The 223,913-nt window shown below is 37.4% G+C and overlaps 2 protein-coding genes across 4 annotated transcripts; both read left to right on the top strand.

Moving 5' to 3' along the window:
• Positions 1-4,405: 4,405 nt before the first annotated feature.
• Positions 4,406-17,571, top strand: RBP7 (retinol binding protein 7). Its single transcript, XM_051988603.1, has 4 exons — positions 4,406-4,754; positions 11,616-11,794; positions 11,895-11,996; positions 17,326-17,571. The coding sequence occupies exons 1-4, from the start codon at positions 4,682-4,684 to the stop codon at positions 17,374-17,376; spliced, it is 405 nt and encodes a 134-aa protein (XP_051844563.1). The 5' UTR covers positions 4,406-4,681; the 3' UTR covers positions 17,377-17,571.
• Positions 17,572-89,350: 71,779 nt separating this feature from the next.
• UBE4B (ubiquitination factor E4B) lies at positions 89,351-223,663 on the top strand. Of its 3 annotated transcripts, XM_051988600.1 has the most exons (29): positions 89,351-89,575; positions 123,375-123,561; positions 147,162-147,297; positions 149,018-149,105; positions 160,479-160,623; positions 162,520-162,748; positions 163,213-163,599; positions 164,307-164,462; positions 173,428-173,569; positions 174,578-174,678; positions 176,089-176,203; positions 181,232-181,315; positions 183,372-183,428; positions 184,279-184,395; positions 184,497-184,595; positions 185,246-185,359; positions 185,692-185,890; positions 186,285-186,423; positions 192,447-192,546; positions 194,959-195,086; positions 195,520-195,618; positions 196,464-196,699; positions 203,030-203,156; positions 211,676-211,820; positions 215,399-215,533; positions 215,831-216,022; positions 220,528-220,702; positions 221,694-221,840; positions 222,246-223,663. In XM_051988600.1, the coding sequence occupies exons 1-29, from the start codon at positions 89,552-89,554 to the stop codon at positions 222,305-222,307; spliced, it is 4,065 nt and encodes a 1,354-aa protein (XP_051844560.1). In that variant the 5' UTR covers positions 89,351-89,551; the 3' UTR covers positions 222,308-223,663. The 3 variants fall into 3 exon arrangements, with proteins under 3 accessions (XP_051844560.1, XP_051844561.1, XP_051844562.1); XM_051988601.1 differs by lacking the exon at positions 164,307-164,462; XM_051988602.1 differs by lacking the exons at positions 163,213-163,599; positions 164,307-164,462.
• Positions 223,664-223,913: the final 250 nt, after the last annotated feature.

Genomic DNA, 223,913 nt, shown 5'->3' with positions numbered 1-223,913 from the left:
TAGAAAAGGCTTCCTGTAGAAGATAGAACTTTATCTGGGATTGAAAGGAAGCCAGGAAAAACTAAAATCAAAAATAAGAAGAGGAGAGCATTCCAGAAATAGTCAGTGGAAATGCAGAGTCTGAACTCTGAAGTACCAATATACACCTCTCAGATTGACTAAAATGATAGGAAAAGATAAATAATAATAAATATTGGAGGGGATGTGGGAAAACTGGGACACTGATACATTGTTGGTAGAACTGTGAAATGATCCAACTATTCTGGAGAGCAATTTGAAACTATGCCGAAAGAGCTATTAATTGTGCATATCCTTTGATCCAGCAGTGTCTCTCCTGAGTCTGTATCCCAAAGAGATCATAAAAAAAGGGGAAAGGATTCATGTGTGCAAAAATATTTGTGACAGCCCTTTTTGTAGTGGCAAGGAACTGGAAACTAAGTGGATGCCCATCAGTTGAAGAATGGCTGAATAAATTATGGTATATGAATATATTGCTTTATAAGAAACGATCAACAGGATGATTTCACAAAAGCCTGGAAAAACTTACGTGAACTGATGCTGAGTGAAATGAGCAGGGCCAGGAGAACACTATACACAGTAACAACAAGATAATGATCATTCTTGGACACGGCTCTTTTCAACAGTGAGGTGATTTAGGCCAGTTCCAATGGTCTTGTGATGGAGAGAGCCTCTGTACCCAGAGAGAGGACTGTGGGAACTGAGTGTGGATCATAACATAATATTTTCAACTTTGATATTGTTTGTATGCTTTTTATTTTCTTTCTCACTTTTTCCTTTTTGATCCAATTTTTCTTGTGCAGCATGAAAATTGTGGAAATATGTATAGAAGAATTGTACATGTTTAACTTATATTGGATTACCTGCCATCTAGGGAAGGGGAAGTGGGGGAAAGGGAAGGAGAAAAAATTGGTGTAAAATGGAGAAAAAATGTTTTGCAAAGGTGAATGTTGAAAAATATTTTTGCATATATTTTGAAAATAAAAAGCTATTTTTAAAAAAGAAAAAAAATGAATTTATTTTTTTACTGAGGCAATTGAGATTAAGTGACTTGCCCAGGGTCACACAGCTAGGAAGTATTAAGTATCTGAAATCAAATTTGAACTCAGATCCTCCTGATTTCAAGGCTGGTGCTCCATCCACTGCGCCACCTAGCTGCCACCCTCAAATAACATTTTTAAATAAAATGGTAGAAAAAATGCAGAGTGTCTTGTGTGAGGAATAGTGATGCAAGGTCAGCATCATTAGATCACAAAGTAAATGGGCGGGGGAGCATGGACTAAGAAGTCTGGAAAGGAAAGGTACAAAAAAACCAGGTTATGAAGGGCCTTAGAAGTCAAACTGAGGATATATTTGATCTTGGAAGTATTAAGGAACCACCAGCTTTTTAAGTAGCAGGTGATATAAATTTGTGCTTTAGGAAAAATCACTTTGGTAACTGAGTAAAGGACCAGTTAAAATGAGGAGAGACTTGAGGTAGCAGCTTATTGCAACAGTCCAGTGTGACATGATGAGGGTCTGCCCCAGAGTGATGTCGGGGTCAGAAGAGAGAAGGGGATATATTCAATAGATGTTACTGAGGTGAAAATCAGCAGGACTTGGCAACTGATTGGATATTGGGAGTGTGAGAGAAGACATAATTGAAGAAAAGAGTCGAAGTAGGAGGGGGCTGAGGAGGCTGAGGGTGAGAGGATAGAGAATTATATCAGAGAAAAGGAGTCTACGGAGGCAGCCGTTGATTCATGCCATGGGATGTGCAGTGATTCCAAGAGGAGAAGGACAAAGTTTGTTAGCTATTCACCAATAGATCATCACACACAAGGAAGAAAATGATGGGGACCAAATATAACATACGTCTATTTTTTGCTAAATCTGCTTGATTCATGTTTACCTTCTGTTCCATATGGACTAAAGTAGGGCAGGGATAAAACTATTAATACTTGTATTGAGAACAAATTCATTTGAAGAGAGATGGGAGAAGTTGGCAAGGTAACATGGGAACAAAACAGCCTTGGGTTATTACACTGGGAGAGAGTGTGGCCTCCATTGATTCTGACCTTTGCCTCAATAGGAATTGTGGAGCAAAGTGAGCCTGAAGAGAGAAATGCCAACTCAGGACAATAAGATGGTGGAGAATTTTAGCATGAAGTCATATCAACTACTAGAAAGAAGCATGCCTTTTTTGATGGCACCCTGGGACAAAGCCCCATTGCCCAGTGCTAGTTAATTCTCCGAATAGGAGTTTCCAAAATCAAACAAACATCTGCACTCACTCAGTGTGTAGTTTAGTTTTGTTTACACAGAGGCCAATGTACAGCAACGCCTAGACAAATATATATATAGATCTTCAACACTTTAAAGATCAAGCACGTATTATTTAGTCACTGGTTATTGGGTAACTCATTTCTAAATGCACAAATCAATATGTACTCACTAGATCAGAAGAAAATTAGTAATTAAGTTGCATTTTTCCATTACTAAGACCTTGTGATTCTATATATACTATATCTGTGTATGTTATATATGTATATAAAGATATATATGTGTGTGTGTATACATATATATATGTATATATATATAAAGAGAGAGAGATACATTAGTGAAATCATCAGCTCTAAATAATTAAACCTTACAATGAATGAGCAGAAAAAGAAGAGGGCTTCTTCTCTTTGACTTCTAAAACAGAAATGATGAATATTGACTGTTAAAATAATGTGAGAAGGAATGAGATATACCAGGGGTCAGAGTGTCTGCTAATAGGAACTCAGAATATAAATATGGGTTCTTTTTCATAGAATTTGAAATTCTTCTTAGAGTCTTAGGATTGGATGGTTCCTCAAAGACCCTCAAGTGGTCATTCAAAAGACAATGGTCGACTAGAACCTCGTCCTTTTCTTTTGGCTTAGTCATTTCTGCCTGTCACATTATGGTCAGAGAAAAGAGAGAAAGCAGAAAGGAAAGGGCCTTGAACCTTCTTATCTGAGCTCAAAATGTGACTCATTACTCTGGCTCTTGGTTCTGTCTTGCATTTGTTCTTTGATTTTAAGTGAAGGAGAGCAAAAGCTACAATTTACAAAGACCTCACCAGGAGGTCTCAGGGCAGAGTCCATGCTGGGATGTGAACTTGGTGGGAACAATTCGCTATAAAAAATTCATTAAATCTGAACACTCTCTCCAGAGACTGAAGTGGAATAAGAGAGTGTGACTCCAAGGTTTTGGGGGAAAACATTTGTATTTAATCTGTTCTTGCTGAATCTTAGGAGTAAATATCTCTTTGGAAAAGCTAATTGATGTTGACTAAACAGAATTGTGCCCCTAGGTAGCTAACAATGATTGAATAGGGACACAAGCTGATAATATTAGCGAAAGATACCCCTAATTCCATAGAGGTACTCCTAGAACCTTGATGAGGATATATAGCCAAATACATAGACTCTGGGAGAGCGCTAGAGCAATTGCTACACAAGATTTTAGAGAAACTTTCATTAAACATCAAAGAGCCTAACATGAGGCTTTGTGAATAGTAAACTATTGTAAATAGAAACTCAGTAAGTCAAATGCTACATCCTAAAGGAACACTCTCCTGACTCCCCCAAGTTGTTCAATGTCTCCCCCATGGAAACTGTCATGTGCCTACTTGCCCATGTGCACGCTGTTTTATAAAATAAATAAAATGTAAGCTCCCTGAAGGCAGAATGGTTGATTTTTCTTTACATCCCAAGGGTTTTGAACCATGGATATAATGTATAGACAGACAAACAGATAGATAGGTAGAAAGAAAGAAAGAAAGAAAGAAAGAAAGAAAGAAAGAAAGAAAGAAAGAAAGAAAGAAAGAAAGAAAGAAAGAAAGAAAGAAAGAAAGAAAGAAAGAAAGAAAGAAAGAAAGAAAAATAGTCTGCTGTAGAGAAAAAACAAGTGTATCCCAGAGAGAGCTATTGTGCCATCTGCCTGCTGTGTATATTTTATCCTTTTGGAGATGGGTGGTGAGGGAGAGCAGCTGGGGTCTTGCTCCTTTTCTCTCCTATCTCTAGGAGGACAAACAGGCTAGAATTCTCTCTCTATGGCCCCTCCAATAATGCCGGCCCAGGGTCCGAGTCTGATTTACAGCAATGCCCATGGGTACATAGGCAGGTGACAGAAGCGGCGGAGGTTCCCCGGCTCTTCAGATGCGGAATCCAGTATACTGTCCAATGTACCCACATTCCACTCGGAAGCGACTTTGGAAAGCATCTAGCCTAGATCCCTAAATTTATATACGGAGGAGGAAAATTGAGGAGCAGCAGGGGGAAGGGATTATCTGGCCAAAGGCCGCATGGGGCAAAAAAAAGGTTCGAATCCAGGGCCCCTGGTGGAGACCCCCCCCCCCCCACCGCGGTGCTAAGTTCGCTTCTGGAGGAGGCCGGGGAGAAGGGGTCCCAGCCCCCAGGGCGCTCTTCTGAGTGAACACTCACAGCCACGTCGAACTTTCCTCCCCTTTGCTGTCCCCCCGTTCCAACCTCCCTCCACCGCGCCCACCTGCTCCCAGGGGCTTCCAGTCACCCTTCCTCCCTCTCCGGAACGCCCCCGCCGCCACACCCCCAGATAGGGCCGGAGCACTGGCAGCCCCCCCACTGCCGCCGGAGACACTCACTCCGCTGATAGGCGCGCGCTCGGCTCCCCAGCCATGCCCGTGGACCTCAGCGGCACCTGGAACATGGTCAGCAACGAGAACTTCGAGGGCTACATGCTGGCTCTAGGTAGGGGAGCGATGAGCTCGAGCTGGAGGCGGGGGCGCCCGGGTGGCGCTGGCAGGAGAGCTGCGTGCCCCGTTCGGGTTTCTCTGGCCAAACCTGAGGGACGAGGGGATGGATGACCTCGTTGCAGACTGCTCTTTCTCTCTCTGCCTCTAGCTCCCTCTTTCTCTCTCTCTCCCTCAAATTCCTCTCCTTCTCTCTCTCCTTTCCTCCCTCTTTCTCTCCTTTTCTTTCTGTCTCTATCCTATCTGTTTGTCTGTCTCTGCTTCTGTCTGTCTCTTCTTCTCTCTGTCCCTCTTTCTCTCTCCCATTCTTTCTCTGTCTCTGCCTCTCTTTCTGTCTCGAGCTCTCTCTAGCTATCTTTGTCTCTTTCTGTCTTTGTCTCTCTCTGTCTCTGTGTGTGTGTCTCCTTTATAATAATACAATCAGCATTTTTAAAAGCCAGAAAGAAGTGCTCCATATTTAACTTATATCACATTGTTTGCTGTCTTGGGGAGGGGGGAGGTAAGGGAAGGAGGGGAAAAAATTAGAACACAAAGTTTTATTAAAATGAATGTTGAAAACTATATGTTAGGAAAAATAAAGTACTATTTTTTTTAAATGATGTCCCCACTTAACAGAGGGGAAAGTAGGTTAGAAAGGAGTCTACAACCCAGAGGTCTTTGCTGTCTGCCCGCAATCCACTTCCACCCAGGCTAGCAGAGAACTTAAGTGAGTGACTTCTGACCCTCCCAGCCTTTTCCATGTCACTGTTAGAAATCTGCCGTCTGTACTCTGGGCTGGTAACAGTCTTGACATCGGGGCTTTAGCACTTACCCGATTTCTGGAGTTTTAGGAAAACACTCAAAGGGATCTGGGTCTGGAGTGAGATGAAATAACCTATCTCTCTATCATCTAGATAAATAGATGAGGTGCAGCAAGCTACAGTGGAAAAAAAAACCTTTGCTCTGAAATCAGAGATTCTAGATTCACATGTTCTTCCTGGATGTATTAATTATTTATATTAATATATAAGTAATATATATATAATATAATATATACTTAAATACTTATATATTAATTACTTCTACTACCTAATCCAGTTCAGTTTTTTCAACTGTAAAACATGGCTTTTTGATAAGGATGCCTTCTAAGGACTCTTCTGAGTCAGAGCACACACACACACACACCCCTCCTTGGAATCCTACTCCCTGTTCTCCTTCCCTTCCCCCCATCCCCTCACCCCAGTTTACATATTTACCTCTCGGTGAATTTTAAGGAAAATACTGGAGCTGACTTTTTCATCAAGTTTGAATTCAATCCAATAAGCCTTTATTTAGCTCCTATTCCGTGTCAGAAACTGTACTTGTTTCTGGGTCAAAGAAAGACCAATAACTAGTAAAGTCTTTTCCCTCTAGAAGTTTATAGTTTCATGTGATCATTAAGATTCTAAAATAGGTTCTAAAAAAGGTTCATCATAATGTTGGTGTAGGGTAAAGCTTTTTTAAAAGGCATTTTATTTACCAGCTGATTATGAAATAGACATGAGTCTTTTGACCAACTTGTTAATTTCCCAGAAAACTTATTGAATCAGTTTCTAAATGAAATGTGGATGAGCCTTCTGTTACTATAGTAAATCCATGTCTTTCCTACGCTCAGCCTAATTTAGTATTTGTCTACTGTTAAAGAACTGATGAATTAATGCACAAAAAGGGATCGCTCCCCCACACTCCCACTCCCACTCCCTACAGAAACCCTATCCTCCCACACTATGGAAAGGAACATAAATGTCTTAGCTAACTAAAAACCAGAAGTCTAATTCCGATTCTAATGGATTCGCTGATATATAATCTCATTTCCTTTTTCTTTCTTTCCACCTTTAAAAAAAAAATGAAACTAACATTTAATTCCCCAAGAGCAGAGATCTTGGTTTTATGCTTTGTTTGTCATGAGATGTGAGACATCAATAAAATTGTTCTCCATCCTGTGGAGTCTCTGGATTCTACCTAGCTTTTTATACAGAGGGTGAAGCTTTAAAAATCAGGTGAAGATATTTAGTTTTGCTTGGCTACCAAAGCTTGCTGTTAAGAAACAATATGGGCATAAAATACATTACAAAATAAAATACAAATACAGGTATGGGATACCTAATTAGCAAATTGAGGAGGAGGAAGTGTTGCCTCTGTTTACACACTCTGTATAAAGATGAGTGACAAAGGAGAAATCTAAATTCTATAATAGATTGATTTCAGTTCTTGCAAAAAGAGCATTGGAGTCTACTGCCTAAACTTTCCAACTCTTGTGTGCTCCCTGCTATTTTTCTAAGGGACTTTCCCAGAGATATACAGCTAGAAAGTGTATGGGAACAGATTTTTCACTCAGATCTTCTATATTCTAAATTTAACACACTACTCACTGCATCAGCAAGCTACCTAAGGGATGATTGGAAATATTTGAAAGCTTCCAAAAGGTTTCGCAGCTTGTGGATATGTTCTGATGCCCACTGCATTCTGTTGATAGAACCCTGGACCTGAAGTCAGGAAGACTATCCCAGAAAGCCTCACTGAATTTGGGGAAGTCAATAACTTGTTGGTTCTTATTTTTTCCACTAATCAAATGAAGAAAATAATTAATTACCAGCAATATCTGCCTCACTGAACTGGAGTGGGGCTCAAATAAGATAATGCACGTAAAAAACTTTACAAATCTCAAAGTGCTGAGTATAAATGCCAGTTCTTGGTGCAAGTGGTATTTAGGAGCTCTTCATTCAAGGCCTTCATTTCCCAAATCACCAGAAACAAGTCCAAACTCTTTGGCTGGATCTTTTGGACCTTAGTTTTCTCCTCCATAAAAAGGGAATAATAATAATAATAGGACCTACTTCCCAGGGTTGTTGTGAGAATCAAATGAGATAATACTTTTAAAGTCCCATGCAAACCTTAAAGCATTGTGGTTCCCATCTTACTCCTTGATTTCACTTAACTTAGGGCTTCCTTTTTGAGCCAGTGGCTCTGTTCCCTATTCCCTCAATATCTCTCCCTAATTCTGGTCTCATGACCTCTGCTGGTGCTTTGGTTTGGGGGTTCAGGGCCACAATTTCATTGGTTGGAGGAGCTTCCAGAGAATATAATGCATATAAGCCATTCCTCCATAAGTGGTAAAGGGCTTTGCTCAGGGGTACCCATCAAACTGGCAAGTCTTTCTGCCTCCTAAGTCTGGCAGTTTCTCCACTGTGCCATGCTGTTTCTCAATTCACTTACTTGCTTGGATTCTGCCATACCACCAACTCTTTTCCCTCCCTACTCATGAACCATTTAGCCATAGTGATCCCCCGCTTTTCTTCTAAGCTCCTAAAAATAGTGCTTTTTGTTCACACCACTCATGCCATTTAATCATATGCTGCTATAAGATAGGCTAGTGTAGGTGGTTACATGAATGTGTGTGACTTAGAGTCAGGAAGACCTAAATTCAAATCTAGCTTCAAACGTTTAATAGTTGTGTGACTCTGGGCAAGTTACCTAACCTCTGCTACCTCAGTTTGCTCATCTGTAAAATGGGGATAATAAACACACCTATCTTCCAAGCTTCTTACAGGAATCAAATAAAATAATATTTGTCAAAGCGAACCCCAAAACCCACTCAGCAGAGTGCCTGGCTTATAGCAGGCACCATATAAATGCCTATTCTCTTGACCTTCCCTAATTTGTGGGATTTCCATATGGGCTCCATGTCCATTATTATCCAGTCCCAACCCCCAGCTTAGCTCAGGGATTGTAGGAATGTATTTCCCATTTCTCTAAAAAGATTAAAACCTCTTCCTGTACACCTATGAACCGTCATTCTAAATTGCACCAAAGGAGGATTTGTCAACTGTTGGATTTTCATTGGTTACAAGTGAACATAGCACACAGAATATCATCACAAAGTGGTGGTGGTTAAACCCAATCAGAAGAGAAATAGCATAAAAAAAGGGCCGGCCACTTTGACCGTGGCTGGAGGAGATCAGACTCATTTGTCTCTCATTCCTAAACTAAGGAAGCGGCCCAGTGGGGGCTGGATGCAAGCAAACTCACACGAAGCTGGATCCTGCACGTGGCACTTTAGTCCCATATGGTTCAAAGTGGACGATGGCTACGTTTTTCTTTCTGCTCTGTCTTTCCATAAGTGGACAGTCAAATGCAAACAAACGTTGGCAAACTGGCAAATTCTGGGGTGACTCCTGCTTGAATCTCTGGTCCCCAACAGATCAAAGCTCACAATCTAGTTAGGGAGACAAAACTGAATATCTGGTCCCTGTTAGAGCAAAGCTTACAATCTAGTTAGGGAGGGAAAATTAACAAAGGTCTTTGTTATCTGTAGAATGGCCTTGGACATCCAGACTTTCCTCCTGGATAGTCCAATACACTGTCCACTGCGCCACCTAGAGGCCAGATGTGGCTAATTAAAGTAGCATCATAACAACTGAGATGAGCCCATAAAATCAAGGATGGCACTTTAATTTATTTTAACAGATTTATGCCTTTTGTTGCATGCGGGTGAAAAAAGGACTCAATGCTTTGGAAAAGATTTAGGTATATTTTAAAAATATATAGACTTGGCTGGTATGGGAAGAGAGGGGTCCTGAATTTTTTTCTCTTTTTAAAAAAAATCTTTGTTACAAGACATATCTTGCTAATCAGGGAAACGGAACAAGGCAAGGCAAGAAGCACTTATTAAGTACTTACTGTTTGCTGGGCATTGTACTGAGAGATATGTGTATGTAAAAATATGTGTGTGTATGTGTGAGTATATATGTATATGTTATAGCACCTTAATTTCCAAATATATCCATATCCCATATATGTGTATTTACATATGTACATATATGCATATATATTGACAAAGGTATGTATATAGCCCCGCTTAAGATATATAATTGACATCATATTGTTTGCATTCTCAGTGGGTAGGCCAAAGGGAAAAAGAGAAGTTGGAAATCAAAATTCTTTTTTATTTTTTTTATTTTTTAATAACTTTTTATTGATAGAATTGCCAGGGTAATTTTTTACAGCATTATCCCTTGCATTCACTTCTGTTCCGATTTTTCCCCTCCCTCCCTCCACCCCCTCCCCCAGATGGCAAGCAGTCCTTTACATGTTGAATGGGTTGCAGTATATGCTAGATACAATATATGTGTGCAGAACCGAACAGTTTTCTTGTGGCACAGGGAGAATTGAATTCAGAAGGTATAAATAACCCGGGAAGAAAAACAAAAATGCAAGCAGTTTATATTCATTTCCCAGTGTTCTTTCTCTGGGTGTAGCTGCTTCTGTCCATCTTTGATCAATTAAGGCTCTCTTTATCGAAGAGATCCACTTCCATCAGAATACATCCTCAAACAGTATCGTTGTTGAGGTATATAATGACCTCCTGGTTCTGCTCATTTCACTCAGCATCAGTTCATGTAAGTCTCTCCAGTCCTCTCTGTATTCATGCTGCTGGTCATTTCTTACAGAACAATAATATTCCATAACATTCATATACCACAATTTACCCAGCCATTCTCCAATTGATGGGCATCTATTCATTTTCCAGCTTCTAGCCACTACAAACAGGGCTGCCACAAACATTTTGGCACATACAGGTCCCTTTCCGTTCTTTAGTATCTTTTTGGGGTATAAGCCCAGTAGAAACACTGCTGGATCAAAGGGGATGCACAGCTTGATAACTTTTTGAGCATGGAACTCAAAATTCTTTAAAATGAACTGAGGGGGCAGAGCCAAGATGGCTGGAAAAAAGGTAGAAACTCACCTAAGCTCTCCCTAAAGCTCCTCTGACACCTTTAGATAATGCCATAAAAGGATTCCCAGAGCTGTAGAATTCAGAAAAGGATGAGATGAAACAATTTTTCCAGCCCAAGATAACTTAGTCACCAGGAAAGGTTCTGATCCACCATAGTGAGAGTAGAACATAGTCTAGCATAGAGTCAACTCCAGCAAGCCAGGAAGGCCTTGGGAGCCACTGAATCATCAGCAATGGTGGCTGCTTCTGGATTTCTCAGCCTACAGATCATAAGGGAGCTGAACAACGGATCAGAAGGAGATTAAAAGGGTCTCTTGGCTAGCACTGAGCAAGGACTCTGTTGCTTTGCTTATCCTTGATCTGGGTTGTAGTTCCGAATGATAGTGATAAGGTAAGGAGGAGCAATGGCACACCAGCACCTGCAGTGGAACAGGGACCTTCAGCACAATTTCAGGGCATAAAAGAGCGCTTGTGGTGGCTCACAGACCTCAGCACAAGCCAGGAGAGTTGTAAATACCTCTCCCTGGATCAGATCACCTTGGAAGAACTGAAAACTTACAAGTCCATAGAAGCTCTAAAAACAGCTGCACAAAATCCCTAAACGTGGGACAGTGCATGGTACATCCTGGAAGCAGACACCACTTTAGTAAAGGGTCAAAAATTAAGAAATAGAATGGAAAAATAAAGAAACAGGGCAGCTGGGTGGTGCAGTGGATAGAGCACCAGCCCTGAAGTCAGGAGAACCTGAGTACAAATCTAGCCTCAGACACTTAACACTTCCTAGCTGTGTGATCCTGGGCAAATAACTTAACAAGTCAATTAACTGAGGCATTGCTCAGCAAAAAAGAAAGAAAGAAAAATAAACAAAATAAACAAACAAGAGAAAAAATTCTGGCTGCAGAAAGTTATTATGGTGACAAAGATCAAAACACACATTTAGAAGAAAACATCTCTGAGAAAAATATGCATTGGTCTCTGGACATGGAAGAGCTCAAAAATTACTTTAAAAATCAAATAAGAGGGAAAAAATCAAATAAAAGAGGTAAAAAAATTAGGAAGAGAAACAAAATTGGCAATTGAGGTTTTTTCCTATTTATTTTAAAGGCATTGACTTTGCCACACGGAAGATAGCAAAGATGGTTAAGCCACAGAAAGTGATCAAACAAAATGGCGACAGCTTCACTATCCAGACGCTCAGCACCTTCCGGAACTACCTTGTCCAGTTTAAAATTGGAGAAGAATTTGATGAGGATACCAAAGGTCTAGATAACCGAAAATGCAAGGTAAGAATGGAGAAAGTCACTGATAAATAGCTGAGATTCACGAGCTCTTTGGCCTAGAAGCATCCCTCTGGAGATAACCTCATCTTTTCTCTTATTACAGAGCTTGGTCACATGGGACAATGATAGACTCACCTGTGTCCAGAAGGGAGAAAAGGCAAACAGAGGTTGGACCCACTGGATTGAAGGGGACGAATTATATCTGGTATTTGTGAAATGCATGTTTCCTTTTGCTGAAAGACAGAGTTTCTCAAGCTGAGGTCCATGGACTCCCCCGTATTTCACAATGGGTTGTAGATAGATTTCAGGGGATCATCAATTTGATGGAAAATATTTATTTTCACTAATTTTTCCTTTCCCTGGTAATCCTATATATATATATATATATATATATATATATATATATATATATTCCCCCCCCTTTTTTTGGAGGCAATTGAATTTAAGTGACTTGCCCAGAGTCATACAGCTGGAAAGAGTCTGAAGCTGGATTTGAACTCATGAAAATGAGTCTTCTTGACCCTGAGTATACAAACAAAACAGCCTCTACCCTCAAGAAGTTTATGGGCTAGTCCCTGTCTCTGGTATAAGTATCAGGGATTAGTAACTTCTTACTTGGAATATTAGAGCACTAATTCTCTTTTTGGGGATTTATTTTTAATAATATTTTTTCCCAAATACATGCAAATACAGTTTTCAATCTTTGCAAAATCTTTTGTTCCAAATTTTTCTCCCCCTCTCCTTTACCTCCCCCTCTCCAAGATAGCAAGCAGTCCAATATAGGTTAAACATATGTAATTTTTCTAAATATATTTCCATATTCATTGTGCTGTGAAAAAAAAGTCAAATCAAAAGGAAAAAAATGAGAAAGAAAAAAGCAAACCAACAAACAACAAAAAAAAAATGAAAATACTCTGCTTTAATCCACATTTAGTCCCCATAGTTCTCTCTCTGGATGTGGATGGCATTATCCATCCCAAAACTATTAGAACTGACCTGAATCACTTCTTTGTTGAAAAGAGCTAAGTCCATCACAATTGATCATCACATAATCCTGTTGTGGTTGTGTACGATGTTCTCCTGGTTCTGCTCACTTCACTCAGCCTCAGTTTATGTCAGTCTTTCTAGGCTTTTCAAAAATCAGCCTATAGAGCAGTAATTCTTAAAAGTGTAGGCCATCCAGAAATTAGGCAAGGACCCACACTTAACACCACATACCAAGATAAGATCAAAATGGGTCCATAACCTAGGCATAAAGAACGAGATTATAAATAAATTAGAGGAACATAGGATAGTTTATCTCTCAGACTTGTGGAGGAGAAAGAAATTTGTGACCAAAGATGAACTAGAGACCATTACCGATCACAAAATAGAAAATTTTGATTATATCAAATTAAAAAGCCTTTGTACAAACAGAACGAATGCAAACAAGATTAGTAGGGAAGCAACAAACTGGGAAAACATCTTTACAATTAAAGGTTCTGATAAAGGCCTCATTTCCAAAATATATAGAGAACTGACTCAAATTTATAAAAAATCAAGCCATTCTCCAATTGATAAATGGTCAAAGGATATGAACAGACAATTTTCAGATGAAGAAATTGAAACTATTACCACTCACATGAAAGAGTGTTCCAAATCACTATTGATCAGAGAAATGCAAATTAAGACAACTCTGAGATATCACTACACACCTGTCAGATTGGCTAAGATGACAGGAAAAAATAATGATGAATGTTGGAGGGGATGTGGGAAAACGGGGACACTGATGCATTGTTGGTGGAGTTGTGAACGAATCCAGCCATTCTGGAGAGCAATCTGCAATTATGCCCAAAAAGTTATCAAATTGTGCATACCCTTTGATCCAGCAGTGTTTCTATTGGGCTTATACCCCAAAGAGATACTAAAAAAGGGAAAGGGACCTGTATGTGCCAAAATGTTAGTAGCAGTCCTGTTTGTAGTGGCTAGAAACTGGAAAATGAATGGATGCCCATCAATTGGAGAATGGCTGGGTAAATTGTGGTATATGAATGTTATGGAATATTATTGCTCTGTAAGGAATGACCAGCAGGATGAATACAGAGAGGCTTGGAGAGACCTACATGGACTGATGCTAAGTGAGATGAGCAGAACCAGAAGATCATTATACACTTCGACAACAATATTGTATGAGGATTTATTCTGATGGAAGTGGATTTCTCTGACAAAGAGACTTAACTGAGTTTCATTGGATAAATGATGGACAGAAACAGCTACACCCAAAGAAGGAATACTGGGAAATGAATGTGAACTATTTGATTTTTGATTTTCTTCCCGAGTTATTTTTACCTTCTGAATCCAATTCTCCCTGTGCAGCGGGAGAACTGTTCGGTTCTGCAAATATGTATTGTATCTAGGATATACTGCAATATATTTAACATATATAGGACTGCTTGCCATCTTGGGGGGGGAGGGAGGGAGGGGAAAAAACGAAACATAAGTGATTGCAAGGGATAATGATGTGTAAAAATTATCCTGGCATGGATTCTGTCAATACAAAGTTATTATTAAATAAAATTAAAATTTAAAAAAAAAAAAGTGTAGGCCATCCCAGGGAGTCTTTCAAGAACCCCTTAGGTCAAAATTATTTTCTTTTTTAATGCTAAAAAGCTTTAATTTCTAATATGGTAAATATCCATCTATATAACCCCATAGATAAAAGCTCCTGATCGGGACAGAGGAGTATTCCTTAATTTTTAAGAGTGGAAAGTACTCCTGAGAGACTGCTAGATGGCAGAGTGAGAGAGGGCTGAACTTGGAGTCAGAAAAGTTCTGAATTCAAATTCGACCTCAGATATTTATAGTTGTATGACTTTGGACAAGTCACACTTAACTTCTTCTTGCCTCAGTTTCCTCAACTGTTAAATAGAGATAATAACTGTACTCACCTTTCAGAGTTGTGAGAATCAGATCAAATAGTATTTATAAACTGCTTAATAAGTAATTGTCATTTTTGTTATTAAGTTGTTTTGGTCATGTCCAACTCTTTGTGACCCCATTTGGGGTTTTCTTGGCAAAAGTATTGGAACAGTTTGCCATTTCCTTCTCCAGTTCATTTTATAAATGAGGAAACTGAGGCAAAAAAGGTAAAGTGATTTGTCCAGAGTTACCCAGCCAATAAGTTGTCTGAGACTGGATTTGAACTCAGGAAGATGAGTCTTCCTGATTCCAAGCCCAGTGCTCTGTGCACCACGGTAGCCCCTAACAGTCAGCTTGGCATATGGTGAATATTTATTACTTTTTCCTCCCTACTTCTAACCAAAAACTTTAAGGACAATTGCCTTAGAAGTTTGCTTCAGCCACCCAGAAGTTAAGTTACTTGCCCAGCGGCAAAACTGGAATCCTTCCTGACTTCCTGACTGAGGTAAAAAAACATCAATGGCCCCCAAAGAAGGAACAATATACCCAAGTACCGTATGCAGCCACAGACCAAATCTGTTTGAAGTTGCATTATTTTTATTTACATTGCAACGACTCCCTAATATTTTTCTCACTTTTCCCTTTACTTCATCTTTCTCTTATAGCAAACAAATATCTTTAAGCAAAAGAAATGAACAGATTCACACATTAGTCATTCTGTACCTATAGTCCACCACTTCTCTAAGGGACTGCAAATGTATCTCAGCTTCAGTCCTGTGGAGGCAGTACTCTAGAACAATTTCTCATTATGATTTCTTTGATATGAGGAGCTGCCAGTGAGGAGGATGATTCTCCCTCCATCAAAGGAGAGCAGCAATTATTATTCTTATAATTCTTGTAACTTCCAGAATTACCTGAAGCCCTAAAAGGCTGATCTATTTGCCCAGGGACACACAAGCTGTATGTGGCAGAGGTCCTGCTGATTCTGAGGCTAGTTCTGTCTCTGTTATGTCTCTACCTGATGTGTATCTCATGTACCTCATGTGTATCTGCCCTGGTAGTTCAATCAACAACGAGCATTTTAAAGCTCCTACTGTTTGCAAGACGCTATTCAAGATCATATTATGCTTTAGAGATATCTTTGAGATTCTGATAAAGGCCTCATTTCCAAAATATATAAAAAATTGACTCAAATTTATAGATATCAAGCCATTCTCCAATTGATAAATGGTCAAAGGATATGAACAGACAATTTTCAGATGATGAAATTGAAATTATTTTTAGTCATATGAAGTGCTCCAAATCACTATTGATTAGAGAAATGCAAATTAAGACAACTCTGAGATACCACTACACACCTCTCAGATTGGCTAAGATGACAGGACAAGATAATGACGAATGTTGGAGGGAATGTGGGAAAACTGTGACACTGATACATTGAATGTATCACACAGTATCAGAGATACTGTAAATGAATCAAACATTCTGAAGAGCATTTTGGAACTATGTTCAAAAAGTTATCAAACTGTGCATACTCTTTGAGCCAGCAGTGTTTTTACTGGACTTATATCCCAAAGAGATCTCAAAGAAGGGAAAGGGACCCATATGTGCAAAAATGTTTGTGGCAGCCCTCTTTGTAGTGGCCAGAAACTAGAAACTGAGTGGATGCCCATCAGTGGGAGAATGGTTGAATAAGTTATGGTATATGAATGTTATGGAATATTATTGTTCTGTAAGAAATGACCAGCAGGATGGTTTCAGAAAGGCCTGGAGAGACTTACATGAACTGATGCTAAGTGAAATGAGTAGGACCAGGAGATCATTATACACAGCAACAAGACTATACAATGATCAATTCTGATGGATGTGGCTCTTCATCAATGAGTTGAGTTCAAATCAAGTCCAATTGTCCAGTAATGAAGAGAACCATCTACACCCAGAGAGAGAACTGTGAGAACTGAGTGTGGACCACAACATAGCATTTTCACTCTTTCTATTATTGCTTGCTTGAATTTTTGTTTTCTTTCTCAGGTTTTTTCTTTCTTTCTGGATCTGATTTTTCTTATGCAACAAGATAATTGTAAAAACACGTATACGTATATTGGATTTAACATATTTAACATGTATTGGACTACCTGCCATCTAGGAGAGGGGGTGAGGGAAAGGAGGGGAAAATTTGGAAAAGAAGGTTTTGCAAGGATCAGTGTTGAAAAAATTACCCATGCATATATTTTGTAAATAAAAAGATATAATTTTTTAAAATGACAAAAAAAGAAATATCTTTGATTACCTCTTCAGCCCTAAAAAAACATACAAACAAATAAACAACCTTCAGCCTCTAAACTCGTCACAAAATCCTGTTGTAGTGTTATACAAATCTGTGAATGGCCCCAAAAATCTTCCCTGTTATTAATGTTTTCATCTTTTAATTTCAGAATCTATTAGTGGTTGGGATATGCCTCACAATCTTTTTTGCTCAAGCCCATAAAGCTCCTACCCAAAGCCTGAGGTATCTTGGTAGAGAATCCTATTGTGTCCAAGTTTGACAAGCTGATAATCCATCTAAGAGTTCAGGGAGGAGATTGAGTTCTTAAGTGCTGATCTCATCCTTTTTTCTTCTTTCTCCCAAACTCCAGGAAATGTTTTGTGAAGGCCAAGTATGCAAACAGAGGTTCCAGAGAGCCTGAGGGAGAAAGCTGATGCTGAGTGTGCACATGCATCCTGAGGAGACCTGTAACTTTTATTGAGCTGATGCGAAACAACCTTGCAAGGGCTCATGGGGCAGAAGACTAAGCCCCTCACCTCTCTTTTTATTGATCTTGCCAAGGTGTATTGTCTCAATCTCAGTCTGGCCTGTTACAATAAAAATTTTTCCTAAACAACTCCAGTGTTCTTTCATTATTTATCAACAGAGGGAGCATAGGATCATAGATATAGAGAAGAGGGACCTTAGAAGCCATCTGATCCAATCCCATCATTTTACAGATGGGGAAACTGAGGCCCAGAAAAACAAAGTGATTTAGCCAGGGCCACACACTAAACAGAAGAGAAATTTGAAACCCAGTGCTTGAACTCCTAATGAAACAATTTATGTTTGCTATTCAAATACCTTTCTTTGGCTTATTTCTTGGGTCTCATGCTCACATACCTGAATCTTGGGAATATATTTTGTAAATAAAAAGATATAATTTTTTAAATTTTCCATTCTCCATTCAAAGTCTTTCTTTATTCTTCCCCATCTTTCATGCTTCTCCCTGTATTTATATCCCTTTTTTGTCTCTCTTTTTCTTCTTTTACATGGGGTGATGGATTTAGAAGTCTCTTAGCCAATCAGGAGTCTTATCTCCCTATGCATTCTAAGCCCACCTGGATGATGTGTTATACTCTCAATTAGCTTGAATCTATTTTGTATATATGAACATATCTTGGGTAGATTGTAAGCTCCTAGAGGACTTGTTTCTTTTTTTAAATTATAGCTTTTTATTTTCAGAATATATACATGGATAATTTTCAACATTCACCCCTACAAAACCCTGTGTTCTAATTTTTCCCCTCCCTTCTTCCCATCCCCTTCCCTAGTTGGCAAGTGATCCAATCTATGTTAAACATGTGGGATTCTTTTATACATATTTCCACAAATATCTTGCTGAACAAGAAAAATCAGGAAAAAATGAGAAAAAAACAAATAAAAAGCAAGCAAATAACAACAAAAAGAGTGAAAATGCTATGTTATGATCCACACTCAGTTCCTACAGTCCTCTTTCTGGATATAGATGGTTCTCTTCATCACAAGATCATTGGAACAGGCCTGAATCATCTCATTATTGAAAAGAACCACGTCCATCAGAATTGATCATCATATAGCCTTCTTGTTGCCATGTACAATGATCTCCTGATTCTGCTTACTTCACTTAGGAAAAGTTCATGTAAGTCTCCAGGACTCTCTGAAATCATCTGGAGGCTTGTTCTATTGTTGTTTTTGTATCCCAGCATCTGTCATATACTGTCGTTGAGTCCTTTCATTTGTGTCTGATTCCTTGTGACCCAATTGGGGTTCTCTTGGCAAAGATACTGGAGTGGTTTGTCATTTTCTTCTCCAACTCATTTTACAGAAGAGGAAACTGAGGCAAACAGGGTTAAGTGACTTGCCCAGGGTCATACCACTAGTAAGTATCTGAGGCTGGATTTGAACTCATGAGGCTGGGTCTTCCTGTGCTAGTTAGCTGTCTAGCAGCTGGGATGTAGCTGACATTTAAAAGCTTGATAACTATATGGTGATGCGGTCAGAAGCCACAGAGACAAAGGAATGACTGGGCAGTGATGAGGTGAACAAGTAATGGATAAAAATTGTATTTTCAACAAGTTTAGCTATGAACAGAATGAAAGATATTAGACAATAATTTGAGAGGATGGCAGAGTTGAGGAGTAGTGCTTTAAAAAAAATCAGGAGCTAGAGCCTTAGACGTACCCTCTGTGATGGATTTACTGGAAAACAGGGGCACATGTCTTATGTAGAGGATCATAATGAATGGGATTGATCATGTTGATGAGATCATAGATCTTTTGAAGCCTTGAGGCAGTTAATAGACAGTGGGGAGAGAGCCTCAAAAGAGGAAGGGCTAGAGATAAAAGTGAAAGACTAATCAATGGAGCAAACTCTTAGAGGAAAAGAGATCAAAGGCATAAATGGACTGGTTAGACCTATGGAGGGGGAGGGCTAGTTCATCCTCTGAGATCAAATCAAAGAAGAAGGGGGGAGTTAAGGATATAGAAAGATTTTGAGGTGAAGAGGATGAAAAATGAGGGAGCTCTGATATCTCTTCTTTCAGTAAAGTTGGAAGTCATCTGGGAGGGAAGGCAGGGCTGTGGAGGGCAGTGGAGAGAAGGAGGCGTAGGATGTGAACTCAGTCACATATGGAGATGCATTTCTTTGTACTTGGTCAGAGACCAGACACTCCAGATCTGCATAGTTTTTTTTACATAAGTATCATACTAAAGTCTTTAAAAATTATTTTTATTTGTATAAGTTCACCTCTCTAGGGGAACCCAGAAGCTGCAATTTCCCCACCATTACTCTGTGAGATAGTTGTTGGAAGTACCAGTAAGATCATTTTTCATATAGGGAAACTGAGGTTCAGAGATTCTGAATTTACCATTTATCAAAATCTGATCTCTCCAAAGTAAATTTATCGGTTCACAAATTATTTGTAATTTGTATTATGTATATAATGTTATAAATATTTATGTATAATTTATATGTATCTATATTTAACATATAGTCATTGATAATTGATAATGTAAATCATTAGCATGGGTCTAACTACTCCATGGGACCTAATCACTTTTTGTTTAGACTATTGGGATCAATACTTGATTGGTCTCTGTCTTCTCTGGATAAAATTAAAAGGGTTTTGGTACTCTTAACAAAAATAAAACAATTTTTGGAAGATGAGTGGATTTAGGTAAAACACAAGTTCTATTTTGTATACATTGATCCAAAAATCAATTGAGTTTAAGAAAACAATTAATCAATAAATACTTGCTAAGTTACTGCAAAGTATCCTAAGTGCTGGCAAAAGATGGTTCTTGTTCTCTAGGAGCTCACAATTTAATGGAAGATGACAACACAAAAAAGGAAGCTGAAAAGTGTACCAGGTACCCGGGGTATGATGAAAGTCTAGTGGAATGCCTTGGGTGGGGAATGATGAGACAACTGCTCTGGGCACCCTTCTTAAATGGAAGGTCTAAGAAAAGCTCTTTATTGTCCAACCTCCACTCTCCAATCAGGGGGAGGAAGGGGCCATAAAAGAAGGGGATACCGAGATGTGGGTTTGGAGATGATGTAATCTTACAGAATGATGAGATTCCAGGGGTCTTATTGAAAGTCAAGAAGAGTTCATCATCTAGGAGGGAAATGATTGGGAATTAGTCATTGAGGTGGCTTTATGACTGGAGCTCAAGAAAGAGCTTAGGGCTATATATGTAGATTTGGGAACTCTGGGTATAGAAAAAGTGATGGAATCCATGGACATTGTTGAGGTTGGTAAGAGAGAAAGTGCAAAAAGTAAAGAAAAGAGCCAAGGACCTAGCCTTGGAATATACCTATAGTCAGGTAGCTGGAATGAGCTTAAATGATGCAGAAGAAAATACTGAGAAAGAGCAGAAGAGCCAGCAGAGAGTAGTATCATGGAAACCCAGCAAAATGAAAATGTAACTTCTCTCTCTCCCATTGAAATTCACAGTAATTTTTTGTTATTGTATTGTCACCATTAGGATTGGGTCTGGTATATTTTCTTTCATTTTTTTAAAAAAACAGCTTATTATTTTCAAGATACATGCAAAGATAGTTTTCAACATTCACCCTTGCAAAAACTGGTGTTCCAAATTTTTCTCCCTCTCCTCTCTCCTTTCTTCCCTAGACAGCAAGTAATCTGATATAGGTTAAACATGTACAGTTTTACATATATTTCCATATTCATCTTGCTGCATAAGAAAAATCAGATCAAAAAGGAAAAAAATGAGAAAGAAAAAAAAGCAAGTGAACAATATCAACAAGAAAAAAGATGAAAATACTATATTGTGCTCCACATTTCAGTCCCCATATTCTCTCTCTAGATACAGATGGCTCTCTCCATCACAACTCTGAAAAGGGTCAAGTCCATCAGAATTGATCATTGCATATTCTTGTTGTTGCTATGTACAATGTTCTCTCTTTTTTTATAAAACTTTAAATTTTCAAAATAGATACATAGTTTTCAACATTGACCCTTGAAAAACCTATTGTTCCAAATTTTCCCCCTTCCCTCTACTTCCTCCCCTGGATAGCAAGTAATCCAATATATGTTAAACATATGCAATTCTTCTAAATATACTTCCACAATTATCATGCTGCACAAGAAAAATCAGATCAAAAAGGAAAAAAATGAGAAAGAAAAAAAATGCAAGCAAACAACAAAGAAAAAAGTGAAAATATGATATTGTGATCCATACTTGGGCCCCACAGTCCTCTCTCTGGGTACAGAGGCTCTCTCCATCCCAAGACCATTGGAACTGGCCTGAATCACCTCACTGTTGAAAAGAGCCATGTCCGTCAGAATCGATCATTATATAATCTTGTTGTTGCTGTGTACCATGATCTCTTGGTTCTGCTCATTTCACTCAGTATCAGTTCATGTAAGTCTCTCCAGGCCTCTCTGAAATCATCCTGCTGATCATTTCTTATAGAACAACAATATTCCATAACATTTATATATCTGGAACATTTTCTAAATCTTAATTGGAGAAGTTATAAAGTGTGGGAGGAGGAAGGGAGGAGGAGATCTGACTGTATTTCTCCTGCTTTTATCTTGTTTGATACTGTTTTGCCTCTAGGTTTTTGTGACACCCCTCTCTCCTAGTTATTCACCTATTTGTTTTACATTTCATTTTCAGTCTTCTTCGGTAGCTTTTAATCCAAGTCAAGGCCATTGACCATGAGAATGCCTCTGACTCTGACTTGAGCCCTCCTTTCTTCTTCCCCTATTCTCTTCCTCCCCCCCCAATAATATTTAATTTTTTCTAATTACATGTTAAGATAGTTTTCAACATTCACTTTTATAAGATTTTGATTTCTATTTTTTCTCCCTCCCTCTTTTCCCTTTTTGCTCCCCAAAACAGCAAGCAATTTTATATAAGTTAATCATATACAGCTTTATTAAACATATTTCCACATTAGTCATGTTGTGAAAGAAGAATCAGAACAAAATGAGAAATCACAAGAAAGAAAAAAACAACAACAAAAAAGTGAAAATAATATGTTTTGTTCTGCATTCAGACTATAGTTCTTTCTCTGGATGTGGATTGCATTTTCTATCATGAGTCTGGGAATTGTCTTAGAACATTGTATTGCTGAGAAAACTTAAGTCTATCAAAGTTGATCATCACACAATGTTGTTATTATTGTATACAATGTTCTGGTTCTATTCACTTCACTCGGGCTCAGTTCATGTAATTTTTTGCAGGTTTTTCTAAAATGTTCCTGCTCATCATTTCTTTTAGAAAAATAGTATTATAGCTTTGCTATTCTCCATAATTTACTTAACTTTTCTACTAAGAATTTGGATGCTATACCACTTGGTACATATATTTAGTAGTGATATTACTTCATTATCTATGGTACCTTTTATTCATCCATTCATTTATCTATTTATCTATCTATTTATTTTGGAAGATTTTTTCAACTTTAGTTAAATATAGATTTTAAATTGTTGAATTGTACTCAATAGCTTAGAGACAAGTTCACAGTTTGATAAGTCAGCCAATCAATAAACATAATATATCAAAATGTACCCTTTAAAGGAGCTATATTATCTCCCCTTGCAAAAGTTACTCCAAGGAAAAAAGTATTTATTGCTTATTGGCAAATGGATGGGCAGCTCCCCTTAAAGCCCAGCAGGAGTTTAAATGCTTTTTTAAAAATAGCTTTTATCTTCAAAATATATGCAAAGATCATTTTCAACATTTACCTTTGCAAAACCTCATATTCCAAATTTTTCTCCCTCCCTTATCCTCACACCTCCTCTAGGCAACAAGTCATGTAATATATATATTAAACATATGTAATTCTTCTATACATAATTCCACATTTATCATGCTACACAAAAAAAATCAGATCAAAAAGGGAAAAAAAAGATGAAAAAGAAAATGAAATTTAAAAAATTTAAAAACCCTTGTGTTCCAAATTTTTCTTCCTCCCTTCCTCCCACCCCTTTCCACTAGACAGCAAGCAATCCAATATAAGTTAAACTTGTGCAATTCTTCTTAAAATGTTTCCATATTTCTCATGTTGTACAAAGACAATCAGATCAAAAGGGGAGAAAATGAGAAAGAAAGAAAAAGCAAGTGAAGAGCAACCAAAAAAGTGAAAATACTATGTTGTGATCCACATTCAGCCCCCACAGTCCTCTTCTGGGTGCAGATGGTTCTCTCCATCCAAGATGGAATTGGTCCGAATCACCTCATTGTTGAAAAGAGCCACATCCATCAGAATAGATCATCACATAATCTTGTCGTTACTGTGTATCACATAATCTTGTTGTTACTGTGTATAACATTCTCTTGGTTCTGCTTATTTCACTCAGCATCAGTTCATGTAAGTCTTTCCAGATTTTTCTGAAATCATCCTGCTGGTCATTTCTATAGAACAATAATATTCCATAACATTCATATATCATAACTTATTCAGCCATTCTCCAACTGATGGGCATCCACTCACTTTCCAGTTCCTTGTCACTACAAAAAGGGCTGCTACAAATATTTTTACACAAGTGGGTTCTTTTCCCTTTTTTATGCTTTCTTTGGGATACAGACCCAGGAGAGACACTGCTAACTGAAAGGGTATCCACAATTCTTTCCAGAATGGAAATTTCTTTCCAGAATGGTTGGATCAGTTCATAACTCCACCAACAACATATTAGTGTCCCAGTTTTCCCACATCTCCTCCAACATTCAGCATTATCTTTTCCTGTCATCTTAGCCAATCTGAGAGAAAATCTACATTTTCTCATGTAGAAATGCAAACAGTTTAACTTTTGAATAACATGTTAGGGTTTTTTCTTTCCTGTTTACATAGTTATGGTTCTCTTGAGCATTGTATTTGAAGATTATATTTTCTGTTAATGCTGATCTTTTCATCAGAAATGATTGAAAGTCCCCTATTTCATTGAATATCCATCTTTTCCCTGAATCTCAGATGCTATCCATGCTTTTTTTAAAAACTTCAGCTGAAATATAATATATTCTGTTTCTTTTTCCTTTACTCTGTGTGTATCCTTCAAATGTGTTTCTTGTAAGCAACATATTGAAGGATGCTGGTTTTTAATCCACTCCCACTGTTTCTGTTTTATGGGTGAATTCCTCCCATTCACATTCATAGTTATGACTACCAAATGTATATTTCCCTCCATCCTATTTTCTCCCATTTATACTTTTTTTCTCTTTTCACCCTGTCTCTCCTCATCAGTATTTTGCTTCTGACCATTACCTCCTTCAATTTGCCTTCCCTTCTATTACCTCCTCCCTTTTCTTTTCCCTTTCTTTTACTTCTCTATAGGATAAAATAAATTTCTATACCCAACTGAGTGTGTATGTTATTCCTTCTTTGAGCCAAATCTGATGAGATTAAGGTTCATACAATACTCATCTCCCTTCTTTCTTTCTTTCTACTGTAAAATAGATCTTTTGTACTACTTTATATGTTATAATTTCCCCCATTTTGCTTCCCGTTCCTCTTCTCCCATTACAATTCTTTTTCCATTTCTTAATTTCTTTTTTATATCATCACATCCAAGTCAACTTATACCCACACTCTCAATGAATACTCCTCCTAACTGCTCTAATAAAGATACAGTTCTCAAGAGTTACATTTTCTCATGTAGAAATGTAAATAGTTTAACTTTTGAATAACATGTTAAGGTTTTTTCTTTCCTGTTTACTTTGTTATGGTTCTCTTGAGCATTGTATTTGAAGATTATATTTTCTGTTAATGCTGATCTTTTCATCAGAAATGATTGAAAGTCCCCTATTTCATTGAATATCCATCTTTTCCCTGAATTTGCTCAGTTTTGCTTGGTTGCAGTCCCGCTTCCTTTGCCTTCTAGAATATCATATTACAGGTCATCCAATCCTTTAATGTAGAAGCTGCTAAAACCTGTGCAATCTTGATCATGACTCCTCAATATGTGAATTGTTCTTCCTGTCTACTTGCAGTATTTTCTCCTTGACCTAATAATTCTTGAATTTGGATAGTTCTTGGAGTTTTCTTTTTGGTGTCTCCTTCAGGAAGTGATCTGTGGATTCTTCCGATGACTATTTTATCATCTAGTTCTAGAATATCAAGGCAATTTTTCTTAATGATTTTTTTTGACTGAGGCAATTGGGAGTAAGTGACTTACCCAGGGTCAGACAGGTAGGAAGTATTAAGTGTCTGAGGCTGGATTTGAACTCAGGTCCTCCTGTCTTCAGGGACAGCCTTCTATCCACTGTGCCATCTAACTGCCCCTCCTTGATGATTTCTTGAAAAATGCTCTCCAGGCTCATTTTTTTGATCATGACCTTCAGGTTGTCCAATAATTCTTAAATTATCTCTGCTGGATTTATTTTCCAGGTCAGTTGCTTGTCCAAGGAGGTATTTTACATTTTCTTCTATTTTTTTCATTCTTTTGATTTTGTTTAAGTGATTCTTGATGTCTCATAGAGTTATTAGCATCAATTTGTTTAATTCTAATTTTTTAAAAAACCTAATTTTTTTTACTTATTGCTGAATGGATTACAAGATACTGAATTCTACTCTTACCAAGAATTCTCCCTAAACTAAGGAAGCTTTGAGTCAGTTCCAGAAGCTGCTGAACCATAACGTGGACCTTAATACAAAAAAATGACATGTAGACAACATTTAATTTTCCAAAGAAGAGGAATGCAAATACAAGGAGAGCCAGGAGTCCCTGACAAAGAGAATGGACAATGTTTTCAAAAACCAAAGGGGAACCAATTAAATTGTCACCAGGGGTGGGAGGGATCAGACTCAGTTTTGCTTCAGAAAGAATGCTCCAAGCTAGTTATGCTGAAAACCAGATCTTTCCACCAAGGGTTTATGAAACGTGAGTGACTTGCCCCCAATATTCATTTGATCACCCCATTTCATCTTAAATCTTAGATGTCCTTAGCTTCTGGGCTTCTGGAAGTATCTTTCTCTTGGACATTCTGGCATAGGTACAGGACTTGTTTCACTGGTTCCATATCACTTGTAGATGTACTTAGATGTCTTATAAAACATATCTCAATATACTTTAATATACTTTCCCAATTTTTATTTCTCCAAAACTTAGGTCATATGGTAAAAACCAGTTCAAACCTTGTGGTTCTGATATTATTGACAATAGAGTCATAAAAAAAATATTAAATTAAGAACCTATAGTTTTCTTGAAACTAAAATTTAGTTCTTAAATACCCCTTGCTCTTTCTATTTTTAATCTAAAGGCTGTGTCTGATATAAACACTGCCAACAATAAGCTAGACTCTTAAAAAAAAAAACCTCTATGAGATTCTGACTTATAAAATTAGTACTTCTGATTAAAGATTTAGTATTTACCAAAGCAGATCTATATCTAGGGCTTGTTTAAATTAGCATTGATTCCATTATCATTTAATTTTCTGCAGTGTAAGTTAGTAAACTGTCACATTAATATATTTAAGAAATGTAAATACAAACGGAAAAATCAAAAGCTAAATATTTAAATTGTTAAAACATTTTTAAAATTACATATGTAACTGTTGCTTTCTCAAAATTTTTACTCAATTTTATTTAGAACTCCAAAATTTTCAACTAATTTCAATTTTTTTTTCTTTTTAGAACGCCAATGAATTCCAATTCAATTCCCATTCATTCCTCCCTTAGGATGAGTAGAGACTGTAGGACTTAATCTTCATATAAAATATAGGTAACAGAAAACTTTTTATAGGAAAATGACATCTGATACACAAATGAATTTACTTCACAGTTGTTCATTATACACCTATGGTAACAAAAAACAGATAAATATACCAAGTTTGTTGTTCAATCATTTTTTTTCAGTTGTGCCTAACTCTTCATGATCCAATTGGGAATTTTCTTGGCAGAGATATTGAAGGTGTTTGTCATTTCCTTCTCCAGCTCATTTTACAAATGAGGAAACTGAGGCAGACAGAATTAAGTGACTCGTCCAAAGTCACACAGCTAACAAGTGTCTGAGGCCAGATTTGACTTCAGGAAGGTAAATCTTCCTGAAGCCTAGGACTTAGTATTAATTATCTAATTCTAAACCATGAATAAAGAACAGTATACATCACATGAATAAATTATGTAAAACATGCCTACACTTCAAGACATGCTCTACAAATAGGTGTTAAGTAAAACTAAGTAAAATTCACTTTGATTTGAGGTAACACAAGTCAATCCATCTCATCTAAGAAAACGACTACATTAAAATTCTTGTCCTTAAAACAAAACTGATGTATATGATGCTGACATTAATAAAGCCTTTGATCTTTGATGCTGACATTTGGTCTCTTTTGGATTCCAAATTCCACCTTTCAGAATAATATGGTTCAACAATGTTTAAAGTAACAACACGACATGTTGTGTGCTTTTGAGTTACAGATTACTCTGATCTACTAAAGAGTAATATAAGTTAAGAAAAAAGCACTGACTAGGGAATCAAAAGATCTAGTTTCAAATCCTGCTTGTGAAGCTTTTTTGGGTGACCCTGGGCCAGGCACTTAATATTCATAGACCTTAGCTTTCTTATTTAGAAAATAAATATATTGATGATCAATTCTGATGGATGTGTTTCTTCTCAACAATGAGACGATTCAGGCCAATTCCAACAGCTCAACCTTGCTCTGGAAGGTTGAGTTCAGAGCCTCCCTACTTGAAGATTCTAGGCTGGATGACCAACTCTAGAGCCAGTTCAGGCAGCTCTAGAGCGATGATCTTCTTACCTGATAGCTTCAGTTTTTGAGTTACTGTTTTGTGATGTACTTGAGCTGTTACTTGTTTTTTGTTTGTTTTTGCTGAGGCAATTGGGGTTAAGTGACTTGCCCAGGGTCACACAGCCTGGAAATGTTAAGTGAGACCAGATTTGAACTCAGGTCCTCCTGACTTCAGGGCTGGGGCTCTACCCACTGCTCCATCTAGCTGCCCCTGAACTATTACTTTTCACAAGAAGTTGGAGCAGGGAAACAAGGTTTACCTTAGTATTGAACCATGAATTAACTTTGTCAGTCAGGGTGGAACATGAGCTTAAACAAAGGCTCCAGGATGCACTAGGTGGGGTGTTTGAAATGTTTTTTCTAGCCTAAGCACTGGCCATCCAAAGAGAGGCTTGGTTTTCTGTATGAGGAAATTTGGGTGTGTTGCCCAATGAAGTTTGGGATCAGAAAGCTGCATATATATCAAGTCCCCAAAAGTAATACTTACAATAATAATTTGTTATGGTGATTGTCCCCAAACATAATATCAATGTATTGTGATGATTGAATACCTCACGAATGAATCCCTGATAGCAAGCAGCTAGGTAGTGCAATAGATAGAGCCAGCGCTGAAGTCAGGAAGTGCTGAGTGCAAATCTTGCCCTAAACACTTTCTAGTTGTCTGACCCTGGGCAAGTCACTTCACCCTGTTTGCCTCAGTTTCCTCATTGTCAAGAAAACCCCAAAACAGGGTCATAGAGAGTTGGAAAGGACCAAGACACCATCATTCACGACTCCATGCTCTCTCTCAATAATGACAGCTCGCAATTAGCGCTTAAGTACATTAACTCATCTCATCCCTACACAGTCTTGTAAAGTGAAGCTACAATTATCTCCATTTAATGGCGAAGGAAACTGAGGCACAGACAGATTTACTTAGGATCACACGGCTGGAATGTGTCCGAGATGAGTTTTGAACTCAAGGCTTCATTCAAGTCCATCGCTCTGTCCCCCCTTCCCAAGCCTCTCCATCGGGGGTAGGATAAGAATAATAGCAACAGTAACTTAGCCACCACTTACTATGGGCCGGGCTCTGTGCTATGCCCGTCACATCTTACTTGATGCTCCCAGGAATTCTGGGAGGTGGGTATTATTGTCCTTTCCCCCATTTTATAGGTGAGGAACAAAGAGAGTTAACAGACTCGCCCAGGCAAGTAAGTGTCTGGGTCCTGTCCGAATCCATGTCTTCCTGAGCCTCGCCACCCTATCCCTTCTTCTAGCTCCCTCGGGGCACAGAGGAAACTCAAAGAATCAAAGATGATAACGCTAGAGATCACGGGGTCCCCCCCTTCCTGGGCCGGGTCCGACTCCTCCTCCCCCTTTTACAGGTTGGGAACTAGGGCCCCAAGAGGGAAATCTACTTTCCCAAGATCACTCAAACAGACAGCAGCAGAACGGGGACTCGAAGGCCCAGGATCGGGGACCATAAGCCCACGCTCTCTGCATGGAGGAGAGAAGGAGGAGGGGCAGGAAGGAGGGGAGGAGGAGAGAACGGGGTGAGGATCTGGGCGGGGAGAGAGAGACGGGCTCGTAGGAATCTCAAGGGGAGGGGAGGGAAGGTTCTTTCCATTGTCCCTTCTCTCCCCCCACCCCCCATCTCGGTGGGCTTTGAAATCTCGCTCTTTAATATGAAGAAATAAGGGAAGTAGCGCCTGGTAACCGACCGCCTTTAGAGGCCTTTGAAAGGCGGCTCTGTTCTGTGAGGCTGGATAATGGAACCCCTGGAAGGATTTCTCTAAACGGCATCATTAGCAGCAAAAAAAAAAAAAAAAAAGGCCAGGTTGTCAATGACAAAGAAGGGAGGGATGTCCAGCAGAGGGCGCCCAAGCAATCAAATTGAATTTCGTTCACAGGGGAGAGGCCGGTCCAAATAATCCTTTGAGCGCAGGCTTTTAGCCCGGCTGTCAATAACCCTGGGGGGGCGGGGGGGGGGGAGAGGAAGGTGTGTGGGTGTGGGTGTAGGTGTAGGTATAGATAGAGACAGAGAGACAGAGACAGAGACAAAGACAGAGACAGAGAGAGAGAGAAAGAGAGAGACAGAGAGACAGAGACAGAGAGACAGAGAGAGACAGAGAGAGAGAGAGAGAGAGACAGAGAGAGACAGAGAGAGACAGAGACAGAGAGACAGAGACAGAGAGACAGAGACAAAGACAGAGAGACAGAGACAGAGACAGAGAGACAGAGACAGAGAGAGAGACAGAGACAAAGACAGAGAGACAGAGGCAGAGAGAAAGACAGAGACAGAGGGAGAGAGACAGAGACAGAGAGAGACAGAAACAAAGACAGAGATACAGAGACAGAGAGAGAGCCAGAGACAAAGAGAGACAGAGGCAGAGAGAAAGAGACAGAGGGAGAGAGACAGAGACAGAGACAGAGGGAGAGACAGAGACAGAGAGATGACAGATATAGATTTCCTACAAGACTCATTAACATATAAAACTTATCATTTCTAGGTTATTAAATTGATTTGTTGCTTGAAAAAAAGAATTATTATTTGCTTGGGAATCATGTCCCCAGTAAGAATTTTTCTATTAGGTCTGAAATGTCCTCATTAGAGATTAATTTCTTTGGGCTGCACAAATTGTCACACACCTCCATCACTCTAGGAAAATTGCAAACCATGACAGTAAACATTTTATCAGTTGACAATAAACTGAAGACAGAGGATTGTAGAAACAGAATGAAGACTGGGTGACAAGGGGACCCAGTGGCTAGAGCACCTGGCCCAGAGTCAGGAAGACTGAGTTCAAATTTGACCGTGAATATTTCTTAGAGCTGTGTAACTCAGGGCAAGTCACTTAGATTCTGTTTGCTTCAGTTACCTCATCTGTACAGTGGGGATAATTATAGTAGTTGTCACACAGGGTTGAAAAGATAAAATGAGATAATAATTGTAAAGCACTTAGCACAGTGGCTGGTACACAATGATATATTCATAAGGTCACGTATTGGCCTCAGAGGCCTTTACATCAGCATTAGTTCTCCCTAGATGCTATTAGGTCAGAAGAAAAACAGATACACCAAGAGATATGCAAATTCTGTTGATTACAGAGAAAGAAAGAAAGGAAATAAAAAGGAAGAAAGAAAGGAAAGAAGGAAGGAAGGAAGGGAGGGAGGGAGGAAGGAAGGAAGGAAAGGAGGAGGGAGGGAGGGAGAGAGGGAGAGAAGGAAAGAAGGGAGGGAGGGAAGGAAGGAAGGGAAGAAGGGAGGAAGGAAGGAAGGAAGGAAGGGAAGAAGGGAGGAAGGAAGGAAGGAAGGAAGGGAAGAAGGGAGGAAGGGAGGGAGGGAAGAAGGGAAGGAGGAAGGAAGGAAGAAGAAAATTAAGTTTCTTTTGAATGCCAATCAAAGAGACCTTCTCCCTACATGGTCAGCGGATTGGGACCTGTTATAGAATGTCTGTGCTTGTACCATAATCAACCAGACCCTCCCATTTCATGTCATCATGACTCTCCCAGAAGCAGGCTTTCCTGGCCTCTTCCAATGGGGAATTGCATCAGTGACTCTGCATGTGGCCATAATGACTGCCTTAGTTGCTAGCTGTTAATGGGAAGCACACCAGTCGGGGCTTTTCATTGACAGTTGAGGAATTCAGCTCCATGAGGTTACCCCTAAAACCTAAGGAGCAGCCTCCCCTCTAAAGATAAGGGTTTTTTCAGGCAGCATTGGGGGAGTCAGGCAAAGACTGAAGCCAAGATGAATTGAATTCAAAAGAACAAGGCCATTGCACACAACTTGGGGCTCCTTAAAATCTCTCTTGTTAAGCTTTGTCAAGACCTCATCACCCTTGAAAAATTCCATTTGCATTCAGAGAGAGAACTATGGAGACTGGATGAGAATCAAAACATACTATTATCACCTTTTCTTTCTTTTTTTTTTTTTTTTTTTTTTTTGTTTGCTTTTTCTTTCTTGAAGTTTTTCTCTTCTGTTCTGATTTTTCTTTCCCCGGAACAGAAGCGAGTGCAAGGGAAAATGTACCTGGCATGGATTCTGTCAATATAAAATTATTATAAAATAAAATAAAATATGATTTTTCTTTCCCAATATGACTAATATGGAAATATGTTTAAAATGATTGTACATGTACTACATATCAGATTGTTTGATATTTTCGGAAGGGGGAAGGTAAGGGAGAGAGAGATAAAAAATTTGGAACTCAAAATCTTACAAAAATGAATGTTAAAAGCTATCTTTAATTGTATATGTTTAATATAGATTGGATTACTTGCTTTCTAAGGGAAGGGATGGGGGAAGGAAGAGAGAAAAATCTGGAACACAAGGTTTTACAAGGATGAATGGTAAAAACGATCTTTTCATATATTTTGAAAATAAAAAGCTATTTTTAAAAGAAAAAAACTATCTTTACACACAATTGGAAAAATAAAATATTATTAAATTTTAAAATGAGAAAGATTTCTAAAAAAAAAGAACTCATCCCCTTAAAAGCTGGAGTGGATGAATCAAATTTGATTTGACATCACCAAATCTAGGGATACTTAAATTGGACTTGTGGGGTTTCCATTGATGGAGAGGTCAATACTGATCAGTAATTTGTTTGAGTTGTATTCAGAAACAGCAACTTATAAGTCCAACATTCTGAGGACAGTATCAGGCGTCTTCAACTACAAAAAGAGACAAGATTCAGATTCGGGATCTTCCACATATCATGGAGAAGCAGAAGGTGTCAGATCCCTGCAATGGCAGGACCTGGAGACTCAAATCTCAAATGTAAGAGCAAATTGGGAGAATAAGCCAGAGGATATGTTACTGAGACAAAGTTAATGTAAGGTAAATAAAAAAGCAAAAAATGGAGAGAGACAAGCTAAAAGGAAAAGAGATAAGAGTTCCTAAGACAGACTGTACCTACATCAATAGTGTTCTTAGAACCAACCCCCCTTCTAGTATCTAGTCTCAAGTTCATAATACAAAATGCAAGAAGAAATTAGACTAGAATTGGAACCATCCACTCCTTACCACCAGGTAACTTCCCTTTGGCAGTTTGGTGCACTGCAAAGATCTGATTGGCTCTGGAGCTGAATCCCAATTCTGCAGCTATGACATTGAGTGAGACACAAAAACCCTTCGGAGTTCAGTGTCCTCATCTGTAATAGGAAGAGTTTTACTCTATAACCTATAAAGTTCCTTCCAGGTCTAGAGCTATGAGTCTTTTATTCTCCTTCCTCCCTTGAAACTGCTCTCTTCAAGGTCACCAATGACCTCACCATTGCCATGTTCAATTGTGCCTTCTCATTTCTCATCCACATTAAATACTCTGCTGTCTATGATGCCAATGGCAACTCCTTAATTGGAATTCTTCCCAGAGCTGGTTTCTCTACCACTGTGCTCTCCTAATTCTCTCGTATTTGGCACCATTCTTGCTGATCTAGGCTATTCCTTATAACTGAATTTTCATTGATTCACTGAAGAATTTTCTTAAGTGTAGATAAGGAAGGCATGGAAGGTGAAATCTGTATTGGCTCATAAACCAGTTTCTTTAACTAGGAAAAATATAAAATTATCCTAGTATAGAATAAAAAATTCCATCTCCAGTACTATTGTGGGTTCATGGTTGGTAGGTACATTGTTCCCTTCCTCTTTGTTTTTATAATCTAATTTTTTTATTCAATTTTTTATTTCCCCCAATTACATGCAAAAACAATTTTCAGCATTCATTTTAAAAACTGAGCTCCAAATTCTTTCCTTCCCTCCTTAGTCCCCTCATTAAGAAGACAGCAATGTAATATATGTGTATAATCATGTGAAACATTTCCATAATAGTCATGTTGTAAAAGAAAATATAGAACAACAACAATAAAAAAAACCCTCAAGAAAAATAAACAACATTAAAAAATAGACTTTGATCTGTATTCTGACTCCACCAGTTCTTTCTTTGGGGCTGGATAGCATTTTTCAACATAGGTCCTTCAGACTTTTCTTAGATCATTGTATTACTGAGATTAATTAAGTCATTCACAATTGATTATCTTACAATATTGTTTTTAGTTTACAATGTTCTCCTGGTTCTGCTGATTTTACTTTGCATCAGTTCGTGTAAGTCTTTCTGAGCTTTTCTGAGAGCATTTAGCTCATCATTTCTTATATCACAATAGTATTTCACCACAATCGTATACTACAAATTGTTCAACCATTCCCCAATTGACAAGCATCCCCTGAATTTCCAATTTTTTTGCCAATAAAAAAAGAATTACCATAAATATTTGGGCATACTTTCAAATTGCTCTGTATAATGGTTGAATTAGTTCACAACTCCACCAACCAGTGTCTCAGTTTTCCCAAATCCCCTCCAACATTTATCATTCTTTTTTTCTGGCATATTAGCCAATCTAATAGGTGTGAGGTAGCACCTCAGTATTGTTTTAATTTATTTTTCTCTAATCAGTCATGATTTATAACATTTTCATATGGCTATAGAAAACCTTGATTATTTCATCTAAAAAATAATGGTTCATATTTTTTTAACCATTTGTCATTTTGGGAATGGCTTTCATTTTTATAAATTTGATTAATTTTTTTATATATGTGAGAGATGAGGCCTTTATCAGAGAAACTTGCTTCAAAATTTTTTTTCACAGTTGTAATGATTTATTTCCCTCCATGATATTTCCCCCTTATCCTTTTATCTTTTCCCCTTCACCCTGTTCTTCTGAAAAAGTTTTCTAATTACAATACAACTTTTCTATTTTGAACATCTTTCCCCTCGTCTCATTCCCATTTCATCCTACTTTCCTGTAGGGCAAGAAAAAAATTCTATACCCAACTGAATACAAATGTTATTCTCTCTTTGAGTTAATTATGATGAGAGTAAGATTTAAATGTTCTCCACCATGTCCCCCATCTTCTTCTCCACTGTAAAACTTCTTTCTTGCCTCTTTTATGTGAGATAATTTATCCTATTCTATGTCTCTTTCCCCTTTTTCCTATGTTGTGATGTGGGTCACAACATAGTATTTTGACCTTTTGTTGTTGTTATTTACTTGCTTGGTTTTTTCTTTCTCATTTTTTCTGCTTTTTTATCTGATTTTTCTTGTGTAGCATGATAAATGTGGAAATATGTTTAGAAGAATTGCACATTTTTAACCTATATTAGATTGCTTGTTATCCAGGGGAGGTGGCAAGTGGGGAGGAAAAGAGAAAAACTTGGAATACAAGGTTTTGCAGGGGTGGATGTTGGAGACTATCTTTGTATGTATTTTGAAAAATAAAAAATTATTATTAAAAAAAGAGAGAAAATAGGGCAAGGCAATGATGAAGCTTCTTCAGGTTAGAGTTGAATTTGATGAAAAGTCTTTGGGGGAAGAGGACATATAAAACACATGCCCAATATGTGTCTTTGAGGTATCTAAGTGGCAAAGTGGATAAATTGTTGACCTGAGTCAGAAAACCCTTAGTTAAAATCTGATCTCATACTCTTCCTGGTTATGTGACCCTGGGCATTCATTCTCTGCTTGCCTCAGTTTTACCAACTATAAAATGGAGATAATAACATCTACTTTGTAGGGTTGTTGTAAGGATCAAATGAGATGATATCTGTAAAGTACTTAACAGAGTGTTTGGCACACAGTAGGTGCTTAATAAATGCTTTTTCTTTTCCCTTCCTTCTTCTCCCTTTGAAAATGAAAAAAAAAAAAAGAGTCTAAGAGGAACACAATGTGTCTTCTGTAGTTATACCTGTCCCGATGATCCAGTGACACTAGCCTGATATTCTTTCTATAAGACCCTCCATCTCTCGATTCTGGAGCATTTTCTCTGTCTCCCATGCCAGGAATGCTCTCCCCTCATTCCACCATTTTGTGGCTCCCTTCCAGTCCTAGCTAAAATCTTCTTTCTCCAAAAAGCCTTTCCCAGTCTTCCTAGATTCTCCTCCTGAGATTAGTGCCTCCTCTCTGAGATTACTTTCCTTCTACTTTATATATATTGTGTATGTATTTAATTATACCTGATTATTTTTTACATGTCTCCTTCCACAGTTCTCTGAAACTACCCTTTATATTATTTCTTATAGCCTTATACTATTCCATCACATTCATATACTGTAACTTGGTCAGCTTTAATACATTTCATGGGTATTCCTTTGGTCTCCAATTATTTGCCACCACAAAAAGAGCTGCTATAAATATTTTCCTATATATAGAGCCTTTCCCTCTCTCTCTCTCTGATCTCTTCAGGGGTAGAGACCTAGTAACAGTTGTGCTGACTCAAGGGATATGAACACTCTAATAGCTTTTGGGGCATAATTCCAAATTGCTTTCCAGAATAGACCAGTTCAAAGTTCTACCAATAATACATTAATGTATTTATTTTCCCATGACCCCTTCAGTATTTGTCATTTTTCTTTTAAAAAAAATATTCAACCTTGCCGATCTAATAAGTGTGAGGTGGTAACTGAGAGTTATTTATTTTAATGTCCATTTCCCTAATTATTAGTGATTTGGTGAATTTTTCTTTCCTTGAATATCTTCCTCTAATATCATAACCTTTGACTGTCAATCAAGGAGCGGTTCTTACAAATTTGAATCAGTTTCCTATATGTCTTAGACATGAGACCTTTATACTTATTTCTAACCTGGTGGCAATATTTTTTTCCCTCCTGTCACTGATTTCTCCATTACTATTATTGGGATAATCTCATCATCCTATAAGATCTCATCTCCTTTGGTACTTTATCTGATCACTATTCTCTCTATCTTTGATTGAAGTGTAGGGCCAAGTTTCCATTGAAGGAGAGATCTCAAATCAGGCAGGTCCTCATTCCTCACCTGGTTTCTGAGACTTATCTACTCTGCCCCTACATCTAGTACCTCCACCTTCCCCACCCTAACTCCACTCTTTCAGCTTTCTTTTGTGTTTTGTCTTCCTTAGACTTTAAGCTCCTTGAGGGTAAGTACTGTATTTTTTCATATTTGTTTCCCAGGTGCTTAGCACAGTTCCTGGCATTTAGAAAGTGGGTAATAAATGTTGGTTGACTACTGATTATCGGAGAATCCTGCTTCCACCAGGCACAGATAATATGGTGAAAGTTGAAGACATCTTGGTTTGCGTTTCTGCCATTTTTTTTAGTTCATGAAAAACAAGAGGAGCATAGAATCAATTGCCCTTATAAAATGGCAGTTCTGCTAAGCTATACCAATTCTGCCAAAGACAGATTGATGAGCAATCTTTATGATTTTTCACAGATTTTCAATTTGTTTGTTCACAGCTGTTTGTAGGATTTCTCCCCCAGTAGGCTGTGAACTTCCTGAAGGCAGAAATAATCCTTTCTTTGTTTCCTCAGCACTTAACATGGTGCCTGGAAAATTTAGCATTGTTGTTCTTCAATTGAATCTGTCTCTTCATGATCCCATTTGGATTTATTTATTATTATTATTATTATTATTATTATTGGCAAAGATTCTGGAGTGGTTTGCCATTTCTTTCAACAATTAATTTTACAGATAGGAAACTGAGACAAACACAATTAAGTGACTTGCCCAAGGTAACACAGCTAGTAAGTGTCTGAGGTAAGACCAAAAAGATGAGTTTATCTGATTCCAAACTCGACACTATCTACTGCATCACTGCCAGGCACATAGTGGGTGTTTAACCAAGCGCTAGGATACATCCCTTCTTTCCTCAATGAGTTCAGTGTCTGGTTCCCAATCTTTCTCTCCTTTCCAACCCCTGTCCTTATGCTAAGTTGCTTTAACATACATATAAACACACCCTGAAACCACACTTTCCCTCAACTTACTCATTTCCCATGACCTACTCTTTTACCCCAGTTATAGAGATGGTTATACCCTACATTATCATCACTTGTGATTTTCATGAAATCCCCTTATCCAATTACAATTGGTTGTCATTCCACCTCTTCTTCTGCCTCATAATTTCAAATTCAGTTCTTCATCTTCACCATGATCTCTAATCCATCATCTTCTCAGTTGCCATAATCTTTGCATTTATATTTCCTTAATTAGTTCATTAAATCATCCACCTCATGGACTCTTCCAAATGGGATAATCATCCTTCTTCAAACCTCTCAATGGCCCCCTCCATCCTCTTAGCTAAAAATCTCATTTTAATTGATAAAAATGAGGCCATTTGCCAAGAGTTCCCTCTTCCTCGTGGCCCAGGCTTTCTCCCCATGAGGTGACCCTTTTCCCAGACAAGGCAAATACACAAATTATCCTATTCCATCCTGTCATCTCCAGTAGATTACCCCTTCTGCTGTGTCCATTTCCTTCAATCTTCAATCTTTCTCTGTCTATTGATTGTTTCCCTCTTATTAATGCTTTACAATCTGGTTTCTGGTTCTATCATTCCCCTAAAACAGCTTTCTTCAAAGTTATTAATGGTCTCTTAATCACCTAATCAAATGACCTTTTCTCAGCCCTCCCTCTTCTGGACCTCTTTGCAGATGTTGAGAGAGAGCACCACTGCTGAATAAATGACTTGGTTGGAAATCTCCAGCTCTACAGAAAAACCTTTGCTCCACTCTGCTGATCTGCCTCACGTTCTGCCCCGATGAAATATAGCTTCTAGGTGACACAGCAACGATTTTGAGGTCCCAGACCTTCTGTTCTAAATAAGTCAGGAATTCTAAATCTTCTGGTTTTGGAGTCTGCTTCAGAGAACTCCCACACCCAATCTAATAACAACCTGTCTGATTCTGATGTCTCCTGGCCACAGGATAGTCCCCCGACCAGACTCCTGAGGCCATAGTGAATAGACCACTCCTCAGTCCTGACTGTCAGATAGATAATCTGTTGGTCAGCACTAGCCAAATCCAGCGACCACTCCTCAGCCCTACCTCTGGGCCATAAAATCAGCATGTCCATAACATGAAGAACTAGATCGATCTCTTTGCTTCTGTTTCTCTGCTAAATTCTCTTGGAATTTAGACCACTTGTAATGGCATTACAATTAAAATAAACTTTGCCCCTTTACCAGGAAATGGGTTCAAGTCTGCAAATTCTTTTGAGACACCTGTCTGTGAATCCAAACTTTTGGGGGTCCCTTCCCAACCACAACGCCCCTATTGTTTGTCTTCCATTCCCTCCTGCTGTCTGTCCCCCCACCTCTGTTGTTGGTCCTCTCCAGTCTGTACCCATGTCTATCCTCCACATGTCTGTTCCACTCTCCAATTTTTCTCCGTTTCAGTGACTGGCCCTGGCCCCCACATGACTTTGAACTCTATGCCCTGTGGCCTTCTTGCCTCCATTCCTGACTTCTCTTCTGAGAACAAATTCCTATTACAGAACAGTCCACCTAAGTACAATAAGAATTAGATGTGCTTTATCTCTAGACCTCATTGACCACCTTTGTAAAATGAAGAGATAATTTCTGAGGTTCCTTCCAACTGTAGAACGAGCATCCCCCCAGGGATCAGCTCCATTGCTCTTGTCTTCATAGGTCTCTGGAATTCTAATACGACACTTTTTCTCACTGTTCACACAATTCTGCAAAGCCTTTTGTCTGAAGGCTTTGGTGGTTGGTGGTTCCCAAAGGAAGCTAATTGTTTTTGTTTGGTCCAAGGGGATGCAATAAACATAGCTGGATGAAGCTGAGCATAGAAAAATATAGGCTAAGTGGATTTTATATCTAGGGAACTATGAAAGAAGCTTCCCTCAGGGAAGCAGTGGGACCTCCACTATGGGATATTTAAACGAGACTGCAGAAGCACTCAAAGAAGTATTTTGGTATTAATCCTCCAAAGCCCCCAGGAAATAGTTTATATGGTTAGAGACATTTTTCCTTCCTAAATTTTATAATAAAAAAATCCTAAACACTCACATGTTATATTATGTTGACCAAAAGGGAAAGGAAAGGACAGTGTGTCCTTATAAATTTGTCAATGTACTTGTTTATTGGTAATGGAAAATCTTAGAAGAAAAATTTTCTAACAAAAAAATCAGTTTTAAATTAATAACTTGTATTTACATAGTGCTTTAAATTTATACAAAATGTTTTACTATTTTTTTCATTCAAATTTCCTAACTCATTATGTATCTCCTATTGTTATTGTTTGTCCTTGATTCTCGAAGAGGACCAGGACATCAGGGAGGTGATGTCTTGTGAGTGAATTGGATTTAAGTGAGAGGGCTGTGGAAAGTTCTTCCAGATATATCTGGGTTCAGTGACCAGATATAGATAAGGACAATTAGAGATGATTGTGATGAAATGGGTGACTTTGAGCTTTGTAAGCTAAGGTCTACAACAGGTTTGATTGAGGCCATTCAGTGATTAAGGCTGGGTAGCAATTGAGGCAAAGAATCTCCTCTTTCACCTAGTCCAAAAAATAATCTAAATAATTAAATCAATTTGGGAAGGGAAGACCCTGAGGGTTTTGTGGTCAAAGCAGGAATGACTGCTATTTACAATCGATCTGATTCAATCAGTATCCAAACAATGACCAAATGGGACTTGACTTAGGATTTAGGTGGTGAATTAGAATCAGATTAGTTTTGAGTTTTAGGCCAGGTGAGGAAACTCTAATGATGTGGTATATCTCCTAGAGAGGATGTAGCAATTACCCTAAGGCTGCCTGGCCTTGGGAGAGCTACAAACAAAGCTGGCTGTCAGATAACAATCTGTAGGTCACTAACCAAGTTTCTGAAAAGCTATGGAATTCAATCGTGGGATGCAACTCCACCTCTGTCACTCCTCAATTCTACCTCTAAGCCATAAAATTAGCATTTCAGTGACTTGAAGAACCTGATTTTTCTTTCCTATTCCCATAAAATTATCTTCTTGCTCTTGGCTTTTTGCCAAATTCTTTTTAGAACTTAACCCACTGTCAGCAGCATAATAAATCTGTGCCCCTTAACTTGGAGACAAACTGAGCTTGCAAATTCTTTCATCATACCCACGAAACCCATCTGGGGACCCTAATATTGTTGGGGTGTCTTCTGCCTCAACACTGACTCAGGCCCAAGGAGAATTCTGGAATTGGAACTTAGGGCAATGCAATATTGGAACGGAGCTAAACCGTGAACCTTTTACCACCTCATACGCTAGTGAAGTTCCCAGTTTAGCTCAGTTCTGTAGGGGAAAAACTGAGTGAAGACTTGTCATGGGAATGTGACCCTGAACTATGCCCTAATTGTGACTTGAAATTTTACAATAAGTTGAACTATAGCTAAAAAGCTGCAGGTGTTCTATTGTCTTGGATGAACGTTCCTCTCACCCCTCCCCACACCTCTTAATTAGCATTTAAGAATTTCTTTTAAAGGTGCTGATGGCTTTGGGAATTGAATTTTCTCATCCAAGAATATCTGCTTGAATAGCAGTTTTCTAGGGAAATTTACATTAGGAATTTGTAATTTACTAATATTCTTTTGTTTCTGGGATAGACTTCCACGTTTAGAATGTAAGCCTAGACTCCCCGAGACAATGGGAGAAAAGGCCAGGGGGAAGTGTGGGGGCTTCTGTGTTCAGGGTCTATTTAATCTTGTATTTTGCAATTTCTGCTTTGTACTCCTCTACGGACACCTTGTCTGTTGGGAGTTGCTCTTTCAAAAAAAAAAAGGGGGGGGGGGTTGCTCTTTCTCACAAGACCATAATAAATCCCTTTTTGCTTTTTCTTATCTTGAGAATCTCTGATTGTTTTTGTAGTAATTACTATCCCATACAGGAGCTGTATAGGTTCTATAGGTATTATTCTATATCAGATATAGTATCCTTGTTTTTATTCCTTGGGAAACTGAGGCTTGGAGAAATTGACTTTCTTAAGGTCTCACAGCTAGTCAAGGGTCATAAGAGGGATTTGAAATAAAGTTCTTAAACCAAATCCAGTGTTTCATTTAATAGAAAAATAGCTGGTTTTTGTATGGCATTTAAAGGTGTGCAAATCCTTAATATTTTTGAGGCAGATTGTGGTCCCTTTAAGAAACTACATTTGTGATTCCTTTCTTATTCCCAGCTCCTCCTGGCTGATGAGTTATCAGTCCAGGAAGCGAGGGTCTTTGATTCACAAATCCTGGTCAAAAGCACCTCTTTGAATTCCAATAGGAGCTCCGGGCTTGTTCCAGCCCCCACCAGTTCTGATCTGTTCTAGTTCTCCCAGCCCCCATCCTGATGATCTGCTGGGGCTTCCCAATCCCCACCAAAATAAGCAATATAATGAGCTTCCATCAATTAAGGCTTTTGCAGATAGACTTTGGCAGTGCCCTTTATAGTCAGGATCTTTCTTGCCCACTGGAATACTCTTTTCCAATGCCATCTTCTCTTTACCCTCACCTATTTCCTCAACCAGACTTTAACCTTTCTTCCAGTCCCCACAATAAATCTCTTTTATCAATCTAGGTTTTCAGGTCTGTAAATTCCTTTACAGGGAACTTCTTGCACCATCAGAAGGGAGTTCCCCAAAACTCCCTACCCTTGCACTGAATCCTGAGGGTTTGCAGGGGGGGCCAAACATCTTCGCTTGATTCCCTGAATCCTGAACCTGCCACTAGACCTCATTTAACTCCCAGAAACCCTAATTTCATTTGGGTACCCAAATCTAAAACTCATCATTTTAATCCTTATAAGAGCATTGTTAAGTGTTGTTATTACTCTCATTTCACAGCTAAGGAAGCCGAGATTAAAACAAATTAAATGACTTGCCCACAGTTACACAACACAACTACTATGTCTGTGAGTCAGGACTTGAAATAGGGACTTCCTAACTCCAGCTCCAGCAGCCCAGACACTGTGCCATCTCAGTTGCTTCAATGCTAGTATCTCATCCTGCTTCTCATCAGCCCCCTTAGCTGTACCTGTGACAGGATGTGAGAATGTAGCAGGGCCTGAGAAAGACTAAGGCTGCCTGGCCTTGGGGATACCACTGACAATGCCGGCCAGTCTGTTGGTCAGTAAGTTGCAGAACTCAATGATGGCAAGTACCCCACTCCTACCATTCTGCAACTGTACCTTGCTAGAAACACACTCTTGACACTGATACCAAAAAAAATTGGTTTCTGGGTTTTAAAAAAAATTTTTAATAAAAAAATTTATTAAAGAAGATTAAGGAATCATTTTAACATTTCTGGTCAGAAGTGGGCTCTGTTCCTCTTTGGGAAGAGGGAGTGCTGAGCACAGAAACAAGAGAAGCTTTATAATTGTTAGCCTGGTGCAGTCTACCTCTTCAAAGAACAGTCCTATAGCCCAGGGATATCCCAAGCTCATAGGCAAGCTTGTCTGGGTCGTCTGAGCTCGGGGCTCTGCAAATTTTCCTTGCCAGGGATGCCTGACTTAGAATGTCTTGTCAATTTTCAGCAAAGTTCTTGACTAAGGAACCTTTGCCACCTTTTCACCTTCCCTAGGAAGCCAGTGGAGGCAAGGGGCTATAAGTCTATGAGTTCTAAGGCTCATGGCAAAGATGGAACAATTCATTTCTACCTCTAAATCTACTGAAGGGCAATTGAGGGAAGCTCAAGAGTCCCTTTTGGGACCACTTCCTTATTAAGATCTGGACCCTATGTCCAGCAATATTTCTTCAATCCAAAAAACTGCTGGGATAATTGGAAATTAGTATGGCAGAAATTAGGCATGGACCCACACTTAACACCATATACCAAGATAAGATCAAAATGGGTCTATGACCTAGGCATAAAGAACGAGATTATAAATAAATTAGAGGAACATAGAATAGTTTATCTCTCAGACTTGTGGAGGAGAAAGAAATTTGTGACCAAAGATGAACTAGAGACCATTACTGATCACAAAATAGAAAATTTCGATTACATCAAATTAAAAAGCCTTTGTACAAATAAAACTAATGCAAACAAGATTAGAAGGGAAGCAACAAACTGGGAAAACATTTTCACAGTTAAAGGTTCTGATAAAGGCCTCATTTCCAAAATATATAGAGAACTGACTCAAATTTATAAGAAATCAAGCCATTCTCCAATTGATAAATGGTCAAAGGATATGAACAGACAATTTTCAGAGGATGAAATTGAAACTATTACCACTCATATGAAAGAGTGTTCCAAATCATTATTGATTAGAGAAATGCAAATTAAGACAACTCTGAGATACCACCACACACCTGTCAGATTGGCTAAGATGACAGGAAAAAATAATGATGAATGTTGAAGAGGATGCGGGAAAACTGGGACACTATTGCATTGTTGGTGGAGTTGTGAACGAATCCAACCATTCTGGAGAGCAATCTGGAATTATGCCCCAAAAATTATCAAATTGTGCATACCCTTTGACCCAGCAGTATTTCTATTGGGCTTATACCCCAAAGAGATACTAAAAAAGGGAAGGGGACCTGTATGTGCCAAAATGTTTGTAGCAGCCCTGTTTGTAGTGGCTAGAAACTGGAAAATGAATGGATGCCCATCAATTGGAGAATGGCTGGGTAAATTGTGGTATATGAATGTTATGGAATATTATTGTTCTGTAAGAAATGACCAACAGGATGAATACAGAGAGGACTGGCGAGACTTACATGAACTGATGCTAAGTGAAATGAGCAGAACCAGGAGATCATTATACACTTCGACAACAATATTGTATGAGGACATATTTTGATGGAAGTGGATTTCTTTGACAAAGAGACCTGAGTTTCAATTGATAAATGACGGACAAAAGCAGCTACACCCAAAGAACGAACACTGGGAAACAAATGTGAACTATCTGCATCTTAGTTTTTCTTCCCGGGTTATTTATACCTTCTGAATCCAATTCTCCCTATGCAACAAGAGAACTGTTCGGTTCTGCAAACATATATTGTATCTAGGATATACTGCAACATATCCAACATATAGAGGACTGCTTGCCATCTAGGGAAGGGGGTGGAGGGAGGGAGGGAAAAAAATTTGGAACAGAAACGAGTGTCAATATAAAGTAATTATTAAATAAAAATTAAAAAAAATATATATATATATATATATTTCTTCAATCCAGTATCCCTCCTCTGATCCCTTACCTCTTAAGCTGGAGTTTGAAACATCCTGGACCCCTGTTCCTCAGTGCCTCCCATACTAGGAGTGGGATCCTTTTTTTTTTTTCCTTCTTTAGGATCCTGATTCAGATACCCCTTTTAAACTCTGCCTGTTGAAAGAAGTAGTTTTCTTTTTCTTGTTATTGTTGTTCTTGCTATTAACAGATTCTTGGAGTAAAATAGGGTGCATGTGCTTTTTTCAATGTCAGGCCTTTCCCAGATTAAGGAAAAACTTGACCCTTAGCCTGAGAACCCCACTAGATATACTGAGGACTTTAAAGCTATCTCCCTCTAATTTGACCTTAGCTGGGGACCTGTTAACATCATTATCTCCTCTTGCTGCACCATAGAGGAGAAAAAGAGAATCTAGGATCTAGCCCAAAAGTTTAGGGATGATATGGCTAAATCCTCCTCCTCCTCCTTTGAGAGATGCTCCCCAGAAGCTATTGCTGTTTCAGTTTCAGACCCTGGGTGTTCGAATACAGGGAGAGCTGCTGGGATACACGGGAGCCACCTGACAATGGCTGCTGGAAATCCAGCCTAGAATGGATCTCCTCTCATGAGAGGATGGTACAAGGAGACTGAGAGGCAGTTGCTGTTTTCTGACCTCTCTGAGAGGCCCTTGCATTGTCTGACTTCTCTCCTTTTCCGTCTGCCTCCAATGTATCTCATTCCCACTTCACAAGCAACACCTGTGTCAGCAAAGGCTGCCCTGCAACTCCTTGAGATGTTATGATCCACCGTCGTGGAGGCTCTCAGAGAATTGACCTGCCCCTTAACACCTGGGTGGGATTATCAGGAAGGAAGCAGAGACAGAAAGAGAGTGAATCATTTTCTAATCTGCATCATTGAAGATATGAAGAAAGGAATTAAGCAGATTAATTATGAAAATCTTAAGGAAGTTACCCAAGGAACTGAGGACAATCCTGCCCTCTTTCAGGGGCACTTTGAAGAGGCTTTAAAAAAATACATTAGCTGGACCCCACTCCTCCAGAGGGAAACACTGTCCTCAGCATGCATTTCATTAGTTAATCGGTCTGACATTTGGAGGAAGCTGTAGAAGTTAGCCATGGCTCCTCAAACTCCCTAGACACAGCTGTTGGAAACAGCCATTAGAGTCTTCAATAGTAGGATTTTGCTGAGCAGAGGAAGGAGGTTGCAAAGCCAGAGTGAGGATCAGAAAGCAGGTTCAAATTTTAGCTGTTGCCATATCCTGAAACCATGTGAGTTTGTACTCCAGCTGCCCCAGTCAGGGACATTTTTTTTAATGACCGTCCTTGGAAGAAATCCTCAGAACCGTACCCTAAGTGCAACCAAGAAGAGCATAGGAAGAGAGACTGCCCACAGTGTGGTCAAGCTGCCTCTCCCAATGCCCTGTCCTTTGGTCTCCTCAAGGCCAGGAGCGATGGTGCCCCGGGCTTGGCTAGGCTCCCCTTGCTCCATCAAGATAGTCAAACCCTTTGGTTGTGGCAGGTTAAGTCCATTGAATTTCTCTTTGAGTTTGTGGGAACCTTATTTTCTACCTGCCTTGGTACTCTCACCCCTCTTAAGGTGAGGGGAATTGAACGGAACTGTTTTGAGACCTTCTCTTTGCCTCGTCAGTTTGGTGACCTTTTATTCAAATACTCATCATTTCCTTCTGTCCTGCCCCCTTGTTGGGGTATGACTTAATGATGAAATTGGGGACCCAGCTGTCTCTTCTCACCCCTGGGTGTACTTTTTGTGCTTCTCTCAAAGCCCTCCTATATTCCATCTAAAATCTGGGAGGAAATAGATTGCCCTGTCTGGGCCCCAGGAATCCCTGAGCAGGCTACATACTTCACCAGCTTTCGTGCACCTCTAGGATCCCAGCATGTTCATTCGTAGGTGCCAGTGAAGGCCAGAGGGGGAATGCAATCCTTGGAAAAGCACAAGCTTTTAGTTCCTTGTCAGTCTCCCCATATTAAAGATACTTTCTTTTGTATATCAAAATAATATATGATGGTTCTCTGGGAGCAGGTTTCTTGGGGAGGTTTTCTGGAGGCAGCCTTAGTTTCAGTTCAAAGTAATAATCACTCCAAATGCAGCCAGGAGTTAAAATCCAGTCCTTTATTGTGTCCTTCAAAGTCTTGAGCTTCAGCCCCTAGCTCCCTCCGAATGTCTCCAGCCAGTGCAAAGGTGGAATATGAAATGAATCTGTCTCCACCTCCAAGAGTGGGCCCTGAGAGCTTCTTGCTTATATGCTGTTCACTGAGTACACACCAATCATTATATCACTGGGAAACCATTATTTGTTATAGGATTAAATCAATACTAAACTGGATTTAACCACCATCTCCTCAATTCCACTTAGTACCTTGTTTCAAGTTCTGGCCCATAACATTTCTTTGTAAAATCAGATCAATCATTCTGAACCAGGCTAAATTAGATAATTATTGTCTCTATCAATTCTAATGACTTAACACTTTGTAAGGATTCCAACAATCACTGTTTAACTTCCTAGGTTCCCAAGGCTATAAATGACCTTTCTAGGGCCCACATTGTCCTTCAGGCCTCCAAGTATTTGGGCCATGAATTAACTCCCACCTCCCTCTCAGAAGAGAGGAAGCAAGTGATCTTGTCACTCCCAGAACCTGCCTCAAAAAAAGCTCAATTGATCTCTGCCCTGGTATTAGCCCTGCCTGATTTAAACAGGGAAAGGAAGTTGGGTTATTCTATGGCGAAGTTCAGTAGCACCTTGGAGTCTAAGCCACTCCCTCCTGGGACCTTTGCCCAGAGAACTGAATTCATTGTCCTTGATGAGGTTCAGCACAGGGCAAAGAGTTGTGGGTACCCCTTCTGGTCGGGGCAGGTCCTTCGTAAAAGAATTTATGGACCCAAAAAGTTAGACGAGCAAAAAGAAGTTTATTATTGGAACTGAGAAATCAGTCTTTGCTAGGAAGATGGACTTCCTTAGTGCCAAGGTAAAGTTCCTAGCAGAGAAATCTCCCAGCAGAAAAATCCCAACAGAGACATAAAGAGGGGTGTAGTCCTATTAGGGAAATGGAGGCTGACACTGAGAACGTCTCCTCAGCGGGCAGAGGGGCCTCGCAGGCAGCTATGCCCAGGAGAGAAAGGGGTTCCTTGGCCTGGCAACTTCCTGCTTTTAGGTCCTCTGCAAAGAAGTGCCCCAAGTTGCCCCTTTTTATACTTTGAAACTTTTGCTAGGGGTTGGGGGCATTTTGAGTTGAAATTAGACTAAAATTTTCGAATTGAAGTTTCAATTGAATGAGATTGCAGCCCCTAGGCCTAGATTTCCAGTAGAATGGGACAGCTTACTGGGAGTGGTCAAGCCAATTTTCAGCTCAATAAAAATCTCAATCTCCAGCTCTGGCTAAGTAGGAGTGGTCCTGGACTCAACTAGTCCCACCCAGATAACAGAATGAAACCTCTTTATCTTGATTCCCTGGGGCGGGTCTCTCCCAGGAGAATTCAGGGAGTTTCTCCCCTTCAAGGAGTTCTCCAGCATTTACCCCAAAGTCAGGACAGTTTCAGGGTTCCCCATATCACCCTCACCAGAGCTTTAGAATTAGGGAAAGGAATGGGGGTAAACATCTGTACTGACTCCAAATATGCCTTTCATGTCTTGCATGCTCATGGGGCCATATATAAATAAAGGGGATTTTTGACAATCAAACCTTTCCCTATTAAATTTGCAGGGGAAATTCTACAATTACTGCAAGCTGTCCATGGACCTAGATTTTTGTGAAGGACACCAGAAGGAGGATTCACTTCAGGCCAAGGGAAAAGGGCTTGCAGATTCAGCCACCTATCCTGCTGCCTTGGGTGCCCCTGATGGCACCTTTTATTCCCCAACTCCTACACTCCCTCAGAAAGCTCTCAACAACAGGCCTTTGCTTAAAAAAGAAAACATACCCTTTCTCTTTCTGGGGGATTTCAAGCACCCTCAGAACTTCTAATATCCAAGACCAACAAGTAGAAATTTCTTTTTGGCCTTTACCAAGCTATTCACTTGGGAAAGAATCCCTTCGAATCCCTTGAAAAACCTATTTTTCACCGGTCAAACAATTAGACAGGTTTGCCTTATCCTAGATTTCTTTTTTATTGTTGATATTATCCTCCACTTTTCCCAAATTAATTGCTTTTTTATTTTCCCCTTACTATTAGTGAGCTTTGTATTGAAGTGGAAAAACACCCCAGATGGGACCATGAGAAAAATAATCTTGAAACTCTTTAGTTAGAAGTTTACTAGCTCTTCATGCCCTAATGTAGATAGCATTTTTACATCCCCAGATGCTCTCCCCTAAAAAAACCTAGACCTTGACAACTTGATAAACATAAAGAAATACAGTCTTATTGCCTGTCTGGGACTGGTACCCTTAGAGTGACAATCGTTGCCTTTTCTCTTCCTTTTATACATTCTTTATTTTACATAATTCCTTATTATTCTTGATACAAATGTATTAAGAAACATTTTGATGTCTCTTTCTTCTTTCTATAAAAGTGGCCCTGAGACCACTCATTCACTGACTCCCCTATTCTGGTGAGGTTCGATTGCTAGCTAGCAATTAATGCTCTTAAATTTTCATTATTTTGGCTGTCCTGTATTTTCTCTCACTTGGGCACTTCAGTATCTTTTAGATTCCAGGCTATGAAATTCACAACCTAAATACCACTGGCTACTTAATTCTAAAACTCAAAACTCCCTGGATGGTGCTCCAGAAGCATCCAGAAGACTGTGACCTCTGTTCCTTTGCCCCAGAAGAATTTGGGTTTCAATTGCTTGAGGGGGGAATGATGAGGTGTGAGAATATAATTAGTTCTGAGAAAATCCTAAGGCTAGCTAGCTTTGGGAGTGCCCACAAACAAGACTGGCCAATGTGTTGATCAGTAAGCTGTAGAATTCAATGATGGGAACTACCCCACCCCTATTATTCCACCACTGGACCGCTGGATAAGTAGCATATCAACTTAATCTTTGTTTTGCTTTCCTATAAAGTTATCTTCTTGATTCTGTTCTGCTAAAAACTCTTTGGAGCTTTGGCCCACTCATAATTATCTCCCTGATTCTGACTCTTTATTAAACTCCTTTGGAACTTTAGCCTGCTGTTGATTTGAGTAAAATTCTGCTTGATCTGGGTCAGCCCTGTAAAATTATGTAAAATCATCAACAAAATGTCTCTGTTCTATAAACCCAAATGGTCTTGCATCCTCTGGAGCAAGATAAACCTTCTTGCAGGAAGTCCGGGAGGATTTCACATCTACCCAAGACTTGTCTTAGACTCATGCATAAAATGGGTCTTCAGAAAATGTCTCTTGGCAGATCATTTCTCTCTTGAGAATGATAGGCCCATCTCACGAAATTCCTTCACTGCAAACTAGTGCCTTGGACAGCTGACTCTCACCCATTCCTGCCTCACCTCTTCTTCAATACCCTCAGCCCTCATCACTGTCAACCAGTGTAATAAATCTTTACCCCTTTAACTTGGAGACTGAGTGTGCAAATTTTTTTGTCAAACACACATCATTGACTGGGGGACCCTAATTTTGTTGGGGTGTATTTCTCTTTAACACCTGCACTGCCTATGTCAGTCATTCAGTCAATAAACATAACTTACAGTATCAAAAAAGAAAATGTCTAGCTTTATTCTTCTCCATTAAAATTCTATTTCTTATTGTTCCTTAGCATTTCATTTAAGGATTCTCCTAATTGGCCCACCAACAGACAACTCAGTTTGGTACATGAAGCTTGGTCCATTAATCTTTTACCTGATTCAAGGGGATAACATCCATTTTTCTATTGCTGTTGTCTACTCAAATTTCTATCAGCTCTGAGGCTTCAGGATTGTCTGGAGGACCTATTTTCTTGACTGCACAGAATTTCTTCCCCAGTCTCCCCAGATAAATTTTTTAAAAAATATTCTCATTTAAAACTAAATACAAAATTTAAAAAAAATTAAAAGCACAGAATCACTTCTAAGGAATCTAGTATAGTATATATTCTGTCTTTGAAGACTTCTTTCTCTTTAATTAAAAAAAATTAATATCTTTAAAAAAATCTTGAGTTCCAAATTCTCTTCCTCTCTCCAGCTATCACTCACACTCACTGAGAAGGCAAGCTATTTGATATTGATTATGCATATGAAATCATGCAAAATGTTTTTCACATTAGCCATATTACAAAAAAAGCAAGACAAATAAAGAGAATGTTAAAAATTATACTTCAATTTCCACTCAGAGTTCATCAGTTCTCCCTCTAGAGGTGGATAGCATTTTTCATCATGAGTACTTTGAAATTATTGTGGGTTATTGTATTAGTCAAAGTGGCTAAGTCTTTCACAGATGGTTATCATTACAATATTGCTGTTCCTGTGTATGATAACTTCTTGGCTCTGATTATTTCACTTTGCATCAGTTCATATAGATATTTGCAGGTCTTTCTGAAATTATACTCCTTGTCATTTCTTATAGCACAATAGTATTCCATCATAATCATACTACTAGCTATTCTCCAGTTCATGGGCATTCTCTCAGTTTCCAATTCTTTACCTCTGCAAAAAGTTGCTATAAATATTTTTGTACAAATAGGGCCCTTTTCAGTTGATCTCTTTGAGTTACGCATTTAGTACTGATATTGCTGGGCTAAAGGGGAGACACAGTTTTAAAAAAATTATTTATTAGTTTTTGATATTCATTTTGATCAGATTTTGATTTCCATTTTTTTCTCCTTCCTTTACCCTTCCTCCAAGATGGCAATTAATCTGATATAGCATTATTAACTATACTTAATATATAATCATATAAAACGTGTCCTTTTGTAAAAGGAGAATCTGAACAAAAAGGAAAAACTCTAAGAAAGGAAAAAAAACCCCAAAGTGAAAACAGTATGCTTCAATCTGCCTTCAGACTCTATAGTTCTTTCTCTGGATGTGGATGGCATTTTCCATCATGAATCTTTTAGAATTGTCTTAGATCATCATATTGCTTAGAAAAATAAAGTTTATCAAAGTTGATTATTCACACAGTATTGGTATTACTATAAACATTGTATATCTTCATTCACCATCAATTCATGTGAGTCTTTCTAGGTTTTTCTGAAATCCATCTGCCCATCATTTCTTATTCACATACTACATTTTGTTCAGTTATTCCCAGTTGATGGGCATCTCTTTGATCTCCAATTCTTTGCCACCACAGAGAGCTGCTACAAACTGTGGTAGACACAGTTTTATAACCTTTTGAGTATAGTTCCAGAATTAGCTCACAATACCATCAGCAATACATTAGCATCCCTAGTTTTCTACCTCTCTTCCAATATTTGTCCTTTTTCTTTTCTCTCGTGGTACCAAATCAAAGTAATAGGCATTGCTTCATTTATTTTATTTTGTATTTCTCTAATCAGTAGTGATTTGGAACATTTTTTAATGACTATAGACAGTTTTTATTTTTTATCTGAAAACTTCCTGTTTATATTTCTTGAACATTTATCCATTGGGCATTGGCTTTTATTTTTATAAATGTGATTCTGTTCCCTAGCTATTTGAGAAATGAGGCCTTTATCAGAAAAAAACTGCAGTAAAATTTTTTGATTATCAAGGCTACCTTTTTACCAAAATATAGTTTCCCTGATTATTTCCTTTAATTAGGTCTATTTTTAATTTTGCTTTGCCTGAGATCATGATTGCTACTCTAGCCTTTTTTACCTCAGCTGAAGCATAATAAAATTTTAACTGTGTGTGTATCTTTGTTTCATATAGTTTTTTTTTTTTTTTTGCAAACAACACATTGTTGGATTCTGATTTATAATTCATTTTGCAATTCTTTTTTCTTTTATGGACGAATTTACCCCATTCACATTCACAGCAATGATCATCAACTTTGTATTTCTCTCCATACTATTTTCTTCTGTTTGATCCTTCTGTTTCTCTTATCTTGTCACTGTTCAAAAGTCTATTTTGCTTCTTACTACTGACTCCTTTAATCCCCTCTCCCTTTTATCATGCTCTACCCCTTTTCTTTATCATCTTCCCCTGCTACTTCCTTGTTGGATAAGATAGATTTTTATAACCAACTGAGTATGTGTTTTCTCCCCTCTTTCTTCCCACAAATTCTTAAGTGAGGTTCAATCATTGCTCCTTTCATTTCCTCTTCCCTTATAAAAAAAGTTTTCCTTGTGCATCTCTTTTATGTGAGATAATTTCGCCCATTTTTCCTTTCCTTTTCTCCTTTTTCCAGTGAATTGTTGTTGCCATGTACAATGATCTCCTGGTTCTGTCCATTTCACTTAGCATCAGTTCATGTAAGTCTCTCCAGGTCTTTCTGAAATCCTCCTGTTGGTCCTTTCTTACAGAACAATAATATTCCATAAGATTCATATACCATAACTTATTTAATCATTCTCCAACTAATGGGCAATCACTCAGTTTCCAGTTTTTTGCCACTATGAAAAAAGGCTGCCAAAAACATTCTTGCACATAAAGGTCCCTTTCCCTCCTTTAAGATCTCTTTAGGATATGGCCCAGTAGAAACACTGCTGGATCAAAGGGTATATGTAGTTTTTTTTTTTTTTTTTTTTTTTTTTTTTTTTAGCATAGTTCCAAATTGTCAAGCACTTATTAGGTGACTATGTCTCAAGAACTGATATACAAGTAGAAAGCTGGGACTGGGACGATCTTGGCTCTCAAGGTACTCACATTCAAATTAGGAAGACAACATATATAGAAAGGTTCACAGGCAGCCTGGAGGGAAAGGTCTAATAGTCTTTAGGGTTCAGCAGCAATGGAAAATGACAAGATCCAGGAATTCTCTTGAGTATACCAGTAGATCAGATAGCAATGTCTAGGGGTCTGGAAGGTATAGCAGCAGGGAAGATAATAACCTTCCATTATCCCAAAAAGATTGAGTTAATACCTCTCTGTTCATCCAAATGATGTGAGTGGCCATGTTTCTGACCATGTCAAAGTGAGAAAAAGGCTTAAATGTCGGAGGATCTGCTAGGATGTGGATTTTAGGGAGAAGGAGGGAACATAATTTTCCAATTAGAAAGGAGAAAGAAGGAAGTATTAATTATAATGCTAACAGGTAACATTTGATAGCAGCATTAATAAGAACGTTGAGAATAAGAGTTCCCCAGAGTGTTTGCTTCACTGAGCCTTCTGTTACCTCATAGAAAGTGGATGATCAATAGACTGGGGACATGGGAGAATGTGAAACACTTTATATACTGCCAAGTTTTTTTTTTTTTTTCTCTTCCAAAAATCTTTTTAAAATTATAGCTTTTTATATACAAAACATGTGCATGAGTAATTTTTCAACATTGACCCTTGAAAAAAACTTCTGTTTCAACTTTTCCTCTCCTTCCCTCCACCCCTTCCCCTAGATGGCAGGTAGTCCCATACTACATTACTAAGTTTGATCGATATGTGTGCTAATATATGCTGAGCTACTTCTTTAAAAAAAAAAAAAATTCTAGGTGGCTGACAAGTGTATGGATATATTGGGAAATTAAAATAATGTCAAAATAAAAGCTATCAATAAAAATTTGAAAAGTAAAGCACAATGGACATGCCCTTTGGCATCTTATTAAGAGAACTAGACAATTCCTTGTTAGTTGATAAGTCTGGGCTTGCCAGTGAGAAATTGCCTGATTTAGCACTGTTTCCTTAATAGACAGGTTTCAATGACTGGGTCTGCTTGTTATTGTGGACACTTAAGAGAATGGATTCTCATTAAAATAGCTGTTTTTACCCATTGGCCTATAAAGGAGAGCTGAAAGGTCACTCTCTTTGTTCCCCCTCCTTTTCCTTGCTTATATGGCAGATTGAAGCAGAACAGATGAAACCTAGGTTCTAGCAATAGGAGGAGTGGGGGAGAGTTAGGAATGGGAACAGCCATTGGACAGAGAGCTGGGTCTGGAATAGGAAGAACTGGATTCAAATTTGACTTCATATGTTTCCTATGTCTGATTATATATGAACTGTGTGATGCTCAGTAAAATTATTTAATCTTTATTTACAGCCATTTTCTCAACTGTAAAATGTGAGTATTAAGTATTTATCTCCCAAATTTGTTGTGAGAATCAAATGAAATAATTTTAAAATGCTTAACATTGTGCAACATAGTAAGTGCTATATAAATATTATTATTTATATTATAGATTATATAGTTACATAACATATTAGATATGTTATATTATTAATAGTTACATTTTTATTAATATTATTATCATCATCATTATTATTATAGTGAGGTTCCCCAGGGAGCTGTAAGCAGAAATATATAGGGATGCCATGTGCTGGCCCACAAATTTCTGAGCACACATCAGAAACTAGAGATCCAAGAATAGATATTCCCAGCCTGAAGTCAGACACCATGAACCCAAGGATGGATGTTCCCAGACTAAGGTCAGAGAGCAAAGATCCAAAATGGATGTTTCCAAGTCAAGACATTAAATGAGATTTGTGCAGAAGATGGCAGAAAGGGTAAGTAATCCAGAATGCTCGTAATGGTGTGGTGTGGGCCTGTGGCAACAATAGAGGCCTGAAGCTGAGAGGAAAACTGAAATGCAGAAATAATCCAAAAAAAAAAAAAGAAGAAGAAGAATAATTTTCTTTTAGAATTTTATTGGAGGAAGGGATTAGACTTTGGGATTGGGCTGGGTGGGATTATGATAAATGACAACAGAACAAAGACAAAGGTGCTTCATTCTTCTTTTTTTTCTTTTTACCTTACCTGGGAGTATGAAGTTAGCCTGTGAGGAGAATTTTCTTTCTTTTTAATAATTATAACTTTTTATTGGCAGAACCCATGCCTGGGTAATTTTTTACAACATTACCTCTTGCACTCACTTCTGTTCTGACTTTTCCCCTCCCTCCCTACACCTCCTCCCTCAGATGGCAAGCAGTCCTATACATATTAAATATGTCACAGTATATCCTAGATACAATATATGTGTGCAGAACCGAACAGTTCTCTTGTTGCACAGGGAGAATTAGATTCAGAAGGTAGAAATAACCCGGGAAGAAAAACAAAAATGCAAGCAGTTTATATTCATTTCCCAGTGTTCTTTCTTTGGGTGTAGCTGCTTCTGTCCATTGTTGATCAATTGAAACTGAATTAGCTCTCTTTATCGAAGAGATCCACTTCCATCAGAATACCTCCTCAAAACAGTATAGTTGTTGAGGTATATAATGATCTCCTGGTTCTGCTCATTTCACTTAGCATCAGTTCATGTAAGTGTCTCCAAGCCTCTCTGTATTCATCCTGCTGGTCATTTCTTACAGAGCAATAATATTCCATAACATTCATATACCACAATTTACCCAGCCATTCTCCAATTGATGGGCATCCGTTCATTTTCCAGCTTCTAGCCACTACAAACAGGGCTGTCACAAACATTTTGGCACATACAGGTCCCTTTCCCTTCTTTAGTACCTCTTTGGGGTATAAGCCCAGTAGTAACACTGTTGGATCAAAGGATATGCACAGTTTGGTAACTTTTTGGGCATAATTCCAGATTGCTCTCCAGAATGGTTGGATTCGTTTACAACCCCACCAACAATGAATCAGTGTCCCAGTTTTCCCACATCCCCTCAAACATTTGTCATTATTTTTTCCTGTCATCTTAGCCAATTTGACAGGTGTGTAGTGGTATCTCAGAGTTGTCTTAATTTGCATTTCTCTGATTAATAATGACTTGGAGCATCTTTTCATATGGCTAGAAATAGTTTCATCATCTGAAAATTGTCTGTTCATATCCTTTGACCATTTATCAATTGGAGAATGGCTTGATTTCTTACAAATTAGAGTCAATTCTCTATATATTTCGGAAATGAGGCCTTTATCAGAACCTTTGTGAAGATGTTTTCCCAGTTTGTTGCTTCCCTTTTAATCTTGTTTGCATCAGTTTTGTTTGTACAAAGGCTTTTTAATTTGATGTAATAAAAAATTTCTATTTTGTGATCATTAATGATCTCTAGTTCATCTTTGGTCACAAATTTCTTCCTCCTCCACAAGTCTGAGAGATAAACTATTTTATGTTCCCCTAATTTATTTGTAATCTCGTTCTTTATGTTTAAATCATGGACCCATTTTGATCTTATCTTGGTATATGGTGTTAAGTGTGGGTCCATGCCTAATTTCTGCCATACTAATTTCCAGTTATCCCAGCAGTTTTTGTCAGATAATGAATTCTTATCCCAAAAGTTAGGATCTTTGGGTTTGTCAAACACTAGATTGTTATAGTACTATTTTGTCTTGTGAACCTAACTTATTCCACTGATCAACTAATCTATTTCTTAGCCAATACCAAATGGTTTTGGTGACTGCTACTTTATAATATAGTTTTAGATCAGGTACAGCTAGGTCACCTTCATTTGATTTTTTTTTTTCATTAATTCCCTTGAGATTCTCGACTTTTTATTGTTCCATATGAATTTTGTTGTTATTTTTTCTAGATCATTAAAATATTTTCTTGGAAGTCTGATTGGTATAGCACTAAATAAATAGATTAGTTTAGGGAGTATTGTCATGCATTTGCTTAACCTATCCAAGAGCACTTAATATTTTTCCAATTATTTAAATCTGACTTTATTTGTGTGGAAAGTTTTTTGTAATTTTGCTCATATAATTCCTGACTTTCCTTTGGTAGATAGATTCCCAAATATTTTATGCCAGCAACAGTTATTTTGAATGATTTTTCTTTTTGTATCTCTTGATGTTGGATTTTGTTGGTGATGTGAGGAGAATTTTCAATTATTCCTGAAGAAAAGGCCAAAGCTGGGTAGAATCTTTGAAGAATAAATACAGAAGACAAGAAAAACCTAAAAAATGCGAACATTTAAGCAACAGAAAGTGAATAAACTTTTAAGAAGCAAGGAGTCTAAGAGGAAAGAAGAGATGTATCCTTTGACAATCTTACTTCTCCCCTCCTCTTCCCTCCCCAAAAAGAAAATTCTACTTCCTTCAAAGATCAAAGAGAAAACAGACAACATGGCTCTAGGGATAGTTTGGCTCTGCCTTTTGATTTTAAGAGAAGATAGACTACATCAGCAAGAAAGAATAAATTGAAAAGAAATATGAAAGAAGAAGGAGCAGTTTATTATTTTTCATAATTAGAATTCATGAAAAGATGAATATAGAGGCATGGAAAAAGTTGTAGGAACAAGTACCTCATAAATCTTACTCTTATCTGAACTGGGTAAAGGGGCTTTAAAAAATACACCCATAGTTAGGTGTAGAAATCGATTAGATTAAACAGGTTAATAACTGGGGGCAGGAAAAAGAATGGAGATTTAAGAGAAAGAGTATAGTTACAAGGAAAATGAGGGAGGAAATAATCAGAAGCAAAGCAAACTTTAATTTTCTTTTTGCTAAATTTATAATAGCTTTTTATTTTTCAAAATATATGCAAAAATAGTTTTCAACATTCACCCTTGCAAAACCTTTGTGTTCCAAAATTTCTCTCTCCCCCTAGATAGCAAGTAATCCAATATAGGTTAAATATATGCAATTTTTCTAAACATATTTCCACATTTATCATGCTGCATAAGAAAAAAGGAGGAAAGAGGGACAGCTAGATGGTACAGTGGATAGCATGCTGGTTCTGAAGTCAGGAGGATCTGAGTTAAAATCTGATCTCAGATACTTAATACTTTCTAACTGTGTGACTTTGGGCAAGTAACTTAACCGCATTTGTCTCAGCAAAAATTAAAAAAAAGGGAGGGGGGGAAGAATGAGAATTTTTAAAAAGTAAACAACAACAACAATAAAAAAGATAAAAATACCATGCTGTGATCCACACTCAGTCTCCATAGCCCTCTCACAAACTTTCATTTTCAAAGATGGATCATAAGGTGGGAATTAAAGGGAAAGAAGTAAAGCATAAATCAGATCACTTCATTTAGATTGTTAGTGTTGGTCACATTGTAGTGTATGCTATTATGCTGTTGTTGCTGGTTGGTGGTTCTCAAAGAGGATCTGGGTGATTTCTGGACTTGCACAAAAACTGAATATAAGAGATATAAGAAATGATGAAAGTAATGGATTCAAAGAAACTCGATAAAATTTGAATGAATTAAGGCAGAATATAATGAGAAGAGTGAGGAGAATAATTTGAAAAATGATTACAATAATATAAAAGAAACAATTTTGAAAGACTTAAATTTCTTTGATCAATACAATGACTTATCACTACTCTGGACAAGACAAACTTCCCTGCTCTTGGCAGAGAAGTGGTAGACTATAAGTGCCCAGGGGTAATTAGATGTATAGTGACTAGAATACCCAAGTATAGAGTCAGGAAAACCTGAGTCCAAATTCAGTCTCACACTAGTTGTGTGATTCTGAGTAAGTCACTATTTATCTCATTTTCTCGTCTGTTAAATGAGTGGAAAAGGAATCATTCCAGTAACCTTTGCCAAGAAAACCCCAGACTTACAATAAAATAGGTGCTGAATGAAACATACATATTCAGATATGACTAATAATGCAAATTCACTTAAATTAAGTATATTTATTTGTTAGAAAGGAGGGCATTTGTGTAGAGTTGGAGAAGGAAAACTTAATGGGGAAAAATAGTGATATAAAAAGTAAAGAATATCAATTAAACATTTAAAAACAATTGGAAGAAAGGATAGTACTTCTACATTAAATTTAATTTGTATTTTAAAAATTGTGCACAATAGAAACACATGGTTTAATTTACAAGCCTTTTTTTTTTTCCTATACCCTTTCCACATGGAAATGTTCATGTTTATTGATACTTGTCAAGCTCACTATAAAAAAAGAAAAAAATTTAAAAGAGCCTTAGTAAGAAAAAATCTATGGAGTTTAAGCTTAAAAAAAAATTGCAATATGCACTCTTTCTTTGAGGTAGAGAAAGTCAAGTGGGGATCAGGTCTGTTAGGAACTGTGTTGCCACAAGACATCAGTAGCTATGTAGCTTCAGAGACACAAACTGACCTTGTATGTATTCAGTGGTTATAAGTATTCTCTCTCTCTCTCTTTCTCTCTCTCTCTCTCTCTCTCTCTCTCTCTCTCTCTCTCTCTCTCTCTCTTTCTCTCTCTCTCTCTCTCTCTCTCTCTCTCTTTCTCTCTCTCTCTCTCTCTCTCTCTCTCTCTTTCTCTCTCTCTTTTTCTCTCTCTCTCTCTCTCTCTCTCTCTCTCTCTCTCTCTTTTTCTCTCTCTCTGTCTCTATCTCTGTCTCTTTCTCTGTGTGTATGTGTGTGATCACAGTACGCCCTCTACAATGTTCCTACATGTATTCAATATTCCCACTGAGGTCACAGATATTTGTAGACAAGTGTTCTTCAGGCTTATGGGGAAATTCTTTTGTTTTTACTTTTCTTACTATTCTATTTTAGTAGATATTTTTGCTTTAAATGTCTTGCAGTTAATCATTAAAGATAAATTTGTGCATAAGTTGGATTTAAGTGAGGCTCACTCTCTCTTCCAGTTATCAGTCATAGATGGTGGAGAAAAGCCAGGAAGTTGCCTGAACTCTCCCCAGATTCTCTCAGAAACAACATTAAATCAAGCCTTTTAACAGTTTCTGGAGTGACAGAATCCACAAAAATGCAGAGAGAAACAACTTTCCAGCTTAAGATATCTTGGAAAGACTTCAGGAAAGATCTGTTTCACTTGGACAAAAGGGGAGTGAAGTGAAAGTGTGGTATCTAGCAGGAGGCTCTTAACTAAAGCATAGACCAGCAATGGAGATCCCTTTATTTATCCTGCCTTAGCATGCCAGTGGCTCAGCAGGTCAGCTGTGAGACTTCCAACCCAAGCACAGAAAGCAAAGTGTAAGTCCCTGAACGCCAGGCACAACAGGCAGGACCAGGACAGGCCAACTCAATGCCATGGGAAAGCCTACAGCACCTCAGCCCCAAAGCAGAAAGTCAGGGAGAAGCTGTTGTTCCCCTGCAGAGGAGCTTGAAACAATCTCCCCTGTGCCCTAGGTGCAGAGCTCAACTTTAAAAAATGAGCGATCATCACAGTCCAGTGACAGGAGAAAATTAAGATGACTGGTGATAGCTCAAGATTGAGTGGGTGACCTGGCTGTCTGATGTCTAACCAAGTTCTAAGTGCTCCCCACTACTTGTTTCATCTGCCTTCATGCTTTTGGAACAAATTATTTTCTTCTGTCCATTCCATCACGGGAAGTCTTCATTTGCTTAGGATAGATATCCCTTTAACTCACTGAGTTAAGTGAGAGGTTTGATACCCTGAGTTATCCTCAATCTGTTTTAGCCCAAAATGGTTTACCGAAATGTGGCCATTGTGCATGTTACAACTTCTTGGAATCACAGGTAAAAGTTATATAGATGAGGTAGATACCAAAGCTAGAAAGCAGCCCTGAAAAGGGCTCAGTACCCCTCCCCTCAGAGGTACTAGTCTTCCCTGAAAGTACCCAAAAGCATCAGCCTCAAGGCAAAATGACTACCAGAAGATTTAATGTCAACAAGTTAAAACTGAGCAGAAACAGCTCATAGCTAACTTGGGGGGAAAGTTGAGCCAACACACATTTTGTTTATTTTCATTTATTTTTTTTTGGTGAATTTTTTTTTTTATTAAAGCTTTTTATTTACAAAACATATGCCTGGGTAATTTTCCAACATTGATCCTTGCATAACCTTTTGTTTCAAATTTTCCCTTCTTTCCCTCTACCCCTTCCCCTATCTGGCAGGTAGTCCAATATATGTTAAATATGTTGAAATACATTTTAGATCCAATATGTGTATACATATTTATATAGTTATCTGGTTGAGCAAGAAAATCAGATCAAGATGGAAGAAAAAGAAAAACTGAGACAAAAACAAAACAAAACAAAACGCAAACAAATAACAACAGAGAGTAAGAATGCGATGTTGTGTTCTATCCTCTGTTCCCATGGTTCTCTCTCTGGGTATAGATGGCTCTCTTCATCACTGCACAAGTGGAGCTGGTTTGAATCATCCCATTGTTGAAGAGAGCCACGTCCATTAGAATTGATCATCGTATAGTCTTATTGTTGCCATGTACAATGATCTCCTGGTTCTACTTGTTTCACTTAGCATCGGTTCATGTAGGTCTCTCCAAGACTTTCTGAAATCATCCTGCTGGTCATTTCTTACAAAACAATAGTATTCCATAACATTCATATACCACAATTTATTCAGCCATTCTCCAACTGATGGGCATCCACTGTTTCCAGTTTCTTGCCCCTACAAAGAGGGCTGCCACAAACATTTTTGCACATGTGAGTCCCTTTCCCTCTTTTAAGATCTCTTTGGGATATAAGCCCAGTAGAAATACTGCTGGATCAAAGGGTATGCACAGTTTGATAACTTTTTGAGCATAGTTCCAAATTGCTCTCCAGAATGGTTGGATGTGTTCACAGTTCCACCAACAATGTATCAGTGCCCCAGTTTTCCCACATCCCCTCAACATTCATCATTATCTTTTCCTGTCATCTTAGTCAATCTGACAGGTGGTCAATATACATTTTGAAACTGAAACAGAAAAGAACTGTTCAGCTTTCAGATATTTGGTGTACAGCACTGTATTTACTCACCAGAATACCCACAAACATCAGCACAGAGTTGATGAAAATGATGGAAAATTCAGAAGCTGTGAAATGAAAAACAAGAATTCCACAGGGTTTATGAGCAGGATAGTTCATTGATCTCTAAGAAGGCAGAATTTAGCTCTATCTAAAATAAAGTGCAAATAAAGCTTTGAAAGATACAAGATACTCAGTAAGAGGGCAGATAAAATTAATTTTTACACTGATAATAATAATTCAAAACATTTTTATGAAGCCCAAAAGGGTATCTATGGGGCAAAGACATATAATGCAGCTCAACTACAGAACTACCTCGATTAGGACATGATTCTGGAGAAATAGACTGAACCTTTCTATATTGTTCTCAACAGACCATCACCAATCAATTCCAAAATCATTAATCATTTATCCCAAGCTGAAATCAGTCCTTCACTAACCAATTCTCTAAGTGAAGAAGAGGTTTTGAATTAGGCTCCTTTCCTGTGGCAAAGCACCTGGTGCTGATTCTATTCCAGCTGAGATTTACAACCTCTTATACAAAAGCTGATTGAAAATTTCTGAATTATATGATAAGAGAACGTTATCCCCCAGGAGGTCAAGGATGTCTCCATTGTCCAGCTCTATAAAGATAAATAAATTTTCCTATGACAATTATAGGGTGGGTCTCTCTCTTAGTCATTGCTGGCAAGATTCTTGCTAGAGTCCTCCTTAATAGGCTGATCTTTTACCTAGAAGTTGGTCATCTAGTTGAGAGCCAATGGGGCTTCAGAAAGGACTGAGTAATGGTCAATATGGTGTTTACAGCCTGACAATTCCAAGCTAAATGCCAGGAGCAGAACAGATGTCTGCATACCACATCTGTTGATTTGACCAGGGTCTTTGGTACTGTCAGTCATGAAAACTTGTGAAAAATTATGTCAAAATTTTTTTGCACAGACAAATTCATCAATATTTTCTGTCAATTTCATGAAAGCAAGCTTGCCTAGGTTCTGGATAATGAACAGTATTCTTGTGCTTTCCCAATCACTAATGAAGAGAAACAAGGCTGTATAATTGTTCTCATGCTTTTTAGTATGATGTTCCTAGCAATGTTGTCAAACAACTTCAATCAAGGCAAACATGGAATCAAAGTCAACTATGACATTGATGGTAAATTCTTCAATTTGAAAAGGTTACAAGCCAAAAATAAAGTGGAGGGAGTATTGCTTCATGATTTTTTATTTGCAGATGTTTGTACACTCGATGCAGCCTCCGAAGCTGAGATGCAACAAAATATGGATTGATTCTCTGCTGTTTGTACAATTTTGACTGAACAATCAACACAAAAAACACAGGTCCTCCATCAGCTTGCACCATGCCCTCCATATGTAGAACTATCAATAATAGCAATTGGTGAAATTTTGAATGCTGTGGATAAGCTCATTTACCTTGGCAGTACACTTTCCCAGGTTCTACATACTACTAATGATATTAATGTGCATAGCTAGCTTAGTGTTTGGGAGGCTCCTTAGGAAAGTGTGGGAGAGAAATATTAGGCTGACTACTAAACTGAAGGTTTACAGAGCCATTGCATTGACTTCATTGTTGTATTCCTGTAAAAACTGGATAGTCTATCAGAGCCATTCCATAAAAATGAATTGATTCTATTTGAAGATTCTGAAGGTTACCTACAGGATAAGGTACCAGACACTGGGGTTCTTTCTCAAACTAAACTGCTAAGCATTCAATGGCTACTGCACAGAACAAAACTCCAATGGCCTGGCCATGTTCGAGTGCCAAATGGATACTTTCCAAAAAGATTAATTTTTTAAAATTATAGCTTTTTATTTTCAAAATATATACATGGATAATTTTCAACATTCATCTATACAAAACTTTTAATTTATTTGCTTCATTTCCTCTACTCTCTCCCCCAGTCAGCAAGTGATCCAATATATGTTAAACATGTGCGGTTCCTCTATACATATTTCCACAAATATCATGCTGCACACATAAAAATCAAATCCAAAAGGGAAAAAAAATGAAAAAGAAAACAAAATGCAAACAAACAACAACAAAAAAGGTGAAAACAATTATGTTGTGGTCCACATCCAGTGCCCACAGTGCTCTCTCTGGATACAGATGGCTCTCTTCATCACAAAACCATTGATACTGGTCTGAATCACCTCATTGTTGAAGAGAGCCACATCCATCAGAATCGATCATCATATAATCTTGTTGTTGCCATGTATAATGATCTCCTGGTTCTGCTCATTTCACTCAGTATCAGTTCATGCAAATCACTCCAGGCCTTTCTGAAATCATCCTGCTGATTGTTTCTTACAGAACAATAATACTCCATAACATTCATATTGTAAGGGTCATAGGAAGAGGAGGAGTCACAGCACTCTGAAGTCAGGAAGTAAACAGAGGCTTTGAAGCCCTGAGATCCCTGGGTGTGATTTGCTGTGAGCAAACAGGGACTACCTTGTGAGGAGGAACTCTGGCCACACTGAGATCGCATCATTAATAGGAAGTGTCTCCTTCTCTGATTGGCTGTGCATGTGATCTCATAAACCCTATTTAAGCAGTGGAGAGGAGGAAGTCACTCTTTTTGGCCTGGTGTTCATTTGGGAGTCAGTAGGAGGTCAGGGGCAAGATGTGAACACGTGAATAAAAGACCTTGAGCTTGCACATGGTTGTTCTCTAGCTCGCTACCATGTATCCAAATCATTGTTCTTATGAAACAATGGTCAGAGATCTTTGAAGACCTCAGACAGAGATAAGCTTGGTAAAATTGCTTTAAGCACTGCAAAAGACAGTGACCGGAGATTTCTCTGAGGGCCTGGGATTTAGGAGAGACTGACAATAGTGAATGCAGAGTGGTACAAGGATGTTCGCAAATGTAGTGACATATACCATAACTTATTCAGCCATTCTCCAACTGATGGGCATACACTTAGTTTCTAGTTTCTTGTCACTACAATAAGGGCTGTAAAACATTCCCAAAATACTATTTTTATGAAGAACTCACACAAGGGAAGAACTCACGTGATAGTAACAAGAAGTGATACAAGAACACTCTTAAGGTCTCTAAAGAATTTGAGAAACAATCGCACAACATGGGAGACACTGACTCAGCATGGTGTGCCCTCATCAGAGAAGGTGCTGTGCTATGTGGGCAAAGTAGAATTGAATTAGCAAGATGCACAGATTTAGAGAGTCCACCCGCAATGGTCACATCAACTATTTGTGGCCGACCTGTGGCAGAGCATTCCGTACTCATATTGGTCTGATCAGCCAGAGTTGTACACGTTGTAACTTGACTAGCATATTAATGTCATTTTGTACTTCTTCGATAATAAAGCACAATAACTAACTAAAAGTAAATATACTAGTGGGGGCTGATGAGCTGCATTTGAAGAGATGTAGGCACATTCGATATCTTTTTTTAAATAATATTTTTAATTAATAAATTTTAATAATTTACAAATACATGCAAGGATAATTTTCAACATTCACGCTTGCAAAATCTTGTGTCCATATTTTTTCCTTTCCTTCTTTCCCCTCCCCTAGATGGCAAGTAATCCAATATAAATTAAACATATGCAATTCTTCTATACATATTTCCACAATTATCATATTGCACAAGAAAAATCAGAACAAAAAGGGAAAAAATGAGAAAGAAAAAACAAGCAAGCAAATAACAACAACAACAAAAAAGATGAAAATACGATGTTGTGATCCACATTCAGTCTCCATAGTCCTCTCCATACAAATGGCTCTTTCCATCACAACTCTATTGGAATTGCCTTGAATCACCTCATTATTGAAAAGAGCCAAATCCATCAGAGTTGGACACATACTCTTGTTGCTGTGTACAATGTTCTTTTGGTTCTACTCACTTCATTTAGCACCAATTCATGTAAGTCTCTCCAGGCCTTTTTGCACATATAGTATGTTTACCTTGATGATAGTACCCAGGGGGCAAAGCCCTTCCAGTACAAAACTGTAATGTCCTGGTTAGCTTTCTGGAGGTCTTAGAACCAGCCCTCATTTCAGCAGAGTAATCACCACAAGAATAGTCAGGGATAAAGTCCAAAAGTCTTTGTTATCTCCTTTATCTGTTTCTTTTGCCTGGGGCTCAGCTAGCTTTCTGGAGGCCCTCCAGAATAGGTCTTGGTTTCAGTGGAGGAAGCAGAAGAGCCACCATGACAGTCTCTGTCTTGAAGTCTCCCTCTGGCTGAGTTTGTCCCCATTTATATGCTCTATTACAATTACATCATTACAGTATAATGAGTATAAACCAATCATTCTATCACTAGGGAACTATTATTTGTTGTAAGATTAAATCAATCATACTGAACCATGCTAAACTAGATAACCATTGTCTTATCAATTCCACTGAGTTAACACCTTCGTTAAATCAGTCATACTGAGCCTTAAGTATATTTCTCCAAAGTTCCTGCCCTTTACACAAAACCCTTATGAAACACACCGATAATGTGGGAGGGATAGTAACACACTAGATGACAAGATCTCATGGAATCCAATAAGATTTAATCCAACAAGTATAAATCCAAAATGGACAAGCACTTAAAGAAACCTAGCAGTGAGACACACAAGAAGGAAAATTCACATACCCTGTACAGCTCGTGCCTCCAGACTCCAGCCTGGATGTCAGTGTTTTAGGGAGCAATCTGCTTCTGCCACCTGTCCCTTTTCTGAACCTCTGTTTTTTCTCTGGATGAAGCTGTTTTTCTATTCCTCTTTGGCAGGTGAAGCAGTGTTAGGTTATTTTAATAAACCAGCTGCTTAACGCTTTTACAGTGAAACAGCAGCCCTAAGCCAGGAGTCTACAGCTTTCCAAATCTGCTCCCTTGCCTGGGCGCTAATGAAGTGTAAAAGCTATTTCAGGCAAATGATGCTCCTACGTCAGAAAACTAGGAAGCTCCTCATAACTGTCCTCTAAGTTCTAAGATTTGTTTCTTTCAATCAAGAAAAGTCGTATCATTGTAGACAGTATCATAGTCAAGGAAACCCTAAGGAGCTTCTTTTATATCAGGTTTACAGATACTAATAATAGTATACTATACTGCAATAGGATAATAATAGGCTACTAAATAGCCAAATTACATTTTAAAGATTCATTTACTACCTATCTTTAGATTTTAGGCATATGATGAAGCAGATACAAGGTAACCTTTGGGTGTGGGAAGGGAGTAACAATGGAGCAGAGCCTGGAAAATACTTGACCTGACTCATACGAAATCAGAGATTGCAAGAAACTCAAATGAGGAGAAAAAGCATTCTAGACATGAGGAATTGCAAGTACAAAGGCATGGAGATGGGAGATAATGGGTCATAGATGAGGAAAAGCAAAAAGGTCAGTATGGCTAAATTGTAGATTATGTGAAAAGGAGTTATGAATAAAAGAGAAGTCTGCAATGCAAAAAGAGCTTTCAATACCAAAGCAAAGGAGTTGCAGACCTTTAGTTTAGGCAAAATGATCTAACAGTTTGAGCCGGCTAAGTGTGTGTTAGTTGAAATTAAGATGAACTGAGACACAAAGCACCAAGCACCGTCAATTTATTAATGAAGTGTGACTATCAATAAATAAGATCTTAGCTTCCTTAGAAAAGCTAAGACCAGGGCAGCTAGGTGGCGCAGTGGATAGAGTACCAGCCCTGAAGTCAGGAGGACCTGAGTTCAAATGTGGTCTCAGACACTTAACACTTCCTGGCTGTGTGACCCTGGGCAAGTCACTTAGCCCCAATTGCCTCAGCAAAAAATAAATAAATAAATAATAGAAAAAAAAAAAGAAAGAAAAGCTAAGACCACAAGGTGAGATGAGCTAGCCTTTTTATAGTATTTCTGGGAAGCTCAGAACAAAGAACAGGACTTAATAAGTGAGATTCATAGGCAGGAAATGAGCTATGATTAGTTACAAAGCCTAAAGAAAACAATATAATTGGTGGCATTATTGATATGTGATAGAAAATGATTGGCTGGAAATTGGGAATGTGGGGTTAGTAACAACTCCTCCTTTTTATTAAGGAATGCTGAGTGATTTATGGAGCTCATCAGCATCCTGCACGGCTTGTTAGGGGAACAAAGATAACAGACTTCCTGGTATCCATGTACATCTTACATAACTTATTAGCCAACATAACAGATTTCCCTTCATTGTCTTGGATACACAAGACTCCTTAATAAGATAGCAGGTCTTCCTAATTGCAAATCGGGAGTAAGATATTTAGTGATAATACATTTCTTTGAAGTAGGGTAATTTATGGGACAACTTAGCTTAGAGAGGAAGGCTGAACCTACAAACGTCTTAATTCAGAGACAAGGAAAGGAATTCAAATGGTTATGACAAAATACAGAATAAAATTAACTATAAATAGAATTAATTACAAAAATAGAATTGATTTGTAAATTGAATCAATTTGATTTCCCCTCTTTGATCCATAGTAAATGAGTCTCCCATGAATCACTTATCTATAAGCTAACTCTCTACAGTTTTTAACAAAGTCATGAGTAGTAGTGCATACTAACACAAGTGTTTCTGGATCTAGGCTTGAACACAGCAACTAAGGCAAATTATAATAAGAATAACAAGACTGGGGGCAATAAGGGTCCATTTACCAATAGTAACTTTCAGATCATTTCCTTGGAGTCAAGTAAACCATGAAGAGGAATTTTACTACAAGTCACCTGTAAAGATAATTGAGTTTTTGCTGTAATTCATTGAATTTTGGGAAAGTTTTGTTACAATTTCACCTGGTTTATTGATATAAGAATAGCCAGACTGATTAATCTTAGTACAGGCTCATCCCTGAGAAGCAGTGAGGAAATTTAGGACCATGTCATTATATAAGGCCATTTGGGTTAAAGTATCATATGCTTGTGACTTGGACTAATTTTTCAATTTTGAGGGAGAGATTCCTAGCTGTTTGTCCTAAAATAGACTCCTACATAAAAAAGAGCAGCCCCATAAACTTCATGGAGTCATTGCTGGCTTTTACAGGGTTCTTGTTTGCAACTTCATCCTTAGTAGATAGAATTTCTTTCTTTCTTTCTTTCTTTTTTTTTTTTTTTTTTTTGGACATTTGGGCCATCATGTCCCCAAGTTTCTAATAGAGTTTTTTCCCCTCCAGCTCAACAATATGATCAAAGATTGAGCCTGAAAGGACCAAATAAGCAATTTCATAAGTGCCATATCAATTTGGGGGAAAAGATGCATAAGCTGTCATTACAAATGAAAAAGTGACGTTGGATCACCATTTTTCATGAGACTTCAGAAGATGAAAGCTTAACTCCACTGATGACACTGTCATAGTGGACCCATCTAGAATTAAGGAAACCTATCAAGGTCTGTTGTCACTAATATTGTCAAGAAGACTGGCTTTGGAACAGATAAACAGATCCCTCTTTGGTAATGATGGGAAAGGGAATACTATAAGTGATTTCCTATCCTTCCTAAATATCCTTCCTCCCTAATATTGGAACCTCTCTCCTTGGTCACACAAAGATGGAAGCTTGGAAGAAGAGTTACAACTCTAAGTAAGATGACTCTAGCTTTGATGGTATCAACAGACCCATTGCAAAGGGAAGCCAGTGAAGTTAGAAGAGACTAAGAAATAATAAAACAAAATATAAAGAATGAAAAAATAGAAGAGAACGTGAGACATTTCATAAGAAAAACAGCAGATCTGGAGAACAGATCAAGAAGAGAAAATATTTTTAAAATTGGACCACTTGAGAGAGATGACCAAAAAAAGAATTTTGATATAATAATACAAGAAATAATCAAGGAAAATTGTCCTAAGGTGATAAAATAAGAGAGGAAAGTAGAAATAGAAAAAAAATTCACTGATTATCACAAGGAAAACAAATGAGAACATAATTGCTACATTTTGAAAATCCCAGATCAAAGAGAAAATGTTACAAGCAACAATGACAATAACAACAAAAACAAAAACAATTCAAATATGCTTGAACTACCATTATAGTTACACAAGACCAATCAGTAGCCACAATAAAAGACCACAGGTCCTAGAATGTTAAATATCAACAATCAAAAGAACAAAGGTTGTAGCTGAGAATATTAAATCTAGCAAAATTAAGTATAATATTGAATGGAAAAAATAAACTTTCAATGAACTGTTACAGATTTTCAGGATTTTGTTGCAAACCAACCCAAACTCATTAGAAAATTTAACATATAAGAGTCAACATCAAAGACTAATTTCAAAGACTCCATAAGGACAAACAGTTTATATTTTATACAAGGAAATGTAAACCATATCTTTAATTAAATTAATTTAATTTAATATTAATAACATATAGTTAATTAATTAATTGATTAAAAAGGCAAAACTGTCTAGAAAAAGATAAAAAGAGTAATTATGTTACATGAATGTGACGTGAGAGCAAGAACTGACACAGAAGAATTAGAGAGGGGAGGAGGGCTGGCAGTTCTGAAAACCTACTCACAGTGGAAATGGGTTAAAGAATGAATACACACATCATAGAGACCAAGAAGGGTATAGCATTCTTCAAAATCTATAAAGAAATGAGAGAAGGAAGGAATAGTATAAAGCAAGGTATAGAAGAATGTGTAGATTAATGAGAAAGGGATATAAAGGGAGAGAACGAACTGGGTGGGAGAGGATAAGGGAGGGACTCTTGGGGTGGGGATGTGGGGAGCTAGATAATAGCAAGGCAAGTTAGCAGGTAGAAGTAAAGTAAAAGAATTAGCAGGGAAAGGAAACAAGAGATGATAAGAGTTTGTGTGTGTGTGTGTGTGTGTGTGTGTGTGTGTGTATAAACATAAATGTATTTGTGCTTATATGTAGCCTGCTTGGGGGAGGTAGGAGAAAAATAAAGGGGGAAAAAGAATAAAGTAAAAAGTACCCAGCAGAGAACTAAAGAAAGCCTACAAGAAATCAAAGAAAAGATAGATAGTTTTGAATATGTTTTTTATTATTATATGTGTTTTCTAGAATGGAAATTTATTGTTAGATATTTTGAATCTTCTTGTATGTTCTGCTGTGCACATTACAATTTTTTCTTTTCCTATTTCATTTTCTTCCTATTTTCTATTTATGTTTTAAATGTAAAAAACGATATAAAAAGGAGAGTTCTAAAAGAAAAAAAAGAGAGACCCATTGAATTTCTAAGTAATGCAGGAAGAGATTCAATTTAACTTTAGCTTCCAAATAGTTTGGTACTTTTTTATTAGGGTCATTAAGATTGTAAGTGGTTAAAGCAAAGGACATAAAAGTCTCATTTAAAGATAGAGGGCAAGGCTCTGGATCACTTGCCACCTGTGAGAAAAATTTCATTTTCAGTAATAGGAAAGGTCATCTAACATTCATGAGGTACAGTTGTTTTGAGGTGGTACAAGTTTTATCTACTTCTCCATGGAAGTTACTAATAGCATTAAAACTTTTCAGCTTTTCTTCAAGAGAGTAGATTGGGGATGAAAAAGCCACAAACTAAATGAACGAAAGCAAACAAAATAAAAATGTTATGACTTCATGGCAGGTTTCAGGTAAAAGCAATATAGTCAGGAATCCTTTTCTCTGATCTTGATTGCAATGGAGATGGTCAACAACACCTGAAAAGGTCCTTCCCAAGTTGATTCAGTTTCATTGTTCCATTGGAAGTTCTTGATGGAGATCTTATCTCTTGGGGGTCAAATCAAGGAGTGATAAGTCCAAAGGTCCAGTCTGTCATATATATATATATAATTCCTCCTTTGTTCTGCTGAACAGATAAAATAAAGCCAGAGGAATGACATTAAGTCATTAGATGGGTTTCATTTCACAATTTGCTGACCATCGTTTTAAGCTCTTTATTTATATACTCAATTTGGCCTAAACTTTTAGGGTGTTGGGGTATGTAAATTTAGGAACTTCTCCTAGGTAAGAGTAAACTTTGAATTGTATAGAGTTGGTAAAGTGGGCATTGCGGTCAGAATCAATAGATGCTGGTGCTCTGAAGTGGGTAACAATTTCCCTTAGGAATATTTTAAAAACAAAATGATTGTGGCCCCAGAACCAGGAAAGTCACTAGAAACAATAGAGTGAGTTGGTCAATAATAAAAAGGCATATATTATAGTGGCCAGATTTAGGCATTTTGCTAAGATCTATCTGCAAATATTCAAAAGGAATATAGGCCAGGGGTAGCCTATGGCCTATGGTCACTATAGGAAGTAGCACAAAAGACACGCTGGTTATATACTTATAATTCCAATCCACAACAAAAGGCAAGTAAGAACATGAACAATCAATTTATTAGGAAAACAAGTATCCACAATTCTTCCCCATTAAGGATCCTTCTACACATTGCCCTTGGAAGGTCACTAAAAATAAAATGAGGTGATACAATATTATGATCTGTCAGCTTTAGAAGGAGATTTCACATGATTGGTTATGGGGGAGAGGTGGAAGAATTCCTATATTTGGTTAAGGATGATGTTCATTAATCATTATTTTGACAGTAGTATTCTTGGGCCTTTTACCAACCATCTGGCCATCTCAGCAGGGGTTTTCAGGGATTTGGTCAGCAGGATTCTAGGGTTCAAGAAAAATGTGACAAGGGACCAAGGAAGTTGTAATTTTTAATCAAAGGTCACTTAGAAGTGTGTGGGGTTACAGCTAGTAAAGCAAATTCCTAACAAAAGTTAGTGTAATTTCTCATAATTGGCCCAACTACTGTGCTATAATTCCATCCTATCAATCAATCATAAATAATATAATCATCACTACAAGGTGGATTAATTAATCATGACTCTTATTCTTACAGCACTAACATAATTTACTCAACTTAATTCTTATAACACTAAAAGTTTGAGAGACATAATTTCTGGATTATTAATCATTTTACTAATAATGCTAGTATTTTATTAATAAGAGGATCAGTGACACTCTCAAGTGCCAAAGAGAGATTAACATAGTGGGTGCTCAGTTTATATATCCTTGGAAGAATGGGTGTTCCTGAGGGTGGCAATCAACTCTTGATTGGTGAACAAGTAATGAAAAAGAATGAGTATTACCATGAGAATTGGATCTATTCTCATGATAGGCTTGGGGAATGTAAAGTTTGATCATGTCATTTATTTATAAATTGTCTAATTTGGGACATTTTTGTCTCCATCCAAACTTGTGCAGAGCACAATGGACTTCTTTTCCCCACCTTAGAGTAAATTCCTTATAAGATTAAGTAGATAGATTGAGGAGAAACTTAATTCAATATCATTATCATCAATGTCCTTCAAAGACCGACTGGCTTCTGAAAAAATCCTGGTCCTAATTCAATAATTGATTATTAATAGGAGATTTTCTCATTCTACTTTACTTAATTCACTAATGTAGTCATTGATCTCCATTAACTCATAATGATTTGAGTAAATGCTGATTAAAATGAATAGGGGTATCAAAATTATTTTCACAATATCTGGTGATAGAAACACTGGAGGAGGAGTATCCCAGAGCCCAGCAACTTATTTTGCTACAACAATTAAATCATTGTTTCCACTTTTCATTTTCAGAGTTACCACAGAAAAGAAAGACTTGATCATCACATAAAAAGAAATTTAAAATATGTGTGGGGTCTTCTAGGACAGCAAGCTTCTTGAGTGTCAGCCCACCATCATTCCCTCTTTTATATCTTTTTTCAAAGATGTATTTTTGGGGGTTGATGTTGGAATCTTTACAAACTGCTAACTAATTAGAGTTGATCTAATCTTACAAGAAGATGTTTTGGGCCAGAACCTGAAACAAGGTACTAAGTAGAACTAATTCATACAAGGCTTGTGTTCACACCTTTACTCATTGGAGTTCACAAGTATGGGAGTTTCACAAAGTAAACTTTGTAACTTTATGAGTTCACACCTCCCTTGAAGCTCTTTGGGCCAGAGAGCACTATGGAAGAAAACCCACAATCCCTCTCTTGAAGGAGCATAAATAGAGCTTCAATGGGCCAGTCAAAGACGTTTTTTCAGAGTGAAGAAGCTACAAGTCAAGATTTCAGTGGAATTACGCCAGAAGCCCTCTTTTTTGCAAGGCAGAATATTTTCCACTTGGCTGGCCAGTGGCAGAAGAAGAGTTTTCAGAGGAAGAAGCTACGAGTCAAGAGTTCAGTGGACAACCAGATTCATCTTCATCTCACACCACTGTGGTAGGTGGCTGGGCTCCTGCACGCCCCCCACTGAGACCAAGCTGGTCTGAAAGACTCACCAGAAAGCTAGTTGAGCCCCAAGTGAAGGAAACAAGAGATTCATTCCATCTCTGTGCTGGTTGGAGGCAGAAGAAAGCAGAGGCAGAGGCTGAAGGACCAGACCTTTGGATTTGGCGACAGGTTATACTTTCAGTTCTTTTTCTGAAGAAGAATAGTATCTTCCTTCACAAGTCCTTTTTTAGTTTGTTTGAGTATTTATAATACTCAGAAATAACTTAGTTGTTCATAGATGTGCTTTAAACAATATTGTTATTACTGTATACAATGTTCTCTTGGTTCTGTTCATTCACTTTTCATTATTTCATGCTAGTCTTTCCATATTTTTCCAAAATCGACCAGCTCATAATTTCTTATAGAACAGTATTATTCCATCACATCCATTGTTTAGTCATTCCCCAATTGAGGGGCTTCCTTTCAGTTTCTAATTCTTTACCTCTACAAAGAGTGCTGTTATCAATATTTTAGAACACATAGATTCTTTTGGGAAATAGACCTAATAGTGATATTGACAGTTGCTTCCTCTTGACACAGAATCACTTCCACCAATAGATAACGTGGGCAGGACAATAGATAATGGCCAGGGCAGTGGCAAGTTTCAGAGTGAACAAGAGATCTTTGATAAAATCAACATTAGCATTAATTGTACTGGCAGATGTTAAAAAAAAAATGTCTCTGTAGTCAAAGCACTCAGACATGGCAGACACCAAATGTACAACGTGAGTAAGGATTGATAATGGTATTCTTCCTATTGGCTAGCTGACATGCCTGAGTAAGGGCCACAAGCTCAGCATTAAGCAACTGAGATTACAGGGCAGTGACGCCATGCCATAGTCAGAAAAGAAGATGGTGGCAGGATAGTAAGTACTATCTCTCATAAAAGAAGACTTGTCAATATATAAAACAAAGTTAGGATTTTACAAAGGGATATCAGAAAGATCATTACAGGGTTTTTCAGCCATGTCTATTGCAGAGGCATAATTATGTAATGGCTCTCCAGTGACTGACAAATTGGGGAACAATGTGGGTTTCTTTTGAAGGTGATATTAATTTCCTATTTGGCAAGATTTGAGTTTGGTGATGAAGAGGACCTCAACTTTATGGGGTACTGCACTATTACAGGGACAGCAAAAACTAAATCACGAGCCTTCTCTGCCAAAAAGCAGATGCTCTAGATGTCACAGACTCAAACTGAAAAAATCAATAAGCTACTGGGTGTGGAGTGTGTCCAAAAGACACCAGAAGCCACTGCCATTTTGTTTCTGTACAAAAAGAGAGAAAGACTGTAATCTGGGAATCCTAGTGTAGGTGCCAACAATGGCTTTTTTTGAGGTCTAAAAAGGTGGAAAAGTGCTGATGATTAAGCTGCAAATGATTCAGAATTGAGTATTAGGAAAGGATGATTATCCTCTTGGCACATTTAGGCACAGATTGTTGCCAGTAGGAGGTCATTGACATATTAGATCAGAGAAGAACCTTGAAAGTGATATACACTAAATCCTATTGTTAAATTTGTGAGAATAAAGTGGAGCTCTGAACATACTGTTGAGGCAGATAAGTCCACATCCTTTGTGTGTTTTTCCAGGTGAATGCAAATAGATATTGGGTGTCTGAGTGAATGGAGATTATAAAAAGTGCTGAGCAAATATCTATGATCATAAACTAGGTATCTTCACAAGAGATTGAAGAAATAATAGTAGCAGGATTGGGCACACTGTATGTCTAGGGTATTAGTTGTAATATATGATAGTTGTATCATAAGTATTAGTTGTGCTCAAAAACTTTTGAACAGGGAGGACTGTTATACTGCAAGGCAATTTGCAAGGCATTATAAAACACAGTTCCCTTAAAGACTCAAGATGGGTCAAATGCCCTCAATAGCCTTTCTGTGTAAAGAGTAATTTAACATAGAGGTGGAGGGCATTCCCTAATTTTGATGGCAATAAAGATGGCAAATTTCAGGAGTCCCACATCTGGAAGATATAGAGGTCCATAGGGAGTCTGCAATATTGGATAGGGTGCTATATATATCTCTGACCACCTCTGGATCATTTTGAATGAAAACGGGAAATGAGCAAAAGAAATCCTCTAGAATCTGCAAGTATGAAGTACCATTGAGAGAACAGGAAATAGTAGTTCTAAGTTTATGATTTCTTGCCTCAGTAGATTTATAGGAGCTTTGGACATGAGGAGAAAAGAATGTTCAACAGACAAAGAGTCAATGGATACTGTGTGATGTAACAATCTAGAAACATTCAGAGGCTTTCCCAAGATCCCAGCAACATTTAAAGACCTAATAAAGGTACAAATGGAATTAGGTTTGCTCTCAGAACCGAATGAGAGGCTCTATTATCCAGTAGTCAATCATAAGAGTGTGTCACTAACTTTAAACATGATTTAAGTTTCACCATTTGAAAAGAAGAATAGACTGGAATAACTGAGACCAGAATATCAGGTTTAGGAAAAATAAGAATCTTCTCTGGAATCTGTAACTCTTCCCTCTTTTCACTCCCCCATACCTTCATGTAGCAAAGTTACCCTGGAAACTCTTAAGGTTACCTTTCATTTCTGAGGCCCTATTATTTCTTTTTATAATCTTGGATAATATGGACTTTCTCTCTTTAGTAAAAACACTCATATGATTTGTGCATTTTGATAGAGCCTCTGGAACAGATGGTACAATGGCCTCCAAAATAGCCTGTATGGGAGTTTCTGAAATAGCCTGTACGAGAACAAGGATAGTTTGTTCCTTATAGCTTAGGTTTCACCTCTCCCCTTTCCATTTCTTCCTTATCCTTTCTTTTTCAGAAACATCAGGAAATAGTCTTAAGTTGGCCATCCTGGGAACCTTTTACGGAAATGTTTTCATATTTCGGGCAGTGATTGATTTGTAAATTGTGTGTTAATGATGTGTGTATCTCATGGGTTGAGTGGATCTAATCTTGCATATAGCTCAGCACTTTTTGCTCAATCTATCATAAATTTCTCCTCCTGTACTGTCTCCTGAAATTTACTTCAATTTTCAGATCTGGTGGTACAAGCTTTCATGCCTGCAATTAAGTTATCCCTGGCTTGCAATAACCTAATGCAATGAACCTGAACATTATGATTCCAATGTAAATCTTATAATGGCCAATTGGGAAGAGCTTCAGGATCTTGAAAGTCCCCTCTGATTAGGGGAATTCTATTAGTCATCTATCATGGCAGTTCTTTCTCCAGTCAAGAGTAAGATCTCCCTAAGGTCAGCAACATCTCCTTAAGTAGAGTTATACCCTGTAAAAATAGCCTTAAATTGAGATCATCATAAAATTTGGGTAGAGTGACTGAAAGACTGATGGTGTCTATTGAGTCATAATTAAGTTTTTCTTGGAGAAGAATATACCAGTTTCTCAGTTTTCAGCAGATTTAGGAGAGAATAGGATTAGAATGCAGAAAGAAAAGAAAGAAGAGAAGGTAGTGGAGGAAGAAGAGGAAGAGTTGATGAGGAAGACAAGGGAATAGGAATAGAGGAAGAAGTAACCAAAAAGGAATTAAATAGAATTTAATAAGTGATTATTGTCACTGCTTTTGGGTAAATGAGTAGCCAAAACACAGAGAGCAGAAGTAACCTAAGATATATAAGAAAAGACCCAAAATTGATCTGGAAAGAGATTATCATGTATGCCCAGTCATTTATTTTTGGAATTTTGCTGTTTAGTGTTTTGTGCTGAAAATTTCACAAATGCTCCAATTGGGGAAGTGAGGGTAGGGATGTGAGAGTTTGCCTCAAGGACTAGGCTGGCTTTCTCCACTACTTCTAGCTGGCTCCCCAATTGTTGGATAAAAATTTAGGTAAACTGAGGCACAAGGCTCCAATTATGGTCAATTTATTAGTAAAGTGTAAATTTACCAACAAATAGTTTCCAAACTTCTTTAGAAAAGCTAATTTCACAAGGTGAGGTGTGCCAGCCTTTTTATAATCTTTTTGGGAAGTACAGAATAAAGAACAAAGTGAGATTTCACAGGCAGGAGATGAGTGATGATTAATTATAAAGTCAAAAGAAAACAATATGATTAGTGGTATCATTGATGTAGAATATAACCTGATTGGTTTGAAATTGGGAATGCAGAGCTACTAACAATCAACCCTTCCTTGTCAGTAAGGAATACTGATTGATTTATGGCGCTCATCTGCATCCTGCAGGGCTTCTTAGGAGAACAGAGATATCACATTTCCTGGTATCCATGTGCATCTTGCAAGACTTGTTGGCCAATATAACAGATTTCCCTTAATTGTACCTGGACATCCAAGACTAATTAGTAAGATAAGTTTCCTTTATTTGTCCATGGCAATAATATCTCTATAGGCAGTATTATGTGTGGAGCTAATATATGTCTTTGAATTAGGGTGATTTGTGGGACAACTTCACTTAGAGAAGATTAGACTTCTGAATCAATAAGCTTCTTAACTCACAGACAAAGAAAGGGACTTAGGTGGTTATACAAAATACAGAATAAAATCAATTACAAATAGGAAGAATAGAATTGATTAAGAAATGGCATCAAGTTGATTTTCTCCAGTGGAATGGGCTCTCTCAGGAGGTGGTGGGTATCCTCTCTTTGAAGGGGGTAAGCAGACTGTGATTCCATGATTCTGTTTTAGATTGGAGCATTCAGAGGAACAGGTTATTTTGAGGTTATTTTGGAGCATGTGTGGAACTCAACTGAGCTCACCTATCCACTTCCAGTGAAAAATGCCCTTGCTCAGTACTGAAGCCCTTCCTCTCTCCCATAATGCCACAATTTTGCATTGTTCTTGGTTGGAACATGTCTTTGGCATGAGGAAGCAATCTTTTAGTTGGTTTCTTGGTCCTAGTGACAGAATTTGGATGAGGGAAGACAGTTTTAAAGAAAATTGACCTCTGAGCAGAGAACTGCCCACTCAGTAGACTTTGCCAAGAGAGACAACTCCATAATTACTTGCTTTCTTCTTAGCTTTTGAGGTTTTGGGGATTCATCAGAGAACAATTATTTATTGTCAGTCACTGAACATTATTAAATGCCAGGTACAATGTTAATATATACAAAGGATACAAAGAACTTCACACTGACTCATAGCTTTCAAGAGCTCTCAACTTAATAGGGGAGAAACAAGCAAACAATGTGTGCTAACAAAGTAGCCAGGATCAATTGGAAATAATCAACAGAGAGAAACCTGCCAATTAAGATGGGTTGGGAAAGATTTCCCATAGATGTAATTTTAGGTGAGCCTTGAAAGAAGTTAGGAAATTAGGAAGGCAGAGATAAGGAAAAAGTCCCATAGGAGACAATCCCTGAAAATGCCCACAGCCAAGAGTAATGTCTTATTCAAACAAGAGCAAGGCCAGTGTCTGTAATGTTCTCCTTGATTTGGTTTTCTTGGGGTCTCTGGGAGCAGCCTCTGTTTCAGTTCAGTAATCACCACATGCATAACCAGGTGTTAAAAGTCCAAATCCTTTATTGTCTCCTTCAAAGTCTTGTCTCCTTTCCTGGGGCCCAGATAGCTTTCTTCTTTTTTTTCTTCTTCTTCTTCTTCTTCTTTTTTTTTTTTTAAATTATAGCTTTTTATTTACAAGACATATGCATGGGTAATTTTACAGCATTGACAACTGCCAAACCTTTTGTCCCAATTTTTCCTCTCCTTCCCCTCATCCCTTCCCCCAGATGGTAGGTTGACCAATACATGTTAAATATGTTAAAGTATAAATTAAATACAATATAAGTATACATATCCAAACAGTTATTTTGCTGTACAAAAAGAATTAGACTTTGAAATAGTGTAGTATTAGCCTGTGAAGGAAATAAAAAATGCAGGTGGATAAAAATAGAGGGATTGGGAATTCTATGTAGTGGTTCATAGTCATCTCCCAGATTTCTTTTGCTGGGTGGTTCAATTCATTACTGCTCTATTGAAGTTGATTTGGTTCATGTCATTGCTGGAGATGGCCAGGTCCATCAGAAGTGATCATCACTTAGTATTGTTGTTGATGTATATAATGATCTCCTGGTCCTGTTTATTTCACTCAGCATCAATTCATGTAAGTCTCTCCAGGCCTTTCTGAAATCATGCTGCTGGTCATTTCTTACAGAACAATAATATTCCATAATATTCATATGCCACAATTTATTCAGCCATTCTCCAATTGATGTTCATCCACTCAGCTTCCAGTTTCTGCCTGATAGCTTTCTCAGAGGCCTATCTCTCTTCTTGGTTCCAAGAGCTTGAGCTCCTGCCTCCAGTTCTTTGTGTTCTCTGCCTCTGCCAGCTTCATGAGGTCCTCCTGAATGTGTCTTGGTTTCTGTGGGGGAGGCAGGAGGACCATCACCACAGTCTCTGTCTTCCCTATTCTCCTTCTGGCTGAGTTTGTCTGAGCTTATATCCTCTCTCATTATAGGTGTGAATCTTGTGGAACTGTAGTACTGAGTACTAAATGCATGTACTGAACTAGAGAACTGTTAAGCACCATGCTGAACAACCATTGTCTCTATCAATTCCACTGACTAAGCACCTTGTTTCAAGTTCTGGCCCATAGCAAGTATCACTGAAGACTACATGGGGTTGTAGGGTATAAGGAGATTAAAAAGGAAGGGCAGTTTACAAAATGTTTTGAATCCAAAAAATCTCAATAATGAGAAGCTTGTTCTCAATAAAGAAAGCATGATATGATCAGATTAGTGCTTTAGGAAATAATCAATTTGACGCTTGAGTGAAGAATAGACAGGAGTGGGGAAAGACTTGTGGCAGAGAGACCAACAAACATCCTATTGCTATAGTACAGCATGAGGAGATAAGGACTTGCACCAAGACCACAGCAGTGTCATGGCAAAGGAGAGAAGGGGGCTTACAGCTGGAATCTTACAAAGATAGAATCAAGGACTCAATAGCAGATTTGATGAAAGGAATGGAAGAGTTGAGGATGACAACTAGGTTTCAAGCCTAGGTGATTGAAAGGAAAGTAACGCCTTTGACTCTCAGTAATAAATTTGGAAAAAGGTAGATTTGGGAAGAAAAATATTGAATTAGTTCAGTTTTGGACATGTTGAGTTTAAGATGATTACAGGACTGCTAATTCTAGATCTGAAACTGGAATTCAAGAGAAAGAGAGGTTAGGAGTAGATCAATAAATGTGAATCTTTAGCATGAAAGATCATCCTCAGAGATAGTAGTTGAATCTTTGGGAGCTGAGGAGATCAGCAGATGAAATAGTAGAAATAGAAAAGAGAAGAGGGTCCAATTTGGGGCACAACCATAGTTAATAGCCATTATCTAAATAAAGATCCAGCAAAAGAAGCTAAGGAGTAATCAGATAAGTAGAAGGAGAATCAGGAGAGAATGATGTCCCAAAAACCTAGAGAAGAGAGCGTTAAAAGGAATAGAGTGATCAACAGTATCAAAACCTGTGTAGAGATCATGAAGGAATAAGACTGAGGAAAGGCCATTAAACATGGTCATTAATAGATAATTAGAGGGAGCAGTTTCAATTGAATGATGGGGTCAGAAGCCAGATTGTAGGAATCTACAGAGAGGAAGAGGAGAAGAAATATATTGTTCAGCCATGTCTGATTCTTTGAGACCACATGGACCATAGTACAACTAGCCCTACTATGCTCCACTTTCTTTTGAAATCTGTATAAGCTCATGTTCGTTGCTTCCATAACACCATCTTTCCATCTTATCCTCTGCAATCCCCTTTTCCTTTTGCCTTCATTCTTTTCCAACATTGGATCTTTTCCAATGAGTCCTGTCTATTCAATTCATTACCAAAATATTTAAGCTTCAGTTTTGGTATTTGACCTTCTAGTGAATAGACTGAATCAATCTCTTTAAGTATTGATTGATTTGATTTCCTTGCCATTCAAAGGAGTCTCAGAAGTCTTTCTTTCCAAAAAGCATTTTTTAAATCTCCTGGTTACAATCACTGTTTGCAATGATCTTTGAGTCCAAGAATATAAAATCTGACATGTCCTATTTCTTCTCCCTTTATTTTCAAGAAGTGATTGGATCAGTTGGATTATCTTCCAACTTGAGGGATTCATCTTCTGATGTCATCTCTTTTATCATTTTAATACCGTCCTTGGCATTTTCTTGGCAAAGATACTACAGTGTTTTATTTTTTCTTTCTCCAGTACAAAATCTTATGTCAGAACATTCTACTATGACCTGAACATCTTGGGTAACAAACAGTGTATGGCATAGCTCATAGTTTCAATGAGCTCCACAAGGTCTTCTGACATGACAGGTTAGCAGTGCACCAAAGGATAGGGTTATTGTTGCTGAGTTGTTTCAGTCATGTTCAGCAACTTGTGACTCCCTTTGGGGGTTTTCTGAGCAAAGATACTAGAGTGATTTGCCCTTTCCTTCTCCAGTTCATTTTACAGATAAGAAACTGAGGCAGATAGAGTTAAACAATTTATTCAGAGTCAAACAGTTAGTGTCTCATGAAGATGAGACTTCCTGATTTTAAGCCTAGTGCTCTATCCACTGCACCATCCAGCAGCCCAGAGAGAAACTTGTGAATGGCTGCCATCTCAAGGAATTTAGCCGTAAAAAGGAGGAGAGATGGGACTCTCTAGTCATTGGGGATAGATAGATCAAATGATGGTTTCTTGAGGATGAGAATTTGGTATGTTTGTAGGCAGTAGGGAAGCAGGTAACAGACAGGGAATGATTAAAGATAAGTAAAGGAGTGGGGATGACAGAGGAGGCAATCTAGATGGAACAGGATTATTTGTGCATATAGCGGGGTTTTCCTTGTTAAGGAAAAGAATCACCTCAGTTTGTGAGATGGATAAAGGAGATAGTGTTAGAAGGCATCAGGTTATTGTAAAATGAGGAGGAATGAAAAGATGGAGAAGTAATAACCTCCAGGGAGAGAATAATATTAATTTATTCAACATAAGTTTGTTAAGCATCTACTGTATGTCAGGCACTGTACTAAGTACTAGGAATCCAAAGAGAAGCAAAAAGTAATCCCAGATTTCAAGGAACTCACACTCTAATAGGAGAAAATAGCTCACAAATAATATGTACCAACAAGATATAGATAGGATAAATTTGAGACCATCTCAGAAGGAAGGCATTACATAAAGACAGATTAGAAGAGGCTTCTTTTCAAAGATGAGATTTTAACTGAGATTTGACTGAATCAGGAATTGGAGCTAAAGAGGAAGAAAATTCCAGGGATGGGATTCAGGAGTGAAAATGTAGAGTTGGGAGATAGACTAATTCAAAGAAGAGTCAGAGGGCCAAGAGTCACTAGATCAAGAAAGATGAAGACTGAGAAAGGCCATTCAATGAGGCAAGAGATCATTGGTACTTTTTGAAAGGAGTAGTTTCAGGGGAGGTTCTTGAACCTAACATCCTTTGCAGAGGAGGGAGGATTTTAATTTCATAGGCCCTATTATCCTGTAATCAAATATTCCAGTGCAAAAGGAGATTTCCTGGGCAAAGTCAATTTAGGGTGTGGCCATGTTCAAGATTATAGAGATCTGCTCTTTTAGAAAAGAAGTATAAAGGAATTTACAACTCAAAAGGAATTTTAATAGCTTTTTATTGTTCCAAATACAAGAAAAGATAGTTTTCAACATTCACCTTTACAAAATCTTGTATTTCTATTTTTTCTCTTTTGCTTTCTCCTAACCCCTCCCCTAGACAGCAAGCACAATAGAGGTTAAATATGTGTAATTCTTCTAAACATATTTCCATATTCATCATGTGGCTCAAGAAAAATCAAATCAAAAGGGGAAAATGAGAAAGAAAAAAAGTAAGCAAGCAAACAACAAAAAAGGTGAAAATATTATGTTGTAATCCACATTTGATCCCAACAATCCACTTTCTGGGTGCAGATGGCTCTCACCATCCCAAGTCTATTGAAATTGGCCTGAATCACATCATTGTTGAAAAGAGTCCACATCCATCAGAATTGATAATCACATAATCTTGTTATATACAATGTTCTCTTGATTCTGCTCATTTCATTCAACATCAGTTCATGTAAGTCTTTCCAGGCTTTTCTGAAATCAGCCTGTTTATCATTTCTTATAGCACAATAGTATTCATTATGTTCATAGACCATAACTTATTGAGCCATTCCCTAACTGATGGGCATCCACTCAGTTTCCGATTCCTTGCCACTACAAAAAGAGCTGCTGCATTTTTGCGTGTGTGGATCCTTTCCTCTTTTTTATGATCTCTTTGGGATACAGACCCAGTAGAGACACTGGCTATGTACAATTTGATAGCCCTTGGGGCACAACAACTCAAAACAATTTTTAAAAATGAATGTTAAATTTGTTATTGGAAACACTTAACAAAATAAAAATATATTTAAAACTAAATAAAATCTGGTACTGAGGGACAATAAAGAAAAGAAATGTAGATTTTGCCCAGAAGGATTTGCTTCTTGGAAAAGAGAGGATCACTTATAAAGTCCCATGGCTGGGGAAGCAAGTCATGATATAGGGAGCAGAGAGAAATACTCTGCTTGTCCTTGTTACTGAGTTATTCAAATAATATTAGTTGTTTTCCTTTGTTCTTGAAGAGGCCCAAAATGAGATCACTATGTTAAAAGTCAAGTTACAGTGTGTCTTTAACTGTGGCTGATCAGACCAATATGAGCTCAGAATGTTCTGCCCAAGATAGGCACATAGTCCTTGTGAGCATTTGGGGTGAATTCTCTAAATTTCCACATCTCACATTTCTTTTGAGCTACTTCAATTGTGCTTTGCTCACAGAGCCCAGATCTTCTTTGATGAGGGCACACATGCTGAACTGTCCTGTGCCAGGTCTCCCATGTTGCATAATTAGCTAGGGGACACCATAGTTCATAGAACATTGGGCTTGGAGTCAGGGAGACTTGGCCTCCCGAGTTCAAATATGGCCTCAGACACTTTCTACCTGTGAGACCCTTGGCAAGGTCACATAAGCCCGTTTGCCTCAGTTCCTTATCTGTAAAATGAGCTGGGAAAGGAAATTCAGATAATATAGTTCTTTAGGAAGGAGGTATGACTATCTAATAATTCCAAACTGGATCTGTCCTTTATGGTGAGTCTGAACCATATGTAACTCTATGAAATAGGAAGGATTAGGCAAGATATAAGAATAAGGAATTTGGTCATGGTTTTACCATTGACAGCCTCATGTTCAATTTCCTTTTGATGGGAACTATTGTGAACATTTTCTGTATTCTCAAAGATCCTTTGCACCTTTGGCATTTTTTGGGGGTGAAATAAAAGCTGTCTTCTACCTAACCTACATTTTTTACCTCGAATATTAATACAGGAGCTAGAGATTTTGTTGTGCTGGAGAAATCTGAACAGGAATTTGTGGTAGAGGCATAATAAGTTAAAGAGAAAATATGCCTTTGGGGAAGTCCCTGAAATCTGATACACCCTGTTTAAGGCCAGAGCGTGGGAGGTCCTGAACCAAGGGTTACATTAGATTGAAATAAATTAGTGATAATATTTGTATTTTATAACAAAACTTTAACAATTCAAAAATGAAAGCTGTTTTCACATAATTACTGGCAATGCTCTACTTGACTTAAATAGTTTTCCAGTTAATCTCTTCATAAAACATTTCTTTTCCTGGATTGAAAATATTTTACAAAGCCCCCAGCTGCCTCCTTAACTCACAAATTCCTTAAATAACTAGCAGTCAGGTTAAATTTAAGCCTAATCAAAGTGAATTGTAACTGTTCTGATTTTAGAACACAATCTTTAAAATTACAACCAGGTAAGAAATCAAATGCCTTCTTTGTATGTGATAAAACTTGGAACTCGATCCTGGCAATAACACTGTATTTTCCATATGTCAGCTCAGATACACATGCCTATTAGGAAATGCTCCTCCTCTTGTCTATGTAGCTCCCTGATTTCCTTGTTTTTGCTTATTGTTTTCGGGCAAGGAATCGATTGAACTATGTGTCTAGAGATTTAAAGCTGTCCATTATTCCTGTTTCCATATCTCATCATTATCTGAATGTATTCAAATAGTTCAATTAAGATGTTTTCTTAAAAAGCCAACAAAGTCAAATTAGCTGAAATTCTGCTCGTGTTCCATTTTTTTTTCACACCCAGTCAGATATCTCAGAACAGATGGATGAGCTTAGCAGACCAAGGGGGGGAAAAGATGAGACTGTGAACAGTGAGATATTTGCTGTGAGAATGCCTCTAGAAATGAGATTTGATTTCATTGTGCAGGGTGTGTGTTTGTACAATAAAGTGTATTTGACTTTGTATGGCAAAATAACTGTTTGTCTCGAGGTGTGTTTGTGTTCATAATGAGGGAGTTTATGGTTTATGATGAGAGCGTGCATGATGGGGTCTTTTTGTGTTTATGGTTTACGACTACACGGTGTATGTTTGGATGTATGGTAAAGAGAGTGCAATATAAGGAGTTGTATTTTTTTTTTGCATGTGTAAATGGTAGTATGCATTTTGTCTACATGGTGATGGGGTATATTCACATAGATGGTCCGTTTTTGTGTACAATGAAATATATGTATTTGTGTATACAACAAGAATGGCATTATCTACAATGGGTTTGTATGAGTGTGTGTAGTGAGGGGATGTGTTAGTGTGGTGTGTGGTGATGTGTATTTGTGCAAGGTGAGGGCACTATGGCTATGGTGGGTATGGTGAAAGGAGTGTGCTTGTGTTATGGGGATTAGAGGTATTTTTTGTGTATGTCAATGAATTGTATTTTTATATGTTCGGTGATGAAATGTGGGTTGTGTTAGGTGTTTATGGGTGGTATGTATATAATCTGATTGTGAAATCTTGTAAAGACTAGGTCCCCCTTTGGGGGCCTCTGTGTATGGTGACTGTTTTTTACAAGTATGTGTAAGTGGGTGATGTGTTTACGTTTTTGGAGACACAGAGCCCTATTCCTTGCTCCAGCTGTCCCCCATAAGTCCTTGGGGGTGTGGAGAGTGAGAGAAACTGTTTTGTGTATTGTTCACGATGTGACTGCCTGAGAACTCCAATATGGTGACAGGGATGCGATGTCCCAGCTAGTCTCGGCGTGTACGTGTGTCTGTGTGCACACACTGGTGGGGGGACGTGTTGGGGTCTGTGGGTCCCAGTAGGTCTGTGGGTACTTATGTGGGTCCCAGTAGGTCTTGGTGTGTAGTGTGCACACTAAATGGGGAGACTGATGGGGTGTAGGTATCGGGGAGTACGTGCGTCTGTGTGCACACTCTGGATGGGGGACGTGTGTGTGGGGGTGCCCCATTAGGTCTCTGTGTATGCACGTCTGTGTGCGCACACCGGTTGGGGGATGGGTTGGGGTATGTGTGTCCCAGTAGGTCTCAGTGTGTACCTGTGTACGTGTGCATACTCTGGTTGGGGGGACGTGCTGATGTGGGTTGTTCGGGTGTACACGTGGATCCCAGTAGGTCTCCGTGTGCACACCCTGGCTGGGGGACGTGCCGTGAGAGTGATTAGGTTGTCCGTGGGCCGAGCGCACAGTCTCGCCCAGGTCTCGGGGAGTGTGCTTCGCGAGGATGCGCAGCCCGCCCCCCCTCCTCCCCGCGGCGGTCCCTTTGTGTCAGCCTTGGGCCCTGGCCTCGCTGTAGATTACATCCCGCCTCCTCCAGTACACGTCCCCTAGCCCGCACTCCCCCGCGCGGTTGCTATGGTAGCCGTCCGTCCGACTTCCCGCCCCCTTTGCTAACTCCGCCCCGCCTCTCCTCCCGCCTCCTGGCTCCCGCCGCTGTGGCTGAACTGGGGAGGGAGGAGGAGAGGGTGGAGAAGAGGAAGAGCGGGGGCCACGGCCCTCTGAGGAAAGGAACGCCGGCGCGGCGGGGCCCGCGCTCCTATTGGCCACCTCTTTCGGGGGTCGAGAGCCCCGCCTCCCCGGCGGAGGTCACGTGATCCCTTTCCAAGATGGCCGCCCTGTTGTTTTGATGAATAATCCTTGGTGGGGCCAGGGGGGCCAGCGGCGGGCGGAGGGGTAGGAGGCTTGGCGCTCGGGCCCGACGCACCCGCACTCCCGGCCCCTTCCCCGGCCCCCGGCGGGGCTCTGGCACGCAGGCAGGCGGGCGGGCGGGCAGACAGGCCGGCAGAGCGGGGCGGGGCGGGGCGTGGCGTGGCGTGGCGGCCGGCCTTGCCCGAGGAGGCGGCGGCAGCAGCGGGGTCAGCGGCTGCCCAGGAGGCTCCGGTCCCGCAGCATCTAGGCGCTCGTCCCGCCCGCAGTCCGCAGCCGCCGGGGCACGAAGGGCAGCCGGAGCCGAGCCGAGCACAGACCGGGCGAGGGGCGCGGGGGAGAGCGAGTGCCCGGGCTGCAGCCGCGGCGGCCGCCACGAGGAGCCAGCCCGGCGGGCTGCGGAGCCGGGCCGGGCCGGAGCCGGGCGCCCTCCTCCCCTAGCAGCGCGGCGGTCGCGGCAGGCGGCGCGGGCGGCCTCAGGCTCGGCGGCGACGCGCGCCCAGGCGCAGCCCCCCTGGCGGCCCGGGGCGCCGCTCCCCGGGGCCCCTCGGCCTCTCTTCTCCTCTGACTATGCAATTCTGAGGCCGCCCGCCCGGCCCCCTGCAGCCGCCGCCGCCGCCCGAGGAGGGGACGCGGACCCGGGCCCGGCCCCCACGCCCCCCTCCCCGACGCCCTTCACCATTAAGAGGAAAGCGATGGAGGAGCTGAGCGCTGATGAGGTGAGGGGGGAGGGGATGAGAGCGCGGGGAGGTGGGGGGAAGGAAAGGAAGAGATGGGGGAGGGGGGCGGGTGTGACTGTGTTGTGTCTGAGACAGTGCGTGTGATTGTTGTGAGTAGTGTGTGATTGTGTGAGACTGAGTACGATTGATGTGAGGAGTGATAGACTTGTATAAGAGACCGACTTAGTAATGTGTGTGTAATAAAGTTTTGAATGTGTGAGATAGAATAAGTGTGAGTGTTGTGTGTGTGACCGAGTGAGTTGAGATTATTGTGCTTTTGTGAGACTGAGAGTTGTGTGTATGTGTGAGACACTGGGTATACGACGGGTATAGGTCTGTGACAGGATGAGCGTATTGTGTGGTGTGGGTGGGGGGCTGTGAGTGATAGAATGTTGTGTGTGTGAGAGACTGAGTGCAAGTGTCGTGTGTGTAACTGAGTAGTTTGGGTGTTGTGAGACGTAAGTTGTGTGAATGTGGGTAAGAGACGGTGTGTGATAGTTACAGGTGTGTGCGCTATAGAATGTTAGTGTATCAGACTGAGAGTTGTGTGTATGGGTGAGACTGGGTGTGTGATAGTTATAGCTGTGTGTGTATGAGACGGAATGCTTGATGTTCAGTGTATGTGTGAGACCGTTTTGTGTCTATATGGATGACATGTAGGAGACTAGACTGCGATATATAGGGGTGTGTGTGATAAGTGTTGTGATATAGGTATGGAGACTGAATGTGTGAGACTGTGATAGAGTGTGTATGTGTCTGAGAACCTGAGTGAATATGAGGGTATAATAGAGTGTGTGTGTGTGTGTGTGTGTGTGTGTGTGTGTGTGTGTAGGGTGGCATTGCCCCAGCTGCTGACCAGACCCATTTGGGCGGGAGTTTCCCAGCTAGTTGGATGGCTGAGTCTCTAAACAGGAGACAAGGTTCCCAGTGTGGGCCCTCTCACCACCCTCCGCCTTGAGCTTCTCTTCCTCCCCTTGGCTGGGCCTCATTTACTTGTGGGGGCTGGGAGTGGGTCTGGATGAGCAGGGGGAGCCTGAGGCTGAACTCTTGTAAAGTTCCTCACCTCAGGCTCCTGAAGGGATCTTCTTGAAAAGCCCTTCACCAGGTGCCTCCCACCCAGCAGCTGGGGTCCTGGTGGACCCCCTGACCCCTGGGAGAGAGCGGGGAAGTCTGGGTTGGCGCCCCGCCTTTCGGGAAGCCTTTTCTTTAGGACTTGCCCATCCCCTCTCTAGTGCTACTTTTTTTCCCTCTTCATTTCTGTTTCCTTTCAGACTGCTGTGCATTTCTTGCTGTGGTAGAGACCGTGCAGTGCAAAGACACTTGGGGTCCAGAGAGTTCTGGATCTGGCATTTATGGGACCGTGGCCAAGTTGCTTAAGCTCTTTTTTCTTTATCCTCAACTTAACCTCAATTTCTTTACCTCTTCAATGGAAATATTTCACATAGTGCTTACCTTACTGGGTTATTGTGAGGATCTGGTGAGAGAAAATGTGTAAAGAATTTAAAAATTATTTGCTTTTCAGTTATTCCTATTGTTCTCTAAAGACTTACAGACTCTGTGCTTTTTGAAGATGATTTTCATAAAACAGGGCTGTGCTCACTCCCGAGATGCCTTCGGATGGTTCATAGAGAACATGCCACACGGTGAATGGGAAATAGTAGTAAATCCTCAGGTTGGTTGTGTCAGGGCTTAGCGTGACTGTGTTCCACAGTGGTCAGTGGCTTTGCTTAGGGGTAGGGCAGACGTCAGGTTGGGAAAATGGGCTGTGGTCCCTGGTCCGATGGGGGCCCCAGACCTTTCAGACAGGCCATTTGGGGAGCGGCAGCGTCCTCCTGGAGGAACTCAGCCCTAGTGTGGGGGCTCTGGTCTGCATGGTCGCCCCGCCCTCTGGGACATGCCCTCTGCCCCCATCAGCTGCTCCCTGTGCTGATGAATGGGTTCCCAGTTCTTTGCTGCCCCTTCTTCCAGTCTCTTCTTCAGATCCAAGGCCTTTCCTTTGCCCCATGGGGAAACTTTGGTACTTTGATATTTGGATCCGATTCACATTTGATAGTTGCCTTCTCTGGGCAAGGTCCTGAAGATAACAAGACAGTGATGAAGCCCTCCTTGCCTTCCTGGTGCTTCCATTCTTCTAGGAGAAAGCAGCCCTTATAGGTTTTTCATCTGCACTCTTTCTCTCAGCCTGTTAGATTGTCAACTCTTCAAAGTTAGTGATGGCTTCTCTAGGTGATCCTACCTATGTTATGTAATATCGGTTTGGTAGTTGGCTGATTTTAAAGTGAAGAAATTGTGTTGAAGAAGCTTTAATTTTTTCCTCAATTTCCTTATGCATGTATATTTTTTATAGCATCATTTCTGATATTCCTCCTCCCTCTCCCCTACCAAGAGCGCTATCCATAATAACAATGAAGAAAGGCAGTGTTAGATGAACAGTACCTGACATGTAATAGGTGCTTAATAAATATTTCTCAATTGATGGGAGAAGAGAAAAAGAGGAGTTTAAGCAGCCCCTCCCCCTCAGGCTGCCAGGGCCTGCAGGGTGATACTCCCCCAGGGGAGAGATGCTCTTCCTTGGGCCACTTGCAGGGCTGAGCCGGGCGCTTGTAAGCACCCAGCACGCCACAGCAGACCTGCTGACGTGATTCTGTGCCCTCTTCCTGGTCCTGCTGACCGGAGCTTCGAACCACTCCTAGGAGTGGCCCGGTGCTTTTCTAGTCTCGCTGTTCCCGGCCATCACCTTGGCCAAGCCATTCACCTTCCTCAGCTTCAGGCTATCTATGAAATGAAGCTGAACTTGATGACCTTTGAGATCTCTTCTACCTCTAGATCTGACCTAGGGTCATTTCTCATGGTGTAGGGATAGGGCAGAGGGGAGAGGAAGAGAGCAGTCAGGAAGGACTTTCAGATCCCACCTCACGTGCACGTTTTATGATTCTGGACAAATCGGTTTTCATTGGTAAATTAAGGGGTTGGACTAGATGGCCCCCTCAGGTGCATTCCAGCTCTAAACTGTGACTTTGGCATTTTGTTCCACACTGCTGACCATTCCACAGCTTATGGGCATCTACCTTGTTTCAGTTCTTTGCTTCTGCAAAAAATATTAAGCCATCAATCAGCTTCCAAGTGCTAGGGATATAGAAAGAGACAAAAGCCAATCCCTATTCCTAAGGGATTTACAATCTAAATAAGACAACATTCAAACATAGAAAACTAGCTAAATACCAGAAGAAATTGGAAATTAACCAAGAGAAGGTATTAGAATTAAGCGAGGTTGGGGAGAGAGGAAAGATGTTCTGTAAAAGATTTTAGCTATAAATATTTTGTTATGTGTGGGAACTTTCTGCCTTTAAACTGGTAACAATGTGGATACAGCTCTAGCTTGGGGTCAGGAAGACCTGAGTTTGAACCCACTCTTGGACATTTAATAGCTGTGTGAACATAGGCAAGTAATCTCTGTTTACCTTAGTTTCCTCATCTGGAAAAAGGAGATTATAATAGGACCTCCCTCCTATGATCCTTGGGAGGATCAGATAATATTTGTTAAGCCTCAGCACTGTACTTGGCCCACAGTAAATACTATATAAATGTTATTATTATTATTAGGAGCAGTTAGTACAATGTCTGGCACATAGGCAATATGCTTGTTCCCTTCCCTTTTCTTCATATAATTGCAACTAGCTTTCTATAATGGTTGAAAAGTTCACAACTCCACCAGCAATATATTGATAGTCTTTGCTTTCCAAGGTCTTCCAAAGTATCCTCTTCTTTCTTTTGTTAGATGGCAGCTAAGACTGAGATATAAAGTCCAGAGAGTAAGGAGTGGGGTTGAGAGAGAAGTGAGTTTGTGGCTCTTTACTTTGATAAGATGATTGAATGGTAATGCTCTTTTTTCCTTTCCTTGATGCCTCATAAATTTTATTCCAGCCTCTCATTTTCTTTTTTGAATCTTTCTTTCAGTGTATTTACTTTTTATATTTGTTTTTCATATGTAAGAAATTGTTGGCTTTTTTTTTAAACCATTCCATTATTTTGTTCTCTTTAATCAGGTTGTTTAATTCATTCCTAGTTAATACTTTTAAATTTTCATTTTCATTTTAATTCTGAATATAAACATACAATAAAACAATTTTCACAGATACAGTAGATTGGAAATAGAGGACTGTACACAAAAATGTGAATATTATTATGTACAGCTTGTATTTCTTTTAAATACATTCTTCTAAAAAAGATACTAGGACAGTTTGACATTTCCTATTCCAGCTCATTTTACAGATGAAGAAACTGAGGTAAACAGGATGAAGTGACTTGTCCATGGCTAGTAGATCTTTGAGCCATATTTGAACTGAGGGAGATGAGTTTGGTTCCAGGCCTGGCAATCTATCCACTGGATCATTTGGCTGCCTTGAGTGGGGAGTTCCCTACAGGGATACAATTTCATGGGTCTGGACCATAGGAACAAAAGAGAGCAACATAATTGCTAAAATGAATTTTCCCTTTTTAATGTCACTTCTTTTCTCAAGAACCTATCTATTGTTATCTAATGCTTAACCATTTTTGGGTGGGAAAGAAATCTGATTGCTTCAACTTTTAAAAAAATTTTATTGTATAGTATTATTAATTCTAACATGTATTATGCTTATGTCACATAATCTTGGATTGTAGTCTTTTTCAGGCCAGGACATACATTCTATTTCTTACGTTCTCCAGTTTCTGGCATAGTTAAATCAATAAGCATTTATTAAATGCTTACTATATGCCCAAACATTATGTTACATATACAGTATACATAGTCAGTACTTAATAAATATATGTGAGTGTTCAAGAGGACTAGCACCTCTGATAGAAGGGCTTGCCAGATGCTCTTTGGGGCTCCTTTGCTGTCCAGAGTTTCACTCAACTCTTACCTATGGCTCCAGGAAGCTGTAGCATGCATAGTGGTCAGGGCCCAATAAATGATTTTGGTAGACAAGCTAAACTAGATTGAGGGTAACCAGTAGGCCACAGAGGGCAAGTTAGGGGGATGTCTGCTCCAAGTGCACGAAGACTTCCCTTGGTGTAATGAACAGATTAGAACAGTTTGTTCCACCACCATGTGGGAGGCTGAAGTAAGCTCTAAGGAGCACTGAGAGCTTGGTCAGACATCACAGACAGTAAGGTCATCCATCCACTGTATCCTAGGCTGTTGGCAGTCATCCTGGGCTTCGAAGGACTTTGGTTACTGGGCTTCAATGAGTTGGGAAGACAAAGAGAGACTGACGACTTTGCAATTCTGCCTCACTTAAATCTAATTCACCAGGAATCCAGACATTACACTGATGTCATTGCTCCTATTCAAAAATAAAGGACAGATAACAACATCTTTGCTAGTTTGCTCAGTAGGAAGTGAAACCTCAGATGATTTTGATTTACATTTCTCTTCTTAGTGATTTGGAGTAATCTTTCACATATTTGTGAATTGTTTGTAACCTTTGTTCTTTCATAAATAAGATATGTCTCATTAGAGATATTTAATGCAAAGATTATTCATTTTTCATTCAGGTTACTTAATTTAGAAACTTCTTTGATTTTTTTTTAAGTTAATATTTATTTTAAATCATTACAGGAAAAAGAGTGAGTAGTATCACATAATTCTGGAATTGGATTGAGGACAAGCTGGGTTCAGAGTCTACCACTGACCTTTTTTTGTGACCAGGGACAAACAATAATTTCTCTGGGCCAGAGTTTCCTGAATTGTAAAAGACAAAACAAAACAGGATAATAATACCTGTACCACTTAACTTCCTAGGTAATAACTCCTCCTAATTATTAAGAGGTTCAAGAATGTAAGATCTCTGTAAGTTCTAAAACATAGAATAATTGTTACCTATTATTAGCTTCTAACAGTTGTCTCTGCAGTTTGGGAACTTGTATTAAAAACATGGGCAATGATGGGAGGAAGGGAGGCCAACAAATATGTTTTGTAACGATTAGAGTACTAAAGCAACAGGAATGAATTACAAGTATGTTGATATAAATTTGCCTCAGCAAAATATTGAGGAAAAATGACTTCAGGATTATTTGTTACTAAATAGAACTTAGAAATGACATTTCAAATACTTTTTTTTAATTTAAAAAAAAAAACTTATGATTTTTAGATAGAAGTCTTCTAAGTCTGGGGACTGGAATCTAGTACCTGCATATGAGATCCATAAAGCTTCGGTTGTGCCATAGATTATTTGTCTTTTGATGGAAATTTGGTGCATTTTAGTCATGGTAGTATTTGGCATTGTGCCGGTTCTCAATAATACAGTTAGTAGTCAATACTTGCAAATTCCTCCTAAATAGATGACTGCACAGTACTGTGATATTCTGATATATCAAGTACGGGAGATAGAGCATTTGATAAAGATAATCATGCTGTTCTTTTGGAAAGGATGGTAAGAAGAGAGAGGCTGGACTAGGGCCCTTACATGCATCCAGAAGCAAGTGAATGACTGGACTCTGAAGGACCTCTGGTTTGGTGTTGGCATATGGATCTGCACTGGGACCCTTGGCTGATTGGACAAGAGCAGTCCTTGCTCTCAGAGGCTCCCATTTCTAATGGCAGAGTTAGGGGAGGTTTCACCTGCAAATTAGATGGCGACATCTCATGGTGGAGGGGCAAAGCAGATGGCCATGCCTCTTCATGTCATTTTCACTGATAAAATAATATCAATCAGTAAACATTTATTAAGTGCATACTGTGCCTGTTGCTGTGCTAAAATGGGAAGGGGAGAGATACAAAGAAAGGCAAAAGATAGCCTCTGTTTTCAGGGAACTTAGAATCCGGGGAGGCAACATGGAAATAAATATGCAGAGTAAGGTATGACAGGATAAATAAGGAACAGTAAGAGTGGGAAGGCTCTGGAATTTAAGGAGAGGTTGGGGAAGACTTTTTGAAGAAGATAGGGTTTTAGTCAAAACTTCAAGGAGGTGTAGGAATTGAGGAGGATGAGCCTTCCAGGCATACCCAGAGCTGAGAAGTAGAGGGTCTTGTTCATGAAATAGCCAGAAGGTCAGGGTCACTGGATCAAAAAGTATAGTAAAATGTGGGAAGACTGGAAAAGGGAGAAAGGGGCTCGTTTCTGAAGGTATAGATATCCGCAGAGCACTTTGTATTTCTTTCTGGAGATGAGCAGGATTCACTGGAGTGTATTTGGTCTTGGGTTGACGTGGTCACTCCTGTGCTTTAGGAGAATCACTTTAATGACTTAGTGGAGGATAGATTGGAATGAAGTGAGAATTAAGGAAATGGAGTCTCTAGCATATTGGTTTCTGATGCCGGACCGTTTGACAGGGTCAAGGACTTTGGTGGTTCGAATTTTTCTGGGTCTTCAAGGGCTAGGGCTGGAGCACCTTTAGGACCATTGCCAGCACAGCTCCAAGAGGGCTGCTTTCCAAGATTATTGCTGGGCACAGAGCTGGAAACAATGTTCCCCAAGATTCTTAGGTTCAGATATTTGGGCTGTCACCATTGAGGTTTGAGAGGAGAGAGTGGTCCAGTGTACTGGTGATGGTTTGACATGCTGCCTCCTATCCTTGCTTCATGGTACCTTGCTGCTAATTGGGGTAAATATTAAATCTTATTCTTAGGTTTAAAAAAATCATTAGTATGATAAGGGGGAATCACGGCTAGGTAGCAGTTCATCTAACAAAGCTTTGGGCTACTGAGCCCACTCAATCGGTGACCAATGTGATATAATGCTGAGAAAGTAAATGCAAAGTCTGAAATGAAGGGAATCTGTAAAATCATTAAATTTAACAATGTGAAAGTGTGAGAATACTGTTGAATATCAAGATAAGGAAGGTCTTAGCCAACACTAGACCATTGAATTGTAAACATTTTGTGATGGGGTTTCTTGGCATCCAATTTTCACTCTTAAGTTTCATACTTTCTGCCTCTGATGCTCTTTAAGACAAATGCTTAATGTCATTCTATTCATAGAAACATTGTGAGAAAATGTATGTGAACACACTTTGAAATGGTAGAACACTGCTTTTATAAGGGCGGGTGTAGCATATCCCTTGTGAATTAATAGCTACAGAGAGTCTGACTAAGATTGGTTGCTGTAGAAGTTCTGCTAAGGCATCCTGACTGACCCTGTGTTTCACATACTACATTCTTGTCTTTTACATACCATGGCAATAGTATCGCAGTAGCTACACTGTATACTTAGACTGTTGTCCCAGGGATGGTGAGGGATTTGCACTGATTTGCTGTATTCTCTTCCCCAATCTGTCGTTCCTTCAGAACTTGGGGGGGGGGGGAGATTCTGTGATCTCATCAGAGAAGGTATTCTCCCTCCTTAAATCTTTATCCATATCTTTCTTTATCTCCTGCCTACAAAAAATCCTCTTAACATGTTTCATGTTTCATGTAGTCAGGGATATGCATGTAACATCTTATTCCCAGCAGGTTTGCCTCATGTTGTAGTGTATTATCTTGATAAAATCTACTACTGCTTCTTGTATGGTAGATAGCTAGTGTGTTCCAGCTTGATTATGCCCACCTTGAAACTTTACCTGGGCTTTTAAGTCACATGAGATTAGTATTTTGTGATTTGAAATCATTTGTTGTCAGAATATTGATGTGAACACGATAGATTTTTGTGTAAGGAAACAGTCTGACATCAGTGAAAGAAATGAACTGTATTTTATTTCCCCCCAATTTTATATAAAGACAATTCTTAACATTAATTTATAACAATTTTGAGTTCCAAATTCTTTTTCCTCTTTCCCCCCCTATATTGGGTAAGTTGATATGGGTTATACTTGCACAGCACAATTTTTTAAATTTGTTTTATTGATAATTTTTCTTTTTTAACAAAACATTCAGGATCAACCAAATAAAAAAGTATAATCCCTGTAAACAGTTAAGCAAAAACCTAGCCAGTGTTTGCTGATGGTTTCTATGCACACCTGTCTGGCTTTGTTGTTATTGTTTCTTGAAAGAGAAAGCCTGAGCATCTTTAACAGTTTTTAAAAATAAGTTTTAGTGAAGCCTTTTGTTTTTACATCATTCATTCTGGACATCTTTCTTCCATTCTGCCAAAATTGAAGCCTCCTTTGTAACAAAGAAATACAGTTAAGCAGAACCACCTGGATGCAGTGACTCCCAGACAACGGAGACACATTCTGTCCTTGGCATCTCCTGCTCCCCTGCCAGCAGTGGTTGGTTGGTTGGTTTCATTGTCTCTTTTCTCGGACTTTCATTGTTTTTTCGATCACTCGGAATTATGCTTTTTTTTTTTTTTTTTTTTTTTTTTGAGATGTTTATATTCTTTTGCTTCTGTTTATTTTATTCTGCATCAGTTCATATAAATCTTGCCATGTTTGAGTAAGAAATGACAAAAATGACAAAAAATTATTTGTTACCTACCAGGTGCCATTCGCTGTGCCTGATGCTAAAGCACCAAGACACAAATAATAGCCACTGTCCTTAAGGAACTTGTCTTTTAGTAGGGGCCGGAAGGGAATGGAGGATGTGGACACAATTTATAAAACATGGATAAAAGTGTTAATTTTTTATTCCATCATATTAATTTACTAGAGTTTTTTTCTTGCTATTCTCCAGAAAAAGTGTTACTACAAATAAGTTGTTTTATGTAGAACCTTTATATCTCCACGTCTTTGGATTATATATTTGCTCTGGAATAGGATTATTGCATCTTGATATCCAGAACAGTCGGAGCAATTCACAATGTGCCTGTCTTCATCAAAGCTTTCAGCACTCACTGATTTTTGTGATTTTTTTTTTTGCTAATTATGGTGCATGAAGTAAACCTGGAGTCTATTTTCTTTGGGTCTTACACTTAAGCAGAGCAGTCCCAACATCGTCCACAATCTTTAGCTTCAGTCTTACTGCTTTTTGTTTTCCTTTATATAAGGTCTTTTGGACCTACATTTTTCCTTTGTATAAGTCAATACATTTCTTTGAATTCTTATTCATTTCTTCTTAGAATGGTAGCATATTCTTATGTTCATATAACACAATTTACTCAATTATTTCCCAATCATTGGGCACAGGGTTTGTTTCTTTTCTTTTTTTTTTTTTTTGCTGTTGCAATTAATTCAGTTATATAAATATTTTTGTAAAAGATAGATTCATAGGCTATAAATCCAAAGTTTTATAGATAGCAGTTTTATGACTAGTAGTGAATAATTTTGAATTGCTTTGTCATTTTACCCTCTAAATGAATGTTTTTAAGATTTTATTTTTTAGCAGGTATTTTATTTCAAATTAACAAGCTTTCTCCTTTCTATCTCCTCCTAATTAAGAAAAAGAGAGAGAGAAACAAAACCTTTACAACAAATATGCATGGTGAAGCAAAATGAATTTCTACCTTGGCTGTGAGTCAATCATTAAGCATTTATTAAGTATCTGCTATATACCAGACATTGAGTTGAACCCTAAGGACATAAAGAAAGATAAAAATAAAAATAGCCTCTGCTCTCAAGAAGCTCACAATTTGATGGAGGCAATGGTATGCAAAGAAATATTTACAAATATGGACAGGATAAATTGGATAGCATCACCAAGGGGAGGCACCAACGTAATAATGGGCAGTGGGAAAGGTTTCTTATAAAAGGCAGGGTTTAAACTGATTTGAAGGGTGCTGGGAGAGGACTAGAGAGGGAAATGCAGTGCTAAGGAGCCAGAGAAGATTTCTGGAGTCAAAAGAGGATTGGGAATGGTTTTTCTTTTCTCCATAGATCAAACAAATTGTGAATCTTGAATTTAGTAATACTACAATATAACCTGTTGACTTTGTACTAGTGTCTTTCTGTGTATATCAGACCATTATCTATGAACCACATCTTGGCTTTGGTTTTTGTTTTATTTTTCCCTTCAAATTTTAAAATAATACCTTTTTTTTCTTTCATGTTAGAGTTGAAGTGACATAGGGAAGTAGGTCAGTTTGGTATAATGAAAAAGGTATTGCTCTTGGGGAAGACTTGAATTCAGGTCCTGGCTTGGATGTTTTCTTAGCTATGTGACCCAGGCTGAGAGTCATTTAAAGTGCTCAGGTTTCCTCATCGATAAAATGAGTACAGTCATTTATATGACCTGCCTCTGAGTTTTTGCAGACACACTGCTTTGTAAACCTTGAAAAGTTGTATATTGTTTTTCGTGATGCTTGATACAAAGAGAGATATAATATTCTCATTCATAGGTTTTCTAGAATCAGAATTAAGAGGGTTATTACATTTTTTTAAAATTATGAACTTGAATAAGACTAAACTCATAAAATTTTTCATAAACAAAGAACAGGAAAAAACTCTTGTATACAAAACTGTGAAATCCCTATTATGTACAGCAGTTTTTTTAACTGGGTGATGATCTGACCTGCTTCTGAATTGGACTTAAATGAGGAAGAGCTGTACACAATTGTCAGCCTCAGACAATTCTCCAGAAGACAGAATTTCTATTTTGGCTATGACAGTCATTAAACATTTATTTAGTGTCTGCTGTGTACCACAGGAGTATCCAGACTGCCTTGTGTCTGGGTCTGTGTACCCTTCTGAACTTCCTTCTGCCCTCTTCTGTGTATGTTTAAATATTTCACTGATATTCTTTTCTTTATTTTTAATCTTTCCCCTTCTCTGTAATTCCCCCCCCAAAAAAAAAATTTGTAATAAGTAAGTTTCAAATAAAGCAAAGCAGATGCATTTATTTTAAATTACTTCAGAGGACCTTTTCTCTGTCCAGTTCTTGGTCAGTGTCATTCCTGTTTCATCTATAATAAATGTCCCTCCAGCTTCTGCTTTAAGAGGTGACAGAGAGCTCTTTGTGTTCTAAGGAAATCCGTTCTACTCTGGGATCAATTTAGCTGCTGCCAAATTTTTCTGTATGTTGTGCTGAAATCTGTCTCCGTGCAGCTTCTACTTGTTCGTCCTAGTTCTGTCCCCTGGGGCCGAGGAGACTGTCTAATCCTCTCTTTTGTCTGCCAGCTCTTCATAGATTCTAGTATTTTTCTCATATCCTACCATAGGGCTTCTCTCTTTTGGGCTAAGCCCATTCCACTCTGCTCAGCTGGTTCTTAAATAATGTGGATTGGAATTTCTTCATCATCTTGATGACTGTCCTCTGGACACTGTCCATAGTCTCATCTAGTTAGAGCTGAATAAGACCTTGGAGACCATTTACTCTAATCCCCTCATTTTACAGATGAGGAAATCCATGAGGGGAAAGAAAGGACTTGCCAAAAGATCTCCATCAATCTCCCCTCTTTACCACACTGCCACTCCCTGTAGTATTGAGAACATAAGAGCCAGAGGTGGTCCCAACACAGCAGAGCAGCTGAAGTTCTCCCACCTCCCTGAATCATGGCTCTGCCTTTGCTAATGCAACTAAACATCACATTGGCTCTTTGTCTGCTGCATCACATTGCTGACTCATACTGAGTCATAGCATCTCAGCATTTGAAAGGATTGCCAAGGTCATCCGGTCCAAAACATACCTGAATAATGAATCTCACCTAGAGACAATGTTTCCCCAGAATGATTGTGCATCCTCTCCTTGAAGACCAACACAACTTCCAAAGCAGCCTATTCAATCTCAGACAACTTTAATTAGCAAGTTTTTACATATGTGGAGCCAAAATCTGCCTTGATTTGTCCTCTTGAGCCAAGCAGAACAACTTAATTCCTCTCCCCTTTGATTCTTAAAGACAGACTTTCAAGTTAAATGTCTTACTGAGACACAATACTGTACCACAAGATTGTAATCCCCCACCTCGTTCTCCACATTGCATGAGCACCACCCTGTTGCCAGTTGCCCCAGTTCATAACCTTGATATCATCTTCCCTCCCACTTATCCTACATAACCAGTTTGTTGTTTCTTCCTTCTTGCTCTGTCATATACATCCTCTTCTCTTTACTCCCACAGCAGGCATCCTAATGTAGGCCCTTACTGCTTCATACCTGAATTATTGCAATAACCTGCTTGTAGGTCTGTCTGCTCTAAATTTCTCCCCACTTGGTCCATCCTCCACTCAGCTGTCAAAGTGATTTTAAGAGTATATGTGACTGTCACTCCTGTCCCCCATTTAATAAACTCTATAGGTTCCTTAAAGATCCAATATGAAATCTCATTTGACTTTTAAAACCCTTCCTAGCTCAACTTCTTATACTTGGCAATCTACTTCACGCTGAGGGCTTCAAGTATCACCTTGTGCGCATTACTATCAAATCAGATCTGTATTTCTAGACTAGATCTCCCTTCTGAGTTCTTTATTAGAGTTCCTGCTGCTCAGGGGTCATCTCCACCTGGATATTCTGAATTTGAAAGTCGTCAGAAACTGAAGTTCTTCTCTTCCCTCCTCCAGTCCACTGCTTTTTCTTTTATTTCTCACTATCATACCACTCTTGATTCAAGCTCTTCTATGAATAACTTTGGGTCTGTCTTGGATTCTTCATTCTTCCTTAACTCTTATCTAGTCAGTTCCTGGTGTCTACCAGTTGTTCTGAATTATCTGAATTATATGCAAATCTGAATTATTGAATCTTCTCTTATTCTCCCAGGTACTTCACTAGTATGTCATTGAAACCACCTGCCTCCACTATTGCCATAATCTAATATTCTTTACTTGTTTTCCCATCCTCCAACCTTCATACAGTTATCAGAATCATCTTTTTTATTTAGATCATCAATGATGTGTTAATTACTTGGGACAAGCAATAATTTTGAAATGTTTTCATTTTGTGATAGCATTTATTGACATGTGGGTATTCCTGCTAACAGTAGGCTTACTCAGGAGTGTCTGACCTTGACCACTTGGTCAAGGAGATGGTTTTTCTGACATCAATTAGTTCTCTGTCAGTTGAGTGCTAGTTTTTGTACCATATACCATCCCTCCAGCTGACTTACTTGCCGTCTCATCCCTAGAACATTCCTGTGAAAATACTGGCGCCACTTTTCCCTTTGGTGAATTCCTCCCGTGGCCTTCCTATTTGAGCCAGGCTGGGCTAACCATGCTCCATTCCTCTTCCAGTTGTGCTTTTGACTCCATGGACTTTGCCCCCATTCCTGCTACCTGCCCCCAGCCTTTTAGTTCCTTTCTATCTGTTGTATTCTGTTATTTGAATGAACGTTTATGAAAGGCAGCAACTGTATTTGTATTTGTAATGCCCCAGTTTAGCAGTGTCTTGGTACTTGGTAAATTTTTAGCAAAGTTTGTTGTGTGCTTGGCGTACATATTTATTTTATTGTCCTTTTCTTTGTTTTTAATACTATGGTTTTTTAAGAGCGAATATTATCTCAAGGAAATTGCAAAGATTATCACTCTTAAAGAAGGACTTTCAGAGATATTGGAAACATTGCTGTCATGAGTAAGGCACAGTTTTATCAAAGCCCAAAGGAAAGAATAAAACAAAATGATAAGACTTGAGAAGCAAAAAACACTAATTAACCTTTAGAAAATAAGCACAAATCTTCAGAAGGCCCTGGTAGCTGAAGTAGCTGTTACTGATTCCTCTGGTGTTGGTATGGACTTCTTGATATTGGAAGAACAAAGCTTAAGGCCGTAAAAAAAAAAAAAAAAAAAAAAAACACACATACACACACACACATCCAGCTGCTTATCAATGATAGGAAGAAAAAACTACTTGTACTTTAGAGTACTAAAGGTTGGAAAAGGATGTAATTTCCACTGGTGAAATTCACTTTTTCACCCATAGGTACTGAGTCTCCCAAAAAATATTGCTAGAAGATTGCTGGATGAATCTGTAAGATCTGGACTACTTCATCAATCTATATTTTTTCCTTGAGATTATAGTTCTGGAGTTTTGCAACAATGTTCCTTGATGTTTTCCTTGTGGGGTCTCTTTACAGAGAGGTGATCCATGAATTTTTTCAATGACTATTTCAGGGCAGTTTTCATCAATTGAATATTATCCAGGCTATTTTTTTAGTTGTGACCTTCAGGTGAACCAATAATTTTTAAATTGTCTTTCCTGGATTTTTTTCCAGATTGGCTGTTTTCTAATGAGGTATTTTTACATTTTCTTCCATTTTTTCATTTGTTTGATTCTTGGTATCTCATAGAGTCATTGGCTTCTCTTTGCTCAGTTCTAGTTTTTAATGACTGATTTTCTTCAGTTACTTTTGAGACTCTTTTCCTATTTGGTTAATTCTACTTTTCTTCAGTGGTTGTTTGTTGGTTTTGTTTGTTTGCATTTGGCCTATTACGTTTTTTAAGGAATTGTTTTCTTCAGTCAGTTTTTTCCTTCCTTTTCCAAACTGTTCACTCCAGCTTGCATACCTCCTGTTTCTTTTCTTATTTTTTTCCTCTACCTCTATTATTTGCTTTTTAAAATGTTTTATGAGTACTTCCAGGAAGCCTCTCTGGGCTTGAGACCAATTCATATCACCCTTTGAGATTTCTTCTGTGGACATTTTGTCCTTGTCTGAATTGGTGTTTTGGTCTTCCCTGTCATCATAGTTGTTTTCTGTGCTTAAAGTTCTTTTCTGTTTCTTGCTCATTTTCTTTTCTTTTTTTTTTAAATTTCTCCTTTTGTGCTTCTTAAGGTAGAGCACTGCTCCTGGGGCAAAAGGGGGCACTGTCCCAAACTTCTTGTGCAGCTCTAAGCCTTGGCTTTGAGCACAAGGGCCCCCTTGTGTTTGATGTCTTGCTCATTGCAGTGGGTAGCCCTTACCTGTTCTTTGCAGGAAACCGTCTCATGTCCCTAGCTGGTGATTGGCCTTCTGAGTTGGTATTGAAGACTGCTCCATTGATCTGCTCTGCTACTGGGCCAGGACTGAGGGTTTTAGTTGCTGATCTGCTTAATTAAGACCCTCTCATTGGCTTTTCCAGACTCCATCTGAGCTGGGCTGAATATCCCTTTCACCCCAGTGAAACTGGCCTTGAAATCCTTCTAGTCTGTCTTTAGCTGGAGAGTGGTTTCCTTCAGACTACTCAGAGACTTGTTTTCATGTAGTTTTTGAGGGAAACTGGGAAAACTTGAGCAGCTTCCTGGCTTCCCTCCACCATCTTGGCTCTCTCCTTACTTCTCCCCTCTCCCCTCAGCTACATCCAGCTGAAACATTTTATGTGACACCTGTAGGGACAGGAATAGTGGAGGATTTGTGGAGGATGTGAGATCTGGCTTGGGCTTTGAAGGATGAGATAAAAATGAGGGGAAGTATTTCAGGCATAGAGAATGAAAGCTACTGAGGCAACAAATAAAGTTTTTGTTTTAACAAAAGATCAGATTGGCTGGATCACACTACAGTGTGAATGAAGAGATCAGTAATTCACCAGCTCCTAGGATTAGGAAGACAAATTTTAAAATATCCCTGCCTTTAAGAAAATTTCTATTGCGATGATAGCAACATTCACACATTTAGTTGAAATTGAAAGAGTGCATAGCCAATGTGTGAAAGACTTCGAAATTCAAACATAAATATTTTAATTTTTAAAATTTTAATCTGGAGGCAATCTGGGACCCAGTATTGGACTTCTCAAATAGTGAAGGGGAATGGTTAGATCTTCATTTTAAGAAATATCACAAGAACTGTGGTGATTAGAGAGGAGAGAGAGAGAGAGAGAGTGTTCAGCATAGGTAAAGAACCTATGCTATGGTGATTGCCTTGTGAGTAGAGAAAAGGGAATTGTTGCAGGTGATATTTTGGCTGAATTTGGTACCTGGATCAGACAAGAGTGGTAAATAAGATTAAGAAGATACCAATGTTGTGAGTCTCAGTAACAAACTACAAGCAACATTTGAGTTGCCTTTGAGATAGCTGGAAGATGTCCAACATGGCCTAGATGGATATAGGACTAGAGTGCAAGTAAAAAGGTGATAGCTAGGCTGGGTATATTTGGGAATCATGTTATTGGAGGTAATAAAGCCAAGAGAGCTTAGAAGAGACAACCTAAGATCTAGGTGTGCTGGATGGCCACATGCTGAATGGTAATTCACAAAGGAGCCTGAGTTGTATGTTTGGACAAGGGAAGAAGAACCAGGAGAGAGCAGGGTCGTTCTCCACAAAATTGAGAGAGAATTCTACAGTCCTATTCTCAGAGTTCCCCAACAGTGCTGTGGCAGTTGCATCGTAAGTTCTCAAGAGCTCTCTGGGAATTTATTTCATCTCAGCCAAGTTACTAGAAGTTATTCAGGGTAATTGGATACTGTCTTAGCATCTTCTTACTTGCATTCTCTCATTAATCATTTTTGTTTTATCCTTCCTTCCCAACCTAAAAAAGAGAGGCCATGTACGATATAGGAAAGGACATTAGATTTGGAGTCAGTGAGCTTGTTTGCCTCCTGGTTCTACTAATTATTGGTGTGACTTTAGCACATTCATCTTTCAGAGTTTTAGTTGTCAAATCCTTAAAATGAGGGGGCTGAATTTAAAGACACTTTAATATATCTTAAGGGCAGCTAGGTAGTGTACTGAATAGAGTGCCTGGCGTCTGAAAGACTCATCTTCTTGAGTTCAAATCTGGCCTCAGACCTTACTAACTGTGTAATCCTGGAGAAGTCACTTCTCCCTGTTTGCCTCAGTTTACTCACCTATCAGATGAGCTAGAGAAGGTAATGGCAAACCACTCCAGTATCTCTGCCAAGAAAACCTCAAATGGAGTCATGAAGAGTTGGACGCAACTGAAAAATAACAACAAAAAGACCTTGAAACTAATTTTATGCTCCTAAGAATAATGAAGGCTCAATTGAAGTTGTGTAATACAGGGTTGTGGTGGTTTCAATCAGTATCTTGTTCAACAGGATGTGTGTAGGTAGTGAATGGAAGAAGTGACCCAAGGCTGAAGGTTAGGATCAGGCTCAGTTGGTGAAATAAAAAAAGAGTGAGGGACTCAGAAAAGATGGTATAGAGCTGAATTGGTTCACCAAAGGGTCAAGATGGGAAAAAGAGGAAAGAATGATTAGTGCAGGGAAGATGGCATGGGAGAGAATTGATGGAGTAAGTGATGGAAGGGTATGGTATAGATGAAGAGTAGAGTTTGATAAGGGAAGACAGAAGGAGGAGTAGAAAGCCAACAGATTATAGTCAGGGAGATTTTGAAGTTCTTGAACATGCTGGTGGTACATTTGTAGGTGATGGCAACATCAAAGGTATAATCATCTTTGTGTGTGGTTTGAGGTGGGTGCAGGGAATAGGTCATGGGAAGTGAGTTGGGTGTTTGAAGCAGAGCCAATCTGTTTATTGAAGTCCACTAGGAAGAGGATGATAGTTGGGGAATTTCAATTCCATTCAGTAGACATTTATTAAGCACTTATTATTTGCCAGCTAATGCAAGGCATTGGGGATACAAATAAAAAAGGAAGGTAATCCCTACTTTAAAGGAGTCTACAATCTAATGGAGGAAAGAGAACATACAAAAAGGAAGCTGAAAAATGGGGTATCTGGGAGGTAAAGGTGGAGATGGAAATTGCATTGGAGAGGAAAAAGAGATAGCTTATGAGTTATTGTGACCTGGGAGTCTATAGAGAACAGCATGAGGATCCTGTTTGGATGGTAGAAATGAATAGTATGGTCCTTGATGAAGGATAGGTTACTGAATGATGGAGGAATGAGGAGAACCTGGAATTGACTAGGGAACAAAGAGTATTCCAACTCCTCTGCCTTGACCAGTGAGCCAAGGAGAAAGAGGAAAGATTCAGTCAGTACTGGAAAAAGAGCCAGAAAGGCTTTATCAAGAGGGAGCCAAGTTTCTGTAATGGCTAGAATATGGGAGAGGAAAAAACTTTGTTGTTTCTGGAACAGACATTCTGGATGGCACAATGGAAGGGCTGGGTGGTGTTTGAGAGGAATGGGAATAAAGGATTACACATTTATTTTCACCAGCCTTTAATTGAAATAATTTCCTTCAACTAGGAATTTTTTAAAAGCTTGTAATTACAAGCAGGGATATCCAGGTTTCCTCATACTGCTGTAGGGGTGCAGGACACACAGAAAGTGAAGCACTCCTCATCTAATCAACTACCTCAGCCCACCCTACTTAAAGTAAGTGAAGAGGGGCTATGTCTAGACCTTAGATGATTAGACTTTAAAAAACACACAGGCTTTAGAATGAGTGAAAAAGGGCCTTGATCAGTTTAATGCCTTTGAAATCTGTTGAGTGAAGTGGATGAATTGGCTGGTTGGTCATTCTCCATGGGGTATATATATATATGCCCAGGAAGTGAGCTGGAAATTGTGTCTAAAGCAGCTTTGTGGTAGAACCCTTCAGCCAAGTCCTGAAAAGGATTCTCTCGGGGATTGAGAGCAACAAGACTTAGTATCTTGTCCAGAGATCCCAAGGAAGACTTGGCCTTTTTTTCTAACATCTGAGCAGGGGCTGATTATGGTGGTGGCATCTGGAGGATGAGGGAGACATTAGTCTGTTTATTTATACAGAATGTTACTAACCTTAACAATGTAAATGTCTTGTGTTCATTTGCCCCCTCTTTGTGGTTGAGAGAGGTTTTGTTCCTGCTTCTATTTATTTTTTACATATTTGTGGTTACTTTGTATATTGTTTTGATACTGCTTCCCCTCTGATTCCACATACAGATATAGTAACATTTGCATATTTTAATTTGTAGTAGATGGTGACAAATTAAATTCCATTATGTTTATGTGTGACAAATTCAGTCAATTCTGAATTGTTGGAATATATAGGGAGTTTTCAAATTTTTTGCAATTTAAAGTAATATTTGTTTATATAAAAGATTTTTGACCAAAGAGGTTTCTTTTTTCCTTTTAAGAATATCTTTAAGATATAATCCTAGTTATAGAATTACTGACATAGGAAAATTACTGACACTCTTATGTCTCATTACATGTTAACATTTTTCTTTTTCAGGAAGATGGTACCAATTAACAGATTCCCTACTCCCCCATCCCAGTAGTGTATTAATGGATATATTTACCCATATCAACCAGTATGGGATTTTTAAATTTTTAACTATATTTGCCGATTTAATGGATGTAAGGTGCTTTCTTTTAAAAGTTTCAACAGATTTTCAAGGAGTTATTCAAGGATAAATTATCAATAATTTATATTTCTTACTCAGAAACTACTTGTTCATATATCTTGCTTTTGTGTGTGTATGTGTATTTAATGTTTCTTTTTTCACTTGGCAGAAATCCATCTTTTCTTTCTACTACTTCTCACACTGTGAAATAAATTTTCACATTGTGTCCCCAAAATGTCCCATTTTGCACTCTTAGGTAAGGAACATGTTTCATCATCTGTCCTTTGGAATTGTGATTATTCATTCTGCTCATGACAGGTCCTAAAGCTTATTGTCATTATTTTTTCTGGTTCGGCTTAATTCACTGTGTACCAGATCATCCTTTCTTTGAAATTTTTCCCTTTATCATATAATATTTTAGCACATTCATATACCATAACTTGTTCAACTCTTCCCCAGTTAATGGGAAAACCCCTTGGTTTCCAGTTGTTTGCCATCACAGAAAAAGCGGCTATACATATTTTTGTACATATGGGTGACAAAAAAAATTTTTAAAATTCTTCATCTCTTCTGAGAATTCTGTTTGAATTTGTATTCAAGCTGGGTTTTTTTTTTTTTTTTGAGGTTTTACTTGTAGATGTTTTAGAATCATTCTTTTCTCCTGAATTTCTGTTAGCTGTGTTAAAATTTTTAAAAATTGTCATCCACTAAATTGGTTGGTTGTTATCCTTCGTTCCTGAAGAGGATTAAAATATCACTGTTAGAATTACAGTATGTTTGACTATGGCTAATCAGACCAACATGAGCTCAGAATGCTCTGCCTCAGGTCGGACACAAATAGTTCCTATAAACTTTGCACCTTCTGAGCATATCATGCTGTTCGGTTTTGTGCCAGTCTCCCACGTCATTCAAGACCTCTCTTAAAAACTCTGTGAGTTTTCTTGAATCGTTTTTTTCTTACTACATTGCCATGTGTGAGTTCACCATAAAATAGTCCCTTTGGCAAGCATCCATTTGGCATGTGAACAGTGTGACCAGCCCAAAAGAGTTGTGATCTTTGTAGTAGTTTGGATGCTTGACAGTTAATCAGAAAGGATCTCAGTGTCTGGTATCCTATCCTGCCAGGTGATCTTCGCAATCTTCCTAATATAATTCAAATAGAAGCGATTCAGTTTTCTGCCATGGCACTGGTGTCCTGTCCAGGTTTCACAGGCTTACAACAATGAGGTCAGCACAACAGCTCTGTAGACCTTCATCTTGATAGTCAGTCTAATACCTCTCCTCTCCTACACGTTTCCTTTGGAATCTCCCAAACACTGAGCTACCTCTGGCAATGTGTGTGTCAATCTTATCAGTGTCTTTGTCCCTGGGACGTATACTGCCATGGTAAGAGAACTCCACAGCATTCAAAACTTCTCCATTTACTGTAACTGATGGTTCCACCTATGGATGATGTGGTTCTGACTGATGGAGGACCTGTGTTTTCTTGTGTTGATTGTTAGGCCAAAATTAGCATGAACAGCTGAGAATTGATCTGTACTTTGTTGCCTCTCAGCTTCAGAGGCACAATCATCTGCAAACAAAAAATCATGCACCAACACTTCCTCCACTTTAGTTTTGGCTTGGAACCTTTTCTAATCGAAAATTTTACCATCAGTGCAATAGTGGACTTTAATTCCTTGTTTGTCCTCATTGAAGTTGTTTGAAAAACATGGCTGAAAACTTCTTGGTAAAAAGCTTTGTTTCACTCCATTGGAGACTGGGAAAGCTTGAGAGCATTGCCCATTGTACAGAATCAGAGGAAGCAGGCCAGCATGAAATTGACATATTATACTGATGAATTTCTCTGGACAACCAGATTTTGACATAATTATCCAAAAGGCCTCACAATTGACAGTCTCGAAGGCTTTGGTCAGATCTAGATGTTGTATGCAGACTTCTGTTCTGCTCTTGGAATTTCTCTTGGACTTGTCAAGCAGTAAACATTATACTGACTGTTTCTCAGTACCTTCTGAAGCCACACTGGCTCTCAGGGAGATGACCTTTTTCCAGGTGTAGGATCAGCCAGAGGATTCTGGCAAGAATCTTGCCAACAATGACTAAGAGAGGTCCCCTGTGATTGTCATAGATCAATCTTTATTTTTATAAAGATTTTGTTTTTTAAAAATAGCTTTTGGTTTTCAAAATACATGCAGGTTTTTTTATTTCCTTCACAGGTTAATTGTGCATTAATTCTTTTTTTTTTTTAATAACTTTTTATTGACAAAACCCATGCCAGGGTAATTTTTTACAATATTATCCCTTGCGCTTACTTCTGTTGTGATTTTTTTCCTTCCCTCCCTCCATCCCCTCCCCCAGATGGCAAGCAGTCCTTTACATGTTAAATATGTCACAGTATAGATACAATATATGTGTGCAGAACCGAACATTTCTCTTGTTGCACAGGGAGAATTGGACTCAGAAGGTACAAATAAACTGGGAAGAAAAACAAAAATGCAAACAGTTTACATTCATTTCCCAGTGTTCTTTCTTTGGGTGTAGCTGCTTCTGTCCATCATTGATCAATTGAAACTGAGTTAGATGTTCTCTTTGTCGAAGAAATCCACTTCCATCAGAATACATCTTTTTTTTTTTTAATATTTTATTTTATTTTATAATAACTTTATATTGATAGAACCCATGCCAGGGTAATTTTTTACAACATTATCCCTTGCACTCGCTTCTGTTCCGATTTTTCCCCTCCCTCCCTCCACCCCTTCCCCTAGATGGCAAGCAGTCCTATATATGTTAGATATGTTGCAGTATATCCTAGATACAATATATGTTTGCAGAACCGAACAGTTCTCTTGTTGCACAGGGAGAATTGGATTCAGAAGGTAAAAATAATCTGGGAAGAAAAACAAAAATGCAGATAGTTCACATTCGTTTCCCAGTGTTCTTTCTTTGGGTGTAGCTGCTTCTGTCCATCATTTATCCATTGAAACTCAGTTAGGTCTCTTTGTCAAGGAAATCCACTTCCATCAGAATACATCCTTATACAATATCATTGTCGAAGTGTATAATGATCTCCTGGTTCTGCTCATTTCACTTAGCATCAGTTCATGTATGTCTTTCCAAGCCTCTCTGTATTCATCCTGCTGGTCATTTCTTACAGAACAATAATATTCCATAACATTCATATACCACAATTTACCCAGCCATTCTCCAATTGATGGGCATCCATTCAATTTCCAGTTTCTAGCCACTACAAACAGGGCTGCCATAAACATTTTGGCACATACAGGTCCCTTTCCCTTCTTTAGTATTTCTTTGGGATATAAGCCCAATAGAAACACTGCTGGATCAAAGGGTATGCACAATTTGATAACTTTTTGGGCATAATTCCAGATTGCTCTCCAGAATGGTTGGATTCGTTCACAACTCCACCAACAATGCATCAGTGTCCCCGTTTTCCCGCATCCCCTCCAACATTCATCATTATTTTTTCCTGTCATCTTAGCCAATCTGACAGGTGTGTAGTGATATCTCAGAGTTGTCTTAATTTGCATTTCTCTGATCAATAGTGATTTGGAACACTCTTTCATGTGAGTGGTAATAGTTTCAATTTCATCATCTGAAAATTGTCTGTTCATATCCCTTGATCATTTATCAATTGGAGAATGGCTTGATTTCTTATAAATTTGAGTCAGTTCTCTATATATTTTGGAAATGAGGCCTTTATCAGAACCTTTAACTGTGAAGATGTTTTCCCAGTTTGTTGCTTCCCTTCTAATCTTGTTTGCTTTAGTTTTGTTTGTACCAGAATACATCTTCATACAGTATCGTTGTTGAAGTATATAATGATCTCCTGGTTCTGCTCATTTCACTTAGCATCAGTTCATGTAAGTCTCTCCAAGCCTCTCTGTAATCATCCTGCTGGTCATTTCTTACAGAACGATAATATTCCATAACATTCAGATACCATAATTTACCCAACCATTCTCCAATTGATGGGCATCCATTCATTTTCCAGTTTCTAGCCACTACAAACAGGGCTGCCACAAACATTTTGGCACATACAGGTCCCTTTCCCTTCTTTAGTATCTTTTTGGTGTATAAGCCCAGAAATAACACTGCTGGATCAAAGGGTATGCACAGTTTGATAACTTTTTGGGCATAATTCCAGATTGCTCTCCAGAATGGTTGGATTCATTCACAATTGTGCACTATTTCAAAGTCCAGTTCTTTTTGTGCAGCAAAATAACTGTATGGACATGTGTACATATATTGTATTTAACATATACTTTAACATGTATTTGTCTACCTGCCATCTAGGAGAGGAGGTGGAGGGAAGGAGAGGAAAAATTGGAACAAAATGTTTGGCAGTTGCCAATGCTGAAAAATTACCCATGCATAAATCTTGTAAATAAAAAGCTGTAACAAAAAGATAAAAAAAAATACATATAGTTTTCTAACATTCACCTTTGCAAAACTTTGTGTTCCATTTTTCTCCCTCTCTTTCCCCATTCCCTCCTCCAAATAGCAAGCAATCCAATACATATTAAGCACGTACATTTGTTCTAAGCATATTTCCACATTTATCGTGCTGTACAAGAAAAATCAGATAAAAAATGAGAAAGAAAAAAAGCAATCAAGCAACAACAAAAAGGTGAAAATACTATTTTGTGATCTACATTCAGCCTCCATAGTGCTCTTTCTGGATGCAGATATTTTCATCCATGTCATTGTCTTACTGTGTACAGTGTTCTCTTGGTTCTACTTCACTTAGCATCAGTTCATGTCAATCCCTCCAGGCCTCTCTGAAATCATCCTGCTGATCATTTCTTATAGAACAATAATATTCCATAACATTCATATACCATAATTTGCAGCCATTCCCCATCTGATGGAAATCCATTATATTTCCAGTTCCTTGCCACTACAAAAAGGGTTGCTACAAACATTTTTTGCACATTGTGGGTTCTTTTCCCATTTTTATGATCTCTTTGAGATACAGGCCCAGGAGAGACACTGCTGGCCATAGTGCACCAATACTCCCTCCATAATTTAGGCATGGTTCCATATTGCTTTTTAGAATGGTTAGATCAGTTCACAGCTCCACCAACAATGTTTAGCGTCCCGGTTTTCCCTCATCCCCTCTAACATTCATAATTATTTTTTCCTATCAACTTAGCCAATCTGAGGGGTATGTAATGGTATCTCACAATTGTCTTGAATTGCATTTTTCTGATCAGTAGTGATTTAGAGCATTTTATTTCATTTTTTATTATTAAAGCTTTTTATTTTCAAAACTTATGCATGGATAATTTTTCAACATTGATCTTTGCATAGCCTTGCATTCCACATTTTCCCCTCCTTCCCTCCACTCTCTCTCCAAATGACTAGTAATCCAATATATGTTACGCATGTTACATCCAGTATATGTAAACCTATTTGTACACTTGTCTTGCTGCACAAGAAAGATCAGGTCAAAAAGGAAAGAAAATGAATAAGAAAACAAAATGAAAATAAACAGTAACAAAAAAAGAATGAAAATTCTATGTTGTGGTCCACACTCAGTTCCCACAGTCCTCTCTCTGGGCGTAGATGGTTCTCTTCATCACGAGATCTTTAAACTGTCCTGAATCATCTCATTGTTGGAAAGAGTCACGACAAATCTGAATTATGTAATATATATATAATATAATATAATATATCATATAATATTATTGCCATGTACAATGATCTCCTGTTTCTGCTCATTTCACTTAACATTAGTTCATATAAGTCTCCCTAGGCCTCTCTAAAATCATCCTCCTGATCGTTTGTTATAGAACAATAATATTCCATAACATTCATATACTATAACTTATTCAGCCATTCTCCAGCTGATGTACATCCACTCAGTTTCCAGTTTTTTTGCTACTATGAAAAGGGCTGCCACAACCATTTTTGCACGTGTGGGTCCCTTTCCTTCCTTTAAGATCTCTTTGGAATATAGACCCAGTAAAACACTGCTGGATCAAAAGGTATGCACAGTTTGATAAATTTTTTAGCATAATTCCAAATTGTAGAGCATTTTTTATGTGACTAGAAATGGTTTTAATTCCTTTGTCTGAAAGTCCTTTAACCATTTATCAATTGAAAGATGGCTATAAATTTGAGTTAATTCTCTATATATTTTAGAAATGAGGCCTTTATCAGAATCTTTGGATGTAAAAATTTTTTCCCAGTTTTTTATTTTCCTTCTAATCTTCTCTACATTGGTTTTATTTGTACAAAACTCTTTTAAATGTAATATAATCAAAACTATACACATTGCATTTCATACTTTATTCTAGTTTTTATTTTTGTTCAAAAATTAGCTCCGGTTATTTTTTGGCCATAGATTCCTTCCTCTTCCATAGATCTAAGAGCTACACTAAACTTTGTTCTTTTTTTTTTTTTTAATATTTTATTTTATTTTATAATAACTATATTGACAGAATCCATGCCAGGGTAATTTTTTTTTTTTTTACAACATTATCCCTTGCACTCACTTCTGTTCTGATTTTTCCCCTCTCTCCCTCCACCAGATGGCAAGCAGTCCTATATATGTTAGATATGTTGCAGTATATCCTAGATACAATATATGTTTGCAGAACTGAACAGTTCTCTTGTTGCACAGGGAGAATTGGATTCAGAAGGTAAAAACAACTCGGAAAGAAAAACAAAAATGCAAATAGTTCACATTCGTTTCCCAGTGTTCTTTCTTTGGGTGTAGCTGCTTCTGTCCATCATTTATCAATTGAAACTGAGTCTTTGTCAAAGAAATCCACTTCCATCAGAATACATCCTCATACAATATCGTTGTCGAAGTGTATAATGATCTCCTGGTTCTGCTCATTTCACTTAGCATCAGTTCATGTAAGTCTCTCCAAGCCTCTCTGTATTCATCCTGCTGGTCATTTCTTTTTTTTTTTTTTTTAAATAATTTTTTATTGATAGAACGCATGCCAGGGTAATTTTTTACAGCATTATCCCTTGCATTCATTTCTGTTCCGATTTTTCCCCTCCCTCCCTCCACCCCTTCCCCCCAGATGGCAAGAATCCTTTACATGTTGAATGGGTTGCAGTATATCCTAGATACAATATATGTGTGCAGAACCAAACAGTTTTCTTTCTTTTTTTTTTTTTTTTAATATTTTATTTAATAATTACTTTATATTGACACTCGTTTCTGTTCCGATTTTTTTTCCCCTCCCTCCCTCCACCCCCTCCCCTAGATGGCAAGCAGTCCTTTATATGTTGGATATGTTGCAGTATATCCTAGATACAATATATGTTTGCAGAACCGAACAGTTCTCTTGTTGCTTAGGGAGAATTGGATTCAGAAGGTATAAATAACCCGGGAAGAAAAACAAAAATGCAGATAGTTTACATTCGTTTCCCAGTGTTCTTTCTTTGGGTGTAGCTGCTTTTGTCCGTCATTTATCAATTGAAACTCAGGTCTCTTTGTCAAAGAAATCCACTTCCATCAAAATATGTCCTCATACAACATCGTTGTCGAAGTGTATAATGATCTCCTGGTTCTGCTCATTTCACTTAGCATCAGTTCATGTAAGTCTCGCCAGTCCTCTCTGTATTCATCCTGCTGGTCATTTCTTACAGAACAATAATATTCCATAACATTCATATACCACAATTTACCCAGCCATTCTCCAATTGATGGGCATCCATTCATTTTCCAGTTTCTAGCCACTACAAACAGGGCTGCTACAAACATTTTGGCACATACAGGTCCCTTTCCCTTCTTTAGTATTTCTTTGGGATATAAGCCCAATAGAAACACTGCTGGATCAAAGGGTATGCACAATTTGATAATTTTTTGGGCATAATTCCAGATTGCTCTCCAGAATGGTTGGATTCGTTCACAACTCCACCAACAATGCATTAGTGTCCCAGTTTTCCCGCATCCCCTCCAACATTCATCATTATTTTTTCCTATCATCTTAGCCAATCTGACAGGTGTGTAGTGGTATCTCAGAGTTGTCTTAATTTGCATTTCTCTGATCAATATTGGTTTGGAACACTCTTTCATATGAGTGGTAATAGTTTCAATTTCATCATCTGAAAATTGTCTGTTCATATCCTTTGACCATTTATCAATTGGAGAATGGCTTGATTTCTTATAAATTTGAGTCAGTTCTCTATATATTTTGGAAATGAGGCCTTTATCAGAATCTTTAACTGTGAAGATGTTTTCCCAGTTTGTTGCTTCCCTTCTAATCTTGTTTGCATTAGTTTTGTTTGTACAACGGCTTTTTAATTTGATATAATCAAGATTTTCTATTTTGTGATCGGTAATAGTCTCTAGTTCATCTTTGGTCACAAATTTCTTTCTCCTCCACAAGTCTGAGTGATAAACTATCCTATGATCCTCTAATTTATTTATAACTTCGTTCTTTATGCCTAAGTCATGGACCCATTTTGATCTTATCTTGGTATATGGTGTTAAGTGTGGGTCCATGCCTAATTTCTGCCATACTAATTTCCAGTTATCCCAGCAGTTTTTATGAAATAATGAATTCTTATCCCAAAAGTTAGGATCTTTGGTAAACTTTGTTCTTTTAATTTGCTTATACTATATCACTCTTTGTGTCTAAATCATGAACCCATTTCGACATTATCTTCATATAGGATGTTAAGTGTCGTTTCTGCCATACTATTTTCCAGTTTTCCAGCAATTTTTGTCACATAGTGGGTTTCCCAGAAGCTGGAGTTTTCAGGATTATGAAATAGCTCATTACTATAGTTATTAACTATTGCATTTTGTGAACCTAACCTATTCCATCCATCAGCTACTATTTCTTAGCCAGTGCCAAATGATTTTGAAGACCCTTGCTTTATAATAATACAGTTTTAGATTTGGTACAGCTAAGCCACCTTCATTTGCATTTTTTTCATTAATTCCATTGGAATTCTTGATATTTTGTTTTTCCAGATGAACTTTGTTATTTTTTTCTTGTTCTGTAAAGTAGTTTCTTGGCAGTTTAATTGGTATGGCACTGAATAAGTAGATAAATTAGGTAAAATTGTCATTTTTATTATATTAGTTTGGCTTACCCATGAGCATTTGATATTCTTCCAGTTGTTTAGATCTGACTTTATTTTGCGTAGAAAATGTTTTATAGTTATGTTCTCATAGTTTCTGACTTTGTCTTGGCAAATAGACTCTCAAATATTTTTATATTAGCCACAATTATTTTAAATGGAATTTCTCTTTGTATCTTTTGCTGCTGCTGGACTTTATTGGTCCATATACAAATGCTAATTTTTATGTGAATTTATTTTATATTCTGCAACATTACTAAAGTTATTAATTATTTCTAGTTTTTTTTTAGTTGATTCTTTAGGATTTTCTAAGTATACCATCATATCATCTGCAAAGAATGAAAATTTGGTTTTCTCATTACCTACTTAATTGCTTTAATTACTTTTTTTCTCTTATTGCTAAAACTTAACATTTCTAATATATTATTGAATAGTAATGTTGATAGTGGGCAACCTTGTTTCATCCCTGATCTTATTGGGAAAGCTTCTAGTTTATCTCCATTTCATATGAGGCTTGCTGATGGTTTTAGATAGATACTACTGAGCATTTTAAGAAAAACTCCATTTATTCTTCCTATGCTCTCTGATGTTTTTAATAGGAATGGGTGTTGAATTTTGTCACATACTTTTTCTGCATCTATTGAGATAATCATATGATTTTCTGTTAGTTTGGTTTTTGTTATAGTGAGTTATGCTCATACTTTTTTCTAATATTGAACCAGTCCTTTATTCCTGATATAAATCCTACTTGGTCATGCTGTATTATCCTGTTGATAATTTGCTGTAATCTCTTTGCCAATATTTTATTTGAGATTTTTGTATCACTTTTCATTAGAGAAATTGTTCTTTTTGTTTGTCTTGACCCACCCTTTCTGGTATAGGCATCAGCACCATATTTCTATCATAAAAAGAATTTGGTAGGATTCCTTCTTTTCCTGTTTTTCTAAATAGCGTAGTATTAAAATTAATTGTTCTTTAAATGTTTGGTAGAATTCATTTGTAAATTCTTCTGGTCTTGGACATTTTTTTCCTAGTGTTAGAAAATATTCATTTTTCTAAAATGAGGTATTTAAGTATTATATTTCTTTTGTTAAACTGGGCAGTCTATATTTTTGTAAATATTCATCCATTTCATTTAAATTGTCATTTGTTGGCATACAATTGGACGAAATAATTCCTAGTAATTTCCTCTTCATTGGTGGAAAAGTTCACTCTTTTCATTTTTTGATACTAGCAATTTGATTTTCTTCCCATTTTGTAATCCAATTTTTTTTTCATAAAACCAACTCTTAGTTTTGTTTATCAGGTTAAGAGATAACTTGCTGTTACTTCTTTGCTAATATTTTATTTAAGATTTTTGCAACAATTTGTTCAAAGGCTTGATTTGTTGATCTGTTGTTGATCTGAGGGAAATCAGAAAGAACTGAAAGATCTGGCTACTTTGCACTCTCTTGGGTCTTCCTGTCTACTTTTATAAAGATTGACAGTGGAAGCATCCTTGAACTGCTGGATCATAATCTTCTCTTGTCATAATCTGGGACATTCCATTCAGCTTTTATATGAGCAGTCTCAACTGGAATAGAATCAACACTCCATGCTTTACTACATGAAACTAGCCTAATAGTATTCAAAACCTCTCCTTCAGTTCAGACTTCAGTTAGGGAGTTATTGATTTCAAGTTGAGGTACGTGGTCAGTAATAAATTCATTGATTGGCAATGTATTGAATACATGTTCAATTCATCTCTCTAGGATCATGTCCTTATCAGTTATGTGTGTGGCACCATCAGCACTGAGTAGTTGAGGTGTCCCATAGATCTTTGGACCATAAATAGCCTTCAGTGCATCATAAAAACACATTGGATTCCTATTATCAGCATAAAACTGAATTTCATCTTACTGAGCAAGAATCCTGCATCTCTAAATTTCTGTTGTACTTTACTTTTGATGGAATTGAATGCTATCTTAGAGATGCATAAACTATCCTTTATTTTTTAAATTATTATTTTCAAAACATATGCGTGCATAATTTTTCAACATTAACCCTTGCAAAACCTTGTGTTCCAATTTTCTCCCTCTTCTCCCAGCCCTTCCCCTAGATGGCAAGTAATCCAGTATATGTTAAACATGATAGAAATGTATGTTAAATCCAAAACGTGCATACATATTTATACAATTACCTTGCTGCACAAGAAAAATCAAACAGGAAAAAAAATTGAGAAAGAAAATAAAATGCAAGGAAACAACAAGGAGTTACCCCTCAACCTGCTTTACCCTGTCTGCTGAAACAATTTATTGGCTACTGTGGCCACTGTGTATGTCAACTTTTTGGAGCCACAGGTAAGAATTAGGTGGATCAGGTGGACACTAAAGTTGGAAAGCAGCCCTCAAACCAGAGAGTCTTCCATGAGCATACCCTAAACACCCTGTCATTTATGAAGTATAGAACATTACAAAGCAGTGTTTGTGATTGTGCTGTCTTTGCAATCCTGTTTGACTCTTCATGACCCTCTTTGGGTTTTTCTTAGCAAAGATACTGGAGTGTTTGCCATTTCCTTCTGCAGCTCATTTGACAAATGAGGAAACGGAGGTAAGCAGGGAGAGGTGACTTGCCTAGGGTCACACAATTAGAAAGTGTCTGAGGCCAGATTTGAACTTAAAAAGATGAATCTTTCCCCTTCTAGGCCTAGCACTCTCCACTGTACCACCTAGCTGTCCATTTTGTAATAAGTTATTATTAAGTTTTGTAAAATTGTTTACAAATGTTTCATTTGATTTTCACGATAATCCTGGGAGGGAGGGGCTAGAGATGAGGTAATTTGCCCAGGATCACACAGTTAGTAAGAATCTGAGACCAGTGACATTTGTCACTGACTCTAGGTCCATTGCTTTAAGTCCACTGGGTCATCTAACTTCTTCTGGGTTTAATTCTATATTTAAAAGTAGTTTATTGAGATGCTGTGTGCTGCTTAGAAAGTACCCAAAATGTCCATGTTAGCCTAAATCTTGATGTAGGAAGACCTCATCTGTTTGTGTGTGCATTTAGAGCTGCATGCATACATGTGGTTTGTTTACTTTTTTAGAAAATCACTTCATCTTTCCATAGTTCTTTGAAATCTTCTTTGTCATCCTTTAGTGATGCAGTAAAATGTGAGTATCACAAGATACTCGGCCATTGGATACGTAATTTCCATCTTCTTACTGTTACAGGTCAGGTTTCTAGGAATATTTTTGCACAAAGACCTTCCTCCCCCCCTCCCTCCCCCCCCCCCCAGTCCTGGTCAGACTCTAAAACTTTTAGTTGGGTTGTTGAGACAAAGGGGATAAAAAATTCCTTAACTGGTATTACTTAATTGGTATAATTCTCTATTGTTTTGAAAAACAGTGAGAGGAAATGACAGCTCTGTGCATTGATTGATATAAACACCTTTCTTCAATGAGGGCACCTTATCTGCTGCAAGTTCCTTTAAGGTTCATATTATCAAAAGCTGTACTTTCCATGTATAGCTCCCATATAGCTCAGGAAGACCTTGCTTTCTCAGGTTGGGAGATTCTTTTGGGTAGCCTTTTTTTCATCTTCATTTAGATTTGTCATAGCTTCTGGTAGGGAAATTTTTTCCACTTATTCATCTCAGTAACTTTTTTGCCATTTAGTTTTAGGGACTTAACTTTTGAAATATTGGTAAACGTGACTTGCTTATGGTTACATGGCTCATATATATCAGAGATTGAGATTGTGCCTAGGACTCCTGATATGAAAAACATTCTTCTGTTCACTAGATCAATTACTTCCCATTAGGAATTTAAATTATGCAAATGTTAATTGAGATTCCTATCAAAAGTATAAGCTAGAGTTTGAAATCAAATCCTAAAGCATTTTGGCTGACAAAATAGCAAAATAAATAACAAAATGAAGTAACAGAATCATATACACATGGGTCCAATTTTCCTATTCCAATTTTCTTCTGCCAGTGAGGTTGGATGTGCCTGGAACTTCTCAGCCTCGCTGATTTCTAAGTCTATCTCACCAGCAGGTGCCCCAGTTCATCTGAAGATGTTAATCATTTTTTCTTCATTGATCTGCTGGGATGCCATCTGTTCCTATAGCTTTTCCTTGGGATGAAGGGAATATTAGAGCCTTTTTAGGGGGAAGAGAGGGCATGGCTGGCAAGAGTCAGTAGGACTAGTAGGGGCTAATTAACTCATTTTAAGCTGTTGCATTGTTAATGCCACAGTATAACCAGCTGTAAGAGAAAAGGGGCCTTTGCAGAAATTTCAAAGATTTTCTTTGCATTTGATTTGCTTCTTCAGTTCTAGTTGGTTAGAATGTATTAATTTTTCTCAGTTTATTTTATGTGGGGACATGGATATTACCCAAACAAATCCTCAGAGAATCTCTTGGAACGAGGGTAGGGGAAGCTGGTTACCTGTGCATAGCACAGGACTTGACCCATAATGGTTCTCAGTCAGTGTTTATTGATTGGTTATAGATTGTGCTCAGGACTTCGGCAGGTATGGCCCCTGATCCCTTGATTCAGAAAAGGATATCAGAGGGAGGTTTTCATATGTTTCATCCTCAATGAAATTCCTGGAACTGCTCCTTGGAAAGTTTGGGCCCTGGGATAGATGACAAGTTGCTTAATCTCTTCGTTCTTTATAAAATAAAGGCGGTGGTGAGTGTTGTGAGAACCAATTAAGATGCCGCTGCGCCTTGGCTGGTTACATTTCAGATGCTGTATAAAGAGGATTGACATGTATTACCTTTAAACATTGTGTCTTTGTTTTCTAGATCCGACGGAGGCGCCTTGCTCGGCTGGCCGGTGGACAGACTTCTCAGCCCTCTACCCCACTCACCTCTCCACAGAGAGAAAACCCACCCGGTCCTCCTGTAGCAGCACCAGCCCCAGGCCCTTCCCATAATCTTGGTCTAAATGTCCACAACATGACCCCAGCTACCTCCCCAATAGGTGCATCAGGTGAGCCTCCGCTTAATCCTGGAAAGGAGTTTCTAATTTTGACCATGGTATTTCATGAAACCTGCAAAAAGAATCGTTTCTCTGACAGATTCTAGACAAACACTTCAAAGAGCTGTATACTTTTAAATGATATTTGCTGTGGTGTACTTCCATACACAGTGGAATATTACTGCTGTTTTAAAAGCCTCAGCCTGATGAATATATTTAACAGTGTGTCTTTTTTAAGTTCATTTTAATGTACCAAATGTATGTTTTTCTTTTTGTAACTCAATATTTTATTTTTTCCCATTTCCTTGTAAAAACAATTTAAAACTTTGTTTTTATTTTAATTTTAAACTCAATTCTCTCCCTTTTTCCTCATTGAGAAAGCAAGCAATGTTTTTCAAATTAATTTCTGTTCCTTGAGAAATAGTATCAAGAAAGATACTGTTTTAAAACTTGAATTAACTTTTTCCATTTTGCAGTTGCAGATCAATATATTTTCCAATTTCTCTCAACAGATTTTGTTTTCATTTTTTAGTCTTAGTGGCCAACCCCCATTTTTCAGTTTAAGAGTTTTAAAGAATTTCTTAAAGAATAGCATTTCTTCACAGTCATTTATTAAGCAGCCTCAGTGGTTGCTGAGTACATCTATAACACTATACCTAGGTAGCTTGGAGGATCCAAGTCTGTTGTAAATATGATTCCATTTTGGTGATTGATAGATTATTGTTTGTGTTTGGCATTCCTGCAAACATGGCCAGTGGTCGTTGAGTTCTTGTACAGACAAGGATGTCAGAGGTTTTTCAAGTGAGATTATTGGTATTGTTAGTATGAATTTCTTTTCCGCTCCTTGGAAAGTCTAGGCCCAGTGATGTTTGTTTGACAAATCACTTAATGTCTGAGCTGCTCTATTCTTCATCTATAAAATAAGAATAATGATCCTTTAAAGTTCACATTTTCTTTAGTTGCAGAGCCAGTGTAAAAGCTAGGGTGGGTAGTGACTTAAGAATATGATATTGTCTGTGCAAAAATGGAAAGGGGTGATCCTGCAGTTTTAGACTATGAAGATAGTTTGATGATGAGAGAACATCCTATGATGTATCTGTAATTGTGGCAATTTTGAATGGATTAGTTAATGTATTTTTTCTAGGAAATCTTGGGATTTTTCTTTCTTCCTAATCTAGATTTGTGATTAAGAAAAAAAAATTAAAAAGCATTTCCAGATGAAAGTTTGTTGAAACTTTCACAGTGATAATTAAATGAGAAGATAAAGTCTTTATCCCTTCCCGCCTTCACCTCTGTATATGTACTGTACAAGTCTAACTTAGAGGCATATATTCAGTAAATATATAAGCATTCATTTGGTGCAAGTTCATTATTTATTGCAGTTCATTTAGAAGGTTGCAAAGATGAATAAATTCAGATTTTGAATTAAAATACTCACTGAGCAGCTACTTTGTAATTGTGGTGCAAAAGAGCTAGGGCCCTAGTTCTGGGTTGCAGTTCCAGGGAGAAGAGGAATTGTGGTTGAGAAAGAGCAGGGGACCTACCTGATTAAGAGCCAAAGAAAACAATGATCATATCTCTCCCCAGATTACACCACTTTTATTGTTGTTGATTCATTTCATTCATGGCCAATTCTTCAAAACCCTATTTAGGATTTTCTTGACAAGGAGATTGGAATAGTTTGCCATATCCTTCTCCAGTGCATTTTACAGATGAAGAACTGAGGCTAACAGGATTAAGGATTTGCTCAGGGTCACAGAGCTGGTAAGTGTTTGAAGCTGGATTTGAACTCAGGAAGATAAGTCTTCCTGATTCCAAACCCAATGCTCTGTCCACTGTACTACCTAGTTGTCCTCATGCCATCTTGGAAGCATCAAAAACTCACAGGGCCCCCAGAACTAGTTGTGAAAATGGAAATGCAAAAAGCATCCCTCACCTGTTCCATTTCCCCCCTACTATGAGGAGAGCAGAGAAACTCTAACATATGAAGTTCAAAAATTCAAGAAATATAGAGGAACAATGAACCAATAGCCAAAAAAAAGAATGTGACCACAAAAATACTACTGGTGACAGGAAAACTTGAGACAAACTCAGAAGACAAGGACATGAAAACATTTATAAACAAAAGCCTCAAAGAAAAATGTAAATTGTTAATAAGTGCAACAAGAATTCCTAGAAGAATTAAAGGTTTTTTTTTTTTTTTTTTTTAAAGAGCAAGAAAAAATTCCAAGTCAAATGTGAACGATAGAGGAGAAAATGCAGAAAGAAACAAAAAGAATGTAAAAAAATTACAAAGAGAATTTACAACTTGATTAAAAAAAAAAACAGCAACGTTTATTTACAAGAAATACATGCAACTGAAACAAAGACCCACATGTAAAGTTAAAATAAGAAGCTGGAGCAGAGTCTTTAGTTTCAATTAAAGTAAAAGGCATGATCTCTGACAAAGTAAAAAAAGAACTAATTAAAAGATAATTGGGGAAACTCCATTTTATTAAGAGGTATTATAGACAATGATGCAATATCAATATAACAGATATATATACATGCAGATTTTTAAAGTTAAATGAGTTACAGGACGGTGTAAAATGTAAAAGAAAAAAAGTAAGACATTTTTAAAAATTAGAGAAAGTTGGACACAGTCTCTAAGGACTAGATAAATCTAACCATAAATAAGAAAGAAGTTAAGGAGATGAATAGACTTTTTAGTATTTTATCAGAAAGATTAAAAACTTAAAGACTATTTTGGATTTATATTAGGAATTCAAGATCAGTTCAATATTAGGAAAACTATAAACATAATTGACCATATCAATAACATAAAACATCAAAAATCATGATTATATAAAGATTCAGGAATGACTTTTTACAGTACATCTATTTCTATTAAAAACTTCAGAAAGCATAAGAATAACTCATATTTGTGGTGTCTTTCTTAAACCAAGAGCAAGTATTGTTAGTAATAAGAATAAACTATAAACCTTCCTAGTAAGATGAAAAGTGAAGTAAAAATGCCCATTATCACCACTATTATTCAGCTATAGCTATAGTAATGAGAAAAGCAAATTAAATGAAAGAATATGCCAAAAGGAAACAAAACTCACTCTTAGCAGGTGATAGGATGTTTTGTTTAGAAAACCCTAGAATCATTTTTAAAAATACTAATCGAAACAATGAAGAAATTTAAGAAAATTATATAACATAAACTTCCATAATCAGCATTTCTAATAATATCAACAAAACCTAGTAGGAGGAGTTAGAGAAACTCTATTTAAACTAATTTCAGACTGTATAAAATACCTGGGATTCCTCCTGCTAAGATACACCTAGGAACTATATGAACATGATGATAAAATAATTTTCATACTAGATCCATGCAATTGGAGAAATATAAATTGTTCATAGATAGATTAAGCCAGTATAACACATGTTAATTGATTTGTTCAGTTCATGCCTATCAAACTACCAAAGAATTATTTTATGGAGCTAGGAAAAAACCCAACAATATTCATTTGAAAGAATAAATGAGCAAGGATATTTAAGTAAATTAGTGGAGAAAAATGTGAAGGAAGTTAATCTAATAGTGTTTCATTTCAAAATATATTGTAAAAAGGTAATCATGAAAACATTTTAGTACTGCATTAGAAATAGAATGTGAATCAGCAGAATAGATTAGGCACACAATATATAAAAATAAATGACCTAAATGACCACGTATTCTAAGATTTGATAACACCCAAAGATCCAAGCTTTTGAGGCAAGAACTCACATATTGAGAAAAATTACTGGGAAAACTGGAAAGCAGTTTGTCATAGATGGACCAGAATAAGGTCAAATTGGGTAAATAATCTAGACATAAAGGCACAAACAAATGAGATAAAAGTTCAAAAGATTTGTCTGCTTCCAGGATCTTCCTACATTCAGCTGTTAACTTGCAGCCTAGACTTGATTATATAACCCTTCACCTCAGTAAATTCCATTGTTTGCCTAGGAGCAATGTAGAATCTTGGTGTTCAGAGCTTTTTATAACCTAGCTCCTTGCCACCTTTCCATTCTTCTTAAGCCTGCTCCCCACATTGGCCTGCCAACTGTTCCATGACTAAGATGTTCCATCTCTAGCTTTTTCTTTGCCTGTCCCCCATTCCTTGAATGCTCCTCCTCCTTAACTCTGGTTTGCTTTAAGTCCCAGCTAAAATCTCTCTCTTTTTTTTTTTTTTTAATTTTTTAATTTTTTTATACTGAGGCAGTTAAGGTGAAGTGACTTGCCCAGGGTCACACAGCTAAGAAGTGTTAAGTGTCTGAGGCAAGATTTAAACTCAGAACTCCTGACTTCAGAGCTGGTGCTCTAACCACTGAACCACCTAGCTGCCCCTAAAATCTCATCATCTACAGAAAATTTTTCCCCTCTTAATTCCGGTGCCTTCTCTGTTAATTATTTCCTATTTTATCCTATATAAAACTTATTTGTATATATTTGTCTTCCTCATTTGGTGGTGAGCTCCTTGAGGTTAGGGACTGATTATCTTTTGCTTCTTTTATATCCCCAATTCTTAGCACAGTGCCTGGCATATAGGCATATAGTATTTATTTGCTGACATTATATTTATTGAATTCTACCTTCCTAGATTCAGTCCAATGCCTGTAAAAGCTACTTTAATGATATTTCTTAGTTTGCAAATTTGATGACATTTATTCATTGATACAAATGTGAAGCAACACAAGGCAAAATACAGATCTTTGGGGTCTTCCGCTAGAGAAAATCAAGAAATAGCAAGATGAAACGGAAAAAGTCTTAACTCATTAGCTTCCATGGATTCAATTATCTCTACATACTTGACTTCCAATCTATATTGTCAGCCTCTCCTGGGCTCATAGGCTCATCTGCCCACTCTCCCTTCCTTACTTCCATTTAGGATACCACTATCTTTCCATCCACCCACATTTGCAACATTTACATAATTCTTGTTTTAGACCTCTTTTTCAGACATCTTTTTTGTCTATACTATTTTTCTCCCTGCTTATAATTGTTCCTCATTCAATTCTCTAGTGTCCACAGCTGCCATTGTTTATTTCTTTAAAAGATGTTTTTTAGTTATTTCTTTATGTCTTGGTTGTGTTGTAGTAGGTTGGTTCATATATTTTATATACTATGTTATTTTGTCCCTTTCAATGAGTTTTGTTATTGTTATATCAAAGTGCTATTGATTTTTGTGGGTTTATTTTAGAATCCTTACCTTTGCTTGAAGCTACTAATTCTCAGTTTTTCTACAAATTTTCTGCAGTTTTCCCAATAAACCACCTTATTGACAGCAAATAGGGATGCTTTTGCCCCTTTGTGTATTCTTGCTTTTATTCTTTTCTTCTATTCCTACTAGCATTTTAGCACTGTATCACATAATAGGGAGGAAAAGAGGTCTTGCTTTCCTCTACTAAGTGGGAAAGTTTATAATGTATCTCTGTTCTATTTAATATGATTCTTACTTTTTACATATTAAAAAAGGGATTCTTTTGTGTTATTGTTTTCTAACGTTTTTAGCATAAACAAATGTTATTTTCCTTCATCTATTGGTGCAGTCATATGCTTTTATGTCTTGTTTTTGCTGTTATCTCCAGCATAAGTCCACATTGATTATTTTTTAATATATACTGTGTAGTCTTTCTGCTAGGGTTTTATTTAATATTTTTTAAATAATAGTTACTAATAACTTACATTGTTCCTTCCTAGTTTAGACAAAATTTGACTAATAAAGGAGGTTTGATAGTCTGTTTTTTCCTCAATTTTTATAATAATTTGTGCCCTATATTTATTTTAATAATCTTTTATTACTACTATTTACTTATATGACATGATATTTTTCTTCATACCCCCCTCCTAAGTAACCATCCCTTATAACAAAATTTTTTTTAAAGGGATAGAAAATGATAGGCAGAATTAATTAACATTTAGTTTTTGACAACTTCCGTATGTATATAAATCTCAGCTCTGCTTGCTATTCTTGCAAAAATTAAGCAAGTACTAAGACATAAAAATCTCACACAGAAAATATAAAATTCACTAATAACAGCTAGCATTTAGGTAGCACTCTAAGGTTTTCCAAGCACTTTACAGATACTTATTTTATCTTCACAGTAACCCTGGGAAGTAGGTACTATATTATACCCATTTTACAGATGAGAAAATTGAAGCAGACAAATTTGGTGACTTGCCCTAGTTCACAGAACTGAAAAGGCTGGTGGGTGGAGAAAATACCCTCAGAGGCAGGGTATAAAAAGTATGAACAGTTAGTCCATCTGGAAGAGAAGTGAATGACCAGACTGAATGCTTCCTGAATTGGAGATTTGGTGTAAGAACACACTAATTAGGGAATAGCTCCAAGGTGAAAAGGTATGGGTTAGAAGTGTAAAATTCCTGAGTCAGAAGTGGAACCAACTGCACATAGGCATGGCTGATCTGGAGACTTCCTCAAATAGAGGTTCCGGGCTGGCACTGGCTAATCAGAGTGAATACCTGGATGGAGGCTGTCATATAAAGTCCAGAGAATAAAGAATGGAGCTGGGAGAGAAGTGAGAATGTCTAACTTGGCCACTATTATTACTTTAATAGGGGGATTGCAGCCCTTGCTCTTTGGCTTTCCCTTGATGCCTACTAAATTTTGTTACAGCTTCACATTTTCTTTTTGAATTTTTACCTTTCTATTTCCTTCAATGTCTTTACTTTTTATATTCCCAGATGCAGTAAGTTACTGGCTTTTTAAAAAAAAAAAAGCCATTCCATCATTGAGTTGGTTTTTTTTTTTTTCAGGTAGTTAGTTTATTCATATTTAATAGTTTTTAAATTGTATTTTAATTCTGAATATAAACATAAAATAAAAAATTTCCACAGAGTAGGACAGGAGAGTGCTGTACACAAAATTTGTTGTTATGTATAGCCTGTACTTCTCTTTTAAATATGATTAGTCCACTATATAATTTTCTAACTTGACCCTACCTATTTATCTGTATTTTCTTTTGGTCTTTCCTCTGTTCTTTTTTGCATTTAAAACTTCAGTGACTCTTTTCATGAGTCTTGTGCATCCAGTTCAGAGTTTTTACTCAGCTCTGATCTTTTTTTTTCTTTTTTAATGAAGAATTTTTTGGAAAATCAAGGAGGGGGAGCCAATATGGAAGGAAAAAAAGCAAAGACTTTTTTGCCAGGCACCCCCAAACACTTTGAAATAATACTTCAAAACAAATTCTGGAGGGGCAAAATCCACAAAAGGATGGAATGAAAATTTTCAATCTCAAGATATATCAAAAGGTCAGCTGGAAAAGGTGTGTTGCTCTGGAATAAGAGGGGTGCACAATCCAGAACAGGCCACACCCAAGCAAATCAACAGTAGGCATTGGGACAGCTGAATCAGTGGTGGTAGAATGGTTTCCAAACCTCTCAACCCAGATGGTAAGTGGGGGTCAGACAACTGGTCAGAAGGAGATTATATGGGTCCCTTTGTGGGTACCAGGGACAGGATTCTATTGCATTGTCCTTATCTGGATCTGGTCACAGTTCTGAGTCTCACTCCCAAGGTGAGTAGTACTAGCACACCAGAGTTTACTGTCACAGGAGAGCTGGGACTCACAGAACAGAGTCCAGGAGAATAGTAAACATAACTCTTCCAAGATCATTTCACCTTGGAAGAACCCCAAACTTTCACATTCCCAGAATTATTTTTGACAACAGCTGAACAAAAAACCCAAAGGTCAGTGGCAGCTAGGTGGTACAGTGTGGGTAGAGTGCCAGCCCTGTGAAGTCAGGAGGGCCTGAGATCAAATCTGGCCTCAGACACTTAACACTGCCTGGCTGTGTGACCCTGGGCAAGTCACTTAACCCCAATTGCCTCAGCAAAAAATCCAACAACAACAATCCCCAAAGGTCGGAACAGTGCCCTTTCCAATTCAGAAGCAGAGCCCTACTTTAGCATACAGTTTAAAATAAAGAAATAGGCTAGGAAAATGGGCAAACAGCGGGAAAAGATGCTTTCTCTAGAAAATTATCATGACACAAACTCAGAAAAAAAACAATGAAGTCAAAACTGCTACATCCAAAGAAAAATATGAATTGATCTCAGGCTATGGAAGAGCTCAGTAAGAATTTTTAAAATCAAGTAAAAGGGAAAATTGGGGATAGAAAGAAAAGTGATGCTAGAAAATCATGAAAGAAGAGTCAACAGCTTTGTAAAAGAAGCACAAAAATATTGAAGGAAATTACATCTTCAAAAACAGAATAGGCCAAATGGTAAAGGAGGCACAAAAAAATTCAATGAAGAAAAAATATCTTGAAAAAAAGAATTGGCCAAATGGAAGAAATTTTACAAAAATTACTTGAGAAGAACCAAAAGTAAAAAGAGGTATAAAAACTGGTCATATGGAAAAAAACACAGATTCACCAAACAAAAGAACTTCTTAAAAAGTAGAATTGGCCTCATGGAAAAGAAGGTACAAAAGCTCAATAAAGAATATAATTCCCTAAAAATTAAAATTCAGCAAGTAGAAAATAATGACTTTATGAGATATCAAAGAACAATAAAATAAAACCAAAAGGATGAAAAAATAGAAGACAGTGGGAAATAGCTCATTGAAAAAGCTGCTGACCTAGAAAATAGTTCCAGTGAGATCATTTAAGAATGATCAATAAAAGAACCTAAACATTATCCTTCAAGATATTATCAAGGAAAATGCCTCGTAAACTAGAAATTGAGAGAATCCACTGCTCACCTTCTGAAAGAGATCCCAAAATGAAAACTCCCAGGAATATTAGAGATAAGTTCTAGAACTCCTAGTCCAAAAAATATTACAAGCAGCCAGAAAGAAACAATCAAGTGTTATAGAGTCACAGTCAGGCTAAGACAAGAATTAGCAGCTTCTACATTAATGGTCAGAGGACTTGGAGTATGATATTTTGGAGGACAAGGGAGCCAAGATCATCAGCACAGATCACCTCAGCAAAACCGAATCTTATCCAAGGGAGAGAAGGGAGCATGGACAGGGGGAAGTGGATATTCAATGAAATAGAGGACTTAACTGATAAAAAGACTAGAGTTGAATAGAAAAATTTGACTTTCAAATACAAGAGTCAAGAGAAGCATCAAAAGGTAAACAGTACAGAAAAATCATAAGGGATTTAATTATTAAACTGTTTACATTTCTACAATTACTCGTAAATAAAAATCCTAAAACTTTTTCCTTAATAGGGCAGTTAGAAGAACAGGTGAGTTGAATGTGAGGGGAGGATTATCTAAAAAAAATTAGGGAGTAAGAAAGAGGAATGAAGTGAGAATGGGAAAGGTAGGGTAGGGTAAATTATCTAACATTATAGAGGCTCCAATGAGCTTTTATAATGAAGGAGAAGATGGAAGGGGTAGGAGAGAACAGTTATACTTTATTCTCATTGGAATTGCCTCAAAGCGGGAATAACATACATTCAGTTGGACCTATCTTATCCTACAGGAAAATGGAGAAGATGGAAGGGGTAGGAGAGAACCAGTTATACTTTATTCTCATTGGAATTGCCTCAAAGCGGGAATAACATACATTCAGTTGGACCTATCTTATCCTACAGGAAAATAAGAGGGGAAGGGAATATATAAAGGATAGAATAAAATTTTAGTAATAAGAGCCATGTATAATATGTATAAATGTATAATAGTATGAACAGGCAGTTTTAAGATAAAGTAATAAAAATTATCTTTAATCTTGAAAAAAAATGCTCTAAATAATTAAAGAAGTTCAAATTAAAATACCTCTCATCTTGATTCAAGCATTCTTTCTATACAGCAATTTAGAACTATGTTCAAAGAACTCTAAAACCATGTATACTTTTTGATTCATCAACATCACTTCTAAGTTTATATCCCAAAGAGATTAAATACAACAAAAAGGAAAAGGACCTGTATGTTCAAAAATGTTTATAGTAGCATTAAATTGGAAATTGAAGGGATTGTATGTCAGTTGGGAAATAGCTTAACAAATTGTTGTATGTTACTATGATGGAATACTATTATGCTAAAAGAAATGATGAGCAGAATGCTCTTTAGAAAACTTGAAAAGCCTTACATGAACTGATACAAAAGTGAAATGATCAGAGCCAGGAGAATATTATTTTATAAAGTAGTGGCAACTATGTAAGTAGTCAACTATGAATGACTTTATTCTTAGTAATATAATGTTCCAAGATAGTTCTGAAGGACTTATGAAAAATGCCATCCATTCCCAGAGAAAGAACAGATAGAATCTGAATGCAGATTGAAGCAAATTTTTTCTTGAGCTGCCTTTACTTTTTCTTGGGTTGTTTTTTCTTTTGTTTTTGTTTTGTTTTTGTCTGTTTTATTTCATAGTTGGCTAACAAAGTCCTTTTTGTTAAAGATTCATTTTCTTCTTATAGAGGATAATAGTTTTATAGTATAAGTTTTTCTTGGTTTCTTTTTATCTTTTGCCTTTTGAAACATTTTCCATGGTGTAATCTTTCTGTGATATTATTACCTCCAAAATCTTCTTTGATCCTTACTGATCCTGTGGTACTTTCTCATTATTCTCTTTTTCCTTGCTCTCCTAAATCTGTTCATTTTACTCTGCATCAGTTCACATAAATCTCTCCAGCTTTGTCTGAAATTATTCCTTTTGGCATTTCTCATAGTACAATAATATCATTACGTTCATATACTGTAATTTTTTCAGATATTCATTCACTAATTGGTATAGACTTCCATAGCTTCTATTTCTTTGCTCCTATAAAAGTTGGCCATAGATATCTTTGGATGTAGAGATGCTTTTCCTCTTTCTGCAATCTTTCTGGGGATATATAAGCCTACTGGTGGTACCACTGGATCAAAGCATAGAAACAATTTGTTAACTTGGGTCTCATTGTTCCACATTGTTTTTCAGAATGGCAAGACCATCATAACTCTTAATGATTAATGTATCTGCTTCCCTATACCCTCTCTAACAATTGCTGGTTTTTTGTGGAGAGAGGGGAGGCTTGCCAAGCCAATCTAATGAGCGGGAAGTTAGCACTAGTGAGGTTGATTTCACTTCACTTAATGTATGTGGGGAGGATCTTTTGTTAACAGTTTGAATGGGAGAATAATTCTTTGAGCTATACTGTCATCTGACTTATAGATTATAGTCAATAAGTTGCTTCTTCACCCTCACTCCATGTTGTCATCGTTCTAGTTCATTGTGTATAATTGTCAGCTGAACATAAATGCTTCCCATAACATTCCTTTGGTGTTTTCAATTATTATAACATATTTGAGTTTCTATTAGGCAAGTATGAGAATACACATTTATCTGTATGTAGTCTCTGTGTGGAGTGCATTTTTATTCTACTAAGGAATATGAGATGTTTGCTATTATCAGATTATTTGCATAATATCTTTCTCCTCTGCAACCTTTCTTATTAAATCCTAATTTTCCTGCTTGATATGCAAGACCCTTGATAATCTGGACTCATTAATCTAATTTTTCTACCAGCATATACTCTGCTTTTCTCATTTTTTCATTTGATTTCCCCTTTATTCTTCACATTTTTTTCCTGCACTTTTTCAACCTACAATTATCCCAAAATTTAACCATCTTTCAATGCCCAACTCTAGAATATAGTATTCTTTGATTTTTCAACTCTTTTCATCTTCTTTTCCAAACTCTCTAGTACTAGCCTTTACTATATAATTTAATTACATAATTACTGTCTTAAACTTTTTGATATAAATTAATTTTTTTTTCCTCTTTCTAACTATATTTTAGGTTTTTTGGGGTCAGGGAATTTGAGGAAAAGCATGTTAGTGATCAAAGACCTGTAATTGAATCCCATCTCTGCCCCTTCTTACTTGTGTCTGAGGCAAACCTTTCAGAGTCTATAGGATTGGGGAATAATAATATTGGATACAGAATGGAGGGCTGCCATTATGAGGGAGGGGAGTATAAGTAGTGATAGGTGTGGGGGAAAAAAAAAACATCCAGGAAGCATTAAAATATCTGGAGAAGGAAACACAAAGTTCCAAAGAGGTTAAAAAACAGGGCAGCTTTGTTGCTGCTCTATTAATATATATTTTTATTATAATATTTTGATTTATTTGCTATTAAATTATACATACATATAACTAATTATTATTAAATTATATTTAATTTTAATACAATATAATTATATTTAATATAATTAATATATATATTTTAAACTATGTAATATTGTAGTTTCATGTGTCTTTTATGGTTCTTAAGTGTTTGGAAGAGGTAGAAAAATGGTTTATGTAAATTTCAGAAAGTGCTAATTTAGAGGGGAAATTATTTTTACTAATTTCTAACTGAAATTTAGTGTTTTTCTCAATTATTTAAAAACATTCTGAAACAAGGACTGTAGGTTCCACCCAGATTGCCAAAGTGGCGGGGTCTGTGATAGTAAAAAGTTGAAGAATATCTGCTATACCATAATTTTCATTTGGTGATTAAATGCATAAAAAAGAATATATAAATAAAAAGAACATAAGTTGTAAAGTATTCTTTTTTTTGACCAACTGCTACCAACAGTTAGACAAGTATAGGAATACTTGGAGTGGCCCCATCTCCCAGAATACTGGCCCAGCTTCTGCCATAGCTCTCCCAGCTTTCCTTTGGTGAAAAAGGGAGCAGTCATTCCCCCAGTTGTGATCCAGTTGCCTCCCACAGGGCATCAGTCCTGGAGGGAGCCTAGGCATCTCGAGTGGGAGCGTACCATCATGTCCCATCGGAGCTACAGCTCAGAACCTTGGAGAGAGCAGGACTTCCAGCCCTGTGGCCTCAGCCATTGGCCTGAGAAGTAACCTCTGTGATCAGCCCACCCACTCCTCCTGATGATTGCCCTCGCAGGTGGTACAGCCCTGTCTGCTGGGGTCCCACAATGGAGAGCTCTTGTCTCCTTGGCCTTGTCAGGATCAGAAAAGACATGAAAGAAGAGGCATCAACATCTGCTTGATTGCTGTACCTTAAGACTGTGACCTTGCCACAGCTGAAACCTTTCTTAGGTGGAAGTTCTTAAGGGCAGAGACTACCATTCTTCATCAATACTGGTTCTTCTGAGACAGAGGAGAGGGGCTAAATTGGGAAAAATTGGGGCTTTTGTTGCTGGTATAAAAGTATATGCATGAGTAGAAATTTTTTGGCACAAACATCACTGCACTTTGTTCCCCAATGACAGAAACTTCTTTTAGGGTCTTAGATGTACATCTCTCTCTCTCTCTCTCTTTTTTTTTAAATGTGTTGTATTGTTTTTTTTAACACACATTGCTTTATAAATTGTGTTGGGAAAGAAAAATCAGAGCAAATTTTCATTCTTTCATTCAAAGAAGTGAACCTAGCATATACTGATTTATATTCAGTCTCCTTAGTTCTTTTTCTGGATATAGATGGCATTTTCTGCCCAAAGTCTGTTGGGATTGCTTCGGACACTGAACCGCTGAGAAGAACCAAGGCTTTCATTTTTGATCATTGAACATTCTCGTTATTGTTGTACACCTCTTCTTCAGGACCTTCCTGAGGAGACTGCCTAGGCTATTACATAGACAGGAAATTCTCTTTCCTCCTTGTAACCAAATTATGTCATCACCCAGTGTTTATTAAGTACCTACTGTATGTCAGGCATTGGGCTAAGCTGTGGGGACTTCAGAGAAAACAGTCCCTGCTCTCCCCAAGAGCCTCGAGAGCAGAAAGACAGCCTAAGAACTATGCACAAACAAGCTAGAGACAGGGTAAATTGGAGATAATAAAGGGCAGGCATTAGTGCTGAGGGGGAAAGTTGAAAGCTTCCTGCTTCTTGCTCCAGCTAAGGATTCCTTTCATTAGCCCTGTTGAGTTTGTTGAGTACTTGGAGGTTATTGGAGGTGGGGTGGATATCAGGCCTGGAATAAGGAAGAGATCATTATGACCCCAGTGACTGCTGCATACTCAGCTCTTTGCAGCTCTTCTCTCCATTGATCATCTCAGCAACCCTGGAAAGAAGATGCTGGCATTATCTGAACTCTAAGCCCTCTATCCACAGTGCTATTTAGCAACACTCTCCTCAGACACTTTGTGTAGCTCTGGGTACATCACTACACTTGTTTGCCTCAGTTTTTCCCATCTTAAAAATGGGGGTAATAACAATACCCAGCACCCCTTCACCTTTGTCCTTCCCATGGTTATTGTGAGTAGTGGTGGTAGTAGTAGATGGATTAATTCACTGTTCCTTTTCATCGTCATTACCTTACTACTGGTGGAATCTTAAGAGGTCATCTAAGGATTCTGGGCCTGGAACCAGGAAGATCTGGTCAGGAAGGAGGGGACAGCTAGGGGGCACCATAGTATATAGAGTACAAGGTCTGCAGTCAGGATAATCTAATGAGGAAAAAAGGAGTCAGCTAGGGGGCACTATAGTGCATAGAGTACAGGGCCTGGAGTGAGGAAGATCTGGTCAGGAAAGGGGCAACTAGGGGGCACCATAGTGCATAGAGTACTCTAGCTTGGAGGCAGAAAGATCTGGTCAGGAAAGAGGGGGCAACTAGGGGGCGCCATAGTGCATAGCGTACTCTAGCTTGGAGGCAGAAAGATCTGGTCAGGAAAGAGGGGTGCTAGGGGGCGCTATAGTGCATAGAGTACTCTAGCTTGGAGGCAGAAAGATCTGGTTAGGAAAGAGGGGGCGCCATAGTGTGTAGAGTTCAAGGCTTGGAGTCAGGATGATCTAATCAGGAAAAAGGGGCAGCTAGGGGGCGCCATAGTGCATAGAGTACAGGGCCTGGAGTGAGGAAGCTCTAGTCAGGAAAGATGGCAACTAGGAGGCACCATAGTGCTTAGAATATTCTAGTTTACAGTCAGGAAGATCTGGTCAGAAAGGGGGGAGAGGAGGTAGCTAGGGGGTGCCATAGTGCATAGAACGCTGGGCCAGGGAGACTCAATTTTCAGAATTCAGATCCATACTCAGTCACTTCCTAGCTGGGTGACCCTTGGCAAGACACTTCATCTTGTTTAACCTGTTTACCTCAGTTTCCTCATCTGTAAAATAAGCTGGAGAAGGAAATGGCCAGCCACATACGGTCATAGAGTTGGACATATTGGAAAATGACTGAACAGCAAAAAAAAGTAGGAAATTAGATTGAGATTTCTTGTGTTTGGATGCTAAGCCTGCCACTTTGCTTCCTATGTATATTTAGGGAGGTCATTTAACATCTTAGGCCCTAATTTACATAGATTGAACATTGAAAGTGTTGGACAAGGTGACTTCTATAGTCCTTTCCCATTCTAAATCTGTGATCATTATTTTGTAAATAAGGCCCAGAGAATCATGCCCAAAGGTCATACCAGTAGGAAGAAGGTATGTTTGCTTAGTTGTCCAGGATTGATATTGTTCAAGGCTGAGAAAATTTCCAAATAGTCTAGCTTTAAGTAGAGAACTGGTTTAACAGGAACAAAACTGACAAGAAAGTTGAAATTGAGGTGGAACAAAATTGATTTTAAAACCAGTGAATCTAGTTATGTGCCTTTCTTTCCATCAAGGCAGGATATGTAATAAATTGTGTTAATGAACTAGACCAGAGAAAGATTGCAAGCCAGACAGGAAAGGCCGGTTTATCCTTCTGAAACATCTGGGATTTCTTAAGACCACTTGTATATAATCCTTGGTTGGTTGTATATTAATTAACAATTTAGAACATAATTTGGGGAAAAAATATGTTTATGTACTTTCTCAGTTGTGTTTTTTCTTATAATATTTAGGAACCTATTTATCTTTTGAGGGAAGAAATCTGGTTACTATAATTAAGTGGTTAACAGTTGTGTGTGCTAAGGCATAGAATATATAGATTCTTTTAAAGTAGCATAAGGATGGGAATTTGATATGGGCCAAATAAAATATTCTGATAATGCCAAATTGTTAGCTTTTTGAACTTTTTAAGTTTTAAATTCATTGTAATATGTACATACATCTTAGGATTCGGTTTACTAGCTTAATGAAGCTCTTGTTTAGGTGATTTGTTGATGTTTTATTCTAACAAATTTGAAATTATCCTTGTCTTGCTGTGATAGTTCTTTAGGGTATGAAGCTGCCCATGGATGCTCAGAGCCTACTCCTATAAATGGTAAGGTCTGGTCAGCCCCATTGTGGACCAGAAAATAAATGACATGGCAGTTTCCCAGAGGTCATTGAAGCTAGATTTAGAGAAACTCCTAATCAGGTGTACTGAAGGAAGGGAAATGAATTTTTCACCCATACATAATCTCCAAAATTATGGAGAGGCTTTGATCCACATAGGTGGTAGAGGTGTTATCCACACTGATCATTTTATATAATGAAGTATTAAAGATGAACTTTTAAAATTAAAGGGAGGATTTATAAAACATACTTCTTCGATTTAAAATGTCACAATTATACAAGTATTTTGTCTATAAGTTTATTGATTCCTTTTAAAAAAGTGATTTTTCCATAGACCTAGAATGAAGTTGCATATCATTAGAACTTAAAGATAGGTTTTTTGCTCTGATTTTCTTATTTTCTTTTACCAACCAGTCTTATTTAGAAAATCTTGAAATACCAAGAGCAAAACTTGAAGGAATATTATTTATCACATTGTTTCTTTTAAAGTAGTATATTTGCAGGGCAGCTAGATGGTGTAGTGGATAGAGCACCAGTGCTAGATTTAGGAAAACCTGAGTTCAAATCCAGCCTTGGAGACACTTAATACTTCTGTGTGATTCTGGACAAATCAGTTAACCACAATTTCCTTGCCAAAAACAAAGTAGTATATTTCCCATCTAGAAATGTTTTTTCTTTAATGAAATAACTCAATTAAAGAAATTTTATTATGCTGCATTGCTATTTTGACATTTTATTAAGCACATATAGTTTAACGCTGTTCTCAGATGAGCTTAGGATGTCCCTTTTCTTTAAAACAATTTTTTAATTTAAGTTTTTATTTATCTTTCATTTTTACTTTATCTCAATTTAATATATACCTCCTACTTCCCTTTCCAAAGAGCCATCCCTTACATCAAAGAACAAAAAGGATAGAGAGCAAGAAGAAAAAAGTACAGTTCAACAGAACTAGCCAACCCATCAACCAAATCTGACTTTATGTGCAGGGTTCCCCACTTGTAGTCCTCCATCTCTGTAAAGGTATAGCCAGTACACATCAGGTAAGCTTCACTAATATCCGTGTGATGTTAAGATAAAGCAAAGAAAGTCCCAAGGACACTGGGTAGATTCAGTGGGAGGACATGGGCAAGAATTTCAGTCAGTCAATTAACAAACTTTTAAATATATGTCCCAAGATTTGTACAAACTGTGGGGAATATAAAAAAAGGCAAAAAACAGTCTGCCCTCAAGGAGCATACATTATGCTAAGTAAGTGATCAGATATAATATATATGAAATATGTACAGAGAAGATGGAAAGTAATATAAAAAGAAGGTGGGAGGGATAAACAAGGGAGGGGAGGGATCAGGAGAAACCTTTTTGGAAGGAAGCCTTTGAATTGAGCCTTGATGGAGGCCAGGGAAGCTAAGAGGCAGAACTGAGGGGCCAGCATTCAGGAATGGAACTGGGAGAGTGAGTGTCGTGTTCAAGGAATTGTGAGTAGGCTGTGGTGGCTACTTTGCCAAGTGCAATTGGAAAGAAGTAAATGTCAAACTGAGGACATTAGCTTGGCCCTGGAGGTGGTAGGGAGCCCCTAGAGCTCATTGATGGGAAGGGTGGCTGCCAGGACTTCGTGGATGGACTGCAATCTTCATTTTTGTACCTTGTCACCAGAAAGCAGAAATCCAGCAACATGAAGAAATGGGAAATAGAGAAATTTTGAGGAACACGATGCAGAAAGAAGTAAGGAAAACCACAGCAACTATGGACAACAGTGACTTCAACATTGCAGATGAAAGAACCCTGAAAGAAAGTAATTGCCCCAGAAATAGATAACAAAGCACACCTCTGTCTTGAGAGAGGTAGGGTACTACAAGACAGACACCATATTCATCAGTCTTGTCAAAAATATTCATGAAGTGCCTACTATGGGCCAGACAGTGTGCTTGGTACAAGGAATATAAGCATAAAGAATAAAACAATCCCTGTTTGCAGAGGGCTAATGGAGGAGAAAATATAAAAAGAATAAACATTATATATATCTATATATCATATGTCATATATATAATTTTATATATATATATAAATATAATTGTAAAGTTTCTAAATATATATTATTTACGAAGTAATATAATACAAACATTTTGAGATGAGAGCCACCAGCAGTTGAAAAGATCAGAAACAACTTCATGCAGGAGATGGTAATTGAGCTACATTTTAAGGGAAGACAGAGACTCTGGGAGGCTGAGATGAGGGGTGAGGGCATTCCGGAAGGAGATACGGCCAGTGCAAAGACAGGAACATGGAGTATTGTGTGTACATGACAGAGAGAAGGCCAAATATTATGAATCATTCAGTAAATGCTGATTACTACTACTATGTGCTAGACATTCTGCTAAGCACTTGCAATACAAAAAGAGGCAAAATGTAATTGCTGCTTTCACAAAGACCTTACAGTCTAATGGAGAGACAACATGTAGGCAAATATCTACAAAGAAAGCTATGTACAAATAGGAAATAATTAACAGAGGAAATACATTAGAATTAAGAGGGGTTAAGGAAGCCCTCCTTTAGACGAGAGAATTTTGGTTGGGACTCTTTGGAAGCCAGAGAAGTCAGTAGAAGAGATAGTGCATTCTGGACATTGAGGACAGCAGAGATGAAATGTCTTATTCTTGTAACAGTCAGGGACCCACCCAGTATTGAATTCCCTGGATTGAAGAATACAGGTAGGGGGTATAAAGTGTAACAAGACTAAAAATGTAGGTGGGGCTTTGAAGGGACTTGAATGCTAAAGAAATGATTTTATATTTGATCCTGAAGGTAAATAGGAAGCTACTGGAGGATGTGTGTGTGATAGAGACACACACACACACACACAATCAGACCTGCCCTTTAGGTATATCACCTTGGCAACTGAATGGAGAATGGCCTAGATAGGCAGTCAGACCCACCAGCAAGCTCTTACAGTTGTCCAGTGATGAAGATCTGCAGCAGGGTGGGGGCAGTATCAGAGGAGAGAATGGACTATTTGCTAGAGATTGCAAAGATGAAAGCAGCAGGCTTTGGTAATAGGGATAGGGAGGTGAGAGATAATGAAGAGTCTAAAATAACTGGGTTTCAAGCCTGAGAGATGCCCTCTACATTCATAGAAAAGGTAGTAGGAATGGGGGTGGGGATTAAGGAAAGATAATGAGATCTGGGACATTCTGAATGTAAGATGTCTACTGGATATCCAGTTTGAAATGTCTGAAAGGCGTTTGAAGATGTTTGATCGGAGGTCAGCAGAGCATTTGGGACAGAGAATCATCAACATAGAGATAGTAGTTTTGTCCATGGGAGCTGATGAGATCACCAAGTGAAATAGTATAAACTGAGAAAAGAGTCCTGGACAGAGCTCTCATTAGAGGACTTGGTATGGATGAGGATATAACAAAAGAAACTGAGAAGGCAGGAGGAAAACAGGGAGAGTGGTGTCCTGAAAACCTAGAGAGAAGAGAGTAACAGGGAGGAGAGAGCTCAACAGTGTCAAAAGCTGCCGCAAAGTCAATGAGAATGAAGAATGAGAAAAGACCAATGGGTTTGGCATCTAAGAGGTCATCGGTAGCTTTGGAGAGAGCACACTGCTGGACAGTATGGATAAGGTCCAGGGAGACCAGGAACATAGGTTGGGGCCAGGTTGTATATGACTTAAAAGGCTATTTGATCGCAGATGTAATAGGAAAGGAGTCTATTGAATAAGAATGTCAGAAGTCATTTGAATAGGAGGAGCCAGTCAGAAGGCTCTTGTGATAATCTAAGTACGAGATATTAAATGAACATGTTAGCAGAGTGAGGGTAGGAAAAGTCACATTAGAGAAGTATCTTTTGTCATTTCTGTATTTCTGTTTTCTTGTCTTATACTTCCCTTTTTTTTCTTTTTTAGTTAATAGTGTTTTTTTTTTTTTAAAGAGTTTTCAACATTCATCTGTATCCCAGAGATCATAAAAGTGAAGAAAGAACCCACATGCAAAAATGTTTCTAGCATCTCTTTTTGTGGTGGCAAAAAAAATGAAAAATGAGTGGATGTTCATCAATTAGAGAATGGTTGTATAAGTCATGGTATATGAATGTAAGGCAATATTACTGTTCTCTAAGAAATGTTGAGCTGGCTGATTTCTAAAAAGCCTGTAAAGAATGATATGAGCTGACTGGGCTTATACCCCAAAGAGATACTAAAGAAAGGAAAGGGACCTGTATGTGCCAAAATATTTGTGGCGGCCCTGTTTGTAAGTAGCCAGAAGCTGGAAAATGAAAGGATGTCCATCAATTGGAGAATGGTTGAGTAAATTGTGGTATATGAACGTTATGGAATATTATTGTTCTGTAAGGAACGACCAGCAGGATGAATACAGAGAGGACTGGCGAGACTTACATGAACTGATGCTGAGTGAAATGAGCAGAACCAGGAGATCATTATATACCTCAACAATGATACTGTTTGAGGATGTATTCTGATGGAAGTGGATCTCTTTGATAAAGAGAGCCTTAATTGATCAAAGATGGACAGAAGCAGCTACACCCAGAGAAAGAACACTGGAAATGAATATAAACTGCTTGCATTTATGTTTTTCCTCCTGGGTTATTTATACCTTCTGAATTCAATTCTCCCTGTGCAACAAGAAAACTGTTTGGTTCTGCACACATATATTGTATCTAGGATATACTGCAACCCATTCAACATGTAAAGGACTCTTGCCATCTGGGGGAAGGGGTGGAGGGAGGGAGGGGAAAAATCAGAACAGAAATGAATGCAAGGGATAATGCTGTAAAAAATTACCCTGGCATGCGTTCTATCAATAAAAAATTATTTAAAAAAAAAAAAAAGAATGATATGAGCTGATGCTGAGTGAAATGAGCAGAAATAGGAGAATATTGTACACAGTAACAGCAAGATTATGTGATCAATTATGGACTTGGCTCTTCTCAGCATATAGTGATACAAAACAATTCCAACCGACTTGGGATGGAAATTGCCATCCACATTCAGAGAAAGAACTATTAAAAAAATGAAAAAAACCCTCACTTTTTTTTGTTTTTTTCTTTTTCATGGTTTTTCCCCTTTGTTCTGATTTTTTCTTTCACAATGTAATTAAAATAAGTTCAAAATCATGATATATTTATAACCTATATCAGACTGCTTGCTGTCGGGGGAGGCGAAAAGTCTTTCTAGGCACCACAAAAAGAGTTGCTTATAAACACTTTTGCACATGTGGGTCATTTTCCCACTTTTATGATCTCTTGGGGATATAGATTCAGTAGTAGCATGCTGCTAGACCAAAGGGTATACAAAGTTTTATAGTCCTTTGAATATAATTCCAAATTGTTCTCCAGAATGGCTAGATTAGTTTACAATTCTACCAACTGTATTAGTCATCCCAGTTTTCCCACATTCCTCCAACATTTATCCTTATCTTTTCTTGTCATCTTAGCCAATCTGATAGGTATGAGGTGGAACCTCGAAGTTGTTTTAATTAATCAATAGTAATTTAGAGCATTTTTCATATGATTATAGATAGCTTTAATTTCTTCTCCTGAAAATTGCCTGTTCATATGCTTTGACCATTATCAGTTGGGGATTGAATTATAAGAATAATTGTATTCTTATAATTTTGACTCAATTCTTTATATATTTTAGAAATGATGTCTTTGTTAGGAATACTGGCTATAAAAATTATTATTCACCTTTCTGCTTCTAATCTTGGCTACACTAATTTTGTTTGTGCAAAACTTTTTAATTTAATGTAATCCAAATTAATTCATTTTGCATTTCATAATGCTCGCTAGTATATCTTTAGTCATAAATTCTTCCTTTCTCCAAAGATCTGACAGGTAAACTATCCCTTGCTCTCCCAATTTGCCCATAGTACCTCCTTTATGTCTAAATCATGAACCCATTTTGATTTTATCTTGGGATAGGGTGTGAGATGTTGGTCTTTGTCTAGTTTCTGCCATACTATTTTTCAGTTTTCCCAGCAATTTTTGTCAGATAGTGAGTTCTTATCTCAGAAGCTGGAGTCTTTGGATTTATCAAATAGTAGATTACTATAATCATTGACTATTGCATGTTGTGTATCTAACCTGTTCCACTGATCTGATGGTTTTGATATCTGCCATGTTGTAATACAGTTTTAGGTCTGGTATGGCTAGGCCATACCCTCCTTTGTAATTTTTTTTCCATTAATTCTTTTGATATTTTTGATCTTTTATTCTTCTAGGTGCATTTTGTTTTTGCTAGCTCTCTGAAATAATTTTTTGGCATTTTGATTGGTTTGGCACTGAACAAATAGATGAATTTAGGTAGAATTGTAATTTATGTTATATTCATTCAGCCTACTCATGAATAGTTGATACTTTTCCAGTTTGTTAGATCTGATTTTATTTGTGTAAAAAATGTTTGTAATTGTGTTTAAAGTTCCTGGGTTTGTCTTGACAGGTAGACTCCCCAAAATTTTATATCGACTACATTAATTTTAAATGTAATTTCTTTCTTTCTCTTGTTTCTATGCTTTGTTGGTAATATATAGAAATGTTGGTGATTTGTGCGGGTTTATTTTATATCCTACAAATTTGCTAAATTTGTTAATTATTTTAAGTAGTTTTTTTAATTGATTCTCCAAGTCATCATATCATCTGTTGCCTCATTGTCAACTCTAATTCCTTCAATTTCTTTTTCTTCTCTTATTGTTAAATTTAACATTTCTAATGTAATATTTGAATAATAGTGGTGCTAATGACACCTTTAGATTTTCTTGGGTTATTGCAATGATTATTGATTGAGGTGACAGAATTTAATAATTCTTTCTTGAAATAATAAGTTTTTATGTAATACATTTTATTTTTATATTAAATTTTCTCCTATATCCTGCCTTCCAGAAAGACATTCCATATTATGAAGAATTTATTTAAAAAAGAAAGAAAATAAAGAGAAAAAAATTACCAAAGATGATCATAGTACATTGAAAAAAAAAATCTGACAAGTGTTTCTAATATCAATGGCCCCTCACACTTGGAAAGGACAGGGGGCAGGGTCTTCTCATTTCTCTTCTTTGGGACCCAGCTTCTTTCTATTTTTTTGATATTAACTTTCAGTAGTTATAATTTTTCTTTGTGCTTACATAATTATAGCCGTTCTGTATATTGGGTTTTTTTGTTGTTATTTTTTTACTTCAACCTTTATCAGTTCATATAAATCTTCCCAGGTTTTTGTTTTTGTCCCATTCATCATTTCTTAATGCACAGCTTTTCTTATTCCATTATATTCATGGATCACAATTTATTTTCTCACCTCCCAGGCAGTGGGCATCTACATCTTTGGCTTTAGTTCTTTACTTCTACAAAAAATGACAGTAGAAAGTTCTTGATAGAAATTTCTTCATTGTTGAATTTTACAACAGTTTGAATGAAAGTGGTGAAGCTCTCTTGCTATTTTAACATTGTATATTTATATTCTTGTTTTTTTTAGGAGTCGCGCATCGAAGCCAGAGCAGTGAAGGAGTCAGTTCGCTCAGCAGTTCACCTTCTAATAGCCTTGAAACACAGTCGCAGTCTCTCTCACGGTCCCAGAGCATGGATATCGACAGTGTCTCCTGTGAGAAAAGGTAGTAAAAGGCAGATTTTACACAAAGTTATTGTATTATGGGAAATACCAAATCATTGTCCTTAAACTCACTGCCTTGTTTCCTCTCAGAACTCTCAGATACATGTGTATGCAATTAGTAGTGCTTCTGGTAAATGTTTGAAAAGATAGTGAAAGATCCTACTTATTATGAGAAAATGATAATGAACAAAATCTTCTCTCTTAACCATTACAACATCTCAAGCGTTATAGTAAGTTTTTTTTTTTTTAATTTTGCATGTTAGAATTACTTTTGTGTATTGGAAATGGTAATAATTCTGTTAGTGGCTTCCTCTATATATGTCTTTTTCTTTTTCTTAGAACTGGCATATCTAGGTAAGCATTTTAATTAGGTAGAGATAGATGATTCTTACTTATCAGACTCAAACTAGTACTGAATGTTGGGGAATTGTCCAATATCCAAGTCAATTGGAAATTTAAAAGTATTTGGGACTGTAAGATTTCAATACCTATCAGGCAATACTGACAATATGATGCCTGGTTAAATTGATTTTGAAGTGAGGAAAAGTTAATTAAATTACTTGAGTTCATTAAGATATGCAGAAGGGTGAAAATTAGTGGGGAATATGTTTGTATGATGAATTTCTAAGAAATTTACATATTATTTCAGTTGATTCTATTAAATAGATGTTGTTATTATCACCATCATTTTACAATTGAGGAAGCTTGAGGCTGAGTGAAATTAAATGTTAGTTGCTCAGTCACATGGAGCAACTGGGTAGAGTGCAATGGTTAGAGCTCCAGGCCTAGGTTAAGAGTTCAAATACAGTCTCAGATACTTCCTATTTATGAGACACTGTCCAAGCCACTTCTCCCTGTTTGCCTCATATATAAAATGGGCTGGAGAAGAAAGGGCAGACATTTTAGTATCTTTGCCAAAAAACAAATGAACAAATAAATGGGGTTATGAAAAATTGGACACGACTAAAAAAACAACTGAACAAGAGTCAACTAATTAAGAATAAAGCAAGATTTGAACTTGGGTCTTTTTGATTCCAAGTCTAGTGCTCTATCCATTATACACCTAAGTGTCTCCTTATCACTAATTTATTATGTTCACTCACATATCTATATATCTATATCTATATTCTTAACCATGTTTTAGTTTTATAATGTGCTTAGAAATGTGAGTGGGCAATCTATATAATTGTGTGAAGAAGAGCTAGGAGCCTCAATCAACATGCATTTGTTTAACAGCTACTAGGAAGGTTAAATTTTTTTGGTAAGTAGATAAATTTAGGAAGTCCAAATGTTCAGTCATTTTTCTCAGATAAAATGAAAATAAGAATGTAAACAATTTTAAGTCTGCTTCAATTTTAATGTAATATTGAAAACAAGAAATGAACTTTAAAAATGTTTACTGCTTGGGGGCAGCCAGGTGACGCAATGGATAGAGCACCAGCCCTGAAGTCAGGAGGGCCCGAGTTAAAATCTGGTCTCAGACACTTAATAATTCCAAGTGCTGTGACCCTGGGCAAGTCACTTAATCCCAATTGCCTCAGCAAAAAAAAAAAGTTCACTGCTCATTGTTGTTAATGGCCACAGGTCCTTCTAAATCTTCCTGTTCTCCTTTTAATTGTTTTATCTAAGTAATTTTCTTTTTCATTTAAACATTTTCCCAGGTAAAAGTGGGATTAAACAATCGTCCTTCTAGTGTTAATTGTTTTTATTTCTACTTAAAGCATGTCCCAGGTGGATGTAGATTCAGGAATTGAAAACATGGAGGTTGATGAAAATGATCGCAGAGAAAAAAGGACTCTCTCTGATAAGGTTGGTAAAAAATCCAGTGTGTTCATTAGCTTTTCTGTATTATATGTCATATCTTTTATATAGAATTGGGGGGAAAAACACATAACATAACCACAGCTCCTCTTAATCAGTTACTTTTGTGAAAAAATATTGGAATGGCGCAATATGCCTTGTTAGAAGAGCATTTAATGCATATCCTTTCCCAGAACAGGCTGTTTCGGAAGCTGGTGTGGTCTCTATCCTTGGAAATCTAAAGATAGCATGTAGATGACATGGAGGGCATTCATGCTTGGGTTGGGCTTTCTAACATCTGAAGTCCCTTCCCAGTTAGAATTTCTAGACTTCAGGCTTCTATTTGATTAATGTAAGTCCTTTGATGAGTAAATAAGTTCGCTTTTGCAAGTTAACTTCTTGCTCACGTGAACAGACTGATGTGTAATTTCCATTACCATAATGTGAGGAAGCAGATGGAGAATCAAGGCTGGGTATATAGTTGATGGGATGTAATAGCAAAATAGAAGAAATGTTGATGTCATGATTATTCAACTTACTGAAGTTTCTGAGGAAGGTACAGTAGGTAGAAGAGAAACTGATGAGGCCCTTTTATTAGAAAGAGGTTTCCTTTTTAGGAGTCCTGTTTGAAAGTATGTGTTGATTCATATTTTGATAACTGAATCACTTTTGTTTGTGAAAAAGGAAACATTTCTTTCAGTGACAGTTTATACCCGGTAAATATATTCACATCATCTACCAAATTTAAGTATTATGATATTGTTTGATGAAGAACTGTGTATGACTCTCAGCAATACAGTGATTCAAGACAATCCCAAAGGACTAATGATAAAGCATGCTATCTACCTCCAGGGAAAGAACTGATATTGATTGCATGCAGACTGAAGCATAAGCATACTGTTTTTTACTTTCTTTCATTTAAAAAAAATTTGAATCTTCTTCTACAAAATGACTAATATAGAAATGTTTTACATGATTGTACATGTATAACCTGTATCTGATTGTTTATGGTCTCAGGGTGGGAATGAGGAATAGAATTTAGAATTCAAAACTTCAAATAAAAATATTTTTAAAAAAACTTTAAAAGGTATCTGCCAAATAGTTATAATGGGTAATTTCTTATATCTTCCTTCCAGTATACTAATTGTACTTAGAGCTATGGAATGTTTCAATTTAAGCACATAGTCATTGAATTTGAAGACCATAAAGTACAACCTTTATTTGAAGGCTGCTCCTGATCAAGGAATGTGCAGTCTATTCCATTTTAGGAGAGCTCTAATTGTAGGAAATTTTTCCTGCTATTAAGCTTGACTGTCCTTCTGCAAGTTTGGTGCTCATTTTCTCCATGGGGGCCAAGAAAAACCAGTACCAGTCCTTGGTCTGTGTGACGGCCCATTACTTAGCATCTGCTGTCATGATTCTGTCAGTATCCTCTTCCCAAAGTCCTTTACTATTTCTGTGACTATTCAACTTGTGAGACCTGAACACATCAGTCCTTCAGATAAGGTCTTATCTAAGCAAAGGACAATAAGAGGATGAGCTTCTTTAATCTGGGCACAATTCCTCTCCTGTTGTTTCCTGAAATTGCTTTAGCTTATTGAGCTGCTATATCGTAGTGCTACTTCATGTTGAGTTATAGTCCACTAAAGTTCTCTGGAGTTTTTCATTTAAAAAAAAAAAAAAACTGAACCCAAAAAACTATTGTTTAGCATTGCCTACTCCATTTTTGGCTTTTAGAGTTCTTTTTTCTTTCTTTTTTTTTTATACTAGTATAGATTTTACATTTATTCCTATTACATTTTGTCCCACTGGATTTGACTATATATTCTAAATTGTCAGATTTTTTTTTTTTTTTGATCTTTCCTCTTTTATATACTCTCTCAATTGATGGCTTTCATCATTATCACCTGAACAATAGATAAACCTGCTGCTTTTGTCTTTAGGCCCTTAATAAGCACTGGCAAGTATTGTAAAGACCCATCCATCCATTGACATTGAATCATTAATAATAATTCTTGTCCCCAGCCAGCCATTTCAATTTGTCACCCAGCCTACATGCATGTCTCCTCACTAAAACAGCACAAAGTTTTTTTTTTAAATGCTTTGTAAAAACCAAATCTATTGCATCTATCATTCTCCTAAACTCCCTATGTAGGAAGCCTATTAGAAAAGACTTAGGATGTTCATCACAAAGTCCTGCTAGCTCTTTGTGTGATTACCACTTTCTTTTCTAGAGATTCACTAAGGAACTCTCATGTAAGACATTTTCCAATTTTGCCAAGAATCCCAGTCAACCATAGCAACTTGTGTCTCGCAAATCCTTCTACCCATTTTCTGAAAATGAAGGCACTTTACCCTTCTCCCATGGCACTGCAACCCCACCCCACTTTCTCAGTGGGAAGCAGAGGCAGCAGCTCATCCATATTTCCAACCATTCCTTCACCTGTTCACCTGTGCCTAGGAGCTTATGCCCTTCTACAAGCAGTTATTGTTTCCTCTTACTGCTGTCCTGCTTAGCTTGGGTTTCTCTTTTTATATTGTTCATTTTTAGTCTGTTCTTTTTAATCCAGAGCTCTGTTTTCTGGTTTGTTTGTTTGTTTGTTTTAAATTGAAAACAGACTCAAAATAAAAATAAAATAAAATAAAAATTGCTCTGATTTCTTTTCTCCGTCCTTTAGCTTTGTATTAATTCATCTTAAATAGGAACCCCACATCTTCTTGAATAAATTTCTTGCCTTTCACATTGCTCTTCAATCTTAAATCATTGTTCTTGAATCAGATTAGTACTCCTGGCCCATTCTGTGATCTTTTTATTCATGTGTACATTGTCCATGTATGAGAAATAGAAGTGAAGAGAGAAGTAGATATAGAGTTGGGAAGACTTGGATTTGGATAATGCTCTACATATTGCTACCTGTGTGACCTTGGCAATGTCACGGAATCTTTCCACTCTTTCATATCTCCATTTGCAAAATGGGGATGATAACAGCATATTGTTACAGTCAAACAAGATAATCTACAGAAACTTCTTTGCAAAATTTGCAGTATTTTTTAAGCATGAGGTTTTATACTTCGTAATCTGCCCTTGATTCTATGTTTTTATGTGTTTTAAAAATGTTTAATTTATCATTACTTACTTATAACATCTGTGTTTCACATACATCTCCACATTTTCTCTTTATGGAATTTTTTTTTTTAAGTCTTCAAGACTTTATTTTTGTGAGTTTCTCATCCCTCCTTACGATTTTAAAATTGTAAAATTTTAGTTCATGAGCCCTCCCTTGCTTTTCCCTGCTACATTGAAATCTGCTTTCTAAAATTCTGGGGGTCTCTATTGGACAATTCTTTGTTTTCCTCTCTTCTAACATAATCAAACCAAACCAAAATCCACCAATTAGGTAACTGTGTTATGTACTAACAGCTACTGAAAAGGGTGAATGAGAGATTTATAAAAGACTTCAATCAGCCCCTCAAATCCGATGAACATATGTGTACATATCAGATGGTGGCAAAAGTGAGAACAGTCCAAAAGGGTGAAAAATAAATTTCCTTTGTAAAGAATGAGAGAGACCCAAGATATTTTTATTATTTAGAATCTTGTGCTTAAACTCCTTCATGTTTAGTTGAAGAAAATTATTTAAAAGTATCAGGCATAGAGAATTCCAAATATTTTTAAATTTTTTAAAATATAAAAGTAAAATATTTTTAAAAATGAAAATGTCATAGTTTATGACAGTAAGTCTATTAGTATTTAATAAGAACTTATTATGAACCATGCACTATGCTGAGCACTGGGAATGCAAAGAAAGTCAAAAACCAGTCCCTGCCTTCATGGAGCTCACAGTCACAAGTAACTGGGTACACATCAGTTGTATACAAAATAATTTGAAAGTAATCATAGAGAAAAGACATTAAGCCTTGTGGAAAGGATATCTTGCATAACCTAAGACTGGAAATGATTAATGTTGGGTGGGTTGTTTCTGAATCAGTAGTTTTAGTATAATCCAGACCACTTGAAGCAAAGATCATAGTTAATTCAAAGGTAGAAGAAAAAAAATGAAAATGGAAAATATGACATGTATTTAAACAACTGCAACCCAACCTATTTTTAAAGAGTTAATGATGATGAAAAATAGGATAGAAATGGAAGACAAGCTTGATGGATCATTATATGTAATTAAAAAAAAAAACCCCAAAAAACAAAAAACAAGCCAGTTCAACTAAGAAAGGAATTAAAAAGAACCTAGAAAGTGTTTAAGCCAGCAGACTTCTATTTTGGTACAAAGAGATCTGACCAGGAGTAACTCTGTGTGTGTGTGTGTGTGTGTGTGTGTGTGTGTGTGTGTGTGTGTGTGTGTGTGTGTGTGACTCAAAATAGAAATAATGAAACATAAAACCAGTTTGAAGAAATAGATCCCATAAATCCCAGTAGAATTCAGGGATAGCTGGAAGGAACATAATATACAAATGAAAAATGGAAAAGATTTGCAGATTTTTAAAATTTTATTTTTCCATATTGGTCATGTTGTGAAAGAAAAATCAGAATAAAAGGGAAAAACCATGAGAAAGAAAAAGCAAATCAAAAAAAAGTAAAAGTAGTATGTGTCAATCCTAATTCACTCTCCATAGTTCTTTCTCTTGATGTAGATGCCATTTTCTGTCTCAATTCTTTTGGAATTGTTTTGGATCAATGTATTGCCGAGAAGAAGTAAATCTACTACATAGTTTGCTCATATTTTTATAGCCAATTCTTTTTAACCATCAGGTAACATTGAACCACACTCTGATTGCAATACCACAATCCAGGATGTGCTAAACATCCATAGAGAAAATCTTTATTGGAGGCTGCATAATTAGGAAATCACACATTGATGGAAAGCTTTGTAGTAGACAAGGTCCCACTGGGCTCATTCATTGTTGATTATTCAAAAACATCTATCTTTAAAAATAAGATCTCCCCCCCCCCCCTCTCATTTGTACATGAAAATTCTGTTAGATACTTTGAAAGATACAGTATCAGAGAGGTCCTCTGATCATTAGTTTCACATGAGGCACATAAAACCCCTGTATATTTGCCATTTACCACTATCATGGAAGAGAGAGTCCATATTGACTTAGGTTGAAACCAGACTCCTTATAGATAGATAATTTCTTCATATGTTCTGTCATGACCAGGTTCTGGTTATATGAAGCGTGGACCCTCCTGGATACTACATATTCATTCACTCAAATGATCTTTGCATTTTTATCTATATAGGAAAAGCCAAGTGGATGAAGAATGTCTCTTTTTCAGGTTATGTGAGATGGTTAAATGAATAATCTCCAACAATCATGTGTGTGTACATAGATGCAGCACTTTAAAAAGACAGTTGAGTTTAGAATTAAATAGGAGAAAACAAGATTGGATTTCATGTGCAAAATTTTGAGAGCTCCATTAATGACTTTAAACTTTAAACTACCTCTCCCAATGCAAAGGGTAGTTTTGAAAAATTACTTAGAGCTGGGAGAGGTTAAGTGACTTGGGTGAATTAAGACTTGAGACTAACTTTCTCCCCACTGTGCCATGCTATCTGCACATGGTAATTCCCATAAACACAGATACCATGGCCACCTCCTTCCATCTTCCCTTCTCCAGAGTAAATGTCTGTTTCAGTAACTGCCCTTTTGTGACATGAATCCCTTCAGTGTTCTGGAGGCACGCCACCTTGTCCAAATCTTTCTCACCTTTCTTGAAACATCCCATCCATGAGGATCATCACAGTCTCAGAGAAAATTGGCTTAGTCTGGTTGCTAATTTAGTTTTTAAAGATTATTACCAATTTAACTTCAGACAAAACCAAAACCAAATGAGTCCACAACATAAAATGCTTTAACTGAGGACTCAATTTGAGTTTGTCAAATGGGTCTTTAAGGTTATTGTCATAGAAAAGAATTACTCCTCCATAAATAATCTGGTGATGATCCCTTTTGAACTTACCTAGGTTAACATTTAGACAAAAGACAAGGTCCATTATTGGGCCTGCATTCAAAATATTTATAAAGTAATTTTACTGATTACCTTTGCTAAGGTTTTGCTCTGCTGTCACAGACTTGAACAACCTGGCACTCTCTGTACTACCCAATGTTATGTCATTGATGTTGAATCTTGGCAGAATACTTTTGCAACTTTTTAAACTTATGCTGCCATAAATAGGTTATACGTAGAAATCCATTTCTTAGTTTTCTTTCTCTCCCTGCCCCCTTCTGTTCTTTACACTCACCTCTGTGGGCATCAAATTTATTTTAATGCAGTCTGATGTAAGAAATTTTAAGTGCTAGAGATAAAAGCATGAAAAATTATTTGCCTTTGTCTTGGAGTGTGGGGAGGACTGGGAACTATAGTGTCTATGATGAAACAAAAGGGCAAATTGTTACAGGAAAATTGTAGAAGAAGCCAAGTCTTCCTTCTCTCCTTCTACATTGATCAAGCTTATATTTATATTAATTTTTTATTCTGAGATAATTACATCTTTATTTTGAAAAAAAAAAGTAATTGTGCCTTTTGATCTGAAAGCACAAAGGAAATGATTAAGAAATGAACTAATAAATGCTGAAGCAGCAGGTGATGGATGCAATGGATAGAATAATGAACCTGGAGCCAGGAAGACCTGAATTCCAATGCAGCTGTTGTGTGAATTAAATGAGATAATCTTTGAGAAGCACTTAGCACCATGCTTGGCACATCGTATGAACTATATAAATGTTTATCTCTCACACATATACTGCTTCCCAATTCCACCCCCACCCCCTCAGGAAAAATAATTTTTTTCAGAAGGAAGGCTACCATACTTGGGTCTGTATTTGGATTCTCTTTTCTTACTATCATTATAGAATAGAAGCAAGATTCATTAGAGGAGGCAGGAAACTATTGGCTTCCCTGAGTCATTTAGGGAATGGGGAGGGATTTTAGGAATGTTACCTCCTTTGTCAATTCTTAAGGAAGTCTCTGAGTTTCTTGATTCTGCTTATCCTGTGACTTTTCTAACCCTCTTCAGAATCCTCATACACCACAATTAAGGGGAGTAAATCAGCTAGGTCTTTGTGGATAGATACTTTAATGTTGTATATTCTGTTTCCAAAGGGAGTGAAATTGTCATTGTCCACTTTGCCATGAAATTGGGAAGTTATTCTGAAAAAATACTTTTCCCTAAGTAGCCAGCATTTGTTAAGCATTTTACTTTATGTCCTGGGCTATAGCTTTGCATTGCAGATAAAATGAAAAAAGTTGAGACAGTACTAGAATCTGCATCCCTTCTCACTTTGTTTCTTTCTCTGAGGAGTTTCCTGATACAAACTTCATGAAAGAAGCACCATTTATTTCACTTTCGGGTTTTTTTATTTATTTTAAACAAATATCAAATGAGAAAAGGAAATGAAAAAACAAAAGAAAACGTTGCCATGTGCACAGAGCAGAACATGAGAGGATTCAATATAAAACAATAAATTTCCATTTCAAAGAAAGCTATTTAAAAAATACAACACATTATTTTCAAAGCTTCCCAGTTCCTCATTGCCTCCTTCTAGGTTTTCTTTTGTTCTCTGCTGTGTAGGCTTTAATTTAATTTTTTTCCCTTCCCTCCCACAAAGAAGGCTACAATTAAACATGTCAGTCGGTCTGTCTATCTCTCTTTCATATGAGAAGGATGCTTTAAGTGGAAAAAGAGGCATATATACATAGATATCTGTAAATATACTTATATTCATTTATACACATATGTCTAAGGCCATACTTTTTTATTTCCACTTGTCCTCTGTTTCTCTGATAGTGAATAGCATTTTCTTTCATAAGTCTTTCCATGTTTTTCTAAATCAACCAATTCATCCTTTCCTATATCACAGCAAAATTTCAAAATTTCAGCCCAGTCACATTCTTTCTGAGAGATTGTGAAAGTTTTTCCCCAGTTTCTATGGTCCTTCTATTCTTGACTGCATAGATTTTATTCAAGAAAATTTTAACTGATCTGGATGTATAAGGATCATTGGTTAAGTAATATTTTTCTAAAATATTAATAATTAATAGAAACTATGACAGGTAACAAGGATGAATACAAAAACTTGTCCTTGTCCTTTGTGGGTAACATTAAGAGTTGTAAATCTTAGAATCACTTGAAGCTATAACAGACAGCCAAAAACAACAGAAAGGGCCCTTTTAATTGTATTCAGGAAGTAGAGCATCAGAAAGGAAGGAAGAGGACCCTTGCTTGGGTGAATAAGGCAAAAGACTTATTTTGCTTCTGTTTCTTCTGCTAAGGAGAAAGCTTGGAAAGAATAGAACAAAATGGCATATTGGGAGCTGAAGCCCAAGATAATACAGACAATAAAAAAACTTTTTTGACTAATTCAAATCACTGAGCTCAAAACACTGAAAGAACTAGCTAAGTTCTGTATTAGCTGAGGTACTATCCATGATCTTTAAAGTATTGTAGAGATTAGGAGAGGTGCTGAAGATCTGGAAAAGGATAGATGTTGTGCTTATTTTCAGAAAAGGGAAGATTAGAGTCTGCATTCTCTGAGCTGATTTTGATTGCTTTCAAAATTCTAGAATGTTTTATTAAAGAAATGTTCAATGAACATCTAGGAAAGGGAGCTGTGATCACAAATTTAGCCTGGTTTCGCAACAAATTGTTTAATTTAACTTCATTCCGTTTTTGGGTAGAGGTCTTGGATTTGCAAATATGAGAATGGTATCTAGATTTCAGCAAAGCATTAACAGAGTCTCATATTCCTGTGAATAGGATGGAGAGATTTGAACTAGATTATGGTACAGTTGGATCTCTTGAGAATTGGCTGAGGTACTGAGCCCAAAGAGAAGACATTCATGTTTCAGTGACAGCTGGGAAGGAGGTCTCTAATTTATTTCCCCAGGGACCAAGCTTGGTTTGTACTGTTGAGTATTTTTATCAGTGACTTTTGTATAAAGCCATACATGCAAATTTACAGGTGACAAAAAGCTAGGAAGAATAGATTATGGGCTAGATAACTCTCAGGATTAAAACGGTATTGATAGGTTAGGGTGTTCAGTTGAAAGTAATAATAATATTTAATTGGGGTTAATTTAATGTCTTTCATTTGGGTTAAAGAAATCTGCTTTACTAAGCCTAAAATGTAAGGATATATGACTAAAAAAGATGGAGATTGGTATTGCTAACGTACAGATTTATTGTGACTGAGTTGTATAACATGGTCATCCCTTAAAACTAGTGCAATCTTAGTCTTCATTAACCCCATAACCTTTATGACTTTCTCAAGAAAATATTAGTAACAACCATTACATAACTTTGTCATAGTTAAATTACAGGTTTAAACCCTGTATATCTTATTATGCCTTATCTTATGCAACTGGGCTTTCAAGATGCTACTTCCCCCTTCATAGAAGAACTCATATATTTTATTGGTAGAACTGTGAATGGATCCAATCATTCTGGAGAGCAATTTGGAACTATGCTCAAAAAGTTATTAAACTGTGCATACCCTTTGATCTAGCCGTGTTTCCACTGGATTGTATCCCAAAGAGATCTTAAAGGAAGGAAAGGGACCCACATGTGCAAAAATGTTTGTGGCAGCCCTTTTCGTAGTGTCCAGAAACTGGAAACTAAGTGGATACCCATCAATTGGAGAATGGCTGTATAAATTATATATATGTTGTGTGTATATATGAATGCTATGGAATATTATTGTTCTGTAAAAAACTACCAGCAGGATGATTTCAGAGAGGCTTGGAGAGACCTACATGAAGTGATGCTAAGTAAAATGAGCAGAACTCTGTTAAGCATTGAGATGATTCAAATCAGTTCCCCTTGTTCAATGATGAAGAGAGCCATCCACACCCAGAGAGAGGACTGTGGGAACAGAGGGTGGAACACAACATAGCTTTCTCACTCTCTCTGTTATTTGCTTGCATTTTGTTTTCCTTCTCAAGTTTTTCTTTTTCTTCCTTCTTGATCTGATTTTTCTTGTGCAGCAAGATAACTGTATAAATATGTATACAGATATTGGATTTAACATGTATTACCTGCCAGTTAGGGGAAGGGATGGGGGATAGGAGGGGAAAATTTACAATAAAAAGTTTTGCAAGGGTCAGTGGTGGAAAAATTACCCATGCATATGCTTTGTGAATAAAAAACTTTAATAAAAATAAAGGAAAGAAAGAAAATTGATATGAGAGAGGTTCATCCTGATAATAAAAGAAAACTTTGCTAATAATTAGCATTGTTCTAACTTGTAATGAAATAGTTGATTCTCTCTCCCTCCTCAAATTCTTCACTCAAAGACTGGGGTTTGCTTCATGGAATTGTTAAGAGAGACAATTTCTGTCAGCAGGAGTTGAAGAAAGGGACTTCTGAAATCCCTCCCAGCTGGGAAAGAGTGATTTTTGTCTGATTTGCTGAAATTCAGATGACCTGCAACTATAACTTTTCTTGGTTTCAACTCCCTAAAGAATTCAAATGTGATATTGTTTGATGAGAATTATTCTTGGTAAACTCTTTTTAAAAAATTATTAGTAAAGCTTTTTATTTTTCAAAACATATGCATGGACAATTCTTTTTAACATTAGCCCTTGCAAAACCTTGTGTTCCAATTTTCCCTCCTAGATGGCAAGTAGTCCAATATATGTTAAACATGGTAGAAATATGTTAAATCCAATATATGCATACATATTTATATAATTATTGTGCTGCACAAGAAAAATCAATTCAAACCAGTTTTAAAAAAAAAAAGAAGAAGAAGAAAATGCAAGCAAGCAACAATGAAGAGTGAAAATGATATGTTGTGACTCACATTTAGTTCCTATGGTCCTCTCTCTAGGTGTAGATGTCCCTCTTCATCATAGAATAATTGGATTAGTAAGCTCTTCTTGACTATTAATGATCACCACTTTGGTGTTATAAGTCCTCATAGACCATGCCTTTAAACAAGCAGGAAAGAGTTACATTTTGCTTTTTAGTGGTAAATGGTTATGTTCAGAATGCTAATCTGTTTTAGAGATGAGAAAATATGTACATGCATGTGGGTGAATAGAATGTTCAGATCCTTTCTGGGCTTTTTTGCCTTAAAATTGCCAGATGATGTCATTATCCTTTCATCCTCCTCCAGAGAATGTATTATAAATTGTGGAGCTCTAGGTTTTGCAGGGACTCCAAGTGATAGTAATTAATGTATGAGATCATTTCCTTTTTTATCAGCAAATTAACATTTTTAGATGATTTCTTTTTCATGCTTTGTTAATGTCTTTGAATTTGTGTAAAATGTTATTCTTTGTAGAAATATTTGACTTCATGTTTCACAAATTTCATTTGAAATTTATGCCCCCCCCAAATCTTTTTTTTTACTCTTTTCTGAAAGGAACTTTCATCAGGTTCTGAGGTCTCAGAAGAACAGGCCTTACAGCTGGTCTGTAAGATCTTTCGTGTCTCTTGGAAAGACCGGGACAGAGATGTCATTTTTTTGACTTCACTTTCTGCGCAATTTAAGCAGAACCCAAAAGAAGGTACGGATTTCTGTCTTGTCACCTTTCAAAGTATTGATTGTTTAAAAAAAAAAAAAAAAGATATTTTTATGCTGGATTGTCTAAATGTACCCATTCAGTTTGGGGCATTTATTGTTAACAGTGGTGATTTCTGCTGCTGAGGTCAGATTGACTTCATTTCCACTTCTTTCTTATGGTTTTGTTAATAAACCAATCTTTTGAACAGGATTTCTCTTTCAGGGTGAGTGGACTGAACCTGTGATCTTATTGGTATGGAGAGTTCCATCCAGTTTGGCAGCTCTTCAGAAAGAGTAGCCAAGTCTACTGAAAAATGACGGGCCTGGCCCAGGTTAACACTGGTCTTGAAAGTTACAGTTTTCATCCACACTGTCTGTCATGCTGCTTTTCAATGGCTTGTTTTGTTAAAGTTAACAGACTTATAGAAACAAATTGTAAATTTTAAAAGTTTTTTTTGCTTTATATACACTCTTTCTATTTTATTTATTTGAATGATGGATAAATCTGGGGTGAAAAAAGTAAAAAATATATATATTTTTTATTGCTATGAAAGAAAACTACATCTGAATTAGTTATTCATGATTCCCTCAGTATTTTTCACTCCTTAGTTAGAGGAATATCATGAGAAAGCTTATGAGTTCATGAATTTATTTTGCAGCACTTTGTTAATTGACATCTGAACGGTTTAAAAGGTGCCATCTTGGTCTTAAAGATCTCTTAAAGTGTGATTTAGACTCAAGTAAAACAATTTCAATACAGCTTACTTGTTGAGCTGGTAGAATTTGATATAGTGTTGTTGAAATTCCAATTTTTTTTCCTTGCCATTAACCATTTTTCATTTTTCTTTTGACTGTGGGGAGAGACCCATTCTGGTCCTATGATTTCATCAGATGAGCAATGTCTGGGCAAGAAACTTCCTAATATAATTGCACTCTGCCCTAAAATATTAGAGGCTTAGTTAACATGGGTCTCAGCAGATTAAAAGTTGAGTGATTTATTCATTGGCACCTAGTCAATATGTGTTAGAGACAGGGTTGAACCTTGCTCTTCCTGACTATAAGGCTTGTTCTCTATTCTTTAGCCTATCCCCAGATCACCAGATGATCATTTTTAGCCATCAAAGGACTCAAATTTTGAGTTTTAAACATTTATTCCTGCTTGGTCACTTTTAACTAATTATCTTAAATGATATGACAGGTAGGGGAAGATTATTGGGGGAAAGCTTTTTCTTCTGATTCTCAAGAATATTCTTATCTTGTTGCTTTTCCTGGTAGAGGAGACTGCCTTTTTGCCAGGACAAAAACAAAAAGAATCCTTTTATCCTCTTGCAAGTCTCATTTCTCTCTGACATACAGTTTTTCTATTTAGCCTAAATTCCAGAATTGAGCTCAGCAGCTGTCTCTTTTCAGACCTGATCAGCATAATGCCAGACTATTCCTTATATTCACCTGACAAACCTTGGTAATTCCAAGTCTATATTCTATTTACTAACACTTTTAATAACCATATTATAAGTGTATGCTTAAGCCACAGAGGATTTACATGTGTTACAATCTTAGGGAATATAGGATAGTGTGGCACACTGGAAGGAAAAAAAGCATTTCAGGTACAAGGGAAATCTGGTGAATATGAAGAAAGCAGGATAAAGTCTCAATCTATTCTCGCAAAAAAAAAGAAACTTAAACCATTTTCACATATAGCTTGCCATTAGCTGATGGGCATTCAAGAGTAGAACACTTCAGGCAATTTGTTTTTCTTATAAATCTTACAAATCTCCATAGTTGGTGGTGACCAGTCATTAGCCACTGTGCTTGCAGCACTTTGTGATGTTGATTTCCTGTGTCCTAGCTTTGATCCATGATACCGACCCTAACTTCCTCTGTCCTGCTTTTCCAACAGTGTTCTCTGATTTTAAGGATTTGATTGGCCAGATTTTAATGGAAGTGCTAATGATGTCCACTCAAACTAGAGACGAGAATCCTTTTGCCAGTCTGACGGCGACTTCCCAGCCGATTGCAACTGCAGCTCGATCACCGGACAGAAACCTGATGCTTAGTGCAGGATCTAATCCAGGAACGAGTCCCATGTTTTGCAATGTGGGTTCCTTCAGTGCCAGCTCAATGTCCAGGTCAGCATGGTTCCATTTGCATGTCTCCTTGAATGGTACCAAACCTAGGAATGATATACAGGAAGAATTTCTTTCAGGACTTCCTTTTTAATGAGTTTGGAGGAGCTTTAACACTCTTAGGGGTAGATTAGTCATCAGAAGTGTTATCTTCTCTCCTGGTTTTCTGGTTTGGGGAAACAGATGTCACTCATTAAATGATAAACTTTGGATATAGGAATTAGAAATGCTGAATCTAACATTGTCCAGCATTTAGTTCATTATGAATATACAAATGGCAGATGTGTGCCCGAGAGCTCAAAGGTAAAAACAGGTGCGGGCCCTTGCTTTATGTGCCCACAGAGGAGGGAAACATGAAGTTGAAAAGTAAGCTTTCCTGTATTTTGTGTGTTCTTTCCTACTTTCTTTCTTCAATTGCCTTTTTCTTCCCCTTTCTCTTCTTTTTTTCCTTTCAACAATTAATTTAGCCTCTATGACACTAGTCCAACTCCCAATACCCCTTTCTCAAGCTATGTGCCAGTGACGAGCTCCTCTTGTACCTCACCTTCCAATGCAGCCGCTCCGATATCTGTGCCTTCCATTTCGCTCAGTCCTCATATTCCAGGAGAAAGCCCTTCAGGAAGCCAGGCTTCGTCTCCGAGGTATCGCCCTTACACTGTGGCCCCTCCCTGGGGCTTTTCGACTTCTCCCACCCTGCGGTCCTCGAGTCTCTCCGCTTTGTCTAGCTCACCAAGCCCGCCTGCCCTGTCGACCAGTCCTTCCAGACAAAGACCCACAGCCATGGGCCCACCTTTGTTTCCTGCTTCTCCAGGTCCCACGAGCAGGCGTCCCTCTGCCCTAAGGATTCCTTCTAGGTATTTTCTCCAGAAGAGAGTTGTCTGTTTGCAGTGCTGGGACTTTGGAAAAATTGTTTTAGTACTAACCTTAGATATGAACATCTGATTTTTCTGTTTTGAGTTTAATTAATTGATTGTGTGGTTAACTAGTGGGGTAGCTCTAATCCCTGAACCCATGCTTTGGCTAGCCTTGAACTGAGAATGTCATAGGGTCAAGTTCTGCAGAATCATGAGACTTTCCTTCCAGTCCTCATTCTACTCTCTTCTGCAGAAATTTTAATTGTTAGCAAATTAACTTTCATAGAAGATCAGCATAGAATTTGAGTGTTGATGCTGAATGGATCACTTTAGATGCACTTCAAATCAATACTCCAAAATTAATCTCACTTGTAGAGCAGCTAGTTTCTAGGGTTAACTGCCCATCTTCAATTATTGTGGTCGGATATCCCTTTTCTCTGGTTACTAAAATTGAGGGCAGAGCTAATGCCAAGGCATATTAATTCATGTGTGTTTGCATGCAAATACAACCTCCTTAAGAAGCAATATCACAGTTTTCTTAACCCAGTAAGTTTGTTTGTCTGCTTTATATTTCTCCAATTTGGCTGACCGTATCGTTTGCATGTGGATGGAAACAGCTCTTGTAGTTTAGAGGGAAAGCTGTTGCCAAACCTTTCGTTGCCTTTCCTACCTACTCTGATGGCACTTTTTTACTTTTGTTGCGGTAGTACATACGACCATCCTTTCTCCTTCCTCTTCCTCGCACTTTCTGATATGTCTGGGGACAGTAGTGATGAAGAAAATGAAGATGATGATGGTGATGATGAGGATGAGGATGAAGGTGGTGGTGATGATGATTTTACTTGTGTCCAGTTTGGGTCCAGGTATCTGAGGATTGGAGCTTTATTGCATGCACAGGCACTTAAGAACTAACCTTGTGCATCATCAGCCCTGTTCTAGGGAGTGCTTTAAAGGCATGCTGGTGGAGGAAGTGAAGTGTGTATATTAGAAACAAGGGCCGAGAACAGATGAACAAATGAAAAACTAGTGCATGTATCTGCAAATGAGAAAGACGATTCACTACATAGAGATTTTATTTTAATTTCAGTATGGTGTTAGGAAAAAGTTGTAATATTATCATAAAACATGAGCTGGAATGCTTATTTCAGATACTTTGGAAGCCTTTTTATTTGGCTATCAGATAAGTAAAAAATTGTGAGTTACGTTTTCTTGATAGTACAAAGGCCATAAAAGAAGGGAAGAAGAGAATCCAGAGTCATTTTTTAAAAGGTTTTTTTTGTTGATGAAATTATGTAAGAACTTTATTTCTAGCCTTTTTAAACCATAACTTTATCCTTAAATGAAGATTTCTTCTGGTCAAAATTATTATTCGCCCATCACTACTGTCTAAAAATGACTTGAAAGTACAAGTAGTTAAATCTTTTTGTTCCAAAGAATCATTAAGATGGAATGTAAGGAGGCTGATGAGGTACTGTTAGGTAAGTTGTTGATTGTATTGGACTTGATAGGCTCACTCCTAAATTTATAGAGAGCCAGCAGCTTGCTTATATAAGATAAAAGCCCTACAGAATCAATACAGTCTCCTTGACCTGGTGCATGGTTTCTGTTAAAAGTATTTTTGTTGTTCCAATTCAGGTAAATTTATCTTTAGAAGCAATGCTTCCCCTACCTCATCATTGTCATTGTAACAATCATTTTCTATAATAATGTATTTAAGTTATATTGGTATTGGGTGTTGGGGAATGCTTTATCTCTGTGATCCTAGTTGATGGAAAGAAAAAAAAAATCGAGTAAAAGTTATTCTTATATTTCTTCTCAATCCCCTGTAAAGAAATAGTTACTTTTAACTGGCCTCAATTCAAACATATTTCATACTTTGGATAGGAAAAAAAAAATTTTAAATCTAAAATTGTCCCATAAAAAGATAAGACTGATACACATAACTTTTTAAATTTATTCTTGTTCTGCTTAAACATTTGTTTCCATTTTTCTTTTTACAATAGTTTTATTGATTTTTATAGTAATTATTAAAAAAAAAAATCCTGTGTCTCTCCTCTATTCTCCCCAGAGAGAATTCTCTTAAAAGAACTTTTTAAAGAAAGAAAAAGTTCCACAAGATACATGAACATTTTGTTGCTATTGTTTTTTCTGTAAATGACTTGTCCGGGGTCATACAGCTAGTAAGTATCAGGTGTCTGAGGTCAGATTTGAACTCAGGTTGAATTTCAGGGCTAGTGCTCTGTCCACTGCGCCATGTAGTAGCTCAACACATGAACTTTTAAAAAAAAAACTTGAATGTATAGTGCTTCACATCTTTGTCTTGCCTCCCTGAATAAATAGGAATCTAATTTCAATCAGTTTTGATTTTTTTGGTCTTTCCAGAAGAGGTCACATAGCCAGAAAGGCTTAGCTTTCAAGTCTCATCCCACTACATACCAGCCACATGGGCCACCAAATCCCAGGTCACTAACAGCCCACGATGTTTCCAAGTAGGTCAGAACCAGATTCAAATGCAATTGGGAAGTATTTGAACAAAATAAATAAAAACACATAATGTTACATTTTAAAACTAAAACTACAGGCCTCCTTAAGGATAGATTAGTGGGCACCATCTTTATTTTATTTTACTTTTTTCAGCTTACCACTGCTGTAGGTTATTCTCCAAAATTCCAAGTTATACAGAATGCCAACCTGCATTGGTACAAAGGGCCTAATAGGTAATTGCATTTGCTGAGTCACTACAAAGAAAATGGACATTGATTTGTGTTTTTTTTTTTTTGTTTGTTTGTTTTGGTTTTTTAACTATTTTATTTAGAACATGGCTTGGCATATTTTCTTCCTTTCTCCCCTTTTTATTAGTATCATTTGTTTTTACATAATTGTTAATTCAGATATTTTTCCCTCTTTCCTACACAGAGAACCTTCCCTTTGTAATAGGGAATAAAAACCAATTAGAAAATGGCAGTTCTGTCCAATTAAGCTTCACTGGAGTCTGGCCCTATATACGTTGTTCTGTACCCAGAGTTTCCCACCTCTGCAGAGAAGGGAGGAAGATGAATATTTTCTTCTCTTTTCCAGCCTGAGCTTGATCATTAAATTAGGTAACAGAGGTATTATTGCTAATACTACAATTAGGCCATTTAGCACAGTACATAGAGTCCTGGGCAGCTAGGTGACACAGTAAGTAGAGTGCAGGGCCCAGAGTCAGAAAGACTCATCTTCTTGAGTTCAAATGCATCCTCAGATACTTACTAGCATGTGATCCTGGACAAATCACTTAATTTAACCCTATTTGCCTCAATTTTCCTCATTTGTAAAATGAGCTAGAGAAGGATATAGCAGATTATTCTTCTCTCTTTTTCAAGGAAACTTCAGATGGGGAAACTGAGCCTGTCAGTTGGGAAACAGTTAACAAGTTGTTGTATTTGATCATCATGGGATATCATTGTGCCATAAGAAATGATGAGCTTAATGATCTTAGAAAAACATGGATAGATTTAGATGAAATAATGAAGGGTGAAATGAGTAGAATCGAGAGAACAATGTCCACAGTAATAGCAAACTTTGAATGACTGTCGTTTTGACTATTACAAATACCCAAATTAACTACAAATTAACAAAGGATGCATGAAAGGAGACACTATCTGCATCCAGAGAAAGACTGGATAAATATAATAATATGTCAAGAATGGTTTTACATATGTTTGTGTGTGTGTGTGTGTGTGTGTGTGTGTGTGTGTGTGTGTGTGTTTATGTGTAGATATACATACATTTATTTCTGTTTAATGGTAGCCACCTCTAAGCCAAGAGTTGGAGGGGAAAGAGAAAAAAAAAATTATATATATGGTGGCTTTACTTTAAAAGGAATAGTAACTTATACATAGTGCAGCTTTTTCTATTGTTTTTGTAGATGCTGTTATAATAGTTGACTCCTCAGCAAGATGCTGTTAATAACAATTTCTTTAAGAATAAATTGTGAGTGGGGGGAAGGAGGGGAAAAATTGGAACAAAAGGTTTGGCAATTGTCAATGCTGTAAAATTACCCATACATATAATTTGTACAAAAAAAATTATTTAAAAAAATGAATAAATTGTGCTTAAGGGATTTGATCTTCTTTACAGACTTAGAAAATAGTGTCTTTCCCAATTCTTAAGATTTGGAGGAGTAGGAATGAAAGACGTAGCTAGAAATCACACTGATTGTTTTAAAGCACTATTTGACAAGACTATTGCAGAAGTGTATCATTTTTCCTTAGATTGGCATTGTAAAGATTTTACTTAATGTGTCACTTGAGCAATCCAAGAGGATTGGAAGGGGCAATAGGTTTTCTGCCTCTAATCACTTCCAGGGAGTGACATCAAATTAGAATAATTTGAGATCCTAGGTGAAGAGAGTTTATAGTATAGAGGCTTTCCTTGCCCCAGAGTTTAGACCCAATGATGTGACAGATGCTTATTTCAAGGAAAATGTGTTCCATTCTTAGTTGGGAAGGAGTGGAAATTGGCTTAACCCTGCCTAGATGTTACATGGTGGGAATTTGAATGTCTATGTGAATGAGGAAGTAGAACATAGAGTAGGTCTTTGATACCAGATTGTTGTTCTTGCTCTGATGGTGATCTTTTTGTGACATAAAAATACACCAAGATTACTTATTTTTCTTTTATAACTTCCTTTCATAAAGTTTATAAAGTATAAATGTAACTTATGTTAAGAAAAAATTGTTATACAAAATCCAATCTTTTAGAAATAACTATTTTAGAAAGTAGTTATTTGCATGAATTTGTATATTATCACAGAACTTTGATAAGACCTCAAAGGCCAACCTCTTCAGACTGTATATGAACAGAAATTTTCTCTAGAGGAAAGCCAGTCTTAAAGATTACTAATAAAAGGGAATTCACTTACTTTCCAGAGCAGCTCATTGGACATTTGTATGGTATAATTGTTAGGAAGTGTTAGCATAAGTCAAAACTAAATTTGAGTCTTTAGAGCTGTCACCTCTAGTTCTGGTTTTGTTATTGGGGGCCAAGCAGAGCAAGTCTTCATATAAAAGTTCTTAAAAATAGTTGGAAACAGCTATTATCGCCACATTTCTTCTCCTCCATTCCCTACTCCAGTGTCTTTGCCAAAAAAAACCTTGAAAAGGGATCGTGAAGAATCAAATATAACTGATGTGACTAAACAGCAACAGAGCTTCACTGTGTTGTAAACTCTGTAACTAAAAGTTTTTCACGGATTCTCCATAGAATCATATAATTTGGAAGAGGAAGAAGAGCTCATTAGCCATTTAATCCAACTCATGCACAAAAGAAACCCTCAGTATACCATTCTGACTTATGGTTATCCAGCCTTTCCTTGATTCCCATCAAAGCAACCCATTCCCCTCCAGGAAAGTCTCATTGGTTACTGACATTAAGTCCTAGTTTATCTCTGCTACTTTTTCCTGTTACTCCTGGTTCTGCACTCTCTTCCAAAAATAGTGTAAGCAGATTCTTTGCTGTAGGGCAGCTCTTCAGATATCTGAATTATGCCTCGTGTATCTTCCTGGGTCTTCTCTAGGCTAAATATGCTCTAATCCTCCAACCAGTCCTCAGAAAATAATACACTCAAGATCCTTTACCATCCTTCTTGCCCCTCGAACTCTCTGTAGTTTCTCAGAGAGCTCCTTCAGCTGTAATTTGCCAACTGAAAAGAGTACTCCAGATAGGGCCTGATCTTCATAATACCTGGAACTTATAAAACTTTGTATTTAGTGCAAAATGGTGGTCAAATTTTATCTTATTTTATTTTTTTGCTTCCATTTCACAGTAATGGTTAATACTGAATTTGCCATCCATTTAAAAAAACAAAACTCCCTTTCTGAACAGCTGTTATCTATCTATATCTAGCCTTATCTTGTACTGGTGATGTTAACTTTTTTCCCCATATATCAGAAGTTAACAGTTGTTCCCTGTTGAATTTCATATTATTTCATTTGTCCCAGTCCTCTAACCTGTCAAAAATTTTTGGATTATGAATCTATATTCATTTTTTGTTTACCAACATTTATTTAGCACCCCCTGAGCTCCAGACAATGACTACAAAGAAAGACAGAAGCAGTTCCTGCCTTCAAGGAGCTCACAGTCTAATAGATGAGACAACAGGCAAACTAGGAAAAAAATGTACAAATTAGAAAAAAGAATAAATTGAATATTTCATAGGGAAAGAACTAGCCTAAGAAGGACCGAGAAAGACCTTGCAGAAGGTACAAATTGAGTTAGACTTAAAGGAAATCAGGGAAGCCAGAAGGTAGAAGTAAAGAGAGGGAGAATTGCAGTAGTGGGAAACAGCCAGTAAGAATGAAGCATCTTATGTGGGGAGCAGCAGGTGACGGGTTTTCCAGCATAATAGAATATGTGGAGGGGAGGAGGAAAGGCAGAAAAGGGCCAAGGTCATAAAGGGCTTCAGGAGCCAAACAGGACTTTCTCTTTGCTCGTATAGGCTTTAGGGAACCACTGGAGTTTATTGACTGGGGGAGAAGGAGTGATATGACCAGGTCTGTGTTTTAGGAAGTTCACTTTGATGGCTGAGTGCAGGAGAGCCTGGGAGCAGAGAGACCAGCCAGCAGCAGTGGCAATTATTTAGAGTTGTGAGGTGGTGAAGGCCTACCTCAGGGTGGGGGCATATAGGAGAAATGTGACTAAGGGAGAAACAACAGAATGTGGCAACGGATTGGATACATTGGAAAGGAAGAGTAAGGAGGCAAGAAGCCACCTAGGTTTTAGATAGGGGTGTCCCAGGGAGCCTGGTGGGCAAATGGTGCCCCAGATAGTAATAGGGAAGTGAAGAACAGTGGGGAATCTGGGAAGGGGGAAATGAGTTCCTTTTGGGGTAGGTTTATTTTCATATACATATAGGATATCCAATTTCAGATGTCTAGTAGGTGGAGTTCAGGTCAAGGAAGGTCAAGAGAAAGGTTAGGGTGGGATAGATAAATCTGAGAGTCACCTATGTGAAAGAAGACTAAATGGAGATCCATCCAGGAAAAGGAAGAGAAACTGAGATGGAACAGTCAAGAGGTAGGAAGATTACCAGGAGAGAGTCACAGGAACCTAGAAAGTATCAAGAAGAGGGTGTGTGGTGCTTCAGAGGCTACAGACAGACCAAGAACCATGAGGATTCAGAAGAGTCCAATGGATTTGGTAACTAAAGGATTGCTGGTCTCATTGGCTCAGCATAGATCTGTTAAGCACTCTTCTAACCTCAGGTTAACAGAGTCATTAACAACCCTATGTAAGGCTAGATTGCTAACTAGTTCTTAACTACCTAATTGTGTTACCATCTGGGCCACATATCTCTTATCTTATTCTAATTTACTCAGATTTTGGTAAGCTGTCCAAAATATTCTTGATAAAACCACATTGGCTCTTTAATCCCTTGTAATCATTGCTTCCCTTTCTGAATGCCCACCAATCAACTCTGATTAATTCTAAAATTTTCCTAGAAATAGAAGGCAGGCTTATTGGATTGTGGTTTGAAGTTTATTTTCTTCCCCTTTTGAAAAGTGGGACACTTACCTTTCCCCAACCTTGAACCTTTCTCATTTTCTATGATATTTTAAAAATGCCACTTAGAGCAGTTCACCAACTGCTTTGTTCAAAACCTCATTTTACAGATGACTAGAGCAACTCAAAACAATGCAAATTCAAACCCATGTTCATATCCAATGGAAGATGCCATTTCCATAAAACATTGGTTGCATGCATGCAATACTGCTTGGAGAAGTAATGATTTGACACCATTTAGCTTGCAGCAACTTCCCATCATAAGTTGGGAAGCAAAAATGTAAGGAGAATTTGAAATTCTTAAAAAAAAAAAAAAAAACTAACTTAAAATGTCGATTCGTTGAGGATCTACTCTTAGTCTTTTATGGGAGCTTAAAAAAGACTTTCCTCCTGTTGATCACATATATTCCACAAGAAAACCTGTGAGAGCAATAGTCAGTAAGGGTATCTTAGATTGGGCAGAAAGTTGAAAATTGGTTTCCCCAAATGGAGAAGAGCAGAAGGGCATCTGTGTTCTTGTATGAGAGCCTTAGGGTTGTGACAACTGCCCGTGCTCAGTGACACCTCTCTTTTTCTGCCACAGTTTACCTTCCATGCTTGTCTTTGGTGGATCATCTTTATTTCTTTGCAGTTCAGTGGATATTATCTCAAAATGCTCAAAAAACACATAAGATTCTGGCAAATTGTATCAGAAATCATTGACGGAAGAACAAGAAGAATGCTGACATTTTTTCAAAGTTTTCTTTTGATTGCATCTTTTCTTTTGGGGAAGAATCTTCTTACGTAGCCAAATGGTTCACACACCTATTTAGCTTCTCAGTTTGTGACTGGCCAATGGTTACCGGTCTACTTCTTTAGTCTGTCAGTAAAGTTAGCATCTTTTAGTGAGGTGATACAACTTTTTTTTTTTTTTTAATAGGCAATCATGGTTAATTCAGGGTCACACAATGTCGAATGTCAGAGTCAGTGTTCTAACCCACTTTGCTACCTAGCTGCCCTGAGGCAATACAGTAATTAGAGTTCTAAAACCTCAGACACAAAACTGGCATTTTTATCATCCTGCTTATTTGGAACTGTCTCTTGATACTTCTTCCCAAAAAACCAGATTAGGTTCTTAGATTCACTTTAAAATTTTAAGTGCAAATATATAGAGGGTTCATTTTCTAACCTTGCCTCCTTTCCCCAAAATTGCATCTCAGGAGCTTTTCTCAGATTGAAGAGATTATGTCCCTTATTGTATAGTGATTTGTCAATTCCTTTTTTATTTGTCTTGGTCTCTTCCTGGATCATCATTATTCTTTGTGTCTTCAATGTATATCAATAAATCAATATTTGAATTAAAAATAAGATTCCTGATTAACGATCTTACCTCATTTTGCCCTTTTTCACACTAATCCTTAGTATATTCTAGATCTCTTTGGATACTCCCAAAAATAAGACCTTGAATTTTATAGCTACACAGTCTATAAAACACTTTTTCATTCACTTTTTTCCTTGATAATTTGGTGAAGTAAACAGAGTAGGTAACTTCTCTTTTTCTCTCTTGCTCTCTTTCTCTCCTTCCATCATTATTTCTTTCTTATTAATAAACTAAAGCTAAGAGAATATACATGCATGTCCCTTGGCAGCTAAGTGACCTAGATGTTTGTGCAGCCTAGATTTTCTAATTATCTGTTGGTTGTTTTGCAATACAATGCTCTATGATTTATTGAAGATTTGAAAACTGGGTACTCAGTATCAGATATAAAATTCACAATTTACTGATGAGAAAAAGTTAGTAGTCTCTCAGCCTAAAGAGGAATGAAGAATAGGGAGTTGAAATTCAGACTCTTAGTGCCATGTTTCATCATCCACAGCCCCTGAATAGCTTCACTCCAAATAGAGCTATTTTCTGTTTAGGGTGTTAGTATTAAAGCTTGGCTATCAGTGACTCCAAACTGGGGTTTGAGCATCCAAATGACTAGAACTTTATCCAATCCTGGCCTTTGGCTTCTTCAAGCATCATCCCCTTCACAATAGTGAAGCTAAGATTTTGTGATTGTGAAGGCATACACACCTTCTTTTTTCTTAAAGTGGATTAAAATGCAGCCGCAGTTTTGTTATGGAACAAACAGAACAAAATATCCAGATGTTGTGGCATGGTGGTTTATGCTTTGTGTGTCTGCAGGGAATCTAACAGGCTTTCTGCTGTGGAAACAAAATATGATCAGAAAGAATTCTTTCAAGAAGATGGGCTAAAGAAGGTTAATTTTCTTTTTCTTCTTCTCGCTTTTATTTCCCAAGTTTGGGAGCCTCTGGTGGGGCGAGCGCTTCTGATTCCTGCAGTGACCATTTCACCATTGAAATGTGCAAGGAGACAGATATGCTGAACTACCTCATCGAATGTTTTGACAGAGTTGGAATAGAGGAAAGAAAAGCACCAAAGGTAGGCTTGAGTGTGTTGGCAGAAAAACCACCTGATATTTTGTCAGCTTCAAGAGCCTTTAGGATCTTTAGAGCCCTGGGTACTTCAAAAAGGAACCCAACGTGCTTTTAGTAAACCTCAAGGGCTTGTTCCTTCCTCCTTGAAATCCAGTGCTTGCCATTCCAGGCAGCATTGGCATGGAGTGGGGACTTGACAGCCGCCATGTGAAAAAGGAGTTGGGTAATGGGGAGACCCAGCTCACAAAAGCCAGTAGGATCAGTAGAAGTGGTTCAGGTGGAAGGAGAGGAGGCAGGCTGGGAGAGCTGTCCAAGGCAAAGGAGAGCTTCAGAATGGAAGCTCTCTTTGTTTGATTTACATATGGCATTCTTGTCCAAGTGTCTAATGACCAGAACTCTCACCACACTCAGAGATTCTTTGATTCTTCTTTTTAAGGACATTCCCAACTTGGACTTGCCTATTTCCCTCCCAGTTTTAAATCACAGGGGTTCCTAGGTGGTACAGTGGATAGAGTACTGGCCCTGGAGTCAGGAGGACCTGAGTTCAAATGTGACAACAGATGCTTAACATTTATTAGTTGTGTAACCCTGGGCAAGTTACTTACCCTCAGTTGCCTCTCAAAAAAAAAAAAAGAAAAGAAAAATCCAGTTTTAAATTGCAAAAGATGTTGGTTGTGCTACATTAGCTTCCCACCCATAGAAAAGCCCAGTGGGATGTGATATGGATTAGTCTGCTCAGCCGCAGAGGTCATTTCTAGTTTTGTGAGACCGAGAGGACCATTTGATTGGGGGATGCTAGATTGAATGAGTAGCTGTGCTCTGAACCTTTCTTTCTTGACAGTAGACATCAGGACATTAAGAAATCCTGTCACCAGAAGAGATTTTATTGCAGGGAGCTGAATGAGGGATGGAAAGAATTCCCTTTCTGTGAACATTTTTCTTGGGACAGTTTTCAGTATAGAAAAGGTTTTTCTCTGTCTCTGGTATGACACCCTTCACCTTTCGTTTTCAGATGTGCAGCCAACCGGCGGTCAGCCAATTACTGAGCAACATCCGCTCCCAGTGCATATCCCATGCTGCGTTAGTGTTACAAGGCTCATTAACGCAACCAAGGTATGGAGCATTGGGGAATTCTTGGGGATTTAACAGTGAGAGAATTATTCCCATTGAGTTGCCTTATTTGCAACATTTTAAGGATTGATGAGCTATTTTAACTGGAAGCCCTAGAAAGCTACCTCACTTAGCCCTAATGGTTTTTTCCATTTATAAATGAAGAGACCCTCTCTGTCTCTAAATCCTTAGATTTCTGGGTTTTATTTTCCTGTTCCTATTTCTTTTCCCTCAACCCCTGAGCTTGCCCTTTTCTCTAGGCTATATGACATATGTGATTGAAATAAATCAAAATTCATTCTATTTTGAGAGTTTTATAATGCCTTCTTAAGATAACTATGAATCTTTGTATTTCAGGATCATTTGAGTAAAGAATTTTTTTTTAAAGCACCAAAATGAGCATGGGTTAACATAGGTAGACTTATAATCACACCCATGGACTACTTTGTATAGATGCAGGCAAGATCAACTTTTGGTTATCCAGTAATGGAGAAGAGTGATGGTAGGAAGGGACCAAAGCATTAAATAGTTATATTTAGTTGTGGAATAAAATTTCCCTCTTCCCCTATCTATCCTTCTATTTCATTAGATTGGGCTTAAGCCATGCTTCAAAGTAGCTTACATTCCCTGACTAATAGTAGCAGTAGCAGTAGCTAGAGCAAATCCTCAGATCAGGAAGATCCTTAGAGCCCACAGTGTCAGGAGGGTCACTAAAGATATCCTAGGGTCTATTTCCCTCTCCTATTTTCAGATGAAGATTGAGGGAATTCATTCTTGTTTTTGGCTGATAAAACTTTTTTGCCTTCTTTTTTGTGTTTCTGTGTTTGTGGTTTGTTTGTTTTTTTTTTTTAAATTGTAATCTTAACTCTCTAGTCTGTGAGCTGACCATTAAAACTTAACTATTGGTCAAAACAAAATATATAGGCTCATTAATATCATAAACAGGGGGACTATTCAGAAGAATTCAGTTGCTTCATGATGATTCCCATCAGTTTCCAAGATTCAGAATGATTCATGGGCATTAGATTGTTAGATTAATTTAGATTATAATGATTCATTTTTTATAAGCTATGTCTGGGGAAAAGTTTTGTAAATTCTTTTCCTTTCCTCTATAAATTCCTTTCCTTTCCCCCTCCTCCTCTCTCCCCCCCCTTTTTTTTTCCTCGTCCTTCTACAACAGTGTTATTTTGAAAACTTTCTTAAACCTTCACCAAAGAAGGCACAAAGAGGTTAATAATTACAGGTACGAAGCAGGTTTTCCTGAACCTTCTTGTAAATAACTAACAGAATATTCAAAGAATTTTAGCCTCTCAAAACCCTGAGGCTGTTATTTTTACTATGCAATTCTATAGTCTTCTTTGGGGTAGATTGTAACAAACAGCTTTATTGTTTTTGATTTCTTTGTGAATAAAGGTCCATGCAGCAGCAGTCTCTCTTGGTACCCTATATGCTGTGTAGGAACCTCCCATTTGGTTTCATCCAAGAGCTGGTGAGAACAACCCACCAGGATGAAGAAGTGTTCAAACAGGTAAGAGGCTTCTGGCGTTTCAGTTGCTCAAGCTTCCGCCCATAAATAAGCACCCAGGCTGCTGAGTTATAGGATATTGGGAGATGGGGCCTATGTAGAATTTCCAAATATGCAACAGCTAATAGTTTCTTTTCATGTGAAGGATGAAAATCACGCTTTTTTTGTCCCAAAATAATTTTTACTATCTATTCTTTCAATGAGAAAGGAAAGCTATTTTACTATTAGGTTAGGAGTTTAAAAATAGTATCCTTTAAGAAGCCCCTTTCTCACCTTAGTTTTGAAAAATTGTTCTTTGCTCCCTCACCTTTGCCCTTACCACAATTTACCTATATCATCCCTTTCCCTTTTAGATGATAAATTCTTTGAAATGACAGATCTCTTTTTCTTCATCTCTGATTTCCCCATTACCCAGAGTAAATGTTTATTGAATTGAGAAGTTGATCAGGTTTCCACAAGTTTCCTTTGAAAAAGTGCTACCTCTTCCAGATGCCATTATGAGTGATTCCAAGAAGCTTCATGATAGAAAAGAAAGTGCATTTGACAGAGCTGAGCACTGCTTCCCTGTGTCCCTTGAGTGGGGACAAGTCACAGAAGGTCTCTGGAAAACGCATTTCCTCTTTTGTAAAATGATCTCAAATTCAAAAATTCATCCCATACTTATTAAGTGCTTATGATATTCAAGGTTCTACGCTAAATGCAAAGGATACCAAGAATGGTTTAAGGCTTATAGGCCCACATCCACAGGCTAGTATTTTTTACAGATTTCCTTTCTTCAAATAACTTGCAATCTAGTTGATAAGAAGCAGCAAAAACATTCAAAGTTTAAAAATAAGACATTATTAAGGATACCACAAGGTAGGATAATTGAAATAGAGATACATTGGGAGAACGCTTCACCAGTCATTTGTATTGACAAAATTGGCCAAGTGATTTCAAAAGCTTCATCTGCAGACTCATTATGGTAATGACTCCATGGCCTTCTCTACCACAATATTGCTTGTTTTAAGTCCTTTTAAGATAGCACAGATTGCTGACAGAGGCAGAGACTTTGGGGGCTTTTACATTTAGAACTATAGTTTATCACTGGTTGATTTTGCTAGACAATCCTGTGTTACAGAGTGAGCATTTTCCTTTAGGACATTTAGAAATTGAAAGGTTTCACTGAGAAACTTAAGTGTCATCTCCCAAAGGAGGACGTTTTCCTTTTTCCTTATAGTTGCTCTCAGAGATAATGGTTCGATTGTCCTTGGAAAAGATGGATCCATTGACCTGTTTGTCACTCTGGCTTGGCTGTTAAGTAGTTTTTAGGCATAATTAAATCAATCAGGATATTAAATCCTTATTATATGCCAGGTACTGTACCAAACACAGTTTATAATATAGCATTGATACAAAGAAAATCAAAACTGCTATCCCTTCTCTTAAGGGTCTGCCATTCAAATGGGGATGGTGGGGGTGATAGAATGATACGTAAATAGCTAGTTATATGCAGCATATCTACAAAGTAGTTGGGCAAAGGGAGCCCAGCAGCATCTGAACAGTGGAAGGAAGGGGACTGGGAAAGACATCCTGCAGAAGATGGGAGTAACAATGAGTAGTGAAGGAAGCCATAAGGGAGAGATGAGGGGCGAGTCCATTCCAATCACAGGAGCAGCCATTGAAAAGGTACCGAGTGGGGCAGGGGGTCTTGTATGTGAGGAAGGGCAAGGAGGTCAGTGTAGCTGAATTGTAAAGGATGTAGAATACTGAGGAGGCAGAAAAGTGCCAGATCATAATGGTCTTTCAATACCAAAGGACTTCAGTTCACCTTGGAGAGTCCCCAGAGCTGTGTCATCATACCTGTACTTTAGGAAAATCACTTTAGCAATTGAGTGGAGGATGAATTAGAGGGGGAGAGAGGAGGTAATGAGACCAAGGCTCTGTGAGGCAATAAGGGCCAGAGCCAGAATTGTGGCTGAGAGTATGAGAGGCTTTTGTTGTTGAACCATTTCAATCCCCTTTGACTCTTTGTCGTACAATTTGTATGCGATTAGGGTTTTCTTGACAGAGCTGTTAGAGTGGTTTCCTTCTCCAGTTTATTTTACAAATAAGGAAACTGAGGAGATAGAGTCGTTGATTGCTCAGGGACACAAAGCTAAGAAGTGCTTAAGGTTGGATTTGAACTCAGAAAGAGGGACCTTCTTAACTCCAGATCTAGCGTTCTGTCCATTGTGCCACCAAGCTGCCCTTAAGAGAGGTGTAAAGATAGAGATGACAAGGTTATGGCAGTGGATTGCATAGGTGGGATGAGTATGAATGAGTCAGGAGTCCAGAATGTCACTGGGTAACTGGGTAAGAAAAAAGTTGGGGAGAAAAATCATAAATGCTCTTTTGGACATGTTAAGTTTGAGATTCTTACAGTATTTTCAGTTCAGGATGTCCAAAAACCAATTGATGCTGAACTGAAATACAGACTAGAGACTACAATAATTCTAGGAACTATTTACATAGAAATGCTAAATACATAGAAATTTATACAGAAACAGGAGATGATAGATCATTAAGACAGATGATAGAGAAGTGAAGAAGGTCCAGGACAGAGTTTTGTGGGACACGCACAGTATAATTGTATTTCTCCCTGATAAGCTATTGTAGAAATTTTTTTTTTCAGTTTTAATAGCTTTTTATTTAGAAGTTATATGCATGGATAATTTTATAGCATTGACAATTGTATGGTAGAAATTTTAATGACCAGGAACTTTTTATCCAGCAGTTTTGTAGAACTGTGGTAAAGTGGACTTTTGCATATTTCTAAATTGGGAAATAAAATTCCAGCAATGAAAATGTTCATTAATTTGAAATATGAGTACACAGATATTTTATTTGTGAATGTTTTTCTTGTCTCAAATTATTTATTGATTTAATCTTGTTGAGTCACAGGAATGAGAGGTGCCTGATGAAGGATGAACCTCATCTACAAATTAAAGAACATTAGAAAACAATCAGATTCATTCCTTGCAAGCAATAGCCTAACCTATATACTATTAAGTGATAGAGAGGGACAAGCTTTACTAGAATCAGAGTTAATGTAGTTATTAATAATCTCACTGATGTCTGGAGGTATAAGCATCATCAAAGCTTGCGCAATCATGACTCACATATATTTACTCTAGCTTTTTTCTAGGAAAACTGTAGTTTTTGATGACCACATTATTTAATCCAGAGTTTTACTATAGAGTTTTGCTCTAATTTAAATGATGCTGCTTCCTTGTTTATTCTATTATTGATTTTTTTTCCCTAGAAAACAAAATAATCTGTTTTTGGTAATGGATGGAAAATGAAAGTACATTTGGAGTGAGGATTGGCTAGATTATATTGTATTCATTATAATCCAATTCTAAGTGTTTGGGGAAAAAATAAATCACCGTTGATTAGCTGTAGCATTTTAGAGGGATTTTTTAATAGGAAAAAAATTTTAAAATATCAAAAGTAAGAAATGTCTCAAGTTATTGCTCATCAAGGTATAATCTGTTTTGCCCTTTTTCTTAGAGGTTGGGTTATTAGCTTTTCTTTAGGATTTTCTTGATGTTTTTATTGAAATAACTGTTGGATGTTTTCTTCATAGTTGCCGTTTTGAGATTTATTTTTTGATTGTAAGTATTAGCTTGCCATGTTAGATGGTTATAGAAATCTGTTCTATACTTCTACTCTAGCTGGTTCAATTGTAGGTACAAAGCTAAACACTTGAGCTCCAGCTTGTGCTTCCATCCGTCTCAAGATCACTTAAAGACAGTGCCAACCAGAGGAGCCTTTGTCAACCTCTGCTTTTTAAAAGCCTTCGAGAAGCTGAGTGGGGAGAGTGCTTAGTAGATAGGAGGGACGAAACTCTTAGGAAAGAGCATTGTCCCATTCTCCAAGGTTATGGTAGGTATTACTTGCAAGCTCCTAGACTGTACCTTCTGACTTCATCAATCTTTAGGCCTTTGACTGTGAATTGACCACCAATTCAGTTTCAGTGTTTTCAATTTTACATTGTTAGTATTGACCAGGCTCCACTTAAAAGATGAGGGAATTGAGACCTGAGGACAAGATGTGATGAATAAACTTTATTGTGGTTATATACTTAAGAGTATTATAGGGAAATATTTTCTTAAATTTGTGTAGCCCCCAAAACAATTACCAGGTGACAGTCTGAATTTCACTCTTTTCAAAAGCAGGCTATTCTAACTTGGTTTTATACTTTCCTTTTTGTTATATTTCTTTGGATCGGACGATTTAAACTAATAGAATAGATCTGGTATTGATTTTATTGTTCCTTTCCCCAACTGAATCAGTAAAATGGACAGAATTAAATGTGGGAAGTTCAACTTTCTTGGTAAGAATTTTTTTTTACCTCCTAAATCCATGAATCTGAGGAAATGTGGAGAAAACAGCTTTGATTTCATCACACATGGTTTGAGCAGGTTTATCTATAGAGGAACTTTTCAGTTGATTCTTTTATGAAGTTGTCAGGGGAGGGAATCTGCCTTCCCCATGGAAGGCCCACATACAGGACATTAAGGACACAAAGTCATCCATACATATATACATCCATTCATTAATTCAACAAACACATACTTGTCAAGTATTGGGAAGCATTTGATGAGGTTTGAGTGCCACAAGAATCTGTAGAGCTCCTTGGTACTTAGGACTCAAAGATTTTTGGGTTGTGGTCCTTACTCCCAAGGACTTTTTGTAGCAGAAGGAATAAAACAAGCATGTGGAAAACTACAGTAACATTTAAAAAAAAACTTGTACTGTGTACCATAAAGGGGCTCTGATAGTTCATAGGGTTTGGGGTGGGCTTTGCTCACTCCATGATGCTCTTGTGCTTCAGGGTTTCCCTTGTTGCAGGAGAGCTTTGAGTATCCCTATTGTGGGTGGGTGCCTTGCTGCTTATCTGTATGCTAAGGACTACAGCCCAGAAAGGGGGCTTTATTGAATGCATCTGGTTCCAGTTTTTTAATTATCTTAACATTGTGCTTTTTCTTTCTTTTTTTTTTTTTCCAGATCTTTATCCCTATTTTACAAGGTTTGGCTCTTGCTGCCAAAGAGTGCTCCCTTGATAGTGACTACTTTAAATATCCCCTTATGGTAAAGCTTTATTTTTAACCCTTTAATAGATGATTTTCTTTTCCTGGATATTATGTTTAAATATTACCAACTCCCTCCTTTCATGGATAAGTAATCCTTACTTGTTTTCCTTAGTTTAAAATTAAAACTTGAAGTAATTCGATATGGTTTTTTAGAATGTTTGGTATGAAGTGAGATGAGTGATAGAGGCGAATTTGAAACCCTCTAACACCCAGATAACGCTTTGCTCATGCCTTCAGTCAGGAAATATCTTAAGAGTTGAGCAACTACTGAAATATATCTCTTCATAGGAGGATAAAAAGCAGCTTAAAGTTAGTTTAAATTCTTGATTCATTTGCTAATAAGCATAACATGTTTGGGGTGCAGATTTAGCAATTTAAAGCAAATCATAATTTTAATTAGAGCAGAGCTCCATTTCATATTTACATAATTTTTGCGACTTGACACCATAAGCCTCTTTTCAGACTTTATTTTCTATGCAGAGAATTTTACCTTTCTACTGTATTTCTGCTCAGTTCTCAGAAAGTATTATGCAACATGGAGAGAGCTGTCTTCTAAATCCTCATCAAATTATAGTTGCTGATTAAAAAGATGGTCCTAAAAAGAGGAGAGCTCGATTTCCCAGTCTTTGAATTTGTGACATTGACTATTTGGAGGGGAGATATTTTGTTATTGGAACTGAATTTTTTTGAATTGGACAATTTGAAAAGACATAGATATCAAATCAGACAGTATCCTCTACAAACAACTTATTAAATATTTCAACAGAAGCATTTTATAGAAAAGCTTTGTTTTACATATATTACAAAAGGTTTTTTTCTCGCATGCTCTGTTGTCCTGTTACTAAATTGTGCCTCTTGCTTCTAGGGGAACCTAAGGAGTCGAGTAGGCGAAGGTGTAGATAGGGTAGTCAGAAAAGCCAGGTTCAGATCCTCTACATGATGTTCTGGGAGTAACCTCTCAGGCCTATGTTTTCGCCTACAAAATGAGAAATTTGGATGAGACAATCTGAGATTATGAGACTCCTTCTGGGAAGTAAATAGGAGAAATGTTATTTTAAAGACTAAAATTTGAAAAGGGATCATACAGTGAGAGAAGTTGTCCTTGTGTGCTGTCTTTGTGTTAAGGACCACCACCACTACCCATGCCATGTGGTTCTGTCCAGTCACATTATTCACCATGAGACATACTTTATCTTTGAGGCTATCGTTGGGATTGAAGAGTACCAGACAAGGAGTCATTCATGGGACATGGAGTTCAGGGTGGAAGCATCTTCCTGAACAACAGTTTTCTTTTTCTTTTCTTTCCTTTTGTGTTTTAGCTTTTTTATTTGTGGTTTAAGCTTGCTGTTTCAGATGAAACTTTTTGGTGTTAAATATCAACAGAATGTTCTGCTCTTGATCAGAAGACAAAAAGCCTCTGTTCCAGGGGACAATAGTGTGATGAAGTGCCATCATTGACGCCTGCACCAGAGGGGAGGCGTGGCCGTGATTGGCATGCCACTTATTCAGATCATCTTAGCATGAATTGTGACTGTGCATGTGTGCTCTGCAGAGGTTGCTCCTGTCACTGTCCCCTAAAACTCTGGCTGACTTTATTTTCGTCAGCATGGGGACACTATGACATCAGGACACCTAATATGGCTTATCAAGTGTTAAGTGACCCCTGTCATCCCATGACATAGGGGAAATAGGCTTCTCATGGGAGGGCAACAGCAGATTTCAAGCAGAATTTGGAGGCTTTTCAGAGATGCCAGTCAGCATATCTTTAGTTGCCATAACAATGCCCTAGGAAGAATCCATGGCTTTTTGCAGTTCAAGTACAAGTTAGCTTTAATAGTTTCTGTAGGACTCTTAGGTACCTTGGTGAAGTGGTTGCCATTCTAACATCTAAAATATAAGAAGAACACTCACTCAACCAGGATCAGTATTTTATTAGTCATTAATACTTATTAAAGATATAAACAGGACTGAAGTACCTTGTGTTTTTTAATAGGTACTGTTTTTGTATATTAGGCGAGCCCTGTTTGACTAAATCTTTCTTATTTTAATTGTAGGCATTAGGTGAACTCTGTGAAATTAAGTTTGGGAAAACCCATCCTATTTGTAGTTTGGTAAGTGTTGTTTGTTTGTTTTTTCTCCCAACAATCATTACTACAAATCTAAAACTTTTCCTCAAAATTATGATATTGGAAACATTACCTATTTATAAAGAAAGCGTTTCATTAAACATTGAATAGTATGTAAATGTGAGCTATGATTATTAAAAAAACAACATTAATAAGTAATTTATAACAACTGTTGAAAAATAAAATGCACTTTTTTGTGTAGTGAATTTCAAATGTTGAGGAATTAAAAAAAAAAATTTAAATAATTCTGTGTTATCCACTGTACACTGGAAACTATTCTATGTTCTAGGAGTACAAAGGCAAAAAAAGACAGTTAAAATGAATAAAGTAGGGGCAGCTAGGTGGCACAGTGGATAGAGTAGCAGCCCTGAAGTCAAGAGGACTTGAGTTCAAATGTGGCCTCAGATACGTAAAACTGTGTGACCCTGGGCAAGTCACTTAACCCCAATTGCCTCAGTCCCCACAAAAAAATTGGATTAAAGTAGTCTGTGGCAAAATATAATTTAAAAAAAAAGTAATCTCCCAAGAACCTCCCATTCTTATGGGAAAAACAAGGATCTATATAAATGTATAAAGAAAAATACAAATAAATTCAAACTGGTGATATTTCAAAGTATTTTAGAATAGAGTGCTCATTAGTTATTAATAAGTAGTTCATATAGAAAAGAATTGAATCTTTTGGCAGGGTGAGTTCATTTGATTCAAAATATTTGTTGTATGAAGTTGTTGTATGAAGCTGAGACAAGAAAACATCGCAGAGTTCAGCAAAATAGCCTATAGACAATAGTCTTCTGGGCATTAACTAGGTGTCTTGCTGTCTTGCATGTCTTTACAGGTCGCCTCTTTGCCTTTGTGGCTGCCGAAGTCCTTAAGCCCAGGTTCCGGGCGGGAGTTGCAAAGACTCTCTTATTTGGGGGCCTTCTTCAGTCTCTCTGTCTTTGCTGAGGATGATGTGAGTATCTGACCATTGACTGACTGTACTTCTTACCTGCACATTGACCTGTCCTTCCAAAGGTCACTTTGGAAAGCTTGACCATATTTTTTCTCTTCCAGGTAAAAGTGGTTGAAAAGTATTTCTCAGGGCCTGCCATTACCCTAGAGAATACCCGAGTGGTCAGCCAGTCACTACAGCATTATTTGGAGTCAGCCAGAGTAAGTGTTCAGCCAAGTGAGGTTTTTCACAGAAGAGCCACAAATGTTCTCTCAATAACCTTCAAGATGATGGTAAAAATTCAGTTTATAAACATCGGTTGCCTACTTCATGCAAGATAACCACTCCAGGCTCTGGGGAAACAATAATCCTTACCCTTAAAGAGCTGGCATTTTTCTGTGCCCTGCATCATTTGTGCTGATGCCCTCTCGGAGGGCTTTCAGGCTGAGTTGTCTCTCCATTGTTGAGACGTTTGTATGGAAATACTCACATTCTCCCCCTTGGTCCCATTTATGAAGTTAACACAGTGGTGCAAAGTACAGGACTACTCTTTGTCTAAAACTTCGACCAAAATTTCCAGGTACAACTAGAGTGATCCCAGGTTTGTGTGTGTACTGAATTATCTCTTTGTTGGGCCAAGCAGATGGTAAAAGCAACTTTGGACAGTAGCAACAGTCCTTTGTCTATCCCGTCAAGGTGCTCAAGCCCACTTGTTTGCACCCTAGAGCTAGTTTTATGATGTCGTTGGAGCTGGACAAATATCTCTTGTGTGAGTGCTGCTATCAGCATGTTCTTCTGTAGAGATCTTAGGTGGAAAAATTTTTTCATTCTTCAAGGCAACTGATCTCTTCTTTCTTATTCCATATTGCAGCAAGAATTGTTCAAGATCCTACATAGTATTTTGCTCAATGGTGAAACTCGTGAGGCAGCTCTCAGTTACATGGCAGCTATTGTCAATGCCAACATGAAAAAAGCGCAGATGCAGGTAAGGATGTCTGAGGCTGCTCCCCTTTCCCAGCGGTGATGGGAGAAACTGAGTATATGGCCAGCTTTGTATGGGAGTTTGGTTTTTTTGAAAGCAGCAACAAGACTCTAGAAGTGGAGGCATTTGATGGATTATTCTGTTTGTAAACTTGCAACAAGCCTCTATATGATACTTGCCTCACAGCCTCTGTAAAGAACAGCTGAAATTAGGCCCTCTGTGCTCCAGCCTTCCTGGCGGCACATGGCTTTGATTTTGGGTTACCTTTTCAGGGTGTAGCAGGAAGGCCAGTGATCTTGCTGCTCTGAACCAGTGTATCTCTTCGTGTTTCACAGACAGATGATCGGTTGGTGTCTACAGATGGGTTTATGCTTAATTTCCTTTGGGTGCTGCAGCAGTTAAGCACAAAGATTAAGCTAGAAACGATAGATCCCACTTATATATTCCATCCACGGTGTCGTATTGTTCTTCCAAGTGATGAGACACGAGTGAAAGCAACAATGGAGGAGGTTACTAGTTGGATGACTGAACTTTGTGAGTGTTGTCTATTGTTTCTTGCTCCTAAGATTGTCGGAACTCTTACTATATTTTAATTTTAGTGATTAACTGGCATTTTAGTGTTTGTTTTAATTTCCTTTTCCTAAATAAACTTTCACATTTTCTTAAAATGTTGTTCTTTGATTTTCCATTAGGAATAATACTTTTTGAGTTGATTGTTAATAGTTTTGTTTTGAAATCTCTGTTTTGGGGGGAGGGGTGTCTTTCAGTCTTTAAAAGGGTTGATTATGAAGGACCCTTTCCATTGTACCATAATTCTGTTTTTAAAAAAGCTTTTTTGTAATAGCAGTGAAATTGTGGGGGAAATAGCATGAAGTATTTTAAGCACTTTAGTTTTTTTAATTCATTCTCCCCTTTTTTATTTTCCTAGATGGAGATCAGTCTCCATTTTCTGAGCCGAAATTCCCTACAGAATGCTTCTTTCTTACGCTACACGCCCACCACCTCTCTATTTTGCCAAGCTGTCGTCGTTATATACGCAGACTCCGGGCCATCAGGGAGCTTAACAGGTTAGAGCTTTGTTTATCCCTTATATTTGTCACCTTTGACATTACCTAATATCCAGATCATGTGTCACTATTCACAATCCATGTCCCTAGTAACCTTGCATGTAGGAAATGTCCATGTTTGTAGCACACTTATTGACCATGTGCATTCAGAGTCTAATAGGAATAAGGGTGACTTAATCATCAGTCATGAATTTTAATGTTCTGACACGGCATATTGTTTGTAGGATTCATATTTCTCCTGTTGAATGTCTTTGAGTCTCTTTAGAGTCTCTGAAAAGAATATCTTGTTTGCTTCTCTGAACTGCAAAGTTTGGAAAGTATCCTGATCCAACTGTGTTAATGAATTCTTCTTTTAATAACTTGCTTTAGAATACCTTCTCATATTTGTTGTTCATTTTCCAAAAGATGAATGAAAGGCTCCTATCTCAAGAAACATCTTTTCAATTTGGGAAAATCTATATGGCTTGTTAGAAATAACTCCCATAAAAATTATGTTTTCTTTTCTTAATATGACCAATGGTTAATTCAAGTCTTCTGCCACTTTAAATACCATGTCTAATTCTTACTCATTTTGTAATACATAACTGAAAAATAAAAGCTCTACTTGTGCTTATTGTATATTATCTATTTTTTTAAAAGCACTTTATGAAATGTGAAGCAAACCGCAACTTCAAAATATTTTATCAGAGATTCTCCCTTACATATGATGAGTTTTCACTTCTTTGATATAACAAGTCAAAAGACATTTTTAAAATTAAGTTATTTTCAAACAAAGATTCTTCTCTCCTTCCCCTATCTCATCTCATCTCATCCTCATTGAAAAGATTAAATAAACAAATAAAGGCCCCATTTACACACATGTATAGTTTAGCAAAACAAATTCCTACAAAATCCAAAAATATCCCAAAAATGTCTATCTGTAGTCTGACTGAGTTAATCATTTGTCTCTCAGGAGATGGATAATGTTTTTTATCATGATTCCTCTCTAATTGTGGTTAGTCTTCATAATGATAAAAGTTCCCAAGTCTTTCAAAGTAGTTTTTACAATATTGTTTTCTGTAAATTATTCTCCTGAACTTACTTCACTCTGCATCAGTTTATCTAAAATCAATCCTTTTGTCATTTCTTGTAACATAGTAGTAGTATTCTATAGAATTCACATTAACACAGCTTCCACAAATTGATTGGCACCTCACCAGTTTTCAATTCTTTGCCACCCATAAAGGACTGCTGTAATATTTTTATATTTATGGATCCCTGTCCTCTCTCCTTAATCTTTTTGTGGTAGACATGGTAGACTATACTCTACTATATATAGTGATGTTTCAGGATCAAAAGGGTATACACTGTTTTAAAGCTTTTTTGCTTATAGATCCAAATCGAGCATCTATTAAAGGCTTATTATATTCCAAGGATTGGGCAAAGCACTTGGGGTACAAAGACAGGCATAAAATAGTCATCATTCTCAAGATGAATCTATTCTAAGGGTAGAGACAATGGGTAGTCTGAGAGGAGAAGGCACTGGCAGCTGGAGGAGCCTCCATGGGGCCACCTGCCTTCTCTTAGCCTGAATCTTGAAGGAAGCCACAAGTTGTAAGAGATTGCAGTATTAAGGATTATTTAAGCACCTGCTGTGTGGAGGACCACTAACTAACTGCTATTGTTACAAACTAACTGCTAACTGCTGTCGATACAAAAAAGGCCAAAGGGGGTTTATAGTCTAATGCCAGAGACAGTATTAAAATGACTATGCATTGAAGGATATGTACAGAAAGTTGGAAATAAGCTCTGAGGGAAAACTTCACCAAGCGGTCAAGAAAAACTTCATAGAAAAGTGGAATTTTCATGGAATTGCTCTTTTATCTCTTCATCTTTTTCTGGCTTCTCAGGAGAGGTTCTCTGCGTAGGTGCCCCTGTTTCCTTTGCTCTCATTCTCCGTTCTCTTCTTCATTCTTTACAATCTGGCTTCCAAGCTATTTTTTCATCTGAAATTTAGCCTCTCCAAAGTTAACAGTAAATTTTTCTAAGCTGTTTTTTTCAATCAACAAAAATTGGCCTTCCCAGTGCTCTCTTGCTTGCCAAATCTCAGAGTTCATCTTTCTTGATCTCTCCATAGTCTCTGACACTTTTAATCACTCTTTTCTCCTCAAAACTCTAGGTTACCATGACACTGATCTCTCTTGCTTTTCCTACTTATTGCTCTTGATGGATTTCCACCCAGCTTCCCCTCATGAAGCCCATTAGCTGAGAGTGCCCCTCAAAGATTTGTTCTAGACCCTTTTCTTTCTGTATACAATTTATTTCTCTTGGTGATTTCATCAGCCCTCATACTTTCAACTATCATCTCTATACAGATGATCCCCAGGTTTGTTTGGGACCTCTTCTCTTACCTTAAAAACAGTACACTGGTGCACAGTGGAATGGCATTACTTTTTTTCCTTGGCAATCAGGCAAGAAACCTGCCAAATGGCGCATGTCAGTGAGGGACACCAGGATGTCATGTTAGAGGAATGAGGAAACTAGATAACATGGAGGGGAAGAGGACCAGAAACATAATCAAGTTCCAGGTTATGAGGAGCTTCTCTTTGATAGGTAGCTCTCTGGTTGTGGAGCAGGAGGTGACAGGCTCATGCTTCAGAAAAATCACCATGGCAGCCAATAGAGAGAGATTCAAGGCAGAGAAATCATGTGGAGGGCTAGTGCAGGAGTCCTGCTGGGAGCTAATGAGAATTTGACCTAAAATTGTGTCATGTGAGTAGAAAAGGAGATGTTCTATATTGATTTGGCAGCAAACTGGGATACTCACAGTTATGGAGTCTGATGAGACTGAGAAGAGGATAGGAGATCTAGGAGAGAGCAGTAACTTGAAAACATAAGAGGTGGCAACCCATGGCGTCAGAGGACTCGAGAGCGAGGAGAATTCAGAGAAAAGGTCATTGGGAAAGCAGATTTTTGTTGATGGGAAAGAAAATGCTTTCTTTTTTTTCTCCATAAAGATATCCTTGGCAACTTTGGAGAATCTAATTTCAATTGAATGATGAACTTGAAGCTAGGTTTAGAGGGGTTTGAAGAAAGGAAATGATATTTTCTCAAATAGTAGAAGATAGCTTTCTCTCAAGAAGTTGAGCCACAAAAGGGAAATAGAAGAATTAAAGTATGATAGCCAGCGGGGAAGGTAGAATTAAATAGAGTGGGAGTTTGTCAACTTGGTTCTATTTGATAGCAAATGCCTCTGAGGAACAAAAATCTCCTTGCTTTGTGCCTCATTAATAATTCTGATCAACAGCATTCATAAGCACCTATTACCTGAATGGTCCTGTGGTTGATAGTTCCTGCATTCAAGGAACTTACTACAGAGACTAGAACATGCAAAAGGAAAAAGCCATTTTAAATAAAGGAGAGCATTAACAACTAAACAGGAGTCAGGAAAGGCTTCCATAAGAAGGTTACCCCTGAGCTGAATCCTGAACAAAGTGAACATGTTTAGGCTTTGGTGAAGATAGAAAGATGATGACGATTAAAAAAACAAACAAACAAGAGGGGAGTAATAGCAGCTACAGTTTGATGGAGAAATTGAAAGGTGATGATATCGAGGGTTCATATTGTGAGGTTACTACTTCTGAGAATGCTGTGAACTGGACATTGGGGCGGAGATTTCTGAATGATGTAATATGAGAAGAGGAAAGAGAGACAAATCTTGGTAAATGGCCCCAATTTTTAAAAAATTGGGATGGGGGGGAGTCAAATGTAAGGCAGAGACTTTTTTTTGATATAGGGTATGATGGAAGGTTTGAAGAGAAATGAAATGATATAAGAGATCAAGTTGTCCTGTGCACTAGAGCTGGGTTGTGGGCTGCTTGCTGTTGTTTTTGCATCCTTCCTTCGTGTTGTCATGAGTTCTCATGAGTTCAACTCTTCTAGGATTAGAGCCAGCTCTGCATTAATGCCTAGTGTCTGTATTTATGCCCCTGCTCTCCTGTTTTGTCTCAAACTTAACATTCCAGAATGAAATTCATCTTCCCATCCTCGATCTACTCCCCTCTTTCCCTTGAGGGTGAGACCATTTCAGTTATACAGATTTGCCATTTTGAAATTGTACCTGGAACCCTTTCCCTTCCTTCTATCTCCATTTCAGTCAGTTACTAAATCTTGTCAGTTTTGCTTTTTTTTTCTTAACTTCTTTCAATTTGTTCCCTTCTTTCCCTTTATATTTCCCCTGAATTCAACTTTTTGTTGCCTCTTTTATGAATTGTTGCAATAGCCTTTTAATTGGTTTTTCTCCTCTCCACCCCACTTCCAAAATAATCACTCTAAAGAACAGTTCTAACATCATTCCCTTGCTCCAGAATATTCAATAACTCTGATTTTCCTATAGGATTAAATATACTTTCTTCACCTTGTCATTTAAGACCTTTTACAATCTAGTTTTAGTCTGACATTACACACTTACTTTCCTTCCTACTTTCTCTAAATTGAACATTCTTTCTCCCTACTCCAAAACTTGGCACAAGTCATCCCCCAGAGCCGGGCACATCACTGTTTTCCTCATTTTCTTAAGGATTCAGCTCAGGGGCCACCTTCTTGGGGAAGCCTTTCCTGACCCCTTTATTTAGTTCCTAGTGCTCTCCTTATTTAAAATGGCTTTCTCCTTTTGCATGTTATATAGTCCCTTGAATGCAGGAACTTCTACCACAGGACCATTCAGATAATAGGTGCTTTGATCAACTCTGTTGATCAGAGTTCTTAATGAGGCACAAAGCGAGGAGACTTTTGTTCTCCAGAGGCATTTGCTGTCAAATATAACCAAGTTGTGAAATGTTTAACAAAAATAAATAAAAATACAGTATAATATAGGTAATGTTAATTTGTTATTTTCTAATTCTATATGTGGCCAGTAAGAGTTTTGTTTGACACCACCCAGCTCATTCTTAAAATAAAGAGAGATTCCCTCTGGATGATGATATCTCCCCACATGGCCCTTTCTGTAACTCATTTTGTGCGGATATTTCCCAACTCTCTTGGTATTTTTGAATCTTTGTACTTTTATAGTCAGTCAAGAGTTTGTCTTAATTCAGTAAGAGGCAACCATGTGGGTAAAAAATAGTTCAAATCAATTCAGTAGCCAATCTGGACTGTAGAGGATGGGTGGAGAAGTACACCTCCTTCCTTTCTGTTTGCAGAGAATGGAGTTGTATAGGTGTCTGAGGAGGCATTTGTTGTCAGACATAGGCCATGAGTCCATGTTTTGTCTAACCATCCCTTTGTTCTAAAGGAAGGGTTCTCTCTAGGAAAGTTTGATGTTATTAGGAACTGACAGTATTAACTTTTAACTATTTGTGATACATTTTTAAAAAGAAAAGCAGCACAGAAGATAAGAAATTTATGACTAGAAAAGAAAATAAGTTGGGAGTAAAAGACTTGTTAAAACATCCAAAGGAATAGCCTGGGATAGGGAGTAGCCCTCCCAAGGCAGCAGAGGGATTTGCACAGGAGGCCCAATCTCTTTGCTGGCAAGATGCCCATCAGTTAGATCACAAAATGCATTGAAGCATTCATATTTTTTCATAATCCCTGAATAATGTGTTTAAGTTTTTTTATGGAGATTTCTTTTTTTCAAAAAAGGAAATTCTTCCCCATAGTCTCCTATATCCAGATACTTCCCAGCTCAACTCAAAGTTTTTAGAACTTTTATTTAATAATAAAGATAATGAAAAAGGAGAGCATTCTGTTGAAAACCCAGTCTTTTTGATTTCACAAGTAAAAATAAGTACCAGAGCCTTGATGTTTGTTGAAAGAAATCTTTTCATCCCAAGAGAACAAATAAGGAAACTTAATGCTTGTGGTCACCCCCCTTTCTCTCTCCCCCCCCCCCCACATATACACATCCCATATTACCGTTATAAAAAGATATACTCTGTCATTTTCTGTACAGATTGATTCATGTCATAATACATATTGAATTGATAAAAATGAATACACTTCCCTTTGTTAGATTTTTTTTTTTGCTTTGTTTTTTATTACAGAACTGTGGAAGATCTTAAAAATAATGAAAATCAATGGAAAGATTCCCCTCTGGCAACTAGACATCGGGAAATGCTGAAACGTTGCAAAACTCAACTCAAGGTTTGTACTACTTAATTGGTATAAATATCCAGTCACATCATGTTTTCCTTCAGAATGTGATCATGTAAAGTGATAGTCATTTTGTAGAGAGGTTCTGATTTTTCTTCTATAGACTTAGAGATATTCTTCTGGGCACACAGCGTCCTTGGGGAGAGTAGGCACAAGCTTAACCTGCATGCTCCCTGATCTGGAAGTCATTTCCTGCCTTTGAGCAATCCTCATGAAGTACCCCTTGGATTCAGCTCTCCCTGGACTCTAGGCATGGTGTTCTTAGAGTCTCAGCAGTCTGCTTTGTCTTTAGCATGTGCCTCACCTTGCAGTTTAGATGTTGACAACAGCCCCTGTGCTCTGGGAGCATTGCTACTGAAGTTGATGGCAAACTCCTAATTGTCTGATCTTTTTAAATTCCATAAGGTCATCAAAAGACAACAAATTCTTCTTTCTCAGGAGTCCTTTACAGCCCCCATGGAGCCCGATTCTTTCTTTCAGCCAATCACAAGATGTTTCCTGTTGGCTCTATCGGCCTTCATCTAAATCCACAAGTCCTATAATCTTTTCAGATTGATTGAGGACCTATTCATACTTTGTTTACTTTTCATTGATTCAGTGGAGATGTCTGTGATCAATTAGGAAGGGGTACAACCCTGACATGTACATATATATTATCTTGACAGCTGAACTAGCCTAGTGAGAACTGGTTGGTTTCCTCCCTCTCTCCCCTTTTCCCCCTTCCTCCAATCTAACCAGAGGAGCCTTGGTTATTAGAAATAGCAAGCTTTTGCTACCAATAGGAACTTAACCTCAGTAGCTGAGAACATAGATTCTCCCCTAAACTAACCTAAGCTGAAGAATGGGTTCTATGTAAGTCCCATGAAGGCTGCTTCAAGCTCTAGGTTCCATCTCCCCCTTCTCCCTCTTAATCTCCAAAGCCTCTAAGGAATCAAAGAACTATAACATCCGGGACCCAGCAAAGATCAAGCTTCCCATTTCTCTTGATTATAATATGTATTTTATGTATTTTAGCTCCTGAAGTGATCAGGGGTCATAGTTTTCTAGACTGCTCTCTGGGGACCTGTTTTATTGTCCATAAAGAGGCCATAAATTGTTGAGTTTCCCAAATTGCACGTGAATGCTTTACTCTGAGGGCCAAAAACAAATGTTGGCTCCTGAAGAAAGAAAAAAAATTACTGTTAAATTAATGAATTGTTTTATTTCTATATACTTCAGTTGCAGATGCTAAAGATTAGAATTTTGGTTTTACGCCTCATCTTTGCTTTTTTATTGTGATGGAAATTTTTCCTTTTATTATATTTTATTATCCATATCTCATTTGTCTGTTTACTATTAATATTGACCTTACTTGGCTAAATCCAAATTCTTGGAATGATAAAATTAAAGGAAGATTTTTTGACATTTTTCAACTATAGGAATCAAACTGAGGCATTTTATAGACAAAATTACCTCAGAGAAAAAGAGAATTCTTTTACATACTGCAATTTTATATATCCTCTTGGCCCATAAAAATTGAACAAGCTTAATTAGAAAGAATCATAATTTACAGATTAAACTACATTAAGAGGGCTCATAGTGGTCTAATTGAGTGGGGAGATTTACAAGCCTATGGAGTTCAATGAATCTTTCTGCAAATAGCTAAATCAGAATTATTTTAATATATTTCATTTGCTGTAATTCCTCAAGGTGTCTTCTCATTACTTAATAAATACTTGTTTGATCTTAGCTAAAGCATGAGTGGTTAGACTTTTAAAGTTTGTTTGAAGATTATAAATAGTTGGATAATTCATAAGTTTCACAATTATGTTTCTTTGGCCAGAATGCACACAGTGAATTGAAACAACTCCATTAGCCAAATCCTCAAAACTTCCTTCTTACAGAGGAATGATACATCTTTACATGGTCTTCATCTCCAAGTACACCCTAGCAATATGGAGATAATATAGTGAATATTAGTCATATTTAGAGAAAGAGATGAAATAGAGGGGATCACAGTTGCATTAATAGAAACACTTTTTCACTTTTGAGCTGTTTTTATTCTCATACATGTTATATACTCCTTAAGGGGACTCTTAAGGTCACAGGGACAGAACCCTAATTTAGAGATTTAGAAAACAAGGCCCCAAAAATCTGTGACCATGACCAGGGATCCACAACTCATGAGTGGGGAAGCTGAAAGCTTCAGTAGCCACCTGTTTCTCTGTGGTCTAAGCCTGAGTCTTCAAACTCATGTAGAAATAGACAAGGCTTCTTAATGTCAATTCATGACTTTCTCCTATTTTGTTCAATATCTCACTCTGATTAGGCCATGTCCAGTTTGACATCTTTGGTCTAATTCATCCTGCTTGTGTGTATGTGGGCACTCTACTCAGTAGGGCTATTTCCACCTTGTTTCTGCAGAAATTGGTGCGATGCAAAGCCTGTGCTGACGCAGGTTTGCTGGATGAAAACTTCCTGCGAAGATGTCTGAATTTCTATGGCAGCGTAATCCAGCTACTGCTGCGCATCCTTGACCCCGCCTATCCTCAGTAAGTCCGCCTTGCCTTCTTTCTTGTCTTTGGCATCCTACCTAACATGTTAGTGTTTGGAAATCCTCTAAGTCCATGCCCTATTAGGCCTTCTTTGGTTTAACTTAAGCTGAAGGACAGCATAGGCAGTGCATTTGGAGTCTTTCCATCCCCTGCAAGGAGGTCAAGACACATTGTCAATGGATAGCCAGTGTGCCAAGGTGTTATGTGCTTACCTGTGTCTAGGCTTCAGGACATTGATTCAGAGCACAGGACAGCCACCAAGCCTGACTCTAGCCTTCTCTGTTAGTTGTGAACCACTCTTAAAATATCCAAGTTGACAACTGCTGCTGAGATGTTAGGGGGCCAGAGGCCTTATTCCTATTTCTTAGCCCTACCTATGAATTTGTTTGCTTGTTTTTTTTGTTTGAAATTGTGTTTCTCTCTTTCACAGTATCACACTGCCTTTAAATCCAGATGTCCCTAAGGTGTTTGCAGCATTGCCTGAGTTTTACGTGGAAGATGTTGCTGAATTTTTATTTTTTATTGTACAGTAAGTAAAGTCCATTTCTTACCTTAGTGATGCTCAGATTGTTGTAGCCCTTGATCATTTGCCAAGAATTCTCCTTAGAGCAGCTTGCTGAGGTATGTTTTACCTCATAAACATGAGCATGATTTCCATCCACTTTACAGATGAATGTTTGATAGATTAAATTTTTGTGCTGGATTCCAGGGTGACGAAGGAACAGAAAAGGAACCTCTCAGTGATACTTCCATGGTCCCATATGGGCTCCAACTGTAACTCATTTTGTACTTATAAGTTTTATAGCATTTGAGAAACAGCACTACAAGCTTTCATTAATATTTTCTGCTTGTTGCCTTAACAGACTGTCTTGGGATTGCAAACAAATCTTGATGTTAGAGTTAGTTCTAGTAAGAGCTCTGAGGGCAGTAATAGGGACTGAGTATATTCCAAAAAAAGAAGTGGATTTGATAAGAATGAGTGTGTTAAATAGGGATGGAGTTAACTGGTAGATGGAGATGGACAGAGAGTGGTATGGGAAGTAGGGTTGGAGCCTGGGAACTAGAAGAACTTTCATTGTTGGTTCTTTAGTTTTGTGCAGTGTACATTTTAATAAAAATCTCCCCATGTGAAAAAGGGGAGAGAGAGCTGAGAGATTTTGTTTTCATTTGTCACTTTGAGGCTGAGGAGTTCCTATATGTTATTCTATGTACCTAATTAAATCATAAGTTGAATTTAGGAATAAAGAAGTTATACTTTGGCCAATAGAAGTATTAGGTGTTCAGTTGTTCAGCCATAATACTACTTATTAGCTTGTATCAAATGCCCAATGGCAAGGCTTCATTTTTTTTTTTCTGTTTTCTCTGTCTGCTAAGATACTCACCTCAGGTGCTGTATGAGCCCTGTACTCAGGATATCGCCATGTTCCTTGTTGTGATGCTCTGCAACCAGAACTACATTCGGAATCCATACCTGGTGGCCAAATTGGTGGAAGTTATGTTCATGACCAACCCTTCTGTCCAGCCACGGACTCAGAAGTTTTTTGAAATGATAGAGAATCATCCTCTTTCCACCAAGCTGTTAGTCCCCTCACTGATGAAGTTTTATACAGGTGAGGTGATCTAGAATTCTTTAACAGGGTTAGTTGGTGGTGGTCACAGCTTCATTTCTAGTGTTCCTCTCAGTGTTGTGTCTCATAATAACATCTGACATTTGTATAGTATCTCCTGCATACCATGAATTATGCTGAGCTCCAAATATTTTCTCATTTAATCTTTACAACAATTCTAGGATGTAGGTGCTGTTATCTCCATTTTTATAGATGAGGAAACTGAGGCAAACAGGTACAGCTTGTCCATGATCACACTGACCCATGTCTGAGAGCAGATTTGAGTCTTTTATCCAGGTCTTCCTTGAGGGCCAGTCCTCTGTCCACTACAGCGCCACCTTCACTGCCCTTCAATTAGGAAGATTTTATCACTATTTGGAGGACATTTTGCACCATGTGACTTTTTAAGTCAAAGCAATAACATTGCACATTTTTAGTTGGAATCAATCTTGCGGTTGGTTACAGCAGATTTTCTCATAAAACTTAACTGGTTTGAACCTGTAATTTAGTGCATATTTGTATCATATCCCAAAGTCAATGAACCAACTAAGCCTAAAGTAAAATGACAGAGATAAAGTGTGTGAGTAGTGAGGGACTTGAAGGTAGTAGAGAAAGGGAAGGATATAATCTTGGGAAGGACCTACAGGTATAGATGATTTTTTTTTTTCAAGCAAAGGAAGAAAAGGCTAAGTGGGAAAGCAAACAGTAATCACAAATTAATTTGTTAGGAGAAAATGGTCTTCCAAAGAAATAAGAAATAATGGAACCGAATTCCTTATTTCCTTTAGTTCAGTGTCAGTGGAAGATTGGATATTTCCATTTCTGCCTCATGCTTAAATAAATTGACTATCACCAAAAGACTTATTGAGAACTTTTTTTTCTTAGTTTTGAAAGGTTGCGAGAACAGTGGCATTATTTTATATTTTTGTCGATCTTGTTAAATAACGTCTGGTTTGCTAAAAGACACCTGGATTATCATGTCTTCTTTTACATTTAATCTGTTGTTTGAATGAAATATAAAAATAAAATATAGCCTCACACAAATAAGTAGTTGGAAAAGGAGTAATGGTTTCAAAGCCCTTTCAGATAGTTGAGGATATTCTTCTTGGATGCCGCACCTTAACTTGGTTAGCTCCAGTATGAAATTTGAAGCTATGTTGAAGAAGGTTTCACATTCTATTACATTAAAATCCTGTCTTGCACTTGAATCGATCTTTTATTCAGGCATGATCATGCTGTTGCATTTGTGAAATATGCCAGACAGTGGGGATTCAAAGAATTCAGAAGCTTAAATCCTCTAATGAGAAACAATATAGACAAATAGATAAAAGTATCTATCCAGGGGTAGGGCTAGGGCTAAAGGACAAAAAGAGAAAAAGTTCAGGGACAGCTTCAAAAAAGCTTCATCACTTAAGTTAACTCACTACAAGAGGATAAGGTGATCAAGGAATGTATATCCAGCATGAGGGACAGCCTGGGCAAAGACAGAGATGGGAGATGGATTGTTATGTAAGGGAAAGAATAAAATGGTCCGTCTGAATGGACTTGTCAATCACAAAAATATGTTATGGAAAGGTAGGAGTCAGGGTGTGAAGAATTTTAAATGTCATATAGTGTCATTTGTTTTAGAGTAAAGGTAATAAGGAACTATGAACACTGTCACTTTGGGAACTGATAGAAGTCAGATTGGAAAAGAAGGAAATGAAAGAGATACTAGATAATTGCCATGGCACTAACCAGACAAAAACTGTCAAGGGCCTAAACTGGGTTGGTGGCTGTGTGAGTAGGAGAGAAAGGGACAGATGAGAGTGACTATTGAATAGGAAGATGCAGTTGGATAGGACACTGAAAATGTGAGTGAGTTATAAGTTAAGGTTGTAAACATGTGGTTCAAAAAAAGCATGGAGGGTGTCGGGGAAAGGTAGCACATTTTGTTTTGAATGTATTATGTTGGTGATGACTATAAAACATGTAACGTGAATGTGTCCAGAATGTGATAGAGGATTAAACTGCAGGTGTGAGAATCAGACTAGAAGGCAAGACACCTGGGGCATCTGCATTGAGACAGTAATGGAACCTTGAAAACCAATGAGGTCACCCAGAGAGAAAATCTAGATAAAGTAGAGAAGTACAACTGAACTTGAGATAGAATATGGATGTCAGCAAGCGAGTCTGTGAAGGAAGGGCCATTGAAGGAAACAAACCCAGAGAGATTAAGACACTCATCCCAGGTCACGCTTAACAAGTTAGTATTGGAGCCTAGGTTGAAATGTCTTTTGTCTTCAAATCCAAAGTTCTTTTTACTCTCCTTATATGAAGAGCTCATTATAGGTGGCAAAATGAAGCTGTTGCCTGCAGTTGGTCGCATGAAACCTGATCCATTCTTAACTTAGGACATGGTCAAGGAAATTCTTGGCCAAATAAAATGTTACTTCAGAAATGATAAGTAGTTTTCTATCTAAAACCATCAATAAGTATTATGTGTAATGGGGATAAGCTAGAAAACTTCCAGTAAGATCAAGGGTGCCCATTATCACCATTGTTATTCAGTTTGGGGCTAGAATTATTAATTATAGCAATAAGAGAAGGAAAAGAAATAGAATTAAAGTAGGTAATGAGAAAAAAAAATCATTCTTTGTAGATGATATAATCATTTCATCTTAGATAATCAAATAAAAAGCTAGTTGAAATAAATAACAGTATTAGTAAAGTTACAAGATCTAAAATAAATCCACTTGAATCATCAGTTTTTCTTTGTAGTTCCACAAAACCCATTAGCAAGAGATAAAGAAATTCCAATTAAAATAATTGTAGATGATATAAAATACTTGGCAGTCTTCCTGCCAAAATAAACTCAATGAACTATATGAATTATAAAATTACCATTACTATTGTAATTACAAAACACTTTTCATAAAAAGTCAGATCTAAATGATTGGAAAAATAATTAATTGCTCATGGTTGGGCTGAGCCAATATAATAAGAATTATAATTCTACTTATATTTACTTATTCAGTGACATACCAATCAAACAACCAAAAAATTATTTTATAGAGCTAGGAAAAAAAATCATAAAATTCATCTAGAAGAACAAAAGTTCTTACCAAGAAATTAATGAAAACAAATGTGAAGGAAGGTGGTTAAGCTGTATCAGATCTCAAACTATATTATAAAATAATCATCAAAACTATATGGTTTGTTGTGATAAATTTGTGATCTACCACAAATAGTGATAAATCCATTGAATAAATTAGGTATACAAAACTCAGTAGTAAATGACCATGATAACCTACTTTGGGGACATGAACTCACTATTTGACAAAAATTGCTGGGAAAATTAGGAGGTAACATTGTAGAAACTAGATATAAATCAATATGATGCACCCTATACCAAGATAAGATTAAAATGGGGGGTACAAGATTTAAACATAAAGGGTGATAACTGTAAGCAAGGAATATTTTACCCATCAGATATATAAAAAAGGGAAGAATTTATGACCAAACAAGAAAGATAGTTAAATCAATGCAACCAAGAAGGAAAACAGAAAACTAGCAAACAGGTCTCCGATAAAGGCCTCATTTCTCAAATATATAAAGAACTCAAGTCAAATTTATATGAATACAAGTCAATGTCAAATGACATCAACAAGCAGTTTTCAGATAAAGACATCAAAGCTGTCTATGGTCATGTTAAAAAAATGCTCCAAATCCCTATTGATTAGAGAGATAAAAATTTAAATAACCCCGAGATTATCTTCTTATATCTATAAGATTGGCCAATATGACAGAAAAAGGAAGATAATAAATGTTGGAGGAGATGTGGGAAAATTGGAACACTAATGCATTGTTGATATAATTGTTAACTGATGCAACCATTCTGAAGTACAATTTGGAACTGGGCCCACCCGGTAATCAAATTGTGCATATCCTTTCATCCACCATTACTAGTAGACCTATTTCCCAAATAGATCCAAAAAAAAAAGCAGAAAGAACCTATTTGTACAAATAAATATATACATAGCAGCTCTTTTTGTTGTAGCAAAGGATTGAAAATTTAGGGAATGCCCATTAATTGAGGAATGGCTGTTCAGTCTGTGCTATGTGATTATAATGATATATTACTGTGCTATGATGAACAGGCAGATTTCAGAAAAACTTAAGACTTATGTGAACTGATGCAAAGTGAAATCAGCAGAACCAGGAGAACATTGTACACAATAGTAGTGTGATGATGCATGATTATCAACTGTGAACACTTGACTCTTCTCAGTAATGCAATTGATCCAAAGTTAATTCCAAAGACCTCATGATGAAGAATGCTATCCACCTTCAGAGAGAGAACTAATGAAATCTGGAGATCAAAGCAAACTGTTTTTCATTTTCTACATTTTTTCCCATGGTTTCCCACCTATCCTTTGTTTTCTTTCATAATATGACTAATATGACAAATATATATGCATATGAATACTTGCATATATATGCATATGTAAATATGTATGTATTTAAATTTGAAGAAAAAAGCAATTGCTCTATTTGCTTATCTGTGAGCTCTTGAGCTTTCTGACACCATGGAAGAAAGCTTGGCAAAGTCTAACTAGGAGGATGTCCTGTGATATAGACTCAAAGACAGAAGGACCAGATAAATATATTAAGTAACAGTAATTGATGGGACTTGGAACTTGGTGCACTGATACTAGTAATAGGAATTGTACATTGCAATGAAATAAAGAAGGTAGAGAAAGCTTTATTAAACATTAACCACAGACATCAGATGCTATATATTTGCAAACGGAGTAGAAGTAGCCATCTTGGTTCTCATGAGTCATTCTGGGTTACACCTGAAAATCTGAGTCCCCAGGCTAACCCATCCTCTTGCTAAAGTACCCATATCTGTATTATTATTGTCTTCATTTTGTCCTTATATACATAAAAGCACCTTTAAATCTTGAAGTTTCCTGAACTCCAAAAATTGCTCACACTTTTTACTTGTCTTTTCATTTTATGTTGCTTTCATTTCCAAAAATATCCTTCCCTCTTCCTTTACTAAATGAGCCATTTCTTTTGTAACAGATTAAAAAATGAAGAAGTAATTCAGATCTTGCCAGCATATTATCTCTCCAACAATATATGTAGTGACTTCACACCTATCATCCTGCTCTCTCCTCTATCTCTGCAAGAAATGATACATATTTTCACAAGTTCTTTTGGTTTTGTTTTTTCTATTTAAAACCTTTTAGACATTGTACCTTGTTTTTTGAGTTCTGCTCTCTTTACTACATCACTTAATCACTTGTTATGCTCCAGCAATATTTATTTACCATGAATGCTAGATCCTTCCTTTATTGATTGTCATCTACTTCTTTTTTTTTTTAATAACTTTTTATTGATAGAACTCATGCCAGGGTAATTTTTTACAGCATTATCCCTTGAATTCACTTCTGTTCCAATTGTCATCTACTTCTTTGCCCAGTTCTGAGCTGCCACCAAAGTCCTTCTATATGTTTTGGTCAGTGTAGGAGCTTTCCTACTGTCTTTGACCTTTGTAAAGTTTTACCTGTCAGCATAATATATTTAGTATATTTATTCAGTATAATATAATGTATACTGTCAGTGTAATATAATGTCAGTATAATTTTTTTTTTCACAGAAATTTTGGGACAAAACTGAAATTTATTCTTACTTATCTTCCACATCTCCACCCTCCTATCTAAGATGTCGCCAAGGCCTGCTAATTTAACCTTTGTAATATTTCTATAGGCCCTTTTTTCCCCTCTGATACTAGCACAACCTTGGTGCCAGCCTTCAGCCCCTAATGCATGGATTATTACAAAAGCGGCTAGTGGGTCTCTGCCTGTCTCACACCTCTCCCCACTCTAGATTGTTCACTATTTCCAAAAAAAAGTGATTTTTTTTTTTTTGCTTCTTACTGGAGCAGGACTTAATTCAGTTAAATTGCTTGTAAATGTTTTGGGGAATTTGGTGTTTTTGTTTTGTTTTTTGGTTTTTTTTTTTTTAAGAAAAGGGAGAAATGGGAAAATTTAGTTTCTAGCTGTTGCTAAATTGTTTTTATTTGATGAAATAAAATCCTCACTCTTATCATTGATTTCATTTTCCTGGGTAATTTCTTTCCTTTTTTTTTTTTTTTTTTGATTTTGGTTCAAAGAGATGTAGGCCTAAGGGATAAGTTTCTAGTTATTTCTCCTAAAATAAAGCCAAATTAGGATGGCCTTTTGGCAGATTTGTATTTTAGGTCTCAGGTGATAACAACCTTAATTGATTTTGTACAGAAACATATGGCCTTGACTGCCCCTTCCTTCCCTGTTTCTTCTCTAGATGTTGAGCATACTGGAGCCACCAGCGAGTTCTATGACAAATTCACAATCCGCTATCATATCAGCACCATTTTTAAAAGTCTTTGGCAAAATATAGCCCATCATGGCACCTTTATGGAAGAGTTCAAGTGAGTATTGGATTTTCCATTACAATTTTTACTTTGGTGAAAATCTTGAATAGGAATTCTCTTGTCACTGGGCTTCATTTGGCAGACTCCTTTTGAAAGGAGGATCTTAGATGATAGAAACCATCTTAGTTCACTTAACATTTTAAAGTATTAAATTCTGCAGAGTTCTTTTGGGTGCTGGGAAAAGGAAGTTTTGCTAAGAAAGAGTGTATCTTTGTGGAATACAGTCTGTGAGCTTTTACTCACACATACAACTGTAATAAACAAAAATATTAGTGAAGTATAAAACAAGCTGAAATGGGTAGGAGATCTGGAGAGATTTAATATAGATCTTTTTATTGGGTCTTAAACTTTAGATAGGAATTTAGAAAGTGAATAGGGATATGGGAGGATTTTTCAGACTTACTCAACTTCATGGACTCAAAGAGACCATAGGGAATCCCTAGGTATGCTTGGGATCAGAGAATGGACATTTTGGGAATGGACATGGTGGAGCTGAGATTATAAGGCAAGAAGTATATAATTTGGGATCAGAATATGGAATGCCCTCTTAGCCAGCCACAGAAAACAAGTAATCTAATGTAAATTCAATTCAAGAGGTATTTATTAAGTGTCTGCTTTGTTAACACAGTTTTGGGATCCACAGCGTGTGCACAGCATGCAGTATAAGGAAGTCACATTGCTTCTGTTATCTCCCTTGATCAGCACCCATCTGTAACACTATGCTCATTCTTGGCTGCATATCTGAGGAAAGGCCTCTGTTAAACTGGAAAGTATTCAGAGGACCATGACACAAGTGGTACAGTCTTGAGATGGTCCTTTGTGAAGATCCATGCAAGACTTAAGAGAATATAGTTGTATAGCAGATCATTAAGTCACTGCAAGGTCCCTAGCTGACTAAGAGATAGATCAGATTTGGTCTTTATGGCCCCAGAGCAAAGAAAGAAAACAGTAGATAGGTATTGCAAAGACAGATTTAGGCTGGGAATCAGCCTTGTAGTGATGGACCATCGCCATTATTTCTAGAGGCCATGGGGGTCCCATTCACCTGAGATATAAAAGCAAAGATGAAATGATCATTTCTTAGTTGTATTGTAGTAGGGAGTTGTTTTTTTGTTTGTTTGTTTGTTTGTTTTTGGGGGGGGGTTTGGTCTAGATGACCATTGAGGTTCCTTCTAATGCTGAAATTCTATAATTGAACTTGGATAGTAGGAATAGTAAACTAATGATTTTGGAGCAGAAAAATGATGTGATCAGATCTCTTTATAAAATCAGATTTGTCTGACATCAGTATTCATTCAATCAGTAAACATTTATTAAGACTCTAGTGTATGCAGAACCTATTAAGTGATAAGATTAAATCTGGTTCCTATTCGTATAGAGTCTAGAATTAATCAGGAGATAAAACTCAAATATATACAAGTATGATGACTGAAACATAATAGTGCATTAGTTTGTTTTTTTTTTTTTTAAGTCATTTGTGAGTGCATCAGGAAAGGTTTGATAGAGGAAATGGCTTGTAGATTGGGCTTTATTAGATCAATAGAAATTTGACAGTGAAAGTGGGAACAAACCAAGAATAGGATATGAGTAGAGTAAGAGATAAAATTATGGGGATCTTAAATGCCAGGTATAAGAAAAAAGGCACAGGGATTGCCCTAAAAATTTTGGCACAGAAGGGAAATGTTAAAATCATACTTGCATTTTTAATGGAATTTCTCTTTCTAATAATAAGTCATGCCCTAATGTCTTATTGTGACATGGAGATAGTTTTAGGTTTCAAAAGCTATGCCAATCAAATGTAAGCTCTGAGAGCTTCTACAGAGCTAATTTATCTCTGGTGACTGTTTTTATTAGAGAGCTAGCTCCAAAAAGCATTACCAATGGGTCAACTTGTAAGATAGAGTCTTTACCATTGCCATTTATGAAGCATATAAAAATACAAAATAACCATCTTGCTTTCTTCTTCCACTTCAGTGTTAATTGTGAGTTGTCAATAATGGGGGCAGAGTGCCAGATTTAGATTTTAGATTCTTTCAAACCCTCAATGTGAAGTATTTGACATAAAAAAACAAGTGGATACACTATTTAAAGAAATGTATGATACATAGATGCACAGATGGGTAGATGGATGGATGAGTGAGTGGAGATTCTCATTAAAATGGAAATCATAAGACATAAGGAAACTCTAACCAAATGGAAGAATGACTCAGATTTTCATTGGAATAAAAAATAAAGGAGTTAGCAAAGTTGATTTCATTGTGTGCCCTAGAATAACTAGAAGTAGTTGATGGGACATTTGGCCATATTCCTTTGTAGTGCTCACAATGGGAGTAGGCAGAAGCCCACTATCAAAATAATAGTAGCAACATCTGTTACTAAGGAGAAGAAGTAGAGAAAATGAATGAAGAACTTTACAAGAATGTCATAATGAGCCAACCACACTTGGGATTTGATGTGATTTTATTTTGAAGGGATAAATAGAAAATGATGGTTCATGATTAAGGAATAAAAGATGCCTTAGATTTATAGATTATTCAAAAGTCAATAAAGTGAATGTTTTATTCAAGAAGAGAATTAGGCAGCTAGATTTGCAAGCACTAAACAAAATCTCAAAGAAGAAATGGACTGTATATTAATTGACATTTCTGTCTGAATAGCTGTGCAGTTAGGTCATTGACTGCTTAGTGCAGAAGTCAAATTAATCAGATTAGAAGAAAATAAGATACTATGTGAAATAACAGAATCTTCAACCTAGCCTACTTGAATAAGCTGATAATTAAGAAAAATGGGTCATGGGTTAGTTTTCTCCAAGAAATGACTATGGTCCATTGCTACAAGGGGGAGACTACAAGGTCCATCACTACAAGAGTTCAGAAAGTACCTCAAAAGAAAATTCTTCTTCCAAATAGAGGACAACTCTGAAGCAAGCTCATTTACAAAACAATACAAAGATGATAATCAAAGAAAAGAAGTTATATTCTATAAAATAAAATTAAAAAATAATAGAGGGGAAAGTGACATTGCAAAAAATGAGACATAATGCTCAATTGAACCATAACATGTAGAGTATTTGCAGATAAAATTGCATTTAGAATTGGAAATAGAGCTGAAATGCAACAGATCTGGCAGCATTTCTAGACTGATTTATTTACATGCTCAATTATAGAGCAGCTACCACATTTGGACGATAAATTTTAATACCTATTGTAGTGGAAATGAAGTTAATAGAGTTGTTAAACCTGGCTAAATAAGTACATAAATGAAATCTATCCTGGAAGCAGCCCGATTATAAAAAAGTACTCAAATTGCTTTTGAAGTAGTCTTAGGAAAAGATTTCAAAAGGATAGAAAAGATCATGGATGATGATAATAACTTCCCCAAAAATTGTTCTTTAAATCAAAAAGATACTAAAAATTTGTGTCCATATACATACTTTTCTTTATAAAATTTTGTATATACATATTGAAATCAAAATAGTAGGAAAGAACAGACAGACTTTTGTTTTTTCACTTGCTTATTTCTTTTTGAGACTCATTTCCTCTCATCTAAGCTGGAAATGCAGTGATCACTCATAGCTTGAGCCCACTTAATTGACGTGGGAGCTTTGTCCATTCCATTTCTGACCTGAGTTGGTTCCCTACCTCTGAAATCCTCCTTAGGCATTTTGAATGTCGCCTCATCCCTAAGAGTTTGCATTGATACTTAATATAGTACAGCCTCCAGATAGCCCACTACAGTTCAGAACTCTCAAATTCAAGAGACCTATCAGCCTCCGCCTCCTTAGTAACAGGCATGATTGGCATGTGTCACAATGCTTCCTAGAATAAGCAATTTGTAACAATGTGTGTGTGTGTGTGTATACAAATACCTATATGAAGGCGTATTCAATATAACGTGTGTATGTATGTTAGGGTTAGGGTTTATGTTGTATGCACACACATTTAATTTCATTGAGCAAAATGCATTCTTAAAGGTCTTCCTCTAACATTATGTCTACAAATGTGCTGACATGAAGATTATGTAAGATTCCTTAATAAATGTAGCATATTTCACATAGATAATTTTGTTCTACAGCTTTTGATTATCAATTATGTGTTCCACACTGGGAAACGAATGTGAACTATCTGCATTTTTGTTTTTCTTCCCGGGTTATTTATACCTTCTGAATCTAATTCTCCCTATGCAACAAGAGAACTGTTTGGTTCTGCAAACATATATTGTATCTAGGATATACTGCAACATATCCAACATATAAAGGACTGCTTGCCATTTAGGGGAGGGGGTGGAGGGAGGGAGGGGAAAAAAATCGGAAAAGAAACGAGTGCAAGGGATAATGTTGTCAATATAAAGTAATCATTAAATAAAAATTATGTGTTCCAAAAGCACTTGGTCTTAGAGGATATCCATTGAAAATTCTCTAGATCGGAGAAAACTGAATGGTGACAGAAAGGAATATACTTTCTTCTCAGCAGTTCATGGAACCTACACAAAAATTGACCATATATTAGGACATAAAGACCTCAAGCATAAATAGTAAATGCTTTCTTTTCAGATCACAATGCAATAAAAACTACATTCAACAAAAAGTTAGGTGTAAATAGACCAAAAAGTAATTGGAAAGTAAATAATCTCATCTTAAAAAATGATTGGGTGAAACAGCAAATTATAGACACAATTAATAATTTCACTCAAGATAATGACAACGATGAGACATCATATCAAAATTTATGGGATACAGCCAAAGCAGTAATAAGGGGAAATTTTATATCCTTAGAGGCTTACTTGAATAAAATAGAAAAAGAGAAGATCAATGAATTGGGCCTGGAACTTAAAAAGTTAGAAAAAGACCAAATTAAAAACCCCCAATCAATTACTAAACTTGAAATTCTGAAATTAAAAGGAAAATTCTCTAGATCATAGTAAATATCTACCCTGGTGTTTCTTGGTAGATAACCTTGTGTTGTTTCATCTAGTCCTATGATACTTTTGACTTTCTTCACTGGACTCCAGTCACTCAAATGAGAATGGCTGAATAATATACATAGAAGAAATCCAAACAGATGACAGATTCATATTGATGAAGCTGACATGGAGTTGGATAAGGCAGCCCACTGAATTAAGCTATATATTTTGGAACTGATTTGTGCTAACTAATGAACTGGGCTGACAATTGACTAGTTAGGAGAGAGCTCAGTGCTTTCAGTGATTTTGATCCATTTAATCCTAGTGCCAGTCTTTTTTTAAAAAAAACATGCTCTTATATGGCTGTGAGCATTTTTTAAACATAAATGTACCTAGCATTATGCTAAGTGTTGGGACTGCAAGAAGCATAGACAGTGCTAGCATTGGAAGAAAAGTTTCTGAAGGGGGAATCTTCACCCATAGAGGGACAGTGCACTTTGTTCAGAAAGTTATAGGGATGATGAATGTAGGGGTCATAGGAAAATAGATTATCAGAAGGAAATTTGAGAAGAATCCAAATAGTGGGTAGGCTGGAGAGCATGATAGGTATAAGTAGCGGACAGTTATCAACAGCAGTGACATTCAAATGAAGTGGTATAAAATGTATCATTAAGGAAATGTTTAATTTGAAAAGATTGGTCGTATAATGAGTTTGAGAGGTAATTGAACCTGTTACATAAAGTAAAAGGTCATAGACGGTTAATAACTGTAATAGGGAATTTCCACATGAGGGAGGTCACATCCTTCCCAGCATGCATGCATGAGTGGTTGTTTTGGCAACCAGATAAAGGTGTAATTGGATGGAAGAAAGAGTGGCTTATAAGATCTGCTAGAAGGGCCTTGAAATAGTTCATGTGAGAGGAATGCATTGGCAGCTGTAAGAATAGATAGTGAAAAAATTGCCTAAGTAGAATCAACAGGACTTAGGACCTGATGTAACATAAATGGTGAATGAGAGTAGTGAGCCAAAGGTAATGTTTTGAATTTTGAAAATCAGGAACAAAACAAATGCCATTGGCAGAGCTAGGGGTCAGTTTAGAGGACGAGGGCTTCTTAATGAAAATAATACTAATTAATGAATAATAATTCACATAGAAGTGTACTCAGGCAAATGAGATCAAAAGAAGTCTATTTTTTTTTTAAGTCAGTGTTTTATTGATGTGCTTTTAAAATAATGCTTTTGCTTCCCAGTGAATTCATCATCCACATGAACCCCACTGAATTCTCCCTTGTAACAGTTATGCAAATAAATCAACAAACTAGCCTTGTTAAACAATGTATACCACAGTCTACATTGGTAATCCACCACCTTTTTGTCAAATGTCACTGTCTGTCCTCTGAAGTCACAGTTGGTTATTATATTACTCAAAGTTCAGATATCTTACTCGTTCAGCATTATTTTTTTCCTTATGCAAATTATTCTGGTTTAAATTACTTCCCACTGCAATTCATTCTACCCCTTGCAAGTTTCCTTGAATTCATGATACCTGTTATTTCTTATAGCTCAGTAATATTATATTACTATTCATATATTGCAGTTTGTCCACTGTTCCTCAGTCAACCACCATTTACTTGATTTGCAATTTTTTATTAGCACAAAAAAAGTGGATGTCAAGATTTTTGTCTTTGTGGAGGCTTTCCCTTTGCTTTTGACTTCCTATTGAGTAATAGTTATGTGTCATGATGATAGTTTAGAATATGTTAGGTATCTTTACAAGAATAATTCCAGATTGAAGACTTCAACTATTTTGGAAAACAATCTCCATCCAAAGTATATTAGTGAGTCTGTCTTCCACAGTTCCTCCCACTATTTGCCATTTCCATCTTTGGTCATCTTTGTCTAAAGGTATGGGATGGTCTTGGATGGGATGAAACACACATATGCATTTCTATCAGTGAGTTGGAGAATTCTTTCATAGAGTTGTTGGTAGTTAGCGAGGTGATATAATGGATAGAGGCCCAGGCTGCAGCCAGGTCTCATATTGACTGCCTATGTGATCTTGGGCAAGTCAATTAACTAAATTGACCTCTCCTCAATGTCCTAATAGTACAACGAGGACAATAATAGATCTTACATTTCAGTATTGTTTTCAGTATCAATTAAATAATATTTTTAAAGCACTTAGCATAGTGTCTGGCACACAGCAGGTGGTTAAAAACTGCATATTCCTGTCCTTTTCTTTCCCTTCTTATGATTATCTCTGTCTTTGGTTTAGAATTCTATCCATTTCTTTGTGAATTGATGCAGAATGAAATAAGCAGAACCAGAAGAAGAGGTTAGTGTAAATGATTTGGAAAGGCATATTTTGAATAATTAGAAAAGCCAGTAGAAATCCTAGGAAACAGATAATGAAGTCCCAGAGACAGGCAGCCTCAGGGCAAGATAGCATAGATGTTGTCAAATAAAGTCTTACTCTGCTTGCTTTTCCATTGTTAAAAGGGAACGTTCAATTTTTCTGTGGCTTGTTGACTGAAACAGAAAGCATATATATATATTTTTTTTAATCTACTAATCATAACTATGCTCCTTTTAAATTTTTTTGTTTACATTACGTTGTGAATGTGGTGTAAGATACTGTTCAAAATAGTTACTACCAAGCTTCTTCCCACTTTTCCTAGTGTTTTTCTCAAAATAGGGAGTCCTCAGTCGAGTTAGTATATTTGGGTTCATTAAACATGCTAATGCCATGTTCCCTTGTTAAGAGGTCCTGCTTTGTCCTACTGTACTATTTTCTAACAAGTACCAAATAGTTTAGGGGAATACTGCCATAGCTCTTTCATTCCTTCTATTGTCATTACATCATTTAGATTCTTAATTTTTTGTTCCTTCAAATGAATTATTTTTATACTTTTATAAAGCACTTGACGCTTTGATGGAGTACTAAATCTTTAAAATAATATTGGTAGAATTACTGTTTTCATCCATGAGTGAATGTTTCTAATTATTTAAGATTTCCTTTATTTCTGTAAAGTATATTTTGTATGTTTGTAATCCAGAATGGAAAGTTAATATTGAATATTTTATGCATTTTTAAAAGTTACTTAAATGGAATTCCTTTCATTTCCTCTTTGTTTTTCTAATCACCTGTATACAGATGCAGGTGAATTTTGTGTCTTACTCCTTCACTGAAACTACTAATCACTTTGTTTAGTTTTTTTGTTGAACATGTAAGGTGTCTATTATCCACAATATAATGATTAATGTTGCCTCATAATGGTCTTTTTCTTTTGGAATCAATTGAGTCTTAACATGTTTTCAATCCCAAACTATAGAGTATGTCTTCTATACTACACAATTTGGGTCACAGGTTATTTACTTACTTTTTTAAAAGGAGAGAAGGAAAAAAAGATCCAATGAAGCAAATTAGTCTGTTATCTATGTGAAGAATAACTCAGATTTCTTGGGTAAAGAATGATAATGTCATAGGAAATAGTATTGGCCTTCCAGGTAATCGCTTATGGCCTCTTGGAGGACAGCTATTTTGCCTTTTCAGAGTTTTTTTGCCTCTTGGGGGTGATACATAAACATATATGCATTTTGCTTGCTTTTCCAGTTCTGGGAAGCAGTTTGTTCGGTACATAAACATGCTGATAAATGACACAACCTTTTTGTTGGATGAGAGTCTGGAGTCCTTGAAGCGGATCCATGAAGTGCAAGAAGAAATGAAGAACAAGGAACAGTGGGACCTGTTGCCCCGGGTGAGGATGTGTCCCCCAGAGGACCCTGTAGCTTCTCTGTGAATTTGCATTTGGAGACCTTGTAGATCTTCCATCTAGATGGCGCGCATTTAGGGATTAGAGTCGGGAGTCAGGAGGCAGCGCGCAGTTAGGGTTAGGGTTAGGGTTAGGGTTATACCTGTTGGTTTGATTCAATTATAGATTAGAAATAGGTTTAGAGGTGAAAACTATTTTCAGATTTGTTGTATAGCTGAGCATTGATTGATTTGACTTTTGATGTCTCTTAGAATGAATGCATCCTAAAAACTTTATACCTATCTGTTAGTTTTTAAAAAGCTCTTCTGGAGAAAAGCTTTTATTGTTTTATTGTTTGACTTATATTTGGGAAGTAAACAAAGAGAATATATACCTTTTAGATTCTGTTAGCTGGAGAGGAATTTGGTTCTTTTTTACATTTCTCTCAATGTGTTGCGCAATTAATTAAAAACTGAATGGATCTTTGTTTCAGATTAAGATAATAACAGAAAATAACTTTTGCCCAATACCATGTAGAAGCCCAATATGTTAGGCTTCATTTCTTTTGACACAAGTTTAGTTAGTCACTACAATAGAATAGTTATAAACTACCTTGATTAAACCACCAAGGTAGTTTATAATTGTTCTATTGTAATGTTCCAAACAAAATGACTCACATAGTCATTACACATCGTTCCACATCAAAATCTGATTTGGAATTGTATTTTTCTATGGAATCAAGACTATTGTCCAAAGTTGGAGTTTCCTTTTGGTATAAAAGTGGGGGCATCTCTTAAATCTTTGTCTGTAAGGATTTCTTCAAATGAAGATAAAGAATTCACCTGTGACAAAGCCAAATTGTAACTCAAATCTGAGAGTTTATGGCAAATGCAGAACAGGTTTGTTCAGTAAAAGTTCTGCAGGTATAATGAGCTTATAGTATTTAGTTGCTGTTATTTGAATGTTTTTCCCCAACTTAATGTATCATTCACTTTTCAATAATATGGGAATTGAAAAGCAGCTTAGTATTTTATACCTTCATATGTGATCTTTTCAAGGCCCCTTTTTAGCTTGTCACCTGCCAAAGTTCATGACCTTGTCATAGCTAGATTTTTTCTGGGCCATGTCCCTGCCTCCAATCGCTTTGCCTTCTTCCAGGTGCCCTTTTGTGCATGTCATCCTCCCACTAGAACTTTCATTGCATCTGGATTAATACCAGCTCCAACCTTATCTCCAACCAGCTTTCTACAAGAACCTCTAGTCTAGGGATAATTTGGCAGTCACATGTCAAACTTTCAGCCTTCATATCTTAATATGCAGCTACCCTCCTCTTTTTTCCAGTTAGAACAATCGTTCTCTCCTCAGTCTTGCTCTTCTCCATATCCTCAAGTCTTTGCTCCCATGCCATGCCTCCAACACTGTTTGCCTTATTCCCATTGAGAAGCAGTTTTTCCTTCGCACTTCTATAGCATTTCTTTTGTGGCAAGCCTGTCTTTATCAGACTGTTTATGCCCTGAGGGAAGGACCTTTTTCTTGTATCCCAGTTAACAGTAGTAACACAATGGTATCCTGCATATAGTAGTCTTTGTTGAATGAATGAATGTTGTCTGTGCTGATGAAAGAAATGATGTTCTGCTAGATTAAAGCCATTAGAAATAATTTGTATATCATTTTAGTCAAATATAGCATTAATATGTCTAAATTTCATCCTTTGATATTTCTATATCAAAAACAATTCAGTCTCTTGGTTATTGTTTTAAAACTTAGATGATTAGGAGGAAAAGAACCTCCACAATGTCAAAGCAAGGTTTTTCTTCATTTCTTCATCAACCCCATTAAAATGGGATTGATATTTTTATTATCTGCCTCACTCTTTTGATGGCTGTGAAGAAAGCACTTTATGGGCTTTTTATACCCCATAAAAATGTGATTCATTAAGTTGATCATAGCCAGCAGTGAGAGACAAAAGCACATAATAGAAATAGAGCTGGGTGTGAGCCCCATTACTGACCCATTCCAGTTTTGTGATCTCCCACAGCCCCAGACAATGCTCTAAAGCCAAAAGCTGCTAAAGATCAGACTTTTGCTTAAGGAAAATTATTTTGGCAGCCATAGACTGGAGAATGGAGGCAGAAAGATCACATAGGAGATGATTGCAGTGGTTTATCTGGTTTGAAATGTCTAACTAGCAGTTAATGATGCTAGATTGATGCCCATAAAGGAAACTGGGACTGGATATATAGAGGTAAGAGTCATCTTCATAGATGTGAGTTGATGAGGTCAGCAGAATACCAAGTATAGAGAAAGCTCAGGACAGAGCCTTGGGAACACACAACATTAAAGGAGGAAGCTCAATAATGACTCATCAGAGTTCTTTAAGAAGATGGGAGAAGATAGTGGGAAAGCCAGGAGAGAGTAGTGTCTAAAAACCCAAAAAGTAGAGGGAAAAGAGGAAGAGGAACAGTGGCAGATGTGGCAGAGAAATCCAGAAAGATCAAGATTGAAAAAAGACTCACATTTGATCTCTTATAACTGGAGAGGGCAGTTTAATTGAGTGATGATGTAGGAAGCCAAGCTGCAGAAACTAAAGAGGGAACAGAAGGAAAGAGCTAGAGGTTATTCCAAGTATAGGCAGCTTTTTCTACGGTAGCAGTGGAAAGGGTCAGAAAGGTGGAATGAATCTACTTAAGAGTGAAAAAGACTTGAGGATGACTGGAACTAGGAAATGTAAGGGAACCTCTGGAGGGGATGGTCTTGACAAGAAGGGCCACCTCTTTACTGCAACCCAAAGGAAAGGGAGAGAATGTTGGGGAGGGCGAGAGTGAAAAGGCTTATATTAAATCATATCTCCATTTTCTCTTAAAAGAGGAAACAAGCCTTAACTGAGAGAAGGGAAGGAAAAATATGGGAGCTTTGAGAAAAGGAGGGAGAAGGTTTATGGTCACTTCTGGGGAGAAGTTAGATAGGAAATTCATTAGGAAGAAATTGGGAGGATTGCTCTGCTACAATGAGTACCCACTCAGGTTCATATACTATATTTATGAAAAGAACCCCTTAGATCCCCAGTCAGGGCCCTTTTGCTCTTTGTGCACAATTCCAAAAAGCTGTTGTTTTACTCACAGCAGACTAAAAGAATCAATTTAGAAAATGCAAGAAGGTTTCTAGGATCAGACACCCTAATAAGATGAAGAAATGATAGACTGATGGAAAACAAGGAAGGGAGGAGAAAAACCATAGAAAGCAAACAGTAAGAATTGAAAAAAAAAATTGTAGACCCTTGTAGCAGAAGGGTCTGCAATGATGTCTCTTCCTTGGGTTCTGTTTTCACAGGGCTAGCCAAGAATCTTCATAACCAAGTTATTAATGAAAAGTTATATTTTGTTTTTGTTCTATATCCATAACATCTTAGGAACATTTCTTTCCAAAATGGCATGAGTAACCCTTTGGCATTTTTGTCAAATGATAAAATTCCCTGGACTGGAGAGGACTCCTCATTTGCCTTCGGGATTTCTGTGATTATTTTTTTGGTGAGTAACAAAGAAGAAATGCTGACACTTTCTTTACCTTTGATTGCCTGTTCCTAGGACCAGCAGCAGGCTCGTCAGTCTCAACTTGCTCAGGACGAGCGTGTGTCTCGCTCTTACCTTGCACTAGCAACAGAAACAGTGGATATGTTTCATATTCTCACCAAGCAAGTCCAGAAGCCTTTCCTCAGACCTGTGAGTGAAGATTTTTTTTTTGCTGTGTTCACTTCCCAGTCTGCTCTTTTAATGGTCATGATCAGAGGGCCAACAAACTTAGACTTCCGGTTCTCTGAAAAGTAGCATTTGTTTTTTCATTGGGCATTACAAATTGATATAAAGGGATTGAGGGGAATTAATGTAGTTACCATAAAAGTGGAAGATTGATGTAATTCCTGCTTCAAAAATGTAGAAGAGGCTTTGTTTTTTGGTTGAATCTTTTTTGGTCTCACTACTCTTGACATCATGAGTTTTTATATTACTTTGGTTCTCTAGGAACTTGGACCACGCTTGGCTGCTATGCTGAATTTTAATCTTCAGCAATTATGTGGCCCCAAGTGCCGTGACCTGAAAGTGGAAAACCCTGAGAAATATGGGTTTGAACCAAAGAAGCTCTTGGACCAATTGACAGATATTTACTTGCAGCTAGACTGTGCCCGTTTTGCTAAGGCTATTGCTGATGACCAGGTGAGTGATGGAGAGTGAAGTCCAACTCTGTCCTTAGAAGGTTCAATATCCTGTGTGCTTCACACTGCTTTCTTGCCTGACAAATAGATCACTTATTCTTTTTTGATGGCTTTCCACCTTAAAATGAAAGTTTTTTTAAATGACAGTTGGTGGAATGGTATCACATATAAATAAATGTAATGATGAGTCACATAAACACATAGTCATGTATATGAGTCACAGAATCTTAGCATTTAAAAATTCATCAGAGTTCATCCAGTTAATCCTATACCTTAAAAAGAATCTATTCTGCAATAAATAGCTTCTATTTTTGTAGCTTTTGATATAGAGAAACTCGTCACTACTTCCTAAAAACTTCTTGTTTTAATAAAGGAATAAGAGAAAAGCCCTGTAACATGAGCATTTATTAGACCCTTTCTACTATTTTCACACAAAATTCAGCTAGAGGACATTGAATTTTTGTGTTGTTGAAATTAAAAGACCTCATAGAAGAAAGACATGAAATGTGGATTCATTTGTGCTTACTGTACCAAAAACTGAAAGAGGCTTCATCTCCTTCTCATCCTATTATTGAGTTGCTTTTTTTTTCCTTTTGCAATCATTTTCATCAACCCCCTCCCCATATTTTCATTTCTGGAATCTGCATCAATGAAAAACAGATTACCTGTTTGCAAATATTACTTTTACTTTGCAGAATGACACATTCTACAAGTTAGAAGATCCTTCTGCACAGACCTTCCTGTGTAATAACAAAAATCCCAGAGATTTTGAACTCTTTGTGTATTAAATCTGGTAAAGCCTTACAAACCCCTTTTCAGAAAAATATTTTTAAAAGCTTAAGATTATCAAAGAAATTAATTATATTTGAAATATAGTTATAAAAGTACTTTTTAAAATACAAATTCCAGATTCTAAGAACCATCTATACTTTTTGACTCAGAGTTATGTTCTGGAGTTATGTTCCAAGGAAATCTGAATCAAATGTCCCAATATATCCCAAAATATTCAAAACTTTACTTTTTTTTTTTACCTTTACTTTACTAAACTACAATGTTTAGAATTGGAAGTAAAGTATATGCTTACCACTTGAGGAAAGAATGCAAAACCTGTGGTAAACATGAATGTAACCAAACATGATGCAGTAAATTATGATGGTCGTGAGGAATTCGGAGAAATTTGGGAAGATTTGTGTAAACTCTAGAAGAGAAAGAAAATAGGACCAAGGGAATCATATATATATAAGGACTACAATATAAATGAAAAGATCATTAAAAGAAAGTCAGACTCAAAAAAACTCCAAAAACTGAAGTATATGAGCAGGTGAGTTTTTAATAAAGAAACACAAATTATCAATAAATATGTTTAAAAAAAAAAAACGCTCAGGCTCACTCCACTCTGCATTTGCTGTCCTACCTGGTTTTAACTCCACAGAACAAGCTGCCACTCTTGGTTAGCTCACCTCCAGTTTCATCACCATGCTGCTTTTCCCTCTGGCACAGTATCAAACTCCTCCCAGCCTTTCTTCCTTTATACATGACAGAAACTCTACTCCACATCTGCTGCTCTGCCTGGTTTCAACTCCACAAAACAAGATCCTGCCTCTTGCTTTCTCTCTCCCTTTCCTGAGTTCCTTTGTATGTTGCTTTCCCTTCCTCTATTTAATCATAAGGTCCCTGAGGGCAGAGACTGTCTTAATAATTATATCCCCAGTGCTTAGCGCAGTTTGTGGCACATAACAGAAGTTTATTAAGTATTTATTGGAATTGGAATGATAATTAGAGAAAGTTAAATTAAAACAATTCTCTGGTTTCACTCAAATTAGCAAAGATGACATAAAAAATGACTATATATATATAAGACTTCCCCCCAGCTGGCTGACTTTTTAGATTTCATGATCTCTAAGAAACTCAACATTCTGTAAGATTAAATCCAATTTGAAACTCGATTGAAAGGAGTAGGAAGTGGATGGGGGAGCTCCTCCCAAAACCTCCATTCAAAAAGGGCAACTAGAAAATTTATCTCATCTTTTCCCACCCTCCTGAAAAGAGTTCTGAAGCTCACATTCCCTCAGCACCCCTGACCTTAAGGCCCTTCCCTCCCTCTTATTGGGGAGGGTGAAGGTTGAACACACTAGAGAATTCTTCCTTAATCCTATATCATTTAAAGAGGATGCTGGGGGAATTCACATCATTTCCCATTGAGTTGACCTGGATTTCATGATCTCCAGAAAGTCATAATTAGGCAAGTCAACTCTGAAACCTCCTCAGTTCATTTCCCACCCCAGCTAGAGAACTTTATCATGCATCTGTAACCTTCTCAGTCTCTTTTCAATTTCTTTTTATGTATTCCATCTTATGCCTTTATTTTTGACTCTGGTGCTCAGCACAGTACATGGCACATAGTAGGCATTTAATGAATGTTTGTTGACTCTTATTATTCACTAAAACAGCACTTTTCATTGTGGCATAGAACTTCAAACAAGGAAATTGTTGATAACTTAAACACTTTGAAAGACTTGAGTCAAAACAATGATCATTTGTAATTTTAAAAATCACTAATGGCAAAGATTTCTTTTGACTGAAACATAGTTGATTAAAGATGAAGAATGAGATCTGGGTTTTCAGACGTGACTAATGTGCATGTTTTGTTTTCCACTTTTTGTTGCAAGGAAGGGCTTCTGTTTAGGAGAAGGTGGTGAGTTAATGGGCAGGGGTAGAGATCCTGGTTCTTGTAGAATGCTTTATGCTACTTCTTGTGCATAAATTATTATTAAATTGTAGTCCCTGTCCATCAATAAGAATGGTGGACAATCTTCTCATCTCTTTGGGTAGACTGGGATACTTGCTCTTTGTAATTTTGTTTGTTTTGTGGTTCTTTCCTTTTATATTGTTGTAGTCATTGTTTATTTTGTTTCTTGACTGTACTTAGTTTAACTTTTTACTTTCATGTAAGTCTTTCCATATAGCTCTTTATTCTGCATATAGAACATGCAAATAGAGGAATTGAGACTAACAGAAGGAAAATGAAATGACTCCAGTAACAGAATTTTTAAATTGCTAGACCAGGAATTCCATGAAGAATTGTTGACCCCTGATGCAAGAGTCTTTGCAGCTTCTGTATAATTAATATGTAGTTTTAATTACTATACCAGTCAAACTATAAAGTACTCAATCAAGTTTTAAATTCCTTTGAAGGAACTAAATATTTAGAATATCACAAGAAATAGTGGAAAAGGTCAAAATGAAAGGGACATAGCATTTTCAGGCCTTAACTGTCTTATAAAGAAGTGGTCCTCAAGAACATTTGACAGTTAATTTTTAAAATAGGAAAGTAGATCAATGGATGATGAGGCAGAAAAGAAGTAGAAATAATGGCACTCCATGGTTCAATAAATCAATGATTTCTTGAGCTCAAAGCCAAAAAACTTTGATAATTTTTTCCAAAAATAGAGAATAAGAATTTCACTTCTTAGCCTTTTTCAGTTTAAACTTATGGAATGATTTTGGTTACATTTTTATCGGATGGCATAAAGAAAAGACAGTGAGGGAACTGAGCAACCTTAGGTTTTTCAAAAGAAAATTTCTAAACTAAAGAACACATGAGCTCTTAGAGAAAAGAATCAGAGCCTTTTCATACACACTTTCAAGTTTTGTGTCATCACTGTAAAACTAAGCAGAGGCTGCTTCTTCTTGAGAATGTCTAGAATAGTCTAACTTATTCCCTTTGACTTTTTAGTCAGTAAAGAAAAGGGAAGGTGTTTTTTTAAAACTTGATTTATGCTGCCTGTGGGGACTGCAGAATTTTCTGAGTGGATCTGGCTTCCTGCACTTTACTGCAGCAAACTGGCTGCTTCCCAACATTCTTCCTACTGCATGCTTGCTAATTTTTGCAGCAAGATGTTCAGCTCCCAGGAGAAACAGATGTATGCCTCCTTCTTTCCACAATAAGGGTGGTGTCATAGGAATAAACAAGTTAGTTGTCACAGAGATTAGTTCATCTCTGCCTGGTGCAGCCACTCTTGCCTGTTAGCCATTGAGTACAGCCTTTGGTATAAAAAGCCACTCTGAATGTCTCGGTTACATCGAGTGCTTAGATGTCAGCTGACATGCTTGTAGGGCATTGGCCTTTGAGATTCCTAGATTTAGTACTTGCATCCAAATTAGTAAATTGTAGTCTGGATTTTCTGTAATTAAATTAAAGCAATTAACAAAACCAAAGAAACAGTTACTAGTTTTTGATGTGTAGATTTCTTTTAGTTTGCCATTTGTTGTGGAAGCAAAGAATATTATTTCCCCTCAACCAGTCCATCTACCTTATCTGGACCTTCCAAATCTAGGAAAACTACTTAAACTAAAACACTTTAAATAGGAATTAATTGTGAATGGGCAAGAATGACTCCTTCCGGTAGCTAAGCATTTCTTTCTATGAATACTTCTTGAATCTAGTACTCTCTGCATTGGATTGAATCTGATTTATCTCTTACTTTGCAAACTTCTCCTTTTCAGAGATCATATAGCAAGGAACTATTTGAAGAGGTGATTTTGAAGATGCGCAAAGCAGGAATAAAGTCCACAATAGCGATAGAGAAGTTTAAGCTGCTGGCAGAAAAGGTGGAGGAAATAGTAGCCAAGAATGCCCGGGCCGAAATTGATTACAGTGATGCTCCAGATGAATTCAGAGGCAAGTTTATTGTTTTTGTTTTTGTTTTTAATGAAATTATTTGTAGTAAAATTGTCTAACTTTTTTTTTTTTTTTTTGGCTGAGGCAATTGGGGTTAAGTGACTTGCCCAGGGTCACACAGCCACAAAGTACTAAGTGTCTGAGGCCAGATTTGAACTGGGTCCTCCTGACTTCAGGGCTGATGCTCTATCCACTGCACCAACTAGCTGCCCCTAGTTGTGTAACTTTTAGAAATATTTTGTGATTTTTTTTTTTTTAATTGCAGTGATTTCTCTTTAAAGCAGTGCTGCTTTAGCATAAAATGTGTTTTTTTCTTCTACCACTGGTCTTATTTTAAGTTTCATAAACTTATTTCACAGACTCACAGTTGAAAGGGATCTCAGTGCCCTTTAGTCCTATTTGAAACAAAACCCTTCTGTGATCCCTTGACAAATGAGCATTCAGCCTTTGCTTGGAGATTTTGAGAGGGGGACCCCACTCCATCCTGAATCAGGATTGGGGATAGCCTGAATTGTTAGGAAGTTGTTCATTCCATCAGCTCTAAACTGATCTCTTGACAGCATCCTTTCTCCCCTTCGCCCCCCCCATTCTCCCTAGTTTTTTACAACCTTTGGGTCCAGAGAAAACTTGTTTAATCTGTTCTCTTTGTGACTAACCAAATAGCCCTTACACAAATTAGAATTCCTAGGATAGTGAAGAACTTTTCCTATCATTTTTATTGCAAAGCTTTTGAGCGTCTGACATTATCTTTTTGTTCCCTTCTTCTCAACAGTAGCTGTTAAAAGATTAGTTTTCTTCTCCAAAGAGCAAAGCACATGACTTGATCCAATTCTTCTCTTCATGCAAAAATGGATGAATTCACGGAGACTTAGATTTAAATTGATTTCCTTCTGAAGTGTGTTTTTCTAGTGTCTGGGAAAGAATCCTTGCCTTGTTTGGGTCTTGTACTGGTAAGCATGGATTTTTAATGGAAATATTGTTATCTTCTCAGACCCTTTAATGGACACCCTAATGACTGACCCTGTGAGATTGCCCTCTGGCACCATCATGGACCGTTCGATCATTCTTCGGCACCTGCTGAATTCACCCACTGATCCCTTCAATCGACAGATGCTGACAGAGAGCATGCTGGAGCCAGGTACTTCCTTGGGCAGCTTAGGGTATAGATACATACCAAGGTGGAACATGTTGAACCCCGTCTATGTAGAGGAGCTAGCCCAGACAATCTACCTGTTGATTGTTAGAAGGTCATGATAAAATTCCCACTTGAAATACAGTTCCATGAACTGTAGCATCTATAGTCTCATTAAACCATACAAAGGATATGAAAATGCCTCTTGTTCTTTTCTGCAATAATACGTCTTTCTTCTCTCCTTCTTAGCCCAGTTTTTTCCTCCCTAGTACTTTCACCAAATAGTCCCTCAAAAAAATGGCTTTTTATTTCCAATTTTGGAGGCCTATATAGCTATAATTCTTTTGGGGGGAAAAATCCTCTCATTTGGAACCATTAATCTTTACTTAGTTTTTTTTTTCCCTACTTCAGTGCCAGAATTGAAAGAACAAATACAAACCTGGATGAGAGAAAAACAGAACACTGATCATTAGGTTGCACTGCTTCCCCCAGTTTGAAAAAGCCCAGCCTCTTGAGGCGAACAGGAGCAACCTTGGCAGCAGTGATGCTGGTTAATCATTGAAGGATGGAGGTGGCAGAGGATGCAGAGGACCCGCCAGCAGTGACTCACAGCAGAGATCTGGAAGGACATCAGTGAGAGGAAGCGCCTAATTCTTGTACATATATTTAAGTGCTAAAGATGGTCAATAGCTTGGGGGACATATGAGGAGGTTGCTCATGTTGCAAAACATGTCCTTCAGTGTCACAATTGGGGTTTTTGCAGCTGTAACATTTTAGCAATGACGAATGGATCTGGGCAGCATCCCTTCAACTTTATTTTTTACAAACAGATATCCGTTGATTTGATTGTGATTAGAACTTTGGACATTTTGCTGCTAAAGAATCTTATTTTCTCCTTTTCCCTGCCCCCACTTGCACTGCTGTTTGGTTTTTTCTTTTTTCTTTTTCTTTTTTTTTTTTTAAGTGATGCAAAAAAAAAAACAAAAAAAAAAAAATGAGAAAAACTCCTTTTTCCCCTGGCCCTCTAAACACATATATTCTATGAAATAACTGTGCCTGCAACAAAGTGTTAATCCTGGGATCGTATTTTTATATCATATTCACATATTTGGGTGTTTTTTTTTTTTAATTGGTGTTAGGTGACACGTGATTTTAAAAAAGGGCAGAATATTTTCAAGATTTGGATTTTTTTCTTTTGAAATGTCCCTTTAAAAATTTTTTTTTTATCGTGAACTAAATGAAGAGAATCTTGTTGCTCTGGTCCTTTTAACAAGCCCTGAAATAGGAAGAAAACAGCTGCAGAAAAAGAGGTGTTTGAATATATCAGGACTTAAATGACATGTTGTTGAGGGGGGAGGGTTTGGTTGTGTTTTTTTTTTTTTTTTTAAGCTGGTGATGTACTATGCTGAGGGACAGTTCTGAACCTTTCTTATTTACCTCCAGGGGAGGGGGAGGTAAATAAATTCCTCAACTCTTAATTTGCGAGTTTGGGAGCAGGGGTCATTTTTATGTTGAAAACTAGTTTGTGTCCATGACTTGGCCTTACCAAAGCAGAAAGAGTGTGGGAAATATTAAGAGCGTGTTTTTCTAAACAGCAACACATGCAAGAAGATTTTGTATTACTGCCCCTGCATACAATACTTGAATTCTTGAATTTCCTTTGGGGGGAAAAAAGGATTTTGAAACCACGAAGTGTTTTAAAGAAATTAAGCCTGTTTAAAAAATTTTGTTTTTCTTTTCCTATTTCTTTTTTTTCTCCACTGACAGTGTCCTCTGTTCAATTCCTGACTCTTGAACTACAATAAATGGTGATCTCCATTCACAAGGAACCTTCCTAGAGTCTCCTCTTTTCTTTCTGAGGGGATACAGGGGCGGGTGAAGAAACTGAACGAGGGCCATGTCCGTTTGGTTATGGTGAATTTTCTTTTGTTGGTGCAATTGAGAGCTTCCGAGTTTAGTGTGCTCCCATTTGTTCTCTGTTATTATTTGACATTTGGTTATTATTGCCTCAGTCACACAACAGACTGAAGGGCAAAGAAAATGCAAGATTCTACTGTGTTTTGTTCTGTTTGGTTTTTT

Source organism: Antechinus flavipes, chromosome 3 (genome assembly GCF_016432865.1).
Source record: "Antechinus flavipes isolate AdamAnt ecotype Samford, QLD, Australia chromosome 3, AdamAnt_v2, whole genome shotgun sequence".
Lineage (NCBI taxonomy): Eukaryota > Metazoa > Chordata > Mammalia > Dasyuromorphia > Dasyuridae > Antechinus > Antechinus flavipes.
The sequence above is the reverse complement of the archived record's forward strand: the minus strand, read 5'-3'. Positions and strand labels throughout refer to the sequence as shown.

What these genes read in the sequence shown, in the direction of transcription:
- UBE4B (XM_051988600.1), top strand. Translation starts at nt 89,552, where the DNA reads ATGGAGGAGCTGAGCGCTGATGAG. An exon ending in GCCCTAAGGATTCCTTCTAG is followed by an intron (nt 163,600 to 164,306) that starts GTATTTTCTCCA and finishes TTGTTGCGGTAG; the next exon opens with TACATACGACCATCCTTTCT. An exon ending in GTTGCAAAACTCAACTCAAG is followed by an intron (nt 192,547 to 194,958) that starts GTTTGTACTACT and finishes TTGTTTCTGCAG; the next exon opens with AAATTGGTGCGATGCAAAGC.
- RBP7 (XM_051988603.1), top strand. Translation starts at nt 4,682, where the DNA reads ATGCCCGTGGACCTCAGCGGCACCTGGAACATGGTCAGCAACGAGAAC. An exon ending in GGGCTACATGCTGGCTCTAG is followed by an intron (nt 4,755 to 11,615) that starts GTAGGGGAGCGA and finishes TTTATTTTAAAG; the next exon opens with GCATTGACTTTGCCACACGG. An exon ending in TAGATAACCGAAAATGCAAG is followed by an intron (nt 11,795 to 11,894) that starts GTAAGAATGGAG and finishes CTCTTATTACAG; the next exon opens with AGCTTGGTCACATGGGACAA.